This window comes from Anser anser (assembly GCF_964211835.1).
Source record: "Anser anser genome assembly, chromosome: 10".
NCBI classification, from domain to species: domain Eukaryota; kingdom Metazoa; phylum Chordata; class Aves; order Anseriformes; family Anatidae; genus Anser; species Anser anser.
The window spans coordinates 6,038,009-6,326,366 of NC_139730.1; the positions used below are offsets into that span (position 1 = coordinate 6,038,009).

A 288,358-nucleotide genomic window follows, 5' to 3' on the forward strand; every position below is an offset into this window, starting at 1 on the left:
TTTTTAATGCTAACTCTGACTATTCCTCTTCTCTGCATAACTGTCTGATTGCTGTATAAATCTCACTGAAGTCTGACTACCTCTTCCAGCAAAATTAACTTTTCTGACACTTGAATATATGCTTTAGAATTTCTTGCTCTGCTTCTTTTTTTGTTGTTGCAATCACAACTCAAATATCAGTTGTACAACAAAAGGTTGTTTCAAAACTGAAGAAAACACTGAAGAAGCTTCATGTTCAAAAGACAACATCTGGAGATGGGGTTTGAGCACAACCTTTTCCAGGTGCTATGTTTGCAAACCAAAGGGGACATATTCTTGTCTGAGAGGGCTTCCCATCTTAGGGAATACAGCCTTTAGTAAGTACCTGGAAAAAAATGCTAGAAAAATATGTAGTCTGATCTTTTGTGTGTTTTTCCCTATACTGGGCTCAGTTTCTAGGTAGAAGAAAATTTGGAGGATTGTCCAGGTCACATTAATTTAACTTGTTTTTGCTCAATGGCTGTAACCTCAGCTGTTTGCAATCTGCTGTTGCACATTCCTCCTTGCACAGGTCTAAGAAATTAGGACATGAGCTCAGCATCTTGAATAAGCTTCCAGTTTTACCTGCAATCCCTCCAAAGCATGTCACCTCAGCCCCCCACCCCATTTTTGATTGCTTCATTAGTGCAATCCCTTCTCTCCTCAGAGAAGGGCTGTTTTAATGAGCTTATTTTTGGACTCCAAAGGTGCTGCAAGGAAAGGCAGGGATGACAGTTCTCTTTGATGCAAACCTGATAATGTGAAGGCACTTGCTGGCATATTGTACCTACACTAGAGAAGGGAATGCAAGTGAGGTGATATTTGATCTTCCACAGCTAGCTCTTTATGATGCTCTTTTTTATACGGTTTGTATGTTTAACACCAGGCAGTGCTACACCAAGGCCTGCTCCTAAACTGAGTATGGCAGCATTTTAAACTCCCCTATGTTACCTTTCAACCCCTGAAAAATGCACAGGGCCACACCTTGCAGGGCCTGAAGAGAAGAAACGAGGAAAAACAAAACAAAAATCCCAGCGACTATGAGAACAGGCAGAAAACTTCAGCTCCATTATCACTCCCCTTCATCTGCTCAAAACCCCTCACTGCAGGGGTTGTCATGGTGATGCAGGTTTGACCTCTCACTTTTTACTCTTCCAGGAGCTAAAAAGGTAAAAATGAGCCATTCTGTCTCGAATGAAAATCAACCTCCCTCTGTCAAAAGACGCTGAATTGCTTTTTTCCCCTTTGTCAAACCCGAATGTTTCCATAGGCGACGTGGAAATAAATAAATAACCGGCGCCAGGCACCAAGGAGCATCAGTGGGTTCAGCAGGATGCGGCCGTGGTGGTAGGAGGCTCAGGATGGGGCTTGGCAGGAGCGGTCCATGCCCAAGTTTCCCAGAAGTCATGAGGAGCTGCATCCTGTGTTCCCCCTTCGTCCCCAGCTGTCTCTGCGGTCAGGTCCTCGCTCCGCCAGTTGAGCGTGGGGTTTGTGTTTGCGGCAGCTCCAGGGCAGAAAAATCAAACTATTGATTGAACTGTGTAGCAGCCTCATAAGGCATTATTAGCAGCCTGCTGTAAGTGAGACCAGAAAGGGTAAAATCATTTATTTTTATTAATATTCTTGAGAGTCAGGATTCAGCAAAAACTGCTGTTTGGCCAGGTTGGCAGCAAAGTGATGGCACTGTCTCCTTCTCTCTGGATGAAGCTGGTAATGCACATAGAGTGGTTTGTGTCTGGATGAGGGGGTGGCCTAATTTACTGGGATAGAGCCCCTGTCTGGACTATGAGCCAAAGTAATCTCCTTCTGTCGATTACTTTTGAATCTAAGTCCTCTGCTTTGATAACCAAATCCTTCCCTGCTTGCTCGCTCCCCTCCTCCAGTCTCTCCTCCCACCACTTTCACACAGTGCCAGGGTAGCGTGACATGTGAAACCAGCAGGACTTCAAATCAAATATTCATGTTAATGATCAGCTGGCCTTGAATGAAACATTTGCAGAAGCTCTGATGCAGATGCCTCAACGCTTCATATGGCTCCATCAAACCTCTTCCTGCCAGAGAGGCTCCCCCAGTTCTAGCCTAAGAGAAAGTTACTGAATTTATTTGACAGAAGAGAAAAAAACTAAAGCATATATAAAAATACACACACATATATATATTGTGTGTGTGTGTGTATTTATATATCCTTTACATATATAAAGCGCCAGCCTTAAAATCCTGCTAAACTGCTATTGAAGTCTGAAGTCATCTAAAGTTCAAGTGTTTCCCATGTCTTTGGTATCAAAGTTCCTGAGGACCAGTGCTGCTGAAACTTGTACTGCTGTACAAGGGCTTCATGGCACCAAAACACAGGAGCCCAGCTCATCTCCAAGCACAGTTATCCTCAGACCAAGGCTCATCTCTCTAGAGACGCTTCATTCACACCCTTGCTTCTAGTTCTCTCTCCTTCCAAATGAGCTTTTAGTGAAACAAGTGAAACAGGCACGGCCTAGTAGTCCTTCCCCCAACACTGCATACACACACACCAACTCCCTGGTACAGTCTGGTGCCTGGAACATCTCCCCCAGAGGCTTTAGGTGTGAACCCCTGGGATGTGAGGGCACTGCTGCCTCCCATATGCAAGAGAGCCAAGGCTGTGCTGAATGCCAAACTGCTCCGAGGCCCAAAATGGACAGTCACTTTTGCTCCTTCACCACTCAGCGATGATCATAGAGGCACTGAATATTCCTACTCATCCACCATCTCAATTAGCAACTTCCAGTTTTTTGAGAGCTGAGGAATACGTGCAACCCCCACCATGACCTACCTTTCTCCTTCACAGCCTTCCTCGTGTGTGCAGGCCTTCCTCTCCTCCTCATGCAGACCAGCAGCCTGGGAGATCCTCGTGGTAGATCCTGTGCTGCTCCCTCTTGCTCGTTTCTGCAAATAACTGCACGTTTTCCCACAGAAACCCAAACCTCCTCCAACTCCAGCAGTTGACCATTGCTCCAAAAGTCACCGCGACCTCTTAATTCATTCAGCGGAGTCACGTCATGCAGGGACACAGTAGATTGCTTCTTGCTCTCAGCTAGTAGGCCGCTGATGCCCTGAGTTATGAAGACAGACGGTATTAGTGCCAGTACTTCAAGAATATCTTGTGGTAGGGCATTCGACAGGTTAATTATACCTGTTAAGCTTTTTCCTTTACAGCATTAGAGCCCAGTGAGTCTGGTTTGCCTCTATAAAAGACGGTTGTCATGTTACGTGCAATCCATTTCTCTAGCACAGACAGGCATTTTCTAAGATTAAGCTTTACAGGGGAAAAAAAAAAATTATCTCAGACATACCCCTTTGTCTTAATTTCAGCCATACCAGAAGCAAATCCAGCTCTATTTAGACTTACTTTGGGGATCGGGGGTGATAGGGATTGAAGCATATAGTGCCCTAATCCCATTGTTTTCGTATCGTAATGCTCTGGAAATAAGATAGCTGAGGGATGATAGGTAGGTGCTAACTTCTGTATATTTATGATCCTAGGTACAGCCCTGAAATGCAAATTAAAAAGAACTCCCCCCAACAATCACTTTCTCTCTCTCTCTCTCTTATCCTGCATTTTCTGCAGCCTGAAAGATGTAAGTCATTAGATAAATGACTGCCAGTGGAATGCTATAGCTGTAACGTAAACTATGAAGACTAAATCCATACGAAAAAAATAATACATCCCCCAGAGAAAAGTTCTGCTTTTCACATTTAAATGTACTAGTTATCAGCTATTCCTGTTCACAGGGCATTAAAATACATGCTGTTTCCTAAGTCCTGATGCAGCTCTAACTGGACTCAAGCTTGGAGCTAAAATAGCACATATTTTACAAAGTGGTGTAATGTAAAACAGTCGTCTAAACATCTCTCTCCTTACTAGGTCTCTCTAGGGCTTTCTCCACAGAATCCTGCTTCTTCTTTACAGCGTCATCATTTATGTCTTTGTTTATTAGTGGAATGAACTTGTCAGTAATTGTATTCCCACCAGCCAGCCCCCGTCCCAGCTCCCTACACACTCATCTCGCCGGCTGGGGTCGGCAACAATGGGGAGTGCTCCTGCCAAAGCCGTTTCAACATCAGCCCTTCAGCGTGCTGTGGAGCAAGGAGGTCGCTCCCGGAGCCTCGCCAGCGGCCTCCCAAGCCCAGAGGTCCCTGCCAGGGCTGGGCAGAGCCACGGCAGTCGTGTCCAGCCGCTCTGCTTCCCAGAAGTGGCACTGCTGAGGGTGAAGGGCACTTGGCAAGGAGGTCACTGTGCAGGCTGAGTGCCCTGCTCTCACACACACACACACGGACCTGACCCAGCTGGAGGGCTGCAGGAGGTGCCCGGTGGGACTCCCAGGACAGACGGATGCCATGTGGCTTTGCAGATCAAACTCCTGCAGGTTTGCTAGGCTGTGCAGCTGCTGGAAGCGGCTTTAAGACCCCAAACTCCGAGACATCACGGTGGTTTTCAAGTGCCATGGCTCACCTTCTGATCTCACCGCTCTAACTCACCGGTTTAACTCATACATCCCCTAGAAACACCCCGCAGTCAGTCTGTCCTTCGAAGCAAACACCACTTATTTCCTCCTGCTATTTTTTGCTTTTAACTCACAGCTTCAGATTTCAAGGCTGCAAGGATGCTTGAGTCTTACTTTGAGTTCTGCCAGAGATTTCCTTTGTGATTTTTAAGTAAACCCCCTTAGGATCTGGCCAGCTGGGGAAATTAGCAACTAATAAACTCTTGCATGAAGTTGCAGGGGATGAGCTGCTCGGCACAGTGCCCTGTGACTCTGCCCCTCTTCTCCGAGGGGATTCACCGTGCGAACGGCTCGCTGCGGGTTATGAAGTTGCTGCATGTCAGCTGATCCATGGTAGCTGTCTGTCCATGGCAAATGTGAGATAATTTAAAGGAATTTAATCCTTTTTCTTTGCCAGTCCACATGATGAGTTCGTGCAGGGTGGGTAGTACACAGTAAATTCACACCGTAATTTACTGTGTACTAATTTCCCCAAGCTTTTAATTTCACAGTGTCTCAGTTTCCTCATCTGTAAAAGAGAGATAATAAATACTTTCCTTTCTGGCAGGAGTGCTTGAGATCCTTCAGCAGTAAACATAAAAGCAACCATTTTAAAATAGTTACTTACAGAAACTTAATTTTCAGTGTAAGCACTTATTTGTGCCTGATCTTCTACTACAGTAGCATGAGACTAACGATGGGAAGCAAATAAAATCTGAGAAGTAAATAACCCTGATAATGTGAAAAATAACTAGAATGCTGACCATAATAATATTTATGTGCAACTGCGATTGCAAACATTTTTAAAGCTTTCTGTTTCTAAACACCTGTGATTCCCTTTAAAGTGAATGCATCTAAAATGGTGTATTTTCAATAAGGACACACTAGACTGTTTTCTTTTAAAAAGAACACCACATGTAAAGAAGGCCTAAACTTTGTATTTCTTAGGAGGCCCTTTTTTTTTTTTCCTTTTTTTTTTTTTTTAAAGGAGTGATGCATGATCAGACCCAGAAAACAGTGTGGTTTTTATTTCAGATTTTTCTAGACTGCAATAGCCCAAGGGTCCATGCTATAAACTGGAGGAGTTTGAGGAGACCAGTTTTTAAGAGCAACATGGTAAGGTTTCTGTTTCTGATTGGAATGTTTGTTTTAAACTTTTCGTTTAGGGGAACATTTCAAAACTGGTCACAGTTTCAGCAATGGCTAAATTTACCTTGCAATCCCAGTTCCTGAGATTTGTCTTATTCTTTCTGGTACAGCTGAAACATCAAGAAAGGATCATTTGGCTTTAAAAAATGTTCCTCATGCTGAAATTATGAGTACAGAATTAAAACTTAAAGACTGTTGAGGTCAGGAAGCAAAAGGAAAACCAGGAACTTTATTCATTAATATCCATATACTGGAAATTCTGATTAACATATAAAATAGAGACCCTTGAAACTTGTGTATATGGATATGTCTTTTTTTCTTCAACTGCTGAAGAAAACTTTTAGATCTGCTCCTGCTCTACTAACAAAGCGGTTTAAAAAGCAGTTTAAATTGAAAAGCTTTCCATTTCCTCCTCTTTAATTCTTCAGGTATTCCTAAGTGATATTTCACGCAGGCAAAGAACAGTTAATTTCAATCATCGCTTGCCTCCTTGAGAGTTTTACACCGTGGTGCAATTTCGCTTCGTTCTTTATCGTGGAACTCAACTGCCCTCCACTGGATGAGAAAGGCAAAAGCAGGCTTCCTTTCCACTGGAAAAAAAAAATCACGGCCAAAAAAAAAAAAAAAAGTACAGTCTTGGGGTGTACTTTGTTCATTTTGTTTGTTCTCCTGCGTCTCCCCAGCACAAAGAGTCCCCGGGGTTAGCACGACTGGAGTTAACAATTCTGAGAAAATACAGTTGCCAAGAAAATAATTTTCACTGTGTCCTGGCCAAGTGGCCGTAATGATGACTGTCATTTAACCACAACATTTAAATCCAATATTTCTTCCTAGCGCTATGAAGGGAAAGAGGGAGAGAGAAGGAAACTGTTTTGGGGGGAATGGGTAGTGGTCTCAGTTTAATCCACTTTATTGCAATTTGTCGTCCTGAGAGCATGGGCTCTTAGACTAAAAAGCACACAGGAGTCTCCTTTGACATGCTTATGTAAAGGCTAATGTTCTGAAAAACTCATTGAAGTTTAAATAAATAAAGTAAAATCTCTAAGTGTTGACTGCAATAGCCCTAGCAGCAGCAGCAAACAGGATGGCTCCAGCCAAAGATCTTGTCCATCTGCCCGACATTTTGATGCCTCAGCTGACTTGAATTAGGAGAAAATAACTTGGAAGGTTTTTCACTCCATCCAGCCCCAAGTTAAAGGAGTCCTCTGAAGCAGTGGATCACATCACATAAGCTCATGCAGGGAGCTCCTGGTTATGCTCTTGGTGGCTTTATTAGAAACACAGCGGTGGATCTGGGCAGTACGAAAGCCATCCGGGGAGAGTTACAACACCTGACCTCTTTTTGCAAGGAGCAGAAATATTTGGGTGCAAGAGGGGAAAATATAAATAATAAAAAAAGCAGCTGAGAGTGCTTCACCATTCCTCGTACCTAACGTCACCGTGCCCTCTACCCCCAAACACACACACCTCCCATGCACCACATGTTGGAGTGAACTTTTGCTCCTCAGAAAATGGGACGACACATTTTCCCGTGCAGGCAGATGAAGTTTCCCTCCAATTCCTGCAGCTTGGAGCTGAAGACTGCTGTGTTCAATAAGGTTTAAGATCTCTGGTGCCTTGAGATTTAGCTTTTTGCTGCTGGTGGGGCCCTTGATGGCTGAGCTACACAGCACTAGTCTGATTGCTGCTCCTCATCGCACTCAGGGAAAGCAGAGCTGGAAAGTTGGGTAGAAATCTCTTTTACTGCCTTCCCTGCTGAAGGAGACTGATTTGTGCTTTCCTAGCTTTCTGCAAACGCCGCAGTCCTTGTGTAGACAAAATCCTACCAAAGTAGAGGTTTAGTTTGCCTGGTGAAGGACTGCAGGATTTGACCTTTGGAAGAGTGTGCTAAGTCCTTGCAGTTTTGATTTTGAGTTTCAGCTTTGGCCTGGAATAACAATGACTGTGAGGGAAGCAATAGGTTATGAGCTGGGTGAAATGATACCTGCTTCTTGCCAGAAAAGCTAACTGGATTTAAGCAACTTCTGTCTTCGTTTTCCTTTAAAGAAATAAATAAAGATATTCAAACTTCCCATATGAACTGCAATAATGAAAATATTGTGCGCATTAATTTGTACGGGGGTCAGTGAGTCTCCCCAGCTCAACGGTTTTCAGAGTGCATAGTAAGCCCATAAAACATTTATTTTTCATAATTTATGAAGCATTACATATTGTGAGTCCACAATGCCAGCTGACGTAATATGCAATAAATTTGAAATAACAAAACATTTCTCATGTATTTTCCTCCTGATGTGACAATGTGGGACATAAATTTAAAAGAAAGTTGCCTTAGAAGACAAAGGCAAGGCAAAAGAAAAGAATGCTCTTAAATCAATAAATATTCCTATTCCACCAATCACTTACTGAGCCGTTCCCCTGCTCGTGGCTGCGGCACTCGTCTTTTTGAAGCCCCTTGCCACCACTGCTTCAAAGCTGGAGCAAGAGGCTGCCAGGGAGAGTGGCAGTCCTCCTCCGAGCCGAGCACTGTGAGCTGCAGGGCTGGCAGCAGCATCGTAGCACGAGCATGTCCAGGCCCTCCTCTGCCGACCAGGAGCCGTCTCCCTGCGTGTTCTGGGCACAGTTGGAGCAGTCCTGCGCTGGGAAAAGCTCCTACCAAGGGCTGGCAGGCATGGGGGGGGGGGGGGGGGGGGAGGGGAACAATAGTGCGTAAAGGTAATTGCCCTCCGAAGCAATTATCATCCCCTTATTCCCAGGGAGAGGAGCAGTAAGGGTCTTTGCACTTTTGAAGATAACTTTCTGGTGGTCCTTTGGTATGCATGTAAATATGTAATTGTAGGATTATAATACAGAGCACTGAGTAAAACTCACCTACAGGACTATGAAAGCCAGCTGATAAATTTTCATGTTACAGAAGATGTGTTGCAGGCTGAAGGCTGAGACACACAGATGTCTGTAAAATTGTTAAGCGACGCCCACCAAACAGCGAGGACCTGGTGCTCAGCACTGTTTGCTTTTGTTTGGTCTTGTTTTCTTCTTTGCAGTACACCAAAACAAGGTCTGCTCGAACAAAAAGCAAGGAAGGGAAAAATTGTGGAAGTTATTTGACCACAGAACAGGAGAGAAGGGCAGAGAGTAAAGCAGTTCAGGGTCTTTGTCTGAGCTCACTACTCTGACTGTCCTTATAAATAAACACAAAAATATTTATCGATAACATAAAGCGTGTTTTGCAATGAAAAAATAACCTTTTAAGAATAAATAAATAAATAAAATTAGTGTCAGTATTTAAAGGGTTTTATCAAACTTTACACCAGAAGACCAAATGGGAAGGAAAAAAAAATAAATCTATGTGAACAAATCTCATCAGAAGTGACATGAAGTTCAGCATCTCGGAGGCTGGTTCTCCTTGGGCAGACACAGCACGTCCACCACAGCCGTGCGTGCAGGGACATCTACTGGCAGAACAGCCAGAGTGGGCCCTTTCCCTTGCTGAGTACAAAAACTCCAGCTTTGCATGAAAAATCAACGGTTTCAGTGGCAGCAGCAGGTTTTGCCTAATCCAGTAGGAGGAAGACATGCAGGAAAGCGAGCAAATGAGACTGGCTTGTCCCAAGGGTAAAATTAAACTTCAGATCCCAGGGTGAGGTGTCCTTAGCTGAGCAACCCTGGCTGCAAAACTGTTCCAGGCACACAACGACCATTAGAACTATTGCCTGTGGAGGTGATAGAGAAGGATGCTAGGCACTTTCTGAACCTCCACTTTTCTAACACTCCCTCTACCCTCACTCCTGCTGATTTGGCCCCGTGCACAGAGGGAGCAAGTATAAGGTATGAACCCAGCACACCATCAAGTTCTCCTGCAGTAGCACGGGGCACAGCAATGAGATCTCTCTGTTCTTCCTTCCGTCTTCTCCAGCAGCAGATACCTCGGGCAAGCAGCCGAAACATTGTCAGAAGCAAAAGGCTCCTTGCCTCCTCTCTGCCCTTTAATAAAACCACAGGAGACAAGACATATTTAATCCCTACTGGAAAGATATGTACAGTGAACTGATTAGATAGAGCAGGAACCAGGCTGACCCTTACATTTGAAACACTGTCTACCCTTCTCAAGACTGGATGAGGATCACAAGCCAGGCAGGCGGAGAGCGAGAGGCTACTTAGAAGTGTTTGTTTTTCTCATCTCCAAATCAAGATGAATTTCTCAACTCCTTGTAAGAGTCCTGGTTCTCTAACTCATAAATGGAAAGAAGTGAGCTTCTTCCCCCTCCTTGTCTTCTCTCTCCACATACTGTTTTCTGCCTTCAGGGTATCTGTTCTATACTTCCAAAAAATCCATCTGGTTATTTTACTGTAACACACTTACCAGAACTGTAAAATCATAGGAAAAAAAAACATTTGAAAAGGACCTCCGGGGGTTTCTAGGCCAACCTCCGCTTGAAGCAGCTTTAACATCAACACTAGATCAGGTCGGTGATGGCTTTGTGTAGATGATCCCTGAAAGTCACCAGGGAGCGAAATCCCACCACTTCCCTGAAAGACATGTCCTAGTTCTGTACAGCACTCTGGGTGAAGAAGTTTAGTTCTAGCTTTAAACACCAGCCAGTAATCTTGAGGAGAAACAAACAGTCATTAGTAGTTAAACACAGTACAGCAGTAGACTTGGAGGAATAGTCTGGCAGACCCTTTATATCTTCCTATACTCCTGCCTAACACTACGTGTTGGACACTAAGGCTCAGCCAGGATGGGCATAGCGCCACAGACTAATTTTCAGTGTATTTTAATGAATAGATCGTCAAAGGCTCCCTCTGTGAGCAGATGTTTTGGTACTTGACTTTCTACTTGAAGCTATACAAAAATAAATCAGTACCTTCTTAAAGTCAACTCTGATTTTATATGACATATATGAGATGAATCCCCTACTAACCTGTCTGTTTCATCAACTAGAGATGTTACTTAAGTTAAAAACAGCTGGCACAGCTGGGGTACAACAAGTTAGACCTGCTTCAGAAGAAGCCTTCTGCCCTGTGACTAGCAGAACTTTGTTTGAATAATGTAGTTTCCCTTTCTGGGAAAATAGAAATAGAACTAAGCAGCAATGCTCAAAGTCCAGTTTGTACCTAGATTTTGTACCTAGATTTCAAATTGCCCACTGGATTACTTATACTTGAGCTTCAATTCAAACTGTGTTTACCTCCAGCACTCTCCCAGAGAAAGGCCAGAACTGGATTTAATCTGGGCTTCTATCTATCACATCTTTATCAAAGAACATGGGAGTAAAAAGGCCAAGATGTCATGAGAGATCGGGCAGGAGAGCTGGGAAACAAAGAAACATGGAGAAGTTTTGATGGATACACTGACAACGAGATATAGTCCTACGATTAGACTCCTATAAATACCTTAGACATGTGATATCTCCAAGTCCCATCTCAGTGCCATCTACCCCGAACATACTCACCCTCCCTCTGATTGCAGAGGGGTTTCAGCAAATGTGTTATTACAGGCTCTTCCCAAAGGCAGTTGTTGAAATCCAGGCAAGTGATTCTTTAGAAGTAAACCTCTCCAAAGTCTTTCACCCAGCTGACATTATGATGATCAGAAAATAATACATATGTGTATATTCCGTACAGTTCTACACTTCATTTAAAATGTTTCACCTGCTTTTCTTTTCTCCTTTTCTTTTTTTTCCCAGTCATTACACAAAGTCTGAAAGATAAAAGAGGGAATTCATTTTGTTACTTTAAATACTTATCTCAAGCTCTCAGTTTGACTTCGTCAAATGCACGCAGTATGCTAAAAAAATGCACAAGGGAAAAAATCCCAAGAATATAGCTAAAAGATTGTAAGGAAAAAAAAAAGTCAGAAAACAACAGCAGATCATAGAAGTAGTAGTGTCTGAAAAATGAGAAACAACAAAAAAAGCACAGAGCTATAGCATGGTAGAAGAAAAAATAAATATACCACATAATTTATTGCAGGGAGAGTTCTGAAGAAAATGTCTTGTGAAATAAATATAATGCTCATGAGGACAAGAGATCTCATTCATATCCAATCTGTCTTGTGTAAAGAACTAGGCAATAATGTTCAAGTAAGTGAGTCACTGCGAGATCTCCCAGTTCGGCTGAAGATTGCTCAATAGAAATAATAACAAGCCACAGAAAAAAGACAGTGTAAGTACAGGTGGGAAAGAGATACAAACTCAGAGCAATAAGTACATACAAAATATCGAGAGATTGCAGTACAATGTAAAGGCATGATGTGTGTTCTCTGTCTTACAGACTACTTTTCCTTCTGTGCCTCTGTGACAGTGAAGATCTGCTGGAGAGCCCGGGCTCACAGCCTCCCTCTGTTCGTGCTCAGGATGGCACAGACATAGGCAAAGAGGGCTAGAGGGTGACTTATTTATGGATCTGGGGTCAGGACTTTCTCTGTGAAAGGTCTTTGACTCTCTAATCCATTCCTCACAGCTAGCCACCGAGGCTCAAGTCCCAACAAACACCAGGAGCCACCACCAACCTGTTGGAGGAGCAGGGGAACCCATGCCAAGCTCTCTGCAAGGAATGGTGGCTCAGGGCTTAAGGGTTTAGATACGTGAATGATACAGATTTACCACACAGTAGCTACACCTCATATTTAGTGTGTGCTCACTTAGTCCTCCAGAGCCAGGCTGGGGTGTTGAAGCAATGTCCAAACAGGGCCAGGAGCACCCATCACCATGCAAAGGGCTGCAGCCACATCAGCAGAGCTCTCCATCCAGACCAGTGCACCCTTGGGAGATGCTGTCCTAGGGGGTGCAGGAGCAGCATGGCACAGCCCCCGAGCTGAGACAGCCCAAGCACGGCATGCTGGCAGATGGGCCTGGGGGTCACTGGTCAGCAACAGCGCTGCCCTGCCCTGCGGGCACGGTAATGCCACCCACTTGCAAAGCGGCACAAGCTGCCTGCCAGCGGGGCCGCGTTCAGCCTGCCTACACACAGGGGCTCTTGCACAGTGCCTACAGAAGGTGTCTGGGCACCTTGTGCAGTCAGAGGAGAAAAACACATCTTCAGCAAGTGATTCATCGCTCTCTAAAATCTGAGCCTTGTGGGAGCATTTCGACATACCCAAGTTCATTTCCTCCCAAAATGCAGCAAAACAAGCTTTTATTTATTTTTTTCATTAACTGCTTCTCACTAGTCCCTCAAAAATATTTGAAGGGAAGAAAGAAAAAAGAGGAGGAATTGCATATCTTTGATGCAAAGCTGCCCTGGCTATGGGCTTTAAGCTTTGGCAGGGGTGAGGTGGGAAAGGAGAGAAGATTAATGGGATGGCAGTAGGATCCACTGATGATTGCATCTGAACAGAGATTTTTCCAGCCCAGGATTACAGGTCTAGAGCAGGAATCTCCTTGAGACTGCTGGTTTTTGTTGCTGCAAATGTTTGTACAGCCAGGCTAGGATGCAGTAGGAAGACTGTTTTGTCTGTTCTTGCTTCCTCCTCTTCCTCCGTTGCTGTAACTGAGGCAGCACGGAGACAGCAGCAGAAGTAATGCAAAAACCAGCTGTGGGGAGAGGGCAGGGAGTACGCAGGGGATGGGACTGGGTGGACGGGGACAGGGCATCATCCTGCAGCTGTGTGACACCTGCAAAGAAATCATCCTCACCCTTGGCAAAGTTATGAAGAACGTTTCCCAGCTCAGGCTGCCGGCTGGCCCAGCACACTCAGGAACTCCTGGTAGCAGGCTGAATTATCAACTTATAGATTAAGGTTTTATAACCAAGAGTGTTGCAAGAAAAGGAAAAAAAAAAAAAAAGTTATCAACTCAAATTTGAAAAACATCCTCTTGTCTGCACGGTTGTCCTTTTTCAATCTAAATTTGGACTTTTGACTACTTTGATTTTTTAGGGTATAAGGGTGGGAGGGTATTTTTGTAGAAGGTAACGTATATCTGAAGTGATACAGATTGGTGCTAGAGCCAAGATGATGTTATGATGTCAGAACTGTGAGGGGAAAGACTGAGAAACAGAAAACAACAACAACACCTAGGTGACCTGAGCAAGGTTAGAGCATGAGTCAGCCACGGAGGCAGGGAACCCACTTCTGCTCTCCAAGTCACAACGCCTGTGCCTTGGATTTCACTAGCTGCAAAAAAAACACCACCAACAAGGATCCTTGGAGAAAAAAAAAAAAAAATGGAAAGGAAAAAAAAAGGCATTCCCTTTTCATGAACAACATTTGTTGTTCAAAAAAGTAGCAGTTCAAACTGCTACTATGGAAAATTTTGCCATGGACTGTATGTGCAAAGAGCACAGTGGATGATAAATAACAGGCAATGGAAACATTGCCTGTAGGTGTGACCGTGTCTGTTTTAATTGAAGGGATGCTCTTCAGTGGGGCTCCCATGGCCAGCTGAAGGAGTCAGCTTGGGGCTGTGCCTGCTCAGTAGCACAGGCTGCCGTGGCCAGTGTGAATACAGCAAGTAAATGTGGTGATGGCAATTAAACAGACACACCGATGGTCCTGAAGCACTTGCTAGCAAGGAAATGTGTTTGCAGCTCCGCATCAGCATGCACGAAACTACCTAAGCTTCAGACTTTTCAAATACAATTAATGTGTCTTTCATTTCATAACTCTGTAAGATCTCCTAGTCTGTTCTTCAGCCATTGCAAATGTTCACCTGGCAGGGGATAAATTACTCTGCTCTGTACACGAATTTTGCCTGGTCTTATTCTTTTACACTTCCAATGCTAGGGGACATATCTTCAATTGGTGTGAATTGGAATATCTCAGCTGAAGTCAATGGAACTACGAAAGCTTACACAATATTCAAGAAATTATTTCAAGACATTAAACTTAACAGTCTGACTCTTGAAATCATGGAATTAAATGAGAGAGAATCAAACAAGACCTCACAAATGTTTAAAAGAGATGTTTCTGACTCCTATTTATAACAAAAATCCCAACACCACCTTGCACAAGTGATCTGAATGTGGACTGAAGATTCCAAAAGCATGGGGAGAGGGGGAGCAGCAATTTTTAGCATCTTGATTTTTTCAGACTGGCTTCCTGCTGTTTGAACGCTCTGTGATGACAATACAAACAGTAGCTCATTTCTCAATCAAATTCCACCCACATCAGTGTGTCACATTTGTGCATGATGAGCAGGAAAGGGGTGGTGATGGGGCGTTATATACCCAGGGGCATGCATACACACATGACACAGGTACGGCAAGCCCCTTTTCAAACCTTATTGCCTTCATTCTTGTCCTCGATACAGGGCTGGATCAGCAGGGAAGGAGGCCACCAAGTCCTCCGTGACAATACCATACATAAAAAACTTTCTCCACATCCTCCAAATCTTTTAAAAAAATCAGAGGCAAAGATTTATACACTTATGTATTTGATAATACTTGACGATATGGCTCTGAAATAAATCCAGCAACGGTGATATTTTCATTCTCGGCAGAAGGGGAAGTGAACCAGAGTGCCCTGATGTCCCCCCAGCCACCCGGGGCAACCACTGGAGCTGAGCTTCGAGACCCAGCTCCCCTCATTCAGCCACTGTACTGGGATTTTTCAGGGCATAATTGCCACATCGGTAACGATGAGACAATTTTACATGACTGAGAGACTGCTCTAGGTGCCCAGCTTGCAGGTTACATCTCACCTGCAGGAACTTAAAAACTATATGGACATTTGATTTCACGATTCATTTAAAGTGATCCAAAACGCTGCTTTGAAGCTCCCCTTCCCCCTTTGCACCTGATGGCTGCACAGTGAGCAGAATTATCCTCAGCACGTCACAATCCAGTGGACAGAGATGGTTTGTAAAAGCTGATAAGCCTTGTTAGGGTTGGCAACTTTACATGAACTTCAGTGATAAATACTGCATTTGTGAAATGCCAAATACTGCTGGAATGTTGGCGTGAGCACGACAGAGATTACTGCTAATGTGGGAGCGCGTAGGTACACTGTGCAGTAAATTACAGCCGATATGCATCCACTTGCTGTGAAAAATGTTGGATTTTTGAGCCAGCAGTATTTCCTATGGCACAGTAAACAGGGATCTAATAGAGCTAACAACTTGGATTTAAATTAACGAAGTAAGAATGATGTGACGAGGCTCCTGCATGACTACTGCGGGAAGCGATTGTCAATATTTGTTCATGGCTCTCGCTCATGCTTTACCTGCTCTGGTGAGGGTGTGTGTTTATGGACTCATCCAACCAACGGCTAATGACTAGAGAGCCTCCTTTTCCCTCACTTTTAACAAAGAGATGACAACTCCAGTTACTAGCAAACTTTTGAATTTTGTCTTTTTTTTCCCCTTAATTGATTAAAAGCAATTTCAGAATGAGATGTCCTGCATGCAGATGAAAGCAAAGCTTGATGTTCTGAAGTGCTAAACTTCTCTGTTTTGACCTGCATGATTAAGATCAAGGAGAATTTTGTCTGTAGTAATTAACATGAGACATAACTGTGAATGAGAACTTGCTGTTTTCAGTGACAATGTTGTCTTCTGCTTCAGGGCGAGACGCCCAGGGCCAGGATCCTGGGGATCCCCCCCCTTTGCTTCAGTCTGGCTTTTAACAGGCTGGGAGCTCTCTGTCTCTCACCTGGTGGAGAAGAGAACAGAGGTCACTCTCACACAGGAGCACAGCACTTCTGAACACAACTTGCTCCATCTTGTGAGATATTGGGCTAAGGGAAAATATTGATTGCCCAGAAAAAGAATAATACTGGTAGCTAGATTAAAGGTATTTCATGAGCACTGCCTTTCATGCTGACAGCTCTGCTGTAATCATTCCCAGCGTACCACTCTGCCTCTGTCGGTATTCATCTGTTGCCAATTGCCTTGTAGTTACTTGGTGAGTGTTAGTCGGGGACTCTTCTTTTGTTCCCTGGTTTTACAGCCCTCAAACACAAGGGATCCTGTGACTGGGATCTTGAATGCTTTGAGACACATAATAAATAATTGTTAGCTTTCCAATACCTGAACTATGCTTTGCAGTATCCTGAAGCTTGCATAGCAAGAAGATTACCGATATTAGATAATTTGCTGTTGAGTGGCTTTCATGCAACAGACCCTGGAGATTTTTCTTATTTTGCCTTTTTTTTTTTTTTTTTTTGCATTTTATGGTTTTTGTTTTGTTTTTATTATTATTATTTTGTTGTTGTTGTTTAATTACAGAATGGAAATCTACTGGATTTAATCACCAAACTGACCAAGCCATAAAAATAGACTGAACTGGTCTAAGGCTGCTTTATCAGTGTGTAGAAGGACTTGCACTACTGTCTATGCTACATCCATTCTGTGCAAAGAATTTGCATCTTCGGACATATCATTTTGTCTTTGCTCACCAGATTGACATTTTCTACACAAACTACTCTGCATGAATGCAGCAATCCCCACTTTGTTCATATTCCCTTTCTTCTGGCTCGTGCCTGGTGCAAAGTGAGCAGCTCCTGAGATCCTGCCCCTAGCTAACATTAACACCAGCATCTGCAGAGCTGTGTAGGATGAGAGAAGTATCCTCCTTGCCCTTCCCCGTTTAAAACTTTATCATCACCAGTACCAAAATAACAATGCAATCAAAAAACACTGAAAGATGCTCTTGCTGGTAGCTGACGTGACCTCCAAGCTCAAAAAAAACCCACAGCACCCCTTTCTCCTGCTACTTCCCTACAGCCTCACCCATAGTGCCCATCAAACAATTACTCACAAACCCCATCTGTCAACACTGGGGTCTGCAGTTCATGGAATCTGCCTGGCCACAGTGTTGGATTACTGAGGCTCTCTGTAAACAGAGGTACTTTGAATGACTCATCTCTTACAAATTGCACAGGGAAAATGAAGGCTACAGGAGTGAGTGACATAATTGTAAGACAACAATTACAAAGGCCCTTCTTTCACTTACCCTGACACTTTCCAATGAAGCTAGAGTTTCACACACAGTGCCAGGGCTGATCAAAGCTCCTTGTATATTTTTTTTTCTTGCTTATTTGCTAGGTATCCTTGATGATAAGCAAATTTGCATCAGGGTGGCTTAATGCCTCACAGTCCTGTATGCTGTGAAGTCCAAACATTCCTCCTTCAGCAGAAGTTGCTGACATTGATACTTAATGTGAAGCCTGAATAAATACAAACTACGTTTTGCTGTCGTTGTTCTGTTTTAACATATTCTCAATTTAATGCCCTCCATGCATTTCCTTATCCCACCCTCACCCCTCCACCCCCCCAAAAAAAAAAAAATAGTACCTCGAGGCTCACCAGTATGAAGATATTGGGGAAAATCTTGCCTCTGCCTTGCAGTCTATCTGGTTATGTCCTCTCGAGGTAGCACTTCTGTATTTCAGTCCTATCCCTGGGAAGCAAAGGTCACAGTTAGACTAAGTGTCCAGATGTCAAAATAAAGGTAAAAGGTACCCCATTTGTTTAATAGCAGTTGGAGTCCAGACACACATTTGGGATCCAGTGATGGTTCTGGTGGGTCATACATTCCATCTACTTGTTGTGTTTCCTATCTGAACACTTTGGAGTCTAGCTAGATGCCACTGTGCTGGAGGATGAGAGCTGTGTGTAACAAATAAGGAAAAAATAGAGAACATGGTAAAAAGAAATTGTGTTGGCTTCATGCGTAATGCCCTAACAACTTCTTTTGCTCACACGGAAAAGATATGAGACTTTTGTAAAGTAGAAGTCAGCACCACCAAGGGCTTAATTATGTAATGAAACATTCTCAAAGCCCTCACATTAGCTCACTGATGCTTAGTGGAAAAGGCATTACCTAGCAACAGTCACTAACAAATCACAGGAAAAATAATAGAGATTATATGCTACATCATTCTACAGAGTCCAAACTGGTAGCAAGGTGTGCTTGCCCTTTCACTTCATGTGCAAAAAATCTATTGTTTACAGGTGTGAGGGGGAACAGATGCACTTCAGAGAAAGACAGGCCAGCTAATCTTTCATTAAAAAGTGATATATAAAAGATGCCCAAAGATAGTGAGGCTTGTTAATCTGGCCAGAGACAGCAGACTGCAGCACAGGTATGATATGAGAAAAATGACCTCTTCTTTTTTCCTCAGAGAAGTTGTTCCTCGTGTGTCATCCGTTCTCAGGTGCTTAATTAGAAGGACGAGCTGCTGTTTTAAGCGCTGGCCATGAGTCCTGCTTTGAGCTGCCCAACACCAGTGCCCTGTGTGTGGCTCGGGCAAGTTCCATCAGAAAGTCTGGCAATACCTTGAGCACCAGGCTTTGCTGCATGGTGCCTCTGCATTCATTTCCCCCTTACTTCTGTGCACTACAGTGGAAGAAACCCTTAGAAACTGCAGTGCAAAGGACCACACCAGCATTTAAGACAGTTATTAAAACCAACCCCATATTGAAATGCATCTAGCAAAGAGAGAGATGGGTTTTATTCCGAATTATGCTTTGTTAACAAGTTGTTAGCTAAGTTCTCACTCCAGAATATTTAGAGCCAGCGAAATAATATGTGTCAAATCATTGATCTGACAAGTTTCACAACTTTTTTTTTTCCACTTTAAATTTCAAATATCTATTCAAAAAATAGCATGTTTGGTTTTTCGCTCAGCTTTAATTACCGGCGACAGCAGGGGAGGGAGAAAGAACAAAGCTGAACGCACAGATCCCAGAGGGAGTTTGCCATTTCTGACCACTAGGGGAAAAAAATTTGCACACAACATCTCCCAACTTGGAAAGTGAGCCCACTTAGCACAAAGGCCCCAGGAAGAGGCAATGCAGCCTTTATGCTCTGCTAGCATCCCTTGAGCTTACTTTGTTGACTCCAGCTGTAGCTGGCTTCTATGGCAGAGAACCTTGTACAACGGGATTATTAGAGGCAGAAGTTCTGCAAGGGTGCGCTGTTGGATCTGTTGGATGTGGTATGGCTGGTACTGAGGAGAAACAGAAACGCTGCAGCACAGAGCTACACTCTTTATTCAGAAAACAGTTCAGAGATAGGTGGCATAAAGGCACAGGACTGTGATTTTGGGGGTGAGACTTGCATATTTGCATATACGCATATAGACACACATGCCACACATCTATAAAGATCTGCAGTATTAAAAAGTAAAGTTTTTCTGGTTGCCCTGTGCAATACTCAAACAGTCAGCAGTAGCTCAGAGCTGGCATGTGAGAAGCGATTCCCCATCTCTTCTCACCTCAATTCTCAGTCCCAGACTGATGATGCTGTTAAAAGCCACATCCATGAGACTGCAACTGAGCCTATACTCTGGGCATCCTCCCCTATTACAGAGAGAGGAGTAGGATTTCTGTGTGGAGCTGGGAAATAAGGGTGTATTTCCTAACTTAGATACCTTAATCAAGCATGCTTAATTCAGTTAAAAACCCCACAGTAGGCACAGCCCTTTAACAAGTCTGGTTACGGTAAGTTTAGATAAGGCATAACTTGCTGTTAGCAAAGACCTGTGCTCTCTGACAATCCTTCCTGCTTTTGGAGGTCTCTGACCGAACAGGGCTGCTGTGACGATGGTGCTGCTCAGTGCACATGGAAGCAGCACAACTGGATTCCAGCTCCCTAGTAATTATCAGGTATACACGAAAGAGCCAATCAAGCACCCAAAAGGACAGGCTGCCCTCTGCTCCCCCCGGGTGCAGCTGGCTCCTTATTTCAAGTGCAATCTTAAATTACAAGGAAAAGGATTTGCTGCAGAAGCAATGTTGTTTGGTATCAAAAAAGATTCCTCCTTCCTTCTGCCCCCTCCCCCTGCCTGCTTTTCATGTTTTATACAAAACTTGCTGCTCTGAACACTCCTGGATTTTCTTCCCTTTTAATAATAAAGAAGTGAATCTGATGTCTCCCACTGATGGCTTCCTAACCTTCAAAAGCATGTGTTTATCATGAGTTTCAGCTATCCAAAATAGTTTTGACCTGAGGTTACAATGCAGGCTCAGACCTCTTCGAAGTGGGTTAAATGGATGATAAGCAAACATTTCATTACAACCCCTCAGTTGTTGTAAGGATGTGCAAATCCCCGAGAAAGATTTTCAGCATATCCTCCGGAGCCATGCGGTGCTTTGGACTTGGGAGGTTCACTCAATCAGCGCCCTGCTGTCACTTTGCCAGTGATGGAGAGGTGGACGGCCCCATCCTGCTGCCTCACCAGTGGCTCAGAGCTGCCTGCATGCAGCAGCCTGAAGTTTCAAGCCTCCTGCTAGCTCCACCCCAAAATTAGTTTGGACAGCACTATGCTGAGTCCATCGATTTATTGCTGGGCTTTGTCTCAGGTGCAAGTGGTCCAGCACAGACTATCACTTCTGCAAGGTGAATAGGCACTGCTGTGAAAGCGACACTCATTTTACATGTGGCTTATAATAAAATAACAGAGATGACGGTCCTAGTGGCTAAATGCATCCCCATTCCAAATCAACACAAACACAAAGCACCATGTACGTTCCCCTCTCTCTCAGCTCAGTGTCTCCTTCATGATTTTATCCAAACAACTTCAAAGACCACCGCTCACATGAATCCCGAGCTGTCTGGCCAAGAATCATGCCCCTTTTTTCCCCTTTCCCACTTCTCTTCTACATTCACCCCAAACAAGAACCTGAGTTAATTAATGAATTAATCAATAACAGAGAAAAGTGAACCCTGAGAACATGCAGTGCACATCTGAGATGGGCACCTCTGGTGACTGGTTACAGCAGCACAAGGGATGGATGAGGGCAGACCTCTGCGTGCTTGCTCCATGCCCTTACCAAGCCATGCCCCTATATCTGCTCAAGTAGGGAGGAAAGAGCTGATCCAATACAACATTAATACAGATGCACAGGTTCAGCTGTGACTGCGTGTGGCCAGCTCAAGGGTCAGGCAGACACTGGGCCAGGTTGTTTCTTCCCTGGGTTGTGTTAAACTTGTTGCCTGAAAATGTTTAAATCTACTCTGGAATAGAGCAACATGATTTTCTTTCTTTCCCCAAGGCAGTTGATATTCTAAGGACCCCTACCTTTAGCTGCCAGGTTCTTTGTTCAGCCCACTGACAGCCACTTTAAGACAAGACTCGGGTAAGTACATGAAGAATATTGCACTACTGCCAGCGAAGGTTCCCATGTCCCTAATTCCACCCTAACTGCACCAAGGCTATCAGCAGCTCTGCTCTGCGACAGCATGAATGACACGCTGATACAGCTGTGTCATCTTGCTCAGTTTTATCTGTCCTCACCAATTACCAGCCTCCATACTACTACTTCTTCAGCCCAAATTATCCCTGGTGTAGGGCTGTCCATAGCAGTGCCAGGCACAGACTTTTATTTCTGTTGGTACCATTGGGATGAGCATGGATTTACCTATTCGTGCAAAGAAAAATGTGCAGGGATACGTCTAATTATGCCTTGCTAAGTACGAAATGTCCTTCTATTTAGCAGATGCTTGGGCCCTACTTTGACCTAACACTGACTGTTTCAAGTAAACTGCCAGCAGCCCCGTCAAACTGTTGTGGGTAATTTGGAGTATGAAATGTGTTAAATTATTCAAAAAGCTGAATAAGCATAAACAGGCAGTACAACAGGAGAGATATGCATATCCAGCGATGCTGGTGTGACATTTAATACATCATATTAGCACTCCTGTTAGTACAAAGAGCTGGATGCCTAGCACAGCAGCCTGCAAATTCACAGGCAGAACACAATGTAACTGCATTTTGCCCCCTATAGCCTTCCTCCAACTGTTTCCCTTTGCAAAGCTAGATATGGCTCGCCTATAACCAAAGGTGAAAGTAGGGAAGCAAAATTTGATTCCTCCCTCAAACAGAAGGTGCAGCAGGTCAGGCTCACCCACCTTTGCTTCACACTGGCATCAATCACTGCGCTGATAGCAACTGTCTGATTTAGGGCAGGGGTGTAAATCAAATCAGGATCAGGCTAAAAACTGTCTGATAGTGGGAAGCAGACCCCTAGACAGACAAACTCTGCTCGGTAATAGAGCTAACGTGGCACAGAACACATGCAGGCTCATAACACATGTCTAGCTCAGAAATACATACAAATCCCCATGTCCTAGTAAAAGCTGACACTAATTCAAGACAAAACCCTACATTTTATCTACTGTGGAAACAGTCCATTATTTCTTATCCTTCAAAACAAAAAGCATTTTCAGGTTATGGAGTATTTCTGAGATCTCGAGGGATTACACTGCAGGGGATGAATGAGATGCTTCTGTAGTCAGGGTTTCGTGATGGTGAGCACCAAGGGGAAGTGATACTCTCTACTTTGAAAGCTTTTTCCCATTCTCAGGGAGAGGAAAAAAAAAATGGAAAAAAAAAATACCAGCACTGTGAAGTTTGGGCCTGGAAACCCAATCTTCATTGCTTGGTTTGTCAATGAAAATAGAAATAAAACCTTAAAAAAAAAAATCCATAGAGCCAGCTCATAACAAATAAATGGAATGATCTCTCCTGAGAGCAAATGGAAGCCCTAGTGATGGAGTTAAAGCAGCCCGGACAAAGCACTCATGGATGTGAAAATACTGTCAGCAATATGCCTGGATCAGCAAGAGATGGACTAGCTGACCTAAAAGGCCTTTCCATGCCTTTTTACTTTCCCCCTCCATTTTTTTTTTCCCCCCTCCTTTCTCTCCACAGTTTTAAGGGGGCTGGGGGTATGATTACTTTGTGCATGGGGGAAGTCTGGGTGTAAATGGTTCTGAAGCTAGTTCCCTGGCTGCTAGCCACCTTATCATAGTCACCATTTTCTTTCTTTTTTTTCCATCTGTTTTGGTTTAGCTAAAAAAGTGATCATCTTCTAACAATTTTATAAGGCTGGAAGGGACATCAGTACATTTTGCCCACTCCTTTGAAACAAATATGTTGCAGTATGTTTCTTGGCTCTTCTTTTGCTTGGTTCTGAACTCCAGATAGTGATAGCCTTCGATTGCTGAGTCTACCTCCATGACAAATGTTTACTAGCTTTGTTATCACACGTGCTTTGTGAGAGTATGGGGACTGAAAACTACATAGCTCAGTTTTCAAAGAGTGAATTGGAACTTGTCAGATAGACACTTGTAAAAAAAAAAAATTGCAATCAGCCAAATTTTGTTCTTTCTGGAGAGAGCTATAGAAAAAAAATAAACACTATCTTGTCAAAAACATAACCTCTGCCTATAAACACAATGGAGATAGGCAAATATTTTGAGGGGAAATGTAGGTTCAAATTTTAATCTTTAAACAAATTTTATTTTGCAAATATTTTCAGACATATTTTCCCAGGGAAATAGCCAGCTTGTATCAATTATTTAGGAGTGTTTGTAGGAAGCCAGCTTAAATTCATAACAAGAGTATCAGTTCAAGAAATGTGAATCTAAACATCAAGTCCAGTTAGTCAGGGAACAAAAACAAACCATATGACCTCTCAATCCAAATTAAACCCGATAAACAGCATCCAGAACCACCTACAGAAATTATGTAATAATTATTTGAAATTATGAGTTAATACAAACAATTGTTTGCCTTCTCATAAATATTTCAAAACCATAAACAGACAATAAACCCTTGATTCTCCATTTCCCCTGCTGCTTACAGTAGTCTTTCTGATTTAAGAAGGGTCACTTCTCTGAGCCAGCTTGAGCAGCTAAGGTCATACCCAAACTGGTAATGGAAAACCATTTTGTGAGCCCAGTCTAGAGATGGTGAAAGACAAATCCTTCCCCAAATAAACGTAGCATAGAAATCTAGTGAACAGCATTAACTATTTCCCACTGTGGAGTAGCACATAAGGTGCTCTTCTACTTATTGATATAGATGCAGTCCTGCTATAGGCAAAGAAGCCAAAGGAAAGCAGCGAAGGCAGTGAGACCACTGAGGACAAGCTGACATCACTTGGGAGCCAAAGTAAACTCAAGGATTCATCCACTTCCCAGCACCTCAGCAATAAAAATAAATCCCATTAACTTCCATCGCAATTGAATTCTCGCTCAGCTCTGCCACAGTAGCCCATTCCTATTAGAGAAAGGGCACATCAAGAGTGTTCTCTTGATCTCTGCTCCAGACATTACATGGCACCAGATGACATGCTCAGGCAGCAAGAGACCCAACAGGTTTGTGAGATCCAGGATTTCACTTCATAAAATTGGAGAATCTAGCTGGTTCCGCACCGCAGCTGAGTCCCTATTCCTTGCTGACTTTATATGCAGCAAATCTATTGTACAAAATATGGTGGATTTGTTAAAGAAAATGCAGATTAGTTCCTTTTAAACATTTTCAACTACCAGCTAAATCAGGTCAACTCATGAAAGTTAAAACTGACAAACTTGCCAAATTTCTTTAATAGAGAAAAAGAACTTTAATAATCACTGCTATGATTTAATGTGGAAGAATTGGCAGGATAGGGGGAGATTGTTTCAAAGTGCCTTCATCCCTTCAAGGAATGTGACTGCTCCATTTTATTTTTTAACTGATGATCATTCTCACAAGCCCAGCTATTGTGTAAGTCACCTGGAACTGGTTTCAAATGTTTAACACTATATTGCAGAAGCCTTATTACATCTGGCCTCTCTGTAGCTCTTAGTTCTTCCTAATGAGTTCTACTTCAGAACATTGTTTTATTTGAAGGGGGATGTATTTCTTATACAATTTCTTAAATTTTCCTGCAAAGAAAAAACACTATCCAATGTTAAGCCCCCATTATTTCTTGATTTGCCACAGAAATAAAACTATTTGAGTCATTCTTAACCACAGTACATGAAATTATGGCAAAGAAAAAGTACCACAGCTAAAAAACTGATTAACTCTCTCTTTTCTTCCTGCTTTACTGACATGGCAGATTTTTCAGTTAGTTTATCTGCATCAGAAAAGTTTTGCTCATGGTTTTCTTTAATTTATCAATAGCTGATCTCGGTAATGCTTGTATACACACTTCGTCTTGACTACAGGATCCCAAGAAGAGCCAGAGCTTGACAAAAAATACGGAAAGCTTTCACAACAGCCTTTATTAAACAACTTTCAGAGAGGTCTCGTTTTGAACTTTTCCTGTATTTAATGAAGACAAATCCAAAGTTGAATTGTCCTAAAGCACTTTCAGTTTTGCTTTCGACTTCTCACTCTCCTTTCTTGTTTCCCATCAGTGAGTGAATACAATAGCAGTAGGAAGCCAAAATACTCAATCATTGTGCCCTTTCAACGGTGTGTAATGATGTTGAAGGCTCCGTGCACTATTAGGCAATGCAGAGTAAATAAACCTCTCCATTAATATAATAATCTAGATTTTACGGGTCATTTCTGGGAAAATAGCACGCACGTCCCTGCAAGTTTTCCATAGGACCACACAGAATTATCATCATTTGGCAGAACCTTCTCTTTTGAGTCCTAGAACTGTCATTGTGAAACAAATCCCACTTTTCTTGTTGGCTGAGGTAGTACGGATCCACACTGAAAGCTCTCCAGGGACTCTGAAAGGTTTTTGTGCACGTAACAGCACATCTATCTAATCTGCAGTGGACTGCTCACTTAAGAACACTAACTGATAGAGATAAGCACAGGTTTCCAGTTTCTTACCTGGAGGGCAGTGGTTAGGTGGTTTATAGGCAAGATGACCTGACGCTACTGCCAACTTCATCCTCTTACTCTGGGTGCTCACATAAATGTCTGAAGTTGTACACATCGTATTAGCAGCCAGTTGAAATACTGGCCATGCTATCCATTCGCTTCCTTCACAGGAACGTGGTGGAAAGCAACGGGAATGTATTCAGTGCTTTCAGCATCTGAGTTCACTGGAATCATGCAGAAAAAGACAAGAGTGCAGCTCAACTAAAGTATTTCCTAATCATTTTAAAGATATTTCCTATAGTCTATTTAGACTATTTAAGAGTTTGCATCAAAGTAAATAAGCTACCATACCTGATGTGTGAACCCTCCAGATTCTTTACCCTACCTTTGCCCACCAGTCCTGTCGGGCACGGTGCAGCTGTCTCAGGTCACTTACGTACCCAATGGGAAGTTGCTGGATGTGGATATAGAAAAAAAGACACTACCAGTATAATCAGGGTAAACTGGGACCCCTGAAATCACCAGCTGAGCTGAGCATATTCTGAAGGAACCCGCGTCGCCACCAAGCACAGGGCACAGTGCTTTGATTTTCAGTTTCATTGTTCTCGGTAAGAACCTGGCCTGGGCCACACCAGGTTCAGATGGCATTTGGGCAGCATCGCTCTACAAATGGGTGAACAGGGGGTGACATAGTCTCACACCTGGGTACAAGGGAAAGATGCCACCTGTGAATTTTGTGTTGATTCCAGAAATTTTGATCAATCCCTGCTCCATTAATAAATGCAACTTTATCTACAATAAAACAAACTGCAAAATCAGCTTAGTACACTGAGCCTGTGCTCTGCTGATCAAAATAAATAGACAAAGCACTTGTGGTTAGTTTGAAAAAGTAACATCAGGAGGGTGAACATGGTACATGCCTGACATTTTTGCCATTCCTTCTCTACCACATGAAGACTACCCATACTTGTAAAAGAAGGTATTACAAACTATATATCCAAGTTTTCCATGATGCCAGCAATTGTTTTAAGCCTGTTTCTTGTGCCTTTTATCTCTCTTACAAATCTTGAAGGGAATAGGATTCATCAGTACACAAATGGCCTTTATTTCTGGCTGTTAAAAACCTGATGATGAGCAACATTTCCAAGGAAGAAAAAGAAGTCAATTTCCGAAGCATGTGCAGAGTTAATGTCTACAGTAATTGCGACTAAGTACGGTAGAGCAGAGATGTACTGCCAGCTGGAGCCAGGGATTAAAAAGGAAACATCTGTGCTGAGATTATAGGAACAGAGGAAGCTGTGGGAAGGAAGGAAGCGAGAATGCCCATGTAGGTCCACCTACCTCATTTGAACTTCTCCTTTTCCCCATGATTTTTTGTTTTCCTCTAGCAAAATTCTACATATTTACCATCCTGTGTGCAAAGAAAAGCCTGTCCTATTTCTCTGCTAATTGACCTTTGCCTTAGACTAACCTCATGACCACACATTAGCAAGATGAATCCTGAGCATTGGAATTTAGGTACACACTCACAACGGAGCAGGCTTTTAGGTAATTTGCTGAGCAAGAATGCCTTCAAGTGTAATGACTTGAGGTGAAACTTTTGGCTTCAACCAACTTACACTGAGTCTAACTTTAGGCATACAAGAAATTCCCTTATTCTCAGTGGTACTATATGCAAACTTAAATTTACACATGTTGAATTATTTAGTTAGTCTAGGAGCGAAATAAACAAGATTGCAGGCCAATAACAATATACCGCCCATTTTATCAGAACCTGAAAACATTTTAGATATTGAATACAGGATATATTCTACATTCAGCAAAATGTGCTGAAGATATCTCACCTTCAGATCTATTTTGTTTATTTGTTTTTGTTTCATTTTTCCAAGAATCAGAATCTTGTCCTTTCTTTATGAACCTTCTTACCAAAGTTCCTACTAAAATAATGGTACAAAGCCACAGGAGACGTATTCTAATAAAATAATAAGAACGTTAGTCATTTGGAGATGTACGAAGGAAGATGTGAAACTTCTAAAACAACTTTACAAAACACGGCTAGCAAAAACGTATACACACACACATTTAGCTATTTAGATTAAATTCTAATGAAACACTGTGTGTTGCTTTTATCCCTGCCAGTCTCCCCAAACTAAAGTTTCAGAAGTGCATGTTAGATTTGCAGAAATTGAATGTTGTACAAGACAGGTCAAAAAGAAATTAAAGATCTCTTTGCATTTGTGTTATTTATATATTTTTTTTCCTTTTTCCCCTCTCCTCCCTACTCCACTTGCCTTTGCACTCCTGTTCCTCAGGAGCTCTGGTGAGGTGAAAAGGCAGGGATGAATGCATTGAACCTGGGGAGAAGGAGGGAGGAGAGGAGGAAAAAAAAGCAAGAAGGAATTACTCCTTTCAAAAATAAATAAATCAATAAAAAAAAGCACAGAAGTATTACTTTAAAAAAAAAAAATCCCAGAGCCGACACACACACTCCATTTCTACTAATCGGATTGTGATGTGTTTGCCTTTAATATGTGCAGCCAGCCCCTATGCCCGGCCTTGTGCACATGTCATGTCCTTTTAACATCAGCAGCCACTGGCCTGATTCTCAGACCCTGATAACATGTTCCCAAGTAGTATCGTGTAACGGGGGAGGAGGGGGAGAAGCTGGGGAGAGGAGCCAAGGCTGGCACAAGCGATCAGTGGCTTTATTGAAATGCTACAGACAACTCTCTTCTAATCGCCAAACCTTTCACTTAATTTCAATTCTTTGTTTTTTTGTTGATATGTCAAACAGAGGCTACGCTGGCCATAAAACAAAAGGATGGATTCGAAGTAGGGCTTTTCCTTAATCCTCTCTGCTCCTTGCTCATCCTGCTTTCAGCAGATTTCCAATATCATTAGTTTCTCTGGGTGTGTGCAATTTTCTGCTCCTTTTTGGAAAGGGAAGAGTTGAGAGGCTCAGGAACCTCAAAAACTTAAATGGGTTTAGAACAGAGAATTTTGGAAAGCTGTGATGGAATAGAACAAATCCTAAAAAAGGGCAGCGAGGCCACGAAGCCTGGACTCAGCAGAGGGGACATCTGCTTGCTCCATCCAGTCCCAGGCCAAGTTCCCATTTAACACTAGACTTTTGAACTAAGTCTTTCCACTTATTTAAGTCATTTTTAAAATAACTATATTTTTTTAGAATAAGTATTTTATTAGTAGTGGCGAGCTCGTTGAAGTGGATGAAGCCCAAAATGTGTTCTACAGACCATGCTCTTGTAGCATTCATCTGATTTTTACAGACAAGAAGATACCCAAATCCAGAGTCTCTATCTCTGAATTGTGAAACAATCCTGATCATCCTCCAAGAAGTTCCACAAGGTTTGAACTCCTTGGATACGTGGTATGAAGTAACATGCCACCAAAAGAAATGAAACCTAAAAAAAGGGTACAGTGGTCTTTAAAATTTCTTCTCCTTCTCAAAAAATCCCAACATCACCCTTGAATTACATTTGAATAATGTCCACCTTATTTTTAAACATGTAGATGCCTCTACACAGGTTAAATATCAAACTAAAACATATGTTGACTTCCTGAATGGTGTATGAGCAGAAATCAAACAAGACCTGGACACCACAGAACAGACTGCACACTTATTCTGGAGCCACATCCAGCTGATAATTTTGTCTCTTTCTTTTATATTTTTTTTCCCCATTTGATTTGTAGAAAGTGAGCAGTGAAGTTTGTTTGGGATACATCAGCCTGCAAATTACACTGGACTTTGAGGTCTCACTGGTTGAATCTCTAGGGCTTATCTGAACTAAGTGCACATTGGGTTTGCTCAATGGAACTTTCTAAACGCAGTTTCTTACAGTGTTCCTGGTGTGACCATATCGGTGTGAATAAGAGAAACCTTCTGGTTCAGTGGAGATACAAGTTTGACTGCAAAGTTATTCTGTCAAAATCCACAATGTTTCTGCTTAAAAATGAATGAAAGGACTTGCTGGACTTTGACAAGTCAGAACCAATAAACTCACCGATGGTGGCTTTTCTTGAAATCGGTGCTCCTGAATGATGCTCAGAGATCAGTTCTTGAATGTCCTGAAAAACAGTGAATAAAACCACAGTTCCATCCAGAAGAGACCAAAGGGGAGATCAGATTCATGAATCCAAGCTAGAGAAGAGAGCTTATGAGCTTCCTCATTTCAGTGATAACAAGCACCAGACTCTGCATATTCCTTCCTCTTATAGAAACCTTCATGGCACTTTTCTCTAATTCACAGGAGGAGGCGCTTATAGAGGTCAGCCTACATCGTTTGTTTTGGGTCCCCAAGGACCCCAGATGACCAATTAGGTGTCAGGCAGGCACCTACCTTTACCATTTCTCATTGTGCTCCTGGTTAAAGACAATGCTGCAGAAGCAGCAGCTTTAAAGGTGTGAGAGGAGACACCCGATGGCTGGTCCTGTATTTGTGGGGCTGGTGTTGTAGCCTGCATAGCTTTTGTCATTTCATACACCTGAGCCAACAGTTTTTAAACTGCTCTGACCATCTCTGCAGGCAAAACAAGGTAATCCAAAGCATAGAACTAACTAGATAAGAGACACCACAGAGAAGAGAAGTGCACCAGCATGAACTATTTCACAGACAACCCACAAAGGTAAACTTATAAATATCCTTGGGAGTGGGGAAATCGACTAGCACATGGGAGCTGAGCACTCAACTCGCTTTCCTCATGGAAAATACTAATAGCAATAAAAATATCAAACCACTGCGAACTACTGAAGAAGAAAAAAAAAAAACACTAAAATCCTTAAAAGAGTAAGGACTTAGACTGATGCAACTTGAACCATCAATTAGGTCCACCCTTGACCCATGTGTGATTGGCAGATGTGCACATCCTGAACTCCTAGACCTCTTTTGCAGCCTACTTGTGTGGTGCTCACTGATACCCACAGGTTCTGCTGCTGTGGATTCGCATGGCATTGCCGCCAGCCAAGGATGCTCCCCAAACCTGTGAGCTGAGCCTCCACAGCACCACATACCAGGCAGCAGCACAGCTACCAGCATGCTCCTGTCAGTAAAAGCCCTGTAATTCCCTTGGCAAGGGAATAGTTTCCCTTTTATCTCTTATTAAAGGGGATCAGGTGTTTGCCCATGAGAAATGCACTCTGAGCTACAAGATTTTTTTTTTTTTCTGCTGAAATATGCCCATAAACTAGATATGTGTCTGTTTAAATAAGCATAAAATTATGAGTATCCTGCAGCAAAATGAGACAGCAGCATTCAGGGTAGTGCAGATGAAAAAGCCCATTCTTCTCTCCTTCCCTGACTTTGCTGGCGAACTTTGGGCCTATTGAGACTTTTCAAGGACACACAAGAAGGGGCTATACAGCTGCCAAAGACTTTTTAGAATAATCTTTTAGATGCATTTAGTCAGAAAGCAGCTGTGTAAGTGATGTGATTTGTATTTACATGCACATATAACGCCCCCAGTACCCTGGCAGCTACTGTGTGAAGGCAGAGCATCTCTCCCCAGGTCTGAGAGTACGCCCTGCACTTTTCCAGACAACAGAAAGGACTTTGCTATTCTCTGAGTCGAGGCTGAAGAGCATCATTATTGCACTGGCTGCAGGATCCTCCTGTTCTCCAGCCTCCTCATTTCAAAGCCTTTCATTTCCCGAGACAGCTGCAAGGTGTCCCTTCAAGGATTTTGCTTTTTTGATTTATGCTTTTATACGCTCGAATCTCAATTGAGATATCCCAGCCTCATTCCATTTCTGACCTTACACCATCAAACCGAAGTGACCCTCCATCTCTCAGGCCTGGGCTGGCTCCCAGCCCAGGTTAGAGAAGAGCAGGGGCAGAGCTGCAAAGCAACCCATCAGCCGGGTCCCGAGGAGATGCTTCGCATAAAGCCACCACAGAGCACAACAGCTTGCTGCTGGCCACGCGAGCTCTCCATCCTCCAAACTTCTGACATTTTGACACAACTCTTGTTTTGCCAAGGCTTGCTTTGCATTCTTTTTGTTCTGAGAAAATCCTGTCCAGACCAAGCCAAGCGCCCCAACAGATGGCATGGAAGCGGATGACATGGGATTGAGATCTGCAAACAATACTGAAAATTGCCTTTTAAGATAATAATTATTATTATTTCAGCTACAAGCAAGCTTTTTGGCAATGAATTGGAGTTCCTGAGGGCCAGGCACCTGCTTCTGGTCATTGTTCTGCCTCTACCACACCTGTAAGCACGTGAGCATGCAGTGAGGATATCCAGGTATTTGATCCCCTCCAAATGCAGCCAAGAACACCCAGACAGCGGCGAGACAACGCCCAGAGTTTGCCACTTTTGTGCTGATGATTCTGCAAGTGAAACACACCCCAGCGGGATAAATAAATAAATAAATAAATAAATTCTCATTACGGCATTACTTCCTTTCTTTTCTTTGTTAGAGAAAAAAAAAAAAGAAAAAAAAACTTTACTGGAATAGCTTCACTGTCATAAACTGATTGAAAAAAAAAAAATGTAAACTTCCTAACAAAAATCCTTTCACTGTCAGAGAGCCCCTGCTCTGCTCTACATAAGATGCTTCCATCAAACAGACACCTTTAAAAAAATCAGCTGAAAGGAAAAGCAACTCTCATTCAGGAGAAACTGAGGCAATTTGAGACCGTATATGCTGCATTAGCTTCCAGCTTTGACGCCAGTTAAGTACACCTCTAAACAGTCCTTAGTACTTGCTTAAATAATAAAGGAGAGAAGGGAAAGAAAAAAAAAAATTTGAGGCTGGAGGTCTATAAAATCTTTATTCCTGTCCTATTCAAGAGCCACCCTTAGCTGCTGCTGCTGAGAGCAAAATTGGGAGCAAATAATACTACCATCCTCCTTCTTCAGTAATGCCTTTAAAACATATAAGTGCCAGTTGAATTAGCCTATTTATAAGACTTCTTTTTTCCCCCGACTGTAAACTCCTAATGACTCTCCGTTACACAATGCAATTCAATATGACTCAAGCTTCCAGGGGTCTTGATCCCCTCTAGATAGTGTACCACAAAAGTGATTTATAAACTACAGTCTGAGAAAGTCAGAGACTGAAGTGATTTGAGAAAATAGTTCAAGCTTGTAAGTGAATACAAGTGCTATGAATTCCAATGACAGAATACACCCCCCACCCCCAAATCTTTTCCTATATTCTCATTTCATACAGCAGAGGGAAAGGTGGTGATAAAGGAAAGGGGTGGGGGGCAGAATAAGAAAGCCCAAAGGAAATAAGAAAAATAAGAGCTGTATGGCAAGAGCTAAGTCATACACCAAAGTAAGCCTTTTGGGGTATGAAAAAGTGTAACAAGAGCCTTTGCATGGCAGATCATATCTGTGAAGCTGAGCAGTTTTGAATGGGGCACTCTGTGGCTGAAGAAGTGCTAGAGAGGAGGCGGTAGGGAAGGAGGTAATAAAAGCAGAGACCACTGATAAGCTGAACTCAGATATCAGGTGTATCACTAGAGAAAAAACACAAATTTGTCAGTCCTTCCCCAACAAAAAGTGAACAGTAAATCTATATATGTGTGTGTGTATATATATATATATATATATATATTTTTTGAGAAGGACCCTATGTCTCAAAATGTTATTTTGGATGGAAATAATCCCAAATCACACAGTTTCTTCTTGCAAGACAGATTTTCCCATCCAAATTTCAGCATGGGTTTGTTATTTTGGAACCTGTTCCCTTCCCCCTCTCCCCTTGTCGCCTCTCCCTGTCTTTCACACTGAGGCGCTTGGTCTAAAGACAGCCAGGGAGCTAAATATATATTAATTAGAACTCTTGAGGCTGCCATCAATGAGATACAATTATCCCAAACTGTTGCTATTACAGGCTCTGATAGCTTCATTTAAATTCCTGAATAAAACATGAAATATCTTTAATGAGAAATGAATATAGTTGTCAAGAGGGAGTAGTTGTGATATTGTTACTAGTTGAGATATAGAAGATGAAGACATAATATGAATACCTTCGATTTTATACAAAAATGACGGCTGTTAGGAAAAGACAGATCCCCCTTCAGAGATTTCATTTAGGCTGCATATCAAGAAAACATATAAAACAGCAACATCTCTCTTGCATGGAAACTCTGCTGTCCCAAAGGCAGCTGGCACTCCCGACTCTGTGTGAAGTGTAGCTGGTACAAGGTGTAGTGGCAGCAAAACGAAACGCTCTACCAATGAGGAGAGATTAAACAAAGCATGCCATGCTCAGCAAAACACTCCTGTTGTTACTCAGTGGCTGAGCAGGGTGCTCAGCATGGAAAATTCTCTCCCACACTCTCTCATGCACTCCCTTCTTTGTCTTTTTTCTTTTTTTTTTTTTCATTTTTATTATTTTTAAGACAAATGCCAATGAGGGAGCAGAGACGTGGTTCTCTCTCCTTTTCAAGGCAACTGAAAGACACAAGGCCAGGCCAGTGAAGAGCAGTTCTTTAAATCACGCTGTCAGGGAGATGGGAGCTGCAGCACCTTCTAATTCCTCTGCAGTTGCTTGATGGACTGCACCACTCACACTAAAAATTCACCCTTGAGCTGCAGCAGAGGTCTCCTCACCTGCTGTTTGACTGAATTTACAATGACTCCCCCCTTTCCATGCAGTTCATTTATTTGTCCCTCCTTTGCTTAAAGTGAGCTCTTGGATTTTCCATCCAGAAGTGTTTCCAAAATAGCTCACAGACAAGGGGCAGCTGCGAGTCCCTGATGGAGCCCCAGGTCCCTGCTCCCATCAGACAGGGCACGCTGAAGCTCTCAGCTCTGGCACCGCCGCTGGAAAGCAGCTCTTTCCAGGGTGGAGCACAGCAGCTATTTAACAGCATGTACCATCACTTGTACTTCAGTTTAGGTTGCAAAGTGGAGATGATTATCATACTAATTGAAAGGGCATGGGAAATATTAAGGAGGCAGAACATAATTATCCAAACTGGAAATTGCCAGGTCATTCCCATTCTTGGAGGATCCTCTAGTGACCACAGAGTATGGTCAGGACCTCAATTTAAAGTCTCAGTACTAGTTTGCATCAAGCATTTTTACATTAAATCAATTAATATGTATGTCCCGAATATTAGTTTTGAGATACTTGGAGTGTAGCAGCTCAGTTTCTTCTACAAGCATTGGTTTGCATTTATTCTCTAGACACAGAGATAGAAAATTATCTCAGGGATACAATTCAATTTCTCTTAATCAACACCTCTTTGCTTCATCGAGTAAAGCATGTTTAATCCATTTAGAGTTAGTTGTCAAGGAATACACACTCTAATTAATATTTTCCTGAAGATGTTTGTACATGACAGCATAATAAATTAAACAAAGAAATAACAAGAGTGAAGAGTTTAAGTGCCCCTGCCAGACTGGACCAGAAGAGATACCTCTGTGGATTCAGTTTCTGTTCCACCTGACCATCCAGCAGCATGTCAGCTTCAAGACAGAACTTGCGAGAGGAAAAGGAAATACATACACCTAAATTGTCTCCTATTCTTGGCAGCTCATGGTGCTAAGGACACTACAGTCAGGGCAATGAATTGCCAGGTCTCAAAAGTTGCCCTTCAGAGAAGAAATGAATCAAAACCTACTGGCCAGTGTCTAAGATGAGAAAAGAGTTGCCTAATGCACCTTAAAGCTTATTCTGTCAAAGGGCCTTTGCTCGCAAGCTGAAATACATGTATTCTCCCCCAAGGAGTTGAAAACAGTTACAATTCAACTCTCCAAAACCAGCCACAAAAGACCTTGGAAGAAGCAGAGATGTGCAGTCACTGGGCCAAGAGAACAATGCAACCTCAGCCACAGCAGAACCAGGAGTACAGAACAAATACACTTCAAGCAATACCTGAACATCAGCCTAAATATTTATGCCACAGTCACATGCCTCAGATTTATATGAATAATAACGCTTCCTGGGATCAAAAGCCATCTTTAAGGTGAAATATTGCTGCTCAAAAGCAAAGAGGTTTTATTAACAAGCAAGTCCTTTTCTTTTAAAGCAATTTTGGGATTCCCTTGAGCTACTCAAAATTGCTGAAGCAAACACTTGCCCCTCACTGCATAAGTCATCTTTGAGGAACCGAATTAAAGACCTCGGAGCCCGACACTGGAAACATCAAGTGCAATTTACTGCCTTTGAATCAGTGTAACCAGCGCTATATCCAATTATACTAATTTTATTTATGTAGTTTATTCCCCACATCCCCCCCAAATTAATTTTATGTTCCTAAAAAGAATACTGGATTAATAGCCCTAGTAACCAAATCCATCCATCAACAAAAAATATACCACACAAACAGTGACTCCGCAGATTTTTCTCTCTACCACTTGTTTTAATGCAGGACTCAAAGATAGCATGTCAGGAGAGTGACGAGATTCCCCAGAGCCCTGTACAATATTTTTACCCTTTTCAGAGACGGCGTCTTTGGTGTCAGCTGGCTATGACCAGCAGCGGCAGGGATGCTCTGATGGGAGGAGGCATTTTTCCATGGACAGTTGACAGCAGTGACTTTTTGACTGGCCCCTTCCAGCTGCTCAAATCTGAAACTACATTTAAAGGGCAGAAAAAGGAAGAAAAAAAATACAGTATTACCCAAAAGATGGATGTTTACTTCAAAATCATGAGTTTTCAGCTTTCACTAGGCTTGACCCAAACTCTTCCTTTTTCCCCTTGTGTCAGCTCCTTTTCCAAGGAGGATGCCACACAGCACTTCTGTGGTCAGATCCTGCTGGGTTTGGGGTATATTCTTGCTGTACCCTGGCAAGGCAGGAAAGTTTTGGGGAGATAGCTGCAACCACTTGCCTAAAAACAGCCCCAGCTTCTTTCACTCCCCGTGCAACTTTTCCCAAATTCATCCCTAACTCCTAGCATGCTGGAACAAGACAGATTGGGCAGGGTAACCAACTTGTGCTCAGATAAAACTCTCGCATTTTCCTCATCTCAACAAGATGTTGCTTTTATTCTCTTTTCCACTGCTTTCTTTCTTGCTTTCATTTTTTTTTTTTTTTTTTTTTTTTTTTAAAGAAGGCCCCTCTGACTGAACATACCTGTTTGTTCTTATGTCCTGGGAAACCAAACAAAGCACTTTGAATTACTTATTGTTATGGCTTGGGGACAATATTGCATCTCTAGGTTTATAAAGCAGCCACTACATTTACACCACTAAATACAAATGATTTTAATAATCAGTGTCGTATTTGCTTCTTTCAGCAGGGTGCCTTGTCATTACTTTAACAATAATAATACCTGCTTTTCATTTGCTAAATGTTATTATGATTATTATTCAGAAGCTTTACTATAATTAACTAACTGAGCCTCACAACACCCCTGTGAATCAGGCAAAGAATTACAACTCCCCTATTTTTCACCTGGAAACACAGTGATGGGAAAGCTAAGTATCGTAACACGTAGGGGGCTTGGATTAAACCCAGTGCTTCAAGCTTCAAAATCCTATGCAGAAACCGCACCTTGAGCTGTCTGCCTCCAGCTCAGCACCTAGTGCTGCTGTCAGTTCAAACTCATTGAGATGACATTTTGGAAATTCAAAAATAATAATAATAATACAAAAAAAAGAGAGATAAATAAGAAGAGAATGAAGAAAAGAGACACGGCAATACTTAATGCCAAGACGCCTTGCTCTCTGCAGTTTAACAACCTCTTTTGGCAGCTCCAACTCCCGACTGGTGTCGGTGCCTGAATCCTGAGCACTCACGTTCAGCGCCTGCATCGTGCACATCTGTATCTATACAGGCGACAGCTTCTGTCTATAATAGCCACCTGTGAGACCAGGGGAGAGGCATTAAAAATTAAAGAACTGCAGAGTAGATTGGAAGCCAATCTTGGGTTTATAGACAGGGAAGTGTTTGACAGGTGGTCTCTGTGAAAGAAGTGGCCTTAGAGACACATTTCTCTTGATTTTATTTTTTAATTAACTTTTATTCTCAATATTATCATGTACTTTTTCCCCCCTTTACTTTACTCCTTGCTTCCAGCCTGGAACTCTGTTTAGCACACCGCTCTCACCACAGTGCTGTTATAAGTACATTTGGTATTATAGTCCAGAAGGTAGACTTTGTAGAGCCTTCCTTCCATCTCTACCCTGATGCCAACCATCAACCCAACAAGTTTTTCCACAGAGGTGGGTTATCCTGTACCCCAGTGACACGTCCAGCAAAGCCCACATTCATGGGGGCTGCTCAGTGGTGAGCAGCAGCCCAGGCCCTGGGTCAAGCATTGCCTGCTAAGCTCTTCCACATGTGCCATTCGGGCCCCTTCTGTTTGGGTTTCACGTACCGGTTTTACACCCCTCGCCTCACATAAAAACAGATGGCCTTGGAGGGACGAGGAGGGCCATCTCCATCACTGTCTAAAACCTAAGCTTCACCTCCTGCCATAAAAACGCTTCCTCACCTTCCCTCCTGCTCACCCCTCGCATTCCCACTTTCAAGTTAATCGGAATAACACATCTGCAGCCAAACAACAGAAACCCCTGCATCCCCTCCAGGCCCCCCTGCCCACTTCCCGCCCCCCGGCTCTGCTTCATTGACTCCTCCAAACCCACCGCGCTTGGACGGAGCACTTAACCTTCTGCAGAATATCTTTATGCTCCATTTTCCTTTCCATTAGGAAGGAGATGAAAGCAAGAAGGGGATGCTTTTGTACAGCTGCTGCCAGCAGATGTGCTCTCCCAAGATTATATGTGTTTTAAGCGTAGACTTGTACACTTCTGTGTGTGAGGGGTTTTGGTGCAGGAGGGACATATGGATGAAGCTTAAGTGATGCTGTGTTTAAGCCTGATGCAATGGTTTATATCCAAATTGGAGCAATTCGTTCTTGAGCTATCCTCTAGCTTCCAAATGAAGACAGTGCTAACCAAACCTGCTGCACCTGTAGTATTCTGAGTGCCATTTTCCAATTTCTTTATAGGCATAACAGGTAAAATTCAGCCTGAGACTACCAGGTCTTTTTCACCTGAGGAAAAGATCCATGATTGACTTAAGCTTTTTCATGGTACTCACTGCTTTTCTCACAGTTTGAAATTTATTTCTTTATTTTCCTAAGAAAAATCCCTTTGTAGTAACAGTGGGAAAAATATATGTACATTTATTTAAATCCACTTTCTAAATGCATAATAATAAATGCATAAATAATAATAAGAGCAAAAACAAAAACTAGAAGTATCTATGTGAAGAGTAGAAGTTCTTGCCCAGGTGACTGATGAGTACCAGGAATTTGTCTGTCTGTGTATATTCCTTCAAGACCACACTGTGTCCCACTGACAGTCATTGCCAAAGCAAATCATGGGAATCTCCAAGTGCACAAAAAATGACTCTAATAAAAGCTTTCTGCATTGTGTCCTCCCAGGAAGCTTTTCACCCACCAGAGATACAGACACATCTGGGGTAGGCAGCAGCTAAGCATAATAGAGAGGGAAATGAAGACTTTTCTGCAGCTGAGCAGCCGGATGTATTTTAGGTAGAAAGATCCTGTTTGGAAGCCATTCAGTCCCGTGACTACTCTTGCTTATATGCTGTGCTTTAAAGTGTGCCTGGTCATGACCTCTGTTTTCCATCTCAGGTCAGAGGAAGGTAAGTGGTGCTGGGATGGGACAGGACAGGCAGGGAGGATGCTGTCGGGGTGGCCAAGGGGTGAGTGCGGGACCTGAGTGCCCCGAGTTCAGCACCTGGCTCTGTGCTGACTTCTTGCATGACTCAAGGCGAGTCACTTAATCTCATTTTCCCATCTGTGAGCTCGCAGCGTCACTGCGAGCACAAATACTGAAGGGGCAAGGGAGGTGCTCAGCCATGACAGTGCACGGCGAGGAGGAACACACCAGGGCTATAGCAGCTGGAGACACCATCAGCTGATAGGATAAAGAGAAACAAGAGCTCCAGTCCCAAAAACTGAACCCCAATCAGCTCAGGATGATGTTAATGGAGCTGTAGCATATCAAGGCAATCACTCGTCCTTCCTTAGTGCCATCAGGACCACATCAAAGCTGCCTGCATCTTTCTTCCTCTCCCTTCCCTTACTGCACCAGGGGCTCAGAGACACTGGCTCTGGCTCACCAGTCTCATTATATTAGCTTGATAAACCACCCATTTACCTATAATTCAACAGACTGTAAAAACCCTCGCGGCTACTGCATAATAACGAAAATAAATAATAATACGCCTTAACAAGCATCAGTCGAAATAGCCAGGATCTGATGGACCTGGCGATAAACAGCAGATTTGCTTTCCCGGGAACGTAGACAAACTAATCAGATTTAGTTGGCAGCTACAAAAACACGACCGATAGGAGGCTCAGCCCCGACTCGCGCAATCCCCCAGCCCTGCTCATGCAGGGAGGGGGGCACAAAGAGAAAGGGCATCCAAACGAGATTGTGTGTACGCGTCCCTGTGCTGGATGCGATGCCCTGGCAGGCTGACAGCGGGCTGGCAGCTTTCCATCCCTTGGAAGGGGGCTCCTGGTCTGCACAGCCCAGACAGCAGTTTAACCCGGGGGTCAGAGGGCAGTCAGGCGTTATCTACCGGCTGGGCGCATTTCCTCTGCATCTGTGGCTCTGATATTCCCGAAAAGACATTGACAGGAGGGCGAGAGCTAATGGGAGCTCCTCCAGTATTTAGAAATGTAAAGGCCCGCATTCATTTTTAATGATGTTGGGAACTCGCTTTAAAAAAAAATAAAATAACAACAACAGAAACAAAAGAGGTCAATGGCAATTTACATAGTGTGAGAGAAAGAAAAAGACTTTTAGCCTTCCCTACCTGATTTTTGGGGACTTGAAGCTGCTGGACAAGGAGAGGATTGCTGTGTGCTTTAACTACAATGCAGTCTTCAGTATAACATTCTGACAACGGGTTGGCTTGTACAGTCATGCCTTGGATATACCATATTACATTTTTATTGTACAGGACTAAAATAATTCCTACCTTCAGGTAAAAGCCATCATTAACTCTTTCCCTATTGCTCAGCACAGATGGTGCTTGACAGACCCTTACCAGCTTGCATGAGGCATAGGGCTGGCTTTTGAGCTAAGTGCTTATTTGGTGCATCCCTGAGATGCTTTAAAGCCACTTCTGGTTTCCAGCTGTCTTGGAGGTGCCAGTGCTGACCAAACTGGAGCAGCTCTAAATCCGATTGCACTGACATTGACTGCAAAACCAACGGGGGCTGCTGCAACACCCCATGGTCAAGCAGGCAGATGGGGGCCCTGATTACCTCCCATCTGCCAGAAACCAGGGAGGAGAGAGCAGAAATGCCACAATGGGGCTCATTTGCTACAAGCAACTCTCTGCTGGTGGGTGAAGCCCTCAGGTGATCATCCTCCTCACCTGCATAGCTGCTCTGCATCAGTAAGGGCTACCGAGCTGCTATCACTGCTGCAGAGGGCCAAGGTCTGCCATAAGACAGAAGTACAGCCAGGTGCAATTACCCTTGTAGGGTTGAACTCCTTTTATCGATTATGCTACAGCATTAATTCTGGGGTAATGCAGCCATGGATGGAGCCAGGATGACTGTCTCCAGCATAAGGCACTCCAACGTTTTTAGGTACTCTGAAATTTTTTTTTGTTTGTTTTTCTACATTTTGTTTAAAATAATGAAATCTGAGCATTCAGAATCCAAACACTCACCAATTAGGCACTATTAACAGGCCAAAGAGGTTTTCACATGTGCTAAGCTAATACAGACCTCACTAAAAATAGTAACTAGAGGACACCTCCTAAAGACTTTTTGCCAGTTCTTATGAGTCACCTTCGTATTTACTGATTCCTTCCCACCCATATCACAAAACCATCCCTACGATTAACATCTTCACTAGCATCCTCTGTGGAAGGGTAGCCAATACCAACATAACCTCTGCATTTTAAAGGTGACAGAGATTGATGAAGTCATTTTCCCATGCCCCATGTCATTTCCCTCCCCAGCTACAAGGCTGGTCCTTAGGAGAATATCCTTGTGGGTATTTGTCTAGACTACCCTCTAATTGACTCGAACGACAGGACTTCCGACGTTTCTCCAGGGAGATCATCCCACAGCCTGACAGACCTTGCTGCCAGGAAACATTTCCTGACGTTCCCCCTACACTGTCCTTGCCCACTGTCATCCCAAAGCTACACTCAGATAATATCTTCTACCAAGAGAGATGTATATCCCAGGCTTACCACCGATGACTTTACACAGAGACAACGCTTTCACCAGTCCTGTTAACTTCCATCTGACAAGTGGTCAATTTTTCTTCTTTCAAAACCCTAGATGAATGTAATTATTTTCATTTACTCCCCTGCCTGCACTTTAACTCTATTAGTTTACGGAGCTTACTCGTAAGCTTACAGCTTATGGAAAACCATTAAAACCAATGAGTCATGTATTTTTTAATTTATTAAAGGGACAAAAAATACTTATGTTTTATCTTTAATACAATCAAAATTCAGCATCTAGAAAAATGGCTTTGCCAAATTTTTTTTTCAAAAAAAATCATTTTAGAATCATTTACTGTCAGGGTAATCTCATAGTGAACAACAAGTTAATAAGGTAGCAATAGATATATTAATAATGAGTAAATCAATTGTTATGGGCTGTTCAATAGTGTATTATTAGTCAGGTTTATTCATCTACGCCCCTAGAATTGATGTGCTTTTAATAATCTATAACATGTTATTCATGACTTGAGTATTCTACTCTATTAATAATTTACTAATGCTTTATAAACTATTTATAATTGTGTTCTTCATATAAAAAATATGATCTTTGATCTAAAAGTGAATGATAACTTGGGACAGTCCCTACTGGACTAAACTGATGATGCAGAGGAAACCACAATGGAGCTACTGAAGCACCATCTGTGCAATCCACAGTCCCCAGCATTTGCTTCGACTGATTTTGCGGCTCTTCAGAAACCTGATAGGCAACATGAATCGATTTTTAATTTTGCACAACTCAGTAGCAAAAGGTTCTTAGAGGACAACCAACGCTCCCATTCAGTGTTTGAAAATCCTTTTTTCATCTCTATGTTTGAGAACACATTAGGAACACAGGCTAAGAGGGAATCACCTAGCATATTGTTATAGAATTATTATGACAGAATTGTGACTTCTCTTCATCTTACCAGTCCCATCCAGGCACAGAGACATCCCTGCTTTGAGTACAAGTCACGATGAAAATGACCGGAGAGATGCCAAGAAAAGGAGTAATATTTCATTAACAGTGTAGGGTCCTCTGGCTTCATCGAACTGAAATTGCCACAGCTGTACTCTTCCCAAGATCCACCAAACCCTGGAAAAGGGAAAGTTATAGTTCTGAAAAATTTAATCCATTAAGTGCCACAGAGGAAAAAAAGAATCTAGCATTTATTTATATTTTTTTTTTTTTTTACCTGAAGAGTGGCTGAAATACATTAGTAGAGGAGTTTTTACTAAAAACAAAAATAACGATATCGGTGTTGAAAGGTAAAAACCTGTAGGAGTATTTCATCTAGTTCTGGTACCTGTATTTAAGAACAAAGTTACTGTTACAAGTATAAAGAAGGGTACCAATACATTACAGGAATGCAATGGCTCACTTATGAAGACATTAAGGGAGTTTGTCTTGTTTCACCAGCTAAAGATTAAAAGAGGTTACTATGACTCTTCTTAAATGTATTCAGGGTTCAGGAGGGTGGGGCCAGGGTAAGAGTGAAGAAAGAAATTTTTTACGTTAAGAGACATTCTGGGTTCAGTTTTGGCCTTTCACTGAAGTATTGCTATCGGCCATTGCTAGGAACAGGATGTAGAAAGATGCACTGACATATTTACAGATCCACACATCCCAAGTTTAGATGGAGGCTGGAACTGAAGGATGAACTCTTGGGAGCCGAATAAAGTTTGTTGAATATACCTAGATAACATAAACATGCTTTATTTCTTTAGATAACTCAATAGTACAATATATGAGTGATGGGGCAAAATAGAAAATGGAAAGAAAATTCTTCTGGGTATTTGTACTACCTAGATTTGATTTTGAACTCAATCCCCATATGCTTGCGAGATGGTCTGTCTTAGTTTGTGTCTGAATGACCTTTGAAGGCTTGAATATCCTGGACCTTTCTGAATCAAGTTTGGGGCTACAATTCTCCCTCTCTGGAGGAAAAATAACTTCAGAAAAAGCTGGAACAGAAGAAGGATTTGTTATGGCTTATAGATTGGGTGATTTATCCAGTTCGGAAACTGTGTGATAAAAACCACTACCTCCTCTTCCCCCAGAATAAAGCTGAATGGTGTAGAAAATTAGCCAACTTTTTTTCAATAAAGTTTTTTTCTTAATTACTATTATTGCCAGCTCAGCCCCATCATTCAACTACGCTTAGGAGATTAACTTTATTTTTCCTTGCAAAGTACTTTCTAACAATACTTATTAAATTTGCTGGAGGAGTGGCCCAAGTAACTGGAGTGTTCTCCTGTTCTGTCCTCCCACGCACAACTCAATCTTCCTCCACGCTTGCTCAGGAACAGCATCCTCCTCTTTCATGCATCTGTGCTATAAGCAGAAAGAGGATTTGACTTAAAGGGACACCGACAACTGGTTTTAAATCTCTAGTTAATTTGTTGTGAAAGTCATTTTTTAACATAATTTGGGGGTTTCTTTCAAGTGATGAGAGAGCAAGGAATCTGTTAAATGAAGGAGAATTAATTATTCCCAGCCATTACTGAAAATACAAACACAACCAGGTTGTGATAGAGCAAATGAAATTGATTTTAAACAAAAGTGAACCTGACCGCTCGCGTTTCATCGTCCCCTTTGTGGCGCTGACGGCAACCCTTCTCCGAGGCAGGCTGCCTTCTCCAGGCTTCACTTCTTGTTCGACAGAATTAAGTATTAATCTGGCCACTCTTAGAGAGCTGCAAGATAACCCTATTTGCTCAGACCGTCTCAACTGATTAAGTCTTGTTTCCCAACTGATTGGGAAGATGTATGAGGGTGACAAGCATTTGTCTTACGGAGATCTTCGTGTCTGAAGTCAGTAAATTCTCAGTTCTCTCTTACCCACCCGTTTCTCCCTGTAAGTCGACACAAACTCAAACACCAAATCTGCAATTTAGGAGCTGAAGAGGAGGTTCCAGTCTTCCTCTTCCAAAAATCCTTTCTGGTTCCTTTTTCTTAATCTGTTTCTTGACATCATTCCTTTCCTGCTAAAAGGTGTTAGGATGCAAGCTCTGATGTGTATTGTTTTGTTTTGTTTTTTAATGAAATACATACTGTTAGATAAGTTTGCATTAAAAAAATAAAATAAAATAAACAACAACAAAGCAGTAAAGACAGGGTAGGGGGTTACTAAATGCTGATGAGAACTGAGATATATTAACCAGCTATAAACGTGCTGTTCTACTCTCTGGCTTTGAAATCCCAGCTAAAAGGCTTCAAACCCTTTCTCTCATGGCCTATAATGTACACAGAGCAGAGCAGAGGAACGCAATTAACTCTTCCCTGTCTCTACAGCTGTATTAAAAAGGATTTCCCGAGATGGATTTAGAGTTACATTATTAACAGCAAAAAAAGATGATGAACAGAAACTTCTCCTGGTGTGTTTCCAGCTCCAGAGTGTCTTCAGATCACACCAAGACAACATCCTTGCTCTTGGAGATCAGCTGAGGACCATGGCCAATGCTGCAAGGTGATGAGCTGGGAAGCAGAGGGGCACAAACCAGCAGTGGAGTAGGACGCACAGGGTACAAACCCCTGGCTTGATGGCTATAGCAGCACATTAACCATCTCTCCCCAGCTTCCTCCTGCCTAAAAACATTTGGGAGAAAAGACAGAGTGGTCAAGAAAGATTATCCACAGCCACTGAAATAGCAGTGGAGCAATTTAGAAGAACTCTGGGGATGGTCTAATTAGGCCATCGCACATTAGCTCATGGCACACTGCTGGCATAACACCAAATTTGATGGCCATTGCATCAAAACATCTTAAAGCCATCTTGGAGCCTATCCTCCGGGCAGCATCAAGACCAGGCTTACCCCACAGACAGAAAGGGCAGCAAGGCTGCCCACGTACGACACTACTCACAAGCAGAAACAATCAGCTTTGATGGACTATTTCACAAAAAGGTTTCCATCAGGCGCCAGCAGCTTTTTAAATATTAACCAGCGAGATCTGCTGGCTGACACTCTGGGATTACTGTCTCTGACACTGGTGATCCCAGCGTGTCAGCATAATTTAGCAGCCAAATCCTGGCTCCCAGCGAGTGGCTTGCAGATGTGGATTTTAATTAAAAATATTTAATTTTCAGCTCCAAGTTCCATTTGTTCTACCTGGCAGTACAGTCGCTGGTGCTCATCATGCAAACCACCGCAATGCTGCTCCAAGGAAACCTCAAACAGTTTCCTCTGCCTGTGGCAGCTCCACCAAACGGCCCCACGGAGCCCCGTTCTGCGTTCAGCCACAACAACTGAAACAGAGTTAAAAGTAAATCATCTGTGACTCAGAACCTACCTGATACCAGAGCAATTCACTCGGAGATTGGCAAAATGGAAAGTGCACCTTTCTAGCTCCGCCAAGATGCATCCCTTGAGAGTCTGTTTATCGTTTTTCACCCACAGGAGACTGACGACTCTAGGCGTTGCTCAAGTCTGGGGGAAAAAAAAAGCCAAGTTTAAATTGGCACCTCAGGGTTGTAAGCATGCACTGTTTGAAAGCTAGCTCCCGAGCCCAGCTGGTACTGCACTCCTTTTGCTTGGGATGAGAAGTTGTACTCCCAGAGCTCCTGCAGTCTCACGGGCTGGGATTTCACGTGGTCCAGTGGGACCTTACACAGCTCTTTCAGTGTGTTGTTTTCCTTCCTAAAAAGAGAAGGCAGCTCTTTAATGAAAACTTGCCATTTCACTTCTTACTCACTACCGTTTAAATTACCCTTTTTCAGTATTTATATCATGAGTAGCTTTATATAAGAATTTTTCACTAATAGGTTTCTACATTTGCAGACATCTACTTAGTGAATCCCTAATTAAGCATAGTTGGAAATGCGTTTAGTGCAGGTCCTGCTCATAAACAAGGTTCTGCCTTTGTTTTCTGATTGCACGCTGCAAGCAGCATACAGAGCTTTTGTCCATGTACAGACACTTCTTTTGAATATGGCAGAGAATGTGAGTATTTTGGAAGTTGTGTATTTAGGTTGATAAATATCTGAAGATATTTTGATATCATCATTTAGGGCCAACATTTTTAGGGAGTAAGTGGGAAGAACATTTTCCTTATGTAAGAGAAGGGAACAGACATGAAGAAAAGAAGCCAGGAACAAACAGAATTCACTATACTAATAACCAGACCATTCAATATTCAGATGTTGATAATTATTATGAATAGCTTCACATTTTAATTATGGAAAATACTTCAAAATGTCACTTTTTTTTTTTTTAAATCCCATTTTATTTCCATAAAGGACATTCATAACTCTTCACTGCTTTTGAGAAGAGAAGTAGTCCTAGATCCTCTACCAAACTTCTGTTAAAGGGCATGCACAATTCAGTGCCAGTGAGAACCTATCCACATAGAAAGACTTTGTAAACTATTTGGGGGAAGGACAGTACATGGTTGTATAGTACCTGATGCAATGGAGGCACGACATATGACCCTTATCACAAATGGAAAAATAAACATCAACAAGACAGATTGAAGAACACATCAGAAACAGTAAAAATAACATTAAAAATAATCATTGCTAACATTTAGCCTGGAGTCCTTTTTGCTTTGTTGTTTTATATTGACAATCCCACCTAGAAATGGGTCTCAGACTTTTTGACTTGTCGACAACCCATTTTGCTCTGCAGACCCCAGTGTATCCACTGTCACCCATGGGAGGGCCCCAGGCCCTCTGCTACACCGCGTCTTTGGGGACGGATCAAATGGCTCCCAGACGAGAACAGAACCAGACATTTTCCAACCAAATACATCTCAGGTCACTGAGCAATGCTCTGGTGGCTCTGCCTCTCCTGCAAATGCCCAATCTGAGGCATTTCAATAAGTAGCTTTGCCTGAGGAACCTTCCTCCTCCAGGGTTTCCGTGCTGCTGGCAGGAGGAGATGCATGCCCCTGCCTCAGACAGCACCACACGTGGTCCAGCGAACTGACTGAAGTCACCAACATGGGCTGGATGTGTTGGTGATGTCCCTAACTTCAAATTGGGGTGCTGGAGATATGCACATAGGTTGTACTCCACCAGTACTGCTAGTGAGGAAGGTAGTGATGGCAGAGGCCTAGCTGGCTGCTAGGGAAAGGAGGGTTAGAAACCCCTCTAATTGCCATGGCTCCATGTGCACTGTTGATGAGTGCTACCCACTGTTGCAGAACAGGAGCACAAGAGGACTCTGAACGAAGGAGTTTCAAGCTGGACTTTAGGATTAATTGAGTCAGCAGCTGCCTGTTGCTGCTCTGAAGTCCCAGTGATCAGAGCCCCCGTGACAAATGCTGTAAAACCTAAACAAATCCTAGTCCTTGACCATAGCATCTAACAGCCTTGGGACATTGGATTATTAATTCAGATGAGGATTTATTTCAAGTCACTGCTTTACAAGGCAGTCGGGTACTGCCACAGGTGACTGCCACAGCAAGGACATTTGGGGAATGTCTCAAGATCACCTGGTGCGTGCTGGCATAGGGTCCAGAGCACAGCTGCTTCATCACGCCCTGCCTTGCTCTCACATTGAAGGATAGGGAAATCTCACATAGTTGTTCACACTCTGTGAAAATAAGCTGTATTAGCTGTACAGGGGGACAAATCTCTTCTGCAACTAGATCAACATGAACACATGTTGAGGGGCTCGTAGATCTCCTCAGGAAAGAACAGCTAGGTTTTACAGGGCTCTAAACCCTCACCTCCAGCCATCTCACCCGACATACTGGACAGTAGAAATTATGCCATGCTCATGGTCTACACTACAGGATCCCAAACGGAAGCTCTAAGAACCACTGATGAGTTTTCTTTAATTATGTCCTGGAGAATCCACTAACAGCGGCTGATGGAATTGGCTAGAGCATTGCATTTCCCCTTCATAGCCCCACCACAGCTATTGATTTCTGCATCTCTTCTTCCTCTCTGCCCATGACATGAGTAGCAGACAACCTACCCTGCAAGCCCAGAGAAAGGTCAGCTCGAAATCCTTGTCCAAAGCCAGGCAGTTTCTTCTTCCCAGTCAGAAATGGCACAACTTTAATATGGTAATGATGTTCCACATTAACTTGTTCTCCAAACAAGGACCAGTTTGTTGTCAGACAGAAGTGGAAAAGGGTCAACCTTTTCTGCCCCTTCTACTTAAAACAATTCCTCCTTTCAGGGGGGAACGGCTTGAAAGCTCCAGTTATCTAAGTCTGTTTTCCACAAAGAGTGACACCTCCAAAACCAGACTCCTCCTCTCCCTTTTTTTAGGCTATGAACAAGTCCTTGGTGTTTAGGCCAGGCCACTTCTCCAATGCAGCTTCTGTCATTAGGAGAGAAAAAAAAGAAAAGGGGAAAAAAGAAGAAGAAGGAAAAAAAAAACACTGCTTTTTGGGAAAGTTCCACAAATATTTTATGCCCCCTTTCTTTTTTTCTTGCTTTCCCCCCCTCTTCTTACATTTGCACAAGCAAAACAACAAGAGGGTCCTCTGATGAATGTGGCGGATCGCCATGGTTACGGTTCAGAGATGCAGCAAAAAGCAATTATGGTGGGACATAGTGGAGGGAAAAAAAAAAAGAGAAATGCACCTCTTTGTCAGAATTTCTGAACAGCTGTAATAACACTTCTGCACCCCAACCAGCGCAAAGTAACTGAAATATTGTGGCATGTTAAATGCCAACGCATTAAATACTGGGATTTCAATGTCACATTATTTAAAAAGACAGGAAGCATTAATTTCCAGCTGCACTTTCAGCTTGTTAAGTCATCTAGGGGGAATAGGGAAAAAGGAGCAAGTCCATGGCACAGGGGCTCACATTTTGAGGTGTGAAATAAAACACTGTTCAGCGAGGCAGTGGAATGCACTTGTAACAGATTTAATCTGACAGCTGCTGCGGTTTCCTATTTAAGGTTTTGTGTGATTTATTTTTCCCCTTGGTGTTGGAGCTCCTGAAAGAGATGGCGATGCTCTCCTGACCTTTCCCAGTCTGAGGATCTCAAAGCACTTTACCCCCGTGCGTTCATTCTCACAGCCTCCGATGGGTGAGGTAGGTGGGTTGTCACTGTTCTCACGCAGTAGGTGAGACTTGCTCAGGTCTGATCTTCCTAACCCAAGGGTCACAGACGGGATGTCTTTGACCTTGGTTTAGGCCTCTGCAAGGACTGAGAGAAGCAGGAAATTCTCATTTTACAAGTTGTTATTCTAAGATCATATTTAAAATAAAAGCTGCATGTTGCAGTCTGGGATTGTGAAGTGCGTGTGTGCCCATAACACATTTATTCCTCTGTGGCTAGCAAAAAAAAAAAAAAAAAAAAAGAAAAGATTTGGTTCTACTCTTTCTTATTTGTATTTACTCTTGAGGATTTCTACAGATCTATTTTTAGTGACAAGAGCAGCATAAAGCATTTCCCTTCCTTCCCATACCTGTTGCATATTGCAGCCCCCAGCTGTGTTCTTGTCTTCCAGGCTATGAATCAAAGCAGGAATGAGACCTTGCTGAATTTTAACCCAGGGAAAGAGGTGGGAGGTGAGAAATGATTGAAATGGATCTCTGATCCTGTTCACCAAGCAGTTCTGCAAAACGTAGTGCCAAAGGCAGCAGAAACCCTGAAAGGTACAACTGGAGATGTCCATGGCACACCTCAATTGCAACAAAAAAGAAAGATGGGCAGAGCAACGCAAAGATGAGGAGACAAAACAGCCCAAATGGGATAAAGATTACCCACTTCAGAGATTCTTTACCTCTTTTCTGAGTCCTCCCTTCCAGTTATGTTCCCCGTCTCTTCACAGAGGAGACCATTCAAGATCACGCGCCCCAGCTCCAACCTGCCTCCATCTGGTCACGAGAGTAAGCTCATCCATCCATCTGTTCATCACTGACTCACTTGGTAGACCAAGGGAAGGACTAGGTTCCCCAGTCGCAGCAGTGGGCCACCGTTTCTCTCTTCTTTTATCTTCTATATCTTCTATTATGCCCAGCAAAAACAAAGCTCCAGAGTCCTTCCTCAAGCAAAAGAAATCTGAGAAAACCTGTATATGAAAAGATGATGCTAATTTTGAAGGAAAAATAAATTATTGCCAAGTTCTTGTGGTTATATATAACAAGACTTTTTTTTTTTTTTTTTTTTTTAGCACTGGTTTCTAAAAGCAAGAAACAGTACAAACATCTCAGCAAGAGAACAGTGGAGAAATCATGAAAAACAGAAAGAAGGGACTGCTGCAAGTTCAGCAGTGAGAAGAAGCCTAAAAAAAAGCCTCGGAGAGCTTTAAATTTTTTTGCTTTCTTAAAGCAATCCATGATTTAGACAAGCCTGTTGTGACTTCTGAGTACAGGAGACACACCATTTTAGATGAGGTACCTGAGAAAGACAGAATAGTGGGGTTTCAGAACAAATTGTCATAGTAACAAAGCTCTGTGTACTAGAACTGTGATCTAACATTGCAGGTTGTACCTTTATTGACAGAAACAGCAGAAGTCTCAAGATCTAAACCAATCCCCTCTGAAATGAAGTCTTGTCTAAATCCAACAGATGGATGCGCAGGGAAGTTGTGGTGTTACAGAGTAGTCCTCTACCAGCACACCTTCAAGATTTGTACTCTATCAGCATTGGAAAAGTAAATTAGAAAATAAACAATAAAATTTACCTGCACATTTACATTGTTATAGAAAAGATGAAAAGTCAGCCCCTCAGTTTCCCCCTATGCAGCACGATGATGTTGGGTTAAAACACTTGGAAAAGTTTTCCTTTATAGCTACATATCAAAAATTGAAAGATCAGCAAAATGACATTTCCTAATGTTTTCTAATGCCATTAAATTCTTTCCTGAAGCAACAGATTCTGATAAACTCCTAGAGGAAATATCAGTACCCCACATCCCAGGGAGGTGGTACTATTTCCTTTAACCTTTCCCTTAATATTTTATACCTTTGGAGATTCGGTTTCCACACCATTTCTCCCCTTTCTTCTGAGTAGTTCCCAAACAAAGGTACCCAGCCTGATGATCAGTGGGGCAGGCTGGATGACTTTCTCTCCCAGAAAGAGGCTTCACTGAAAACATAGTACCTTGTCAGCAAACACCGGAGCCCAAGTCAGCTTCCAAGGTATCAAGCAGAAAGGGTGGCACAGTGGGTAGAAGAAACTCTGCTCCTCGGTGAGGCTCCAGCTGAGTGAAAGCAGAGGTTATTTGCAAAACAGGATAAATTATCAGAGAAAATGCTGAAGGTATAAGCTGTTTTAAAAGCTTTAAAATCCAGCCCTTCTCCTGATAGAGATGAGATACCAAAGACTCAAGACACCACAAGTGAGTAACTTAAAAAGCCATTGTTTTGAACATGGTTGTGCTTCAGCACAGCTCCTGAACCAGCCATGTTGGGCTCCAAGGTGAAAGTACAATTAAAAGCTGAATCAACTCCTAGCTGCAGCAGGGTCCCAGCCCTGCAAGGTGCTGAACGACCCCAAATCCCATGTAAATCAACAGGATCTGGAAGCGCTCAGAGCCATTTCTGATCAAATGCATGGCGTCCAAGTGTGTAACTCCCTAGAGAAGGGTCTGGAGATAGAAAGCAGATCAGAACAACCAAAAGTGCCACGAGCCTCTGCAGCCGCGGATACCATTGTCAAGGCATCCTTTGTGTGACAGGCACGCGGCATTTATATGAGGGAGAGATAAAAGAAGGAATTTAAAACAAAGGTTTCATTGCAGATTGCTGGTTTCTCACTGCTTTATTATTTGCTCTTTGCACATGTCAGATAAGTAGACTTACGAATAGCCTTAATTAGAAATGCAGATTACACAGGGCCAGAACACACTGGACACTGTTTCTCTCCAGCAGTCCTGCTGGGAATACACATGGCTGATTTGCTAAGAAACAAACTGAAAGTCAAAGTTAGCTTCATTTTTAGGCTATACAGAGCATGCAGTTGCTGTGTCCAGTTCATAAATCCAGCAGCTGTGAATAATTCCTCATTCTTAAAGAACTCCATGGAAGAAAAGAACTACTGCATTTCCAGCAGAAAGGCCTGCTAAGAGAGACATGCAGCCTCTGGTAGTTGTTTTATCTGCTGGAATAAGAAAGGCTCAGATACAATCAGTGATGAATTGCAACCAGAACATCAGTGTGCCTTCTCAGAGTGGACAACAGGCTTGAAAACATGAATGCCTTAACAAAGAGGCTGTAGAAATGGCGTATCTAAAAGCAAAGGTTGCTTGGAATGACTGGCTGTGGATGCTGACTTGGGGGTATTTCTCTATTTGTTAAATATTTATTAATTGTTGTACTCAAAGAAACATTTCCTTAAAGGCAAAAACAAATAGCAAGCAGCCAGTTTCAAATAAGCCATTAAACATTTCAAACTGAATGGAATCGTATATGTGCATCCAAAAAGACTGCAAAGGTAGTTGTGAAAATCAAGCCCTTTCTCAGAGGCTGATGGTTATACAGGAATCCTCCTCTCTGCTGGTAATATTTTAGGGGTCCATAAGCGGAAAGTAAAGATCAGCAATCTGCTCAGAAGTAGGACTTACAGCACTGGACTGAATGTCCACAACTCGATTCCCCAGGCACCGGCTACTTGGATAAACTCAGGACACCAGTTCTCATCTAGTTTGCACTTGGGTCTATATAATTTTGCAGTCACAAACCAGAGAACAACTCTTAAATTGTTAGGTATAGAGGACTAAATTTCAGACCTAAACCTAGCCAATCCCACTTTGTAAGCACTTCATTTTATGCAACATCTGTAAGCAGAACTGGCAAGTACAGAGAAGATAAGAAGGGCTTTAGCAAATTATTTTAGAAAAAGCAAAAGTACAAACTTTTCAAAGTAGAAAGGAGTGCTGCTCGGGAGAGCTCAGTGGGCCATAACTATCTTTATGCTCCAAAATATACCTCTTTCCATAAGGTTTTGAAGGAGATTTCTGGCTTTGAAACTTTCCTCATTTATTTACTCACTACATTTTTGTCCAGGAAATTCTGTCGAGAGGATGCATATGCTAGAAAGGGGCATGAAAAGGAAATGGAGCAGGACAAGAGAATGCAACGAGCACTAAATGCACAGACATGTTATTGAAATTCTGACCTTTCTGACAGCTCCTGGCTTCCCGTCGGCATTGTGTCAGGACCATGACTATCGCGTTTCAGGCTGCGCATTGCCTGCAGCAGACTATAGCAATTTCTTTACAATCACTGGATTTTTTTTTTTCCCATTGCATCATGATGACACCTTGGCAGTGATTTTTCAGGGAATTGCAGGCAGAGGATGAGAACTTAAATGGGGTGAACTGGGATCAGCTCAGTTCGGGTTAAATGGTACCAGGCTTATTTGCAACAGCTATGGTTAAGTCCAAAATCCACTAACTATTGAACTGTTCCTCTCTGCTAATGCAAAAATTAAAGAGTTAAACTTTGCTTCCCTTTAAGTCAATGATAAAACTCTCTTTGGCAGCAGTGGGAGTAAAATGCCATTAAACATTTCTAATAGGGCTTCTAAGAAAAGGTTTGGGTGGGAAGGATAATTGTTAAGTTTTTTTTTTGTGATAACTTCATTTCACTTATTATCAGAACTATTGCCTTGTTACAAAATATTTTCCCAAGTCTTATAATGAAACATAGCTGGAAATTTAAATAAAATGTACAAAATGTGATTAGAAGTTTAAACTGTTTGCCACTTTCTATTTTGGAAATGGAAAAAATCTTGGAGTTTCAGAGCAACGTTTACATTTCTATTTGTGGCACAGTACTTACTATCAGGTTATGAACTGATTTACTTCTCAGACATAACTGACTGGACATCTGCAAAGCTAACAGTAAAATAAAAAATAAAAAATAATAAATAATAATATAAAAAAATAAATAGAAGCATTGCTGACAAAACATTAAGCTATGTACCTGATATAAAGTTGGGTACTATAATTATAAAAACAGAAAAAATAGTCTGGTGGCATGTACTGGTATGTCACTGCTGTGTAACTAGGGGCTCTTTAAAAGAAACCACTTACTGAGTAGCAAGATAAGAGATTTCTTCATGATGTTTGTTCTCCATTAAATTTCACAAATTGTTAGACCCAGGTAGGAGTTTTAAATAATGTTTTATGGATATTTAAATTCAATTGTGTTGCTTCACTGGAGGCTTATTTGATATTTTTTTTTTGGTAGGTCTAATGTTACAGAGAATTAATTTTATGTGAAGTGAGGAAACTTATTGGAACAGACAATAAGTGAGCATAAGTGCACACGTAAGTGAACCTCAGCATCAGAAGCATGACTTCAAAAACATGCTCACCCAGCTCAAGAAACTGAAAATTTCCATAGGTATGAGTCCACTGGAGATGATGTGATGTGCAGGTGGGACCGGCTATGACCTTCTGCAGAAGGTCGACATCTCGGAGCCCAGTGCCACAACCTTCGTGCAGGCTGCTAGAGGTCTCTGTGTGGCATCATGCAGCATTTTCAAATGTTCAACACATTTTCCAAGCTTTATGAACTGAAAATGTAAAAGAGAAACTAAACTATATATCATTAGAACTAATTTCTATGGACCACGCAAGCAAATCTTCAGCATTCTGTCTCTCTTGACAGTAACACAACCTCTCCCCAAGCTGATGCTCAGTGATTCTAATGTCCTTCCATCTGTGAGCATCCAGTCCCCTCTCCTTTCATGGACCTGTTCATATCTCTGGGGTTTATCTCCGCTGCCATCCTCTGTTCCCAATGTGGCCTTGCAGATGAGCACCTAACTACCATGTGTGTTACTACTAATACCTAACTCCTGGGTGTTCACTAGTTCTTTAAAAGTCACATCATTTTAGACATCTTACTGTCTCTAACACTTTATTTTCTTCTATTCTGTGATTTTGGTGTTTCAATAGTTCAGGAGAAAACTCGCAGTAAATCTGAGGTTATAACTTAATGATCTCAGTAAATGTTTCTTTTGAGCAAAACAAACAAACATATTTTTCCCCAGGTCTCATCTGCAAAGCAGGAAAGAGTGAGTTTATAGTAATGAAGCATTTCTATTTTAGTGGTGTTTTTGACACTTTTCCAAAACTTCAACCCCTAATAAAAGGCACATGGCTATGGACTGCCAAAGGTATTAAAATTTTACTTCTAAAAGCTGGCATTAAACTTCAAAGCTGCTCAATCAGGCAAGCTTTCTCTATTTTTCAGTTTAATCTTTTAACTCTAGAATTAAGGAGCCAAACTTGCATAGATTTGGTCCCTAAATGTTAGGACCCCAACAGGTGCCCAGTTCTCTTTCCAGAAAGGTGGCCTCACTTGGGCGTTTGTTGAAGCATACATCCAAACTCGTAATTCAAATATCCATGGACTAGTGCTTTGCTGTAAACAATAGAGGCAAATGAACCTAAAAGGTTCATGTTCGTTTCCATTCCCCACCATCACTACCACCGCCCCCCCCCAGCCCCCCCCCCCCCAAAAAAAAAAAAGGCTCTGGTGTGGATAAGAAAATATCTTTCTAAGCCTTTTACACAAGGCCAGGTATGAATGTAATGAATGTACCATAGACTTTGGAGTACTAGGTGACAACCTAGGAGTGACAACCTGCCTTGGTAGGAAGTTTGAATATCTCCCACTTGCAAAATTAGGGCAGAAGAATGGTCTGGCAGCAGACTCTGCCTTCCCAAAGTTTTCTGTCCCCAGCTGTGCACCTTCACAGAGGTTTTCACCTGCTTGGAAAGGAGAGGTAAAGCAAGGACCTCGATGCTGTGGGGTCCAGCAAACTGGCGACCGTTTCAATGCAACCAACTGCAGTTTGGTGGCAGTGTGTGTAGGGTGGAACCATTGCAGCCCTCCCAAACCAGGTCACCTCTGCTCTCGAGTCCGAACCCTTTGATCCCCCGGCTCCGAAGGACACAAGCTCATTTCTCAGCAGTATCGCTCGAGACAAAGTTTTGTCCCATGAGCTCAGTCGCAGGATTTCCAGACGCAGACTCCCACCAGGGGTTCAGCTGCTGTTTGCGCTGGTGTTTTACCGTACGGAGGGTGGAAAACTCACTAGTGGAGAGTTTGTTTTGGACCCACAATACAGGGCCGGTGGCGCTCAGCGCCCACCAGAAGATTGTTGTTCCAACAATGGGAAACGGAAGGGGGAAAGAGACGGACTTAGAGCACGCAGCGAAGCCAAAACACACATTGCAGGCATTTCTGCTACAGAGGGATACACAGGGTAAGCCAAGTCAACACTCTGCAAGTCTAAAAACTCACACTTGGGCAAGCGGCAGCCTTCAACAGCCCCCAACAGAGCAAACGCATGCTGCCCTGGCAAGGCAGCCGGGGGAGGGAAAGCTTGAGGGTTTTAACAAGTTGCTCCAAATAATCCTGAATATTATCTCATTCTCCAGTGTGCTCTATTCCTACAGCCTGTTCCTAGAGGATTAAAGCAAAACAGGTGTTTTGTTGTTTTGCCTTTTTTTTTTTCCTTCTTAGTCTTCTAGGCAAAAGGCATGAGCTGAGGTGGGCAAACAGAAACCCCTTCCCAAACACTGACGACAGGTCTGTACGTGTGCTTTAGCACACACATACCCTGGATTTTGTACCATGTCTCCTTCTTTGCCTTTGTGATCACTCCTCTTTCTCCACTGCCTTTGTCCCCTACACTCTCCCCAAGCCCGATGCGATATCCCAGCTTCAGCCAAGTCTGAGCTAAAGCATTCGAGCACACCATTTTGGATGCAAACCTGAGCTGGGGAATTTTGCACATCCTCCATGCATTCAGCTTGTACAAACAGCAGTAGATATTTCTGTCCCTTCTACACAAGCGCACACAAGCTCCTGCTGCTCCCATCCCTACAGGCATTCCCCAAAAGCTATCTAAAGATTATTGTAAATGCAACACCACATTATGCCTTCTAAAAAAATAAAAATAAAATAAAATAGTCAAACCCTGGCGTATCTCCAGAGAGGAAAGCGTCAGATCTCAGCTGGTAAATAAGATGTTACTGTGAAGCTTGTAAAGCCAACGTTATTTCTCCTTTGTAAAGGCTCTACCTGCATAACATGAAAGGGGCTCAGTGACAGACACATTAAAACACCATTAAACTGTGAAATAGAACACAGTGTGAAAATAGATTTAACCTTCACAGCATATTGATCTCTACCCCGCGCCGTGCCTAAGTTCTTGGACAACTGTTTTATAATAGGTTTTACTTATTTTCCTGTTGCTATTCTGACTTCCTCAGAGGAGGGTGTTATTTCTAAAAGCTCCTGACAGCTAAGGGAAAAGTGGGCTTGTTTCTTAGTCATCGCTCAGCGCTCGAGCGGCGCTGCTGCCAGCTGCTCCATAAACAGAAATCAGTTTTGTGCGAGTGAAGGATGGGTCTGGGCAGCAGTGATTGTGGTGGGATGGGAGGAGGAGGAAGGGGAAGCGGAAAGGGAAGAGGAGACAGGCTGTTTGCAAGGACTCTGCTGAACAAAACCACGCAGGATGCAGGCAACCAGGCTGAACCCGAAATGCCTTTTGAAAGGGACAGCGCCAAGATTTATTTAAGCGTGCGGGGACGCGGATGGTGTTTGGGCAGATAGGTAAAATAATTGCATGCACATCTGCATATTCAGACAGGAAATCCTTCTGGTGAGGTGACTGCAAAGGAACACACTGCTGCCAGCCAGCTCCAATACTTTCACTGCGAGACCATGACTCCTCGCATCCGTGACTTACGCCACAGGACCTCTGAACCCCCGTCACCTCTTCCCTGACCGCTCATCCATCTTCCAAAGCCTTATGCTAAGAGTTCAAACCCTTCCAAACAGCCAGGTATTTTTCTTTTTTACATCAGTTCAACAACAACAACAACCAAAAAAAAAAAAAGTTCCACCCACCTCCACACTGGGATTTCCTTTCTGACCACCCCCAAAATAAACCCGGCCAGAACACAGGACAGATAAGGTCCAGCCATGTCCTGTAGCCATGAAAGAAGATTTTGCAAAACCCGTGGATGAACGACATAAATTTTGGGGGATGGGTGGGGTTCTTTTTACAGAAACCTCCCTGATGTCTTCCCCACCACAGTCTTCTGGCAGCTCCTGGGCTGGTTGGAGGCCTCAAGACACATGTGAAGGGGAGGCTGAGCCCATCCTTCGGATATCCCCTTACACTCTGCACGGAAACCAAACCTCTACCCTGCCTGCTGGGCCCTGTGTGGAGCAGGACAAGAGGTGCAGTGCTCCCCTCTAAGCTGACCTGAACGCACAATGTGCACACAGAGCTGAGAGCTGCCTACTGCGACGATTGCTGCTCCCCCCTCGTTCAGCAGGGGCCACAACCCACCTACACGCGTTGTTTCCAAGGAGTGCCATGCTGCATGTAGGAAACCCCATCCAGGGCATCACCGCCTTCTCTGCATTAGCTGCACTTCACAAAATCATACTTTTTTTTTAGGTTGGAAAAGACCCTTAAGATCATCAAGTCCAACCATCACTTGGTTTATCAGCAATAAGCTTGGCCACTATTTATCCCTTCCATAGGGATAGGCAGGCTGATCTAAAGCCTTTGAGCTCAGCAGGCATTTGGTATGAGTGCACTTCAAGTACAGTCCCTGAAGAACCACACGTTGGTACAGCAACTGCATGATGCTCAACTGTTGATTTCTTTTTCATGTAAAGAAGTGGCTGTACTTCCCTACAGGAAACCTTACACTGTTTCTGTTCCCTAGAAGGAATTTAACTTTTTCCCTGAGCCTTAGAGAGAGCAAACACTCCCTCCCCAGCAGAGCTGAAGAATGTTTCCATTTTTAATGATGCTGGATGAGAAGGACATGGCATGGGCAAAGATGACAACCTCCACCTTTCCTATATATACAGCCTTTTTCCTATATTTCCTATATTCATGGGCAGCACCACTCTGCTTTTAGAAACTTGTCTCACTATACAACATCCTACACAGATGGTCCACAGTCTCCATTCACACACCCAGTCAATACTACATAATTTCAAACCTGTACTTCTAGTTCAGCCTACTACCAAACAGACACTTTAATTGATTTTACTTTGGTTAGCCCCTTTTTAAGAACCCTATAAAATAATCCATTATGACCCATCAGGACTTTTACCTGCTCTTGCCTCTACAGAAAATGATGGGACTCAAAGGGCTTCCTTGGGATCAGTACACACCACTCTCAGCAGAAAGCCACATGGAGCTTGCTGCTAATCCTGGACTGCCCTGTGGGCAGGAGAGGTCAGCAGGCATGGACAAGCAGCAGAAGGTCCTCATGATGGATCAATGCCCCATGGAAAATGATAAAAACAGTCTGGCACGTAAGCAGGAGAAAATTTAACGACAAGGCTAAGGAAAGCAGACAGATGAGGATAGGAAAGTGTAAACCAAAATAATCCGGTGTGTGTTGCTGTTACTTAGATGATGTTGCACGCAGTTTAGGCAGCAAAACTAGATCTTCTAATATTTGCTTTGCAGGCAAACCATGCGCAAGGAGCAGGTATTTTAAGTTGTAAAGGGTAGACAGCACACATTAAATTCCAAAAGACATCAATCTTCCAAGGTAAAGCTGGTTTCAGATTTGGGGCTCTCTCCATTTCCCAGACACTAAGGATATAAGAATAACACAGATTTACAGAACTTCCCAATTCTAATCCAATTTTAAAGAAAATTACATCAGTGCCGTCCTTAAGTCAGTTCCAGCACCCTGGAAATCCAGAGACTCAAATCTGATCTTTCACCACAATTTTCACTGGGGTACAACTACCCCTTGACACACACACACAGAAAAAAAAAAAAAAAAAAAAAAAAAAGAGGAATCAGAATTGATTTTTCTTCCAAAAGCAGCTCCCAAATGTCTCAGCACGGTTATTTATCTACCTACCCCAAATACATTTCTGTACATTTGTACAATCTTCTAAGAGATATTAAAAGAGCCATTTCTACCCTAGAAAACAAGCTCCAGAACCATCTGAAAATGGGAGATCTCTGAGCTAGTCCTTTTTCTGCCACACATGTTCTGTGACCTTGTGCAAATACTTCCTCAGTAAACATCCCAAGTCACTCCGCTTACCCCCTTGTCTTGTCTGATCAAAATGCCAAATCTTCAGGAGAGGGTCTGAAGGTTGCAGGTTGCATTTGGTTAAATCCCACCACTTAATTAACCCATTTAATTGTAATCTCAGGTGCAAAGCCTGAGATGCAAATATCACATTCAGAAATGTTTTTTGAAGCAATAGTCACCCATGACTATGGAAAGATGATGATAATAGTGAGTGCTTACAGCAAATGGTATTGCCCAAATTGATATCATATCACATATTCAAAAGGTCTGAACAGAAGCATCTGGGCATCATGGTGGAGTTAAAAACAAGCACATCGAAAATGGATAAACAATTAAAAATGTATTGAAAGAAGAAAGAAAAAGAGAAATCATTCCTAATTAATTCCAGTGCCCTGTACAACCCCAGACTATTTGTAATCCTACAGGGAACATCTTTATTGATCTGGGGGACGCTGCAGCAGACTTCTGATGCTTATCTCAGCATAAAAATAGGCTCTTGTGATGAGCAGTGATTTAATTACATGACAATCACCGCTAACAATGCATGGCGAATACCAAAAATATGCAGAGCAAGAGTGGCAGTGATAAATGCATGGGAATGGCATTGACTTTCAGTAAAGTCGTCTATTGCCAGAGATGGAGGGAGGCTTTTTTTCCCCCTCCTCTTCTTCTAAGGTAGCGGCTGCTGTGCTCTGCAGAGCCCACCACAGGCAGACAGCAGGCGGAGGGAGAAATCAGCCAGCCATGATTAAACCAAAATTTAGCACACAAGTCCATGAAACTAAGTCCTTTTTTTTTTTTTTTCTTTTTTCCTCCTTTGTAGGAACATATGTTCCTTCCACTGCTCAACTCCACCTGGAAATGAAGACAAGATATTTTACTCTACTTTGGGAGGTGGCTGTACTGAGCAAGTCAGCATTACGTGGTTTTGCTGTGCACAGACTTAGGCCTCAGAAGCAGTTGCCCTACAAGACAGGGAACAAAGGTCAGATCCCATCTTCCACATACAAATGCTAGAATAGAGGCAGCAGGAAGGGTTTGCTCAAAAAATAAAACTAATGCATTTTGCTTTGCTTCCTTTCAGGTGATCTCCTTAAAGAAGTATCCACAGCAGAAATAAAGGGGTAGCATCACTAAGACAAAAGCCTTTTTATTCACTTGCCCCTGCTGAGAATGCAACTGTAGTACTTGCCAGTTAACTTTGAAGTCACTGTAGCAATACTGGGGAGCAGACTTTGCACTGAAGGCGTTTCGATCCAGCACTATTTTATCTTCATAACCCTTTTGGACTGAAGGGGAATCTAGGCCAACAGTGCATTTTAAAGTATAAGTCCCATATCTTTAGGTTTTTTCATCTCCAGTTCCTACATGACAGTTAAACATTATTTAAAATTCTTCTCCTTGATAGAAGCAACTTAACACAAATGCAGAGATGAAGAGCAGAACATTTCTTCATTCATCTGCTAGAAATCTGATCACAACAAGCTGGTGCAGATGAGAAATCCCTAAGATGTCGCCAGTGCACACATTACCCATTCATTCCCATCCATCTACCCAGTATTTCATTGAAGCCCAGTGCTTATCCTTCCTTCATGGACCGAAGGCCACTCTTTAAACCTGCCAGCTGAGCAGAAAGCTTCATAGAGTCATTCCAGCAGTCAGTGATCACTGGTGTGAGGGACAACTTGTTCACCATCTAATCTGAACACGTTCCACCCTGGAAGACCCAGAATCAAATGCATGTACTTAATCTAGGAGCCTGTCCTACCTCCTTCTACAAAGTTGTTCTCAAGAGTTTAGAGGGCTGGTTGTGCTAGGAAATCCGCTCAAATTAAGTTTAAACCAGCATATCTTCCAGCTTTTACTTTTTTCCTCTATAAGAGGCATATTGTCTTGTTCAGCCAAGAGGGAAATTGCAGGTGTTCAATTCAACAGGCAGGAACTGATTGGCAACGTTCCTCCACGTAAAATTTAACAAGAATCACCAGCCCTCAGGTTAGAGCCACGCTGAGAACTTGAACTCATGCCCGCCCAGGTGCTGCTGCTGTTGCAGACACCGAGACCTGAACACCACCTCCTGCTTCCCCGTGCTCAATTTCATGATTCATGTCAGAAGAGCACATTATTTATTCAAACAAAATAACCTTCTAAATTCTTCTGAAATGCTGCGCTGCTTTAAGTCAAAGAAATATAGAGAAAAGTAGATTAAAAATTGTATAAACTTGAGAGGCTAGGTTTTTTTTCACTCCATTATTACTTCTAAATGCTTGTGAATATTCACACTAAGCAAAACATCTTATATTTGCATATACTTTTGGACTATGTAATTGATGTTGCTGCTGAGGGTCTTCCCCACTGATAATTGCCTGGCAGACATTTTGTCCAGAAATGCTGGAATTTCACCTGGCTTAACTTACACCAATTTGAGAATGATTAAAACACTCCGTCTGCAGTACAGCAGATTAACAATCATTTGCAGTATCTCAGCTTTCCTTCTGAGGTGCTAACTTTAAGGATGCTAAACAGAAGATATTATCATGTCCGTGTGATTTGAAGGGGTAGATGCACCAGGGCACTGACACATCTAGCTTTACAGATAAAACACAAGTACAGTATTAAGCCAGAAGAGGATTCACTTCCAACACATGCCATAGTCTCTAAAGTCAAAGCTAACATTTCCCAAACAGCCTATAAGCTTAGTTTAAAGGACGGAGAATCTAAAGGTTAAGGTTTGATTAGTGTGTATTTTGTCACTTTTTTCTTAACACGTCAGAACAGCCAAATTCCTTCCTGTTGTGAACCTACTGGTCTGATGGGAAAATAACTCCAGTTCTACTTGTGGCAATGCCTGCAGGATCAGGTGTAGAGTACAAGAAATTAAATGGCAATTCTCTATTTTCTAGGGGGACAACCAGTTCTGGGAGCTGTTAGTACTCTTACCAAGGCAGTCAGTTAGCAGCAGTCTAATGTCTAGGGGACAAACACTTTCCCATCTAAACAGAAGTAGGTGGTTGTTCTGCGGGGCAGTGCTCCCAGGTGGGAGCCCCAGAGCAGCAGGGCAGAGCCTGAGCTCTCCATCGCTTTGAGGGTAATTTGGGAAAGGATGGAGTGGGGAGCAGAGAGAGCAACTACTAGGGCTGGGGTTTAAAACTAGAGCTTTGGAAGCAGAAAAGGTGCTGGTGACATTTCCACCTACTTTGCTTTATTCAGTTGTTGCTTGCTTTCCATGTTGTGCGTTTCAGTGGCTGGGTTTTCCTGATAGTGATCCATAAAGGAGCTGGGTCCTCACTCCTATTCATGATTAGTCAAGAAACCAGCCTTCAGCAGCAGCTTATGTTTGGGCAAACATGAGTACATATTGCATCTTCACATATATGTCAAATCCAGTTATTTACACACTATACAGCTAGTAGACACATTTAGTCACATTCTGTCAATGAATTTCTGTGATTCCATAATCTACAGTCAGCCAAGAGACCCACAAATTTTCTAAATACCTTCCTGTCTTAGAGACATTAGAATGCAAATGTACATATTGTTGTACTGAAATGATTACCTCAAATTAAAAAAAAATGTTAACTTCCATGCTATACAATGAATAGATTAATAATGTAAAAAATAGCAATTCCCATGGGCAAATGGACACGCATGTATCAGTAGATATTCTTGCTTTAAGAATCAAATGAAAAGTCTGAATAAAGAGATTGATTACTGGAGTGTGCAGCAACTCTACATAACTCTCCTTTCCCTTAGGCAGGGGCTAGGAAATCCTGCCAAAGAGTTTAAAGCAGGTGGACTACCCCTTTACCTCATCTCCTACAGCAGCACAGCCTCCATTTCAAGTAACCTCCAGCGTTAGCTCTAACACTGCGCTGTCAAGTGATGTACTTGCTTACCTAGTCAAATACTTATTATAGCACAGTAAGCATTTTGTAAGGAATGGGAAACATATATCCTAATCCAGATAAATTAAAAGCATCAGCTTAACCTCAAATGTTTATTGCATTTCAAACAGCATTTCTCAAAACAAAGAGCTCATTACAACATATATAAGTACTGGACCATCCAAAACCCTTCATTTGGTGTGTCTCCAGCATAACAATCTCATACAAATTATTCTGAAACACACATATCTACATTAAAAAAAAAAAAAAAAGACTTCACCCTGTCTGCTGAACAGAAATCAGTTCAATGTGGAAAAATCTATAGAAAAAAAATATAACACTATTAAAATATCATTCTTAACTTCTGAATAAATAAACAATGTTTCCGCAGTTGAATGTTTTCACTCAAATCAATGATCAGATCTCACATGCCTGCTTAAATATGTCTGACTTTGGTACTTACAAAATAACAAAGACTACAGGATGATAAACTGGATGATAGTCTAAAGCGAGACAATGAGGCATTGTTTATACAGAAGACTGAGAAACTGGTTTAACCAAAGGGGTCCATGGACATCTATTGTATGTACAAGAAGGAGATTTACTGGAGATTTTATAATTTCTACAAGGCTCTTTCCAACTGACTTCATTAACTTGAAGTAAATCAAATCATGCAGAGATCTGGCTCAGCCAGAGAGACATGCCGGGAAAGAAATAAAATGAAGAAGAACAGACACAAGATAAGCTTTTGAATCTTTGGCATTTTTCATAAACATTTTCAAGGTTTTAAAATCTGTGTATTCACCCATTTTTCCCCACACACTCACCTATAAATACATTATACATGTACTCTTCTTTATATACAACTATGTACATGCATGGATACACAAGCACACGTGCACACAAAGAGGCGTTTTTGTAGCATTTTAAACTGGGATAATCTTTTCCCTATCTTTTCACATGCAGCTGCACACAGCTTTACATGAGCAAAACACGTTCTTTATCGAAGGGAGGCACCGATCTCTTCTCCTTGGTAGCCAAAGATAGGACGAGTGGGAATGGTACAAATCTGCACCAGGGGAGGTTCAGACTGGATATTAGGAAAATTTTCTTTACCATGAGGTTAGTCAAATGCTGGAACAGACTTCCTAGAGAGGTGTTTGATGTCCCATGCCTGTCAGTACTCAAGAAGCATTTGGATAATGCCCTCAGTAACATGTTTTAATTTTTGGTAGGCCCTGAAGTGGTCAGGCAGTTAGACTTGACGATCTTTGTAGGCCACTTCCAATTGAACTATTCTATTCTAAATCAAGCCTATGAAAATATGCCTCTCCTAATTCAAAGACACAGGGGGACTTGTTACTTTGAAAAATAAACTTTTTGAAAACTCATTAAATCTGGTTAATAATCCAGTGGAAGATACTCTGGTGTTAGTTCTTCTCCCCCAGATTCATGCAACAGACCCACAAGATTCCATTATTGAACAGTGTGACTCCATTTGGATCACCAATCCATAAACAAGGCTTTACGTGTTTTACCTTTAATTAGGTAAAGACTTCCAAAGTCTTATGTTGTTAAAAAGTAACCTGTCTCCCAGGATTCCCTATTTCTTTGTACTATGAACCACGCCAGGGGATGCTGGTGGAAACTCCTGCCTGGGAATGGTAAGAACCAAGCTCCAGCTGTCGTGCTACCAATGACTCATGGAGGCAAGTCAATCCCACCATGTCCTACAGCACCTGAAAGAACAAGGGCTACATTCTCAATAAAACTGAGCAGGTTTACACATCATTCTGCAACAGTGTCCTCAGTCAAACGATACGAATAATGCTGATTATATCATTTCTATAAAGCAAAAACACGACAGCTAAAATATCAGTAAGAAAGAAATCACATTCTCCTCAGAAGAGAAAACTGTCCTTTTTCCTGTCTCTTCAATTGTTCATTCCCTGTAGAGTTTCACTTTCTGATCCTTTCCTTGTGAATTACCAGGAAGGACTCCAACAAGAAGCAGTGGTGGAACAAAGCCTGCCCACTATTGCACAACCACGTCTTCGGACACCATGCACTTTTTCTGCACAAGAACTTGTTTCTTTAAGGCTATAAAAGTGTTTTTCTCTTGTAGCTGTAGTGTTGACCCCTCTGGATTTAGACAGAAAAACAAGAGCTATGCTGAAAATATCCGATAAGATGGAATTATAAAAGGCAAGTCAACAGAGTCTTTTCAGGTCAGTGAGTTAGGCTTTTCTGAGGTCTTTTAATCCTTTCATGGCAGAAGGTTCTCATGCATCCATTGCCAGCAATGGATCTCTGATGAATCCAGTGTCCAAAGAGTTAAGCTTCGGGTTGACTTTTCTTCTTGGAGGAAAAAAAAAAAAAAAAAAAAGGAAAAATAAAAGGAAAAACCCACAAGTGCTGGATGAAATATTGAGATACTACTGGAGCTCCTCATTCTTTCTGCTAATTATGATAAAAAACTTTTTAAAATGTACACTGCTTGAACAGAAGATGGGTATCAAAGACTTGTTAATTCAGAGCTTAAACCTTTCTAGGCACAGTGAATTAACTCAGAAAAGAATAGCTTTCATATCTTAATGTAAATCTGTTGGATATGTTAAAAACTGGTTCAGAGCATCTCCTCACATCAGCTCAGCTGATCTGCTACACTAAGCAGAATTATTTCTTCCTACATAAAACAGGGAGTGCTACCACATCCAGCCTTGCCTCTGCAATCAAAGACAAAAAAAAAAAAGGGAACGCAGTGGCAATATTCCCTCCCACACTCTTCTCCACCCTATGAACTAATTCATATGTTCCATCCTGCGCTTTTGGGGCTACATTTCAGTGCCTAAAAGGCAGCCCATAAAGACAACTCAAGATAGGTGTTTATCAAAAGCCACGTCTTCCATGAAAAAAAGTCTGTGCAGTGATTACAGTGTTGTTCCTAACCAAGAGGAGGAGAAGGGGGGAAGCATGTGAGCACATGTGGGAGGTACGGAGGGAGATGCTGCATTCCAAAATCTCACTGCATCCTATAGCGCACTCCGTTTCTTCCTAATGGGACTGGAGTTGCTGTATGGTTTCAATTCAGCATGCTGCACCTGTAAAAACAAATAGACATGACGTTTGCAGTTAGGTAACTTTAGCTCACTACAGTGTGTGTTAATGGCTCCCCAAGGACAAACCAAGGGAAACTAAGGAAGGTTCAAAAGTAATGAATCATTTTCTAAACACAGGAACATGGGGGATTAATTGCAGGAAGGATTTGAGAAGTCATGCATCATTTCTTGAAACGAAAATATTAAAAGCAGATTTTTCTAATGAGATACATGGGGTTCTACCTGATTTCAGCAACATAGGATCGATCTTTGGGTTTGTTTTGGTTTGGGAGTTGTTTTTCTTCTTCTTCTGAAATTAACCTATAAGTTTAATAAACTTCTCTCAGGAGCTACAACTCAAGTGGATCCCAATATGCAGTAAAATGACAATCATCAAAATGTACACAGGCCTTGGGATGCTGGAATATTTAATCATTTAAAAAAAGGAAAATATTTTCTCAAATGGAACCTGGACAAAGCTCCCTCCACCTTTCAAAACAATTTCATTTACAATGTAATAGTTAAAACATGTGTGACAAACTGATGAGGATCAGGTAATCCCAACAGCAAATTGTCTGTTGTGCTACAGAAAAGTATTCCTATTGAAACCATGGGAACCTTTTGCTGAACGTGCCATCTTTTCCACTCCTCCTCTGTCTTTTGTCCAGCACATGCAGGTTGTAAATGGCTAACATACAGAGGTATTTTCCAACTCATTGCAGTACCGCAGTGAAATGATGATGCATCAACAGCACGCAAGAGGAAGCAGACAGAAGGGATTTGGAGCTGCCATGGATGACTTTTCGCTGGAGGAGTGCGTGGCTGTCACACAGGCTCACTATTTTTAGCACTAGTGGAAAACTCCTCTGAGAAGGTCTGTCCCATCGTAAGAACTTTTATCAGTCCTCCCTCATAGCAAGTGGTTATCATTTTCTTCAGAGAGCTCAAAGGTTTCGAAAATGATAGAAACCACTCAAGGAAATGTTATAAATGTAAATGTTAAATAAAGCATAAATAGAAAAGCAGCTTATCTTTAAACATAAACATTAAAAGGGCATATGCAAACCATCACTGCAAATCCAGTGCACTCTACAAGAGCAATGACAAAAAAATAAAAATACACTCAAGCTTAATGTCTCTGTGATTATTCCTGTTTAGCTTTTTTCCTCCCACCAGTCTACGGAGAGATTTCTCTCAAGTTATTAGAGCTGCCATCAACCAATCTGGTGGCCTCTTGAGATAAATGTCACCACAAGCCTTTCCAACCCTGTTTCTACCAGATGCCTCGACACTGCATGGAGGCAATTATTTTTCAGTCTCCAGCAGAGTAAAATCACTACAGGCGAGATTGTGATCCCCTTATTCACAGTAAGCAGCACCTCACTGTGAAAGTACCACGATTCACAGACGAAGGTACAATGTCAGTGGGATCCAGGGCATCAGGATCATGGCCTGAGGACACAGATTCCAGTTGATTAAAACAAAAGAAAGAATCCTTTATATCGTGTGCCTCATTACCCAGCAAGACTATTTTCCTTCCTCCAAGAGAAATAAACAGATCTTGACATTCTAAAGGACTTATTGTTCAAATAATTTCCAGGAAGATAGGCAAGATTACTGAAGACAGTGGTGTTGTTTCAAAGAAATATGAAAAGAGACGAGACTTGACTGAAAATGAGGGAGGACAGATTCTGGCTAAATTAAAAGTTATAATTCCGTAATGGTAGAAGATTGATCTCATCAACCGCAGAGTATTTTATACACATCTCAAAGCTTTCTCTAATGAAAAAGATGAGCTGAGCACCGTCCAAGGACAGCCTGGAGTTCAAGGTGGGTGGGGAGGAAGAATTTTGAGGGATGGCTGATGTGAAAAAGCATAGCAAGCACAAAATCAAGGAAATAATGCTCCCCACACTCCATTTTGAGAAAAGGGAGAATTCAGCAAAGCCTTTTGTATGGTTATCTCTATCAAAGAGACTATTTTTCTCTTCCCTCCGTACAAATATCGGAGCAGAAAGGTGACGGAAACCATAGTTCAGTAACCATGCTGGGTGATTTTCCAGATCATTTTTAAGTAGGTCTTTTCAGGATAATTTTTCTGCAATCATGCTTCTGACAAAGGATTTTGGCTCCCCTCTCTTTTAACATCCCCCTTGCCCCCCACCCTTTGTGGATTTTCCCAATTCCTTATCTCACTTATTCAAAAGTGCAATGCCATTGTATTCCCCAAGCAGAGCACTCAGCCGCTCTCAGTGCCGCTTGCTGCCTCTGTTGGTGCTGGCCATTCATTACGTACCTTTTGAACATCAGATGGTACCCTGGAGAGGAAATCTAGTAGCTCATTATTATCGATGGCATAGGGATTTCTAAGCTTCTTAGTAAATTTATTTATGCCTAGAAAAAGAAAAAAAGCAAACAAAATAATGCAACTCCTTTCTATTCCTTCCCTTCTAAACTGTTCAGGCAAGGTGAAAAAGGAAAGAAAAAATTCACAAGTAAAAATTAGTGTGAAAACAGTGCCTCAGACTTCAAGCCATGCACATGTTGCCTGTCATGTGGAATCATTCACAAATGCCTCCTGGAGGAAGTAAGGGGCATTATTTAAAAAGACATTTCTCTATTTTGGGGGTGATCCATTGTCAATATTGGAGGAAAAAAAAAAAAAAAAAGACTGCAGCATACATTTATTCCAGAGGATAACGTGGGGAGAGTACACCAATTTGCTACTGAGACTACTGTTAAATCTGCTATCCTACATGAGCAAAGACATTCCCCACTGCTGATGCCCAGGGAGCTGGAAGGCTCTGAAAAGAATTGGACAGGATAAAAGTTTTTTTTCCTTCTACTTCTGAAAATAAAATTTTCCTTTGCCACCATGTCTCAGAGCTTATCCTCTCTTTTTAGTACCAAATTTGACAAGCTGACCATATTCTGATGCTGTGGCAAACTGTGAAAACTTATCACGAGATTTATTTTGTTTTAATCTTAACTTGAATAATTTGGCTTATTAACTGCAGCAACAGCATTCCCAGTGTTCTCCATGGGCTTGGATATACTTCAGCTGTCAGAGGAGGTCCCCAGTCTGTAAAGAGGATCCACAGGAGCGTAATGTTCATTTTATTGTGGAGCTCATGAGGTTTTCCCTCTCCTCTCTATGAGGAAAGGGAGGGTTAAGCTGCCTCCAGCCAGCATCACCTCCATTGTATGGACCAGGATGAAAAAATGAGAAACCTGAGCACCTTTCCCAGCACTCCCCCTGCACCAGCACACACTTTTAACACCCTGCTGCCACCGCTTCCCCACTGAGAGACTGAAGTTAGTAATGTGGCTACCTAACGGTGCAGTAGAAGAACAAAGGATCATGAAGCAGAAGAAAACACCTAGCCCACTTTAAAGAAAGAACATACAAAAAAAAAATCATATATCTGTTGCCTCTGAGAATCACAATAGAGCACTCAATCCTACCACACCCCCGTCCAAAATCCCATACTAGTTTCCTTGAAAGTAGTTTCAAATGTGATGGCTGCTCCAGCCTTCTCCTCTCTCTGAAATGTACCTGCTTCACATCTGAGATTCAGCTTTTAAGCCATATGCTTGTAGCAAAATGCCAACACAATTTTCTGTGTACCTGATTTTTAAAAAACAGAAAATACCATAAGGTCTTTTGAGGCCTTGCCACAAGGTAGTTGTTTAACACACATCATGTTTGAAGGCCCTGTCAGTCTAGATGATGTTGAATGGATGTAGAGTTCTCATGTACTCACCATGTCCTCCATACCAGAACAATAATATTTTGTTACTGAACTTTTTTACTCCCAGCAATTTCTCTCCTTTCCTTTTGCTCTTTTTGTTCAATTTAATCCTTTATTTAATCCCCTGCTCTCCCCCCCTCCAGTGGCTTTTCACACTGGCACCTTCTCATTCCCTTTTTCTGCATCCAGGAGAGCCAAGACAGCAGCATATGGCTGAGTCCAGGAAGGTGATGGGAGCTCCCTACAGCCCAGCACTGTGCCAGGGCAGAGCTCCTTGGTTCAGTCAGGATTACTTGCACCATTTCTGCTGTTTGACCTCAAGACTGAGATAAAACATATCACCATAAATAAGACAGAAGGCCATTTGGAGATAAGGAAGGATTTCAGCAGCTGAAATACCATCTTATTTTGTGAAAGACCACCTTACCCTTCTTCAGAACACTGCTAGGCAATTTTTCATATTTAAAAGCTCCTCTTTTACTTCATCCCAGAAAGTGACGCATTTTCATACAATTCCTTTCTGTCCCCTGCTCCAGATTGATGTTCAGTGCCTCCTGCTGGACCATGGGCACACTGCTCCTCCTGACTGAAGGGGAATTAAGAACCAAAAGGCTCCATGGTCAAGCCTCCACGGTGAAGCTCTTTAAATACACCTTGCCCACTCCCTACCATTTCCTGTCTGTGGGTTCCAGCACCAGGAAGCTAATTACTTCCCTGCATAATAATAATAGTTATACTGGAGATAGCTTATCTACACAAACGTGCCTCTTGCGGTGCTGCTGGAAACTTATAAAGAACCCTAAGAAAAGCTTAAAGCTTGCTTGATTTCATTCTGTAGATATATACTGTATTTATCACATGCATGAGAGACAGTGGAGTACTTACCCCAGATTAAAATAATGTACCTCAGCGGTATAAAGTACAAAATAACCGTTGCTGCTGCAAGGACCAGGCAGGCCAGAACAGAGAGGAAAGGCACCGTCCAGTTGAATGTGCTGTAAAGAATAACAATAATCTTTCTCAGTGTTTCTGCTCTGTACTCTGTTACCCAACAATAATTTAATGACAGCACTGCAGTGCTCAGTGTATTCAAATACACTGTAAATTGCAGACCCTTTGGAAGGCGGATAAGCCGAGTCCTGCATCTGGATGCTGTAATAGATTAAAAGCGATATCTGAGAGGCAGGTATCATGATAAGGAGAGAGGATAGTCTCTGGAGGGCTCAGTGAAGTTGTTAGCCATGTAGCGAGTTGTTTTCATTTCTTCTCATACATGTTGCACTTGCTACACATCTCTGCTCACCGGTCAGCTCTCCATTATTCATGAGCAGATTATCTGATTTGGAGACGAGGCCATGCCGCAGGTGCGAGCCATCTGAGCTGGCTCTGCTGGGCACAGAGATGACATGAGATGTGTGTCGATGCACGACTTGACTGTGGCAGGTAGTCAGAATCAACCCCACTAATAAGTTGAATGGATTAATTACGGTAAACCTTAAAAAAGCAGAGACATTTCTCTATTGGGGAATAATGTTCTACATAAATATCTCTTAATAGTTATGTAATTGCTTCAATATCCTCACATTTTCATCAGTTCTTTACTACACTGTACAAAGGAGGCTGTCTTAGGTTGGTGGTAGTATGTTAGCATCAGTCCAAGCCTTTGCACACCACCATTTCTCCCAACGGGAGCACTTTCCAGAGGCTCAGCCACCACGGTCATTCAGAAAACAAGATTTCTTTTTCACCCAGACCATTCGTATATAAGCCCACAACATACTCGGGGTGAGCAGCCATTGCTAATGCCTCTTAGAAGTTACTTTGTCAACTTGTTCCCTCACAATATGCATCTCCATGGTACCACCAAACATTGAGATACCTGGACTACATGAATGCCAATTAGTTTGTAGGTGGATTTACAGATCTGGGCATCTGTTTCACGCAATCTGCCTGCTAACTTCACATCATGATGACGGGGAGTAGGAAGAAGATAGAACGAATGTGGACCACTCGTCAGGCTATAAAATAATATGAACTTTCCTTGACAGATAAAATTAATAGGACGGGAAAAGAATTACTTTTAAGCTTCAATAGATGTATTAAATATTAAGTAAAGATAGGTGGGAGAGGATCCATCATTATCAATCAACGTAGCTTAAGTAAAAAAAAAAATAGCAAAACAGCTCAATTCAGTTAAACTATTAAAACTCCCTGTGATTGCATAACTAGAGTGACAGACAGAAACTGTAGCACAATTCAGTCTGTCACTTACAGAAAACTTTGGTGGCAATTTTTTAATGGTACATTACTGTTGAGTTACAATGGAATTCTTCTGAAATTACATCGGGCCTCCACATTAATACCCAATGTGTTCTCTAAGACCATTGTTACCAAAATGAATACAAGAATTAATAGTGCTTAAACACTCTGAGTCTTCCTGCCATGCAGCTGGGCAGAACAGTGCCCTGTTCATAGTCTGGAATACATCTCTGGGCCACTTCCACCCCAGCTGGGGTGCACGGAGTGGAACCACAGCACATGGATTTGCTGTATTTTTAGTCTGAACCCAGCTCCTCATTAAAGTGTCGTTCAATCACAAACCATCACTTTGTGTTCAAAACAGAAAACAATGTGGGTCAATTAAGTGCCAATAAAGATTGGGTTATAAAAGTTTGTGTGTGTTTGCATGCAGAGGGTTTTTTTGGTGTTTTTTTTTTTTTTTCTTCTTTTTTGGCTCTTCACCCTCTTTCCCCTGCAGGGTCAGGAATACCCTATGTGCCTCCCATGGTGACAAGACCCAGAAAACTGCCTTCGGGCTTCCTCATGGCATCAGCAGGAAGTAGGGAGTAGATAAAATGGTAGAAAAGAACATCAATGTACTAGAAAAGGAAATAAGTGACTAGTAACCCCTGTAACCAGGGCAGGGATGGCGTGGGAAAGGCAATGCCAACCATCAATCCCTACCTACTTTCTTTGGGGGAAATGCAAAGAAAAGCCTGATACTTTTGAGTGCACATCTTCAAGAAATATTCTCCTATCATGACTCTGTACCTTATCACAGACAGACAAGATCAAACATCTGGGCAAACGGGTGAAGGTGAGAGCTACACCAGCACAGCACATGGTTTCTTCTCTTTTTTATGTTTTGGAAATGTTTTTGGAGTAAAAGACTCCCTGAGAAGAAGAAACAACAACAGTACTGGCCAGGCTCTCCTACTCTACCTTAGTCGCATTTGGATCAAGAAATTCACCCCACCTTAACTTTCCTTGCTGTTCTTCATGCAAATCATAGTTAAACAAGAAAAATCCATCACTTACTTTTTAATCCTCTCTCCAAATGATGCAATTTCTTCTAGGATGCTTTGAACAGCTATGATGACCTTTTGGACCATGTGGATTCTTTCAATTAATCCTTTTTTCTCTGATTCCTTTAAAAAAAAAATATATATATATATTCATTATTTGCTAACATGATCACAGATGTGAGGAAAGTAAGAGATTTCCAATATCACTGATGTGTCCATGAATCCAATCGTGTCACTGAAGGAAGGAGAGAAAACATACCCTGAGCTTGTTACATATAATGAACATGGAGGCATACAGTTCCTTATATTTTCCTCCTTTTCCTCAGTACAGCGGCTGAGGTTTCTTCATCTTCTAATACAAATCAAATGCAAGATTTCAAACCAGGCTTTCAAAGAAGAACCCAGTTGCACGTCAAACAGGAAGAGGTGCTGAGCACCCCTGTGTCCAGCCGACCTCTAGGGGGAGTGCTGGGTGCTTAGTGCTCCTCAAGAAAAAGGATATTCTTATGCAGAACTTTTGAATATCATTTTTTCTGAGCTTTGTAGACTCCCAACAGCCATGCTGTTTTCTGTATATAAATTAACAGCAAGATACTGAATGCAACATTTTTATTTTTATTTTAACATTCTGTATACACAGACATTCTTTTACTGGAAAAAGAAAAGAATCAAAGGAAAAAATGACATTTTCCTTTTACAGCAGCCATCTCACAACTTCATTTCTTACTGCTTATTTTAGGCAACAACATTACAGGACATTACTACACATGTGCAGAAATAAAAAGGAAGCACAGAATGAATTAAAAATCAAAATGACTTAAATCAGCCTTGGAAATCAGTATACAATTATCAGCATTCAGCATTTCTTTGCCAGCAATCTAACACACATACAGGCATGCAAATTGGTGTGGTTGCAGATATTCTAGCAAGAAATCAGCAAAACATTCACTTATTACAAAATGCAGAGCCCTGGACACTGATTTTACATCACTTTTAGACTCTCCAAAACCAGCTCAATTTAGAAGAAAAAATAAAAAGAAAAGAAAATTTAAGTTGTGTTTTAACCCCTCAGTGTCCAGAGAGGGAAGATGCTGATACAATGCAAGTCGCACCCATTTTTCCTCCATGGTCCCCACTGGCTAGGGCAGAGCAAGGGGTGGGTGAGAGTAAGAAGGACCAGAGACATTCAGATCAACACTGGCTGAAATTCTGCCTCTGCGTTGAGAGCCCACAATATTTTGCTGTGCAGTAGAGAGGATCACAGGCTAGTTACAGCTGCAATAGGCCACAGAGGTGAAGTCTCATTGCTACAGACTTTTTTACATTAGCATGCTGTGAGAGGGTCTGCGTGCATCTGAGACAGGGCACGGCACTATATCTGTGTGTGCTAAAATAACATATGAACCATCCTTGGATGCTAAGAGCCAGACATGACAGCATGGCCCCTGTAACCCTTAAAAGCAAAGGTTTGAATTACTTACTGCACATTTCTCTTCACAGTAATTTTTGAGCTTAAAAAGCCAGCCAAAACCACCATGGAGTTATCAAGCTCCAGACATTTGAATATTTGCCTTTAGGTTGTAAGTGAGTGCACAATGAATAGAAGCAAGATTTTTAAATAATCACACATTTGGGTGTGAAAATGAGTATTTTTACATTAATAAAACAACCAACAAAAATGAAACCCTTCGGGTGTGAAATAACCCCAGAACAAAATAAATAAATAAATAGTTAGTTTACGTGAAAATAGCACCAAAAAGTCATTTTCACACAACTCCAGTTATAACCTTGTTAGGCTTAAATGTAAATGACACATTAGGATTATTTTTAACTATTCCTTCACTAGAATGGTGCAACAGTCGCTTAGTCATAGTTGGCTTTTATGCACCAAACTTGCAAGTAGAAGTTTAGAGCAGTTCATGGAGAAGCAGCCAGTGGGAATTTCATTCTATCCAAATTCAGACAGAGGGGTAAAGGAACCGTTTCAGACAGTGATATTCCAGGGCAAGCCTACTCTTGCTGCCCGGAGCTGCAAGGAAGATCATCTGACAACTCTATCTGCATCACGCTGACTTCATTTACACATCTTCGACTGAGCTTGGAAACATAGTGATAATACACTTTAATCAATACAACATAACTTCTGCTGCAGCCACCAAGCAGGCTAAAAAAATAAAACAGGAGCCACCAATTCATGGGATACAACAACAATTGTAGGCATATCTTTACCTAGCACGCACACTAAAATCATCCCTAGTTTGTTTTTTTTTTTTTTTCTCCGAATTTTAATACAAAATATGCCTAACCAAGGAAAAGGCAGTCTAGGACTAGACAGCCTTGTAACTGAACTCAGTTATTGGACAATAAAATGGGCTACCACTGCCCATGCTCTATGTATAGCACATCTGTGCATAACGATTTCAAAATTAGTCAATGTCTTTTCTTTGTAATTATTGTTTTGTTCTGGAAACCTGCAGTCTAAACACACCCACAGGATGATTAGGTCACCAGTAAAGCAGCAGAGAAGCAGAGAAATGAAGTATGATAAATGGGATTTTCCAAATTATATAGGTTTTTGAAAGCTGCATATGCTTTCTGAAGTCAGGACCTCACAAAACATTGTCAGAAGCAGTAAGAGTGTTCATAGTCCACCAAAAAGACAGTCATTGCTCCATTTATTAGCAAATGGGCAACTGCCATGCAGAAGTCTGTTTTTGAGCATTTCCATATTTGTGGAAGATGTAAAAAATAATCGTAAATTCATCTTCCACTAAAAACACTTTTCCTATCTGTGGAAGGTCCCCCTCAACCCAGATAATTTTTCTCCATCCTCCTGAGAAATCATTCTTTCCTGATTTCTTTTGGACTCAACATATTATGCTGCTTGAAAACAGGATTTGGATACCTATGGTTCAAAACCACAGCTCAGTATATTTTCCTTGAATTAAAAATAAAATATCCTGCCTGTTTCTGGCATTTTTTTCTACAGCCAGTCATGAAACTTCCTTCCCTTCAAGGCCTTTTTCTTCTTTATTTCTTAGCTGATTACAGCACTGTGGGTGGACCAAAACTAGCCTGGAGCCTCTGGGAAAGAATTAACTCCATCAAAATGAACTTACAACTGAGAATTAATTATATAATCAGTGTGCTACTTCAAATCTTCCTTGCATATCCTGATTTAAGAAACCTTCATTTCTACATTAATTGCCTGAACAAAAACACAAAAGGGGTCTTACAAAAGATTAAGCTTGTCAGGGAAAGAAGGAAAAAAAAAAAGCAAAAAAGCAGCAAATTCAGAAATTAAGTCTTTTGTGTCCAGTTAAGGCACATCAGCTTGAACTTTTACATGAAGACTTGAAATCTCTCTGCCCTACTGAAAACTGCTTCTAGATTTTTCTTTCTGAAATACTTAACTGTTAACAAACAGAACATGTAAATGCACACAGAGTTACTACAGTTCTGTGATCTTTTTTCCCTTTCCGACAATGCTGTGCTGCTCCCAGATGTTTGGGGACGGTTGCAAAAGAAACTCTCATGAGTGCAAAATTAATGCACATCCAGTGATGGAGACTTTGAAAGTGTGCAATACGTGGCCAGGAGGGGACACCTCCAGCAATTCATGACTGGTGAGCTACAGACCATGAGACCTACAGAGGAAGAGACTGTATTTTATTAAATTACCAATCATTTGCTCTGCCCTGCAACAGAGACCAAATAATGCTAGTTATTGAATCTGCTCTGGGGTGAAGTATTCAGTACTGAATTGAAAACATGGATGGTGGAGTTCTACTACTTCTTGTGATCATTTGTTTCCTTGATTAATAGCTGTCATCTATACAAAAGCTAAAAGCTGTTCCCTATTTTTTTTTAATTCATCCTTCAGATTTTTTTTTGTTGTTGTTGTTCTGGATACATCCAGAAAAATAAGTAACAAATGCAAGAGAAAAAAAATTAAAATTGTCCTAAGTGTATTTTTGATGTATACTGCAAATATCGTATGTACACAACTAATATTTTAGGTTTGAAGTTACTTACAACTTCTAAATACTTCACTTTAATTTCATATAAAACACTCACAAAAAGAAATCTTGCATGCAATTTTCAAACAAGTGGTATTCATCAGCAAATTTTTGGCATGCCAAGGGAAACTCAATATATAAAGCTGAAAAACACTGGGGGCAAGGACAAGGAATAAGGGGAGGAGAAAGAACAAACAAGGATACAGGGATTAATGTGAAAGGAGGAAGAAGGACACAGGCAAACAAATCAGGATTGAAAATTTAGAATATTTTCAGGATAGGAAGAATTAGTCTGCCTAGCTTGGGCTGGCCTAGCTTTCAGGATTAGCTTTTTTACAGTAGCTATTCCACTATGTCACCACTGTTACAAGCACATTAGGGCAATTTTTGCCAGGATTTATCCCTTGTACTGGATATGAACTCCCCAGTGTGTTACCAATGAACAAGACTGACAGAAAGGGGAAAAGAAGAAAAAAATTCAGGCGTGCGTGCTTTTTTGCTCCACTATTCCTCTGGGTTTTGAAAGCCATGCTGTAGTTATTTAGAGAAAAGGAGACTTAACCAAAGTTGGATTTCACTTGCAACTTGCTCTGTGCTTGACTGCGGAACTCCAAACTTGCCGCTGTCTGGCAAAACCCATGCCAAACAACATCTTAAGGCCAAAATACTTGTAGATGAAGAACTTCTGAAACCAGAAAGATTTTATTGGCTATAAACAGCAGACCACTGTCCTCTATTGTCTGCAGGGAACCGTTCACTAACAGCTTCAGTCTAGCAGCAGAATGAAGCTCTTGTGGGAGGTGGCAGCCATGGAGTGACAGACAGTCTCTTGGTAGCTAAAATGAATTCCAGGCAGAGCTTTGAAAACAGACACCACAGCAACCTTGAACTGGATCCTGCCTTCGGTGGGAGCCAAGGGTGGCTGAAACAATCCCAGCAATCTGCCTTGCTGAGTCACTGTCTTGCCCTGTGTTGTGATGTCTGCTGCGAGTCAAGGAGGGCTTCTCGGCTCCTACAGGGGAACGGGCACACAGAGGGGATGGCTGCCAAACTCTGAGCGATTGCCTCGTGCAGTCCCAAAACTGTGCATCACAGGATCGTTTTGTTTATTAACACCATACTGCAAATGTGCCTGCCTGGCTGTGGAAATTTAGTGAATCTGAGTGTACTTGAAATAATTACCAAATAGAGGAAATGCAACACATACAGGTCAATTTATGCTCTCAGTTAAAAAGGTGTGAAATCTGGAATAATTCCACCAGAGCTAATAGATTTACTTCAGACTGATATGAAGGAGAGCACCATCAGCCTTAAAAGGACATATTTCAAACACAGGGCACATCATCCTACAGCTAAGTCTGGGGGGCCACTGGCGAAACGGCCAAAGACAACCACGTCACGCCTTATTAATGAATGCTCATGGAAAACATAGCACCACACTTCCTTTGCTTACGTTAAACAAATTTCATCTATGTGCAGAGGACCAGAGAGCCTCCTAAGCCAAACCAGAGTTTAAGATTCTGTGGAGAAGCTTAAATCATGACTCTGTTGCTTTCCCACCGGACAGACGTGAAATACAGAGGGTTTAAGATGCATTTTCTGTACTTGTACACATTTGCATAGAGATATAAACCCAGAGTCTGGCGATATTGCTACAAGTCTTAAAGCAATATCAACAGTCACAACAGAATAAAACACCATTTATGTGCACAATGACTAAAAAGAAAATGCTCATCATTCATCTTTTATCTAAAAAAAATGGAAAGGGGAAAGGAAACAACTTTAAGCAAAAAAAAAAAAAAGCGCTTTCTCCTGGAAATACACATGAGACATAAGAACAATTGCACAGTGGTTAGACTTAAACTACTGGATCATCATCTATAATCTAGGCAATGATCTTTAGCAATTTGGGGTACAAGAGGAAGATAGACCTATTCATACATCTGCCAATTCAAAAGAAATTTTAAAAACATTTTAAATACTTGGAATTTTTAAGGGACAAGAACTCCCTAAAGCTTATGAGCTCAGCCTGGAAGCCTGATTGATGCTATATAATATTCCTCCAGAGATTTAGAGAAGTTAAGAGTGTTAGTTTACCTACCTGCAGGGCAAACAGAAGAATTTTAGACTGCATAGGGCTGCTAAGGTTTATATTTGAGGAGAGCCATGCAACAGTCCCTAGGATATATGGAAATCCTCTGCCAAGTCTCTGCTTTAAATTTCTCTATCTTCTCACTCCTATACCTATGGATGGTTTGACTGCTGGTGGGCCATGATGATGAGAAGGATTGTGCCAAGGTATAGGATGCCTATGGATCACAGTGTTCCCAAACAATGCCACACTGTAAAAGAGAAATAACAGACCATCTCTCTCCCAGTTTCTGGTACAAAGGAAGCTTTGCAAAGATGAAAGCATAACCAGAGCAACCCCTGCACTCTGACTTAACCAGAAGTTGATTAGGTTAATAGGAAGCTTGGAGAAAACTTACAGAAGCCATAATTGTGTCTTAAGTGACATCTGGGAACTTTTATTACTTTAGCCGAGATGGTTGCAAGACAGGACAATTGTGTGTGCTTAGAAGCGCATCCTCCAGCTTTGCAATGAGTATACCTCATGCAAGCAACAGAATCTGTCCCGTAGTATTTATTATAGCTGATGGAGAAGCCTAACTTATTCATGGTCTGTACAATGACTTGTTAGGAAGCAGTAAGAGAAGAATCAGAGAGTCCACTGAACAGAAATCAGCAACTTAAGGGAGTCCACACCTACACAAAAACACACCTTGTTTTGTTTTTTAATGACGCAATCTTGGCCACAATTTTGTGGAGAAGGTGGGTCAGCCTTGTTAGTCTGAACATAACCTTTGTATTATGGAGTATTTTCAAGCCTTTACCATCATTTCTCTTCAGTAATCTCAATGGGAGATGTTGAAACATTATATTGCAATTGTGGTATTGAAGAGAAAAGGAAAAAAACTAATGAAATTATTTATACTTTCAGGGAAGAAAACAATGAGATGATATTGTCTTGTATGACCTTTCCTAAGTATGGGGATATAGCATCTTACACAATAGACTCTTGGTTCATGTTTCAATTACTGACCTTTACTGTGGAGAAAATTAATGCAATTTTCATCGTAATCCACCCGTACAAATAAGATCCATACGGAAGGTTTCCACATGCTGAATCTAACACAAATGGAAAATGTCAGCTGTTTGCTACTGGATGAATTTGACTTTAATTTGTTCAGCTGCAGTCTTTTTGAACTATACTGATAAAAGTTGGTACATTTTTGGTACCTATTTTTGACAGAGAACTTCGTACATTAAAAATACTGAGTTTTGCTTCTTTGGGGACCCCACCCCCCAAAAAAAATAGCCATGAGGTACTAAAAATTTCTTGTAAGTTGCCAGCTGACTTGGCTTGAAGTCACAGTGTCATCTAACCCTTCCCTATTACATCCCATTAGCCAGGCACGGCTCTGTTGGCTCATCACTGGATGGAGACCCTCCAAAACAAAACAGGAAGTGCTGTTGATTTATTTTTGTCCGATTTTCTTTTAACTCGGTTACCAAATCTGGAAATAGTAGTAACTGTTCCACCACACTATCACCCCCTATTTTAGAGGAAATGCAAACTTTTATCCAGACAACTTAAGATCACAAGAAGACTCCAAAACTCTTTCCAGTTGGGTACTATGCCACACTCATTCAACAAGGTGACCATCTGCTCTTGAAGCTTTACAGTTGTTGTCAAAAAAAAGAAAAAAAAAAGTAAAATAAATAGAAATGGTCAACAATCAGATGACTCACAATCTACGCTGCAAGCAACTTGTCTATACCTTTCTACTGGCGGGCAAAAGATATTTCAGTGATGTAATTTTAAAACAATCCTTATTCAGACAGTCTGACAGACCCCAGAGCTGACAGGACACAGCCTGAACTCTACATTCAAGATGGCACAAATCCGAGAAGGCATTCATCTATCCAGCAGCTTATGCCAAAGGGACACATCTCTCTTATCTTTTACAGTCCTCCATGATGTTATTCGGAAAGGGCAGAGAGGGAAAGAACGGGGGAGTAGGCAATTAAGCCCTGTCATTTAAGACAGATAGTTTAGGTGGAGGGAGTTAATCTGCTCTTGGGTTTTGAACTAAGCATCTGTGTATTTATAATTTGTAAACAGTTCGTCTCTTAGAGGGTGTGTTACAATTCCCAGAAGCATGGTCTGTTATGTCTAACTTGCAGCAGAACCCAGAAAGGCTATGTGTGCGACTATTTTCGTACAACACGATGATAGGAAACAGAAACAGTGACCTCGTATACTACAACCCAACTAACAGATTTCAACTTTAGGAGTTCTTGTATTAGGGAGGAAAAAAAAAAAATACACAGACTTCTTTTTAAAGTATAGTTGTCTGTTTAAATGTTGACATTGCAATGAGATAATGTCATAAAATTACATTTTTCTTACACTCCCTAGAGAGCATTGGCCACCCTCAGACTTGGAAAAGTCACTTAGAATAACCTAATGTACTTAAAGATGCAAGTCAGAGTGCACACATGGTCTAACAGTGGTGCAAAGGGAATGTACCCAAGACAGCATGAAGACATTAAGGCAATGCTACAAAGCGTATGACGTGGGACATGCATAATGGTTGGCAATTCTCTACTAATTCTATGTCTGAATCTCATAGACACATAACACTAGTATACAACGAATACAAGTTATGAATTATCATTGCTGTCATATTGGGATAGAAAGCATTATCTTGATCAGAAAGCCTGATGGAGGTGTCCACTGTGAGTTGCTTTAATTATTTCTTCCAGCTCTCCATTTCTAAGGGCCTTTACTGCATGAAATAGAGATAGGGGCAATGTTGATTACAGCAAAACGGTTGAGCCAAATCATCGACAGCTCAACATTGACTCTCAGGATTTTTCCCAGACTACCACACTTAGTCAAAATAAACTAAAAAAAGAAAATGACAGTGGAGTTGTTTAGCAGGGGGCAAAAATGCAAAGTGATTAGATCCATACTTAAGTGACCCAGATGAATTTATAGAGAACCAAAGTCACAGGAGTTATATCCAGGGTAAATCTGACCTAGAATATTTTGGTTTGCAGCAATTAGCCTGTTGCACATCACAGGCAGAGAACTGTATATGTATTTAATACGTTTTTACATCTTTTTCCACCTCAGCACTTGAAAGTAAAAATACTGGAAAACTAAAAAAGAATAATGTAAATAGGATTAGTTCCAGAGAATAACGTTACACATTTAAGCATCACACAAAAAATACAGGCTCAACATATACAGGCATCTAACACTGGGTACCCACAAAATAGAAATTATCAAGTTTTAGAGGGACAATATTCCTTTGAAAATAATTCAACTTTCGTTTAGCAACTTCTGCTTAATTCCAGATATTGGTCCATTTAGTTGACCAATTTTACAGTGCAAAGAATGAAACATAAATAAGAGCATTTAAATGATTATTGTGCATTGCAAGAAACCTGTAATTCAACTGGATTGTCTAAACTTCAGTTTATAACTTTGATGGGTTTCTGGTTGTTCATCAAAATATAACAACCGCAGAAGAGCAGGTTAAATTTAAATAACTATTTCCATCAATTAGTGTGCTGAGCTTCAAGAGTCTTTGACTAAGAGTTAAGGTACACTTGCTAACTGTGGTATTGATTTCCTTCTCAATGATCAACAATTTCACTATAACACTCTTAAAACACAGAATATTCAAGAAGCACTTATTAACTTAGTATGCAATTTGAAAGTTTCACATTGCCTTGTGAACATTTTCTTCCTAACAGCTAATGTTCCTTTGCATGCTGTTGCTCGTTAAATAATTCCTCACCTTTTAGCTCTGAAGTATTTATAGATTATCAGATCCTCCTTCACTTACTTATGTTTTTTCAAGCTGTATACATTAAATTCTCTTAATCTTTCTTCATATGTCATGCCCTCTAATCCTTTTATCATTTGTCACTGTGGTTTGATAAACTTGAAAAAAATCCAATGAATTTTTCATAGTGAGAAGAATGAGTAAGTATGCTCTAATAAAATGAGGAACAGGCCTCGCCAATTCCCATTCTTTCTACATTTCAGCCAACAAACTAAAACCATTTTTTCCCAGGCTCTAAAAGAAATATTGAGAAAGCTCAAAGCTGTCCTCCAGAAATTACAGCAATTCTGGCCTACAAGAATGGAAATACTAAATAATTTGCAGTAAGCCATCAGTGCAGACTGCCTATCCAACACTTGCAATGGAAGCGATGAGGGATTTTATGTACTTACCTTGTCCACCCATAACCATATGGACATATACGTGAACATGTGTTTTATGATTTCAAGCACACAGCAGCAACTGCTCAGATTCAAATGAAGTTCACAGGTCTCATACAGGTAATGCCATTATTGAATGTTATACAAACCAACCAACCTTCTCAATCTTTCAAGTTTGCTCATCAGCAATAAGGTAACAATTGTTTTCCCATTTAATACAGATAATGAATGGAGGTCTCATGGGGATAGGCCGGTGGGTTTGTGCTTTCCTTCCACTTTCCTTCTGATTCTAGCTAACTTATCATCATGAAATATGCTTACCTTATCATCTTCGTCGTCATCTTCATCCAAGCCCATAAGATCCTGCAAAAACAGATGCCCATATTAGAAAACATAACACTTAATTCTCAGTGGCAGGCAATGTTCAAAAAGCTTATGATACTCCCACAACGTTTCATTACACAGTTTTCTCCCACTTCTATTACAAGTCATTAACAAACCCACCACTTTCACCTTTCAGAAATAATGTTTTGTATTCAAGGACTTTTTTTGTGATGGCTTGAACAAAGCATGCAATGCCCTATACAAATTTTAAGTCTACATAAAGCATTAGTGGTTGTGTCCAGTAGTTTGAAGGCAACAGGCTTTCAAATTCATTGCCAACTTTAACTATCTGTAAACAGCTTTGTTCTTAGTCTGACAAATGAACCAGTCGGCATGTCAAGGCTGAGAACTCTATACTCAACTTGTTCCATCCTCCCTGATACAATGACTGCTCCCTCTCTTTAGGGCCATTACTGAAGCATTAGATGGTAGAAAATACATTAGTACAAACATAATCAATCTCATGAATCACATTCAGATTTCTATGCAGCATTATTTTCTCCCTTTAATTTCTGTGCTGACAGGTAGGGGAGAAAACAAAAGACTTGTCTATGGCTTGAAATTAGGAGCACTTGGCTTTCAATTCAGGTATTTTATAAGCTGAGCCTCCAGGTTTTTCTCAGTTATTTAATAGGTGTATTTGAATCAGCGTATTACAAGTTTAAATACAGATAACTATAAAAGAATGTGAAGAATCAGAATAAAGGATGTTTGGGATTCGGTTTTTATCCTTTTCCAGAAAAATAGTTTCATCTAGTACACACAAGGTACCGAGAGCTCAGATATCCAGACTTACTCTTTGGCTCTCTCCAATACCCAGAGTAGTTGAATTAACAGTGATCATGGTTTACATTTCTATAGAAGCTCCCATCTGTAATTCATAAAGCATTTTACCAATATGCACGACTTTAGCCTCCTGGCAATTGGATCATGCCTACAAGGTTAATACTGTTATCCCCATTTTATAGCACAGAAATCAGAGAGAGAATATAACGTCCTCTTTTCCAAAAACTCTTGTTCTCTTTCTTCTATATACATAAAATGTGCACGCTGGCACACACAAAACAAAAGTAGTGCCAAGACCTGAAGAAACAAAAAATAAATAAATGAATGTGCAAAAAACATTGGTATTTTGAAGAAAACCTTTTGTCATCTGCAAGACAGATGTGACTAGAAGTAGCACCTGATTGTCTGTTTTTGACCTACAGATGGTTAGAATCACAGGCACACATAAAAAAGAAATCAGGTAATATTAAAGGCACTTTGACTACTTGTTCCATATGATCCCAATCCTACAAAGCACTTAGGCAGATGTGTAATTTTGCTTATGCAAAATACACCCCTGAATTCCACAGTATCTCATTGCTTGCAGGATATGTGTGACAGAAAAAGGGCAAACCTTCTGCTGGACCTTTCTTCAGTACTGCTACGATTAACTTGCATTTTCAGACAAAAGCTGTTTGAAGCATCTATCCCAATGATGTGCTGCTCAGTCTTGCTGACTTATGTGAGACTCTCCTCACTTGAATATGCAACAAATTCACCATAGGAGAAATGGTAGGTGTTGAGAGGTAGTGTTCGTGTATTTTTTCCTGGGTAACCTAGCATTATTTTATATTGCCTTTTGTATAAAATAAAATAAAATAAAATAAAAGTTTGGCTGGGATTCTCCCACATAGGAAGTTCTCATTTTCTTGATGAAATAAAGTAGTCACTGGAGACATACAATATCTTTCTATGTTATTCTGGACTTAGATGCAATTGGAGAAAAACAGTTCTCTTACCATTTATCTTCAAATCAAGTCTATATCCTGGTCCCTATAGCATAACTTGCCCTGTGTTCCAACAATCTTTCCATATGGAGATAGATCAAAACTGAACTAGAAGCAACTTTTGTTGCTAATACAATAGCAATTGACCTTTTTTAATCCTAGGATAGTATTTGTCTATATAAAATCTGTGCAATCGATTTGTGTAAAGGTAGGCTTCAGGGTACAAATGTCAATCATCTTTTCATCAGAAATTAGAAGATTTAGGTCAGCTTATATTTCATTATTGTACTTGTTACACATTCTAAAATGGAACATTATGGAAATCCATGAATTTATCTTCTTCTTAAACTGTAATTACTATTGTTATGCAAGTAAAGACAGTGGGCAACAACAGTTTAATATCTCAACAGCTGCAATTTGCAACATGTAAATATTTGTGTATTTTAATCTTTATTTTTTTTCTCCTAAATCAAGTTAAAGAACTGAAGGTTAACTTTAAAAAAAAAAAGAAAGAAAACACATTTATCATTTAAAATTGGGGGACAGGTAGGAGGAGTAAGGTTTTCTTCTTGAAGTCTCAGATAATCCAACAAGGTTTAAAAAACAACAAACTTCACTTTCAGCTTGTATTGACTTTCCTCTTCTGTGAATCATGAATCATCAGTGTGATGCACTGAGAGTGTAAGAGCAGTGGGGGCATGGATTTTGGGGTCTTGTCATGTAAGTCTTTCTTAATTCAACTTAGTTACAAAATCACTGCAAATCTTTTTAAGTGAAATCCCCCTCCTACACACTCTTCTCTTCTTCCCCCTAGTACACTGAATGGTTTATTGCTTGAATTGAATCAGAAAAATTGAGAGGGTGGAGGTTTCTTTTCAGTAACTTTGAAATAAAAATGTTTAGCTACACAACTAGCTTGATACCATTAAAATGCATGACAACTTGCTCAAGGGCAAATTCAAGCTGGGTCTGCCAGAAACGTTACTGCGATTTTACTTGCCTGGGCATCTTGGGTGTTGTTGACCTTCCCTGCTCTGACGAGGGAGAAGTTGTATGCAAAGAGCACCAGCAGAGCCAGGGGCACCATGTACAGTTCCACGCTCCACACGGTGACCACAAATACCTGGGAGAAATAAAGCAACAGAAGGGAGCATAGAAGTATTTAAGTAGAAAGACATACAAAGAAGGCCTTTCAGTCATTATCCTGATGTGCATTCATCCTTGAATCTCTCTTAACCTCATTCATATTCTTATTTTGGCAAAGAAAATCTGCTTGCAAAATGTACTCTCTTTCTATTCTGTTTGAATCCATTAGGCTCCTATTTGTTAGCTTCTCCCTCCCTGTTTTTGGTGAAGGCCATAACATAAGTTTGGTCCAAAGGCATTATTCACTCCTTCCTGGGACTTCCTAAAGCCTGAACGCTCTTTGTCATTAATGCTAGAGCATAATAGACCCACTTAAACCTGCTGCACTTCATCAAACCCTAATTGCCAGCCCGTCTTTCACAGGCTAGAGGAGTTTCTTCCTCTTGTGTAACAGGAGCCTTCCATCTCTCCAGTTGCTCAATGAGGGATGCTTAGCAAATTCATTTTCACCATTAACCCGCCTGTGTTCTTGGCATAGCAACACAGAGAAAACACCATCACCTTCCAGGAAGCAAGGCTCTAGGTTGCATGTGATGCATTATTTTGGGAAGGGATCCAGCTATCCTATTCTCCATTCCCATACACGCCATTTTCCAGCAAAGCATATTCTGATTTCACTGGTTTCTTGGGGTCTCTTTACCTAGAAAGTGTACGAGTTTGTACCTTCAGAGTGGTATCTGACAAAATCCACTAATAGCAAAAGCAGAAACAAAATTTTGAAGTTCTGTTCTGCAATTTGGATCAGCAAAACATGTAACCAATATGATGGGGAATTGAAAAAGCACTTAGTATTTTTCAAAAGTATGATACCAAGCCAAACTGCAATCCTATCTTACAAGTACCAATGATACCTGAATGGACTCCAAACTTGGAGTGGTTGGAAAAACAAAGTTAATAAACTAAATCCAGAACTGCCACAAAATGCATGTTGTGATCCCATTTCCTTTTCTACTCTTATATAGTGTTTTCAGAACTACCTAATGCCTGTAGTAACTTTAAACTATTTTAAACAATCTCCTTTAAAAACTAGACACAAATACACTTATCATATTTTTCTTTCCCCAAAGGAATATCTGAAATGATCAGAAACAAAAAATCACATTTTTAGAATAATACAGGTAAGTGAAAATGAGTCAGATCCTTCAGTTAATGCGTCTCAAACTGCAATGAGAGGAAAACTCTGTGTGATTAGAAAGTTAAATCTCTATCTCCATTAATCCTTGGTCTGTCAGACACTAGATATGAAGGCAAGTCTGGCTTTTTTAGAATGGGATATTTATGGCAACATATATTGTGTTATGGACTCAAAAGTCTAGCCACAGTGTACCAAAGAGCTACTTCCCATGGCATTCAATGGGGTGAGAATTTATGCACCTACGAAACAGCAGCTGTTGTAACTTTTAAACAGAAAGGCTTGCCTGACATCAGACAATTGGCCAGTTAATATCTACCAGGGCCAAACATAAACCAAAAAACAATGACTGTATATGTAGCCCTGCCCAAATACCAGTAGCATTTTCTAGAGCAAACCTGATTTTATGTTAGCTGTTGCTATGCAAGGAATTAGACTGTCATCCTGTTCAAGGCATTTGTAGGCCAGTAAAACAATCTTTGAGATATATGTGTTCATAAAATGGGCTGACATCCAGAAAACATATCCCCATACTATTGATTTGCAGCTTAGGAACTTAGAAGAGGATTAGGTTTTGATTTCTTTTTGATCATGCTTTTCGACATACTAAAAAATTAGAAGTGATAATGATTCCAACAGTCAAATTTCGTACATAATCAAGGCAACCAAAACACAAGAATGCTGGCAAGAAGGCATGATACTTGATCTCTCTTACAGGAGGCTTCAAAAATTGTGGTAGCTCAAGATAAATAAAAAGTTCCATAAATAAGAAGTTTTAACCCAAACAAATTCCTCTGAAGCTACTCCAGCTCTCTTGAATGAATGAATCTTTGCTTGCTTTGTAAGATAAAGTGAAGGTGATACCAGTTCCCATCCCACCTCAGATGTCATTCTAAAGAACGAGGATATGTTATTGTAAATATCTATACATATAACAATCTAGCATATATATATATATATATAAATAGCTAAAAATAGATGCACACACAGATACACACCTGATCCTTATGCAAACTCCTTTACAGAAATTCACGTTGCTAGGTATGAATTCAAAAAATTGATTTCAGACTGTTGGAGAAGGTTGCATATACATCATCTCCCTGGGTTATATGTGAACTGTCTCATCTTAACACAGCAAAAAGACTCCACTGGCAGTCAGCTATACAAAGTCCTACAGGAGTCAATGAAGCTCTTGAAGAACCTCTCTTCATTCATTCAGTTGCAGGACTTGAACCAATTTTAGTGCATCTGTCATCATCCTATATGAACATCGCTCTGCTCAGTTGCAAGTATAATACAACCTTGCAATCACAGGTCATTTAGGCACGATACAAAATCAAGACCTTGGTGATTTTAGATCCAACAGTATATTTTGTGTATTATTAAGTTTCAGACCTTAAATAAAACTTAAAATTTAATTACAAAAATCCCAGTGTAGTCTCAACTGATGGCTGAGGCATACTGTCGCTTCCTTTCTAATGCTGACTGGTTGATCAGCTGCTGAGTTATAACTCAGACAGCGACACTTTGATAGAGCTCCCACATCTACTTAAGAAGAGTTGCTTTACTGCTACCATCGCAGCGGAGGAGCTTTCATTACTGTGACACAACACAGATACAAGACAAATTGATTTAGCTATTCAGAAATTATTTAGCCTCCGAGGTATGGGAAATGATTGCTGTGAACATACAGTACATCATAAAAGTTCAGAGGGTGTTTATAAACCGAATAGAAATATTTCTGCATTCTAACAGCCTTTTCACTAGCTCTGCAGCATCAGCCATCAAAGCAGTTCCCATATAAGCCCATGACCTATTTTTTTCAGCTCTCATGCAACACCCAGGCACCAACTACAACACCAAAAGGCCCGTGGTATAGACACCCACTCCCCAAATTACAAATGGCTTTCTGTCGTGCATGTTTTTATTTTCTCCCCAGTGGTACCTTATGTTTGGGAGAAGATCCCGCACTATCCTCCTCAATTTATTTTCTAATGACATCTTTCGTCAAAACTCGAGAATGGTTCCACTGTTAACATATACATATACAATAGCTATTGCAAGCTTCAGTATACTCCCAATTTCTTGTAGTTGCTAGTCTGTCTTTTACCTAATACAGAGGCTGGTAAAGGAAACCATTAACAGGTTCAGATCACTTGCTCAAGATCACAGTAGCCAGGGACAGAATCCAAGAGCCCCCCGATTTCAAATGATCTGGTTTTAACGAACCATACTTCATTTTTTCATGTTTCATTTCATCGTTAGACCAAATTCTGTCAGACATAATCCATTACATCATTGACACCTTTTCTGCTGGGCTTCATACTGTGCATGAGAAAAGTTAAAAGGACAGTAACCAATTTCTAAAATAAAAGTCAAACAAGCAAAAACTAGCTTTCTGCATTACATCTTTTAATGCAATTTGAGAGTATAAAAGCCTGGTATAGAACTGAGCAATTTAATTCACGGCATTACAAAACAATTATCAAAATAGAAGCAGAAATGGGATAGACATATCTGGAGGAAGAAAAAGAGCTATTGAAACTAATATTTAGACTAGCGTTCTACCTAGAAGAGAACAGCAACAACACAGCCTTGGAGAAAGGACCACTCGATTTCGGCTGATTAATGTGTTGCTATTTCAAAGGGCCTAATAACTACAAGTTAAAGCTCTGGAGGTTTGGAAGCCGTTTCATCTGAAAATCATTGAAGAGGGGTCCAACTGTTCCTGTCAAGAAGCATGGAGTTTGAACAACCATAAGAGTGGCCCTTTTGACAGCAGTACAAAAGATGAGAGAAGGCAGTCTCAACTGAAAGTAAAAACAAACCCTTAGAAACACGTTTCAAATCTGTTTTTTCTGCCCCTCTGGTTCTAATTTAGGATCTGACTATTAAGAACAGATTTTAGACGGGTGTCCACTAAAGTATGCCCATAAAACATTTGTCACCAGCAAACCCACAGTCATGGGACAGAACAGTTTTAAGAGGTTTAGAAGCCTAGCATTAGACGGGACTTTCTGGGCAATTTTTCTGCACAGTAATTTTCCTTTTTGAATTAGGATTTTCCAAAAAAAAAAAAAAGAAAAAAAAAGGCTTTCGTTGGCCTGGTAAGTCTTTCTTGAGAAGTAAAAGATGCTATGTGCTATGTTGTATAACAGAATAATTCTTGGAAAACAACAGAGATGTGGAGGAGAGGGATACATTCCATCAGATGGAAAAAATAAAAGTGAAAGGAGATTAAATGCACGCATGGAACCTATGGTAAAAGGTTATTTTCTCAGCCAATGTAGGCTCCAATGCTAATGAAATGCCTCATCAGTGGAGCTGTGAAAAATATTATTTGAAACTTCAGGTTTCAAAACCACACACAATTTGACTTAAGTCTAAATGACTAACAGCTTTGTCAAAAGTTTCCTTGCAATTCATAAACATGGTCTATGCAACTCATGAAGTCAGGAGAAAAAACAAGCTAATACCACTCCAAGTTACCTGTTTTGAACTAAACCAAAACACTGATTTTGATTCGAGGCACAAAGACATGCTTCCCTTTATTTACAGGGGAGAGGAACTGCATGTTTCAAACTTATCTCGGGGTTATGTAGTCTCAAGTTGCCATGTACACACAAATCGACTGTTTAGAAAGAAGATAAATTTCTGTAGCTAAGTATTCAGGGACAAACTAGCATTTTTTTTTATTCTTTTTGAAGCCTTCTGTCCTTCTGCCCCAAACAAAATACAGGATATTAGCCAATAGTGTAAGACACTGGCTCTCCAAAAGGGCATTCAAATCCCTTGGAGGCAATAAGCTTGTCAACAACAAATTATTTTTGACAGATATTTATTCCTGTCCTTAGAAAGGGAGAGTAAAAGAGGCAAAGGAATAATGGACACACCCACTTAAAGCTGGAAACTCATGCGTGTGTATGTACCTGCATACACAGAGGCATCTCCTTCAGATAACAGGCAATATAGATGCACTAACATGGTGCTGAGATCAGGCTAACAGAAACCAGAGTATATCATGTGGACCCATGTGAACACAGTAACAGTCTTTGCAATCCTGGGATGGCTTGTGCTTTTGATGAGGAAGATATATAAAAAAAAAAAAAAAAGCCTGCAACAGAAGCTGCAATTAGTTTAAAATAGCTCCACTACAAGGCAGAGCAAATGAAAGTTGAGACAGTTTTAAAGAATGCATTTTCCAGTAATGTTCCCCTTCCAAATAATTTCTTCTTATAGTAGACCTTCTTCCAAAGAGATGCACTCCAGCATTCCTCCTTCCCATATCCATGGGATGCTCCATCACTGTGCCATGCTCAGCTGAGAGCCACCTCACCTCCAGGCACCAAGCTGGAGCTCAAGGAGGGGTCAGCGATGAGCAAAGTCGCTCCCTCATTGTGATGCAGTAACAAAGACTGTGGCAGGAAGAGAAATTATACTTAAACAGACCAGTGCTGTCAGAAGAAACCTATTTACTTTGGATTCAATCTGCTTTGTGTGTCCAGCAAGCGAACACAGAACATCTCAAGAGCGGTATGGTGCGTGCGTTGTATTGAGTGGGGATGACCAAAATTAAAAATGACCTGAGGGAATGGAAGGTCTTAAATATTTATGCCATGCTATGAATTATCCCTGCATTGTTCCACACATCTCATCTGTGTACAACTTGCTAATTTCATGGATATAACACAGGCAAAAAGTTTAGCTCTTCTACATAAGTGCTCTGTTACAAGGGCAAACACTATTGGAATCTAAAAACAAAGAGGAAAAAAAAAATCCACCTAAATACTCCAAATCCAAAACAGAACACCAAATTGTGCCTCGGTATAGCTCTATCTGGGCATTAGATATACGTCACAGTACAGAACTGAGGATTAGGAATAAGGGGTTTGCTTACACAGCACAATTTGCTACCATGCGGATCTCACTCTATTTTGTATATATCACCTTAGGTAACAAAAACCGCATGGCCACGTTTGCCCATCTCAGTAGTCTGTGTAAATCAAGCCAAGCAAGACAGCTACAAAGCCATGTCCTGCTGCCACAGCCACACATCCCAGCTCTACTTGTCCCAGCCGCAGCATTCTGAGAAAGTGGCAGTGGATGAGGTTATCAGGGGAGAGAAACAGGAGGTGTCTGATCTGTGCTTGACAATTTATGTTACATGTGGTGATGCAAGAAGGAAAATGAGCAAAGACTTCGAAGTAAGGAGGCAGGATTGGAACTACACTCACCAGGGTCACAATTTTAATGGCAGTTTGAACATTAAAAAAATAATAATACTCCTTACTCATAATAAAATAAGACATGAAAACCAACAAACCAGCAAAAAAAATCCCTTAAGAACAGACAAGAAATCTCATACTGTTTAAGTCAGTATGTGTTAGGGCCTTTTTTATCACTGTCTGGTTTAGACTCTTCAGGGGGATCTCATTTTCTTTGCTGCTGCAAGGAAGTAGAAACTCATTTGTGTTTTAAATGAAAGCTGTGATTCATGTGCAATCACAGGACTCTAAGAAATGGAGCTGTAAGAAAAGCATGTTATTCTGCAAAAAGTCGCAATGAAATCAGAAGAGTTGACAATATTACGATCTGTTCTCCACCACCCTCTTGGGACGCTGCTTTTGGCAACTCAATCAGGGAAGGCTGTGATGCTACATTTAAGGCTACCTGACTGCAAACACTTACAGAACGTCCACACTTGGATACTGAATTATATTACAGAACAAGAACTAAACAAGAAACAACCCCCCCCCCCCCCCCCCAAAAAAAAAAAAGTGTCTTTTCCTTTATTTTGATTATTTTGGTTACATTAATGAGATTAGCCAGCCCAGGAAATTAAAAACAAGATCCTTAGAGACTTTTCTTTAATGAGGGGTCAGGGAAGAGCTGCCTGGTTCAAGTTTATTTCAATGAACGCATCACACCTCTTAAGTTTATATGTAAATGAAAATTTATATAGTGCATTGCAGATATTTCAAGACTATCTGTCAAATGTCACCACAAACAATTTTCAACACAAAAAGTTTTATCTGGAACAGGGTCTCAACTTTTTCCTTTAGAACATACACATTTAAACCCCAAAGCAGAGCAGCCCACCACAAGTCTAATAGGATGCCTCCATACAGTTTTCTTGTGGCTGTACTTGCTCTTTATCCCTAACATCAAAAGAGGTTAATCCAAACAAAAAGAACACCACCACCGGTTGTTTTGGGGTTCTAAATTTGTATATGCACAACAGTTTTACAATAAGAGACTTCACATCTTTTCAAACTGCAGACACTGAAGAAATAGCTGTTTGCTAGCATGCTGACTGGTCTAATTTTTCCCTCATGTTTTTATCTAATGTATTTTACATTTCCTGAGCCAAGTAAAATACAGTTAAAGACCCTCAATCAATACAGCTTAAAAATTAAGGGAAAAAAATTGCAACAGTTTTCTATCTTTCGGGGTAATCTGCTGGGAGTGGGTCACGGGAATAAATCTGCATGTTATTTCTAAAGGGGTAACTATGACAGACAAAGGCAGTGGAGGAAGATCTTACAACAAAGGGGAGGAAGGCATGCCAAACAAAAATATGTTGTTTTATATTGTAGCTAAATTAAATGGTCATTTTTATCTCTAATGTTTTGGTTGTGTTTATCAGTAGGGTCATAGTTTCAGAATTGCTCTCATACAGAAAAAGTTATGATCTATTTTCAGGGAAGACAGGCATTATGCAAGTTAAAAGCCTGATTCTATAGTAAATAATTCTTCCAGTGTCAGAAAAAATATCTGTGCTATTTAAAAGGAGAAAAAAATGTAGGTTAATTTTATTTATTCTGGATAAGGTGAACACCTTAAAAGGGTCATGAAAAAAAATTATCATTAGCTAAGCTGATAAATGTCCACTTAGTTTGGAGACATATTTGTTAACATTGTGAGAAACACTAGCAGTAAGGGTCAGATGATGACGTAACTGTACAGTAAATGGAAAGAGTATGTGGTGGAAGTGTTCTTTAACTTTCGACGATCAACATTGGGTTACAACTGGTAGCGAATGAGATGTTTAAGCAATATGTTTAAATGACTTTAATGACTTCCCTCCTTCATGTTCATAGATATGAATGAGTAAAGCAAAAAGGACTCTTAATAAAGCAAGCATATTTAATTAGACTTAATTCCAAATACGGTGGCAGGAGAATCACACAACTTTTGTTCCCTGGCAATCACCAGATATGGCACGGAAAAGAAATTAGGTTGCAGTAAACCCACATATAGAGGTACTTGTACACAGAAATGTTTTGTAACTGTCTGGCATGCATTTCTCCAAAATCTCCAGCCTTAGCAATGCTTCCAGACTGAAACAGAGCAGAAGGAGCAAAGCATTGGTTTGGGTTTCTTTGTTGTGTTTTTTACTTGTTTGTTTTTGTTTGGTTTTGGGGGGTGTTAAGTAGTTACCAAAAATACTCAAAAAAATTAAAAATCCCACTAAGCCCATAGTAGAAAAACAGAAATCTAAAAACATCTATAAAGCAATGCAGCAAGATGGCATCCTTTCAGGCAAAGGATTTCAGACAATTCTCTTGTGTGCATACAGGGTTCCCCACCACAGCCTCCGTCAGCCGCCCTGTGCCAGAGCCCAGAAGTACCCTTTATCTACCCGAGACCAATTCTCCACAGTCAAGAGTACAGCAAAAATCATAATCGAATCTCAGTCCTCCCCACATCTCACAAGCACACAATGAATGCTCAGAACAGTCAGAGTGATTCAATGCACTTAAATAATTTTAGCAGGTTCATAATCCGCAGAGAGACAAAATTGCTGCATTACAGAACAAATGCATGAATATGACTGGGATACTCACTGTAACTATATCCTAAATATGTTGCTACCATACATTAGCAACAACAGCAAAGATCCAAAAAAAAAAAATCCTAAGTATTCACAACATCACCGTGTAATAGAGATTTTCCACTAACGGACCTATGGCATCTTGATTTCCAAAACACAGAACAATAAAAGAAAAAAAAAAAGTTGCAAGACTCTTGCAATTTCAGGCAGCTGTTCAGGTAAAACTAAAGCCAGAAGATTGTTTATTTTAATAAAGCTATTATATGTGCAGCTCCAAATTAGGAATGGCAGGAGACCAGGGGATGCCTAAACCATCACCACCTGTTTGCCCTGAAAATCAATTAAAGTCACACTATCACAGCAATCCCTTCTTAGCTAATAAAAGTTATACAGCTTCAACGTGCGACTTTAGGTGCTTTGTGGGAATGTGCCTGAAATCTAAAGCCTTAGTCTTGTGTTACTTTGATAGTAAACACAGCTATGAACTAACCACTGTAAAACTTGCCTTTTTGGGGTTAGAGAAGGTGTTAAGAGAAAAGAGATTCTGAACTGTTGTTTTGATGCAGTGGATTGAACTAATATTCAGTAAATTCTAACAATCCAGCCAAGAACATTATATAGAGTTTTAAATAAGAGAAAACTGAAGTCCTTTATGACACATGCCTGTTCAACATATTCTGTGCTGCAGAACAGATACAACTTTACAAGTTGAAAGCAAGGGCAGTAGAGACATCCCAAGTGTTTTAGTAATTAAACGAATATGCATAATGAACCATATGCCCAAAGGGCCTGTTCTTCATGTGGGCCAGATTTTTGTTTGAATTTTTAATTTTTATATACAGATGAAACATTTCATGTAATATAGCAACAGTGCAAAGGAACATGCTATGCAGGAAAGGAAGGAGGAACTACCCATGTGAGAACGATCAGAATACATTTGATGAATTCTGCTCCTCAATTTCCGATTCAGAGCCAAGAGGGCTTTATTCAAAAAAAAAAAATCATTTTCTCCTTTTAACAGCTGTATTAGTCATCTGCTCAGAATCTAGAAAAGATGCATTAAATATATATATTTATATAGGTCATATTTATACATTTTTGTGTGTGAAATGGATTATATATATCAACATATTTAGATGCTACAAGACTAGTAAACCACTGACACTGTCAAATTCTAAAGCCTCCGATCCACCTAAAAAAAAAAAAAGAAAAGAAAAAAACACCCTACTGGGTGGTTTTCTGTTTGGCAGGTCCTGCAGTGTTCTGTGAGCTGTGGTAAAACGGGACACGCTCACATCTGTCTGTGAAGCAGGAATGGCCATTTTTTAAAAGATGGGTCAAATTCCCCACTTGTTACAACAGTGTTACCCTACTGTGAACATCAGGATACCATGGCCCTGCTGCAGAAATATTAAATGCTCCAAGTTCTCTCAGTGTTGAACCATGTTTCTCCTTCTCTAGTAACACTCACCCTTTTCCATCCCTCACTTTTAAAGTGCTTCTCTAAGCAAGAGAACACAAACCACTGCAATAGATCAGCCCTTAAACCAGCAACAAAACTACCTGGTGCTTCCAGCTAATTTTTAAATAACTAGATTGCAGAATAAGAACAACTATAAGCTGCCTCTTTTAAGTAGCTTTGATCCATCGGACAAATCTCTATTTTGCTTTGTAAAACCAGTACTGGGGTCTTGTCAGTGTGGACATGCTGGTTAAGCAGCAGAAAAGCTTTTCTGTAGGAGCTTTACTGCCTTACTTGTTATTTATTTATTTTATATGTGACTTGGGCTCTACAGACCAAGGGAAATCAAAGCCCTTCTTAGATTTTGTTTGGGAAAGGAAAAGTTTTGGATAAATAGCAATGAGTGGCTCACAGTAGCTCAGATTATAGCACTGCACATCATATAAACAAGCAGCATTAGAGTGGCTGTTCCATGTACTGACTTGGTACCATAGAGATAGAGTGGGGAAGCATCAGCCATGCTATAAGAAACACAGTCTGATCCGCTTTGGAATTAAAAGAGTGGCTTTTCGACAAACTCAGCAAGTTAAACTTTTTGTGGGACTTAGGGAGTTCCCATCACCAAATGAAAAAGAATAGCCTGTAAAATCAATCCCGACCCTAATGTTAAAAGTATTCAAAAGCTGAAATAACAAAGTTGTAAATAATTGCATTCGTTGTTCTCAGTCCTAATTCAGGGTTTATGCTTTTGACACTGCCTGGTTTATGTGATCTAGTGGTCTCCGTGGAAGGACAGATAAACTTCAACGGCTGTCAGAAGACAAAAATTGACATGGAGCATCACCTTTCCCGACTGTTTAAATCCTTTAAGGAAGTGTTGGAGCAATTAGAGAGGGAGTCTAATCTTTGCAGAGTGCATTAACACTCTCCGACCTCCCAGACAATAGATCAGACCTCAGACACATAATGCTTCCCTAAGGCTTTTTAACCAGAGCATTTGATCTCATAGTCACTCCGTATGTGCTACTATAGGTATCAGTGTATAAGACAGTGTGCGTTGGGCACTAAAGGGCAACTATCTGTACCAGTATTCACACAGATTTTAAAATAGCAGGAAAGCCATTGCAGTGCATGCTGTTACAGAGCTACTACTTCCCAGGGAAAGAAAAGAAAAGGAAAAAATAAAATAAAACCCAGAGTAGCTCTGCAAAATGTCTTCATTTTTAATAATCTCATATTTCCTTTCTGTCAACACTGTTTACTTCCCAGTTTTGGAATATAAATCTATTTTTAAAAGGCATAGATTAGTTTGTTATTCATAGAAACAGTTATCTGATAATAATTTCAAAATACTTTATTTCTTAACCCCTATGGAGGGACTTGAGGGAAAGGGAATTAGGAAGACAGGTCTAGTTTATTAAGGAAATTGAAATACATCATTGCAAATAATTTTCCCAAATGTGCACTAGAAAGTATCTGGGGGAGTTTTCTTAACTGCTAGAACAAGTCACTATCTAATTCCTGATGGGCATGTTCTCTGAAAAAAGAATGCTAATATTACTGTATCAATTATATATTTCTCATTTAATATTCTAAACATTTTAAGAAAAGTTGCTCAGTGTATTTTTTTTTAATTGAATTAGACTTCCTTGCCATTATGTTCTGACAGAGGCCATGTCTGAACACTCACATGGACAATTCATAATGAGATTTTAAGACCAGCTAGCTGGATTCCCACCCACTGCTAAATAACAAGCACTGCAGTCTCACTAAGCACTTTTTCCCCCCCCATGCGATATATTTGGGGTACAATACTAGCTAACAACACTTTATATTAATCTACTAATACTTTGCATTAGCTGCAGGATTTTGTTTTACTTTTCTAGAACTACAAAAAGTGGCTTTTGTGAAGTACTTGCATTGCAAATATTTGTTGCTGCTCTTTAAATGTGTATCTCAAATTTGCCAAACCAAGTGCATCAAAAATGACAAAAAGGTCACATATACCTAGTATATTTAAAAACAAACAAGCCTTCAAAGTCAAAGTGTAATGCAGTTATTTCTAATCTGAACAAACAATAGACTGCATCTAATGAAAGTTGACAATTGGCTCTGATACAAAGCTGTGCAGCTCCTCTATTCCATTAAAAGATGAAAGCTGAAGGAAAGTACAGAAGACAGCAACTTCTCTCAAAATGCAAGTAGAAAGTTCTGAATCTCAACTAGCAGAGCACATGAAGGCTGCTTTGTTATTTTTATGTATGTATTTTTTGTGGACACTTCTGCTCACATATCACACTCATCTCTCATTAAACGTGCTAGCTTTCCGTGGGTAAAGTTAAGGCTCAAATAAATCAACATATTAGACAAGTACAAAACACTACATGTCTTACATTTTTATTAACACTTCTCAAAATTAGAGCACTGTCTTTTAAACAAAAAAGCACCTGAAACCAAGCTAAGCTTGAATAAAATGTAGATTGACAATTAAAACTAATATATTTAATTTTAATGAAGCGGTGGGGAAAGAGATCAAGTCTCAGGGATGCTACTGGTGCCATTGTAATCCTTTACTGTGGCAGTAGTCAAATTTATTAACAATCAATAAAACAGACTTTTTAAATCAGATTTCTGGGATTTTACAGTTAGACCAGTGCTCCAGCTTTATATTCCCCAGTGAATGCTAAAAAACAGAATTATTCTGTTGTGGGGTACTTTTATTACTACTGCTATCCTTAAACAACCTTATGTCCAACACCCGAGAACTTCCCAGATGCTTAAGACTAACCTCTGAGTCAAATCAATTATTAGTTGCTAGTGCAGGAAAGTAAAACAGGCTTCTTAAAAAAAAAAAAAGTCTTTGCTCTGTAGTTTCTATACTAATCCTCTTTTATTTCAGATCTTATTTCAGATCTTGCAAAGGATCCAACTCTTTCTCATTTAAAAAAAAAAAAGTAGTAGAATACTTTAAGAGAAACCCCTCAAGGTGCATCTGTCTCCATCATAAAAGCCAAAATGTTGCGTTACCTTCAAATATGAAATTTCTTCCAGTTGTCAACATTTCTGCAACTAGTGTTAGATTAGCGCTGAGAGAACTGGTGAATTAAATTAAAAATAAAATAGTTCAAGCAAGAAAAAGAAAACCTGCCAGAAAAATCTGACAAAAGCATGAATGTCAGAGCTGGCTCATTCATGAGAGGCCATCGCCACCTACAGGATTTTTCTTCCTCTTCTGAAAACCTGCTAGTCATATTCAAGCAGGATTTGTTCCACAGAGGATAGAAATTTTTAACTAATGTTAAATAACAGAGGTTTGCTGAAGTAAATGGACTTGCAGTGACTCAAACCACCTACAGACATGTCTCGACTTATTCCCTCGCTTTAAAAGAATAAGAATTGCCTATTTCCAGGAAATGCGCTGTTTTAAGTTAACGTTATAAATAAAGCATTTGTCTTTTTTAAAGAAAAAGATGAAGAAAAACCACAAAGTATTGATAGGGTTGCTCCACTGATAACAGAGGGGGGTAATAGTCAATGCCTAAAATCTTTCTGTAAAACTGAGTGTTTTAAAGCACTTTATAAGAGATGCCAGCTCAAAGTAATGTGAATGAAACAAAACCAAGCAGATCTGGACCGAAGGAGAATCAGTACACTTGGGTTCTTGGAGGGGGCGGCACATTAAGACAGCAAAAGAATTTTAACTTCTAATGAAAATTTTATTTCCTAATAGATACCACAGACTTCCTACTTTTTTTTTCCCTACCATTTTCTGACAAGAAACAAGAACAGTAATTGCTTGGGCTGAGCTGGATACCTTTTCCCCGTGCGGTTTTCATACTGCACATCCATGCCAAACTTTGGGAATTTTACACAAAACCTTCTGAAATTCTGTTATCTCCAGTAGCAGTGAGCAAGTAGTTTCTCTGTCTCGCTCCTGTTTAATATGAATCTTGCCCATATGTAGTCCTCATTAAACTTGAAATACTAATTTCACTTTCATTTAAATAATTTCTAACCTGTTAATAAAGTGAGCTTTCAGGAAAGGCAACAGGCAAATTGGCAAAATAAGTGACTGGATCCTGATATGCAGTATCATGTCTTTAGGACCAGATAAACTGGCAAATGGTAACAAATTCCTGTAGTTTGTCCTATTAATTAATTGATAGGAATTACAAATTACTGCTTTCTCACAAATTTGGAAATGTTAGACATTTAATTTGAAGTTCCTCTAAAGAAGCTAAAACAGCAAAAAAACTACAAAAGAGAAAAGCCAACTTTTAGGTGTTATGCATTTGAGTCTTTGGCAGATCTTTTGCAGCAAATTCCTAACATTGGGTTGGAGATTTGTAACACAGCAATAAGAATCAGGACCAAAAAAACCCTTCGGCACATGAAAGTTTTGCAAATCTATTGAGAGTAACAGAACCCATGACACCTTTTTGGATAGCAAATCTGATCTTTATAAAATAGCATTTTCATTTTTGTTTTTTTGTTGTGTTTTTTTTTTTAAGACAAAAAAAAAAACAGAGCAAAAGGCTATTCTCTACCTAGACTCCTAAGTAGGAGAACACAATGTATCTGCTAACGTGAGGTTTAAAACGAGTTCAGCAATGCTGAATATACAAATAAAACTAATAACAAGTGAGAGTACAATTTTACCCTGCCAGACAAAGCAAAATAAAAGATATACAAAAATACATGCTAAACGTACAAAACAATATAAGAGCAACAAAAATCTAACAAAACTTCAGAACTTTAAAAGACACAAGACGTTATATATTAAAAAAGAAAGGGCTTCATAAATCAAACAGCTAAAGTACAATACAATATAGCAAACTCCAGCCAGACCACAAAGAGGGTTCTCTCTTCATAAACATCAGATCAGGCTGCTAAAATTATTACCAAAGCTCTCTTGTAACTGTCACCTGTGGTGGGTATAATTACAGGCTACTGCTGCAAGCACGCCCACGTCATATGGCAATAAAAGGACCTACAGCTTGCCAAGACCAGGCAGACAATGGAGAACATACACCACCTGACGAGAGCCCAAAAAGATCAGCCAGGGAGACTAATAAAAATGACAGCTTAGAAACAAATGACAAAGCTTCAGCCACAAAAAAGGCAATATCAAATTAGCTGGAAACGCAAGCGCCGAGCAGAGTTCTCCAACAGGTCACAACTCGAGCAGAAAGCCAGTCAGAATTGTTTTCAGATGCATTTAGTTCAGGTTTTAGCTATAAAGGGCCATTTTTCTTTTTTTCTTTTTTTATTAAGCAAAAATGTTTGCTCATTTGGGGTTGGATTTGTGAGCTGTCATTAGCCAAACAGATTAAAACTATATGTGTATATACACAAACACTTTTATATACATACACTATATATGTATATATTTCTAATTCAGGTCTAGAGACAGATAGCTAGATAGATATTTGTATGTTAATACAGGCACCTTCTAGGTGCTACTTAAGGATATATCTGTACACTATAACAAAGCTGAATTTCTTACTCGTTACCTTAATTCTTTACTGGATGCCTGCATACACATTCCTGCTGACCAACTGTACAAACGCACCTCTTCTGGCAGAACTGGGCTTTTACCTGAACGCTCCAGGACACACACAACTGACGTATTATAAGGCTTTATTCATCAAGTAAAAACAATGCAAAGCAATTACAGAAAGAGTGAGAGGCAGTGGTTTGGGGGTCTTGTTACCAGGGCTGAGGGAATTGCTCCTATGTGATGCATTCACAGCACAGAAAGCACTGCTATCGAAGATCCTCAACCCCAAAAGCAAGGGATTTGCTTTACAGGGTGCCTTGTTAAGCAGGCCCAGAGGAAAAAACTATTATTCCTCAGATGCAAAACGTCTGTTGTTGTTTTTGTTTTGTTCTGGAACGTTTCACTGGTAAAAAGCAAATCCTTGAACTTCTGAGCTAGAAACATAAGACCACCTAGCCTTTTTAGAGTGAAAAAAGGATCTGGGTATCAGTCGCTGCTATGCTCCATCTCACCCTGGCTCCAAAGCTTCAAACTTTGTTTTTTCAGCCTTGTTTATAGTGTTGTCAAGCTTCTAAGTGGTTATTTCCCTATTAACTTTGTCCTTGTTTGTTCTTGCATTTTTTAAAGAGCTGGAAATAACATGTGTTTACTTTGCTGTGTGTCTCTCAGCATCATCAATATTACTGTTGCTATTCCAGGAATTTTAACTGCTGCAGCAAAGCAAAGCCCGGGATCTCAAGCTTAAATCATATTCCCCTCAACCACAAAAGAATAATACTGGAAATGTAAAATTGCTGGGAGAAGGGCAAAACCATCTCCTTTAATTGCCCAGAGAAGCCTGTTTCTCATCCGAGCAGTTACTTGCATGTGTCAGGTAACGTGCTCAGAACAGCTTTGCATGCACAATGTTGAATTTTCACAGGCAGTGGCATGAGCAACGTGGAGGAAGCAGGATGTAAACGTTTCCTCTGTCATTAGAAAAATGCTTTTACAGGGATATAATAGCTTGAAATAAAAACATACCTCTGATCCAGCCTTTTCACGGGAGTTCAAGACAATAATTTTAAAGATGTGACTTTGCCAGGGATTTACAGAGGCAAAGAGCAGAGGAAATGTTAGGGACTCTGAAGAATTAGTTACTAGGCCAAATTCTCAAAACACTGCCTCTGACTGCTCTTCCAGCACTGGCTCTAGTCTAGATTTTATTTTTTTATTTTTTTTTGCATCAGTGTTATTTCTCAGGTTTCCTATTTAAAAAGGGCCTGCATTCATCTCTTTTCCGATTGCTTCTTTAAAACTGCAGCAAAGCACAAGCTGCAAATGGGCTGAGAAAAGCCCACAGCAAAAGCTCTACAGTAAAGCGGAAGTGAGTACCATATCTTTTGCATTACTACTTTTCTTTTACTTTTTTTTTTTTTTAAGCTTTTTCTTTTTCCAAGTTCCCTATTCAGTGTTTGAAGAATACTCATTCTTCTCTCTTTAGGAGTGCATCTATTCATTTTATTTAGCTTTTTAATGTGGAGAAATTTTAATCTACCATTACTTTAATTCTGTTCCCAACTAGTTTGGGAACAATGATATATATATCATCTTCAGCTATGAGGATAAAAAAAGGAGAAATAAAGACTATACCCTTCTCATCAGTTACGCATGTAGTAATGGTGGGGCGGTTTGTGCTTTGTATCAGAGAACTGCTTGTTCAAAATTCACAGGGCAAATAAGAAGAAATACAGAAGCTCATGTGAGAGAGCATCTTCCTCCCTCTCCCTGTAGGGAAAATGTTACCATCTGCTGGTAATTCAGAAGTAAAGTCTCACTGAAAGTTATCTTCTGTCCCTCTGCTTGATTGGCCAGAGGTCCAAGGGATGATTGGCGACTCGCTCTCTATGCCAAATTGTTTGGATTTCATTGTTCTCTTTTCTCCATTGATTTCACATGTTCCCTGTAAAACTTTTGCCCCAAACACTTCCTTTTATTGATCTAAAACTCCCTTCCACCAAAAAAAAAAAAAAAGAATAAGTAAATAAAATACCGCTGTGTTGCAAAACAGCACGAGTTAAACTGGGTGTTTTACCAGTATTTTGTTGTCATGGCCAGTGTTGAATTACGTTCAGTACAAACAGGGCTGGAACATTTTGCTTTGCTTGGAAAAGTCTAGGCAAAACATGAAGAAGATGCTTGTTCACATGCAGAATGAAAGATTTACTCCATGTTAACTCCAGAAGGCTTAGATTTTGAGTTAAACATCTTTCCTGAGGGGGGAAAAAACATTTCCCTCTTACTGATGTGTAATTAGTGATTTTAGAGGACATTGTCAACAAGCTAATGGCCTTTTGTCTTTAAATCATCAGTATAAATATAGCCCAGCTCAACAGGGATTAAAAATTATTCATGTCTAGTAAGATAGTTGGTGTCTCCTCTATGAGATGAGTTCAGCTGGGCTCAGATCCAGCTCTCATATCACAAGCTTAAGTGGCTGCACATTAAATCCTGTAATAAGCAGAGACGCCCAGAAGTTCATGGGCTGCACAGTTCATTGTCTCAACTCTCTCTCCCTGCTATCCTAGATTAGGACCAAGGCAAACTGGCAAAGGGCAGCCTCACCCAGCTCACCCCATGACTCCTCACGGCTTCCAGTTCCCACACTTCAAGAGCCCAGCACCAAAAAAGTGAGCATCCTCCAGCTCTTTCAGAATTTACAAAAAGCTTTGGAGCTCTGAACCGGAGAAGGGTGCCAAAATCCCACCTCTGCAGCAAGGAGCTCAAAAGCTTAAGTTTGGGTTTGCTGCTGCATCCACAGCTCCCAGCAGCTCTGCTGAGAGCATCCAGAAGCCCCAGGGCTTCCCTGCTCTTGCATCAGCTGGCTTTTTGGGAAGCCCAAACTGCTCCAAAATAATCCCACGCCTACCATTTTCCTTGCTGCCCACCATTCAATAACTACAGGCAGTTTGACCAGAAACTCCACATTTTGACTACATTATGTTGCATCATCATGTTTTCCTCCTGGTACTAATCCATCTTAAAAGAATTATCGGCCCCCCTGCAATGTCACTGCAAAATAAAATAAATACTGCCCTTGCTGCATTCGCTGTCTGGCTGCCAGCTAGGGCAGAGCCTGAAAAACTGCTTCCACCTGTACCCACCCTGGCAGCAGCCTTGCTTTGCAGAGGCCTGAACCTGATGCAGGGGGACACGCTGCCAGTAAAAATGAAGGATGCTGGCATGGGTTTGTGTGCAGGGACCCTGAAGCACACCAGCGGCGAGCGCTGCCAGTCACACTGGAGGTGCACTGGTGGCTGGTTTCCCATTGTTTGCCTGATCCTGTCAATGTCTCGTGGCTATCATGCAAACTTTATTAAAAAAAACACGATAGTAAAAATTCCAGTCGATATATCCTTTTAATTTGCACCAGATTATAGATTTTTTTTAATGCAATTACTGTAATTTCATTAAATGACTTAATTACCATTAATGCAGAGGAAAACTGTCAATAGAAGGTATAATTATGTTGTATAAAATCACAAGCACAATGTGCAATGATGCATAATTCCTCATGAAAATCATTCTGTGACTAAAATTAACTTTTAAAATATTTTTAAAATACATATTGTGCAGTAGGAACGATTCAGTTCTTATTATGGACTTAAATTCCACAACCGACTTGGTGAGACTGGGAGCAGAGCAGGTAGGGAGAGTGTGCATATGGAAGGAGGGAGCAGGAATTCAGCTTAAAAACACACTGGAAAGGTATTACAAGTTTTCATATGCACGAGAGTGAAAAACAAACAGCTTATTATCACACAGATACACAAGACAACGTGTAAGCAGACGTTCCCTTAGGCACATTTCACCACGCAGCTTTCTGGACACCATTAACATAACATGGAAGCAATGTCTCAGTGAAGAAAGGTGTGACAAATGGAAGGAGTGATGAGGATGAGGCTAAAACCACAATATTTGCTCTGGAAACGGGGAGCAAGTTGTCCAGGGTAGGATATGGAGATTTTCAGGCGCACAAGAACATCCATAAAGAGATATCTTATGGTATGCTTTTGGGCATGTTCAAAAAAAAGCCCTTTTTGAGGGGTATGCTCATAGACTAGAAGGAAGAGAGTACACGGACAAAGACTTAAGATCTCTCCCAGTATAAGAGCACTATAAGCAACAATTTCCACACATGCTAATATTCTCGGGTACACACAATGTCTATCAGTGTATCATTTGTGTTTGGCTTTTTTTTTTTTTTGTACCAGAGCAAAAATTAAGTCTACAAGATAAATAATCCAGAAAGCCTACACGTGACTTTCCTCTGACCCACCACGTTTATCCTAGCACTTGTGCAAAACAACTCAGACTAATCACTTTGTGCACAGGGCAAGCCTCACTGAAAGTGAATGTTAGTTTTTCTCCTCACATAATTCAACCCTATTTCCAAAACCTCTAAACCTGAAAATGCTGATGAAAAGTATGATTTCATTTCTGTACTGAAAATAAAACAAAATAAAAACCCTATTCAAGTTCTTCGACTGCCTACTCTCACAAATACAAACTAAAAAAGCAGCGTAGCTTGGGATGAGGCATCTTATAAGGAAAACATGGTGACAGCATTTTTCTCATTCACTTGTGTCCTGTCTGCACTGTCCTGTTTCCTCTCTGTCCTTTTTCTCTTGCGCACCCAGAAGTAGCAGCAAATGTCCTTGTCACACTTGCAAGCTGTCAGCACTAATGGGGAGGGAGGTGCACTGTAATAAAGACTAAAACAGGAAGGTGTAAGAGTCTGCATCCTTGCCTATTGCAATGCTCTGATGATCTCTTAAAAATATTTTCTTCCATCTGGTGGTGTTTTCAGTTTGATAGCTTAAGAAAATAAGGTTCACATGCGTGAGGGGCTTTGTGCATTTTCCCTGCCTCTGGTTTTGAATGTCAGATACAAGCAGGATGTTAGCAAGGACAAATATTGTCCAGGCTAAGCTTTTAAGCTTTAACTGAAGGCATATAGATGTTATTTTCTGGGGAATGATGATTTTAAAACAATCCTATTTTAATACACCTTTTATTTGTGGATTACAAGTTCAGGGCAGGGCAGTACAGATGCTGCACCTATCACGCTGTGTACATATTTTCACAATTATGAACGCACATACTGGAAATAGTGAGAGATAGAGAATTAGCACTTCATTATAAATGCCTGAGTGGAATTATTTCCATGTGGAAAAAATCAAATACACTTCACTTTTGGTTTGTAGAAGAAATCTGCTCTTATTATTCTTAGTCATGTATTTTTATTCCTGTCCCACTACTGACTTTCCGTAGGAAACCAGGAGCATTATGTTACCCAGTAAAGATGTTAACATCTGTAATTTGTAACCTTCCATCTTTTTGTTCATCTTTGTTTTCACCTGGAATTAATTCCTTTTTCTGCAGACTCACTTGCCCACCTTTTTTTTTTTTTAATGCCTCTCTACCACTTACAAACTTTTCCGAAGTTTAGAAAACTGAACTTCAGAGCTATAACTTCACAAGTATTTTGTTTCCTAATTGAGCAAATCTCTTAAGCACGTGCTTAGATTCCTGCTTAATGGTGATGGCAGGATGTTGGCGCTGGGATTTTACATCCCTGCCTCTTTCCAGCACAGTGTGCACAACCGTACAATTCCCTTGTGCACAACCATACAGCTCCCTTGAACAGCCATACCTGCTTTAGTGAGGTACCAGCGACTCCACTCTCCTACATGCCGTACAAAGAGAAGGATTTGAGAGCTGCCAATATTGCAAACAAATATGCATGCACAGCAGCTCCATGTGTTTGAAGAAAACCATCATCTTAAGGCCTAGAGGGCACGGTGAAGTTGATTTAGGTTTTCTTCCTCTTAGCACTTTCAGTATAACTGTGTGCATCCTACAGTATATCAGTTAGCATCTCTGTTCTTCAGTGGAGAAAACACTTTACGGTACTAGTCAGCAGCTCTTGAACCATTAATGCTAGATATGATCTAAATAAGCTTTGAACAAAAGCAGAAAAAATACAGAGAACAGACCCTCTCGTCCTACCTACTCTTACGTGCACACCATCCCTCTAATCTGCAGGGTGAAAGACAGCTGCTCCATCTTTGCTCTGATTTTCTTTCAATCACTTTACTTATCTGTAGCAAATACACTGTGAAGTGTTTTCCTCAAAAGAGCCTTTAAGTGACTTATAATTCACAGACAGTAAAAGGAGGAGCAATCTTGAAGATGTGGCTGTTATTTTGCTTAATCAACACTAAAAATAAAAAAAAAGAAACTTTCTTTTTGCATGCTGGACCATCACAAAATGATTTTGCAACCTTTAATGGCATGCCAAACATTTCAAGCATGAAGAAAATGTCACACCGCAGAATAAAAACCAGGCAAAACCTTTTTGTGCTTGAGTGGATTATGAGAAAACTGCAAATGGTGTGTTTACTACCAAGAGGAAAAAGGAGAAGACTGAAAAGTGGGACAGGCAGGTGAAGAACTTGTTTTTTTGTTCACAGAGGGGAGATCGCACTGACCAGGCTTTCCCTTTTTTTCTTTTTCTTTTCTTTAAAAGCAATGTATTGTGACGGTCAGGGGAATAAATTTGTAACTGGTGACATCAGGAGAGCTTCTTCTGTGCCACGGGGACATGTAGCATACTCTGTGGTGGCAGCATGCAAAGCAGACACTGATAACCTGTAGCTAAGTGCCTCCCCATTGCAAGGGAAGATGGATAGGAAAACAACCATCAGCTCAGTGCATCACGCAAATCAAAGATATCTCCCTGCAGCTGGTATCCACCCTCTTGGCCACCACCACCCTCCTTTCCTAACATCCAATTTCCAAGCTCTAAAAAGGTCCAGAACAGCCACATGGTCAGACCTTCACAGGGTGGTGTCACCAAGCACACTGACCCAGGTGTCCTGAGCACATGTCAGCAAGAGCCTCTGAACCAAGCAAAAAAGCAGACTATTTCTGAAGGTCTAATTTCCATGTCCAGCAGGCCAAACACTGGCCTGGCTGCCGTTGAAATCTGTACACCCTGCAGCCATGTAGCTACAAAACACCAATAACAGTAAACGATAAATGGCTTTACGCTGGTGGAGAGGAAGGCACGGCAACACTCGATATCTTATATCACTTAGCCTCATGCAATAAAAGAAGAAATCCACTTACCACAAATGCTATCATGCTCTTTACTGTGGACTCCCAGAGAAAGCAGCTCTGAAGGAATTGTATTGTATTCCATATTGCCATAGTGATTTTTTTCACACGATCAACATTTCTCGATAAGATCTGATAAATATTGAGTGGGAGGAGGGAAGGAGAAGAGGTGTTTAATCAAACACTAATATCCTACAATTGCTTCAGAAACAGGGATAATTTAAGCTACAAATGCATGCCAGGGCACATATTACAAATAAAGCTTCTATTTCAGAGACACTCTTCAGCTCCTGTCTGCTTTCTGATTACACCCATACCTTCCAGATTTTCCTTATCCCTCAGGAGAAAAAAAAAAAGAAAAAAAAAAGCACTTGATGCCAAAACTAAATAGAACAGTAACAGAAACCTATCTTTGCTCCCTTTCAATTTTCATAATATAGCAGTGTCTGAGGAGAAGGGCTCAAAAGAATTTAATCCAAACACAGAACCTCTTCTCTATATGTTTTGGATTAGTCCATAGAAATAAATGAGAATTTTAGCCTTATTATCGATCACCTTTATTTTAAAAAGGATAATAGCCATCATTCTAGAATCTTATGGATATTTTAACTGGCTAATTTAGACCTAATTTATCCTTCCCAAAGAAAGGAATAGAGCTTATGTTTTGCTTTAGGTGCTGTGAACTGTGCAACATCCACAACTATCATTTTCCCTATTCTGAAGCACAAAGCAAAACTACTGATGCAAACTAGATCAGAAAGCAATTCTGCGTTAACACAAACAAGCCTTTAAACATATACAGAAATACACAGAATTTACATGTGTTCAGTGTTTTATGCATAAATAGGTTTTGTTCTTGCAACCATGCTACAGCAACTCAAATCTTTCCAAAAACAAACACAAGAGCTTAGCCCAGAGACAATCTTTACCTTCTTAGAAAATTTGCAGTTCTCTTCAGTGAAACGCTTTTCTCGGGGCTTGAATGTTCTAATACTTGCTTTTACCTGAAAAAAAAAAAAAGTCACGCTTAAATTCATTATTTCAGGATCTTTCTCTTTTCATCCTGCGCATGATTTATGAGGAGCTGCCAGGTATATAGAGTGACACCCTCTGCAACCCTGGCACATATCTATTGGCCTGAAGAGCAGTGACAACACAAACAGTACCCTCAAAGTTGTGATGCCCCTTGATATAGGGGCCCACTCCATCATGCACGTGCAATCCTCAACCCACGGGAGTCTGCAAGAGTTCAACTGGGCAAGGTTGAACTCACTTAAGGGGCATTCAGAAGTGCAGTGATAGAAACCAAGGGGACATCTTACAGAGGAATTGAAATTAATATTTAAAATCCTAGACATTCTCTGTAGGTGTAAGAACCTTGAACTTCTCTGCCTGACACTTGGCAGCAGCCCTGCTCCCCAGGTCATTTTTGTTGACCAGCATCACGGTACCACAGGGCCAGCAAAAGCAGAGCTGCAGTACAGCCCACAATGGCCTTAATAAATAGGATTCAATTCAGTAATGGCTGGAGGGCAAAAGCAATTGAGACTGACTCAGCCACCTAAAAAACTAAGTGCAGCATGTATATGCCTCATTAATTTTCCTGTCAACACCCTGGGAAGAGAACATCGTGGGTCAGCTTTTTGGGGAGGAAGTAGGTGTTAAAAGTAACGTATAATAATCTAAACATTAAGCCCTTTTTTGGCTGCTGCAAATGAAGCCCTGGTGCACAGTAATTGACACCTCCTTCCTAAGACTCCTGTGGTCACTCTAAGTCCTAAAGTGCCTCTGAATTGTCCCATCCACCTAGATGGGCTATCAGGTTATGATGTGCCAATACCTCCTCACCCATGGTATGAAACAGCCCTCCGTGACCCCGATGCAGTTAGGACGGAACTTTTCCTGCTTGGCTACTGGTTTTAAAGGATCAATTACCAGGTTCACACATTCCCCCATTCCTTACACAAATGATAAGCAAAGAGAAAATATTTTAACTCACAGGATTAAATAGGACATCCAGCTCCAAGTAAATTACTCCTTTTGAAGCACGTTCCAAGTCTTTATTCTTCAGCGTGTAACAACTTTGTTTACCGTTTCTGATCTATAGTTTGGGGGAAGAAAAAGCATCAATATTTTCCCAGCTGTAATTCACAATTTTAAAAGACACTACTAAAAAAGAGAAAAACACTCCAGCACAAAAATCCTCCCCAAACCCTGATAATATACTCAGAGCCTGAAATACAAAATGACCATTGGATTAGAGACCTATAAAATTGCAGATTAAATCTCTTATGGTCCAACTTTAATTTACAGACCTTGTACTTTATAGTAGAGCAGCGCACGCAATAACCAGTTTGAAAATTCTGCCCTGGAAGCCAGTGAGTTGATGGGAAGTAATCAGCCTCCGTTATTACAGGTTGAAAATGGATTTTTTCTTCCAAAGTTCAGAAAGCGCCACGACAACAACTTGCCTACCTACTGCATGCTCCAGTACATGAACCCGCTTCTTAATGCTTAGTTTATTGCAAGGTTGTCAAATTATTACCCAGGAAACAAACATAATCCAAAGAAATTAATCAGCTTAAGTGGAGTGAATGTTTATGTAACAAATGTTCAAAATTAACAAATTTATGTAAAAGACTTCTCCCCCACCCCACTCCCAAATTTCAATACAATTTCTATGCTCTAATCTGCCGGTTGGCCCTATCATATTAAATGTCTATAAAAACAACAACAACACCAAAAAAAATCGCTAACCATTTTGTAAACTATTTGGCTCAAATCAAAAGCATTCTCTCTTCAAAAAGTGATGGCAGAAATGTATTTATTATACACAGTAGGATATGTATTGATTAAACATTTGGCTTTTTAGGAAGCAGACCAGTTAATTCTAAACAGCAGTAACATAAAAAACTGCAGCTTACCAAAAAGCTACATTCAGGGACTGTAATGATCAAAGATTAAAGATAACGGAGGAAATTTGGGGGCATGAAATTGCAACCATATTTAAAATGGCTATTGCTGCTCTGGCATTTAGAAGAGGTACTCATATAAACCATGGCAGAAATGAGTAAGGAAAAAGAAAAGCTATAATGGGAACCAAGTGATTTCACATGACAAGGGAAAGGTCACTTTCCTTCCCAATCTTGCTCCACCCTTTCTGTACCAATTAGCTAGTCAAAGCATAGATGGCTTTCCTGGCTAACGGTCGAAAGGGAAGAGGGCTCTCATAAAGACCAAGTTTGCATCCTCAGCGGTGTCCAAACAGGAACTCCAGCTTTTACTGTGTTCTCATCCAAAGCTTTTTTGCTTAACGGGATGCTGGGAGTTATCCAGCCATTTGTAGGGTCTATTTAATAATAGCAATAATAACAGGCATTGTACTAAACTGATCGTGAACCTCCTCTGCTTTCACTGCAAGAGAACACAAAGGGTTAGAGGCAAAGGATGCTGCCAAGAAAGTAGCAGGCAAAAAATTATTCGGATAACCTGTAGTCTCAAAGCAGCAAATCGGCAGAAGTGCCTAGCCCCATTTTTAGGATAGACAGACATCAGAAGGTTCTCAAGCCAACTACCACATAAAATAGTCCACCTATCGGAAAGGATTCTACCTGTTCAACAGTTTCCCCATTTCTACACCCAGAAAGGGGGAAAATAGTTTTAAAAGAAAAAAAAAATTGTTTGTAAATTGAAGACTTTGATCAATTTTCCAAACTGAAAATTGGATTTGCTGATGTTGGAGATAGTGAGCCAAACAGACTTGGCTTGAGGTCATTATCCCTTTCATCCAAGGGGATGCCACCAGCATTGTACCCAGCAGTGTTTCTGCAGAGATGCAAGTGTCCAGGCACATATCATAATATCATAATTCTGGATTCTCCATACTTATGAATTTGGTGAATGAATTACAGTGTATTTTGATTACAAACATTTCTTACAAGTTTTCATCCTTGCGATGAAATTCTTTTATACCTTAGGAGTAAGAACACATGGAAATCTGAATATATTTATATCTTTCAAGAGTATAGCCAACCAGGAAAGACATCTCACATGATGCTAAATTCACAGAAAAAAGGAAAAGCCATGCTGTCACTACTGAGAAGGTCTAGCAAAACAGCATTCTGCACTCAAAAAAATGCTTCTGACTTTGGATATTTTTCATTTGCACAACTGGAGCTGAATCAAACATTTTGGGTGTGTCTATAGGTGTGTTCATACAGTAACTTTCAAATCAGCAACAAAATTTCCATCTCCATCATTCTTTGAAAATGGGCGCTTGCTTGGAAAACTTTTAAATGGTGTCGTTATTGTTGCTGCTATTTTGAAATTGGAAAGGGCAGAAAATATTGCAGTGCAGATCCATTTTTGCAGTCAGCTCCATTTGGCATCCTTATTTCTAAATGTTTGACTTGTCTAGTAAAAGATGTGCAATTATAACTCAGTCTAAGACTAAACATTCATACAGATCTCCTAGCTTTTGACCTTCAGGATTAAAAAAAAAAGGCACAAGAGAAAACATTTCTTTGTTTCTTTCTCATGGCATTTCTCCACTGCATTTTCATTTGGACAAAAAGAAAAAACCTTGAAAAAAGTCAAACAAAAGTCTCTCTCAGAGTTTTGGCAATGTGCTAATCCAGTGTGGTTCAGCAAAAGGTGTAGAGTAATACTAACATCCATGACTGCATGGAGATTAGATCGGTGGCATGTCTCAACTGTGCCCAGGAAAAAATATCCAAAATAGCTTTTAATATACTACATTTTCATTGTATTCTGTTCATAGTCCAGAGTTCAGATTCTGTTCAACATTTCCCTCTATCTCAAGAGGCAGACAGTCATATTAATTTCATTTTGGATCCATTTCTTTCTCCTCTCTGGGTACTTTTCCCCTGTCTCTGCTATTTGCAAAGACTGCTTAAATGTTCTCTCCAGCTGTGGAAAAGGTGAGCAAATGTTGCAGCTTGGGCTAGGGTCCTAGAACGAACCTAAATTCAGAAAGATCAAATTTCTTCTATCACCCAGACATCTTTCACTGCGTAACTGATCTCATTCAAACTTCACTCAACGAATAGTCCTGATAGCTGTGTCTAAAATACGTTACCTTTACCGTGAATATTTACCTATACTTATCTAAAAAGATAAACTATGGAATGCAAAAGAATATTGAAATTAAAAGTGAAAATACCTACAGGTTAGATCCTTGAAGAAACATTATCAATATAATTCCTTTATTAATGATTATATATATATATATTATATATAACCTCATGGAATACTGATGACTGCATTCTTTGAAAGCTTATTAATAGCACACAACATACCGGGGCTCAATCAACCACCAAGACTGCCCATAACCACTTGATTAACATGAGGACACCAGCACTCACCCCACATGCTTCATTGTGCAAGGTTGCTATCAGAAAAAAAAAAGTCACCATTTTTATCCCATGAGAATTTCTGATATTTGGGGCACTTCCATGTTCTGAAGCAACTCAGAAAGACAAAATATCAATCTTTTAACAGAGCAATTCACACTTTCTTCTGTATCATAGTTCCTTCCCCATACAGGACCATGCAAAGGATATCATCAGCTGGAAGAAAAACTAAATTCTTTGTGTACTTCAGACAGAGGCAACCTCTGGCAGTGCTTCAACTTGCCTTGCCTTCTTCCAGCTGGAAGGAAATGTTCAGGTGCATGAGACTGCAGCACAGTCAAGGCCCAAAGTGCACCGGGTTCCTTTCAAGTGAATGAATATATTTGCTAAACTCTTCCCACAGATGTCCCCAGTAAAACAAATGTGACTAAACACAGTATTGATGTAGCCAGCCAATGCTAAATCTATTAAGCAACAACCTTCTGACCGCTTGGGAATTTTAATGAAATAGCGAAAGCTGAGATTGATATGACACAAAACACTGAGAAGACAGGACCCTTACGCAGCAAAGGGTGTTTTTTCATTGCTCTTGTCTCAAAGAAATATGGTTTAGTGGCTTTTTTTTTTACATTGATTTTAAGAAAACTTCACTCTGTATCCAGCTTTGATGCAGATTCAGTGTCATATATTGATGACCTGACAGAACAATGCTGGGTTAAACCTCTGTACATCAACACCCGTGACGTGCGGAAAGGGTAATGGCTACTCTCCAAGGGTAATTCATCTGAAGCATTTGGGACCCCTGATATTCCTGCTTGAGCTCATTGCTGATGCACAATGTCATACCATTCGCCCTGAATAACATAAAGCTGTCTTGTAATAGACACACACCTACTCTTATCAAAGGACATATTTCCCCAGGAAAAGATGAAAGCAAAGCACATATTTGATCCACCTGGACATGAAGAAAGAGTTTTTTGTTTCTCCTCAGGCTTGTAATGTATGTTGATTAGATTTTTATACGAAATACCCATTCATTCATCCCAAACTCTGCCCCAAACATTTCACTTTTAATAACCTTCTGTGGGATCCAAAGTAAAATGGAAATGTGGAATCTTGGCATAGGGTTGATGTCCAAAGACTAAATGTGCATGGAGCTGATTATTTGAAAGCAGACAGCCATGGGCTTTCAGGCAGCGTGAAGAGATGCTGAAAGCCCCAGGAGCACAAGCCACTGAGTCCAAGATCTCAAGTGGTACTCAAAAAAGACATTCCCCTGTCAATACAATTTTCAATGAGAAGTGCATGGTCAAAGCAGAATATTTCGTTCCAGAAATACAGTGTCCTTTTCTCTGGAAGAGATTTTTTTATTTTTTTTTTACCAGCATTCTAAAATTTCTGATTCATGAGAGGGGTAAAAATCAGAACAGACAACCCCCTCCATAGCTACCTGTGTGACAGAAGTGCAGCACTTTCACTGTTCTCTCAAACTCTAAAGCTTTCTCCTGCAAAAGGCCGTACACTTATGGTCAAGTGCTAAGTAATCACAATTGGCAGGTGCCTGTTCTCTGAGTCCAGGCCACGTTTTAGATAATTTAGCTTGCAAAAGTCATGCTAGTTGTTTTCACTGTATCGCTGGCTGCCGACCTTGCTTGGCACTTGAAAACATTTCAGAGACCTCTTCCTGTTTGCTGAAAAAAAGGTGAAGCTGAAGTCTAATCTGAGCTGATAATTCAGCAGATAGAAACATTCCAGTCTGCAACACAACTCTTCACTCAAAGGTCTTTATGTAGAAAGATATTTGATATACCCTGCTTTCAAAATTATTGAAGCACATAAGCTTCCATGCCTCCACTAACTTGCAGCCTTCTAGGAGATAGGAGTCTCCTGAAGTAAAACAAAAAAGATGGAGCCTTAAAAAGGGAAACACGGTTGCTTTCAGTAAAATCTAGAGCACAAATGAACACAGAGATGGAAAGGACTTCTTTGATAATTAGTTCAAGACCCCTAAAACCTACAAGATCTCTAAACCTACCAAACTCCTTTCTTGAAGCAATGAAGTTTTTGCCTTTCTTCCCCATTTCCCAGTATCATCTTGAATTTCTAACACAGAGGGCTGATCTGTTCAGTGGTGTATGTAATCTTCCCTCTCATCACCCAGTTTCTGAGAAAGCAACCTCTCTTCCCAAAACTTAGGCAAGCCTGACTCTACAGGTCACCTTTGGCAAGACAGTGCTCCATTTTGTTGAATATCCTGGTAGCGGTAATTTGTGTCTTTTCCAGTGTAAACACCACTTCTGTAAATGTGGCTATCTGGCGCTGTGAACAGGATTTGAGATGAGGTCTCTTATACATGCTTTAGAGGAGTAGAGTAGTTTGACAAAGAAAGGCAGAAGAAAAAAAATGCAACAGGTTGATTAACATGGAAAAGTAAGATGCAAGCCCTGCATTTGTATTTCATCTTCCTGAAATAACAAAAGGCAAAACACTACTTCGCTCTCTCTCTGTCCCCCACCTACCTGCAAATAGAGAAGATTCCAAATTCAATGTAATGCTATCAAAATCAATGCGTCTGCAGCACATATTAATAGAGCTGTATGAGAAGCAAAGCAAATCATGCACTCATCCAATATTGCTTCATCATGCCTATTAAAAGAATGTTAAATTTTATTCATCACCTGACACTTTAAAGCTTTTCTCATGTTGCCTAGTCTTTTTACATTTCTTACTTGTTGCATGCCATAAACCTAGATCACAATCAAGGGTGAATGGAAAGCATGAACCTAATGTCACCATCCAAGATTTTTTGTGCATTAATATTATCTGTGTCTTAATGTTAATGTAATGATGAAGGTGTGCGCATGTTTGCAAAATGCCAGTGCAAGACTTCTGGACACATTTAAACCAAAGTTCTCCATCAAATTAAACTCTTCATATCCTTCCAACATATATTCTATTGAAGGTTATTTATCATTACGAAAATGTAGTCATCCATGAACAATTCCTGAAGTAAACTTACTTCATGTGCTGACAGCTCACAACTCAAACTGGTGCATTTTTAACTATATCAGGAGGGTGGCGGAAAATGCACTTCTACTTTCAAAAGACAATTTAGTGCAAGCCAAATATTTCACCTGACTACCTAGGAGGAATTAAACCTGTATGATTTGTGAGACTTCTTTAAGTTTTTAACTATTGTTCTCTTTCAGTATATTTATCTAAATGGTTCAAAAGGATACATTCAAATTTATAGTGAAAATCACAACATACGTTGAAATACCCATTTCAAGAAAAAGAGCTTAGAAAATTGCAATTCTCTGTCTGAGCAGAGTAAGTTAATAGGTGCAAAATGTTTTTAATCAAAAGCAGAGATGAATATATTTACACTATATTTGACTGAAATAGGAGGCAGAGAAGTTTGGATGGGAAGGAAGAAAATCAGTTGGCAAGGGAAAGCATAAACAATTTTTTTTTTTTTTTTGTCTCAAACTTTGGACAAAAAACCTATGCTGAATAGAGTTTGGACGTTACCACACACATGCACTCCCCTTCTCTGCCTTGTTACATGCTTCCTAAGGGATACTTGACAAATGCCTATAAAATCAACAGAAAATCCAAATCTAACATCTTCTCACTGTGAGCCCACACAGCCTGCTGCCGATCATGCAGACCATTTGGCAAGCACTGGATCTGCAGGAGAGCAGCTGCTCCAGCCACTCTCTTCCAGTAACATCAGAGATATGAGGACTTTGGGAAAAATTAACAAAGTGATCAAAAATGGAATAAAAGATGTTAACAGTTTTCCTCCCTGTAAACATCAAATCATCCTTCATGCCAAACTGACTTTAATATTGTTCTAAAACTGGAGATATTGACAACTCAAGCCACTAAAATAGATAAACAGTCTAAAATATCCCCAGCCTCAAAAAAAGAAAAAAAAAACTTGCAGTGCAAGGCATGGATAGGAGTACTGCAGAGCACATGGCAGCTTGAACGTAGGTATGTTCATATCAATGCATACATATGACCTTGCTGAACGGGCTTCTCCCCTGTTGGAGACTCAGGCTGTTCTATGAAGTCCCAAAACAGAGGTTTTATTATTATTTTTTTTTATTTTATTTATTTATTTTTTAATCTGCAGTGACTCCAGTCAGGCCAGCACCCAGGTCTCTGGGTGTACTGGTGGGGTGAGAAGCTCTGCCTGGCACTGCTTCCTGAGTGCGGCACTGTGGCAACAAAAGCTCAGTATTTATCCCACAGTCTCTCCTGCAGTTTACACATATCTTATCCCCAAAATCCCAGGGTGCCCACATTCTGGACTCCAGAACAGCTCAGAAAAAGCACATGGTGGATGAAAATAAACACACTTTCCTGAAGGGATTCAGAAGCCACACCGCTTTTAACTTGCATGCACAAGATATATACATATTTAAACAAAATAATAACAAAACTGGAGCACATTAGCTTATTTCTTTACCACTATAAAGCATTCTTTAAGCTGGGATCATATTCTCTAAAACGGTTCAAGAGCTTTCTGGGCAGTTCGTTATTTATTTGGAAACATCAAACACTTGTAGTTCAAATTCCCCTATCTGATCTTGATTGGTCTTACCTAAGTTGTGCCCATTTATTTCTCAGCTGACCCTGAGGGGCTTATATGGTCCACTTCGATTTAATGGGACTTCGCTTTCCCTCTAGAAACCTCCCATTTCTCCAGACTCTGCAAGGATGGACCCCCACTAACCTGTTACCACAATACAGCCTTTGCTGCAGCCGCCCACCTTTAAGACTCAAAAACTCTTGTCTTAAATATGAGATGTATACCAGCCTTTCTGCAGAGGTGAATATGCTTTCACAGGGATGCTTCTAAACAATACTGCAATTTTGTGCTCTATAATTTCAATCAGGATTCACCGGCTGCCTATTCAAGAGAGCTATTACCCACAGCATCACACTGTGCATTACCAAAAGGTTCACACTACTACACGCATCATTCATATCATGTTATACATTGCAAGCGTGAATGTTCGTACAGGGCTCGACACAGTACTCGCTGCATAAAACCTGTCACACCGCCTCCTCCCCATTGCGAACCGTCTACAAAACGCTGATTCCTCAAAACTCAAGGGAAACCCCATGCTTGAGGTTAAACATGTGCTTACACAACAACTGGAGTGATATGAACACAAGGGTCCCGTGAGGCCTTTCACCCCACCTAATTGATTTAACACAAGCCAGAGTCTAGAAAGTTATTCCCAAACTTTACTGCAAAATTTACTAGAATCTTCTGTGATACTGCAAATACACAGACTTGTTTACATCCTCTTGATCTGGTTTACTTACTCTATTATTACCAGCCTTGTTCCAAATTAAATCAGTCTTACCGAACACAAAGCTGCTTTTCCCCATTTCTCTATTAATGTCTTTTAATGACCCTTTCATGTTCCCTTCTCTTTAGTTTGGCCTTTTTTGGCCATTTCTGAAAAAGCTTTAACTCTCCTTAATCTCCAGAGCAACCACTTTCCCCTGAGCTTGCTTTGTTTCCAGTTTTGATTTTATACTCCCATGGTAGCGTTCACTCTTCACATATTTGTTTACAGAACAAAAGCCACCAGTCTTTAAAAGCACTGTGGAGTAGAAAACACCCCTTTTAGGTAATTTTATTCAGCTGTGCCAATAACAACAGCTATCTCTAGTCAGTCCTACTGTGATGTGCAATTACTTTCTTGGAGCAAAAAGAAGCAAGACAGAACAAAGACATGCATAAAACGTTACCTTCGGAAGATGATGTGGAAACATACAGAACAACTCAATTATGTTTTCAAACCTATACAGCATATAGCACTGATGAAGTACAGACACTTCAGCAATTTTCTTTCCAATCAACCAAATTTCTACTAAAATGGGTTGGCAATGATTGTTACGTTAAGGAGGACTATAAACACTGCCAACTAAGGCACATATAGATCACAAAAACTGTTTATCCCCAAATCTGTGTTGCTTTGTACAGAGGGGAAAAGAAATGCAACTTGCTCCCAATGTTTGAGTGATATACGTGACAAAGGTAACTTACAGACAGCAAAGGGATGGCAACTTTTCCAAGAAAATCAGGGGGTTTATCTCCATCTTCATCAAATACTGTCACTTCCAGAACATCATGAATATCTTTAATAGGGCTGTAATGAAAAGCACAGACGAAAAATGATATTCGATATACATGCACAGTCTTCTCCACAAAGATCTGAGAACACTGTTTTACTAATTAAGTTTGTATTACCTTGGAGTATAAAACCAGCATTTAATTAAATTCCAAAAAATTGAATCAAATGATGGGTATTCCCCAAGCTTTGCCCTCGTGTTGTAGTCACATAACTAGGTGAAGAAAATAACAACTACCAGTGACATTTTCTGTGCATTGATATAGATTTTAAGAGTGTAGAACTCCGCTCTCAAACAGAAAAATCTGATCACCGGGATGTCCAGGGCTGAATTCAAAACTAGGCTTCAGGACAGTAAGTATACAAGAAAAATAATCCATGAAACAAACCTTACATAATTTCATTTGACTTGAGCTATTATTTTCCTTTTAACATACTAGCAAAACCAATTACTTAAGAAAATCTAACAACCCTAATTAAAGGCCAAATGTACAATATTTGTGTTCCATTCAGTGCAAACGCTTGACCAATGTTGCAGCAGGCACTCAATCCTGAGCATTTATCAGATTGTTAATAAATCAGAGTCTCATTTGAGAAAAGTTATATGCGTGCCTGAAAAATCCTGGGTAACCAGAGATGACTTATGAGATGCATTCATTATCTCTTTTCCTTTTCCCATGTGCTAGAATTAAAGAAAAAGGCACGTGGTATATAGTGTGTCTGTTATTTAACTGAATGCAGCCATTCTGCCCAGAAGGCTGTTTCAGAGCAGTTTTCTCCTGGGCCCTCTGCTTGCAACACCATGTTGTGGCTCCTCGTGAAGCAGTCAGGACCTAAAAGTCACCTGGGTGTCCTTCCAGCTAGCAGCCACAGGATGGTCTTCAATGTGACCCACTGGTGGCAGCCAAACTACCATGATACACACTGATTACAAGACACTGTCATTAAATTACATCAAAACCCCTCACTTCAGCAACTGCCCATATTCCTCTACATGCCATTACAATTTTCCACACAATACAGCTACCGGTGATATAAAATACTGTTTGAAATGTGTCATACGGGTAAGTGTGTTGCAGAAAATCTGAATACGGTGGGAAGGGCTCTCTGGTGTTACTGAATTCTCCAGCTGAAATGGATTCAGAACAATCCACTCTGCTCCTAAAGAAATCTAAATCATCAACAGCTTTTAAGGTGTTTGATCTCAATTAAATCAAAAAAAAGCCAAAAATCTGAAGAGAGTTGTGAGCGCCTGCCTGGCTCTGTGGATTTGGTGCTTAGAGTAGCTATGAAACGGCAGTAAGAAAGTTAGTGATAGTCCACAGCTGACATTTCTGGGACCCTCAGGAAATACAGAAACAAATCGTTTCTTAAAAAATTATTTTGGATTCTTAATAGGTTTATTTTGTTGGCTGAACATCCAAAAAGACTCATCTGTTGGCACAATCTCAGAATAAACAATGATGAGTGGAAGCTTCTTGAGAACAGACAGAGAAAGAAAAAGACTCCAAGAGACACGCATTCAGTTGCATGCATGAATTAAACAGAAATCCAGCAAAGTACTTCAATCAAAGAGATCAGATACTTTTTATTGCGTTCACATTCAGCTTAGTGTTTTGGAATGTTGCTTTTGCAAGAAATCTGTGATTCTCAAACTGTTCTTCCAATGGACAGGTGTAAGTGTCATAAATGCTCAATTGCTAAACCTCACATTTGCCTTCTTTTCCACAGACTACTATAATCTTGGGGACGTTTATCCCACTTGGTTATTCACAAAAATCTTTGTCAGCATAAAGGAAGATAAAAAATTTCACTGCCAATAACTAACTATCACTTTTTGTTACTAATGAAGTCACCCTAAAAATGCACCCTTTAATTATCTTTAAAATCTAAGCTTCTTATTTGGGTTAAGCAATCTTTGACTAGTTTAAATTCATAAGATGTAACAGGAACAACGTGAGCTCTAATTTTCTGCTTGCTTACAAATTAAATGAGGTATTCTACCATGGTTCAATGAAACGTTTTATTTTAAATTACGGAAAACGTAGGCATGAGTATCTGGTCTCCACTTTCTATAATATTATCTCTTAGATCCAGATATGACTCCATTATGTCTAGTCATGATTCTTCCTATAAATATCACAGTAATTCTTCTTTTAATGACTTCTATTAATAAACTCCGTGCAAGAACTAGTAAAAGGCAAATGCTTTAATTGAGTTATATTTGATATTTCTCCAACATCCTCTTCTGACTATGAAAAAATGACATATCTTAACTTGACCTTTGTATTTTTCCAAAGTCAGTAGCTTTTATAGATAAGCTGCTAACTGTTTGGCATTTCAGCGTGTTTTCAAAAGCAATCCACTTACAATGTGAAAACTTTGTTCCACTCTGGGTTGAGGTTCTTGTAAACAGTGTGCGTTTGAAGACTGTCATTTCCCAGCTCCAGTACACAGAAAGGATCACTTTTACCTAAGAAAAGATCACAGTGAAATTAAAAAAAAAAAGTGGACCAGTTATTGTAGTTAGCATGCATACTTTTTCTTTGCAGTACAGCTGTGGAAGTGACTGACCAAATAAAAATAAGACCCATTACGACAACTGGCAATTGTCTCCCACTGTTGGAATGACTTGCTAAACAGTATCACCAATGCATCTTCAGCCCTGGAAACAGTAACACTTACCTTATAATTCATTTAGGTGACTTCATTTGAATACTTGAAATATGAAGCTTACAGTGAATAATCTCTAAATCTTTATAACAAGAAAAATCTGCTCCAGTTGACAACTACTCAGACAACATTATGAAAGCAGCACTGTCATCCTCACCCAGGTAAGTGCCAGGGCTTCAGTTACAGTTGTTTTATCCTCTAAGTAGAGTTTGCGGTCTTCTCCAGTTGAACAGAGGATTAAGTACCCACACCGTGAGAAGAGAAGCACGGCATTGTGTCTGTATCAGCAGTATTTCTTCAGACAGTTCAACGTGAGCAAGTCCTTGAAGCTACGCATACCCTACGTAGCGTCACAGCTTAAATAAAACCCACCATCTACTGAAGAACCAACTGGAGAATTCAGGTGTGAACCAGGTAAAGTACTTAAAACAAACAAAACACAAAACCAAAACAAACTTCCTCTCAAAAGGAGGATGCTAGCATGGAACCTGTTATGATGAAGACATGTTTGCTAATGTATTTTTTTGATAATTCTCATTACGTGAATTTGTAGCTTTCACAACTTAACACAGCTCAGCAGTTTCCAGCATGAACAGAGTTCCTTTTATCAGCGTGTCTGGCTGAATATCTGATTTAATCTCAACTTCAGTGTTCTTGCATAACTCAGACACAGACATTCCAGCTCCAGCCTAACTTTCACGTATGCAACTATGTCAGTAACGCAGGGATTTAGACAGCAGACAAAAAACAGTATTTAAGCAAAAGCTTTCTTTTTCTTCATCTTTATTTTTTGTATTATTAATGCAGACATTTTAAGGTTCTTACCATAATAAGAATTTTATAGAATAAAATGGAAACTTTTCAGTATGTAAACAGTGGGTATTAACTAGTCAATATTGGTAAAATTTAAAAAAACATGTATATTACTAGAATCTATTTGTCTTCTTTTCAGCTTACATGCCCATTCCCCAATAAGCAGCCCTTCAGAGAAACTGTTTGAAATGCAAACTGGTATATGCCAGAAACAATCCCACTGTATAATTTTGTATTCTGAATGCTATTTTTTGGTCAGTGAGCAAATGCAGTGTTTGAGAAGAACTCTCATGCGTACATAGAAAACATCCAACAAAGCAGAAAAAGTCATTTTCATGTCAACAAAACTATTATCTAGGAATATAAAAGTATGGAAGACTCAGCCTGGGCTAGCCGTGGCTGAAGAGCTTCTACATATCTGATATATCTGCATGGAATATCACCTAAAATTTACATCAAATGTTAAAGTATGGATTTTCAGAATCACTGTTCAGAATCAAAGCAGAAACTACGATGTTTTCTGATAGCTACTATAATAGTAGGATAAGAACTTACAATTAAAATCTGTAGTGACAATATGTATCAACTGACAACAGAAATCCAAATCACACCAAAATCCAGTATTTATTTTGGGAGTAAGTAACAAGCTGTAAGGTGGAATAACACTTCTCGTGAGATGACTGGTCTGCAGTTTACATACCCTAGACTTGTGACTGCTGTGGGACAGGACAAGGAAGGAACTCCACCTGCTCAAATGGCTCCCCTATTAACCCTTGGAAATCTTCACACCTCTTATCATCTCCACAATTATTCCTTTATCAGATTTTTAGCTGGACTTTGAATTTACTTTTATCAATAACAATAAATCTGAGCAGTCTCCCTGGCAATGCAGGAAATATGGCACTGCTCTAGGAGGGCTCTATTATGGAAACCCATAATTGCTGCACTAATCATTTATGAATGGCTCAGAACAGATAATTAATCTTTATGTCTCTCATTTCACGATCAGAAATTATGCTATTTTTACCTAAAATGGCTGCATCCTTTTGCAATTTGGTGGTCTATTACAGCATAATACTAGGATATTTTCAGCACTGCCATTGAAAAACAATTTGTCATTTGCTTCATGAATCAGGCTCAAAGCCTGGGCTATTTTGAATATAATGACAGACTGAGTAACCTTTTACTTAAGCTGAATTTCATTCTCTGCTATGCACAAGGAATGTGTGTCACATACTCTGTATGAAAAGTCTTTGAATTGCAGAATCAAGAACCTGTGTATGTCTTCCAATGTTCATTATCCACCCACATGCTCCTGTTTAAGTAATGAGGGAAAGGGGGCCAAATCCATCGACTGCATCAACTGCAACTGCATTAGCATCAGTCAAGTTTTCCAAATTCCCAGGCTCTGTTCTTTCCCTCAACACTGTCTGGATTGAAAATGCACCTATTTCTAGATATCCCTCGCCTTGTCATTTGACAAAAGTTCTGCTTTGCTGTGATACAACATCTGCACAAGCCACCTTTACTTATTGGCAGGGTTTTTTTGTTTTCAAATCAAGTTCTTCAGTTTTTAAAAATACTAGTATCTGCAGTAACCTTTTCTTCCTATACAGGGCTAAGCAGTGAATTGAAACTGAAATAGTATCATGGTTAGTGTTGGATAATATCCTTTGGTCCTTATTCTAGGAGCAATGTTCTCTTATGTTACACTGTCTGCGTGAATACCAGAGCATTTTCTCTGTAGCATCTTCCCTGCCTTTTTCAACAAGTTATCTTAAAAAGAAAAAAAAAAAAGAAAAAAAAAGACTATGTCAGCAAATACACAACACACAATGTTGTGTCTGTGAATTATATGCTGCTGCAAAATACAGAGGGGAATTAAAAGGTCTCCAGAATCCTGGAGAAGATGATAAAAATAATAATATCCAGGCAGTTGCTACAGAGAAATAACAATTCTCTATCTCTTCCCTAGAGAAACAATAGAAAATTGTATTTTTAAATGGTGTTAGTGTCCATCGCTGTCAGGACTAGGCACAATCTGAGGTAAAGCACAGTGGAAGAACTATCCTTTTCATGGAGTAAAAGCTGTGAAGATCATTCCAAACTGAAGCCTCAAACAATCTCTAAGAGAAACCATTGCACTCTTCCCCATTAATACGGATCTTTCTTTATCCACCCCCCGCCCCCACCAGGTGACAGCTTGCAGTGCCACCCAAACCCACACACTCAGCATTGTGTCAGACGCCCCCAAAATTCTTCCCCTTATTCACAAACTCACAAGACACCCAACGAAACATGAGGATGGTCCTGTGCAGGCACCATCACTTTACATAGTCACTTAGTTTACATATTGTCATTTGAAAATACAGAAGTGACCAATGCAACATGGGCATTTCCCAGAGCACAGTTGTCACAGATAAAATCAGACAAGAAGTTCACGCTCACACAGGCAGCTTTTCTAGAGCTGGACTTGACAACCTGTATCAAGCTTTCCTTTTCCTGTTGCAAGGGCTAGATGTGTTTTTGTTTCATTTGACACCATATTATTTCTACTGCAGCATACACAAGCTGGTGACATGCTGTGCCCACCAGCCACCAAGTCTCCTTGAACAAACAGTAGAAAACAGATGGCAGTATTCGATATACACCTCCTTAGGTGTAAATACAGGCAGCCTGAAACTTGCTGCGCTTCTGCAAGGAGGCTTACAGGAAGTAAATCAAATCTCACAGCATCTACAGAGGAACATTTACTTCTGTTCCAACTATCTCATTGTGTATTTCAGAAAGCAGGCACACAGATGAGCCACTGTGTAATACAAATTTGATCCGGACATCCTAAGTTACTGACAGGGAAAACTGACATGTTGATCAGATCCAAAAGGGAACCAGAACTCCAACCAATGGACCTTTCCCGCATATTTGGTGAGTCATAGTCAAAACTATTTGGTATCCCAGTTTCTTGGGGTGGGTTTCACACTGCAGAGAAGCGATCAGAAGATTTACTTTCCTACGTTCAAATTACAGTACTGCACAAAGTGTAAATAACACTCAGAACACATCATTGCATAGTATGCTGAAAAATAGAAATGGAATACCTGCAAAATCTGCTGCCAACAGGTCAACTGCCTTTAACACTTTAACTTGTAAGAAGCCAACATCCTTTATGTCCCGAAAGGAGTTCTTTATACACTGTTAAGAAGAAAGCATTTAGTTTAGGATGTGTATTTTTAATTCAGTGAGAAACAAATTGATGAACTACTGAGAAACTTGCATTTTTATATTTATTGATATTTCTGCAGCATTTCTCACTGCAGAGTAACCCTGTGTTTTTATGACAACTTAAGATAGCATCTCCTAAGGAGATTCTCAGTTCACTTAAATTACACATTAATTTTATAATGGAGATTGGAATGAGCCCTGCTTGTTTATGGAAGTATTATCTGTCCATTAAAACAAAAACAAAAAAAAAAGGACATAGGTAGATCTGCAGAACTAGTAGAAGTTGGGAAGGTAGCACACTCCATCAGGAGTTCTCAAAAGTATTATCAACTTGTTTAAATTCATCATGCTTCAATCTCACTGCCCATTTTGTAGAGAGACAGGTTTCTTCCTTCTTGCTTAACATTATAGGTTTAAAGTATGGAAGCCATCATATGCCGGTCCTCCAAAAGTTGGAAGTCCAGAACGTATCCTCCCAAAAGAGAAAAGAAAGCTAACTGCTCTTCTCTCCATGATATTCATAGTCTCTCATTCCCCATGATAATCTCTTATGCAATGCAAGTTTTTACAATTCAAGTTTTCAAAGGAAAGCTTTAGCTTAAAACTCAACAAATACAAGCAGCCAAATTGCTCAAGTCTATCTGCCCTGCCAACCTCCTTGTCATTCTAAACATAATAACTACTCCATGTTATAGATTTCTCTGGTAGGAGACATGTTATTATGACTGGACAATTTTTCCCCCCCTCTCATTTTTTGGCTGCAGTTTTGACTACTTTCAAGTATAAAGGAAAAATAAAGGGCGGGGGGGGGGGGGGGGGTCGGAATGCAAACTCACGTAGCGCTGTGAAATCTGTTTCCTTTCACTGGGGTCTCCCAAAGGGCAGACACAGAGATCAGAGATGGACACTCCCGTACATGGAGCAACAGCAATCAGCATTAGCAGGGACCCCGGATGTTTTTCCAGAGGCAGCTCTAAGCAATTGGTCTGCTTTATTGGCAGGGCAGTAATATCAACTTTGCACCTAGAACAACATTCCCAAGGGGTTAATGAGTAAGAGAAGCTGGGGAAAAAATAAATTAAATATACAAAAAAAACATTTAATATTGATTTCAGTAGCAAGCAGGCATCAAAATCTTTGTGGTGCTAAGCCACATTTTAAATATTTATGTGTGTGTATATAAAATTTGAATTGCTTGTTCAAGATCAAGAGAATACAAAAAAAGAACTCAAAATTAGACATAGGAAACAAATTAGCCAGTTTCCATTGTATTTACTGTCAGTTTTGCTTTCTGGTTCACCTAGTGGTAAAGCTGAGGTAAAAGGTTTGGGCTGCAAGTTGTACAGTAGGAAAAATTAACTCTGGCCTGCCTCACTTCCCCTCTAAAATACCCTAGTGCTTTGTGATGGATTCAAAATGCAATTTTATTTCACCTGGGGGAAAAGAAAAGGGGCAAACACAAAATTTAAAACATTAGCCTAAAATAGATTAGTTTCTTTAAAGTCACATACTCCATTTTATGCTACATTATACTGTATGCCCCAATCTCTTTTACAAGCCTTACTAGAGCTACGTATTCAGTGTACTGTTATATTTCCCAAAGGGAAGGATGGTCTTAAAAGTCCCCCCACCCCTAGCAAATAGTATGCATCATTAGCCTGATACTAAAAAAAAAAAGAAAAAGAAAAAGAAAGAAAGGCAAAAAAGAGAAACATTTATGAAGAGACAATAATAAAAGATAAGGATGGGCTAAAGGAGAGATCAGCATTCAACCAGTTATATGTGAAGAGAGCGGTTAAATGCCACAAAGTCTAATCACTTTGCTCGGCTAAATGCCTTCTATTTAGAAGTCCAGTAAATGGAGTGGAACTTTTTTGAACCTCTGTGGGGCTTGGCTTTTAAGAACAAGCTGAACAAAAGTTACAGATGAAAAGAAAAAAAAAAAGAAGGAAGGAGAAGCTTTGTTGCCACAGTGCAAACGGAGTCACATTTCTCAAAGGGACGGCAAGCGGATGATGGAGAGAGAGAGTTTTCGCTCCGCTTAATGCCTGCCGACAAGTTTTTATTTAAACTAAACTTGTTAAGGTGTTGTCTTAATAGGCTAAAATTCCACAGGGTTCCCCCAGGTGGGTTTCTTCTGGGTAAATGGTGCATGTAGTGTTCCTGATTGATCCCATTCCAGTAGTAGAGCTGGAGCAGTTTATACCCATCTGCTATAAATTGCATGCTTTCCGCTTCTTAACAGCCTATTTTCTGTGAATGCTAAGGGGGGTGAAAAAAAAAAAATCCCAAAACATTTCAGCCTTAAAACCCAACAAGCTATGTTATGAAGCAAAAGTCATTGCTCTGATGAGTTTGTAAGTCATCCAGGAGCTCTGCGTATTAAAACCCAGCTCTTTGTGTAAGCTGCTTCTGACCAGAATCAACAGGGATGGCTTTGCCTTAAATATGCTCTTTTCTCTTCACTGTGCTGAGCATACAACAGGTTGCAAGTTTACCCTTATTAACTGCTTTCAAGTGCTTTGAAAGAGAAACAAACCAGGAAGAGTACCAACACTGCTCAGCACGTAGGCTGCCTCTCAACGCGGCTTCCAAGTATGAGAGGTTGCATTTAAAGCTCATTGCTATGCCTAGACACTTCAGAAAGATATGACAAGAAAAGAAACATCAGAAAGGAAAACAACAAACAAAAAAGGCAAGCATTTGAGAAAGACCTTATCACTTTCACAACGCAGGTCAACATCACCTTGGCTGCATTAACACAGTTGCTCCTCCGACTGCAGCAGTTTTACTGATACTTGAGGTATCAGTGCAAAAGGGGGAATGTATCATTATCTCATTTTTTTATTTTTATTTTTACAGATGAAGACATTGAATCAAGGAAAGGGGAAAACTCAGGGTCACCCAGCTGGTCTGTGGTTCTGCTGGCAACACTGGCCACACATCTCCCACATCGGCATTTCATACGCCACCCACTCAACAAAGCGTAGAACTGGGAAAAGCTGCATTTGCTTTTTATGCTAAGAACTTTCCATGGGGGAAAGAGAGAGAAAAGACAGCTCTTTTAGACAACAGTGCATCTCTCACTAGAAGATATCCTCAGAAATTTCCCGTATCTCAAAGGCAAAGTTAAATATGATTCTAGTTTGTTTTGGCAAATTGGAATTGTTTCACTTATTCAAAGAATTTCATTAGCCAAAGGTCAAAGAAAAGATTGAGTATAAGGGTGTGGGGGTAGGAGGGATGCACATGTGGAGGGGAAAGCAGCAGGAGATGGAGTATAAGCATTTCTTCCTCAAATCATGTCTGATTTCCGTGCGAACTAACTTCCTTAAAACATCTGTGTTCACTCAAGGTGATGGTATGTCTCTGTATTTTCTTTTGAGGAACTGAAAAGAAAATCCACATTTGCACTTGCAAATGGCAAAAGGCTTAAGGAAAAAGAATCTGTTTCATGTAGGTTAAACAAGGTAATTGATCAGACTGTAAAGGATGCATCTTGGTGAAACAATTAGACATTCAATTTACTATATAAATTCAGCACTTTACACACAAGCACTTCTACACTACTAAACAGAGTCTAATGATTTCAAAACTATTTCCCCCCATCCTCCTGAAAGAGAAACTCTTCCTTTCCTACCTACTCAGTTTTATATCTGATAGACCATGTTTCAGATATTTATTTTTTCCCCACAGGAAAATGGAAAGAAATTATGGTGATGGGCACAGCATAAAACTGATGGAGACAATCCCTTATTTTTTGCTCAGAAGGAGCCTGATCTAAATGCAAGTGGCAAAACTATCAGATTATTTGCACCTGAGGTGATGGAAATGATCTGAGTTAAATTCTCAACATAGCAATCCCATCTCAGGACAGGACAGCTCTGCTTGTTGACAACTTTCGCTGAATTACATATTAAATTCAATAATCTTTCTCACAGAGCCATATGCATGATCTACAGGGGATACAGGTCTGTAAGCTAAGAGCACATTGTGAAAACAAATGTACCACCTTTCTTACCACGATTAATTAAATGCTTTCCTTCCTTTTCTTGATCAATATAGAGGTCTAAGCCTCTATACTGACCTCTAGTCCTGTAGAGGATTACACCACTGCTTTAGTTTTCATTTATGATTGTTCTTTTGACTTTTTGACTTACAGCCTTCATCTTTACTGAGAAACCCATTCTCCCCTCACCCACCCCTTTTTGGGATTGATTTTGAAGAGATGCAAATTTTACTTGAGAACAGTATGTACTAAATTTGGAGTTAGCTGTTTAACTTTATCAGGAAAGGAAATGTTAAAATTTCACTAAAAGGTGCTGGGCTTAGCCACTTACCAGTAGTCATGGAGTTACATTTTATTACCCAATCCACAGTTCATCAAATTATGATAAGCACGTGTCTTTATATATATATATATATATATATATATAAAATATATAAGTATGTATCATAACACCTACACAAAACATTGCCTTTTTTTTCCCTCCAGAATTCTTGGAGCCCTTTGCAAAAGAGGTCAGAATCACTATCACAGTAGACAGTAACATGTGTCCAAGATTAATATTTGGAAAGGGATTTCAAATGCCACAGGTGTCAGAGAGACAATATGGTCCTATTCTGACTGATTCTAGACATAAATTTGGTGAAATTTAAATGAAAGGTATGGGCCCAGCCACCAAAGATTTTACTGCTTAATCCCAACTGCATGGCCTTTAGAACAGATTTTTCCTGGTTGCAAAGACACCATTTACCAGAGGCATTCCTCAAAGATACCAGACACACTCCCACCTCATAGCTCATCGTCTTAAGGCTTGTGATTTTTGTAAAAGCTCTTTCTTGATGTAAATTTGTGGAGAAAAGAACCACATTCTGTAGTATAATTTTTTTGAAAACATATTTCTTAATGCGGAAACACTCGCTAACAACTTGGCATAAACAATTTAACAAAGCCTCGACAAATTCTGCACACATTAACACCTTTGTTTATTAATATACATTAACATCATCTCCTGTTTATAGCATGCCTCTTACCCCAAAGGACACAAAAAACATTTAGCAAATGTTACTAGCAGTTCTGTGCAGACTAAATAGAGGGATTATTTCATCCAGCACCAAAATACAACCACCCCTCAGTGTCAGACTGGCAGCTGAACCACTCAGTGCTGCAGTATATTAAGTGAGGAAGAGAAATTGGATCCCGTTGGAAATATAAGGACAATGTAGGTAGGCTGAATGTAATAATTTAGATTGCATTGCGCACTGACAATGAGGGTTCATTTCATGATTGAGGAAGGTGACATGAAATCGCACCGAATGCTTTCTCACTAATTCAGAAGCAGACGAATGCCCCAGGTGTTAGTGTTTAGTACCAAAGGTCCAATACATTTCTTATTCTATATATTCCATAGGCTTCAGGTCCTATTTCAAGAACAATATTTTACCTTAAAAACAAATTATGCCTGAGAAAAAAAAAAGACATGTTCCAAAGGGTTTAAAGCATCCATTCTACACAAAAACCCAGGTCTAATGGAACTAACAGAAGTCTTTATTGCACTGAAGTTCAGTGACGTGGATCATCAGAAATGACTCTGCCTTGTGCATCTCTTCAACTTGATTTTAATATTAAAATATATATATTTTTTTCATTATTTTATTTTTATTTAAAAAAGGTCTAACCAACACAGTCCTGCCTACACAACCCTGGGAGAACATAACGAATTTTACTCTATCCATAAGTTAACCACAGAATTATTAGTTAACACGCAGCAAATTTTGCCTTTTCCTTAAAAATATGCGAATATTATTTTGGGGCATACTGCTATATGTAATGACTGAATATAACCCACGGACATTTTACTAAATCTTTTCTGCCACCCTGAACACCACCTGCCTGAAACCAGTAGGAAGAGTGGAAGAAAAAAAAATAAGGAAATTCCTCCATTGTCAGGGAGACAGAACTGAGGCAAGCCACAAATGTTGCTATGTTTCTTAACTCCAAACAGAAAATATCAGAAGTAATACAAGTAACTGTGAGAATGGAAGGAACAGATTCATCTCCAGCCACTTCTACATGTGATGAACAACAGCGTTCAGCCAGAAAGCATTTCCTGCTCTGCAAAACCACAAACATTTGTAGAGCCAAAGGGCATTGTTCTTTTCAGTGAATAGTTTCAAACTATTTGAATACTTAAAGCAAGAGAATGTTCTTATTAGCTGCTGCTATTTAGTCAGCAAGTTGTGAAATACTCACCAGGTGAGAATGCAAACAACTGCAGACAGCATCGGTGCCCCTAAGAATTTAGAGGTTGGGGCAGCGATCCTGCAAGTGCATAAAGCACAAACAAACCCAAGCAGGGCTCTGGTAAATTAAATGGTCCTCAGTGCTGTTGTATGTACCCAGCAGTGCAGACAGTTTGGGGAGATGGGTCTAGATGCCTAACATTGCAAGCCAAAAGAAGGGAGGACAGCAACAGCAGGAAAGATAGAGTTACCTCTAGGAAACCAAGACTGTATTTCTACTGTACAAAATAGGATGAAGTCAGAGTGGACAAGAAGAATCAGGATTTAACAGTAGGAACCGTATTCTATTCCCATTAAGAAATTAAAATAAAAGGTACAACTACAAGCTGCTGATGTGACATAACATATAGAATTTGAAATTATAATGTAATAATTCAGTGGGACAAAACCAGGTATAAATTATGAGAGAGAGATCACCTGTGAGGTCACCCCTGAGAACGATGCTTTAAAACAGCAGGAGCTTGTGCAACAGTGCGAGGCACCAGCCCCACACAGAGGTCACGCTTTTGTGGCAAGGGGAAGAGATTACCCAAACAAAGCAGACCTAAGTAATAGGACCCATATGCAAACAAGGCTACACCAGCAATCAGAGAAAAGGCACACCAGCTCGACTCAACAGGAGCAGAAAGGTCCCGAAGCTGTCACCAACCTGAAGCAGCCCTGCAGAGAGCAACAGTGGCTGGAGCAATATCACCATGCACGTGCAGATGAACACTGCCTCCTTGCTGCCACCAGCTCTCCCAAAAACAGCTGCCACTGAGCTCCCACGGTGTTTTGGATTTTACAGTCTGCACGTGCAAAGTCAGCTTGGGTGTCTATGCATTCGGGTCATGGCTAATCAGTTAGCCAGTAGTAGGTTTTAATAAACATACCTTTACAGACGAATACGCACATGACCAGAATAAGGAGAGAAAAATACAATACGATGCTGGTAATGAAAATAAATCGATCAATTTAAAATAATAAAAATCACATTACCTTTTACATTTAACCTTCCCTCAGAAAAGAAAAAAAAAAAAACAAAAAACTTACGTTCCCAAAAGCTCCTCATGCTTTTTGTTATCCTTTCTCCAGACCTCAATGTCCAACATATCCTTCCTGTCAGAGAAGTAGTGAAAATCAAACTGTTCCCTCCACTGAGGATTTGCACTCTTACACAGTGTCTAGAAAACATGCAGTTATAATATTTACTTTTCTTAAATGGTACTTTTTTCCACAGTAAAGCACATATCAATTCTTCTACAACAACAAGGCCAGATGTTAGGGCATCAAATACTAAGAAGGTCATTCAAACCGAAGCTCCGTAGCCCACCGCACAGAGCCTCGTCTTTCCTACAAGCTCTTTTCCCTCTTCCAATAATGATAAATATTCAAATGCGATCTCAGTGAATGGCTGGAGAAATGCTGACATGCAAGACGGATCCACCAGCTCCACTTTCAGTGGGCCACAGCCATCATTCAATATCATTCGTGTTGGAAGAAATCAAGAATAAACCTTTTGAAGACGATCACCTTAAAGCAGGTTTGAACGAATTCAGAAATTCAAACAAATATTTTTCCTCTTTGGTGTTACGATACAGGCAAAGTAGCATCAGCCTTGAAAAATATTAACATCCAGGTAATTTGATATCTGTAAATTGTCCTGCTGAGTTCAGTGAGACCTTCCACATGTTCAGGTTACTCTGAGAACACAAGTATTCACCAGACTGGGACTTAAATCACTTGCACCACACTCACCACGATCAGCATGGCCACTGAGAGAACAGGCAACAGGATTAGCTGGACCATGACAGATTCACCCCACCTGGTCTGCTTTTCTTGACTATGAGATTGTACTTCATAAGTTAAATAAACTCCAGGAAAGAACGTGAAGTACTACCAATCTGAAATCTTACTACAGTGTTAAAGCTGCAGTCCCCAACTTTTTCTGGACCCCAGACAGAAATGCTAAGCAACTAGTTCACTGCAGGCAACATTGTCCTGGACTCCCCCTCTGAAACTTTTTAATTTTCTGTGACTGCAAACATTGCAGAGTCTTGCAAATTCATGATACAGACTATGGACCATAAGGAGAAACATAAAAAGGGATCTTTACTGGAATAACATATTTATTCTAAAATAACTAACCCATTTGTTATTTTTGAAAGCTGCTTTTCTGAATAAAAAACATTATATCATGACCTTGGTTTGAGGTCTTTTCTGGAGGACAGAGTGCAGGTTTCAGATGAGTCTACATCTGAACGTTATGTTCTGTGAACTCTCTGCACATTTTGTACAGGAGGGGTTTTGTTTGTTTCCTTCTCCTCCCTCCACACTTTCAGTTCATGACACGCAGGGCTTTTGCCTTCTCAACAGAAAACTTTTTTTGTTGTTGTTAACTATAGCTTCCCCCCTTACTAGACTTCAGAGACGAAATGTAGAGCTTTGGGAACACCGCTCAATGGGCTTTTTTTTTTTTTTTGTTCCCCTGTTAAAGTTAACATTTTTCACGAAAAATGCTTTAAAGAATGCACCAGAAGCCACTTCAGGTCTGCTTTTCCAGCATACCTAACATTGCAAACCTGACTTCTGTATTGGCAGAGAACAAAAAATATGTGTGATGCACGTTGCCTTCTTTCATTTCATATCAACATCAAACATCCATCAATATGAGTATGTTTAAAGCACAAAAACAGATACACACAATTCCCAACTTCCTATTTCTATATTGCCATGTATAACATTAGTAAAATGTTAGTGTCCCTGGTATGGCCTCCTGGTTTTGATCTCACAAAAAAGATTTAAGAATAGTTCCAAACTTAAGGAAATTCTTAGTACTTACCTTACTCTTGTATCTTTGATCTCCCAGTTTCAGGAGAATAAAAACCTCTGCCAAGCCCCCACCAGGGATGTTCTTCCCTTCCAAGAGCGTGATGGTGACCAGCCCATTCCACAACTGGTTCTTGCGCAAAGAGTCAGAGAGTCGCATACTCCGCATGAAACTCGACTGAAAAACACGTCAGGGACACAAAACATTTACACACAAACCCACGTTTTTACGCACACACTGACAGTGATACGAAATCATAATGAGAGAGTTATCACCATTCCCTAGTAGTAGAACTGAGGGCACAAAAACGCTACCCGTTTTTTTTTTTTTTTGCCCGTTCCATGCTACACTTGGCCCCGTGAAGGGGCTGCATTCAGCATCAGAGCAACATCAGCACATTGGTTTAAACCAGCAGAGAAGTCAACCTCACCTGACCTGGCTGACCTTTGGTGAGAGCAGAGCTCGTGCATTTAGAGCACACTCTTACCTTGGCTCAGGGCAAGACACAGGAGAATGCTAGGGAGGAGAGGTGGAAGAGGGGAGAAACAAAAGTAAACTCAAACGTCTCCAGCTACATCCACAAAACTTGGTCTGTCCTTTCCTGTGAGGTAGCCCACAGACGTACAAAAGTCCATGACCAGGTGAAAGACTGAAGTCACGTCTTCCACCACTCAACTGCCTGTCCTCTGCATTAGCTCTTTGCCTGCAGATCTCTGGAGCTGCCGCTTCCAGAAACTGAGCTCACGAATCAAAAGTCCTGATGCCTGCTGAAAAAACTGACACGACTTGGATCTTTATCAGGAGTTATGGTTAACTGGTAGCCACATTTGTTACCTTCACGATTTCCTCCAACATAGCATGGCTGTGCTAACAGTTTGCTAACTGGCAATATTTTATTGGACAGAGGATGATTAAATAGGCCTTTATTTGGGGGGAGTGAGAGCTGGAAACATTAAAACCCAAGGCTATACTTTTCTTCCCGCAGTAAAAACCCTGCCGTATTTTATTCTTGTGAAGCAACTTTTAACTCGCCACACTTCAGAGCTTCAATCATGTCATATACAGGTGGGAGCAAGACGGAGGAGAAGATTTCACAAGTCACTTTAAAACAGGACGTGTTAGCTTTAAAAGCAAGTAAGAAATGTTGTTGCTAAATAAAATGATTGCAAAAGCACCTGATGTCTGAAGATTACTTTTTATGGATCAATTACCCAGCAACAAAATTCTTAAATCATGGGTGGTGAACTCACAAATTTTTTACTCGCTTTTTACTGGTTAAAATACCCAACTCTTTGAATCCCACAAGCATATTAATATACTTCTATTTAAACACCCCGTTTGGCTTTCCTGGCACACTGGAGAAAAATTCCTACCTTTAAAAAGAAAATGAGATTTTGATTCATAAATCCAGCTGCAATGTAATTTTTTTTTTTTTTTTAAAGTTCATCTTTTAGGCCAAAAAGCTAAAGCATGACTGTTCCCATGGACATACTTCAAAGTCCCGGCAGATATATTCCTCCCTAAACACTGCAACTATTTCAAAATCCTTTTTATAAAAAAGGGAGTAATGTCCACATGGGATCAAAGGGCATTCTGCAGTCTGGCAATCGCCTTAGAAAAATGGCAGTGCTTCCATGAAATATGCCCTAAAATAATTTTGCAGCTTGGTATGTCCTAATTTCGAATTGGATGTTTATCTTGGAAAGGCTTCTATCTAACTTGTCCATAAAACAGCTCCACTTAGCTCTATGAGCCCTGCGAAAATGGAATCCAAAGCTGGCTATTAAAGGGGCCTGGAGATTGCTTCCATATGGCATAACAGCATGGGAGTGGAGGGCTAAGGCCTACAGCAGGCGTTGCTTGGCTTGAGCTCCCGATCTATCCATGGACACTCGTTGCATTACACCGTAACATCTGGATTATTGCTTGTAATGTCCCTGGGAAATATCCACTTCCCATCAAAGCCTTTATCTATCTCAGTTGTACTTTGAACATTTTAGCATTTAACATAGTCATGTTTGATGTGATGTACTTGCTGCTTTAGGACCAAGGATTTTCCCTCCCCCCCGCCCTTCCTCAGAGGAGGAAGAGGTATTTGATGTTAGTTCACAAAAAAACAGACAAAGTTTATAATCTGCGTTACAATTTCTTTTAAAAACAAAACATCTAGTTCTCCTCAAAGCTTCCAGGCTGAACACAAAAGAGTTCTTATCACTCAGTTTTCAAATCAAGTTTGGATTCTTTTCATTTTATACCCAGTCCAGTATTTTAAGGAGTCACTCGGTGGTGGTGGGGTCTTCCTATACAAATTTTGTCCGATACATAACCCTACCCTATTAGCCAAAAACTTGACAGTTCAAAGGCGTGTTGAGAGGTGCCCAAACCATTCCCGGGAAACATCAGCACCTGCAGCTCGGTATTACTAGAGCACATTGCAATGCATCAACTCTGACCTCCCAAAACAGGTGGCCCTGAGCAAACAGCCCTGTGCGCACACACACACACACACCCCTCTTCTGGATGGCTGCACATCTGCAAAAGTACTCTGTGCTGGGGTGCTGAGCCCATCTCAGAAGAGGAGCATGTTGGCCTCCAGCTATGTTAACAGGACCTGGCTACTCTCTGGACAAGATCTGGCATCGCTTCAGAGCATCACACTGGGTAAAGGAGCCAAATGTTTTCAACTGGTTTAGGGCATGGTGCTGATCTATACCACCTCAGCACAGGCTCAATGATGCAGCCTGCTTCCAACCTTCCCCGGCCCAGCTCTCCCACCTCCACAACCCTCTCTGTAAATGGAGCAGCATGAAGCCCCAGGAAAGCTGTTTCACTTGAGTCCCTGCAAGACAGCCCATCACATTAGGAATGCTTGGATTTCCTGGATGTGCCCAGGTCGTGTGTGCTCGGCAGGTCTGACACATCTCCTGCGCCTCCTATTGTCTACGTGCACACCGAGGACCTGTTCTGTGTGTGCTCTGCCACCACCTCCCCAGCATTCCCACATATTTTGCAGGCTATTCCTCTGACAACCCTGATGGAAATCCCAGCCAAACAGGCACTGTCTCACTTTCCACTCAGTTTCTGGAAGGAAATATGTCTGGGGAAACCCAGGTGTGTGGTAGGCCCATGGACCTGGACCCTCAATGAGTCAACTTTAGTGTTGCCTGGGGAAGGCTGTACTACAGAAAATGCCTCCCTGGTGAAGAAATTAATACCGCGTTATTTATTTCAGAAGTCTCAACTCCTCTCTGATATCCCGCACCTACTTATTTCAAACAGATTTACACAGAGTTAATTGATTAAACTTCACAGCCTCCCTCTGAGTTTGCAAAACTATTAGAGAGCAGAGAACACAGTAGTGCAGTCATTAGTCTGACAAAGTCAGTCCGTGGCAAAACAAGCACTAAAAAATTCCTCCAGCCATCACTACACTAATCTGCCTTTACACCAGAAAAGTCAAAACCCTTCTCTAAGCCAGAGAGAAAAGGAAGATGTTACGGCTTAATCAGCAATAATTTTAATTTATTTTTTTTTAATCTATTCAGCTCTTCCCTTCCCCTGTTACCACCCAAGCTACAGACAGCTCTGTGCTTGGGTACTTCAGCTCCTCCCGTCTCTGAACCCTAGCTCTTTCCAGCTGTGCTCCCAAACTAGATGCCAGGTCCCTCAGGCCTCTCTTGCTGTATTTTCCTGCAAACCCTCTGCAGTCAGCCAGCTCACACTCTGGCTGCATCCCATATAAAGGTGCCTTGCAGAGGTACAGAAAAGTTGGCTGAAGCTCGGATCAGGCTATAGGGCTGGAAATTAGGAAACACATGCTTCATGATGGAAGCTGGCACATGTCCTGAGCGCGAGACATTGGACAAGTTTACTTATCCCCCACCACCATCCATCACTTCTGAAATTAAGCTTCTGGCCCTGACACCAGAAATTGAGGGGTTGTTTCCAGACAGAGCTCTGACTTCAGGGCTCTGCGTGCACTGAAAAATTTTCACACATGCATCTGGTGTGGGTGTTACTTTGCAAATAACCAGCAATACCATAAAGGTCATCCTTATGAGCAGTTCAATGCTGTAAAATGGATAACAACTCGAACAAAAAGCATCCCTCACACAAGCCAGACAGAAAGAAAGTAGTGAGCACAAGAATATCCAGAAAGCTTTATTATGAAAAACAACTAGATGCTTTGAAAGTTTAAGAGCTCACGTTTACTGCAGATTTAGGGATAGCAAAACATCAGGAAAGTAGTGAATAATCATTTCTGAAGCAAAAGAATAGCACTGTCATGAAGCAGGACCCTGTCACAAGAGGAACAGAAGGGTTTTTTTCTCCATAATACTTAGAAAGGACATTTCCCTGGAAAATAGCACACATCTCTGAACAGCAAAAAAAAAACAAACAAAAAAAAACAGTGCTGACAATATCATTTTCAGAAACTAGTTTCTGGTTTCAGAAATGAGTATAAAAGCTTCTCACACGATTTTTCAGTTTTCCACTACTTTCTGGTTTTGGTTTAAAGAAGAAAGCTTGACAAGAACGAGCAGGTGGGCCATATTCCGCCTTCACAGAGACAAATACAAGAGATGAGCAAGAACGTTTGAGCTTTGGAGGGGAAAGAACCGGCTCATTGACCCAGCTTCACAAAATCCTTTAGGAGCTCAAGTCTCCCTGATAGCACCATTTGGATATAATCTCCCTCTGTAGGCACCCTGTGAATCCCCTCTGGTGCATCAGCACTGCTTTCCAATCTGTCTCTTTTCCTGATGCACATATACATGCCCCAAGTTCAAACTTGTTTTTGAAGCAATAAAGAGATGCAGAAAAATTGTACATTTAAATGACACAGTGAGGTGGCCAAGTGTGAAGTGAGCCCATCTCTCACATCTTTCATTTAAAAGGATGAGACAGGACATCAGAAAGCCTGCTGCAATCCCTGTGAAGAGGTCAAACATAGAAACTGGGCCGCGTAATTTGCCATTTGAGAAAACAACAACACGCAAATATGAAGACTCTTTGGACCTCTCCTCATTAGGCAGGGAAACCATTTCGCAGAGGCAGTCTCCCCCTGGGAAAGAGGAGAGGGCAGCGAGAAAGGCAAGTGAACCAACACGAGATTACCGCCACGATGCGTGACCCCGTGGCAACCGAGTCCCTACGCTCTGCGAAATGCTCTGAGCACACCGCTGCCCACGGGGTATTGTGGGAGAAAGCCAAATACAATGAGGCAGGCAAAAATGAAACACAACAGCCCACGCAGAAAAAGGAGAGCGAGGGATTTTCCCCTGTGAGGAGACACCGAGGAGCACTTGGGTCCGGTCAGCCTTTCAGCCAATTTATTCAATCAGCTTAGGCTATCAAGGTGGCAATTGTGTCGCTTTTGTTTCAGGACTGAACTGCTGCAGGTCAATCCACCCCAAGCAAGCCTGCTTATTTGCTTCGTAGATGTTCAACACTTAAAGGTTACTCAGCTGTACAAATGCTGGAAATAGCACGAGGGGCACTCAGGGCGAGATTCAAGCCACCCAGGACAAACAAGGCTACTGAGCATCAGGACGTTGGGTTCCAGCAGATATAGTTACCAGCTCCTTCTGAGCCCCAGATAGCTCCAGAAAAAAAATAAAATATTTTAAAAAAATCAGAAAAGAGAGGAGAGCTTGCCAATACACAGATATCAGCTCACATATTGATACTACTTAACAGTATCCCCCTCCCTTTTCTCATGGAGAGCAGCATTGCAAAGAAGAAAGCTGCACTCTTGGAGACAGCTCCTGCAGAGGACAATGCTGTTCTCAGCTCCCATGAAAAATGAGGGCTCTGGATGTGCTGCCCATGTCTTGGGATACTGCCCAAATGTGAGATGATTCCCTTCTAGCAGCAGTGAAAGATATATACTGTGTAATCAACAGATAGCTAAATCATCCAGTTCAACAGCTCAAACCAAAATGATTTAAAAGACAATATTTGGCGACTGAAATTCTTCCTGCATAATATTTGTAACGACTGAGACAGACATAGCTAGACTGGATATCTTGTACTGCTGCTGTTCTCATTGTCTGAAACAAAGCTTTTCCTTCAAAAAGCAAAGGAGCTTGGAGAAAACACATGAAAAGTACATGGTATCCACCACAGCCCATCTGAGCCCCTTCGCCAATCTGACATATGGTTGCATTGGGCATTAATACCAGCAGAGGTACTAACCATTTGGGGTGAATTTCAGAATCCAGAAAGAATCCTGTGACTAATGTGACAGGACTCATTTAGTATACTGATATTCCAAATCTGCCAACTGCACTGATATAACATAACATGGTCAAATTAGAGTATAACCAGATTTCTTTTATATAGGTAAGAAAAAAAAAAACTGTGAAAAACAAGTTCATTTTGTCCATCCTTAGAATAAGTTATTTCCCCTGTATTTTTTAGAAAAATAAAAGCTAAATATTATGATATAGGTCAGCTACAGTTCAATGGAAAAAAAATCAGGAAAACCATTCCTAATACAAGACTTTTATTTACTTCAACCCAAAGAGATGAAATTTAGATCTGTCTCAGTTTAGCTGCTCAAACGGAAAGTATATGGCCTTTTTTTTCCTGCTACAACCAACCACTGTCAGCTCAGGAGCCAAAAAGGATATGAGTTTGTGCATCCATTACAGAGCTCTTCCCATTTCCCCTGCCTCCCTTATTCCTATATCTTTATCTCGTCCAGCAACATTGTTTTCTACCCCATCATACTCTCTGGCCATTCTTCCATAACCTCTTGTGCCTTCCCTAGACACCTATATTCCCCATGCACACAATTTTTCTCTCTAGCCTTTATGTTCTGCCACAAACTGCTAGTACTGCTTCCACAGACCAGAGTTTCCTAACTAAAGATGGTTATTGATGTACAGTACTAGTGTTTTAGTGCAGTAGCAGAATCAATAAACTAGGAAATACTGCTTTGTCAGATTTTTCCGGCGCATGCCGGGAAATACTTTTACTGCCTTTGGATGGTCACAGAGCTTTTCTTTAGAGATCACACTGGAGCATGAACTGTGTCTTCCCTGGGAAGAACTGAAGCTCTCCTACCCTCTAGTGACTGTAACAGAATAGAGCACAGGGTTGCAGCTCTGTTTGTCTTTTTGTCCCCTCCTCTTTTAAACAATACTTTCATTTCTCCTAATTCTCCTAACCATGCCTTAGCATCTCAATTTTATTTAGAGATGCGAAGGCACAAACCAGAGTCTTGAGAACAGAGATACCTGCCAATATGGCTTATAGCTAAAGGTCTAAAAAATGTATATATAAAAAATTATTTAAAATGCAATGAGATACAGTGTACAGCTGGAAAAAAAAAAGATGAATGACAGCAACCAAGACAGAAGTTTGGCTATTCTGGACAAAAAGGACCAGAGTTTAAAAACCTGGCTCCCTTTTCTGGGACCCAAAGCCAACCAGCGTCAAGAGACAGCTGTGTGTGCTTGCGTGAGAAAGAGGGGGATCAAGCTACACTGATTGAGTGAGGGCATAGTAATTTCCAGAGCTTTAGTTAAAAACTAAAGCACTGAGCTCTTCAATTATTCCATCACTTTCTGTCATACTGCATTCAGGGATGTCTGGCGGCTCTTTGCAAGCGCAGCGGTAAGGGTCTGTGTTATCTCCCTGGAACCAGGGCTCGCCAAGCAGCCAGCCAGCTCCAAGGGCTGTTCTTTGCACTTCTTCTATTTACAAAAATATACTTGCTGGCACAATACCTGAGAGGGTTGGCTCCTCTACTTACCACACCACAGTTATGATGAATAAAACAAGAGGAGGTTAATTATTCAATTTATTTAGGCACAAACCAATAGTTATATAGGGAAAATATCAAGATGCATATGTGTTCTCACAAGAGCCAAATTTTGCTTTTCAGAAAGTTAGACTGTAAGGCTCTCAAGCTGTGTACTGGGCCTTGCAGTTTCTATATCATTGTTATTTACTCAATAGCAAATTAAAGCTTTACAGAACAAATAAAAAGCCACACTCTGTTTCCCGAACAAGTTACAATCTAATGCAAAAATGCAACAATGCAGGAATATAAAAGTAATGGCAATCTGCAGGGCTGCTACAGAAGACCAAGGAAAGCAAGTTCTGTAGATATGTAGCAACACACAAATCCTTGAAATCATGTTACATTGCTTATAATGAAAACTGCCTACTCGTTCTCCATCCCAAGAACAAAAGGAATTTCAAAACCCACAGGAACAACTAGAAAAAATGCTGTCTCACAAATTTCTCCAGTGGCAAGAGACAGCCTAAACAATTCAACTGGGAACCAGAAGACCCATTTTCAACACCAATATCTATCTATCCATAAGCAATTCACAGTTTTTGTTGTTGAATTTATACCAATGTTTTCTTAGTACAGACTGTCCTTCTCCAACTCTTTACTGAATGAGGTCTTACTCTCGATCACTGATGGATGCTACCATAGGACATACAATAAGAAAACAGTGGCAATTTCTCACCACATAGAAAAAATCAAAAATCCAAAAGGTAATCACAACCCCTGCACTTGGGTTGAATCTACACTTCCAAGATTTTATATTTTTACAGCTTGTTTCAGAGAAGGGCACAAAGATTTGTGAGTGGACTTTTTTGAACAGAAAAAATTATGAATTACCTTGGATGAAGATCGTTTCTTCCGATTTGACCATCTCTGTTCAGGAGTCCCCACCATTGCAACAAAGAGAACCCACAGAGGGAAAACAGAGGAGGAATAAAATGGGGAAAGCTGTTTAGCAAAATAATTCAAACATCAGCTTATAAAATGAGTTAGAAAAGCTTAGTAGGGGGGTTGGATCTACTACTGCATTCATTTACCTCCCTCCCTCATGGCACATAATCAACAAACCTAAAGCACCTGCATTGCACCAAAAATAAGAGGGAAAAAAAAACAAAACACAAGAATAATAATCAGAGGGACCCAGAACCATTAGGAAGAAACATGGATTATACTTCTGGTGCCATCTGGTTCTACAGTAAGCTAGTTTAAAAAAATCATCTTGCTGTTAAGTGCTAATGTGGACAGAGACATTTCACTGTTCTGATTCCACTGGAAATGGCTGAGCAATTTGCATTTAAAATACAAGGGCTTAAAACATCATCTTTGAAAAAAATTACAGTGTGCACCAACTCTTCTATCAACTGCACTCTGAATGTTAAGTAAGCACCCAAGAGTACCAAAAGCTACTACTTTAAACCAATGTATTTTCTGTCTCACTGGTTAAGTCCATTTTAGCCCATGCCTTCCTAAAAATCCCAGAAGAATTCCTGAGGTTCTTTTGGCTAACATAAAGATACCATCTTTGCTTCACCCCTTCCTGCAATCTGATAGCATTTGCCAACAGCATTGTCCTGTAAAAGTTAGCTGGTGAATTCATACCCAAGATTGAAGCCATCTCATAACGTAGTTATATAACTATAACAACAGTGTTTTGATGTCACTAAGCTTTTTAATATTCACAGACTAAGGTAGAAGTAACTTTACAATTATCTTTAAATTAATGTAGTGGGTCATTTTACAGTTTTCAAAAAAAGACAATTTGAAAAATAAATACTGAACAGCAGACATCCCATGTTAACTTTACCACCTTTAAACATTTACATTTCTAGAAATAAACCTATTCAGACAAATTCCATACCTATAATTCAATAATGTGCTGTAAACAGCAACTTTCACACTAGACTATACAGAAGACTGCAGAAAGATTTTCTCTTTACATATTTACGTCACATATTTAAAATCGGTCTGGCTTGAGAAACAGATCTAAGAAAATGCCTACTCTTGACTTTTCCCCACCCTTTGCAAAGCTGCTGCATGGACAGTAGCAGGATGGGTTGACCAGGCTTGCTCCACACTGTGTAAAACACTAGAAGGAATCTTAGAAGATTATAACAAAAACAAATCAAAACAAAACAAATAAATAAAAACAACACATGCACAACTTAATTTAAAAACTATCAGCTTTGTGTTGTTCACAGTCTCTGCCCAGTATTTTTTGCGGGGGTTTTTGGGTGTTTCTAGCATCACCAAAAGTTGCACCATATTTCTGCGTCAGGAGTGAAGTTCAACTGAAGTCAGTAGCAACATTTTCGTTTTTACAAGAAATCTCTTCCTCAGCCAGTGTGCTTCTCTGCAGGACTGTTAGAGTTTAAATCTTAACATTAAATCCCTGTTTTTAGATTTCACAAAAATGTATTTTTCATTGGCATGATAAGAAAAAAAATAAGAATCACATTCAAATTACTGGGTTCTTTCTAGGTGATAAAATCTAAGTTTCTGGGTGAAAATCAGAAAACAGTATGCCCTGAAATGGCAATTAAAGCAAGTACAGTTCACACATTCACTTTAGCAACTTGCCCGTTGCAGTGGAAGATAACATGTACATGATACACGGAAAGCATTGCCACAGTACACTTTGCAACTACAAGACAAAAGCATTCAGCTACAGATGTCTAAGCACCTTTTACCCAGTTAAATGTGTTGTTTTTTTTTTTAAAAAAAAGCTATGATCTATCTCGATTTCAGTATAGAGTCTCTGAAGATGAAAATAAAGGTGGCATTTCCCAGTAAATCAGATTATGCCAGCTCTTTTTTTTTTCACCTCAACACATTTCAGCTATAAATTTGATTTCCTAAGCCACTTACATTATTTCTCTTGAAGTCTCCTTGCTTTACTGCTAGACTCAAGTTTAATACAATCACTCCCATGTCATCTTCTAAACTGTTGGGATCTTCCAATTTTAAAACCTGTTCAGTAGTTCTGCAAGCAAAAAAAAAAAAAAAGCATTTGTTGACTTCAGTTAACTCGAGTTCATTACTAAAGGTCACACTGAGCTGTGCAAATTTCAGCCTCTTGCCTGAAATTCCCAACACTGAGTTTAAATATTAAAGGGGGAAGTCTGGAGGGTTTCCCCCTTGGTTCTGATAAAATACACAACCTTTTAAATAACACAGCCTATCATGTTATTATGTTATTATCTGCATTTCTCCAGATGTGGATACATGCTGAATTAAGTTACTGCTGCCTCTACTTCACAGGGAAGAAGAATGACAGAGAAACTCATCCAAGTGAATTTTCTAGCATTAATGGCTGGGATTTGACTCACAAGATCTGTATTCTGCCTTACTGCCACGTGCATTTCATCTCCCTCCGTGACTCAGTTCCCTCGCTGAAAAGAGTAAGGCTGGTATTTACCTGGTGGCACTATCTCACAGACAAATTCATTAATGTTTCTGGAAACTCAGATACAACAGCCATGGGAGCTATAATATATCCACACAGGGAGAACTCATTTTCAAAAAAAAAAAGTCACACAGTGAGTGAGTATAAAAGAGAGAAATAAAACTTGAATTCCTGGCTTCCAGCTCCACATTCAGACCAAGCAGCAGTAGACAAAAGGCGTAGGGCTTGCCTCCACACTAAATCAGGGCCAGATGCCGCTGCAGCAGGGATGGATGGAGGGAGGGGGTGTTGGAAATGGGGGAGCTCACAGGCAGCAAGGCAACCGTTCCCTTGTTGAATTATCTGCAGAAAAAACACACCCCACTATACGTGGAGCTAATAGGGGGTCTCAACTTTTCTTCCCCCTTTCTTCTGCCATAAATCCACCTCCACAAATTATTCTAGTGCAGCTTTCCATAAACAATATCATATATACGAACTCTTGTCCTTATTCTGAGATACAAAAAGAAAAGTGTGCCTTCTTCTGAGCTGGGCTCCATCCAGGTTGGGTTGGAATCCGTACATAATGCCGGATAAAAGCTCGCCTATGTGGGATTTATCTGAAGCTATTTCTCATTTTTTAAATGTGCTCCCCACCCTTCAATCAGAATATGTTTTCATGAATAGATGAATTCCAATATATAGCAAAAGCATTTCATTACTTTCTCATGCTTCTCAATTAAGCTGTAATAACATTTAACTAAATAAACATATTACCTATTGAGTTCAAGTTCAGTGAGTGCTACAAATGCCGAACCCATGAAGTCAGAAGAGGTTAAGTCTCGATCATACACCTGGTGGCAAAATAAAATATTTATAATTTTCACATCATAAGCCAGTTTTATCCTGGATGATAAAAGAACAGATATTTTAAGGCCTTTATGATCAAAGCTTAAATATAATTCAGGGATAATTTTCCATCTCCCTGCTTTAATTTGTATTTTTAACTAAATATTTAAACAGTGTTTTGAAAGCGTCTTCTTAATATTATGTAAACAGAGACGTGTGCTGCTACAGATTGTGCCTGTTCCTTTATGCTCTCTGCAACAGAATGATGAAATGCTGCACAAAATCAGGTACTTCTTGCTACAGATGTTTTAGCAATTAGTGCTCACAACTGGTAGCTTGCAGTTCTGGTAACTGTAACGTTACTCATAATGAGAAAAGGCTTTGCTACTTGTCACGGCTGCATCCCAGGTAATAATTCTGTTCAACCCTGCCAAATTACACTCCTAAAACGTGCTTATGAAACCACTATTGATTTCACTAAGCTCGCACAAGCACTGTAAGTTAGAGCAGAATTTAGCTCTATAGTCTTAAACATATCCAGGCAAGGAATTTTATTTCAACTTGGGTTTTCATAGAATGAAAGCAAAACATGCAAGTAAAATCTGGAAAAGACATATGTGCATTTTAATTTGAAATTGCTCAAACTCTTAAACTGGATCATGTTTTATGTTATTCTACTAGAGTGAATAAAAAATCATAATGGTTTTAAAGTAGAAAACAATTGCTTAAGAGAGTACTTACCTAACTTTCAAAAATTTTAAACCCAAACTTACCTTGATCCAGAGTTTTTGATCGAGGGTCTGTACGGGCAGCACTACAGTTTCATCCCAAACTGGGTTTAGGTTCTTGTAGACTACCTTACTTTTGTATAGAGTTTTCCCATTCAATTTAAATTTCACATATGGGTCACTTGTACCTGTGATAATTTATAAGAAATAGATTAACACTGCCCCCATGTAAACCCACAATCTTAAAATATAATTTAATAAAACCATAAACAACAATAAGTTGCAATGAGTTTTTAATATACATGCGTATGCATAATTACCTATATAAAAACTTCTAATACAGGAAACCAATTGAACATAACCAAAAAGCTGTTTGAGAGTGGGCAACAAAATCTTCACAGTTTGCTCTATCTATGCTGTGTTACTCTTAAAGAATGTTAATTATTCTTTAGTAACTTAGTTAACATTTTAATTTGGGTACAAAGCAAACAAGGATGAAGAAATATTTACAGGGCAACTAGCAAAAGAGTGAAAGAGAAAATGTGATCCTGTGACTACAAACATATGAATAGACCAACACTAAAAAGCATTGTAACTTTGGATAGGAGCTCCAAGGAAATCAGTAACAATAGCTAAAATGTTCATCAGGATTTTATCACTGGTGTCGTTTGCCAATTTGCTTAAATCTGAATTGGAAGTTTCACTGAAAAAATACTGGCATTGTTCACCAGCTTAGGATAAAACCATACACAGAACAGACTCCATAAAGAAAACAAATAACATTCAGGTAACATTTTAAAATCCAAACAGCACATTTTGCCATGGCAATAGCATCCCATATTTTTATGGAACAGATGTCCATAGATAGACCATGGGGCTCATGCCACTCCGCAGCAATAGACAGACTTGCAGCTGTCAAAGGAAAACAGAAGAGGGGATCAACTTTTTTTTTTATTATTATTATTAAACCAATGGCATCTGCACTAACACCAATCACTGCATAAGATACCAAAAAAAAAAGGGGGTAATTATGTACACAAAGCTTTTAACTAGATGGTTGATTTAGTAAGGCGTACAGACTTCACAGAAATCTCAGACTGCCAGTAAGTGAAAGAGTAAAATTGAGGTTTAGCAGCACATACAATTAACTGATCCCAGGTGCTGCTTATCTGTCATGTTCAATATTACCTGTACTGTACCTTATATTCAGAATTCCACTTCCCTGTTAGCAGTTAAATTTCATTAGAAGAATCACAGCTAACCTGACAGACATATCCAGACCAGGCACTGCACGTTTCCAACACGGCCATCACTGCAAGCACCACATTTCAAGGTGCTTATGGCAGGAGAAAACTCCTCCACTAGACTTCACAACTTCAGAAATAAACTGATTGCGTCCCCCTGCAGGTACCCATGGAGCTACTGGTGACAAATGGGCAGCAGTTCAGGATGACCCAGTGCAAGACTAATAGTCAGTCTTGTCAGTAATTTGGTGAAACAGCGAGAACACAAAAATTCCGCATTCAAACATTCAAAGCTCTGATCAGTGCTATGTAAAGAAAAACTTGAGAAAAAAATAGCTGTGTGTTAGCATCTATTTGGAATTGAATAGTACTGTGAAGAATTGTGTGCCTGGGACATACGGAGTTATTTTTAAGAATTTCAGAAAGTTTTATTCTACTTTATTTTCAGAAATGTTTCATTCACAGAAGGAAAATATTGATTGGATTTCAACTACTAACTACTAACTACTTTTTTAAATAGTTATTGCCAAAATCAACCCCTTTATTAATGTGAAAAATGCTGCAAACTTTAAAGAAATTTCTTTCCAGTGTTCTCTTAAAGACAAAAACAATAAATCCAAGGAAGTCAGAGATCAGTTTCTTAATGGTTTTAATGGATTAGGACTAGACCTTTCACTAGAATACTTATCAAAACTATGTTTACACTTTTGCATGAAACACACCACTTGAAAACAGCACATTTTACACAATGAATGGGAACAGAAAGGTAAGACATAACCCCACAGTAGGGGCAGTAGCCCTCTGAGAATGCAGAAGTTTAGAAATGACAGCATCGAGCTCTTTGATGTTCTCCCAGCTCCAAAGATCCCAGATCCTTTCTCCTTTAAAAAGGAAATAGGTCTGACCGTTCTTTACAGGACAAGCAGGAGCAAGCTGAATGTTCAAAAATAACAAAAGCAATAATAATGTCCAGAATCTATTCTGTGCATGCAACGGTAACCAGCCCAAATACGGAAAGCACGTGAAGGAACTAAAAAATGAAGAGCGTAATGGAGGCAGGCAGTCTATGGCCGTTAACTCATTTGGTTTTGGAACAGAAAACCCATAAGCAAGGACAAATCCTGAAAAGAGAGAGAGAGAAAGAGGAGATGGAGGAGGCAAATAACCAGCAAGTTAAGTATCTGCAAGTACAAAACTCAGAGCCCATTCTCTGAGGATGGGAAGCAAGAAGACCATATCTAAGTAAGCATCCCAATCGCATTATTGCTCTGAAAGCTATCCAGGTTGTTAATAAAGGGAAAATAAGAAGAGGGGGAAAGGCTCCCTAGCACTGTTTGTGTGAATCAGGCTTTAGCAATTTTCCTTTTTTTATAAATAAATATATATATATAAAAGCAAAAGAATATATATATCTATATAACAGTGGGGAAAAAGCTATAATAAAAAGAGGCCTTTAATTAAATAAGATTGCCACTGTGGGATCAGGCCTTCATGCTTGTCAGCTTACTCTCAAAATAAACATCTCAAAGCCAGGCCTCAGCGGTGTCACTTACTCGGGCAAGGCACGCCGGGTAATCCCTCGCGATCTTGACAGCTACATAATGTTCAAACTCCTTCACGGGTGAACGGCGGCACTCGCGCGAAAGAAAATATTAATGCCGGGAATTAATAGAAAAAGGGATGATGGTTTACAAAAGCCAAACAAGGAAGAAGTGTCAAGTTAGTACCACGTTAATTGTTAGGGAAAATAATTGCGAGCGGGCGCGGGTTGCGGTGGTGCTCAGCTGTCGGGCTGTCAGAGGGGTAACATCTCAACTAGGCAGGCAGGGGAACGGGGCCGGCGGCACGGGAGCGCAGCTCCGACATCCTACAAATGATGGGCTGACACCTCGGCGCTGGCAGACAGATGGACTTTAACCTCTGAGGCTGCAGCCGGGAGCAAACCAGGGCTCAGCGGCGTTTGCTCAGGTGGACCCGGGCGGCGAGGAGAGAAAAAGCGAGCTGGGCGATGGGGCTGGCTGGAGAGGGGGCACAGCGCTGAAGCCCCTTTTCAGGCTTTCAAGGTTTCCCCCATATTGCATTGACAAAGCTCCTGTACCTCCCTGGGTAACTGCACTCATTTCTGTTTCTCTAAGATGCCCCAGATCGCTTTCAGGTGATCAGAATAGGTTAGAAGGAGACAGGGAATGAGAAATAAGGCAGGCAGACCAGCCCCACCTGGCAGGATGAACAGCACAGACTGCCAATTATTGTTAACTGTATTTGAGTTCAAGGCTTGAAGCTATTAAATGGTTTAAATGCTATTTATTAGGGACAATCTACAGTACAACCAAAAAAGAATAGATTTCCAAACGTGACTAACGATTTTAGATATTAATTGGTCTGAAAAAGGATGTTTCATTTTCTTTTAGACACAACAGGTGCTTGAGAATTTTCTGAAGCCAGACCATTAGAAAAAAACTTTTCAGCAGCAACTTCCTAGCAAAAGCAACCAAGTCAACAACTTGTAAGCACTCGCACCGAGGGGTGCTCTGCAATGCAGGTTCTGAACCTGCCCATCTCTGCCACCTCAGCTGCAGTCACACGTCAGTGGGGTAACACGAGACCAATCCTGCTCGGAAGCAGTTGACAATTTAGACCCAGACAAACATTCTTCTGGTGCATAAAGCAAGGTGAGATGTTTTGAGGTGGATTTAAACATTATGCAATGACAAGAAGGTTGTTAAACAGCTAACTATATGTGTGTGTGTGTTAGATGACCTGCTTTATAATCTAAAATCCAGTAAGAGTGAAAAAAAAAAAAAAAGGATGATTTCTAAAAAATCCTTTCATCAGCTGAATCAGTTGAAGTGCATGTTTCTCCAATGAGAAAACTGTGATACTCCCCTGAATTAATTTCCATAATATCTATTTTGCCTCTTTTTTCTTCCACTAACACTTACAAGCCACGAGTGCAGGCAGACCAAGTCTCAGCTAAAATCTGAGCAAGCTTCAGTGACCAAAAGTTGCTGGGACACAGCATCAGGACAGGGTCTAGTAGCCCAAGAAACTGTTAATGGTGTTTTTAAATGGATATTGCTGCCCTCTAGCAGCAACCAAGAGATGTACCGCATCAGCCGTGTTTAATAACACTACACACTTGCTTCATAATTAGAAAAAAACACCAGACCCGATATGATTTCAAACCACACTCCATTTTATAGGAGTAAACTTACTGGAAATACAGCATATGAAACAAGTCTTGTTACATAAATAAAAAAAAAATTACCACCTAGTCGCCTTAAAATCCTGAAAGCTCAAAGCAAGAGCAGTATGAAACATAACCTAGACCATCTTAAGTTTCAGTTAAAATCCTGTATTTGAATCTGAAGAAGGAAATGAAGGATTTATTTTATATGCACATAAAGAATGTATTTCTTAAAATCTTCCTAGAAATAGAATTACTGGAGTTATTTACAATAAGGAGTAAAAGACATTTTATAATGGAACACACACTTTTCTTTTTAAGTGGAAAACCACTATCCTTGCAAAGATCAAGGCTTAAAGAGGAAACCAGAAAAAAAGTAATCTGATGGCAGGAAATCCAGGTAATTTTGGAAAGTTTTGTGCACAGCAAGATTATAAGACCAGATGGAAATGAAACATTTCTTGGAAACAAGCATCACCAATAGGCTCCTAGGGAAAATAAACCAAAAAAACTTGACCAAAGACATATGAAGAACACACGCAAACCCTCAGCTGAGTGGAAAAAAATAAGGAAAAGTGCCAGACATTCCATAAATCGTGACTGAAATTAAACCAACAAAACAAACGAGATCCTAACAAAATGCCATTTGGGACACAATGACAGCAAGAATAGACAGCTTATGACAAAGGTTAGATCAAACATAGAGCATAGGAGGGTGCAAGGACACAGCAGAAGCCACTTTTACATTACTAGTGAGCACCAAGGACCTTTAGCATAAGTAGTTGCATCTTCTTGTATTTGTACTCTATGGCTTTATAAAAGCTCCATGTAGGAGCCCCAGAAAGACCCAGCATGAGCTGCCAAGGAAGGCAGCCACCCCTGAGAGTCAGCTTTCATGACAGAGAGCTTGAACCATTTAAGAAATCTGTTATCTAAATTAGATACCTACAAAATGAAAGGCCTAGTCTGTGGGCCCTACGTATTCTTTACCAGTGCGACCATCCTTATATTTCTTAATCTAACATTCATGTCACCAAAGGTGACAGGCACATTTTGGATTTATTGCTTTTGCTCTAACTTAATCCATGAGGGTCCATGAGGGTCCCCCATCTTTGCACTTTCCCACAGCCGGTTGAGGAGGGAGGCTTGCAGGGATCACAGTGCAGGGGCAAAGTTTCAGGCACCCGCTGCATTCGAAGAAACTGAATTAGGAGCACAGCAACAACTGCAGCACGAGCTGTTGTACACAGAGCTATGCAGAATCCAGAAAACATCAAAATAAGCACCCAAAACCACCCAAATTCTTCGCGTCTGTAAATTAGTCATGATTAGCCTTTGAAAAAGAAGTGCGAAAAGTTGCCTAATACATCTGAATAATTAATAAATCTGAAGAGCTAATGATCTAATTGCAGATACCCTGAAAACAGAGAAAGTCTAAATTAATCAGCATGTTTGCAGGGAGCGATTCAGCCTAATTGCTCTGAGCATTTGCTTTCCAAACAATGGATTTATTCTGTGTAAGCTGACAAACTCCCAGCCTAGCACAAACCCATCCTCGCTTCCAGCACTCTGCTACCACTGCAGACCCAGGCAGGAGACAGTCCAGAGATACAGTGGGTGCAGGTCTGCTGCAGGTTAGTGCTTAGAGTAGAAAGTATTTGCTGTTCTGTCCCCTTTCTTTCCATTTAATTTATCCTAGGGAGACTGAGTTTTTGCACAGCTCCCAGTGGTTTTAGAAGCTGCCCATTTGGTAGAGCAGCCCAGCCTCTGCTAGCCTGGGGAGCCCTACAAAACCTGCTGACCATCAGTGGCTGGTGTTAGAAGTGAGAGCAGCTCCTGACATGCTCTGACTGGGGGTGACGGGATGCACCCAGCCAGGAGACAGCCCCTTCTGAGTTCCTGCAACTCACCACACTCCTTGCACACGTGTTTCCCATGTTCTGCTGCCTGGATCATGAGAGAAATAAAAAGAGAGCAAAACTCAAGTGCAGCAGCAACAAGGGAAACCTGATAGGAAGAAATAGAAAAGGACAGAGACGGGGTACAAAGAACTTTTAAAAAAAAATTCTAGGAAATGCAAGAGTGTATTAAAAAAAAAAAAGAAATATCAGGTTGGAGCAATACAGCTGAGGAAAAAAAAAAAGAACCACAGACACTCACAAGCTGACATCACATCCAAGAAATCTATTTCTCATAACCACAGTGGCTAACAGAGTAAAAGATGCACTCAATACTTCAAAAGAACAGGATTTAGAAACACGAGGGGCTTCTCACCCTTAAAGGCCCTCAGAACAGTTTGCTTTCTTATAGCGGTATAGCTGGGTTTGCCAGCTGAAGGAAGGTAACACCTCCATGCAACTGTGGCATCACACTCCTGCTCACTATCACACTGTCACTGTTCTGCAAAGGTGATTCATACAGGCAGCAGCAGGCACAGTCAGAGCATCTCATGGCCATAAGGGACCGGGACATTTCAGGTCTCATTAGACTGACTCATACAAACAGACACCACTCTGCCCAAGGAAAGTGAACCAGCAAGTAGAAGTGTGTGCCATCTTCTCCCAGTTCAAAGCACAGAGCTGGAAGCTGTGAGCTTCATTAAAAAGGCTCAAAGACGCCAGAAAACCACGAAGAGTATAAGAAAACGGCAACACCTAGAACTGGTGACTATGTTTCACATTTCCTTGAAGCCAAATAAGATACACAATTTCTCTCTCTCCTGCAGAACTGCCAGTGTTCCACAGATGCACGGTTTACTAAAAAACATTTCTGCTTTCTTACTATCTACAGTATTAAAACTGCATAGGTCATAAGCTCCTCAACGACCATGACATTTCCGTGTTACCTAATAACAGTAATACTATACAAAGTACACAGAAAGCTAAATGTTGGCAGTGGGTTTGTACACACAGACAGAACCACAACCTTCAGTGTTTTGTTCATCAGTTATAAACACGGGAGGACCCGTGCACTACCTAACACATTAGGCACCCAGTGTACATGCAGGTGATGTGACTGCCACTTGCCAAGTGTCTGCTTTGGCAGTTTTAAGGTAGGACTGAACTGGACTGTATCCCAAGAAGCATCAGAAAGAAGCAAATAAACCAGGCTCCAAGCAAGCTAATGACCCATGTGTAACACCTCCACCAACCTGCACCCCCAAGAGGGGGCACTGCAATATTGACCTGGAGAGGGATTTTTTTTTAAAGCCTCTCCCATTTCACTAGAACAGAGGTGCTGTTCTACAGCACTCCGCTTCCTTGGCTTGGGTACAGAGAGATAGCCAAAAAATCATATAAAAGACAAAAGGTGAAGAAAAAACGTAGCAAAGATTAGAGGTTAACAGATAATATTATAAAGGCAAATAAAGAGTAAGAATAATCTGGTAAAGCAAAGGAGAAATTTAAGCCATACTAAAGGGAACATATCCCAGAAAGAGCAGCACATAGTGAGTGGATGTTCAGAATACCTAGAAGATTTGGTAAAAGTAAAGTCACCTGCTAGTCTTACAGTTTGGGTTTATCGGAACTACTCACCTTTACACAGCTTAAATGTAATTAATGCCTGTTTAATAACTGTTAAGTGTATGAGTAAATTTAGGGATAACCATGTGAATTTGCTGAGTAGAACGAAGACTTTCCAGCAACTATACTGGTGGCAGAAATATTTCCCCTCTGTTAAACACCATAGATTTATAGGTATATACACGCACACATGTATATAAACACACAGATGCGCAATGCAACTAAGGCTGGAAATTGCCACCAGAGGGCAGCAAGGACCCGCTGTGCGGGGCTTTCTTCCCTTTGCGCTCTCCTGCATTCCTCCACAGCCCTCCTCAACCAGAGAGATTGAAAGAGGTGGCAGTAAATTAAAATTAAGGGGAGAAGTGCACGCTTGAGAAGTGGATAGGGCACCACAGAAGTAGTATTTTATTTGAGCAAATACAGAGCTACCCCATAATGTAAACTGATGGGTCTGGTGACTCTTTTGGGACGTCTTGTTTCAGAGCAATTGCTGTTAATAATTACTAAATATTAAAATTTAGGAAATTTAGAAAAGTTATGTTAAACCTGATTTAAGCCAGCAATGCTGGCATACACTCCACTCAGGCTCTGTGGTTTCAGTGTGACCTTTTTGTTATTTAGGGTATAGAGACCGAAGATTTAAAGTTAGCATCTGTCGCTGACCAGGCAAGCAGTTGCCACCAGGTATGACCACTGTATGTGGATAAAAGCAGCACAGTGCTACTGTACTCCTACATACAAACGTTGAGACTCTGCTGCCACTGCTACCTACCTGAGCATTTTTGCAGTTGCTCGCACAAGGCTGACCAGTGGCTGTTTAAACCTCCAATACACACAATAAAACACAGGACCAGCAACTCAGCATTTGCCTCCTGCAGAGTTCCAGAGCACCTCATTACACAAAAATAAAATAAAAATAAAAAATGGGGAAGAGGGTTTGAAGCCTGCTCCCAGCTGTGTCAGACAGCATTGCCTGGTTAGCTCTGGGGGTTTCCCGCTCCGAAAACATGAATGAGCATGACTTGGCCTCCGGCCCTAGCCACAGCCAGACTTGTAGGATACACTGGCTGCAGGCAATATGTTCCGGTATTCAAATTATTTGGAGTAGGCTGGTGCACTCCAGAGCAGTGGCCATATGTGGTGTCACAGGGGGTGAGAGGAGGGAAGTCGCATTTGCCTGACCCACAAGTTTTCTCTGAGGTTCTCGTATAGGCTTTGCTCACCTCTCCAACTTCCCCTTCTAAAAGCATGATGCAAAAACCACAGTGGCTGGAGTTCAGGCTTAAGTGTCTCACAAAAATCTCATGTAACCAGCAGGACAAAGACCTATAAGGATGTGCATCAGGGCACCACCACTGCTTTTCTGAAGGCACCACCACTGCAACACAACTGTGCCTGAGGAATAATCATTAAGGCACTATTTTTCCCACTTCACCCCTAAATCCATGAAAGAGTGGGAATTTTATTGAATGATTTACCACCTCACTTACTCAGTCTTCTAAATGAACAGTCATTTTCCACAGAAAGTGACAGACCCATCAAATTGATTTTTTTTTTCCCCTTATGCTGTTTCACTTTGTTGCACAATGCTTCATTAAGACAAGCATTTGCTTTCTTATGCAAGAAAGCACAGCCTAGAGCAAACTATGTGTTCTGTCCTCTATAGAAATACTGCTCTGCTGGAATCACTCATTTATAACATCTCTTCCATAGAAGCAGCTAGATATGTCCTGGCTTGTGCAGCTTGCTAGGATATCTGATGAACTGCTATGCTGTCAGGAAGTACATGCTTCTGTTTAAAGAGTGATGATCTTAATCTAAGTATTCATTCACTACTTCCAAAAGCTAGGAAGAAAAAGCAGCATATGCTTGGCCAAGAGTTACTGTTTGGTGAAGACATGAAAAACCAACATGGAAAAAGTTAACTGAGATAATAAAAGATGGAAATCCCCAAAACAAGCACCGCATGTGAAGACTTATAAATCCATACAGGTCCCTCCAGATGGAAACCTTGAATGCAAGGCTAATTCAAGCTGATTTTCTTTAAAGCCGTACAAAAAAAAAAATAACTATAGTTTATTCTCTTTCTCTTTTTTTTATACACTATTTGTATTTTTTTCTTTTGAATTCTGTCCTCTTGAGTTCTATTAAGTTGTTGAGATTAATGAAAGGGGCCTTGACTTACACCCTCTACTCCCACAGTTTCCCTTTTATTAAAATTTTTACCGATAACCTAAAAGCTTTCCTAGAGCAGCTATTTTATTTATCACATTTCAAATTATTTTTTTTTTTTTAGCTAAATTAGAATCTCTGAAGATTAATGACTGCAGTTCTTGAACAGATACAGATGCTAAATACAATAAGGGAGGGGTTTTGCAGCTGTGCAATCAGGAAGGAGCAGCAAACACAGGGCAGCTCCCTCCCCTGTGTATCTAAGGTGGATAAACCCAGGTGTTGAGTGCTCTGACCTGGACACAAGTCAATGACTTATTGCATCAGAGATAAGAAAAGATGCTGATGGCACAAAGTGCTGCCAAACTCCCGTCAGTGAAAGCAGAGTCTTGCAACCCAAAGGGAAGCAGCTGAAAGGTGTGGCTCACCACAGCGATCTCTGATAACCAGGTTCCGGCCTTCCTTCAGGTGGATGGTCAGGAGGTAAGCAAAGGGGCTAGGCAAGTCGTTCAAACAATCGCTTCCTTCTTCTACAGCCTAAGGAGAACAAAGAAATCAGTCACCACTACATGTCTCCCCAAGCAGACACGTGAACAGAGCAGGTGTTTTCTCAGTGCTGCAGAGGTGAAGTTCACAGGCCTTTTTTCTTTGGGCATTCTTTTACAGTGCACTTGTCAGAAAAAGGAAAAGAAGATGTCTGAGACTGCTTCCTTACATAAATAACTACTTATCATTGTCAGATATACTCACAAAGCCAAGGGTAACAAAAGGAGGGCTACAACTGAAAATTAGTTATAACAGTAAACATCGTAAATGCACGGACAGGCTTTCTAAATCCTAGCATTTCTTTTTTTCTAGCTGCTTATTCCTTGCACATTCACATTTATCTGCTGAATTCATGAGGAAATACAAATTTCATAAAGTTACTGAGTGGAATATTTCTTTATACAGGTTTAGAAGACATGAAAGCTCCAGTGGGCAAAGCTGATTATAACATTTTGCCACAGCAAACTCTAGCATTCTTATTCAGAGTTGCTGCCAGGGTTACATCCCACATCATCACCATCCAGCTGGCATATTTGGTGAGGGCAAAGGTAGTGAAGTTTGCCCAGAATGAGCAAATACACTTTACATGAGGACCACATGTCAAGAACTGCCAATGTTTTTTTGCACTGTTGTAAAACTGGATTGCTGTCATCTGTTTGTTAAACCCTACATTCATGTTAAGGTAGTTGCAGTCTATATTGTAATTCAATTTATTCCTGAGATACTGAGTATTTATGCTGATGCTTTCATCAGTTATCACTGCCAACAGAAATTATAGAATACTTTATAAAAAATAAAAATGCCAATGTATTTAAAATATTCCAAACTGCCTTGCCTGACCACAAAAAAGTCCCAAAAATACCATGCTAGAAAAATCTATAGGAAGCTTCACCTGCATTTTTTTTAACCTGTAAGGAGCAAAGCAGCAAAGAACCTAAACCTAAAATTGTGTGCTTCCCCTAAACAGTCTGACCGAGTTTCAAAATACTTTAAAGTAATAGGACGTACCATCTGATCATCAAAAAATTGAGACGATATGGAAGAGTCTAAATCTATTCCTCCACAAGAGTCCTATCAAAAAAAAAAATAGAGTTAGACAATAACTCTAAGGTAACGTAGTAATAGGTAATAGTAATAATATAGTAATAGGTAACAGTAGCATAGTAATACACTGTGCTTTCAGTGCTGAAGGTCCTTTCCACAAACTCTCCTGATGCCCAACAGTTATTCCATCTGGTGACTTATCAGTTGCAATGTTGACCCTTACTCCTGGGCAGATTACATTTGTTGAATCTCCAAGTTCCCTTGCTAAAATTAAATTAAAATAAAAAAATCCAGAAGTGGCGGCAGCAGCAGCAACAACCTGAGGTTGGAGAGTGGCTGGCACTCTCACATCACTACAATTTCTCCTTCGTTGCCTGAAAGTTAAAGTCCAAGAGAAGTTTTTTTTTTTTGCAAAACCTCGTTTTGTGTTTTAATTCAGATCCCTTAAACTTTCACTGGGGAGAGAAGATTTCATGCTAATATTTTAGAATAAGTTATGCTCCAGTAACTCATACAAACATACACACAATGTGTGTAATTCCATGGGGCACATTTGCAAAGTTCAGGGGAAAAAAAATCAGAACCAAATGGTCAAAGGAAAAAAGGAGGGGAAAAAGGATGCTGGACATGTACTTCCCCACATTCTGTAGAAACTGGAAAGCCCGAACAGTTGTCATCAAGTCTCTAGCACATCAGAGGAAGTCAAACATTTCTTCCTAAAGACTAACTCATTCAAAAACTTGAGGCTATAGTGACACAGTGTCTAGACTGGACACACAGAAGGGATTCATTCAATGGCCAGGACACTGCTGACGCTATTTTGACTGCCAGGACGGTCTATGATGATCACTTACACTGAAGAGGACCTACGTGCATGTGCACCTCTTCGGTCTAATGCAGGGCAATCACAGCCCATTCAAATACCAAGATTTATTCTAAGAATAACCACCTCACGCTACAAAAATGCACACAAGGTGGAATTTGATCCCCATGTGAAAATGTTATGTCGTGCAGTGTGGCAACATCCAAATCTCTCGGATGAGAGCTGCATTGTGTTGAGCACCATACAAACAAACAAAAAAAAAAGAACCAGCTCCTGCATCACAGATCATAAATCTTAGAGGTATTGATATGCTGAAATAAATATAAATAAGCTTCTGTGTAATTATTCTTCTCCTTTCTCCATATACATATATTACATATCAGGAAATACAGTAATACAGCACTGCAAGTAAAATTTTACTTGCATGACAGACAAAATTTAACATTATGGTTCCCACAGTAATCATAACTTGGCCACCTTGCAAAAACACATTAAAAGTAGAAATATTATTATCATAAAGAGCAGCAGAAGAGTTTCCTTGCACAACAGAGCTGAGTTATAGCTGCTAGGGGAACCCTAACTTTGAATTTCCTGACTAGCATGCATAAAATCTCACTTGTGTGTATTAAACCTAGCATTTCTACAGTAGTCTCTGGCTTCACAGGAATGTCCTTCCGGCACCATCATTGGCATTGATAATAGTTTCTCTTGTTTTGTATGGCAAAAACACGGAATCAAATAAATGTATTGAAAAGCACAATTAGAATAATAAAAAGTACTCAACTACCCTAGTATCATTTACAATAAAAAAATCTATCCTCAAAGGTATGCTTTCATATTTGTTGTTTGTTCTTTCTTTACTTATATTATATGGATAGCATTTGAATAAAAATAGCTTGTTTTTTCATTTTATCTCCATATAAAGTGAAGTGCTATTATTCTAGGTAGCTGATTGCAATGAGATCACTGAATATAGATAAAAGTCCAGCCAAAAATACTGTCCTGAAATCTTGATTTTATCTAACTACAGTAATATTTCTGAACTTAATATAAGCAAACAGGACCACATTCATCAACAGGGTCATAGCTGCAAATATATCTGTGTACAAATAAATAAAACGTCAGCATATACATGAATATATACAAATGAATCAAACTTTCCTCCTGGCAGGGTTTACAACCTCTACCTTCTCTTCTTATCTGTTCAAGGCCAAGAATGATTCAAAATACAAGTGCACTGAGTGCATCATCAAGCAGACGGGCCTTTGGGTTGCTACTGACTCACAGCTAGTTGTTAGATGAAGAAATGGTGTTAGTGCACTTCAGTAATGACGCGTGACCACGGACAAAAAGCAACAGCAATAAGTGACATCAACGGTGTCCTTTGCAACCTGAACAAATCAGGCAGGGGTTTCAACACAACTTCAGTTACTCCTTCACTCTTCCAATTTGCCTACCTTGACTACAACAGAGAACAAATAAAGTAAATCTCTTAGCAAATAGAAATGCAACATGAGTAGTGAGAACTTTTACTGAAGATGGAATGCTCCCAGAACCAACAGCTCTGTGTTGAGCATTCAGAGGAGCGTAAAAACCACAACCCCACACTGAGCTTAGGTATGAGGCTCAGAAAGTGTCTCATGGTATTGGGTGACCAAAGAAAACCAGGAAATGAGTAGGTGGCATGTGACAAGCAATTCAGGGGGAAAAAAGCCCAACCTACATCTTTTCTTTTTTTAGGTTATTTTGTTCCAGGGATCTGCCTTCCTTCTGATTTACCTCACTAATCAGTGAATGATGCTCACAGAAGAATGATGCAAGTAACTGTCGTGCTGTGCTCTCTGCAGCAACCCCACCTAGTATTAGAAGACCAATAACCTGCACAACAAGATGTCCCCACCAGAGTGGCTCAGAATAAAGATTTCATGGCTGTTCAACGAAGTATAAGAACCAAGCTTTGAAAAAAATTGAGTTTAATATTCCTTATCTATTTCTACTTTCATTTGCTTCAATCTGCTGCATGTTCTTTAGAAAAATCTTTCTGTATTTAAAAGTTATTGGAGGCAGATTACAGGAATGAAGGTAAAATATTCACACTGAGATAGGGTTTGGCATGAAAGTAAACATTAAATGATTTAGATGCACAAACACACTTTGGGAATGATATAAATGCTACAGAGAATAAGACAGACAGATTGCTATGCATCTGGAGGGAACTTGAAGTTAATCTATTCCATCACTACACAGTTACCACTGTCTGCTGAAATACTTAGCTTGCCCAGAGTCAAACAGGATTTGGGATTAATTTTGGTGCTGCTGCAAATACAGTTGCTAAATTTTAGGTTAGAATTTGTTGGTCTACAACAGCAGAAAAGAACTGGTGATAACATTAAAACAACCTGGAAGCAAGCTCCTAAAATGATGACTATCCAACCTACTTTATGCTGATTAACCTGAGTTGATATAAATTTTAAGCTAACGTGTTTAAAATTTAGCAACAGAAGTGATGTTCACTAGCTAACACTGTGATCTGTTGCATCACAGGGAAGATAACACTGCTTTGATAAGAACGCACAGAGATGCAGAACAAGTTTTCTATCATAAAAGACCATTTTCCTTATAGTAGCACTGATCATAATTTTGTTAAAAATGTTAATTCACCTGTGAAAGCCACTTCCAAAGGAGAGCGTTAAACCTAAATGTCTGTTTTTCATTTTTACATCTTGGATGACTAAGAAAATCAGCTGCCATACGTGCAACACTTAATTTATGGGAAAACAACCTCAAAACTTAGCTCAAAATCTAACTTCCCTAGCGAAAACTCAACTCAGAAGGAAATACATTTCCACAAACAAAACAAATTTTGCCTAAAATGTTTCAGACAGCCACAACCTTCACCTGTTTGTATTATAAAGCTATCGTGTGACTCCATAGATTTGCCACTTTGCTCTGGCCAGGCAGGATTTACTGTTTCATGTCAAATTCAAAGCACATTGGACTTGGATCCTCCTGTTCCTGGGACATTATGTCCAGCCACAGAAGCAGTGACCACAAAAGTGGTAAGAAAGGAAAGACGGGGAACAAGATGGGGAATTCAGATGAAGTATTTTGGCTTTACACCTCCCCTGATTAATCACAAACCAAACACAAAGGACAGCCCTGAGCATGTTGTACACACCCACTGCACTCCACCACATGCTCATTTTGACTAATTCCAGGTGTTGGCAGAGTTCACTTCACCCTTCATCTTCCACCTCTTGCCTTCAGCTGGACCTTGAGTGGGCAGTAAGTTGGTTTTGCTACAGGAATCCTGGTAAGTTCTATTAATTAAAAAGAATTCTACAAGTGCATCAGACAGCAGTATGTTTCAGAGCTCAGAAAGCTGCAGCTACTTTTGTCCTAAGCAAGCAATTCCAACAACTCTGAACAATCTGAAGTATCATAAACTTGCCAAAATAAACAAAAAATTCAAAGCGTGGTTAATTTTGCAGCTCCAGATTGACAGAAATGGTATCTGAATTTGGCCCCAAAAACATATATATCACATTGGGTTTATGCTTTTTTTTTTTTTTCCCCTTATACCTCGCATACGGTCCCCTTCTCCACCCCTTCATAACTCAGTCAGGCCCGAGACAGCTGCTCGGCGTGGCCATCACCCAAGCCCCTCACCTCCATCATCTCGTCCGCCAGGTCATTGCTCAGTCGGGCTCTCTGCAGCAGCTCAAGGAGGTCATCACTGGACGGCCGCTTGCCCTCAGATGTGGGGCCTCCTGCCACACGCGCATCCAAGCAGGCCATGTCCCCCTCCATGCGCGCAGTCGACTGCCGCAGCCATGGCCAGTCCCCTCCCACCGGCCTCACCGACGCGCTTCTGCTTTTCAGAGATGCCACAGGCCTGGGGAGGTTGCTGGGGGAGTCTCCTGACAGCACCTGAGTGCTCGAATATGTCGTTTCTTCTTCTGTGATAGTCTCCACCTCCAGCATGTCAGGCACCGACACGCTGAGGCGCCGGTCCAGCGAGCGGGCCTTGCTCACCACCATCTTGCTGGATCTCTTCTTCGTCTTCCTCACGCTTAAGTTTTGCAGGAACGGCCTTGTTCTCTGCTTCAGGGATCCCCAGACGGATGGCTTATCCAAGTCCATTGCTGCACACGGGACCTCAGCAATGCCTCTGGTACAAAACAGCATCAGCGATTCTGGGGGTGACTAAAAGGAACGTAGGAAGAAACCAAGTCAGTCAGGAAAACTAACAGCCGCTGAAGGTTATGATTCACGTTGCCTCATCTTAAAACTTTCAGTCATTTTTCTAAACAGTAAAAGCAAAGCATTAGTAAGTGCTTCCCAATACAATCTGGTAGGTAGGTTTGATTGTTTACAAGGAAAACAGCCAGAACAAGTATTTAATCCTACACTAAAATGCAATGTCTGTCCACTGCTTTCTGACTGCTATGAGGAGACTTTATATCACTTCTGCCAAGTCCTGATTTGAAAAAAAAAAAATGATTTATCTCATTTGAAACTGCTTCTGTACAAAACTTACTGATGGAATTTAAATCATAATAATGCTAGCACACAAAAAAATGCTGGCAAAGCTGTCACTGTGATGAAAATGAACGTACATTTTCTTTGCTCTTTCTTAGACTGTGAGGATTTTTCCATGACTTACCAGAGGACAAGCACAACATGAAAATCAGCACCACAAACTAAGTGAAGGAGGCAGAAGAGGACACCTATAACATTAGAAAGCCCAACTAAGACACCCCAAAATACACCATTATGTTACCCACTATCAGCAGAAGTCACCTCTGAAGAATTAATTTTCCCTCACGAAGAAGGCAGTTCAGAGAAAATGAGGATAAAAATGACGGAAGGAATCACACATTTTGAAAACCTGCTGGTGGAGTCTTGTCTTCAAATTGATTCGATTCATGCTGAACACTTATACAATAGCGAAGGGCAAGAAGAAAAGATCCAAAATCACCTACTGAATCTGCATTGTAAGGCAATGGTTGAAGGGACACCTCTGTGCACTGGAATATCCTCACAGACTGGGTCTTTTGGGGTTAGCATCTGAGCAACCATCCTTATTCTGTAAAGCAAAGACAGTCAAACCATCATCCACACTCATTAAGAAAAAAAATGATGAAACCTGCAGATTTACTCTTACAGCCCGCAAAGACACACAGAGGTTATAGCACATACCTATATCATTAGCAATGGATACCTGTTAACTTCTATACTTCTGCTTCCAAAACTCAGAGTGCATTTAAATACACACTGTTGACCAAATTGGTTAGCTGACCAAAAATAACTTATCCCATTATTACCCTATCTTGATGGAAAATACCAGAGCAGACAATAGAAATACAACTGATGCATAAACCCAGATAGAGAAATCACTGTCTGCTCTCCAAGACATCTACTCTTACATTTCATTAATTTGAATGAGGTTGCACAGGCAGTTACTTAATAACTTATTTAAATAATTTTATGACTATCCCCACCATATTTGCAGTGTTCAGGCATCTACAAAAGTCTTTAACTGTATTAATGCGTAACAAAAGCTACACAATCCCTCCTACCCTCATTTATATTGCTATATAAATGCTTGCTATCATAATAGTTACATTCAATACAAAAAATAATGAGCTATTGTAGCACTACATGCATTCAACAAAGCAATATCAAATTTTGCCCACATAGGAATGTGTGCTAGTATAAATACATCAGCTAAACACAGTATTTTCACCCCTAGTTCCCATAGACAGACCTAATACCAAAGTGCACGTGGACAAACTACAATTATTTTTTCTTCACAACGTCACCAAAAAGCAAAAACAAATGTCTGAATCCAATTTACCAGGGATAAAAGAAATAAATGCAAACCTGAACACCTTTGACCAGATATTCAGGGATGCCCATGGTGAAGCAGCACCTGATGCCTGGTGCAAGCTCACAGGAGACACAGGAGACATGGCTCAGCTTGCTCACCTAGGCTGATAGCTTTCACCTAGGCTCTTCCTTCTTTAAATAAACACTTGACAAGGTAGCTGCAGGCCTTCTTGGTAGCATTGTACCTCAAGAGAAATTACTAGGGTAAACACAGTTGCACAAAACGTTACGAAATACCACTCTTGGCACTCATTGAAACAACCCGTCCCCTGTCAGTGGTCTCCACTCTGCCTGCCCAGAAGCCTTCCGAAGCGAAGCTATCGTGAATAAAGGCAGGAACCAACTCACGACATTCGCCTCCCAAGGCTCTTACTGCTTCCCATTCCCTTCCTGTTATTCTCCACCCCTCTCGTTTTGATGGCCCACTGCTGTCGTTTTTACTTTGTTTGCTTTGAGATTTTGTTTCCTAGCAGCAGGCTAGTTCCTGTAGGTTTTGTAGTTATATTCCTCTAGTTTTTTTCTAGTATAAATGCCCATTCAGCAAGGATGGTCTGAGGACCATGAGGTGTTTCTGAGCCCCACTTGCATTCAACCCAGCATGAGCAGACCTCCTCAAGCCAGACAGTGGAAGGAAAAAAAAAAAAAAAAACGGAAAAGTTTCTGGATTTTGGTCAGGACAGCAGGGATGGCTCCAGCAGCTCCCACGCTGGGGTAACAGTGGCGATATTTGCTGTGTGAAGGAGCACAAGGCTGCTTGAACTGAGGCCAGAGGAGAAGCTGTTCAGCCCAGCCCTGGATTGCCGAGGGGTTTGGCCATACTCCACCTCCAAACCTATACACCCACACGCCTGCTGCAACTGTAACTTTCATTTTATAAATACTGTAATGACAAGCAAATTAATCCAAACGACTGTTGTAATACACAAAAATACATACATAACTGCAAGTGTTCTGATTTTATACTAAAAGGGTAAATACAGTCTGAAGGGCAAATGCACTCTGACATCTGCCAGCCAGCCTGGCACTTTTTTCACTTCCCCAGTTCGCAAAGAAAAAACACACAAAACCACCCCCATGAGCAGAAATTTATGCCCCAGAGACATCAGTGGAAGATGAGGGATGGGGACCACCACCCCGGCGTGGTGCTGGAGCCAGGGGTGTCAGGCTTTTTGGGGTACACCCACCCCAAATGCACACATTCACATGTTCAGCTGTCTCCCTGAATGAGCACACAAGCTCTTGTGAACATTAAACCACACCGCTAATAAAGCCAGTCTGTTCTTTCAACCTCCATGAGTTTTCCTCCGCTTTCCTTTTCCATACTGAGCAGCACCAACCAAAGCACATGATTTTAAAGAGAGAGAAATTCCCCGTTGCTTGTAAAAAGCCTGTTCTCTGCGTCAACATGTTGCTCACGTACTCCTTATACACCACAGGCCAGCAGCTTTTCCTTTTCCTTCCACTGCCTAAGAAGTTTGGTGCCAAGCCTATCACCCGACATTCCCCAAGCAGCCACGGCGAAAGGCTTGCTTTGCCAAATTGCTGGTCTGAGCGTGGCCTCTTTATTCCTTCCTTGCATCAATGGCACATTGTACTATAGAGCTGCAAACAATATTCCGAGAGAAACATTTCCTGTTATCAATTTTAACGTGGTTGTTTTTAATTGAATGGCTCCTTGTTATGTAATAAGATATAAATTAAAAAAAAAAGTCCATCTTCTTCAGCTTACTCTGTAATATGCTGCTAAAGCTCAGAGCAATCCCTATAGCTTAATCTCTTCCTTCAGAGAGACACTTTCGGATTGCACCTGTCATTTTTATTACACCCTGTTCTTTTGCTGTGTCTCCTCCTCTTTTGGGGGCAGTAGGAGCAAGAAAGAAAAGATTCATGACAGCGAAACTGGTCACAGCTCACCATCTGACTGATGTTACTAATTTCTCGCATTTTATTCTCCCTTAAGTATCTTCTAACTACGGCCTTCAGGATTACTTTTTTTTTTTTTTTTGTAATGTTTTGGTCTCTCTCACTGTAACACACTCTACGTGCTCCCTTAAGCGGTTATAATATCCAGTTATATGCTTTTTTAGGTGTTCTAACAGGTGGCTGTGAGAGATTTCAGAAGTCATTGAAAGCCTAGAGAAATCATTCTGCAATTTCACTTCACATACTGTCTTGTCAGGAAGCCAGAAGGGACACAAGTGAGAAATACTACATGACAAAAAATACTATAAAAGTGAACAATATCCCAAATAAGCAGGGAAACAAAACCAAATTGATTTAAATATTGGAAATTACAGAATACGTTTGTCTTTCTTCACTTTAAGTAATCATTCTCTGCACACCCAAAGTACTTAATGCTCACTGAAGCACCCCTGAAATGCTCCCTGCTAAAGCCTTTCAGAGGCATCCTCACAGCCAGCAAAAACATAAAAACACAACTGAGCACACCGCTGCCGCTATTACAACCTTCATAAATCTGGTAATCACTGTGCTCAATTTACTTCTCCAGTTAAAGTGCGAACGTTGGGTCAGTCAGCGTGCCAACAATGTTGATAATCTGTAATTCAGTCAGTATGCTCTCAGCTCCAACCAAATGCTGGCCAACAGTTCTACCCAGTGTAGCTGGAAAGGGTAACGTGTATTAGAGCCTGTTAGGAAGACGTTCTTCAGTTGCATGCATCTTAACGTAGGTTCCCGCTGGACAACAACCAACACAACTCCCTCACTATAAAACCTCCATTGATTCTGGCTGTTCTGGTGTAAAATGCTCACCCTAATCTCTGCCTGCACAGCAGGCACTGGCATAAAACCTACATTACACAACTTTCAAGCAAAGCTAATTACACTTTTCCTACAAATCCCAGCCATCAGCACTAGGAGCCACAAATTACACCATTCCTCCCTGGGAGAAAAAAAAAAAAAAGGAAAATATAAGGAAAAAAGCTCTCTGCTGGCTAAACAACTGTATGTACAGGCTGGTTACTTTGGTAGCATTGTATGAAGTGTCCCAGGTTTTTCTCAGCACTGTGTATGGAACCTCAATCCAGTATGAAGCTTTACAACTGAGAGCATAATTACTTCAGAAAAATAAACCTATGCTTCTTTCTCTGCAGTGGCTTATTTCAGTCATTTATCTAGAAATGCAATATTTAATCATAAGCATCATCAACCACGGAGATAAGAAAATATCTGTACATCTCCACAAAGCTCCGCTTTGCTCAGAGCTACCAGTTTCTCCTGGAACCCTCCAAATGCAGCACGAGTTATGCTCATATATGATACTTAAAACATTAAAAAGAAAACTGCATACTTCACCATGGGCAGGATGTCCCTTAGGTTATCAACACCTTCAACCACTTCTTCCGCAGGTAAAACAAGTCCGAAACGAAAGGCTGACCTGTGGCTGCTCCTCTGGCTGTGATCACACAAGCTACCAAGGGCCACTGAATTACAGAGCTACATCACAACACAGAACAAGTGAGACACACTTTTCTTCCTGCATCTCTGTCCGACAGCACAGGGTAAATACCTGAGCTAAAATTTGCCAAGGCACCAGAAAAAGTCTAATCTCAGTCTGACTCTGCACAGGCTAATTACCCCGGGGAAATCAGTGTTAGAATTATTTTTAGTACTAACAAGCATCAAAGGGAGCACGCTGCTGAAGTGTAGCTAACGTCTTCATTGCACAGGCGGCTTGCTGCAAAAGCAGGGTCATGCCTTGGCCAGCTTCCAAATCTCACCACTGCAGCTGGGTTTAAGCTTCCCTTGCAGGGCTTCAAATAACGTGAGTCCATTGAGGCACATTCTGCTTTTCTATTGCTATGGATTCCTTTGCAAAGCATACTGCAAGGGTAAATTTTAAAAATAAAAATGTGACTTGACGCTGTCAAACAAGTTAGTGCAATCGTTTCATAAAAGACAATTTTGCATGCTTCAATGCTTGAATAGAAATAAGAAGCCCAAAAGAAACCAAACTTATTTTCTTGATGTAGGCTGAAAGAAATCTACAGTCTTTGCTGTAGAAAGATATAAATAATATTAAAGGTAAATATGAATCTTACAAAAAGCTTGTTTATTCCATGCAGATAACAGAAGCATCTTGAATAAGGCTCTTCTTAGCTATGTTTTTTGTTCTGCCTAAATCCTCCACAGGTCCCTGGGTTTTCCAGCTGTGGGCGTTTGGATTCCATGCTCGCCTTTTCATTTTTTAATTGGTTCAAACACGATGAGCTTCATCTTTCGCAAAAACAAGAAATGAGCACATATCTTCCTCCACTTTTCACACAAGAGAGGAACACAGGGATGCTCCAACTCCTCAGAGACTCTTTTGCACAATCTGGAGAGCTTTCTTCTCAACATTTATCAGCAGACAGTAACTACCAGAAGTAACAGAACAACCAGCTGCTACGAGCATATCAAAATAGCATCTGATAGTGAAAGTTACTGAAAAAAAACCTGCACCTGACTCCAGCTTGTAAAAGTATTGCTTTCGGTTTGTTTCTGTGTATTCTAAAACAGAAGAAAAAATGAGTATGCATGGAGGAAATGAAGGAGGAAGTGTTTGGGTGCACTTTTCTAAAAATATTTCGCAAGTCCCTTCCACTCCTTCAGCTTCCTTCAAAATATTGTCGCTTGTAATTGTATCCGTGCAAGCCAGAGGCCCCTCTCGATCTAATTCATAGGTCTGTACCGAGCTGGTACAATTGGATATGTTCTTTACAGTGCCATCACCTGCCAAGCACCAGACCTTCCCAGGGACACCTGCACATGAAGATCTGTCTCCTGCAGCCCCGTATCACAGTAGGGGATATGCACATCAACAGACACATCACAGACTCTGAGAAAGATCCTGGAGCAACAGATGCTGCCCTAGGAAAGCGCTGTGTCACATGCAGAGACCAAGCCAGCAGGCAGGTTGTTTCTCTCCCATTGGATATATTTTCTAACTTGCCTCATTGCTCCCAACCATACCGGGTGATCCCTGGAAAGGTGGTGCCTGGAGCAGGGCACCTCAAAGAGCAGGGGAAGAGGCAAAGCTGACGAGCAGAAAGGTGAAGGCAGAAGTCAATAGTTATTGACTAAAAGTGAGATAAGTGGCCTTATAAAATAAACAGAAAAATAGTGGGTTTATCAGGGCTTACGTGAGGAACGATTCAAGACGAGGAGCGAGGCAGGGAACCATGTGGTGAAGCATCCAGTGCCTGTCTGGAAGAGCTCCAGCAGGAATCCAGCCCCGCAGCCTCCTCCCAGCTCACTCTCTCCTTCGAGCCTTCGTTCACCTCTCTCATAACAAAAGGTATGTTTTTATAACAAGAGGTGCACAGAAATAGCTCGTGCCTCTTCATAACTTTCAGGGAAAACAAACCTAGGAAGGAAACTGGAGACTCATTTCCACTGGAGGCCAAGTGAGCCAGTGCCTTTTACTAGCACTGAAGTCACATTAAAAAAGAAAAGAAAAAAAAAGTTTGTGTTTATACGCAAATTACTTGTGCATGCTCCTGCATTGCTCCCTAAATAAATACCATAATTGTCAAATTACTCATCAAAACTCAGTGGCCATAGAGGAAAAAAAGCTCTGCATGATTCTTTAAGGACTATTTACCAGAGAGGCGTAAACTGAACACCTTCGATCAGAAGGAATGGCCTGATGCTAACTGGGATTGAGCCGGACAAAAGCCAGCAGTAAGGCAGCTGTTACAGTATGCCGCCTTTCTTCTGTACAGCAACGTGTCCCTCTTCCCAGCAGCGACACGGCACGTGCCAGGGCCGGAGCTCACGGTGAATGCCAGGTACACAAGAGAGGTCACATTACTCTGGATCTGTGCTGACCTTTATGATTAAGTGTCCTTTCACATTTAACATCACCGCATGGCTTGGGTATATCTGTACATAAAAATCACCCCACGTTTTTACAGTTTCTTAATTCATAAAGGCAGGAGGCCAAAGGCAACTCAAGAAAATAGAGGTTTACGTGTCAGTGTTGCTGAATGAGGAAATCTCATTGGTAAAAGTCCTCAATTTCTGTGAAAACCTCCAGCCTCCTTACAGCAAATTATTGCATTTAGGTTTCTAGAGCTGTGCGACTGGAAAAGCCACTCAGAAACAAAATTCCTAGGAAGCCTTTGGTGAAACCAAATGTTTGAGCATTTCAGTGCCATCTCTTGTGCTGTCACGCAACCCGAAGCGCATCTTGTGACTAGCTGACAGCACAGAGATGTGTGATGGACGACACCATGACCACAATTGAAACAGAGAGCCTGAGAGAAGCACAAATTGGAAGGAAGACCAAATGAAGAATGAAACAAATCTTTAGCATTCAACAAAGCAGTCGTCAGATCCTCCACTCAGAGGGCACTTATTCATAGCCACAATAGGTAAGTTTCTGACCTCCAGATTATAAATTTCATAAGCAAGTATTTACGGGAAGGGAGACAAAAAAAAAAAAAACCCTCTCATGGACATGTTTTTCTAGGGTGGGATTACTGGAAGACACAATGTTTCCCAAATACCCAAGAAATCAACTCTGACTGTGCAGAACACGTTTATGCCCATGTTACAGTCATCGTAATTTAAGCATATAGCCAATACACAAATATTTTAGTAGGCTTCACAGTTTGGCTCAGCTACTCCAAAATTCAATTACAAAAGATTCTGAGATGAGAAATTAAGGAAAATAGTAAAGCAGGTGTAGAAAGTTGTTAGGGAACAGCTACTGAAAATAAAAATCTTTGAAAGCCTTGTTTTTGCATTTACTGGCTACATGGCAGTAAGGATCAGTAATGTCAGGTAGAAAAATGGCTATTTTAGGAGAAATTTTTAGTAATCAGTAGTAAGTTTTGCTTTTAAAATGACAGTAATTTAGAGGAGACTAAGACATGTTATATTGCTAACTTCATGAAGATAAGCAGCAAAATATATACTCTGGTTACAAACAATGTAGAAAAGAGATGCATATAAACTAATCACTAATGCCAAGAAAACTTCTCTTGCTTACGCCAGCCTGGCTTCTCAGTAAGAAGCAAGGCTGTTGTACGATGGAAAAGCGAGCACGTGCGTCAGTACACCTTTAGCCTGGACTAAAGGATCTCCATGCTACTTATTCATAGAAGTCGCTCTGGAGAATGGATTTTATCCCAGACAGACAATAACTCAGTACCTTAAACATGAAGGAGCCAAAGCATGCAACTAAAAATACAAAGTCACATTGTTCCCCTAAAGACATGACAGTAAAATGTTCAGTACCCAAATGTCAGCATAAACCCAATGACCCCTTTAATTTTTTATTTTTTTTTTAATTTTACCAACTAAATATATGCCAGCATAGGTCTCTCTAAACGCAAGTCATTTCTCACAGAAGTGAAACAGCTTTGAGGTTTATCTTTCCATACACCATTTGAGTTTACAGCCTCCTGGCACAAGAAACGCAACTTGTCTCTGGGTTCTGTTACAGCCTGATTTTCCCATTAAGAAGATCAGATAAAGTCGGTAAAATTAAGTCATATTTGTTAGCAAATTACATACTGACACTTCCCAAGTCTTCACACTGGGTTTTCACTTTCCTAAAGCTGAAGCCCCTAAATACTAACATCATTCAAGAAAACCACACTCTGTAATTCCAGTAACTATTAGAAGTTTGAATAAAAAGATTAAAATTAAAATAGAAGAGCTTGCTGCCTTCCCATGTGAGGATGAAGCAACACATTCAGGACTTTAGCTGCAGAAGTTCAGAAAGCCTCGACACTACAGTATAGCCATTTAAAATTTTAATTTTTCAGCTCTTCTAATGTATTTGGCTCATATGACAAACCCTCTCTGGAGTTTTGATTTTGCACATCTTTTCCGTCACTGCAGTTCCAGGCAGCTTTTCTGCAGCAATTAGGCTCACTGACGTTATGTCAGCATTCTGATCACTCTATATGATGTCACGGGCAATTTTCTTCAGCGCTTTCTGGTTTTAATACAGAATTTTGCAAAGTATTTAGTCCTCTCTGAGGACCCAGTAAGGACTTCTCTGATTTTACACTGCATATCCTGTTGGTGACTGCCAGAGAACCAGCTGCTAGGGCCATCCCAAAGTTAAGGCTAAGGTAGGTATCACACAGCAGTGCCCGATATCCCAATGCCTGCCTCACTTCAGCATCCTCAGCACAACGCAGTCCTCATTCACACCACCCTTAAATACCTTTTGGGAAAGAGGGACAAAGGAAACACCCTGTGCTTTGAGGAATGCTGATATTGGCCAGTGATTCATGGCAGAACTGGAGAGCATCTTCAAAAGCATTATTCATTCTCGCTGTACACCATCAAGGGAAGGGGTGATTACCTCGTCTGTTGGCATGAGACACCTAAACATCAACATAAAAATATTTAAAATACTGTTATTCAAGAGATGGTCTATTCAGAGCCAGAGTTTGCAGGATTTTATTCCATTTTGATTAAACAAGACTGACTGAAGAACACAAATCCTGGATCCAAACAGAGAGCACCTGGCAGCCACATGCTGTATCCAGGTGGTGGGCCCACGAAGATGTTCCAAATCAAATTACTCTTTACCATGAAAAACCACAAACACATTACACAGCCCTTAAAAACATCTCAGCCTCGATTCATCTGCGGTAAGTTTGTCACGGGCAGGAAGGTGATGTTTAAATTTTGCTAAACTTTAAATGTCTTCCCTTCAGCCTACCTGCAGCACCTTTCTCATGCTGCCCAACTGCTTGTTTGTACACTGTTACCACTGTGGGGCTTTCTTAATTCTCCCTTCATGTACACATGGCTCCAAGCAGGATGTTTCAGTGCAAATCAAACTGACCAGTCCACTTGTCATCACCATGTCCCCTTCAGATATTCTCAAACTAAATTTTAAGTGCATGAAGTATGATAACTTTGCCTATAATTAACAAACAAAACACAGAGTTGATGAATCGTTGTTTAGTTCTGGTGAATCCTAACTAAAAGGTATTTTAATTCAGCTATTATAATCATACGATTTCCTGTATTTGCTCATGGATTAAAACAAAATAGAGCTCATAAACAAAACTTTTGCAACAGCTGTCAAAAAAAAAAAATTCCAAGATGTAGTAACACTTTTAATGGATTTAAGAGCTATCCAGATTCCCTTTATATGCATCTAGCAGATATGGGCAAGAGTCACTAATTTGACATTTGACAAGCGTCCTGAAATGGGAACTGCCCGCAGTTAGCTAAATAGATTAGGAGCTTTCTGGTTCAAATTTTGCACCTAAGTAGATGAATGCTCAATCTTCCTCAGATTTCATTAGATTATTTTCAAAGGCTAGATAGATTTTTTGCTAGATGTTACTACAATGCATCATTTGGTAGGTGTTAGAAACCAGAATCTTTCCTGAACTAGAAGAAAGGCTCCAACTCAAAACTCATATGTTCGCCTAGCTCGTAATGAGCTTTACATCTTAAATGATAGCTTTACAAAGTTAAGCATAATGCTGCCACTTATACACAAACAATAATCACACTCCAACCATGGAGATACTATCACAATTTCTTGATTGAATTATCAAATTTGAGCGTGGAGATTGTTCTAACAGAAGTACAATCAATTCAAAGCAGCAAGACTTCTAAGAAATCCACTAGAATATATAACAGAACAAATATTTGTATTTTTTAAAAAGACAAAAAAAACCTCTACAGTTAATTGTTTCCAAGTACAATAAACCTGGAACAAAGCCTGCTATTGAATGAACATTAATGATTTGCCATTTGCTTCTGCAGATGTTTCCCATGAGGGAAGACGCCAGAAAACATTCCAGTTGAAACCCAGGAAACCCCAGTTATGTTGCTTCATTCATTTGGATATTTTAATTTGAAATTGTCAAAAACATCAGGTTCAATAGGATTTTACATTAAGGGGAATGTGTATGCAATAAAATTTCAAAGGCCAGAGCATGATAAACCCTTCCCACTTAAAAACAAATGATCCAGGTTTATAAAAAAATTTCACAGCCACGATATGAGCTCAGAGCATCTGCTTCTGTCCTCGTTGACAGCTCCAAATCATCACCACCTCCACATCAATGACATTAGAGACAAATGCCTGCTTAAATAAGTTAGCATGGCCATCACATTTTCATTCATCTCTATTAAAGAGATTATCAAACAACCTAGATTATATATCATACCCCAGACAAAATTTACTTCTAGATTAGCTCTAATCTGTTAGAGAGCAAAGAGGAATAAAAGCGTTTACTAGTAAATACTGGAGGGAGCACAGAGATGCTGCTGCGTCTTAATTTATGGTGTTATATGGAGCTGGAACTCTTATTTCCGAATTAGATCTCGTCTCTGATTTTAATACAGCAAAGCTATACAATTCCAAGAATTTCCAAAAATAATGAATCCTTACTAACCTAAAATTTCCACTGAAGCAGAATTTACAAATGGAGTTCGTAGGAATGGGCAACAGGAAGAATAGTCAAGGGTACAAGTACTTCCCAGAAAGGAAGGATATAAATAAGATATTCCTTTTCTTTTTTTTTTTTTTTTTTCCCCTGGCCCAGAAGGCAAACAAAGCAACGACAAAAGATTTCTAAACCTATTTTACTGGTATTTACTGGTTACAATTTTACTGGTATTTTAGCAACTTGTTCTTGTGGGAAAGTGAAAACAAACTAACAAAGGGGCATCTGTGTAAGTACAAAGGAAACAAGCACTCACCACAGGAGGCAGAAAAGTCACCCTCCGTGTCAATTAACTCCAATTCTCACCCTACTCTAACCAAGAAGAAAGCCTTCAAGCTAACTAGTTTTAGTTAAGGACCATCAGAAAGTATTACCAAGAGGCAACCCTGTAATACAAAAGGTGGTCGCACCATGCATCCCACCTACCCATGTGAGGTTCTCTCTGGCGACGGGGAGGATGGAAACGTGCATGACCAAGCTGGAAACGTTCCAGCAACGAATTCCATGTGCAGCCTTGAAGACTCCCAGCTCAAGGGTCTGTTTTCCTTAGGCAGACAGCAGCTGAAGTCAATGGGAAAGCACAGGCACAACTTGTCACTATCAGCCCTGGCTTAGGGGAGGTGGCATAAGATTCAGAAAGAAAGGCAAAAAAGCCTACAGGTCAACATACTGAATATGTGAAGATTTAAAAAAAAAAAAAAAGTCTCTTTCAAGGAAAAAGAAAATCAGTATGCATTTAAGGGAAACATATCAAAAACAAAATCACAACATTCTTCTGATTTTCACACACTAACCCAATTATTTCTTGAGTGATAAAACAATGAAGACTTGCAGCTGCCGTATAGCCTTGCAAAACATCAGATCAATTCACGTTCTCAACAGAATGTTATGAGTAGCCAATTGATCAAAATGTAAAGAAACAGCATTAAGCACGCTACTGTAGTTTTTCCCTAAGCTTGAAAATTGAAGTTATATCCAACATTCACTTGCCTGGAAATGTTCTGGACAAAGTAGTGGTGACCTGAGAATAACCTATCCAAATTTTTATCCCATATAGCATGCAAGTGGACTTCATCGCTCCAAATATCGATTTAAACCAATAAGCTGCCTCTAATTCTGAGCAAAAGCAGATGCTCAGTGAAAAGAATATAAGATCAGCAAATTATATAGTGATTCTGCCTGCAAAATAATCTCCTGATTTCCAGGAATCTGTGGTTTAGGGGCTGCTTCAGCCAGAAATCATACCTGCATCTTTGCGATTAACAGTTCTAGCATACTTTTTTTCTCTATGGATTTGCTTTAAAACTTTTAAAATTCATTTAGAAGTTAAGCAATGGGAATGCCCTACGGTGATAGGTTCCATATACAAATTATGCTTGTACAAACCAGAATCTCCTTTTATTGAAAAGTAACTCAAAAGAAATCACTGAATTTTGCTCATTAGTCTCACTTAAGATCTTGGGTTATGTGAAATTATATGCAGTTGCTCTCTATTTACCCCATACCACTCAGATTTTGTCCACTTCTACCATATCCTCCCTAAACATTCCTCTTAATTGAAAAGCACAGATCATCACGGTGGCTAGTTAATGATATACCATCAGGACAGCTTAACTAGCAAGCACAGCAGGCATACAAAGTATGATTTTTTTTTTTTGAGGTAATTGATTTGTCTGAATTTATAATGTAGTTTAAGACAATCAAAGCCCAAAAACATTCTAGGAATGTTTCCAGAAAAGTTAATTACTTAACATCTTTTCCACAACCTTTCATTAGGTGTAGTCAAATAAGTAATTTTTAAATTGAAAAAACATGTTGAAGTGTTTTAAACTTGCCTCTGATTGGTTGTGTGAGATTTTGTTGTAAGGACTGCAGTTTTGATAAACAGTAACAAAACTGGTAATTCCCAAATACTTTTTAAAATTAGACTAGGAACTTACTTTACATCAATGCAGGGTGGCTACATGATGAGTCAATGCAAATAAAAGTACACACGTGCAGGTATTTGCCCCAGCACTGAGAGGTGAGCTGTAATGCACATGGTGACAGCTGGGTTTGCTTTGGCAGGTGGTGTCCTCAGCACTTTTGGGGCAGGACAGTCAGACTTGAGCCTCCATAGGGCCTTACCACTTGCATGCTACACAAGACCCAGGGAAGACGGAGCACATCTAACAAAGCATCCATTAACAAAGTCTCTTTATTATTGCTGCCTAAATTAGACCAAAACTGCCCACACAGCAATCACTCCACTCTGTGGCAATGCTGGTAAACCTGTAGTTACACCCAACCTAATTTCCTCAAGTGAGAAGTTGCCAAGCATTTAATAAGGCGATCAATCATTCAACCAAACACAGGAGACTCAGCCCAGTTTCTCTTAGCATTTTGCACGTGATCCTGCATTCTTCATTCAGGACCATCATTTACATGGAATACCAAAACAAAATCTAGATTGAGACACAAATTGTCCAAAACCACAAATATCCTCTCCGCTCCTAACATTTGATTTTTATAGCATCAACAGGTATGCTCAGGTGCAGCTGTTACACTGGTACTCAATTTGAGACCAGTGTTCAAGGCATTTGTGCTTCTGACAGCCTCGTAATCCTGCAAAGAACAATTTCATTTTGAAAAACAGTCCCCCGGGACCCAGGGAACATTTAACTGCTTAACTCGGGTAGGAATAGATTTGGGAAAAGCGTTCCTGTCACTTAAAAGCGGGCTTCTATCGCAAGTATGCTGTCTAACAAATACAACTGGAAGCAAGATGGGAATGTGGGAAGGATGCCAACATAAATCCTCTGAATCTGAGGAAATCAGGAGCAATTTTCCACTCAAGGATGGAACCGGTGCAGAGGAAATGCAGGGCATGTTTGGCGTGCTTCAGCCTCCTCTCCTAAGGTGAAGCCGCCTTCTCCCCCATGACAGCAGGCCCCACCCCAGCAGCACAGAGCTGAGACCCCACATTTCCAAAAACACCCCAGCAAACAAAATTCAAAGCCCTCCCCCCGCTAAAATTAGTTAAGAGTACAGGGGCAAATAACCAAAACTGATAAAACCTGAGGTTCTCTAGTCACAACAGCAGCTTGAGTTGCTACATACATCCTGTGTTACATTTCACCACAGCTAGCGAAGGCCTCAAAACAACCCTCAGCTATCAAAAAGAAATTATCTTTAGAGATGAGAAGATGAGCAAATCGCTTTTATTTAGACTAAACCAGCCAAAGCAGAGAGATATTATCGCCTGTAAATCTTCAGGGGGGAACCCAGAGGTCCCAGGACAAGGCTCATTCCCCAGAAGCGCTCAGGCCCAAACGCATCTTCACCACAGGCCCCAACCCCTGGAGAGCTTCAGCATCCAAAATGCAGCCCCCTCAGGAGCACTTCTGGCCTGAGCAGGTATTTTGAATGATTATCTGTTCGACTAAAAGGAATTTCATCAGCACAGTTAGCTGGAAACCAGCTGCTTACATTACTAAATGCAAAAGCCCTTGTGAAAAAAAAGCTTGCAGCGAAGTTGATCTAGTTGTGAAAGCAATTACCTCACACAACACAAGCACCACTTCTAGGCCTCTGTGACCACGTTGTGCTCCAGCCAAAGGGGACAATTGCAGGAAAACACATTATTTAGGTGTCCATGTGCTATCAGGTACCCACCTCCACTGGCTGTGACAGTACACGGGTGCCCCTGTAGATGTCTTGTGTCATAATGAATGCCTTAAATGCACACAAACAGTTTGATAGCTTCTCTAATATAAGCAAAGTTAAGCATACTTTTGACACCACTATTCCTATTAATGATGAAGTGTGTCAAAAAAAAACTTAAGAAACAAAATGAAAATTTCCTCTCCGCACCATGTTCTTTAAATTTTTCTTCCTACGGTTATTGCAAAGTGGAACTACACGTGCCAATTCCACCCTCAGACTCCATCATATGAAAGCTTATTTGCCTGATAAGCTATTTTATGATTGGTATTGAACAACAGCAAGAAATGAAACAAATAGGATTATTAATCAGACGCTCTCATTCATCCTGACAGCTAAAGCTACCCACTCAATAGCATCATTCTGAGAGTGAGCCAAAATCACCGCAACATGCTTCACAAATTTTACAACTTAATCACCAAAAATTAATGCAAAAATATCCAGGTGAGATTTTCTATTTTCTTAAAGTCACATAGCAGTAATTCAGCTTCCAGCACACTTTGAGTAACTCTCATATCATTAAGTGTACCAACCAGCTCCTTACCAGTTGCCACAGGTGTGCAAACATCACTGAAAAATTATTTTTTTTCTCATTACAAGCACATGAACAGGTTGCTGAAGTTTTAAAAACAAACAAACAAATGAAACGGCTTACTTCCTAAATCTCCCTTAAAAGTGCTTTTAAAACAACTTTGCTATGTCGACATACTTTTGTGAATATTTTTTTCCTTTTTGTTTTAGATTGTCATGTTTGTTTGTTTGTCTTATTAAGTAGTTTATATCTTTAACTAAAGTCAATAACCAACTCCGTTCCAATAAACAAATATACACAGGCATGAATCAGCTCAGTGAAAAGGGACTGGGAAAGAAGAATTTTGATTTCTTCAATATAACTTTCTCACATAGGAAAAAAAAACATTCACACGAGTCTGAACGTTTAGGTCCGAGTATCATGCACAGCAGCGCTGAAAGCCACGCATTGCAAAGCAAAAGCAGCGAGCAGAGTTAATCCCGAGCCTCCCAGTACAAACTTACTTCTCTTGGATACCCAGGGCAATAAGAACAACGCCCGAAAAACAACGTGGCCGCCACAATAAAATAAATAAATAGCAAAACCGCATAAACCCCCGACTTCCACGAGCAGTTTATTTTTTCTTTCAAAGAGAAGTCGCTCCGTATTTAAACCAAGGCGAAGAGAGGTGCTAAGAACCAAAGCGGCCGGGCACAAGCAGCATCTGCAGCCGTCCCCCTAAAGCCAAGGCAGGGGCTCGGGGGGGGACAGCGGGGAAGCCGGGTTACCTGCCGCCGGGTTACCTGCCAGCCGGGCACGGCCATCTCTCGCCGCTCCGTCCCCCCGCGGCGGCACGTGTCGTTGTCCCCGTCCCCGTCGCCGTCGCCTCCCCGCCGCGCTGCCCCCGCCCCGGTGCCGGTCCCCCCGCCCCGCCGGGCGGTGCCACCGCCGCCTCCGCCGCGGCCCCGGGGAGGCCCTGCCCGGAACGCGCTGGGTTTACCGCAAGCGCCCCCTTCGCAGCATCCCCGTGCCAGCCCGGAGCTCCTTCCCCCGAGCATCCTCCTCCACCCGCAGACCTCTTCCCGACAGCCCCCCCCTCCCGCAGCATCCCCCCTCCAGCACGTTGCCCCCCGAGCATCCTTCTCGCCCCCAGCGTAGATCCCCCCCCCCCCCCAGACCTCCACCCCTCCCATCCCCAGGCTGTGGAGCATCGTTTCCAGATGCCACCAGTCGCCCACCCTGTTTCCCCCACAGCATCTCCTGATTGCAAGGGTTTTGTCCCAAAGGCCGAGAAACAGAGGAGAAGGGGGTGGGTGAGTGCAGGGGGCTGGTAACAGCCACCCTGGGTAAGGGTGGAGCTGGAAAGGAAATTGCGTGTATGACTACAGGCAAGGGAAAAGAAAACCAACAGCAGCACTGCCACGTAACACATTTTCTTGGCTTCATCTTCAGGTGCCTAAGAAGGGAGCCAAGCAGCACAGCTGTGTGCTTTAGGCAAGGCAATCAAGGCAGGGCTAGGTACAGTGACCTGTTCACCTGGCATGCCCACAGCTGAGGCAAGGGCCCCCATGGATTTCCCCATGAGTATGGCACAGCATGGGAAGGCAAATGCTACCTTGCCACCTCTGCAGCGTCAGCTTGTTTGTGGAGCTCACCCTCCACCACAACCCCTTCTGAAAGACTGCATGCAAGTCAAGCGTCACCACTCGTCTGTTGCGCTTAACCTCATTGACTGGGGTATCACTAAGTGACGTGCAAAGCAATAAGGAAAAAAAGGAAGCTTTGTAATGGAATTTACTTCCCCTATCGTCTGCTCAACAGGAATTACACATTATCTGAGAGCATAGCTGACATACTGACATATCGTTGAGTGAAAACTGGTGATGCAATCATGTTATACCATTGTGAAATAGAAATAGTCATACACATGGGGTTTGGCGTAGTGCAAAGAATATCCCACTAACCACTGAAGGAAAACACAGGGAAGACATTGCGAATACCATTACCCTGATCCCTACAACCAAATCTAGGAGGGGGGGTGGGGGGCAGAATTCACATTCACCAGTCCCCCATCAATCTACAAGGTGAGGAGCAGGGAGCTAGACAACAGTGGGACAGTTGCTCACTGTGCAAGATATTTATAGGACTAGGGCAAAAGTCAGTATTGATAAAGCTTCATTTTTGCCTCGACAGTCTGTGTTTGAGTGGCCAAATCCTTATGTTCCAGCACTACCTCAATGAGAATATCAGTTACTACCATCGTCTTTATCAAAAGTATGCAGCTACTCCTAGAGTGTACATGGTTTTCCAAAGCTTTGCTGAATGCTGAGTAGGCCAGTTTTACTGACTGTGCAATTAAAAATAAATTAAGGTGAAGCTGGCTGAGAACAAAAAAAAAAAACACACCTAAACTGAAAACAGAAGAATTGTCATTAATATTTGTTATCCTTTCATCTAAACCAAAAAAGCATCAGATTCAGATAATTGAGTGAGTTTTGGAACAAGAAAAATGTAGTCTTTTTAAAATACTTTTGTTATTTCTATAATCCCACAAAATGCTTATCATAAAAGTAATTCCATGGATGTTTTGTCAAAGACTACAGCTGAGACCAGCAGAACTGTAAATGTGCCCAAGGGCAATCTAATAGAAAAGACTGCTGATGTTTTGACTAGCCAAGAAAAAAATAGTTTTCCAAAGTAAAATGCAAGCATTCCTTAGATGAAACAGGAGGAAAACATACAAAAATTAAGCTCTTGTGTCCATCAAAATGAGAAAAGATCACCATGGATTAGTGACAAAAAAATCAACTGTTACAGGACCATCCAGATACAGACTCTTATAAAAAGATTAGATGATAAATTCTTCTTGTACATCAAATAACTGATGACCGCTACATCTACCTTGGAACACACATCTACGGGGGCAGTTCACAGTGTGTAATCCCATCAAGACCATCACTACTTATGTTTGTTTTGTTGTTGTTGTTTTCTTCCCTGACGGTGCATATGCAACACTTAGCAAAAACAGTATATGTTCACTGCGTGCCTTGTTGGAAGAATAGAATGATGGAAGTGGAGTAAAAAGATTATTAATCACGTGATGACAAAAAAAATCATCCCACAGAAGTATTAGTTTGGCTTGTTTACTGAAGACATCTCACTGAAAAACATTGAGCATGAAGCCTTATCTGCTTTCTAGTTCCTGTAAATGCTAACGGACGTGGTGACTCATTACTACTCTTTGGCCACTATAGACACTTTCCATCTTTGAACTCTTCATATTTCTCTCCTCTATTTTATATAGTCATAGTAATTAAATTACCTAGAACACCCAGTTATTACAAATAGGCAAGAAACCTGTACCCTGAGAACTTATCCTGTCTCTTTTACTTGTAACAATATGTCTATTTATTAGTATTCATTTTTAACAAAAGCTAGTGCTTATTTTATTTTAAAAAAAGTAGCTTTAACAACTCCTGTAGCATAGTTTCACAGGACACATCTCACCATTTTTAAGGTATCCACATGGAGTTGAAGTGCAAGTGGAAAGGAATTGACAGAAGAAATCATCCCAGATTTGTAAGCCACTGCAAGGACTGCAGTGGGATGTTATCTGGTGCTGGTCATCGCAGCACACTGAATGCCAAGGCTCTTTGCAGGGCACTGGAAATATCAAGGCTTTGGCTGTTTTGCTGCTGACCCAGAAAGGAAAGGGAGGGTGACACTGGGCACATCCCCTGGGAAATAGGTTTCCGTTGTTGGTGGGCTGGGTGGAAGGGAGGATGGGACTTGATACTTTGGAATTGTCACCAAAGCCTAGTGAAGCAGGTGAAGTATCAAGATAAAACATAAGGGGAGCCAACCTGAGGATCTCTTATGAATGTATCCAATGGCCTTTGAAGACATCAAGAGCTAAGATATCAGTTATAACATTAACTCAGTTTGGTTTGGACTCTGAGAAACACTAGTTAAATCCCACTGTAAAAAATCCCACATTACAGATGAACGCACAGCTAAAAATAAAGCCAACAATCATTTCAATTGGAAAAAAAATGAAAGCCTGTATATCTAAGCAAGATTTTTCATTACCTTTTCAGGCAGCAATATAGAATACTTGCAAGGAGCCACTGTACACCTTCCCCTTCATGCACGCAAATGATTTTCTTCTAGATGTTATTAAGGATGGCATTAACAATTCCTTTGGGGGAAGAAAAAAGAAAATATATAATTGGAACCTACAGTTGGCATTATCAAATCCTACTTGTCTTTTGTAAGAATGTCTCATTTTCTCATAAAGAAAAGCTCTCTTCCCAGAAAAGATTGCAACTTTTCTCCTTTGCCCTGTCTTTTTCCTTGTAATCTGACTGCTAGAAAAAAAATGACTTACTCAGTCTTTATCAAAACTTGGCCACGGTGGATATACATGAGGCTGCTTAAGATAACAGTTTTCGCTGCATTCCTAATCACAAGTTCAGAGTTACAACAAGTGAAACATTAATATCCAGGCCAGTTCTCTGTGTGGGCCGCTTCCAGCAGCACATCTTCCAGGGTTATGAGGTAGGAAATGGAGGCTTGAGTGTACCGAGGCACAAGGAGATCTAGTCAAAAGAAAAAAAAAGTCCTCCATTTGCATTAGAACACCCTTTCCCTGACCTCACAGGTAGCACATATAGTAACACAAGTATTTGGAGTTCAAACAAAAAGCATTTGGTCAGTTACTCTTGTCTCCTATCCCACCCACAGGTAGGCGTTCACTATCACAACCCCTGGGAACACCACCAGAAGCCTCAAAGATCTCCTTGGCCTTATTCTAAGCACCCAGCTATTCAGCATTGACTTCACTGACTTGTTTACAGAGGTTTAACAATTACTTTGACATTTGTTAGCCTAGGGCAAAAACCCTCAGGTACACAACTGATAAAGGCTTTTTTTTTTTTTTAAAAAAAAGGGGGGGCAAAATTTGTGCAAGAGTAAATGCTGGGTTTTATTTCAAAGTTGAACAACTGGGTCCAAGAAGTCCTGATGACCCCAACACAGAACTGCAGATCTCTAACATGCAGCTTACTTTCTGTGCAGCTGAGCACCTGGCTTACAGGCAGAATTTGGAGCAAGACCAAGGGTGTGCTTGCTCTCCATGTCCGTGAGCATTAAGCCATTCCCAGAATGCAAACCAAGCAGGCTGCAAGGTTTAAGTCACTCTGTGTAACTACAGAAGCGTACCCAAGACTTCAGGACATTTAAACATGTCAGTAGCCTGGGGTTCAGATGTGAATAATGACAATCACTTATGACTTGACTACTCATTTTCACAACTCTGGCAAATTACCATAAAAACCACACTTCTTCCACTCATCCTTGTGATTCTCAGACAAAGAACACTTTATGGCTAGATTCTCTTCTCATTGTCTGAAATGTGACTGACCATTTTTGTCTGAACAGCGGAAATGCCACACGGTGAAACCTGAGCTTAAACTTCAAAGAAACGAAACCATCACAACCTCAAGTTTCCTCTCTTTTTCAGTCATGTGCCCATATTTGTGTGCAACTCAACTGTGTCAAGCCATTCAGTGCTGACTACATTTTGATCAGCTGTCTCTGGTGAGAAAGAACGGAGACAGTTGTTTCAACTCAGAATTTATTAATAGCTTTTAAAAATTATTTAAGCATGCTGCGTTTTGTGACAGATCTTATAATTTAGTATCTGTGTAGTCATTTTCCTGACAGATCATTAGGCAGCAATGCAGAGGACTTTCTTGTGCAAACAAAGAACTCCAAGAACATTTGAAAATTCATCTTTAGATTCATCTCAAAAGTAGTGCAGAGCTGTGCAGTGAATCCATGTGCTCCTGAGGGCAGCTGACCATTGCTAGAAAACATGCTCAAGGACAGAATAAGGAATTGCATCCACAAGTCTCCAAGCAATTTAACATCAGTTCATCCTCATACATCTTGGAAGTAGTCATAAGCATGACTAACAAGCTACGTTTTTGTTCTGTGGTTGGTTTAAGGTTATATAGGAATATATAAATCCACACAGGAAATCAGTGACCATCAGGAATAAAATATAGCATCTTAATTCTTCCAGTAACACCAAAACATTTGGTAGGAAATGAAAAGTTAAGTAATTTATTTTGGTTTGGCTATTCTGATGGTACTTCTTGCACTAGGAAAATTGGGTTCCTGAAGTTTCCAACTTCCAGTTCTGTGCTCTTACTGGAGCTGCAGTGAGTCATTTGAAATCAGTGAGATTGGTGACCTCACCGCTTCCCTGCCCTTTTTTGTTATTCAGTAGGTGCCTCAGACAGTGAGATCTTGCCATGGTAAGATGAAGGTAAGATGAAGGACATCCCAGCTCTTGTTGAGCTCTGACTGAAACAGGAGTCCCCAACCAGAAGTATGAATCTCCCACATTCATCCGGCTTTTGCTTTGACCCTTACTAAGCAAGCTAAGTTGATCATATTTTCTTGTTCCTTTGGTCAGCTTCAAACACTAAAACAAAAGGTAACTGCAGTTTAAATCTTACTACTGACACACCACAAATTGTACTGTGACAGAGAACACCAAGGGCTCTGGTCAGTGACGTATTGAGGTTGTTTTACCTCATAGCAATCTCTTGCCTAAATAAACTCTAAATTACCAAATTGACTTCTGCTATAACCTTTGGCACTGAGAAACATCACCAGCACAGTGGTTTGAACACATCTACTGAAGCCAGTCAATCTTTGCTCTTTGTAACTGTGGTTTTCTTCATATTTGTCCCTTTGGTCTTCATCTTCACACACAAAAAGAACACAATCACAAAAGGCACAGGTAGGAGACTTGAACAATGTAAATAAGTTAAAGAGGGCTGGAAAAAATGAAGAACAACCATTCAATATTTTGTAATATTTCTCCTGAAGAGCCTCTCCCCCTCCCTTCATCTGCAGAGTTTTATAAATCAGTATTAAAAGCAGATTATTGGTGTACACAATCCCTCCACTTCAACCGATCCTCATGGGAAGAACATGCAAACAAACTAGAAGGGTAATAGTGTGTTATAGACAAGTCCTGGATCTAGAGAACAGGGAAATGAATTTAAATCTGTATTCTATTGCAGACCACCAAGTGAAGTATTTTTCCTTTAGGCCTACTTTCAGAGAAGTGCTTATTCAGTACAGGATTCTCCTAACTTGCACTGCCTCTGTGGGAACAGACATGCTCAGAAGTTGAGTTGGGATAGATGAAGCAGGAAAGTTACACACAGTAGAAGTTTTAACATGTGAGTCTTCAATTGTGTTTAATGTTTTAGAGCTAGGAAGCAAGATCTTCATTCCTCAAAACTGACTTGGATATCTCCTATTACAGCATTTATCACTGTTTCATTACAGTACCACAAAATCTTGTTAAGCTTAAATCCCAAATCTAAGACTAAAAGCACAATATATTCCATCCCTGTTAATTAAACAATCTTCTGGATATGTCTTATCAGACTCACTAGAATTGTTGACTGAGGGATATTAGTCTTATATATGCTTCTAGATGTTGAGCGAGCTACACAGTATTAATGGTCCTGGATGAGAACAAGTGTTTCCATGTAGACATAGCCACAAGTCTACTTAGAGTACTACTGAGTGAAGCTGTCCAGTGTTTTCACATGAGCATACACAAAAGTTTACTTTTGAAAGGATCAGACTATAGACTCTTCAGTCTTTTCAATTTTTTTTTTAATATCTAAAAATACAGAAATTACTAAAGGTGAGCTGAGCACTGCTATAGCTAAGCTTTACAAGGTTTAATGATGACAAGCTAAAGGTGACCAGTTTGCAAAGCCAGACCAACTGCCATATTCACCTTTAGAGCTATTAGTACATAGATCCTTAAAGGTCTTTATGGTAGCATTAAAGGTTATCATGCTTCCTACACCAAGGACAGCTGTACTTTCCAAAGAGAAAGCCAGCTTCATCTGCTCACCACCAGCCCATGCCAAACATTATCACTCCCAGAGATGGAGAGCAAGAGATCACTAAAAGAGGTATGAAAAAACTCATCAAGCAAAGAACATTTTCCATCATTTACTACAATAGGATCAGAAATGTTAAAAACAAACAATGCCCACCCCGGGAATTAGTTGGATACATGTCAAATGTGATCAAAGGTTGTTAACATCAGCTCAGCTTCTTGCCCTACTCCCAGTCATTGTTCTTCAACAGTCATGATAAATTATTATTCAACACATACTTTACTTTGCAGAGGGGTATAACCATCTTCAAAGCAGATCAGTCATCCAAGCAATCTTCAGAACAGTGTAGCAGGAGGGCAGGAAATTGAGTCAGAATGAAAAAATAAGAATAACTTGCTATTTTTGCAACTATGGATTTGTTGGTATTGGATCATTCCACTGATCCACCAATTTCCCTTCCCTGCCTCCGGCAGAGACCAGTATTTGCCTAAGCCGAGGAAAGTGAAACCCCAGAGAAAGCATATGGTCAATTGCACAATACTGGAAGTTCAGGGAAACCATCCTCAGCAGCTTCAGGAATGGTTAAGTTTGCATCTACAAGCACAATACCCAGGAGCAATTATTCTAGCCGTGTTTTTCCTACTTCGTCATTCTACGCACTTCAGAATATAAACAGTAACGCTGAATTACTGTAACCAGTGAATGAATGCCTGTTTCCAGCAAACCTAGTGGGCTCTCATTCTCTTTGAGTATTGTAACGCATATTTGACTATTTCACAACCTAGGAAAACCTGCCAGTGATGCAGAGCAGGGAGTTTTCTCTGGAAAGATGAAGATCTGAGCTTATGGCAGAGTGTTGGTAGAAGAGGCACAGGGTGGAGCATGAAGTGCTAGGGTAAGGCCTCAGCTGCTATGATTTAAAACAGCCCCTGAGGCTTCTCTAATTTACTTTGGAGCCTTTCCTAGAACAAGGTTGAACATTTTGCAGACAGGACATGCAACAAAAGCCTCTTGCACAGGCAAAAGTAAATGAAACAATCCCTGAAAACAAGATGCTAAACCCACCCCTAGAAAAGCCCAGGTGTTTTGAGAGTTTAAACCCTCATGTAAGCAAAGCCAGGTGAGAACCCCACCTCTGTGGACACAGCTATGGTCCCCTTCCTCCGGGTTTGAGGGAATCCAACTTAAGTGTAGATAATAAGAAAAAATACAGATCAGCCTCTAATATAACAAAATAAAACAGTGAATTTGAGGTGTAGAAGTGAGAGGTAGCACTTAGTTTTGAGAACACTCATTAAAATTCATCTTCCAGATGTCTGAATTGTTTATGGAGGATCACCACAGCCACTCAGCCCTTATAAACCAGAAGTGCCAGACTAAAGATTTATGGTACTGCAGCCTTAAAAAAATGCCTAATCCTTGTGTCAACATTTTGAGGCTGATATAAAATAAGCCTACATTAAAGTATTTCATGCTGACTCCCCCCCGCACCCCCAATAAACACAGCAGGTTACTGTTAAGACCTTTAATGTAAACAATTTACCTAAGGACTAGGTGGGTAAGAGGGGAGAAAGCACTAAAAGTTGAGCGATGTTTCCAGGTAACAGCCGGAGATGACAGCCAGGTGCTTTATACATCCTGCTTCAGCACTTCTGATAAGAGATACACAAGCATCAATTAAGTTCACAATGAAATGCTACTCTCCTTCACATAGGAATACAAGTCAAATGTTATAGTACAAAAATCACCAAAGGAGATTATATCTGTTAATTTACCATCCGGGATGTCTCGAGCATAGAAAAATACAGCAAAAGAAAACAGAAAAAGGGAAACAGCCTGTTGAGTGTGGGTGTTTTAAAGGGCTTTCTAATGCTTAGCACAATACATACATTTCTATGGCATTTCTGTAAATCACATGACAAGATGTTCCAAGGTTATGTATCATTTAAGCATTTGGTTCACTATCTTTATGAATCTTAAGTTGATGGAAATGATTTAGTATCCAAGAATGAATAGACAGCCAAATCTGAAGGAGATTCGGTTCTTCAAAAACAAGATTTTTCTGACTGTAGAAAAACACTTAACTCCTCTGAACATTTGTAGGTACCTAAGCATTTTCCAATTTTGATAAGAGAAATTTTTTAGTCATGCCTTCACAAAAGCTGTGCTGCTGGTTCAGCAAGTGTAAGCTCTCAACCCACTCCACAACCATAAGAGGGGCCAAACTACAGAAGTTTCACCACAGAACTACAAGTGTACAGCAGTACCATTTGCTTTACCAAGTGAATTAACTCTGCAATACAGACCATCATGCAGCAAACTGAGTAAAAATAACACCCTTAGAGACTAAATCCTGGAGACAGCTGAAGGTGATTCCTTTGCCTGTCCTATTCAGTGGAAACCAGGTCTCCAGTTCTCCCACAGTTCTGGGGAAAAAAGTGTTCACCCGTGTTAACTTTTAGAACTTTTTCAGCGCAGCCAACATTTTCATGTTGCAAACTGATCTAGTGGCTTGTGAAGGAAGTTGTGACATGACCCCTCTTACAACAGGAGGATGAGACCAAAGCTTACTGTTTACCCCCGGCGTACAATTTTTAAGCTGTTTGTTAGGTGATGGGGGGAGGACAGAGGAGATAAATAGGAGGGCAAATTGTCCAGTAGTAGTAAGATGTTAGGTGTTGACAACATGTAGGCAAGTCATGCCCCATGTACTTATTAGGATCACACTACTGTCAAAGAATTTCTGGGAGCCAGCTGCTGTCATATCTCCAGTTGTGCTTTGCAAGAACAGGACAATTCTGTGGGAACCAGAAAGGGAGAAACTAACCCAGACCTTTTGCTGGTATAAGAAATTAAGTATCTAGAGAAAACAAAAAGGTTCATTACAGCTTACACTTTTTCATCAAGAGAGAAGCTACATTAGTGCATATATGAATATATGTCCTAGAAAGGGTCAAACAGTGCCAGTCAAACACATGAACACCAATCAAGTACTATTCTCAATATCCTTGAACTTCAAACAGAGTAATTCATCAGGCACCAGCTGGTAAGTGCTTTTATTTGTTTTCCTATGCATATCCCTTTCCAAGAGATGATACACCCCATTCTGCTGAAGGCCAAGTGTGAAATTATAATTACAATAGTATCTAAATGAAGCAAACTGGGAATCCTTCCAGAGTCATCCTGAAAACACGCGAGTAACCTGGAAAGTTAGGTAGGGACCTGTGGGGAAAATGTGTCTATGTATAGGGAAAAGGAGACAGTTTTCTGAATAAGTTGTTCTCTCCCTGCACAAATTAAAATTTAAATGAAATTTTGGGAAGTAGGTAGATCATCATGTCCTATTCTTGCTGTTACAGGCAACCATACCACAACTGATGTTTCCAAAGATGTCTACAACTTGAACTATTCCAGAAGCCACAAAGTATTTTTCTACTACTTCAGGACCAATCCGGATCTATTTCATATGAGACCACAAGCTACAGAATATTGTGTCTCAGAAAAATAGCAGATAAGAGTATAAATATTCTCTCCTCTTCTAGATCCCTCTAATAAGGAGGTATTGGCTCTGTGGAAAAGACAAATATTCCCTAGAAGCAGACCTGTACAGCACACAAGAATAAAGAAAAGACTATATATTCTTTCCAATATTAGCACCAGACCTTATAATCCCCCAAAGTACTGGCACAGTTTTCTATACCTTGCCTGGCTCACTTTATGCCATTTCTCTGCATTCACTAGCTATACGCAGAAGAAAATCCAAGACAAATGTATTGAGAGGAAACAGACAACTATAAACTTCTAGCAAAAACCTCTGCATATTCCCATCTCCCCCTTCCCAACTATTGAGCTAAGTAAACTACCAGGTAAATCACTTCTTAGAACAACCCTATAGTTTTTTTTTTCCCCCTTTCTTCCAATCAGGGTGATATCCGAGGAAAAAAAAGACACTCCAAACAGCAGAGCCAACATCAGCAGGGGATTCAACATCTCAACACTTACCTGCTCCACCTGGAACAGGGGAGAGGACAGCTCCTACCATCCAACGCCCTGGTCCAGGGCCATGGTCACAGGGACACAGGACAGACAACTCTGCTGCTCGCTGGCTTGGGACGACACAAGGTGAGTTTCTGCAATACATAGCAGTTCCTTCTCATGTTAATGCAGCTCAATTTAGTTAATTTAAAAAGATGTGTTATTTTAAAAAGATGCCTTCAGGTTACCCTCCCACCCCTTCTAATCCTGCGCTGAAGCAGTCCATGTGCATCTCACACCACCACTGCACACACCCTGTCTTTAGCAGTAATGTTGCTAAACAATTGCTTTCTAGGGAAGAGAAAATTTCCAGAGTATTTGCTTCTCTCAGCATTCATACAAAACAGTCTGGTCTTTGAGTTCTGCTCTGTATTCAGGTGTGGAAACCCTGCCAGTGAGGCTGTCCTGCTTTGCCTGGTTTTGCATCACTTGGGAAAACCTGAACTGGCTGCATAAATTTGAGTAGCTATTTTGACTGATGCAAGCTGAGAATCGGATTTGTCTGAACCCAACTCATCTGTAACTATGAAATAGAAACTAAGCTTTGACAGCCTTTTAAACGCTGGTACCAGCAGAAGGTGACTTGGCCTCCTCCCTCACCCCTTCAGCTGTCCCCTGCCTCTCCCCAGGCTCACCCAGCTCAGCCCACCTGGGGATCACCCTGCCAAGGTGCCATCTCCAAAGAGATGACCACTTCCAGCAGCGAGATGTGACGGATAATCTGGGGAGCAGCAACATTTTCCAGCAGCTTAGCTATATGCAGAGGACCCCACTGATTATACCTTAAGTCCCACAGGGTCATTATAGTCTCTCTGAATCACACCTTCTCACTGCAATTATTGGTCTCATCCCAGCTCCTAAAGACAAGGTAGCAGCATCTAGGTCAGTTGGGGAATCTTACACAGCAAGGTGCTTCCCACCTAAAATGAGTCTCCTTTCTGAAGATTATACATTAATACTTTTTTTTATTTGTCTGAAAAAAAGGTACAAGTATAAAATATTTCCCCACTTTGGTTCATAGAGCATGGGAAAGAAGAACACAAGTGTGGACCACTACTTCATTTGCCTTTTCGAATATTTCACACAGCTGTATTTTACATAGATTTCTTTTAAGTCTTAGTGTGAAGGAGTGGGAATGCTGAGAAAGTCTGATACAGCTTAAGTATTGCTAATGCTTTCAAACTCATGTGTGGCCTATCCAAATAGTGACTTTTTCCTCTTCCCCTCAACACCCTCCCCACCTTGCTTTGTACTTTTCTCAAGTACAAATTTGGGTGGACGTCAAATTTAGTACTACAATTTTTTTACAAAGTGAAGTCTAGAACTACATTTACTTTAATTAGGAAAAAACAATCAAAATGTTAAATCTCGTGAAGGAAACACTCATGCCTTTTGAAGTCTGGAACATCACCAAATAGGAAAAGCCACAAACAAGCAATGAAGTCTAATCTCAAAGTGAAGCTGATCACATTGATTTTCACAAACATTGAGAAGGAATATGCTGTTTCTTATTCAAGTCTATCACTTCTAACAGCTGATGTAGTAACATACATGGAGAATTTTGTTTACAGCACAGGTAGTTAAGTAGATAGCATCTTCAGGAATCTGCCAAATTTCATTACACAAATCCAAAATTATCTTTAAGACAACTAATTGAAACTGGGAAAGTTATTTTTATACCACCAGAAACATTACAAACATCCTGTTCAGACTACAATATTTATTTCCTCTGATAGCTCTAAGTGAGTCAGGGACTTCAAGGATAAACCTTAAAAGCTGGGAAAACAGTTTCAGAAATAGTATGTGCACACAGTTTTACCATGCTTTCAGTAAGACAGATCACCCTTTGAGTCATTCTTTTCCTCCATATTATTCTTTATTCAGTCTGATGCTCCCATATGATTTAGTAAAGTCATAAAAAATCATAAAGTATTTCTCCTCAATGCTAGCAATATAAGACAGACTTAATGGCAGTGTCTCCTTCTCCTCCTTCTGAAATGAATATTTTCCCCTCTTCCTTTCCTTCTCACTGACAGGAAAACACCACATCTTCATCTTATTATAGCATAGCTTTTTCTGATTGTAGGAGACCATGGATTATTTTGTATGTATGAGTGACAGGTGACATCTCAAATATTTTCACTATTAATTGGTTTGCCATTTTAGTGATCACAGCATCTGAACTCTGCAGAAAGGTTTCTGCTGTTATTGAAACGAAAGCTCAGATTCTTCTCTTGCCTCAAACAGGAATTGATTTATACCTAATTAAGATCAGAAAAGTTCATTAGTCTATGCTAATTAATGCTACCTAGTTGCTTTTGCTGTCTTTACCACTAACCTTCATGCCTTAGGTGTTATGCCTTCATAGCCTTCAGAAAAACAACACCACTCTTACGTGATGAAGCTAAACAGAAACAGATCTGGAGCATCATCTGGCACGAGGACCTAAAACCACTGGCACAGGCTGTTTTCCAGGTGCCTCTGCATTTTTGGCAGGTGTGTGGTTTGCCATTCAAGCTGAAACAGCCATTTCTGTGGGAACTGTATATTTGCATATGTTCCAAGTGCAGCAGTATTCGGGATGGGGAACAGGAAAAAAAAAACTAAATCAAGTCACAAGCAGTTTAAGTGGGACTAGTGGCTAAACCCATGGGAGGCTCTGCAAAGCACGTGAAGCACAAGTCTACAGCTCTGAGTACCAGCTCACCCCCATCCAAGACTACAGCTAACAAACAAATCCCAGGGCTGCATGCCAGCCAGGAAATTTGCTTCTGGTTATGCAAACAGCCAAAGGTTCAGAGAACATGTGCAAGCAGGAATGAGACCTAACAACAGGATCTGGGCACATTCAGGGAAAAAGCCATACAGAGCAGACTGAACAGGACCCCAGGAAAGGGAGGTGCATTGCCAGTTCACCTGAACCACTGATACTGCAAACCTGCCTTTGTGCTGAGCAGGGGGCTGGGAGTCTGGCCTCCTAAGGGAGGAGGGAAATAGGAGGTATAATGGAAGTTAAACATACGCATAAGGTGAAGAAAATCATTGAGACTCATGAGAATGTTTTAGATAAGATCCAGAGTATTTGCACCATGCGCTGTACACGTTTGTACAAGAACAGCAAGAGGCTGTCAGAGGATTCATCAGGTTTGCTTAGAAATAGGATTGTAAGGTTTCTCTTTCTCCAGAGGCACCGCATCATGAGCAAGCAGGTGGATAGAAGTGCAAAGAAAGATGTCTGAAAATGCAAATTGAATGAAGAGAAAGGTGCCATCACCTCTGCTGCAGCAAGAGTTGTTAAAGCTCAGGTCACCTGTCTGATGTCTAAAAAATGAGCAAGTGCTGGATGGGGAGGGAAGGGTGAGCATGGGGAACCTGCCACTGCTCATTACCCTGAAAGGAAAATAACATCACCAGAAAGTCCGACTTACCTTCAGCATAAAAGTTCAGTGTCCACTGATGGCCAGCTTGCCCATTTCCTCCTGCTAGCTGTCTCTGGGGAATCTTGGGATCAACAGACAAGCATGCACACAAGTCAGGTGAGTACATCTGCACCCAGCAGCCTCAAAATGAGTTCAAACCATGTGTAATATTCATTAAAACACCTAAGGCTACAGGATCATCTTCAGAGTCAGTCTAACCCTCCAAGAGCTACCTGCAGTGAAATAAATTTCATGCTAGAACATGTCATTTGTAAGTTATATTGGAAATTCAGAAGGACTAAGCCAAGCCTTTGCCAATGTTCAGGTGTTGTTCAGCATAGGACACAAGCATTAATCTTGATTTCCATACCACCTTGCAAAGAAATCTCTGTCCTTCTAGACAAGGAGAGGAGTGAAGATTTATGGATCAGGAGGTAAAAAATTATTTGGGGCTGTGCTAATTTTCTTTTATTATAAATGATTAGTGAGAAATAGAAAAGTTTTAAACTGGCAAGAAGCTCTACATTCCATCTAACTGCTATCTCCAAGATAAATACATCTCAGCCATAATACATAATTTCTGACGAACTCGGAAAGACAAGAGAACAAAAGAACTAAATGGGCCTGTGATGATATTCAAGAGGCACAACCAGAAGATGCAGTCTGTACTACAAGGTTACAGCACAGCTGTATGACTATAGCTCCAGATACCCTTTCTTACAGGACAGGCAAAACAGTGGGTTTGAATCTGTCTTGCTCCACATGAGTTGTTTAAATAATTTTTACTAGATTATTTCCTATTTAAACTAGTGCATTACTCCATCTATGGGTAATGGAGATAATTAAGGAAGATATTCAGATTCTATCTGCTTTAATCTACTTACAAGGAAGGCAGAAGAAGTTGCTTCAGAGTTCACACACCCCACAATGCTTTGCCCTGCTTTCCTGTATGACCACATTCCTTCGTGCAAACGCTCTGCCCATGCTGCTCCTCTCTGCTCCCAGAGCCTCTTGTCTCACTTGACTACTGCTTTGTGAACAGCTCCTCCTGTAACTACTATGCCCTAAACTATGGCTGCATGTAACACAGACCTGCTGAGCTGGACCCACTTAACCAATTTTTATTATTTTTGGTTGCCTTTCAGCCTTGTTTTCTTTTACTTTTTATGGCTCAGGCCACAAGGACCAAACAGGTCTTGGCACCAGGGATGACATGGTGCCAGAGGGCTGAGATTGTTCTCCGCTCCCCACCTGGGGTATTTCCCATGCAGTTTTAGGGAAGCGCTTGAAAACACCAAGTGATTTAGTAATGTAAAGTTCTTCAAAAAAAAAAAGTCAGCTCCTTGATTGTCTCCTGATAAATCTTTCTCCATGAAAAGGAAGCCCTCACCTCCATGCTTTGGTTCCTCATCTATGTGGAAAATATCCTCTTTTTGTTTAGGCTTCGAGAGCTAGTTACAGGATGGCTTCCTTCTTGTAAAGTACACAGCCAGACAGAACCTTGAAGCCTTAAGTGAGAAAATGACCGACTAGATTATAGGAAAGTATATATGCTCAAACCAGAGGAGCACTCATCCCCATAGAGATGCTAAATTCATGCATAATCAGCTCCTTGAAAACCTAATACAACTCCACCAAAACTTATTAAAAATACCTAGGAAAGGTTTGTAAATGCCTTATTCAAGAGCAGCCCAGCTGCTCTGATTCTGCCAGGAACAGGGTACAAGAAGATAAACCCATCAAGCTTTCCCTGCAAAAGATTCATCTAGGTCAAGAATTAAACTTGAGCAGCGTGGGCTCAAGTTCTCCCCTCATGTCCTGTGCTCCCGTGGACTTTTTTTTTTTGCTTTTAAACTTCAGTGCATCTTTCCTTACCCTATCAGCACGAACTTAATCCTCCTCCCAGCCCAAGTACTAAGGATGGGGTAACCTATTTGGGATTTGCTGCCACTGTGTGGCCGTTGAGAGCAAAGAGATTCAAGTAAAATGCCATAATCTGTTAAAGCTCGGCAGCTAAGATCACAGCCAGCCTCGGGCCCTGAATTTTCCTGTAAAAAAAAAAAAAGATTTATGTAGCTCATTCACAGGCTAAATGAGAAAATACCCAAAAAGAGTTTTCTTAGATGAGAAATGAGTGCCTGAGTGTGAGTTTCCTGGTGAGAATAAAGCAAAGTGACATTCAGAGAAGCTCTCAGCACCCCTAAGGAGCATCATCTCCTGCAGCTCTCACTTCAACAGGTGGAATTGGTGTTTGAGGGACTTGAAATGAGCACACCAAGAAAATCAGGTCTGCCCACTGCAGGACAGTTGGTAAATAAGGGTTCTCACAATCTTCTTGTAGAACTTCCTATTATGTAGCCGTGCGTACAGGATTTTTGCAGATGAAAGACAAACTCTCTCCCACCACCAAGTACAGCCAGCCCTTGGGTAAACCACATGAAAATTCTGAACCCCCAAACCAAATTAGCTGGCTGCAAAGCAATACAGGAACACGAAGAGAAACCGTCATATCTATTTCCAATGAATATTAGCATCACTGCATGGAAGCATAAAAACTTCCAGATGTGTCTTTGGTGTTGAGGCTTGTTCCACGGGAACTTGAAGACTCAGTGTAACCAAACCTCAATGAAGCATTTGAAGAGCACTCACCAGTTCAGGGTAACTGACTACCATCAGCCCAAAGCACCTCAAAGCCATCCACTTCCCAGTACTGTCATTTTGCCTTACAGGTAAATCTTGCCATTATAATCAGGCTGTTCCAGATAAACTTGGTTTTGCCTGAAACCCAGCAGCGAGTTTTAGAAAGAAAGAAGAATGAAAAGCTTGATCTGCAGAGACTGCCTAAGTGTTAAAGCAGCAATACTGTGCACAAACTTCCACCCAGCCACAACATTAAACCTTCAGAACTACTCTGCCCAAAATATTACAGAAACCAAAATGCTTCATTATTATTTTCAGGGTCAAATACTGGCTCAAATTCAAAACACAAGCAGTATGTCAATTATTGCTGTGTTTTTACACTGTATAATTGGAAAAAAATATTTTAGGTTACTTTCTATAAAGTAAACACCTGCAGTTCTGCTATGAACTTGCTCACATCCTTTCATCCTACAGGATGGCAGAACACCTCTGATTCCTGTTTCCAACAAAAGCATTCATACTACTTTAAACAAGGAGACATCCCCCTTGAATAATGGGATAGCAATATTTTGTGTACAGACATCTGTTTCATGTCAGTAAAGTATACATCCTGGTCTAGGGTCTATGATCATTACTCTTTGCTGATAAACATTCTATATTCATGTTTATTAAAGGGGGTGCAATTGAAAACAAGCACAATTACCTATTTCCTCTATCACAAAATCAAGTGTTGGAATTCAGAAAAGTTAGTTTATGTATGCACAAGATAGAAAATGCCTCTCAGATTCAGATTATAGGCTAATGAGGGGAAAAAATGTGGTGTCCCTTCACACAGAGGCTTCTAGGGGTATGCTTCTGCTTTGGAATTACCTGCACCAGTGGTCTGAAGATAGAGTATTTCTTTACAATATTGCCCCCAGTTATGAGCAGGAAGCCTCAGGATGATCCATCCAGCAGGATTACTACACTCGTTTGTTAAGATTAAATGACCTCATGGATCCGCACAGACATCCTCTTTCCCTTTCAAGTCCATGTGAAGAGGGAGGCATAAGAACTGAAACATTAAGCCTGAATGTAGCTGGAAAACAGACTAGGAGGCTTGATTACATTTCCCATCAAGTTACCCTGTTTTATTGCATTGCAGTCCTTGAAAATTTGATTAGCGATTTCTCCTCTTCATTCATCCTCCTGACATCTGGATTTCAAACCTCTGATCCATATCTGCAAATATGCTAATACAAATTCCAGCTAGGTCTTGCCACTACCCACTCCTGACCTACTAAAATTTAAGTATCAAACTCTAAACTTTATTTGTACTTTATTATTGCAAACTTCCTGAAGGCAGCACTAAAGGAAGGCCTGGGCAAACCTAGATTCAGGTCAAAGTGAGGTGCATGAATTGCAAGAAGTGTTGTCACAGCAGAGAGTATGAAGTCTTTATGCGGTGTTTTTTCAAAGTGAAAGAAAACCTCTTGAAAATGGAAGATTTAAAAAATGAATTTCATTACTTTTTCTACTCAGCTTTTTCTTTGACAGGGGTCCTGCCCACTAAACTCATGCAGTGCACATGAGCACAGCCAGGTCTTCAGCACACGTCAAGTGGAGCTTACAAGCAGCTGAACTTTGCCTGCTTGGACTCACAGGAAGCTCCAGAGAACAGCTCTCATGCAGTACCCATCATCCCAGAACAAATATTGTGCTGTGTAGGCTCTACCTGCATATCAAGAGTAATAATACCCGTAAAAGTCAAGGATTGCAATCAACTGATGGTGCTTTTATAATCAGCTTTACTTAACATGAGGCACTTCTGCAGGACTACAAGACAAGAACGGGACAAGTTTCTTCACGTCCTCTACCCTCCAAATACTGATTTTTTTTCAGCTCATTTCAGGGATTTATACAAAAACTTTCATTGCTCCCAAAGCTTTCCAGCAGTATCATTACAAATTTGTCCTCGTGCAGCATTACTGATAGCACTATTGCACCAGAGAAACCCACTCCCTCAAAATCAGATGGATTTGGGGTTTTAGCCTGGTAGGCCACAGAAGAGATCCAGCTGCAGCTCCCCTTGGATCTGGGTCTGCTCCTATGGAGCATGGAGCATTGCAGCATGCAAAGAGGGAGGTGTGGAAAGCCTTCAGGCACCCAGCTAAAGACCAGCCCCAGCAGGGATCACAACCAGAGTGGTTTTACAGGTGCTTGGCTGCAGGGAACATTTGATTTGCAAAGCTCAAAAAAGCAGCAAGAGGCGACGGTTTGGGGTTATACCACCTGCAAAGACGTGGGGAGCTGCAGTGTCTGCTTACGAGAGAGGGAAGCTGAAGGGCCCTGCGGCTCAGTGCACAAGTAAGGTGCATGCCAGCAGATGGCATCGGAAAACCATAAATCCATCGGTCCTGCTGCCTCCAGCTCTGCAGCAATCCTTCACTCCTCTAGATAAGATCACATTAGATGCAATACACCAGTAAGTGCAATCATTGTGTTAGCTCCATTTATTTACATCCTACTTCCCTGCTGTGGGAAGGATGCTAATAGCTACTTATAGAAAGGAAAAATAATGAAGTGAGGATTTGATGGGCTGCCTGTTGATACATAGAAAAAGTGTTATGGCAAGAGCAAATACAATTCTCCTCAGCCAGCTCAGCACTCTGATCCCTCTCTCTCAGCTGCACGACACTCGTGTGAATTTTGGCCTCCACATACCTGCATATATGTGAGAAGGTAGAGAGGCTTGTAAATATTGTGGTTGAATTTTAATCCCTCTTTTTTTTGCACTGTATTTATGCAGTCCCTTGTGAAATTCCTCTCCAGTTTATCATATCATAGAGCACCTGAATTTCAGCTCACATTTCCACAACCTTTTCAGAAAAACAACACCAGTTACTGACAGAAGAAGGGAGGGAATCAGTTTGCTAACTACAAGGAGTATTTTGTTTCTAGCTGTTGTCCCACAGCAAGAGGCCAGCATAGTCTAGCCAGCAACGTCCCTATAAAAACTGTTCCCAGGAACTGCTTACAAGGCTAAGGTATTGGAAAATGCTGCCTTGGTGATGGCAAAGGGCAACACTGGTGAACAAAGCAGAGCACTTGCAACTGCAGGGCCAAACCTTAGCCAAGTCATATTTTAAACATCGCTAAATTTCTCAGAATTTTACTCATTCCAGGTACTGTTCTGCATTCTTCACCTCCAAATCTAATAAAGTCTTTTCTTTACATTACTATTCCCTTCTATAGATTAATAAGAGAGCTTCCAGTTTTTAAGGACAGCAATATTTACATTTGCTGCTGCATATCTCCTTCCAGAGCCATGTCTTGGGGCTTTTAGGAGTATGCCTGAGCAAACATGACTCTTTATATAGACTTCAAGCAGAGGTAACTCGAGTAAACACTGACTTAAAACCTTGAAAGCTAATATTTAGCAAGCTCTTGTGTTCACAACTTTGGAAAGGTTTGCCTCTGGAAATAAAGCAAGAATATCTTCCCCTCAAAAAAAAAAAGCCAGTGGCAAATCCACACCCAGTGCTAACACTGGAATTCCTGACTTTGTACGTTATCCTGTGCTGGAAACAGGCATACCCAAATGCTGGTTTTATAGAGCCAGGTTTTACAGATGCAGACCCCCAGGACAAGACTTTCAAGGGTAGTCTTTGTACCTGCCTGAGTTGTATGGGCAAGTTGCCCCATGGCTTGTAAAAAAGCTGAGTCTCAGCACAGCAAATACAAGAGGGCTAGAGGCAGCCAGGGACTGATGGAAGGAAACTGAGCACTAGAAGTGGCAGAGTAGCTGTAAACGTATTGTGGGCTATATAGGATGCTCCAGTCCTAAAACCCCTTTTTCTCCAGTGTCAGCACAGGTCCCCCACAGCTTTAGCAGATGCTCTGTGAAAGGCTGCATTTGTACAAGTAACTCTGAGCTTTTTGCAGACAAAATCCTATGGATTTCATCTCTTCATATGATAGCCCAAATACTGCAGCAAATCTTTCAATTCTGTACAGGAGTGATAAGGAGGCAGAAATAACAGGGAATAGGTCCCATCACCTAAGCAATTCCTAAACAGTATCTTCCTTTTCCAGCCACCTACTTATCAGTAGCTCAAAGTAATTCAAGGAGCAGTAGCATCATCCCACTTCTCAAACATGAAAGCTAAGGCACAGGGAAAGGGCTGGGCTGTGCCCAGCAGGCTGGCTGACCGCCTGGACTAAAGCTGATCTTGCCAGATTATGGTAAGGGTTCATTTGCTCAGCCCTAATTTATCTTTCAGAAGGAGCAGAGCCCAGTTATCTCTTCTGCCTCTGCTCCCAAGCTCCTCCACAGACCAGAAGTGGAACAGAACGACTGTTTTCCCAGAAGGATACTGGAAAGAACGCAGTAAACTCTCCTGAGGCATCTGGCTCAATCTACAAACCTACGGGGTCATATTTTGCAGAGCAGCTGCACTCAGCTCTGTTGAGGTCTCGGGAATTAATTTCTCACATGCTGGAGTGCACATTCATCTAAGTTTCCTCTGAACTTCAGGGGACTTTGGATTCAGCTCCAGATTTCCCGGTGTCCAGTTAGGAACTGCTTTCAGATTGCAGGTGGTCTTGATCCGCAGCGAATGTCACCCCCACAGGGACACCGGCTGTGGGCTGCCATAGCCAAGAGCACGGAGCACACTCTTGAGGCCTGTACTGGGGCAACAAACTATTGCAATGTCACATTCCCAGCAGGCTCTCCAGGGAACTTCGCAGATGTTTTAGAAACTATTTTGCAGAAATAGCTTCATTAGGAGAACTCAGCGGGAATTCGGTGCTCTCATCTCCTCACAAACTCTTCCTGCCACTTTATAGCAGCAATAATTATTAATTTCATTAATTGATTGCATGACAGGAAGAGATGAAGAGCTGATCATATCAAGGCATTGCTGAAAAGCTTATGAAGATAACTTTACATAGCACTCCCTTTCATTTTCATATGCTAGTAGGTCTGAGGAATGAGAAGTGCTCTCCGACATTATAAGGAGACCCACACCATTTCCATTCAGCCACTGGAGACAGTGGTAGCCAAACCTTGCTCTCGAGCAAAGCTTTTAATCTTTCTGACACGCAACAAGGGAGCTCCAGCAGCAATGAGAAAAATCTCCATGCATGCAGGTATTTGGATAAGCACAAAAGGCTCCTGGCACCTCTCCAACCCAAATTGCTCGCCTTTGATGTTGGATTCCATCTACCTTGTGTAACGGCCCACTGGTTTGGTTGTCAGCAGGAACTGGACCTGAGGCACATACCTGTGGAGGTAGATGACTAATCCAATTAAGTGGAAGCAACCGAAAGTTGAGATGCTTCTTGTGTTCTGGACTTGAGGAAAAGAAGTCATGAACTAAGGGAATTCTACTTACTGAAAAAAAAAAAAGTTATTCTGAGATTCTAGCTTGGGAAACTTGCCACAGATGATCATGGAAGTGATTTTACTAGTGTAATTAATTTTGCATCAGCTTATCTCCACGTGCTTTCTTGGTAGCTGGTATTATTGCTTTGATTTTACAGAAAAATCAAAGGCAGATGGACTATCTTCTCCAAATATCTCCTTTTTTCCAGGCCAGTAGCAGTCTGGAGCAAAACATGGCTCTAGTAATATCTGTGTGTTTAGATCATATGAGGTCCAACCTTCTGATCCACTTTGAAGCTTGTGTTCAGACAAGCTCTTCAGAAGCTGCTAAATAAACCCAAAAGATAGTTTCTGGATTACTTCACTTACCCACACCTGTTTTGACAATTGCTTTTTGCAATTGGTATCCCTTTTTCCCCAGCTCCTTTTCTATAAGTATTGCAAACCCACCCAACACCATGCCTGTTTCAGGGTGAACTTGATTTTTTTTAGGTGGCCCCAATGCTTCGCTAAGAGAAAGCGGCCTAGCTGCTATATATAAACCTGAGCTCTGACAAAAATCCTCGGAAGCTCGTTTGCTCTTTACCCTCCTTGAAGGATTGGTGTTCAGAGCATCACAAACCTCTTTGGATGCCCTTCTCAAAAGGCAAGACACTTTGCCAGTGATCACCAGAGCTGGACAGACTGACAAGAGCAGAGACTTTGGCATAGCTACGAGGTTCCCTTCATGAACACAGGACATGAACAGCAAAGAAAACTGCACTGTGCAGATATCATGGTACCAAGGGACAGGCAACAGCCCATGCACTTGCCGCATGAGTTCAACAGCTGTTCAGAGCAATGGTTGTCCAGCTTTTAAGAAACAATACTGAAATGAACTTTATCATATGTATTTTCATATTTGAACATAGGATTTTATTGATATGCTTTCATTTTTGCCTGCCCAGCCCCTCTGGCAATTCTAGATCTGATTTCCCTCCTCCTGGCACTGTGAAGGACTAGAAACTCTCTGAACACCAGAGCAAGATGCATTTCCTAGGAGTCCAGACCAAGTCCTGTTGCAAATTGCAGTGATGTTTGCCCTCAGCTTCACATGCTAATGCAAAATGCTAGTAGCACCAGGAAACATCAAAACCATCTTTTAATTGCCACATCCTGAAGACTTTATAGGCCCACAGGAAGTCAACGTCCTAATACACCATACAGCCTTCTTGTCCCCTTGGAGGCAATACAATTTCTATAAGCAGTTATTTCACCTCAAATGTCACCACTCACCTCAGCTACCTCCCTGTCACAGCCTTCCTCAAATAGTCCCATATCAGCTTTCACTGTCATCGCTGCTCAACAAGGGGAATTTTTACCTGTCAAGGAGGGCACCCTTTAGGTTACCTACCTCTTTAGGACCTGACAATTCCCACACTCAATAGGACAGCTAGCACAGCTACTGTGTATTTGCAGGCTTGGGCAGAAGACCTATCAAGCCCCAAGTGGAACATTATCAGAGAAAAAACTTTGTAGCAACTTCATATCAGATAAAGAAACGGCAATGTGTAGCCTGCACAGGAAGCTGCTTTCAATAGACTTTTAATAAGTAACCCAGGTTCTCATGAATCACTCTGCATTTTTATGCCCACACACTCCTGACTCTGCCAGTGGAATCCATAGCCATCACTGTAAATATTAACCTTTACCAATCAGCTCCAATGGATGTGAAGATAAACAGCAACCACAACCATCTGCTAAGAAATACAGGTAAACTGAGAGCTAAGCTGCCAGCTGCACCTGCAAATCAAGCTTTTACTTTTCCCCCCATGGCCTACATTTTGAGATACCTCCCAGAAACTTTGGGAGGATTATGTCAGAATGTTTCTGCAAAAAAAAAATTAAACTGATTAATCAATCAGCCCTGGCCATAATCCTGCTATTTCTGTTCAGAGCTCATGCACATGTAAAATGTGCCTTGGGGACAGCTCTTCTAAGCTCACACTTTAGACCCTGGGACAAAATATTTCCAAGAGCTGCACCAAGATTTTCACACCACCAACCCTTCCCTCAGTACCCATAACAGCAAAAAAGATGGGCAAAGGGACAAGAATAGGAAATGATTCCTGTGACCTTGTCCTGTACTTGCACTTCCAAGTAAAGCCACACAACATCTGAGAGCAGTTACAAATATAAACCTCAGCTTGAGATTTTCTATACTTTTGTCTTGCTTTGATTTGGATAGAGTTTCTGGTGTCCAAAATCATCCCCCAAGTGAAGGGTACATAGGGTATTCAGCACATACTTCCAGTACATAGGGTATTCATCACACTTCTGCATGAGTGTTCAGGTGCAGCCTCATACTGCAGTCACCCTTTCACAGAGCACTAGGCATCTTGGGCACCTCACTGACTTTTCAGAATATGTTCAAAATTCACTAAAAATTATATCAGATAAACCCAAACCAAAAGCCAGTCATTCTCAGGGAGCTGAGGTTGCTGGAGAACAGTTTCCAAAGTGTGAAAAGTGAGGTGGGAGGTATGGTTACCAGGTTATCTGCTCAACCAAAATAACTATTTTGTGCAATTTATTTTGGAGATATGCTCATTGAGGAATTTGTTTAAAAAGACAAGGAATAATCTCTCTCCTTTGTTTTTAAATGAATCAAATGCACGGTAACCCCAAGCTCTTTCTGTGGCTAAAACCAGTAAGCACAGGTAGCCAAGGTGTGCTGGCAGGCAGGTCATACATTGCTCACTTCATGGCAAACAAGCAACCCAACTCTTCAGCTTTCAAAGTGTAAGTAATGACAACCTGAAAAAAATCTAATAATCTTTCCATAAATTGTCACATATTTATAGGCAGAGAAACAAGGAAAGTTTGTATAGAGCCAGGCAAATGCAGTTCCCACTCCACACCCAGATTTCTACTTTGCCTCCCACCAATCTGCTTTTATTTCACTTTTATCATCACCACGTGTTTATACCAGAAATGGTCAGGTGGGAAACAAAGGCCAAAGACAGTAATAAATATTAACAATAGGAACAGACCACAAAACTATCAGAACTGGATCAGTCTCCAGTCTCTAGCTACCCTTTGATACTTTACCACGATGTACTGCATTCAGATTCAGAAACGTACTCATTCACTGCTGTGTTCATAAAACCTATACCTGGGCCTGAACACCGATTTTTCCACAAGTTGGCCAACATCAGAAACTCACCAAAGCCTACCTGAAAATAGCTGGTCCTTTGTGGGTATTCATTTTCAGTATCCCACGTTTGGGCTCAGGTTCCACGTTTCAGAGTTGCAATCATAGTTCCTTCCTTTGCCAAAGTTAAAATACACTCTAATCACCTTTCTTTTTTTTCACAGTAAATGCCCATATGTGACAAAGTGAGGAGCAGAGGAGCCAAAGTTTCACAACTGAGAGAACTGCAATCAGATTCAGGACACGGGAAACAACTTCAGAAAATACCTACTGCTTTTACCTTCTTATTAACACCCCTGTTGGGAATGCTGTACAAAACTAACCAAAGGACAAAGAGGAACACCAGATGGGAAGACATTTCAGCAAATGGAGAGATTAAATCAGTATGAGATATTCACACAACAAGGATAAAAATATAATACCCATCTTTCGCAATAAATTAATCTTTTACCCAAATTTCTTACATAAAAACTGGTCTGAATATAGCCTGATCATTTTTTATTTTTTTGCTGGTACACATTTGTAGATTCTTGCCTCAAACATTGGCATGGATGTTGCTAAAGGATGCTCAGTCTCATGCATCAGATGAAGGAGCAGCAGCTGGAAGGGAGTTTCCTGGGACCAGCTAAAAGGCAGCCCTACCACCAGGGTTTATTGCTGAACCCTGGCCAGCATCACCAGCTAATGACAACTGCTAGTCTCAGGACTTCAGAGCCTAACCATGAACCAAGAAATGTAATACAAACAGGAAAAGCCGGACCAGAGATCCCCTCTTTGAGGGGAGCCGATATGGTGCCTTTGTTTGTTCCCCCATACAGCCTGAAGAGGGAAAGCCATCACAAATCCAAGTGGTAGGAAAAATCAGCTCTGGCTTTGCCTTTCCCACAAACAGCTCTGCCAACGGACCGGAGCCTGGCCCTGTTCTCAGCAGCCAGGAGTCTGCAGCCAACAAATCCCCTCCACACTGGCACTTCGGCAGCCCCACCACGACCAGCCTGAAGGCTGCAACAAGCTGTCCTGATTAAACTGCTCCCACCCCTGGAGAGCTCTTTCAGCAGGCAGGGAAACGGGCTCCAACCCCACTGGCAGAAAAGCTGACATCTTTGCCATGAATAAGCAGCCTTTTTTGTTTTTTTTTTTTTTTTTATCAGCAGGTGCCAGCCTTGCCCCCACTTCGACAAAATTCAGCTTTTTGCTCTTATTTTGTCAGCACAACTCACTGCCAGTAGCACTTTTTCATCCCATTTTATGGCTCACATGTGCAGCGTTGTCTTGTTCAAATTATGAAAGCATAAATACCACCTGCCACTGGTTTGTGGCTTTTTAATCTGCCTTCTGTGTGTTCAGGTAATTTATGCTGCTGTTTTCCAGGCATTAATTCTGCAATTCCTGCCTGTTTCACCCAAAGCTTCAGCTCTTGAAGTCTTGTGGCTAGAAGAAACTTGATTTAAAAGAAGAGTAGCATAAGTGACCCTGTGCCAAAACCAAGAATAATTGGAGAGAAGCAAGAGGCAAAAGGAGGAGACAGGGAGAACAAACAGTGTCACTAGGATATATAACGCAGTCAAGACAAAAGCAGAAGTAAAAATCCCAGAGACAAGACTTTAACATAAGCTTCAATCCCTAGAAGTTTTCAAACACAAAAGTGTGCATATGCCTCTTAAGTACATAAGACTCAGCAATGCCACTCACACCAGCACAAATCATATACTAAGGTTGGAATAACATCACATTAGTAGAGGCCATAAAATCAAGCCCTACTGAAAAATAGCACTTAATTAGTTACTACTCCACTTTCTCCTCTGCCTGGGTCTCCTACGGCATTTATCTGGGATCAGGGATATGTTCTGATCTCCAGAAGTGCTTATTGGATGTGGTGTAGCACCAATAAGTGCATTTTCTTCAAGTACACATTAATAGTGGCAGCCTTGCCAGAAGTGCAGTCAGCTAGAAAGCTTCGGGCCCAAGCCTTCACCTTCAGAAGCATCCCCACCCATGCTGTTCTCCCACCCCCTGTATGCACTCCACTAAGCATGCCTGCAGGATATTCAGATAACTTTACAGGACCCCATCCTACAGCTGAACACATTCCCAAAAAGGAACAAAGACACATTTACCCAAGCCAAAGAAATATTTGAAAATTCAGATGATTAAATGCAGCCTGCTGTTCGTTTTTACCTCTGTGGTCTCCAGTAAGTACCATAAATCCTGGTTTCACTCCGAGACAAATTGTCACATTATAGCCCTGCTATACAGGCATACACACATTCCTTGCTATAAAGAGAAGGCGAGAAATCCATGCCAGATTAGGACATATGGAATCTCTGTTTATGGATAAATCATTTTTAAAACCTCTCTCTCTCCATGAGTCATATGTGAATCACTGAAAGTGTCCTGTCAACAATAGTTTATTTACATACAGAACCAATTAGCATTATGATGGCAGACTGTAGAAGCAGGATTTTAGCTAGTAGACATCATAAAACCAGCGATGCCATTTTAGGAAGGTTGGGGAGCAGAGGTTTGCAGATCTCCAGCCCAGAAGTATATAAATTGGCCACTCCCCAAGGGTGTCAGGCTTAAACTCAGTTTTTAATGTGTCTTCCATTACCAATAAGATTACTTCAAAATTAAAATCCAGAATCCTAATTTGTGTTAGTTTGATGTTTGTTTGCAATATACATTTCTGAGTAGAGCCTGGTCAGCTTTTTGCTTACAGTCCACTTTTTCGGTTTGATACGTCAGCGCTGTGACGCTACCTTTAGCTTTGCAGTACTACACATCTATCTCTGATTTTAAAAAGTTTTAAATGCCCCAAAACATTTACATTCCTTGTTTGAAGATTATTTTAAGTCAGCAACCAAATTTGAGACTAAATTAAATTTACACAGCCTCTTTAAATTACTCAGCCTAGTACATACAACTGCTCTGGGACTTGCATAGACCTTTCATCATTAATAAGCGGAACAAGATAATTACATGCTCCAGTAGCTCATAGGGGTCTAGAAGTTATCACCGCATAACCTGCTTTATAATGGAAGAAGAAATCATCTCTGCTAGAGCTGGGAGTATAACCCAAAGACATTTCCATAAATATATAAACACTGTGAAATTAATTTATGTGATGTGAAGGCATTTCATTTCAGAGCCGCTAATGTGTTTGCTCATTAATTTGTCAGGAATGTTCACTTTGATTTGCTCCATTTACCTTAGGAGGGTGCTCAACAGCAAAACAGTCAAAACTGCAAAAATCAGACCTCATAAATTAAGGGTGTCTTAGATAAGCATTGCTAACGTAGCTCTAAATGGTCCTTGCACGGGTGTCTTCCCATCCAGACTAGCCAAACGCAGAAAGACCAAGGACCAGAAACGGTTTAAATGCTGTAGGGGATCCCCACGCAAACCCTTGACCGATGGACATGCCGCCTCCTCCTCCTTCGCAGCACAGCCTTTGCTGCACAGAGGGAAGATCCTGCTCTTGCATGCTTTATTTTTGGGGCAGAATCACTCCCCAGGCAGACACCCTGCTCCTGCCCACACCGCTTACTGCCCATCTCCCGGGACTGAGCCTCTTCAAAACGTCTCCGAGTCTTTGCAGTTTTACTTGATGAACGCTTTCGGGCAGGTTCCGGCTCTCCTTGAAATGATTTCCAACGATTTCAGACGGTAACGGGCAAGTTTTCCCAGCAGGGCTTCCCAAACCTCCCGTTTCCCTCCGAGGTCCCCCTTTAGAGGGCACTGTGCCCCCAGCATCGCCGCCCGCGCCGTGCCCCCGGGGGCAGGAGAGAGCCCTTTGCCGGGAAGGGGGAAGGCACCTTGTGCTCGCTGCTCTCTGCTCGGCAGCCCTGCAAGGGATAAAAGCCTGATGTCTCAAGCTTCCCACACCCTTTTGAGAAGGACGGAGCCAGTCACAAGACATCTTTCACCTCCACAGATGTAAGGCAGTGACAGTAGCCCCAACACAAGGCTTTGCTTTCTGCAACCCTATAGCCACCTGCTGCAAGTGAAAGCTTGCGCAGCCTCGGGTGTCTAGAAATGGTCAGAAGGGGTTTTAGATAAGCACAGAGCTTGCTGTATATGGTTTGGGTTATGGTGTTTTGTTGTTTGCTTTTTCTTTGTAAGGCTTTTGGTCCCACTCCCTCCCCACCACATTCTCATTCAAAAGCAAATCTGAACATTTACCAGAAAACAGGTGCACCCTTTCCTTACCCCCCATGTCAAAAGGCAGCACAGGCTGAAGGAAGAGACTGAAGGATTTCACACTGCACTGGCTCATTACAGACCACTTTTACATTAACAACAGATAACTATGGGATAGGAAAGCCTCTTTCCTCCACCTCTGCCACAGCATCCTCCACTTACATTGATGAGCAGGGCTACAAGAGGTCTCATCAGGGTGGCTGGCTGCTAGCAGCACGCCTTGCACTTGGTAACAGGCAGGATTTACTTCTCTCAATCAAACCCAAGTGTCCTTAAAATTTAGCATGTTCCTAATATTTCCCTTTGTCTAGAGTTTTCCAGCTTCTGACCAGTTTTAACAGTCAACAGCAGCTGAGCAATAAAAGGATTTGGAGCTGGAGAAGTTACATCGCTCGGAAGCCAAAGACTGAAGGTTTACCCTTGCTAAGAACTGAATTTGACAGAAGTGCGGGGGCAGAGCCAGCACCAGGAACCTTTCCATGGGCATTACAAGAACACATTGCTTTTCTTCCCCCTCCATGAAAGGGGATCAACATGCAAATCCCACATGTCCTGGGCTGCAGGCAAGAGGAACAGATGCTGGCAGAAGCAAACACTGGCACCCCTTGCTCACCAGCTCTGAGATCTAGAGAGCGATCCTGCCACCAGGGACAGGTGGGAGGAGAACAGAAACAAACACCAGGAACCTCAAGAAAGTGTTTGTGTTTCCTACATGAAGCTTGGCAGAGCCTGCCAGGTCAGATAAGCATTTCCACACAAGCAGTCAGATGATGCTGAGGTCCCTCCTCTGCCAGCTCTGCAGACCCGTGTAGGATGGCAGCTTCCCCAAATACCCGTGCCAAGAAGAGATGCCAGCAGCCCCACAGCACTGCCCCAGACCCAGATTTGTCCCACAAGTACATGGCATGGGCACCGGGCTTCCAGCAAGCACCAACACTGCTTGCCTCTCACCCCTCCCTAAAGGGATATTTGAAACTCCAGATTCCACTTATTCACATCCTTAGAGATTTTTGCTCCTTTCCTCTTGGCATTTTGATCTCTATACACTTGAATAAGTAGCGTTTTGATTTTGTTATGATGGGGGGAGCAGGGATATTCTTCTGTCACTACAACACATGCACTTAATACACAAGAGGCTCTCAGTGAGTCAGGTTTCACTGCCAACACTGGGTTTTCTGTGTGAACCATTCATTTTGCTGAGTTGGCATTTGTACATTCCCCCTCCCCCTTTCACCATTTGAAATCCGAGGCAAATATAAGCTTGAAGTCGTAACTTTTTTCTCTTTTTTTTTTTTTGCCCAGAAGGCTAAGCTCGCTGGTGTTTACATGTGGCCACCCAAATTCCAGACCAAGCTGCTGAAACCTTGTTTTGCCATTCACAAAGCATGTAAGGCCTGCCTGGTGCTGGTTCCCACATTCCTGATCTGGGCAAGCCAGATTGCAGCTCCTCACTCCCAGCCCGCTGCTCTCCCCCATGCATCTAACCTTACAGGGATGAAGCGACACAAAGGAAAGCCCAAACAAGTGCAAACTAATTTTTCCACAAATTTAAGCGCAGTATAGCCTCCCCTTCCTGCCTTCTCTCACCATCGTCCAGCTGTGCCCATAAACCAGAGCCTGACAAACCAACGCGGGAGTGGAAAGCAGCTATTAAATCCACTCCCTGGAGCTTTAACACTTGCAGCAATTTGTAGTGGAATTATTCTCCCCGCTTGCTCTGCAGCCTGCCTCCAGCCCTCTGTGCAGGGTACAGGGCTGGGGCCAAACAGCTTCATGTCTGCAAATATCCCCACTGCAACTGGGGCCAAGGAGAGGAACCATGCGTGGCTCAGATGGGCACAGGTCCCTGTGCTGGCATCCCAGCTGGGGAGCAGAGGCCAAGCTCAGCCTCTTCTTGAAGCACATTGTTGTTAGTGTTAGCTAATCTGCAAGATATGCCAACTGTCTGGCAAGCGATTCCAGGCAGCACTGTTTATTTAGGATAGGACTGGGCTGCACAAGTCCAAATTAGACTTTTTTTTTTATATCTACCTCAGCCAGGAATGTTTGAAGGTGTGTTGGGCTTTCAGAGGCAGAGAAACAGCAAAACGTGCCACAGTCCTCGAGCTTTATAAGGGTTTGGGTTGCTTTGTTTTTAATTATTTCCTTGCCTTTTCTTTAGGCTCCTTGGGAAGCCAGAAACCAACATGTATTTATGTACTAAATTCTCTTTATCTCCACAGAACAGATGCACTGATTTGTTTTTCAGTAAAATACTACAAAAACCATTTTGCATCTTTCTCCTGGAGGTGCCCTCAAACACTTTGCTGGTAAGCACTGGAAAAGTAAGATGAGGACCTTCATGTGCTACCCCAGCCCTCCTTCACTGCCACCACTACTCCAGTGGAAAAGCAGACCATGAAGTCTCAGCTCTGATCACAAGATGAACTAACTGGTTCCTCATCAGAGCATCAAGATCTTCTAGAGCCCTGGACCCCTCAAAACCACTGCCCCCACAACTTTCAAAACTTCACATGCAGGTGCTTACACCAAGCATCCCAACAGCATATGGAAGTTCACAAAAAGCCCAGCTAAAGAGCTAGCTGATGCTATTTCTTCCTTCTCCTGGTATTGCCAATGAAAGGGAATAAGACAGGAGCACCTGGAGCATCTGTTGCCCCCCAACCGTGCAAAGAATCCAGCCAAGGAATTCCCAAACATGCAACTAAACACAGACCAGGCCTCAACTCAAGGACAACAAAGCAGCTCCATCACAGCTACAGAGACAAACATGGAGCTTAATCCCCCAAACTACTCACTTTTAGAAGAGCAGCTGCCCTCAGGACTGAGCAGGACAACTGGTGGTGGTGGTCCCAGCCCAGAAGCCCTCCAAGCCTCCCTCAGGGGACTCAACCTCCAGGCTCTCACCTCCAGGCAAACCTAGGCTGACTCTTGCCACAGCCTTTATGACCTAATTAATCTGGCCAATTATGCCTCTCAGCCGCTTGATTGCAGATTGATTGGTGCTCTTTAAGCCTTTCCAGCTCAGCTGCATGGAGGTCATCTTCACATTTCTCTTGCCCACAAGTGGGCAGATTCAGCCATTCTCAGACAGAATCCTGTGTCCATCCCTGCATACCAGTAAAACGCTTTAATCACTTCATGGGTATCTTTTCCATCCTGGCTAATTGAGCTTCAGCCTGTTTGCATTCATGCTATTCCCGGGCATGTGCCAAGGCAGTAGAGACACATCTCCATAGGCTTCCTTCACAGTCCACAAGAAACACCGCAGGTCTACCTCTAACTTAAAGAAGTCTCTTTACAAAAATCTGTGAGGAATTGTTACAAAGAGCTTTGCTCACCACAGCATAGCAGCATTAAGTACAAAACTCCAGATGTTCTCTGAATGGGCTGATGCTGAAGCAACTGAAACAAAACCCCTCATAAACCTGGAACCAACACTCACCAGAGAAAACTGCCCTGAAATTGCCCCCTAAGACCTGCCTGCTGAGACAGGGTAAAGGTTTTGTGCATGACAAACCTGCATTTATTTGGAAATAAGCATCAAATAGCGCCATTTGTCTTTTATTCTCTTGTTGATGCTCAAACCCAGGGGTTATTATCCATCCAGTGGTTTACAGATGAAGTGACCTCTTCATCTGGACAGGATCTCCTTCCCTTGGGGGATATCTTTCGGCAGCTCGTTCAGCTTTTTTACCTATAACTTCAACCCCAGATTTAGTTTTCAAACAACAGTTTGAAGTGTCAGCCATTTTATCTCCATAACTGATTTTGCCTGAAAGTGTCACTACGCAGCTCTGGGATGGTGAGGGCTCCTGTGAAATCCTCCTTGACAAACAATGTCCACAACAGAAGGATTAATTCCATAAATGTGAGCTGTAGGACAGGTAAAGCACAAAGTAAAGAGGCAGTCTGGGTTGTCATCATTTCTGCACTACCTTTTCTAGCCACTACCAGCTATTCAAGGGATGTCCCTGTTGACCCTCCCTCAGAGAATCTCAAAGGGAAAATGGCAGAAAGGAAAAGAAGAAAAGAAAAAAAAAAAAAGAAAAAAAAACACAAAAACATGAAAATGTGATTTTGTTATTTTGCGTATTATCAATGGTATCTGCTATGGATTTGGTCTTTTCATTCCCTTTTTGTAAAATCTAGATGGTTTGGCTCTTGTCCCACATGACTGGGGGAAGAGCAGAGAATGAAGCTTCCTTAAGAGGTAAATTATGTGAAATACTGAGATTTCAAGTAAAAAGATCATACATTTGGAGAAAGAAATGTTGCTGAATAAAAATTCCAGGTTCCTATCAGCAAGAATATTGTCAAAGAACCCAAGTTCATGCTTTTCTCCTCGTTTCCTCTATAGCAAACATGGTTTTATGTATTTTTCTATTTCATTTCCTCCTCCTTCTCTTTCTGTTATCTACTCCAGCTGTTCCTTTTCTCTCTCCCCTCTTGCATCCATTTTTTGCTTATAATTAATTGCCTCTGTAGTAGATTGTTACTAAAAAATTTGAGACCACTTTCAAACCTTTGACCCTAAACAACAAATATCACATATCAGTAGAACAATTAATATATTCTTAATCCTAAAAATTCTGCTCTCATGTTTAAATCAAGAGGTTAAGACATTGATCAGTTTGCTTTTTAATAATGCATTCACAGCTTTATTTTCCAGTGAAGAGCAATAGATTTCCATGCGCAAGCTGGGAAAAGAAGAAAGGCTGCTCCCTGGAAGGAGCTCTTTTTTGCGGTATTATTTGTTTCCCTTCTATTCATTGCCCTTGCCATTAGCCCGAAAATTCAGCCTTTTATCTGAAAAGTAGCTGTGCTGCTTATGGATTTTTTAAAATGTGCTAATTATTCCCAATCCTCAGCCTCTGAAGTAGCTTTCTGTAGAGCTCTAGATTCATGTAACTCCGAGTGAAGGATGGGTTTCTTCTCAGCCCAGTTTCCCACAAGCATTTCTCCACTGCTGGACCTCCCACGCCCCTACACCTGATTTATCCCAGAGCCAGCAAGAGGGAAATCACGCCTACAGCTTCAGGCGTGGCAGAGAAAGATGTGAGAGGCACTAACAAGCTCAGCTCCTCCAGCTTTCATTCTGACAGAAACAACCCTTGTGTGAAGAAGGAAAGAAAAAAAAAAAAAAAAGCCACAAAACCTGCTGAATCATCCAAAATGTTGCAGATAACAATTCGGACCTTGCTGAAATGAGATACTCATTTCTCTGTGTCATTTTCATTCTTTCCTACAGATTGCCTTAACCTTGGGCACAGACGGAAGAAATTTCTTTCCTTTACTGCAGTTTCTCTTCTGTCAGAAAAGGCGGCATAAAACAGTGAATGCTCTGTGTTAGAGCAATCAGAATAAATGGACAAGACATTTATAGTAGTTCTGGTTTAATATGTGTGGCTGCCTGCTAAGAGCTTTGCTCTACCCAGAAAATACCCTCGCACACTGGCACTTTGATGTTTTCTTTTCTTTTCTTTCCTTTTTTTTTTCCTTTTTTCTTTTTTTTTTTTTTTTTGTCCCAAAGAAAGGGCTAAGATACACAGAGAAATGCTTGAATATACAGCTTCCAACAAAACTCCAGGATAGACACACCTCTGCAGAGTGGCTCTTGTCGAAAAGGGACTGGCATTGCAATAAATATAAAAGCAATGTATATTTTGTTTAAGGAAATATGTTACTTTTTTTTTTCAATAAAAATAACCACAAGCACCAGAATCTGCTGTTTTCTTCCATTTAGAGTCCTCAGCTTTTGCTTTCTTTCTTTTTCTTTCTTTCTTTCTTTTTTTTTTTTTTCTCTTTCTGTTGAGAAAGCAACGCACATGAAATCAAGGAACCCTGGAGGGGAAAAAAAATAATAAAATACGGATTAAGAAAACTTTACAAATTACAGCTGGAATGAGTAATTTTTCTGAAGATTGATTTTGATTTTCACAGGGCTTTTTCAATGAAATATCAAAATATATGGGGAAAGAAAGTTAATAATATTTGGACTATAATGGAATATTGACCTATTTTACCTCTGAGAGAGGAATAAATCTAGGAGGTCGAACAGATAGCTCATCCTGTTACAGTCAGTTCTTTTCCAGCAGAAAATGGGTGCGAACCAGTGGCCACCATTATTATCCTCCTTCTCCTCATTATTCTTATAGTTAGAAACAGTAATTGTAGTTATAGTGCTTGCCAGAGGGAGCTGTGAACTGCATTTTATTTCTCACAAAATATCCTGGAGATGTAAATTAGACAAAAACATGGCTCGTGCCTCTTCTGACTATTTCCATGCTGATTTTAGATATATTTTCATTTACCATTTAGAAAAAAAAAAATCATCAGTGAAAGTGAGAAACGTTTGCCACCCAGAATAATTTTTGAAATGACATCACTTATGTGCATGCCTTTACCACTCGATCTAAAGGATGCTTTAGCTGCTGCAGGACTCTGGACTGGAGGTGTGCAGGCTGAGCTTTGTGCTATAAGATACAAGCATTTAACTAAGATAAACCAATTCTTTTATGAACAAACACGTCTGTTAATAGTTTTCTGTGATATAAGGGTAATGGATGTATTAGCAAACTCCAGATTGAATAAAGGAGAAGAGATAAGCTCCTCTTGATAATAACAGTTTAATTCATCCACTCGGAGAATACGTGAAACAACATGTGACTTAAATACCTGGTACTAAAGACCATTTAGGAAAGTATGTGAGCGAGGGAAAGAAATAAACTATTGGGGTGAAAATGGAAAGAGACTCGGGGCAGGGAGTCACGTCAGGTTGCTGCTTGCAAAGAGCTGCTATCAGAAATCATCCTCCTTAGCCACCATATTTAATTAGGAGCTTATTCGTGGCATGTGCTCATCTGTACCACAGATGGGTGCCTTGCACTACCAGGCGGTCACTGACAGGCACCCAGAAAGGCAGGACTGATGCACAGACAAGGAGGAATGCAGTTGCCTGGCCAGAGGCCCTGAGCCTCGCTGGCACCACTCCGCCGGCAGGGCCGGAAGATGCAGGCAGGAGATACAGCAACAGCTCTAGGGATCTCCCTTCTCCTCGCTTATTTTCAGGAAGGTTGTTTGGTGTTCGGCTGGTTAGGACATGTAGGACACCTAAATGAGACCCATCACCTTCTGGGAGAGGCCAGCACGTGAGTTATCCCGTGCTTTTCATCTACTGCAAACAGAGGCCTTGCCAGCCCGCCAGGAGTCAAACCATGGGCAGCAGGGAAGATTTCAGAACACGAGGAGATGCGGTTACACCTTGCCATTCTGTACTGTCAGGAAATCTCTTTTCCTTCGTCTTTTCTTTTTCTCCTCTCTGATCTTGTTTCCCAGATTTACTTGGCATTAGTTTTTCTTTGCTGAAACTCTGACTTCAAACCTGGGGAAGTTCACACCACATCTTGGCCTGAATGTTTAATCTAGTGTCATCAAACTATAGGTTTTCTTGTACACTGGAGTGTTTGTAATAATTGAATGAACTTAACCTCAGTCAGTTTTGATTTCTTGTCAGAAGACGACTCAGCAGGCCTTCTTGATTCAGGCTTATATTTTTTTCTTCTTCTCCACTTTTTTCAAAGTCCTTTCTGACAAAACCAAGGCCCCTTGGGCAATATTTCTTATTTATTTCACTGTCCGAAGCTAATTTGAACAGATGCACTGAGAATGACAAAAGTTAAACAGCCTGAAAAATAGGTTTCCAGCCCTTGAGGCAAACATTTAAACTTTTTTTTTTTTTTTTTCCCTCAAAACAGCCTGAGAAAACTCTGCTGCTCAGCTAAGGGTTAATTTAGAAACAGCTTCATTCCCTTGTTTTACTCTTTAGCCAGGCTTAAAGTGGAAACTTCACGTCTCCAAGGTACAACAAAACAACTAGGACAAGAAATAATTGCACACTACTGTTGGGTATCACAAGTCAAACAAGACGAAACCATTTGTGAAATGTTTTTGTTTTCCAGGGCTGATGTAGCTTGTAAGCCACTTTATTCTTTCATTACTGTTCTCCTTAAAGCTCACATGCAGTTTAGGCAATTCACATGCAATGAGCTCTGATTCCTCTGCTTTCTTGAAGATCTCACGCTACTTTCTGAAGAGTTCACTCCCAAGTCAAATTCTTCTTCTCCATCCAATTCTTTCCTGATTTTGCTTCTTTGTCTAAGGCCTAGATCTGTTTTGCTTCTGTGGTTGAGTTAAATAGTAGTGCTTCACCCAGAGACAGATGCATTTCAGCAAGAGGTTACGTTGTCTTTATGCAAATCAACAGAAAAAGAAATGAGGAAAGGTAAAATATCTTTCAACACTCAGTACATCATCAAATGTGAGCTAAAACATTAAATTTGGAAAAATAAATTAAAAAAAAAAAAACACCAAACATTTATGAGGGAGTAAAAATGCACATTCCTTCTCAATAAAATAACACTAGGTCATGCTGTCCCCCCACTCTCACATCTTTGTGACACCATAGGCAAATGCCTATGTGATCACCTAAAAGTCTCTGAATTTTCACCATGTTTTATGATGTTTTCAGCTATCCACATATAAGCATATACAGTTTATATAAAGCACATGATTTACAAGACCTACTGAATGTCACACAAATACCACTAACAGCCCTGCATACAGCTAAGAACTACTTTACTACCAGCCAGTGTGTTGGAACATGTTTATACAAACTATGTATCAAAAAAATTCAAAGAATATAAACATACAAAAAATAAAACCTGTTTTCAGGATACTGAGAAAAGTTAGAAAGGTCTCAGATGATGAGATATTTGCCGTGACTAGTTCACCCAGTTCTGCTCCTAACCACCAGCAAATCCGTAGCAAGATTCCAGCAACCGCTCTGGTTGTTTTCTTTTGGTTGTTTTGTTTGGATTTTATTCTAATTAAAGACATCCAGAAAGGTTCAGGGGTTTATTGGTCTTCAGAATATAATTAGAGATCAGATCTAACAGTGTTATTCATTTGTGGAGATAAAGGACTAGCACTATTAAAAAACCACAGTCATTCAGGAAATGCACCAATTAACTCACACATTTGTACTATCCATGTGGTGCATCCACACACATGTACGTGTATACATATGTGAACATGGGAACATTTGAACCTTTGATATTGAAATGAATATTTCTCATTTAGCTTTGTAAAATGCGGTTACAGTGCTTCAGAGCTGAGCCAAAAGCAGAGAAGCAGCGTGTCGCCGCTCCCCGTGCCCACTGTGAGCAGTCCCTGGAGCAGTTCAGTCTCTCTGAAATATTGGCCAATAAAGACCACGACACATGCCTTATTTCAGGTCTCAGTGACTGGTGAGGTACCCGGAGAGCACCACTGCAATTATTCCTGTACCTGGTCCTTTACAGCCACCCAGGCCTTGTTCACATGCCTTGCTAAAAGTGTTTGGAGATACAAAGCACCTGGGTGCAATTTTTTGTTCCCAGAGGCAGACCTTACCCCAGGGACATCGAGCTCCCACTGCTGGCATCATCAGTGATGATGATGTGGAGCAGCTTGGTTTGGCTCCTGCTCCGAACGAGCCTTTGAAGCCTAACCTCTCTTCACTGATAACAGAGCATTCGTTTCCAATCCTCCTCCATTCATGGGGCTCTGTAATGCCCTGATCAACGAGGTGTAGCAATGTAAGTCTACCGAGAATAGACTTGTTTTTATTAGTTACCTTTTACTTTCCTTGTTTGAGTAGCTCCTGGATTCTCAGTCATCAGCAATGTGAAAATCGGTGCCGCGGAAACTCAGGTTAAGCTCCTAAATCTTCCTCTGGAAAAGAGGCACTGTGTCTCACTGCTGAATCAGCAACTGTCAACTCAAAAGGTTGATTAGACCTGACAGGAGATCCTGTATTATTCCCTCAGTAAATGCTAGAGACAAGCCCATACAGCCTTCACACAGTTTTCTCAGTTTCTTGTTTTCTTCAACCCTTACACTGCTCTGCTCTCAGATCATTCTTATTGTGGCTGCACTCCTCTTTCACTGCAAGTGAAGGAAACATATGTTCAGTAGGAAAAAGATCTGTTTTGCGAGTTAGATGTTATCTGTGATGGGATAGCTTCATTCCCCCCTCATGCCTGATATGGTGCTCCTGTAGCTAAATATCTGACAACAGCATCACAGCAGAAGGACTGAGGCCACCAAGCTTCAAGTCATTGCTGCTGCTTCAGGAAAAAGCTGTGCCTAAGCCACATGGCTGGAGCTGGTGGAGTAAATTTTGGGGCCTCAGAACAAGTCCAAAAGCTTAACCTCAATTGAACACAGCACATCTAGTAGTCCTGATGCCTGGGTAAATGCCTTTCAAGCGAAGGCAGCACAGCAAATTTGAACACTTCACTTCTCTGATAGGAAATCGATGCCTACTTTTAGTATTCAGCTTCCAAACTAGATTTTCCCTTTCCGTACTCCAAGTCCCTGTCCTTCAGGCAGCTGCCTTCTGCTTTCCCAGAGGCATTGAAGAAGGGGCTGGAGCGGAGGGGAGGAAGGGAAATGATCATCAATGTTTTGGTCACAGGGAGCAGATGCAGGGTAACGACAGATCTGTGACAGCCCTCACACGCTGGGCTCCTGCCCGCACTATTTACTTGTAGCATATGAAAGAGATGCTGTTTATGGCACTTGCGGGCCAGTCTTGCTATTTAAAACACTTTGCCATACTGTTTTCAAAATCTTCGCTACACTCTTGGTGCCAAGTGAAAAGCAAGCAGGGAATCAAACGTTAAACGTCTGCGAGGCTCATGACAGCAACGTCTGCGCCAAAGAAATCTGGCGTGTCTGAACTCCTCATCCTGAGAAGGATTTTTTTTTTCCCTTTCCCCCCCACTCTCTATCTTTCTTTTCTTCTCAGCTTCCCACCACATCCTGAGGTTTGAGTCACTGTGGGTTGCATTTTTATCAACAATGAAACACAGAGACACCTTTCACAGCTGCTGAGCTGGTTACTTGCTTGGAATTTGGCTTTATAAAGGCCAGTTGTTTGCTTTTAGAGAGTTCACACACATGTATATGCAGCCTCAGACTTGCACACAAAGAATTCTCCGTTTGCTTATGCTGCAGCAAAACAGCACAGCCATAGACCATTGAATATGTCATTGAATATGTCATCAGGGACGAGCCCTGCTCCTGTCACCCAGGAGCGATGAGGCGATGCTGCGTGGGCTAGCAGGTAGCCCAGTGTTTAATTAGTACCCTGTAAAAGAAAAATAAATAAATAAAAATCAACAGATGACGAAGCTTTCCAGGATGCCAGATACACTGCGGAGCGACAACAGCATCAAGATTAATGTTACTGATTTAGGATCGTTACGAGGAGAATTGGTTTTAGAGCTGCATAGTGCTTTGCAGCTTCTCATTTCAACATAGCTCCTCATCCTCCTGTGCTCCTTAATGATGGGGAAACATTATTTCCCAGCCTGCTCCTGTACGTTCTGGTGCCTCTCCAAAGTGGCCTGTTCCGGTGGCATCAGCAAACCTGGTTAACTTCCCCCTTGATATCCCCTCTCCCCTGCCTCCGAGCCCAGCACGCTGTTTTTCATTTTTGCACTGCCTCTGCACTTCCTGATTCCTGCTCATACTGCACATGATGAACTACAGCAAGAAAGGCTCTTCTGATGGTATTTCCTGCCTGTCAAACAGCAGGAAGCATCAGAAACCTTGTGAGAAAACCATTTCACATGACACTACTAGGTTAATAATACGGGCCCAGATGGCCGGGATGGGTTTGGACAGCATTCAGGTTAGTATCTGAGCGTTAGGATGTTTACCTGAACTTTTGATCCTGTTGAGGTTTGGCTATCTCTTTCAGGTTCCACATAAGCTTTTATGCCGTCTACTGTGCTTTTTTCCAGCCAAAGGAGTTTCATGAGGAGAAATTTATTATTTATGCTTCCTGATCAGCTCAAGGTGTGCATGGAGCAATAAGTGGCTCTCGTTGCATAAGGATGCTCTTTAATGGTATGGCTCCTTGCAGTTTGCTCTGACTTGTAGGGTTTTAGCGCACACACATTCTGACAAACTTGGATCTATGTATGTTCGTAAATCCCTTCACTAAACCCTTTGACATGAGCAACCCTTCATTCAAAAATTTTGCAAGCAAACAAAGTGAAAAATTTCTCCGTCATTGTGTTTCAGTCACTGAAAACAGAGAAAGGAAAGCATATTGTGTGATTTAGATCACCCATCACGTAAAATGAATAGGAATTGAATCAAAGAGTGTACACTGTCTGAACTTGTTAACAAATATTGGAAGAAAATGCTTGAAAGAAATTAGGTTCGCTTCCCAAATGATTCACGAGTCAGAAGAGGAGTTATAGTCCTACTTGGAAAGGACGGGGTTCCTCTTGAACTTAGCATCTACCCTTAACAACAAACACATGCTTAAATCCACGTAAGATGAGCGAGACTAAAGAGTGCTGAGCTGGGACACTATCATGGAACATTTTCAGCTGTTTTCAACACTGGAATTTTTCCCCAGCATCCTGCAGACGCTGCCGGAAATCCCCGAGGCAGCCTAGGGCATTTGGGTATTCATTCTGCATGTCAAAATTCCCCTGAAGGCTTTGCAAAATGTGAACCAGCTCTGCTTTGTATGCGTCTGCATGACAATGTTAGCTACTGATTTCTCTCTGAGACGGTAGAGTTCCAAAAAATCAAAGGTTCAATTTTGCTGTAGTGGTAAATGGAAATAAAAGCCAGGCAAACTACCAATTTCCTGCCTGAAATGAAAGTAACTACTGAGATGCAATAAAAAAGTCAAAGATTCAAACTCTGTGATTCAGCAGAGCTTCGCAGAACATACCTGAAAGTGTCTCTTCCCTTTATTTTTCTCATCTATTCACAGGTCAACCAGACTTTCCTTACTGGGATGTGCTGGCAGCAAATCACATTTCATGAGACAGCTATAGTCTGCAACGTCGTGTCTGCTGTTCTTATTAACAATTTTTCCCCTCATCTATGTCTGCTCCATCTGAAACAAACAGTCTACGTCAGACGTTCATTATATTGATGATGTCCCAATGACAACCAATTTATTTTCCTGCCTGCACCTCCACGAATTGTATTAGTAATGATGTCTATCTGCTGTAGAGATGCTTTGTAAAAACTGATGGTCTGCCATGAGGATACTTAATTACATCTTCTTAAAGGAATACAATTAAGTTTGCAGGTAAAAGATTGCTCTGGGGTTAAAAATGTATCTTCAAATTAGTTTTCCTGGTGGGTAGGATGTTTAATTTTCATTTCAGTAACCAAACTGGAGAATTGATCTGAGAGGTCTAGTAAGATGAATGCTCCCAAAGGCAGTGATGACACCCATCTGAGCTGTCATTCAGACTTCAGCCAATATGATATCTGTTGGTAAAACCAGGAAAACAGCATGCACGTATGACAGTGCACCTAGCCATGAGGGACCTCCTGCAGTACAAATACCGTATGCTGATGGGGCCAGGACTGTCAGCCATTTACACAGGGTGGTGATGAAATTGCAGCTCTTGGTTTGCATTTTCACAAAACGTTCACCTTGGATAAGGTTGTGCGTTTGCCACCAAAACTACAAGAACATGGCATTCCCAGTTCGCACAAGCATCCATGGGACAGCTGGCCACCTTCTGACGGGCCTGCAGGGCTTGGGGCACCACTGCCATATGGATCCTCAGCCCAGAAATGGGATGCATGAGGATACGTTGTCCAGGCAGAAACTAACTCATTCCCTCAAGCCACAGAAAGTGTTTGGGTTCTCCTGAAGCCTACACAGGAAGCAGGGATCTTTCATCTGTGGTTTCCACACTGTCCTGACTCTGGTAAAATTTGGATTTTCTGCAGTGGCTTCATTTGACTCCTTCTTGGGATCATTTATCCTTTCAGCTCAGTCTGCTCTGATGTTTTCCACATCACCTCTGACATATTTAGTTTCCACATTAGCTGTAACATATTTATTATTTTTAGCTGAGCAATTCCTTTCTGAAAGCAAATCACTTTTTCATAACATTTTGGAAGTGAACCCAAGAAGATGCCTGAAAGGAATTTCATGAAAATACATGTAGCAATACTTCCCTGCAAAGCAAATCATAACTCATTTAACATGCAGATCTCTTCAAGTGCTGGAAACCACCTGCTCCCCAAAGCACACAATTCTGAAGTCCAAAACAGAAAATAAATAAATAAAAGTGGCTACGTACTCACACACAAATCCTTATCCGAGTCTATTTTAGCACATCAGAAACCAGAAACTGTCGATGTGAAAAAGAACATAAAGAAAAAAAATCCTTTGTGTACTATTACTTTAAAAATAGTCTATCATAGTTATTTCCAGAATATGTCAGCATATAATTTAAAGCAAATGTTTTGGATGAAAACAGAGGTTTTCAAACTACTTGTGGCAAATAATATTTATAATAATATTGATTTTATTTGTGGTCTTTTCTCTCCTGTTTCCTGCTAAACCACTCATTACTGGAACATATTTACTAAACAGTTTGGACAAATGTTTGCCAAGCTGTTGTCTTTTTGCAAATTGTACAGTATGATATTTTTGTTAGTTGATTTTAATAATAACGATTATACTAGTTGGCTCAACCACACAATAAAAATTTGGTTTCTTGACTGGAGAGACTGAAGAACTTCAAACTAAAACCAGCAAATAGTAAAATTGTTTTCACTTCTAGGTGCAACATCTGGTTGAAAACAAAAGCTAGGAGAGTTCACAGGGTTTGCAACTCATAAAAATAATAATTAAAAAAAAATCATTAATCACAATTTAACCAAACTCATTAATCACAATTTGACCAAAACCTTTGCGCTGACTAAAGTTTCCAGCCAATTCACGGGAGCATTTGTGAATCACTTTAAGTACTATACCTGCTCCAGATGACTGAACAACCAAAAAGAGCGACTGTTCTGGAAAAAAAAGCTAGAGGAGATATTTGAGCTGAGCCGTGTTTGGGAGCGCTGGGAATATCCTTTGCCTTGCTGGTTCCTATGGCTGGAGACCCCTCCACTCCCCAGCAGATGCTGCTGAGGCCGCCCTCTCACCAGGTTTCTGACCTAGCTGGTCAACCCAGACCCAACATCCAGATCTTACCTATTGAGGAGAAGCCCCACTCCAGCCCTACGGATTTTCCATGCACGTACTAAAGATTAAATCAAACCTCCAGATACAAAAATCTCCTGTTCTTCGGCAAAGTTTGGATTGGGGTTGAGATCCAAACTCCATGGCTCAGGACTGTTGCCAGTTCTGTCGTGTCTTTCCATCCCTCCTTCTGGACACGATCGATAGCAGCCGTGCCAGTAGAAATGAGAGTTAGAAGCTGTTTTTAGAACTCTGCTCCTTTTGCTTTCATACAAATTAGCAAGAATATTCGAACTGAAGCCCCATGAAATTTCCATCTCCATTCTGCAGACCCGGGGTTTGGATCGGGTCCAGCCTGAAGGTGCTTAGCACACCGCAGGCCAAGACCTGGTCCTGCTCCCTTTCAGGGCAGTTTAAACTTAGCACTGAAATTAACGGATGAACTCAGGATTTTAATGCAGTGACATGCACAAAGAAAAAAGAAAAAAAAAAAGAAAAAAAAAAGAAAAAAGAAAAAAAAAGAAAAAAAAGAAAAAAAAAAGAACTAGGGAACCTAGGAATTTGCTCCTTTTGCTCAGTTTTGAGTGATTTAGTCTAATTCCTTCCTACATCGTATTGACCCTGGCACTAAACCTCTTGAAATCGATGGATGGACCTACTCTGGTGAGCCTTGCCTTCAGCCTATTCTGACAAAAGCATCAATTCTTCACATTACAAGAGGAATGAAAGCGTGTGGATAGGTATGCCTGTAGAGAAATGTTTAGAATTATACTTGTTCTCTTATTAAATTCAAGCATTAACTGCAGGATTCATTTGCTCCTTATAAGCAAACTGTCTATGAGACTTTCATATGCATGAGCCATAAATATTGCATTTAGTCAGCTCCGTGCCACATTATTAATAGGCATTCTGTTTACACCCATCAGATTTGATAGAAAACATTGCCTGCTCTGTCAGTAATACACAAGAACTAGTTAGCACCCATGAAATAAATGCTGCTTGATGTAAATTGCTTCAGAGCTAGACTTAGAAAATGTTTATTCAAGGCCTCGCAACAATCTGTTTGGATACACCGCAGCTAGGGAACATGTCACCTACAATGCTGCCGAGCGGAGGTTCCAGTTAAATCATTTTAATGGTAATACAAGCCATGCTAGCAAAGAATCTCTTGCAGAGACTGTAAGTCATGCCTCTCTGTGTTTAAGAAAAGGTGACTTGTTATTGTTCTTCTTTAGGATAGGGTGACTGACTGAGGGAATTGGCTGGAAACCCTCAGCAGAACCACACAGGGCCTTTTGGTGACAGTGTTCCTCGGGGTTAAAAGCTGGGTGCAAATGAGCAAAGACACACCCCCTCCACCATGCCTCTACCTGCAGTCAGCACATTACCAGTTCACCTACAAATTGTTTTTTTAAAGGGCTTTTGGTATTAAAGAGAAAAAAATAAATAAAAATAACTATGTGATACTAAATTTTCTGTTTATCAACTTCAGACTCGTAGAATCATCTAGGCTGGAAAAGACCTTCAAGACCATCAAAAGTCCAACCATAGACCTGACCTACTGAGTCCCAACGTCAAATCATGTCCTTTAGTGCCACCTCGTAGGAAACCAAGACTGAAAAATCACTTTCCTGTATACAAACAACCAGTATGTGGCTTTGCCACCCGGGCATCATACAAAGACTGTCAGAGCTGTATGGCAGCCTCTAGGTAAGCTTTCTGTGTTCCCCATACATAGCAGGAACACCTAGAGCTCAGCCTCAGTATTGCCATTACTTTGTTTGACCTGAGGCAGTCTCCCAAGCAGGAGCTAATCCAACAGCCCATCGGAGAGCCTGCACATGCCGAAGAGATCCCGACCCCAGGAACTCGCAGCCGGGTGCTGCTCGGGAGGCGACCAGGTGGCACAAAGCAGTGGCGACAGGAACTCGATGCTGCCATCAGCCCGTGATGAGCGGTGTAATTGGTGTACGACTGGTGTCATGGCACACCGGTTGGCAGTGCAATGGGAAAAAGCACTCATCCCTAATGAGCCTGACTACTCTGCCGGAGAAAGAAATGTTTTTTCTTTGTTTCCCAGCTTGACTCAGCAAGGAGCAGGTGCAGAGCTGGCAGCCAGGAGCAGCAAAGCCTAGGAAGTGGTAAGCTGAGCGAGGAGAAAATTATGGTGACCCAGCATGTAATTGCTCCATGGGTAGTTTTTCCTCCCCAAAAACCCTACGATGCTGTCTGCAGGTGAGCCCTCCCCTCAGGCATTCACAGACAGAACTCATAGGATTGGAGAGGCTCATTGAAAGCACTTGGGTCTCCAAGTTTTATATAATGGCGTTACCTACAATGAGCCTGCTACAGGCTGTGTGGGTATCAGACAAATGGGATTAGATGAAGCCATATCTATCTCCTCACCTGTTTTTGTCCTGATCTCCTGATTTATCTTTTCCCACTGCCTTTAACTCATTGTCTCTTATTAAAGTGATGGATAAGCTTGGCAACCATGCCCTCTTTAAAAATGAGGGGGAAAAAAAGAAGAAAAAAAAGAGTGATGTCCTGCCAGGCAGATTTTTCAAGATGATTCTCCATGCATCTGGAATGCAGCAAACCATGAAACGCCTGTGTCCCCTTAAAGCTCCACTTCAACCAGCCTGAGGGTGCATAAAAGATAGTGCTGAGAAGGACCAACCCAATTGGCCTGTAGGTAATGTACCAATATTGAAGGAAGAACATTTTTAAAAAGCTAGATCACTCTGCTCCTTAAGCGCCCTTGTATTCTCCCTGTAAATCTGGCCACACTCACCATGACTGATCTAAAATATTCCATTTTTAATTAGTTCCAGGCTTGTGAATGTGATTGCTACATCTGCACGACACAGCAGTGCCAAATCAAAGTCTGAAGCTGATGAACGAGTACTGCACAATTTAAAGACCTGTTGAAGGAGAAAATAGGGCTACTCCACTCTTGGAAATCCCTTTTTGTTAAGCTTGGAGCAACCAGGTCCTCACCTTGATCTCACAGCCCCATTAAAAATGAGCAACTGGGGGATATTATTCAATTTTTCCCAGATTCAAAAACACAGCTCTCAGAAACAATCCAAACCCATAAATGCTGTGCTGTCCCAAAGATGCCTCTCTGCAGAGGTACTACCAGTAATTGCACCTGGGGGCTGGGGAGCACCGTGGCTCAGTGAAGTCCTATTCTGAGGTTGTCACTGACTCTGTGTCAGGATCTGAGTTACTTTCTCATGGTGGAAATCCACAGCACAGAGATAGAACAGTTGTCCCATTTAGTCCCAGGTGACACACCAAATTTCCTTCTCTCATCATTCTAGCACAGTAAATCTCTTCCTTCAGTATCTTCTTTTGGTAGTATCTAATTCAATGTTGTCTCCTGTTCTTTGTCAGAGGCACAAACTCTTAATAAGGATGAGACCTAAATGCTCATAGAAGGCACGTTGTCGTGATAGCTGGCTGCAATCTTTTCTCCATCAATACCAGTTCCTTTACCACAGAGCTCTGCTATGCAGCCACTTTAAATGTAAGACACTTCAGGGGAAAGTTAAAGAATCCCTTGAGAAATTATCTTATAAGGAAGACAATAACATGAGAAGGAATGCATCACTAATAATAAAGCACACAGGCACAACTGATAGACAGAGAGACAGATGGACTGAGAGATAGTCACAAGCATTACTCCGTGGAATTTTATGCCAGCTGGAACTAACATTTTTGTGGTTCACAGAAATCATTGCTCTCTCTGCTTAGATGTCATGACCAAAGCCATCATAAGTCTGTGCATATGCTATTCTTCTCTTTTTACTTTTGCAAATGTTCTGTTACCCTCTTTCTCTCTCAACAGCAAGGCTGAAACTCTCTCACAAGGACTAGGAGGTAAAATCTAAACCATCACAAACTGTGGCTCAAATAAATCTGACCATATGCACTTTTCAAATGGCTCATATTTTAAACTACAGGTCTGCGTGTAGCTGTTCTTCCTTTCAAGCCTCAAATAAATAAATAAAACAACAACACAACTCTGTGCGTCTGTGCTCCAACAAGCTCTCTCATGCAAGGCTACTAGCACTGATTACCCCTTGCATAAGAGTTGATAACAAAAATATTTCCTTGCAACAGCTGACAGCACGTGGCCATGGGCTGCTTACAAATAGGCAGCGGGGCAGGGCACGAAAGTGGACGCTGGGTTCCTAAGGGTGAGTTATCTAGAAGCAAAGTGCCATTGCTTTCCCAAAAACAAAGAGTCTCTGGCTAGCTGGAAAGCAAGCCTGCTGTTTCTGCCCTGCCTTGTCAGGATTAGCAGTACCTACCTGGGATCTGCAGTGTTGACCATGGCTGTCAATTAAAACTAAACACATTTCAGCGTGGCTGCCAGCCAAAAACACAGAACCTGCCAAATAGTAAACACAGAAGATCTGCCTAGTTTCAAAACAATTGTGCCACCGCTGCGAGAAGGGTGTGCTTATAATTCCCTGTAAGCCAAGGACTGCCTGTGCCAATTCCTAGCTCACGGATGAGGCCTTCAGAAGGAGCCATCCAGAGCTCTCTGCCTGCTATCAGATCCTTTTTCTCTAATTTTAGGACCTCCAGATTTTTTGCTTTATCTTTTTATCTTGTGGGTTTTTTTTTCCACCTCAGTACCCTTTACCTGAATAAGCCTGGTTCGTAGCAGTGTCTTTGCTCTGTCAGCAAGGAGGGCACTAAAATGCATCAGACAAACAAAGCCAAAGGGATCAGCCAAAGATCACAAGTGGATTTCTAGACTGGGCATCTGGTTTTGACACCTCTCTTGAGGAATAAATCAAGTAATCTTGTGAAATTAATTAATTTATTTTCTATTCCAGTCACGTGGTGGTTCAAACTAACAAAAAGAAGTATTGACTAAAAAAAATAATTGACTAAAAAAATAATTGTTTGCAATTTCTAAACTGGAAACCGGAAATGGATATGTACTGAGAGAAATACATCTGAAATAATAGGTGATTAAAAAGAAGGTGGAAATATATTTTTGTTGTTGTTGTTGTTTGTTTGTTTTTATTTATCCTGAAAGTTTGGGGACATTTTGGCCTTCCAAACAGAACACCGCAAAGCTACTTGTGCTTGTGGCAGCAGAAGGGGGGCTCAAAGGAAAGCCTCTCAGCCCGCTCCAATCCAAAACTTGGCTTTAATCCTTTGGAGCTGCTATGGAAATAGTTTTGACTTCCTGAGCTCTTCAAGCACAATAGGAAATACATAAGAAGGGATCACAGGTGCAGTGAGGAATGGTGACGACTGTACAAACAGCCCATAAGGTATGTAAGCAGGCAAGCACAAATAGTTGCAGCGATGATATTAAGGTGAGAGGAGACTTATTTCCTGGCATCACAAAGGCCAGACCTTGGAGTCCTGGCAAGTTCTATTTTTGGTTTGCATATCATACTTAAAACCTACATCAGAAGAAAATATGTCTTTAATTTTATATTTTAAACAGAAACCAAACATAGATGCCAGAGCACATTCTTCTGTGTTACACTGAACTTCGTAAAGCCTATGACAGCCATGTTTTATTTTCCTAGAGATATCCACTTGCCTTTTCAATTAGGTTTAGATTCAGTCCAGAAATATGATGGTTTTGGGCCTAAACAGCACTCACATGTTCCAGATTTCACCATTATTGCCTTAAATCTGGACTGTGAAGATCTGACAACACAGCAGGACAGGTAGATCAAGGGAAAGAAATACTGAGATCCTCATAACTAAACACACTGCATCAATCCCTGGTTTTCATTCTGAAAGCTCCTAAAGCACGTTACAAATTGGGTTCTTTACCTCCCCAAATCATTTCATTCACCCACGAAGTAAAACCATGTTAGGAGGTGGGAGAGGGAAGAGAGCAAGAAAGAGGCAGATTTTTAACATCAGCCCAACAAAATAATTTTAAATCAGGAAAAAGAAAAATAATAAACCTAATTACTTATTTCTTTAATCATCATATATCAGGACTCTCACCTCCTTACTTTGGCTTTTCTGTGATGCAGGTAATAGTTCCAAGACTCATAACTTAAAATGTTTTCAAAGTGTTTTGGCAGCCCACAGGGAGCAAAGTATTGCATATGACTGGCAGGTCTTCTCCAAGCACTCCAGAAAAGCCCCAAACTGGCTTGCTGCAATAGCTTTTCTTCAGGGGGCAATGCTAATATAAACTGTCAATTTGGGCCTCATCAGGGTATAGCAGAATGTCACAGTCACCCTGATTCCTCTGACTCTCAGAGTGGGAATTGCATCATGAAGGAAGGAATAGCAGCAGAATCAGTAGCGTAAGATATTTTTCTATCTGTAAGTATCCATATAACAACAAATTATTTATGGTGAAGGTGCTTACCATCTTTCCCTCCATTTGAATGTGACGGGCAGTGTGGCAGGGTATGTTTGGAAACAAGCAGAAAAAACAGGTTGGCTGTCTGTGGACTTGCCCACCTTCTCTCAGCAGCAGCCTCAAACGCTGTTTTGTTTTGACACGTGTTTCCAATAAAAACACAAGGTTCGTATTGACAAGAGGAATGCTGGACCAGACCACTGGCATTTCAGAGCAGCCACAAATCCTGCTTTCTTCAAGCCCCCAAGGGTCAATTCCATGTGGCAAGAATCCCCACTCTCTAATTACTCATGTTCTTCCACAACCAGCCTCGTTATCTTGTGAGCTACTGTCAGCTGAGGCAGATTTTTCAATTATTTAAAGAGGCATTGTCAAGTTGACTATGCTCTATTTACATACATAAAATCAATAATATCTTTCCCATTACCTCTACTATGCCTGCTTTAAACACTACTCTGAAGTTTGGATATGGACAGTGGAGGTTTCCCTCTTTACAGTCAATACCTCGGAGAGATGTTCTGGCGACCCGTGTAAAGGCTGGGCTGCCGAGGAGCGTGAATGAAGATGAAGTGTTGCCACTGGGATACATTGCTGGAGTAATCTTAATTTCATGATTTGACTAGAAGGTCAAAGAATTTTTTCCTCAGAGCTGCCATGTAATAACTTCTAGAAAATATTTTGCTCCTGATTCAGAAATTGGCTCTTCCTGTGGCCTAGCAAGGGACAAAAGCCAGTCCAGTTGAGGCCAGCCACATTGGACCACACTTGGCCATCTCTCCCAAGGACCCTGGTTCCTGTCTCCCCATTATAAATGCCAAGCAATTAGGGTGTAAAAGAATCAAAGTCCTAGTCAGTGTTTCTCCCCTACCTTCCCTGAGGGGCTGCGAGGGTCCCCTTGCTGGTCCTCCACATGGAGGAGGTGTGTGCAAGGTCTACATGGGCTGAGGAGACACCGTGGCCCTTTGTATGCTCAGGGCAGGAATAGGGGAGTCCCAGCCCGCTCCATCCGTGCATCTCTTCAGGTTCATGGGAATGCCCCTGCAAACCCTCCATCATGAATGATGAGGCCAAGAGCTGGATTTTCTTCCCCAACTCCATAAACCATTAAGGAAGAGATTAAGAGAAAATGCAGTCTACACTAGATGAATATCTCCAAGAATCCCACAAAATCCTAACACAATAACCAGGAAAAGGACACTGGCTCCTACCCATCTCCTGCAGGGGCAAGAAAGGCATTTGTTTGTAGCTCAACTCTTTTATTTATTGATCTCCAAGAAATGATACATGTGTTAGGAATCATGTCTACATAAAGAAGAAGGAATATAGCCTAAAGGACTGATACCATGGGCCTTTTCCTCCCTCCTTCCAAACAAGTAAAATAAATATTTTGTATTTTGTGGAATTCATTCTTAAAAATAAATTCCACTCAGATTCCCCAAAACTACAAGAAGAAAACAATCATAAAGAACATAGGAAGGAAAAAAAAAAAAGAAAAAAAAAAAAAACACTCCCAAGACACATTGTTGTTACATGTCGTGAATTTCCACATCTTCACATTTCATCTCACACTGGTATGCTGATAGTGGAAGGCCGAACAAATTTTTTGAACCAGCAAGCCAGGCTCTCAGGAGAACAATTCATTTCGTTTGTTATCCTTCTGCTTTGATGTACTCCACAATCTCACATGAAATCAGGCTTCAGTGGGAATGGCCAGGCTCAACGGACAAAAGGCAATGGGCTCCCCTCCTAGGATGCTAATCAAAACCATCCAATGTCAGCAGAGGGAAGGCAAAAGCAAAGAGCCAGCAAATAACTGAATAAATACAATTGCTATCCCTTAAATAACCCTGTCACTGAAACACAGAAATACACAGATAACTCGATCCTCCTTCTGAGCGAACAGTGTGCATATTTAACTTGACAGGTTTTTCAAGACTCATATTCCATAGCTTTCCATATTGTCCTCAGCAGGACACAGCCAACAGTCTGGAAAATAATATCTTCCCTAACTTCACTACTCCCTCCCCCACCTTTTTTTTTTTTTTTGTAATCATCCATATTATTAATAGGAGGCAGCTGGTTCCCATTAATGTTGGGAAAAGTGGTCTATCTCAGGAATTATGGTTTAAATTGGCTTGTAGTCTGGGGGAATTAGCCATCTGCACCTGGCCTAACATGGATATTTTCAGCCATACTAATCATAAACAGGGCTTTGTTCTAGTTGCGTCCACTTAGGTCTCTCACTCTGTCTCTTTTCATTTTCCCCTTAAAGAATGAAAAAAAAAATCAGAAGTAAAAAGGAAGAATCCTATTTACCCTTTCACAGAGTTAATCAAAACCTAACTGCTTTGTTAGTGACCTGCATTTTATTTTGTGTTTGTAACTGAGAACATCATTTAAGTTTGAACTGGGCCCAGCAAAAGTCCTGTAGCTTTTCAGAGGCTGAACAAATTTGGCGCAAAGAAGAGCCAGTTGTTTGGCAAGACAGCTGTGATTTAGCAATATTTTTATGACGTCCACAAGAAGCGTAATACCATGTGGGCAGGAAGGGCTGCACACCAGACCGTAGCTGGAGAGAAGGAGCGTTGCAGTATTTAAAGTAAAAACACCAGAACACTGTGAATTGCTCTCAAGAACGTGCTATAACGCAACGCGAATGTTGGACTCTGTGTGTGTTTTTTTTCTTTTTCCCCTCCCATTTAACATCTCTCTTTAGCAAAACGATTGTATTTATCCAGCGCTTTTGGGCTGAGATAAGAAAAACGCATTTAAAGGTGGGTGAAAATAAATGACATCATCAGGTCAGACGCCTGCTTGCTTTGTCTCCCAGACTTGGCAGTGCAGGTATAAGCTCTATCCCATCGCCATACTCTGCAGGGAATCCATCCACAACTGCAGTTATAGGAGCGAGTGGTTTACACTGCAGAAGAATATACCCAAGTCTTTGACCGTGTTATTTTTCTATTAACAGACAAATCTCTACAGAGATTTGTAAAAGAGTCAACTTCTCTCCCTCTCTCTCTACATCAGTCTTCCTGCCTTAGTAATTATGAATCACCAGTGTTAATATGTTTAGAAAAGATCTAGACAAATTCTGGAAGAATAGGTTCATCAGTGCCTATTAAATACAATGATCTGGACATGATTTTTGGCTTGGAAGTCACAGAACTACTGCGTGCTGTAGCCCAGGAGGCTCTGCCAAGGGACAGCTCACGTCCAGCTCTCCTTCTCTCCCTCTGCTCCCCCCACAAACTTTTGCTGCAGACAGGATATTGCGTTAGCTGTGATACTACGGCTGTTCGTACACACATGCTTACGAGGGGTTGGCGTGCAAGCAAAAATCTGGTTCAATCCTACATTCACAGCTTCATCTGATTTGGTTTGTTGTTTTTGTGTTTGTTTTTGAACAAAGCCAGCTCCTTTGGCCATATTTTGTGGTGCAGCATCACTGCTCCACCTAGACTTACCCCTCGACAAGTGCCAAAGCAGTTTGTGTGCCAAAAGACATCCTCTCCAGTCCCCTCTCTATCCAATGTTAGCCTACAGGCCGTGGCAATACATGTCACAGGCACAAGCATCCAGAGAGCTCCTCACAGCCCTCTCGTGCTCCCTCCTGGCTGAATAGCTGGGTCTAATGAGCTTCTTTGCTTGCTCACGCATTTTGCAGGCTCCAGCTGAAACAAGAAGCAGAAATGCTGACCTCTCGTGCGAGAGCCTGTTGCCATGCTATTTGCAGCTTCTCTGGGATCAGGAAGTGCCAAAATCTGAGAAAGAAGCCTGGATCTTCCAGGCCAATTTAGAGTCTCGAGAGGCCCGTATAGTTTGGATAACCTACAGTCAAGCGTTACAATTTATGGGAGCTTATCCAAACCAAACTCTGACTCAAATCGCTCACCCATCAGGAACCGAAACACCTCTCGGAACAAGGTGTGCTGCCAAGCACGGGGAACCAGCTACGAGGTGGGGCCAGGCAGCATGGAGATGGGGCAGGCTCAGCTGGGGGTGGGCTTCTGGTGGCAGGGCCTGGGGAGCAAAAACGGAGCATAACGGAGGCAGTTTTTAATAAGCAACTCTGAATCCAGTTCAGCTTCCCCCCAGATGATGTAAAATCAGAAGAAACTTGCTCAGGACTGCAAGGCAGAGTGCTGAAGCCACCAAGGGGAAGGATGAAAACAACATCCCCGGTGAAGGTCAGTGCAGGTCCCACAAGGCTGAGGCTGAACGCCTGTGGCGCAGTTTATGCCGAAGGGCTCTGTGTGAGCACCTCGTGTGCCTGAGTGTTGGGTTTACTGACAGGGAGGAGGTGGGGGCAGAAAGTCACCCTTAATCTTGGTGAGATCTTAAGAATTTACCAAGACAGGCACAAATTCCCGGAAATGAGATTTCCCACCTCTTCAGGGAACAGGATTTAGGTATGAAAGCCAGAATAATGAATGTTGCATGAGAAAGGTGTATTAAAAGCAAAAGAATAGAAACGGCACGACTTCAATAACCGAGAGGAAAGGCACCTGTAATCCCCAGACATGTCTGTAATGGAGCTGCGTACAGCCTCCGCGACTCTGACACAGTATCTCAGGGCAAATACAAAATGAAGGCAAGAGCTCCCTGCCTGTAAAATGTGACTTGCTCCTTTGCTGACTCCCCCCTGTTCTTCCTAACTGAGCTCCTTACAGCTAATCTTCGGTCATTAGTGCTGTGCCCAGTACACAGCAAACCTCCTCCCATCTGTACGCTGGCTGGACATTTACACTCCTCGTGACGGTGCGGATCACAAAGCCCAGCATAAAGAGTGAACAAGCCAGAGACAAAGTCTCCCAGCTGAAGAGATCCAGCTGTGGGACAAACGTGCAGCGGAAATGAGGCAAATCCAGTTAGAGCACCTTTGGGAAACGCTGAAAAACCCTTCCCCTTTTCCATCAAAAGCAGGATGACATTCACAGCATCACCAACCCTCCACATCTGAAGGAGAGAGATCTTTTTAGCCATAAAGAAGACAAGAACCAGAGACGACATCCCAACCTTGTTTTTGCCGACTTTTTTTTTTTTTTTTCTGAGAGAAACACAAAGATATTATATCACTGTGATAACCAGAAGGATAAGCCATCAGCAAGATCAGTATAAGAGCAAGGAAAGCTCTGACAGAAAGTATTTCAGGAGGTTGTGGAGCTGCAGAGTTCCTTAAACCTTCACAGGAGATGAAGTGAGACTAGGGAGTGTACAGACAAGGGACTCTTTGCAAAGATTAATTTCTGTATCCTAGCTGTATAAAGAGCCCTTGGGTTTAATGCAGTGCATGAGGCTTCACAGAAAGGCAGAACGGTAACCACTCTAAGAGCAGCACTAACAGACCGGGATCTGGAGTGTATCACAGGTCCTTCTCACGGGCCTTTGGCCGGCTGCTTCTGATCTCGGCGCTGTGCTCCAGGGCTTTTCCAAGCATATCTCCTCTCTGGGCCCAAAAAGAGCTCCAACCTGGCCCTGTAGGCTTGTTTCTCCTTGAGAGTAAAAACCTTAAAGCTCATGTTCATAACTCTCTTCCCCTTCTTATCTTTCCCAATTCGCAGTGTGCACATCTTTCTAGACATCTCAGAAATCATCTCTGCTTTAGCTGTTCTTTTCCCCAAAGCTTTACTGTCTCTCTTGGCAGTGGTTGTGATTGTACAGCTGGGATCAAACTAAAATCCTGTTGCTTTTACTAATCCTGTCTAGCTCCCTACGTACTCCTTCTATGATGCTAGGGGTGCTTTCCTTCTTCCCCTGTGAAATTACCTCTCAGGAACACACTTCCCCATCACCAAACAACGTTCCCAGTTGGTAGGCACTAAAGTCAAAGAGATATCAGGTTTACGGGGACCCACCAAGCCAGGGATCCTGTGTGAGGCTAATTTGACCACGGGACATGGAGTTATTTCTATTCTTCCTTCTTCATCCTTGTTCTCTGTATAGGGAAGCTGAACAGATAACTTTAGTCTTCTTCCTGGTGCCATAGCTAGCTGAAGAAGAGTTTGTGTAAGAATGAAAGCAGAAAAGACGAGTAGGAGTTGAGAAGTCTATGAAATTTGTTAACTGCATACATATAGGGTCAGGAAATGTGTGCAAACCCCAGGAAAGTCATTCCTGAGCTTATAGGAGCAAACCACAAATCCTTAAATGTCAGGCTGGTAAGAGGGAGATAAAATGTGGCAGGGATTGACTGGGGCAAGTGCTCTAAGGAAATAGGAAATAAATGACTGACCTTGAGATTGAGTGTGTATGGTATAGCCCAGATGATGAAGCAGAGATTTTAAATGAGTTTTAGTGGAGATGGAGAAAGGATGAAAGAGAGATGAAAGAAAGGAAATACGCATACAGCCAGGCTAGCAGGGTTTTTACTTTTGTTTCGGCTAGGATTTTTCATTTTGCTCCCTCTGTTGAGGAAAAGCTTGAAACAAGTGGGTAGTAAGTTGATGAATTCATGAAGCCTAACATTTATTCTCTGTTGTGAAAAGAATATCTCAGCTTCAAAGCAAAAGACAGATGGACCACAGCTCAGCAGCAATGTGAGACTGTCCCAGAAGAAATTAACCCACTGAGCTTACACTGGAAAAATCAAGAGCCCAGAGGGCCAATGACTCCTTAAAGATTGTAGAAGGCCTGCTAAAACTTATTTTTCTGCATAGTGATGAACAAATAAAATGGCAAAAGCTCTCATGTGCACATTTAATTAGGGATAGGAACAGAAAGGGTAAGGGGATTAGGAACACAATTTATATTTTTGGGGTGCTACATCTCCTTCCACTTTTGTCTACATTTTGGTCTCAAGGAGTCACTATCACTGGGCAGCTGTTTAATGATTTACCCATTAAAAAAATTATTTGTCCTATTCCTGAATTGCTGTGCACATCCCCATCACAAATAGCCCTTAATGGTAAATATCAAAATCAAATGTCTTTGGACACCTGGTATCTTGGAGACTGAACTTACCCCGTGTTTATAGTCAGTGCTGCAAGAAGTGGCCTTCACGTCACCAGCTCCATCACTCAAGGGCCTCAGAAAATCAGAAGTTTCACATGCCATTTGGTTCCAGTAAAAATGCGATCTTGTAGCAAAATAAACAGAAAAAAAAAAAAAAGCACCTAATAGCACAAAGACCTAATTCAGAGAGTAGATTTCATTATGGGAATAGCATGTTTCTTGCAGCCTTAAAGTATCTCACAGGCTTTGACTACTTCAGAACCTGATTCCATGAAACGAAACACGGCAGGATAATCATATTTACTTGTTTGGTTTTCCACTTTGTTCAGTTATCCCAGCTTAAATCTAAGCCAAATGTCACACTAAAAAAAAAAATAAAAAAAAAAAATGGATATACATGTTTTTTGATTTACTAACAGGAGTAAGAAAATAGGTTACAACAGCCAAGACCAGAGGTCCTCATTTGTAACCATTTATCCTCATGTAGTTAAAGGTCACCCACAAATTACAGACTGCGGGTTCTAGCACCGTTTTATACATATATAAATATATATGCCTGTATTTACAACTGCTACATACTTATTTTCCACAGTGTGGTGCCCAATGTTCCTGCTGCAGCCTGAAAAGGACCTGCCACACAGGAAGGCTGGCTGCTGCTAAATATAACACAGGGGAACTTTTTTTTCCTTGGGTGGAACTGGGACAGGCGGAGGAGAGGTGACATGGCAAAATCAGTTGTGCCTGAGACAGCCAAAGGTAACTGTTGTGGTTTGTGAGCTAAATGGCTGCTTGTGTCCCAGATGAAATAGAGAAATAAACCTAGAAACTAGCCCATTAAGAAATCACTCAGCAAAAGCGGAAAATCTTGCAACCATTCTCGCCTGTCTATAAACAAAGGAGAAATTGGAATAACAAGCACAAGCTCCAAGCGTCATCGGCATGTCTAAATAATGAGGAGATTTTTGGAGAATTATAAGTCTGAGGGGGGTTTTATTTACATTCTGATTTATGATGCTTGGGTTTTTTTGTCTGTTTGTTTGTTTTCCCACTATTTCTCAGTAGCTCCTGCCACATGAAAAGCTGAAAACTTGCATTCTCAGTCAAAGACATGACTCCAACTGCAAATACTGTGAGACTAGCACTAGAACTGTGAAAGTGAGCAATAATAAGCCTGTGCAAAATTCTTACCCAGCAAGTTTATACGGTAGATGAAATTATTAAGGATCAATTTGTAGTCACCTAAAAAAAAAAAGAGATCAGGTTAATCAGGTGGTGTGTTACCATGCAGTGAAAACTTATGCAAGTGAGAGGTACCCTCTAGATTATTTATAACTTGCTGTTTGAAATTACATTTCAAAGCTCTCCATGCTTTGAGTGAGGGCTGGTCTAGATGACCTCTAGAGGTCTCTTTCAACCTGAAGTATTCTGTGATTTTCAGATTTTGGCATATATCTCTCTTCAGTTGGAAAAAAAATAAAATTAAATTAAAAAATAACACATGTTTTTCAAATGGACAAAGGAGTCAATCCAGGTTGAAAAGTGAGAGGTGAGAAAAATGAGTTTTTATGTTTGGAGTTTAAATGGCATCCTGCCTGCAGAATATTTTCTGAAGTTTTGACATTTTCTAAGCAGTTCTTCACTGAAATTGTACAGCTCCTTCAGGTCTGTGCTGCTAGGTGAGGTTTATTACAGGGTTGCTTGCTGTTATAAGGGACTGCACGTACTCTGCTCTATCAGAGCCTGTTACATTAGGTACAGACTGCTGCTGTCTCCCTTCGAAGGGCATGAGGAACTCCTCCAGCTTCGTCTCGGCTGCTGGGTTCATTTCTGGTCAGACCTTTCAAGAAAAGTCACAACAAACTACCCCAGTCTCAAAGGGTAATTTAGGTTTTCTTGCAACCCCAACTTCCCTGCATCCTTTCCTCAGGAAAAATAAATGGAGAAAATACCAAACCTTGCAGTTCTTATGAAAGGAGCAGATTTGTCTCATTTAAAAATCATCCTTCACATCCCAGCTTTAAATGGCTATTTCTCTCTTCTCACTTAGCTTTTTCTTTGCTCTTGCCCTCTGTGGCTGTGCAAGCACAGCAGCCCCAAGAGATCCAAGATGCAAAGGTCAGAGAGCAGCTCAGCAGGTCGACGGGACCACCGATACTCCCATGCTGCTGCAAACCGTGATGCCTGCGGACAGAGCTGGCATCCTAGAGCAGCCTTGGGCAGGCAGCTGGAGTGCTGTGCGGTTCCAGAGGGGAAGGAGGTAAATATATGGCACTCCGCCTCAAAGGTGGCAAATCAAAGCCCGACATGCATGGGGCAAATAGAGAAGAAAGCAAGCCCCACTTCCCCTAGCTTTCTGCTCCCTTAGAGAATCACACAAGTACAAAACCATGAAAACAATAACCCCAGCTGCAGAGGCAATGAAGCAATTTGTTAGGGAGATGACATTTTTAATGAGAAACACTTGCTGGAGGAGAACAAAAGGCCCTGTTTGGTCAGAGAGATGCTCTTGATACTCTTCTGAAGTGCATGAAAAAGTAATTTCATTTAAGCGTCATACACAGAGCAGCTGAATTTCCTGAGGCTCCAGATGTTGTCCTGTGCAGATGCTGAACAAATGGAACTCTGTCCTGATGAAATGAAAAGAAAAAAGCAAGCCTTCCTAAACCAAAACCCATGCACCAAAGTATTTCACATCTTAAAAGAAAAAAAGAGAGAAGAGAGAGAGAGCAAACCATGCAAATTGAGGAGAAAGGAAGTTCTTGAAAGCGACAATGTTTTATTGGACATAGGGCTAACTGTTCTTAATTGCACTATAGATAATTGAAGGAGCTGAGAATCTGGATTTGCAAAATACCAAGTTCTGGCTCTGTCGCCTCTTTTTCTTGGCTTTGTGCTGCTTCTCTTTGACAGTTATCTGGCTGCTATTCCACTGATTTTGTTCCCTAGGAAGGGGCAGATCCTGTGAGCTTTTATTGGGCCAGAAGTTACTGGAACTTTCCTGGGTGAGTGTCAGGTTCAGAATCAACTGAAAAATTATAATCAATATTTCACTGAATGGCTCTCATAGTAAAAGCGCAAACGTGCTTCCTAACTTGAGATTACACTAACTTGCTTCCTGAGTTTTGGGGAGGATAAGGAGTTTAGTACCTCTGTGGTAACAGCTTTTGAAATAAGAGATCGACCAAGATCATCTCTCATGTTAATGAAGACTAATGAAACATATGACCTTGATACTCAAATACTTCATTCCTGAGCCTTGGGATGGGTGACAGAAGTAGATTCAGATGATTACTAGTCTTTGTCCGTCTACAAGGCCTATACAGATTCTGATGTAAATGAGAATAGCCTTAGGCCTGCTGGCTTATGCTCTATTTTTTCCTGCCCTTTTAGGCTCTGAAAAATGGAGACTATTCACTGTTTCTTCTAAAGCCCAAGTTTCCTTCTGATACAACATTATCCTTCTGCTAAGTGGTAGCAGATGAGCGAGTCTCCAGCGCTGCACGAACACGAGAGCATTCCTACCTCTTACATAGGCCCCTTCCTAAGGAGCAAGGCTGTCACAGACAACTCAGTCTTTGACAAAGCAATAATAAAAGCCAGGTTTGTGATGCTGGTCCATCAGCAGGTGGTACTGTGTAGTCAGTTTATAATGAACAAAGTGAGAACAATCTCATTTTGAAGGAGAATTTGGAAGAGGAGGTTAGCATCACATCTGACGTGAGCTCGGTGGGCAAAGCTAACTCCTGACACACCAGAATACACACGGAAGGAGAAGGAAGGAAGTCAATGGGTGTGTTAAGATCTGAATAAGAACAGAGCGAAAACTTTCAAAAAAGAAAACAAGAGCGCATGCAAGATATGAGAAACCAGGGACTGAGCTTTTATTTCTGAGAGAGGTAGACACAAGACAGGGCTCAGAGCAGCTGCTTTCCAGCACAGAGGGAAGAAGATGCTTCCAGCATGGTCACCTCGTCTCACCAGTCACAGAGGAGTGTTTTCAGAGTTTAGACAAGAATGCAGATCAGAGGACTGAGAACAAGCATTCCTTGACTTGTTTCTTTTAAAAGAAATCCGACAGGTCAAATGAGCTAGTTTTGCCCAAGCTCAGTCAAACCTCATTCGTGATGACCTAATATAAGCATCAGCAAGCCAGCTAACAGTCATGGTACTGGTGGCTGGCGGCTCACAGAGGAGCATTGTGCTTTGTAGGAACCTGCTTGAAGCAATTCCATAAAAGTGATTTGACGTTATGATGGAAAAATCAATTTTTACAGAATTATTGGGTGTGATCTAATGGCTGTACTGAATAGCCCAAATTCCAACAATAGGTAATGCTTTTAAGCATGTTACCAGGTTTTGTTTCATGCATACATTGCCAAAATAATCCCTTTGCATACATAGAGAGTAGTCAGTGAAACTTCTAGTAAGTACTTATGAAAGACTTCAGCCAAGCAATGTTCTACTTTCTGTTCTAAAGAGGTTTGCATTAAGGCCTGCCCCTACCAGCACTAATCAGTATACAAGTCATGATGGCTAATGAGGAAGAAAAATCACTTGGATAGAGAGAAACTAAGCATAAATCAGATTTTTTCACATTCATTTCCTCTAAGAACACATTACAGCAGAGTGTGCTCAAGCCACATGGGATACAGGAGGTTTCGTCCCACGTAACTTTTGCTGTAAGGCTTTTGGCAGAGAAAACATTTTGTAAGACCACACTAACAGCCAATACTGTGGCATGAGCCACCACAAAGGAGACAAGCAGGGAGCACTGCTGGAGGACTGAGGACTTCAGGCAGCATATTTTTAAGGATGAGCAACGATAACACCAGTCCAGAGCAGCACGGTTCATGAAGTCCTGCTCCCAGGAGGAAGTAATGCAGAGCTTCACTGCAGCCCCATGTTGTCTCTCTCCTGAGTCATTTCCCTCAGCAATCCAAAGATCATCTGCATGGCAGATGCTACATTGTCTTCAGCCAGCAGAGAAGCCCACAGAGATGGGCTGTGTTGATGCTCACCAATTACTGAGAGCCATTTGATGCCCACACAGTAGCTGTAAGGGGAAGCTGCCTTAGGGCACGGAGAGGTCAGGAGCCCTCTCGTGCATCTCCAAGCAAGGTAGAGCCAAATAAACCCTTGCCATGATGGTGTAGCAGTACCCAGGGTATCATTAGAAACAACCTGTGTTCAAACTCCCAAGTGTCTGTATCCTTTGCAGGGACTTCTTGGCCTGCTCAGTATTTGATTTGATATTTCAGAACAATTAAAAAAAATTCTGATCATAAATATAAAATCATTCCTTACAAGTATCTGGAATATCTAGCTTCCTCATGGATTGCTAAGTGAACACACTTATACCCTTTTAAACACCAGGGGATGATGATTTCCTCATTCAGGAATCATATGTGCATTTTCATGGGTCATTAGAGATGGATAGCTCTAAAGGTAGTCTAAATCTTTAAGCTCCCCTGTCTTTTAGCATGGAGGTGGAAAACCAGGAGAAAGACAAAGAGAAAAGAAATAATGAACATTTGCGAGGCCACTAATAAGCTATTGCAGGTCATTAGTTTTATTTCCAATATGAATGTAAATTACAAACTGTTTTGAGAATCAGTTGAATTAGGCATTTACTTCATAATGAGTGCGACTGCAATTTTAAAAAGCTAGTGCAGAGAATGGTAGAGAGTCTATAAAAAACCCAAGTTACATATTGGATTGTGCGTACACATAATGACTGTATTATTCCTAGGGAATTAACTTCTCCCTACCCACCCCCCCTGCAACTTTCCAGACTCTGAATCATTTTCTAATAGGATCTCAACAGGCAATAGTATTAAAAATGTGTTAGATGTTAGCATCTGGGCCAGGAAAAGCATGACAATCTAATATAGAGAATCTAACCGGGGCATTCATCCAAGCCTGCCATCCGTCTTTCCATTCTCTGCGGTCTCTCTCCCACTTCAGGATACAAAGATTGAGCAAGTCCTTGGAATAATGGCATTTAAATGAGGTGAAGCCTACCTGAAGAGGTTTCTTTGCCAGGCAGGTTGCAGGTCCCAGGGAACTGATACCCAAACTAAATCATCTTTCTCACAGTAATGGTAGTTTGAATTGAGCGTCATTCCAGTACACGGAGGCAGACTAAAACCAGCAATCTCATTCCATTAAAGGGAAAAAAAAAAAAAAAAAGAGAGAGAGAACCCCAAAGCCCCAGATGTCAAGATTTTGATGATTTTCATTCCACAGCAGAACAAAAGTGAAACCTTTCAATGATTATTTTTCAGGAAAAAGAGACAAGATGGAGTAGTGAACTTGCCGGGTGGGTAAGATGAGCAAACTGGAACAGCAACACTGGGAGAATTTGAAACAGGGCCTGACTCCATGTCTCCATATTTGATAGACGATTAAGTGTCAAGATCCTCCTCTAAATTAAACAAATCTCATAGCCTCAATCTAAACAGCAAAACTTAACCTCTTCCAGTTTCTGATAAAATGACTTCTTTAATAGAAACGTTTTCAGCTTTTGTTATTATTATTATTTTTTCCCCTTCAATTCTAATCCTTGGGGCTGTAGGGAAAATAAAAAATCTTGCTTTGACCAGCATGAAATTTACTGTCTAGATTTAACATGTCCATTTACCCTCTTCCTATTTATCACAGTACAAGAGTAGAACATGAAAAATACCTGTGTATTTCCAGTTTGCCTACTTTTCCTGAGATATGAGGGTGGTTAAAAATTAATCAGTCAGGCAGCATAGGGTATCATATTTGGATGCCAGTATGCTCAATTAAAGTCTTACTTCAGTAGTGCAGACTGTCAGGAAAACTGTTAAGAAACTGCAGCTGTCTCTAAAGGTTTAAAAATGCCAAAGGCAATATAAAGAGAGAAGTAAGGAAGAAAAGACATTTTAAAGAAACTATCCTATTCGTTATAGCTTACCAAGGGAATCTTTGTCTGCAGTGAATGAAAGGAAACAAATTACACTACTATAGTACACTTCTAGTGGGTTCAGTATGCAACAGTTAAAAATATTCTTTCTCTGTTTGTGGTCATTTTGAATAAACGAGATGAATTCAGGTTTTGACCCAAACTTAAACTGGAGCTTTAGGCTTACAAATATAATTTTTTCCTACTCAAATACGCAGAGTGGGGTAGGAACAATGGGTAAGGTGGGACTTCTTTGGATACTGTGCCCAGTTCCCTTATACTGCAGGTTCATATCACATCATTTTACCACAGTCTGCCAAAACTTTACCTTAAAAGGAGGCTGTGTGCTTCAGTGAATCCTAGAAAAAGCAGCTCATCTCACTGCTCTCTCATTTCAATCCCTGCAGTGCTGCTCACAGGCAGGTTCTGACTTCACTGGAAGTGGCATTTCATAAGGCAGACTCCAATGGGGCTGGCAGCAAGTTGGCTAACAGCCAGCCTGGACGATAGCTTCATCTGACGCTTGCTGAAGTTCTCCCCAGCATAACATCTTCCCTTTCATTTTCAATCTCTTCTTGCCATAACATGGACCAAATGTTGCTTCACTTTATTTGCATTACAGTGGTCGTCAGAATTTCCATCAAACCAGAAAACATGCAAGACACTTCCTGCTGAGAAAGACCTGTGGTCAAAATAGAGAAAAGAGAAGGAGCGGAAAAGAGAGGCAGAAAATAACGAAAGTACTGAGCAAACAGAAAACATATCTTCTACCTTTCCAGTCCAATCTCAAGTCTACATATTTATCACTATCCCTTCCAGTGAAAGGCCATTGTCCCATTTTTTAATAAAGTCAAAGATGCTGGTTCAGGACTTGCCTGTCTTCACCAAATATTTAGAGAATTTTGTGGTTATCCTACTGTCTAAACCTTTCTTACAATAAGTAGACAAATGTATACTAAAACCGAATGTCTCAAAAACTGCTGCTACTACAGCCCGGTAAAACTACTCTATTAAAAGGGCCAAAATTTTCCAACTCTGGTTTCCTGCTTATCCCTATAGATTTGTGCAGAACTGTTCGTGTCAGCCAAGTGTTCTACAGAAATACTTATTTCTTTGAAAAGCCACTTAAGAAGTCAATATAACATCAAGACTTTGTTTCTTTATCTAATGTGGACATTCCACTCACACTCATCAACTCACCCTACATCCTTTGGGGCCAGGAAATCCCTTGCACTCTTACACCTGTAGGGAAATATTATGGAATGTTTGAATTTGGAAGCCATATTTCTTCCAGGTGCTCAATTATTACTTATAATAAGTAATACTTACTACTTATAATTTGAATGCATCTGTTTGGATGACCCCATGAATACACTGGTACTTCTGGCAACCTTGCAGCCACTTCACTTCAGCACCCTGCTTCTAGGTCAAAGTGACAAAAATGCAATTTGACCTGCAATGAAACCTTGCTGCAGTTCTAATGCTTGCAACAAAGTACAGTTCAAACTATTTCAATCTCTGACCAGGCGATTCTAACAAGGACATCAGGACGAGGAATGCTAGCGTTTAAAATTAATAAAAACGTAAGTAGCTAAGTTATTGTACAATATTGTCAAAAGTCTCTATAGACACCCAGTGGAGAACAAAGTCAGGCTTGTAATAGGGTGAGGGTACCACGAGATCAGCTCTCAGCCCAGCAGAAGATTTAGAAGTTCCCGTACTGCCTGGCCCACACAGAAGCATCCGCTGACAACATTAATATAGAGCTTGCTTCCTGTAAGCTGTGCGACCATCAAAGCCTAGATGGTCTTTGAATTACCCTGCTGAATGAACCTGCCATGATTTGGGAATCTGATACAGAAGTGCAGTTGTAGTCCTACCACCGACTGAATTATAAACATCTCTCCAAAGTCCTTTCCAGGGTATGTGCTTCCAGTCAGGCAGGGAGTGCTCTAAAGACAATATGCATTTAACTGCAGACATTTAGCACCTAGTGAGCGTAAAGACACCTCTCTGTTTCTGGTAGCTCTGCCCACAGAAAGTCATTGCTGTGTTTCATTTAGCACTGATTCAGGAAATGCCTGAGATGGCATGTTTTTTGTTTTTTTTTTCTTATTATTGCTTTAACCAAGAGACAAAACAAGAGGGAACAAAAGTTAAAGCTGCTGTGATTGAACGGTGTTTATTTTAAAGCTAAAGGAAAAAGAAATATTTTCTTCCAAGGTTTGAGTACTTGTAAAGTTCTTATTAAAGTGTATAAAAACACAAGTGAGTGGAAACAGCATCTGCAATGGGTATGTGGGGCTACCCAGATGTTACAGGACTTTCACAGAATTGCTATCTGAATGTGATTATTAAAGCCATGAAGGTACGAGACAGAGCTGTGCTCATTTTTATTACAAGGGAGCCTATGTATAAGCATGTCCATGTATTCTGCTATTGCATATTGCATCCATTATTCACTGCTGGTTTTGACCTATGACTTTGCTTTTGGCCATAAATGTTTACCTCAGACTAATTTGTGAAGAAACTGTTATATAAATTACTTAAATTACTGAGAATCACAGGAAATATCAAACATTTGAGTCTACACTTTGTTTAGAATATTTTCAGGGAAACTAATTTTGGCTTGGAATTCTCATCTGAAATCATTCAGTCTCATAATATTTCATAAGAACATTTACAGAACTGCTTTTAGAAAAAGAAGCCTGAAAAAGAGCAATAGAAATTTCTATTTGGCTTTAATTAAGCATGCTTTGCAGACCCAGAGTTATTAAAATTGTCCACTGCAGATGGACTTGTACTTATATATTGAATCACAGGTTCCCTCAAAGTGAAATATGTCATTGGTAACTTGCTCATAACTACTTATTGCCATACCATGGGGCAAGCCAGTCAGTAAGACAAAATCTATTAAAACCGCTTTCTAAAGTTTCCATGCTGGGAGCAAATACCCTTTTTTACTTTTTAGTATTTATTTTTATTTAATGTTTGTTCTGCATAAATACAAATACTGAGATCTTCTCCCCAGGAGAGTCTCAAGGCAAGGGGTGAGGCTCCTTGCAGAACCTCTTAGAAATGTGGTGCCATTCACACAGCTGTCAGGACGGGCAGGAAAGAGGACTTTGAACACCTCTTGGTATCCTCCTGAACGTAGACTGTCCAGGATTTTGTTTTGGTTTTTTTTGTTTTTTAATATTGACACTTCAGCCTAGAAAACTAGAACAAAATTCTACGTTAGATTTGTAAAGATGATCTCACTGATCTTACTACTAGCTGTCTATTTTGGGAAGAAAATCTTCATCCTCATGGGTTCTGGAATGGTTATTTATGGGGTTTATCTCCCACCTGAGAAATTGTAGCACAAGAAAGCATTGCTCGATCACATAAGTGGTAGATCTGTCTCTTAGACCGCATCTCCAGTTTTTAACTTTCACTGCCAATGTGGAAGACTGAAGATGACAACCATGGGCCTTGTTTGCAGATCCTTCTGCAATTATCTCCTTCACACAGAGAGGTCCTTGCACAGTAAACGCTTATGCAAAGGCACGGATGAGCAACAGAAACAACTACCACACCACTGCTCCTGGAAAATTTATTTTAAATTTTCCCTTAAAAACCTGGGTGACCCGCACAAATGCAACAAATACCTGCCAGCTTGCATAGAGGAGAAAATGAATAAGTGGGTAAGACTGGGATAAGAGCATGGATTAAACAGGCCAAGGCATATAAGGTGTTAAAAGAAAAAATAAAATAAAATGCTGTGATTGAGGACTGCTCTACAGTAAGGGCCCAAAGGCAGGGCCAGAACAAGTCTGGTCAGTTATTTTAGCAGCAGCAATTTCAGCAGATTGTAGTAGCCAAGAAGTCCTTCAGCCAGGAGAAAGGGTTGGGCAGAGCAAGAGGAGCAATTGCAGATTCGTAAGAAAAAAGGGGCTGCAAGAAAATAGCAAATAGCTCTTAATGAAGGATTTGTAAGAAAAAAGTTCTCTCTCCTTCTGTAACTGGCCTGCTAGTGTGATTTTGGATGTTCATTGTTATGCCCAAGTGCATGTGGAGTGCAATCAGAGGTGAAAAGGAGGAGAGAGAAGGAGTGGGAAGCTGAACAAATGTCCTGTGAAAGGAAAGTCTGGAATAAAAATAGCATGAAAGCCCCATTTGGCCAGCATGGAGCCAGATGTGGCAATGCAGCATGTCTAAAAAAAGTACGTGTCTCAGCTGGTGTTTGTGTGTCCATCTCTGTTTATATTGATGCTATATTACCATTAATACTGCATACTAATGTATTCACAGCACGTGCAGAGGGGATCTCTCCAAGATAAAGTGTGTAGCTGAGTAATTACATTAATTGATCACACACCTTTGGCTGCTTCACCACCTCCTCCCTCCTGAATACTTTTTAGCTTTCCAAGCAACCCTTTATGGAAGAAAATCTTAGTGTTTAAGAGGGAGGAAACCAGTAGGGTTCTATAAAAACTGAATAAGGTATTACTGAAAATATCCTGAAACTATGTTGGCTCCGTTCTTCTTTTCCAGTAGTACAAATCAGTAGAGTCACACTTCTGCTCTACTAAAAGACAACAACATAGATCAGACTCAAGATCTATACTGTGAAATTGTCTCCAACGCTAATCAGGCTTAAATTCTCTTGTAAAGCTATTAATTCTAATTAAGATCTCTAGAGATCCTTAGCACTGGTATCTCACTCATTTATTGATCTAAGACTTAAAAGCAGTTCAGATTTTGTCATCACTATTCATGCTAAGGGGTTACTCTGCAACTTCTCTGTTGGTGACTTCCTTGTTTTTCCAACCCAAATGAACCCTTGGTTGATCTGTTCCCTACAATGAGATTAGGTAAAAAAGGTAATAAGCACATATGCCCCTTACAAAAAGATCCCATCCCAAGCAGAGCAGCCCTTAGGCGTGTGACATCTCAGGGCAGACCCCAGTGCCCTCCATCGCCAAAAGCCATCCTACCAGGTTGGAAGAACCTGAGCAAGAAGCTGAGGCTGGTTCCCCTGGTAAGGAGGATTATAACAATCCTCTCGTGCTTCATCACAGCCACTCACACACATCCTTCTGTACCATGACTCTAATTAACAAACCAAACCAACTCTTTCTAAGAATTGAAGGGTTTCGGAACTATAAGCCAACATGCTGAAATCATTTGAAAAACAAAACCAAACCAAACCAGAATAACAATAGATAGCAGTGCTCTGCTTTTACTTTGATGGGGTTGGGGCAATGGGATCCACAAATAATTACCACGTTCCACCAGGACGGATAGATGACGTTTGTGATTTTCAAGAGTCTCTCCTCCCCGACCCCCTGCTAGCTCTTTTGTGTGGTTGCTGATACTCACAGCTACTTCATGGGACAGGACCTCAAAATAGGTTTTGCTGTTGCTGTCACATCTGCACCGCAGAGACTTCCTGGCTATTAACAACAAAAAGGCAGCTTGTTTCTGGTCGGGTGTCCTCTTATCCCATGGCTTCCCTTCCACATCCATCATGTGGATGAAATTTGAAAATTGCCCTCCATCTCCTCCAGACACAGGCATACCTGCAATGAATAAACAGTTATGCCTATTTATTACCTTCATAAATAACTAACTGCTGCTGAAGGCTTCAGGTTGTTCACAGAATGATTCCATGAATAAGTAGCATTGAGTGAATACATCTACGCACACACACAGAGACCCACAATTTTATTTTACTTTTTCAGGGTGGGCAGGGTTTAAAATGCACTCAATTGACCTAGTTCTTGCCCACATGCAAAATTACCTACCGACTCTTAGATCTGCTTTAGGCAGTACATACAGGTACTTCATACATTTGATTTTCTTCTGGATCAACGTAAACTCCCCAGAATCCACAGTTTTGCCTGTCCCATTCCCTCACTGACCAATTCAATACTTTGCACTTAAAATATATATATATATATAAAAGGAAAAAAAAAAAAAGAGAGAACCATCTTAAGGTATCATTATCACCGCATCTTCTTCATGTGGCATCTTTCCTTTATCCCTTTTTGAAAGATTCCTTTTATCTGCTTTTAATGGATATGAATACAAAGACAGAGAGAGTATGATTCAGCAGTCTGTATTCACGCCAGTCTGACTCATGCCAGTTTTAAAAGAAGTTTAACTCCACCATTCGCTATTTGCTTCAAGGTTGCAGGCCTGAAATCCTATGATCAGAACCAGTCCTCGGAGTAGCCTACTCAGCAAAGCAAGCAAACAAAAGCCCTGGGCTGCTGAAATTCATGTTGTTCAATTATTCTTGTTTTATATCAGCATATGGATATCTATCTATCTCCACTGATTTAATTTATGAATGCATATAGCAGCACTAGCACAGAGCTAAGCCTATTTTAATCAAAACCAAATCTAACAGAGAAAGCGATGAGGTATTGAGTGTTGTGTCATGCAGCAGGAAAGGAGAATGAACGGTAAGGATTTTGCATCTGAAATATATTGGTAATATAAAAGTCTTTGCAGCTTGATGGCTCATTCAATTTGTGCATCACTCACCTCACTTTGGAGTTTCAGTATCCTTTGGGTACCACATGAAAATACAAATACAACATGAAAACAGGAGGGTTGTTTCAATAGTTGCAGGACGGAATTGGCTCCAAGCACTACCCATGATAAATCTTTTAAAAAGATAAGCTTTGAACAGCTGAAAATTCTAAATATTAAACAGTGAGTTTCAAAGCTGATCAAACAGAACCGAGAATGTGTTTGATGCTTGAAAAACCTTGCAAAAAAAAAAATCAGTACATCCCCACTTTGGCATCGGTTATTTAAAACATTTCTTCTCATTTCTGACTCTGCTTAGACATTAAGGCAGTGAAATTCCCTTCAGTGATGCGATCCTACAGCTAAACCATGCTACTCACCTGCAGTACCACGTGAATAAGACCTGGGTTCAGAGGTTCTAATAAATCAATTTCATACAGATGAATCCTGTCCCTGATACTTTTGATATGCAGAATTTGTACATAGCAAAGGGGAAATCTGGCAGTGAATTTCTGTTGCTCAAGGTGCGATCTTAATGCACAAAGCAAAGTCCTGAGACTAGAAAAATGCATTTGCTTCTGGGAAATATTCTACGTGCATGAACATGTTAGGAAGACAGCTTCTCCTGGCGCTGGGTTGTGATCTCTATCTGTGGCCCTTTGTTCAGGAGCAGAAAAAGGGGGGAGTTAGGAGGTAGGGATGGGAGATGGCTTGGGTAAGAGGCCCAGGACCCTCTGATATAATTGCAAAGCAAAGAGGACTAAACTCTGCCTATCTCAAGCTTTGGAAAGCCTGGCACAACAAGCCGAACAATCAAAGGCAAGAGTGGGCTCAAGCATTAAGCAAAAAGAAATCTGAGGTACCAGATAACTCGGGGGCTGATGCTTTTGCTTACACAGCAGAGAACTACACGGGGGAGCAGGGGAATAATCTGTGTTTTACAGGAGTTGCGGTTGTTGCTACATTTGCCAAGTTTTCAGAGTGACTGTGTCAGCTTAGTTTGACTTTTATGGAAACCTGAAGCCTTGTCTGGCTTACGGGCAAAGCTGGCTGGCTCTGCTGTCACCCCTTGGCCTGAAGCAAGGCACATCAGCCAGCTCTCATCTCTTGCTGTGGTGACTGGCACCTCTGCGTTGCTTTCCCCTCCTTCTCTTGCTCCCAGGCTGGCCACAGAGAGCCACCCTGAGGCCCTCCTGTCCCCAGCCGAGGCCCCTACCAGCCCAAACCTCTCACCATCTCCTGTGTATATAACCTGCTCCCACTTCTGCAGAAGCATAGGAAATCCACTGAAGCCATTCCCCAAATAATCCCCCAGGAATCACTTCATCATCTAATAATCTCTTATGACCCATTCAAGTGAAGGAGAGCAGATGACAGAGCATTGCTGTTTGTTTGTTTTAAGGTCTAATTGAAACTGGAGAAGAAAACAGTTGAAATGAAGGTTTTCAAGTACCGGTTGATGCCAGGATCCTCCCTGATGATTCCTAAAAGTTGATTTAATCAGGGCTGACAACCTTCTAAGGAGTGATTCAACTCTTTTTAAGTGATGCAAAATAAGCAGGGGCAAAACTTTCACCATTAATTTGAAACTGAACCCAAAGGCTTTATAAGTGTTGACACCTGCTTATGAGAAAATTACACACGGGTGATCGAAATTTCTCTCTGAGAGGCTCTACCTCCACCCGTATGAATTTGGGGATTTTATGTTTGTTAGAAGACACACATACCTGCTCAACAGGCTTCTTGAAGGTCATCCTCAAAACCTTTGTGTATCTCCAGCCTTCAGTGAACTGGGAAGCAGAATTTTGTAAGGGGACCTCTCACAGCTGCTCCAAGACAGCATCCCTCAAAGCGTCCCTAAGGGTCAAAGACACAAACCAAAACTGCTGCCTACAGGGCTTTATATTCACCCAGCAGTGGCTAACTACCTGTAATTGCTGTCAGGCTCCTGGTGCCAATGATGATATCTAAGTGACTACACCTTGCAGCCAGGAGTCGTAGCTGATTTCCTTACCCCGCAGACAATTAACAGCCATTAACTCCGGAGGATCTCAGGAAAATAGGCAAGCTGAAAGGGAGGTTAAGAAAAGTTGCCCTGTGATGTTGGGACTCACCTGTTTCTTATAGGGCATGATGCCCCACCAGTGAGATACAGACCTCAGTTCTTTGAGAGGCAGAAATATATATGAAGGAGCCCCTAGGGTATCATTTCTGCTAGGACAAAAAAACCTGCCACTGCTCCTGCTTGAATGGCAATCGTCCTGAAATCATAGGGTTTTCCTTAAATAAGTGATGATATTAAACCCTCTCAAGAGCTGACTGCACCAAGCCATTGCTCTGACTCTAAACATCCCCTGCAAAAGAACTCTGGTACTAACCAGGAAGGCATCTGTACCCATCCAGCTCCTCCTGGTTTTGTAAAAAAACACGTACCCTGCTGACCCTATGTTCTGCAAAGCCCTACAAGGCACACAAAATATCAGAGCTCTCCCAACACCCAGCCAGCCACAAGCCCAGGATGGAAGCAACCCGATAAACCACACTGAAGCTGCTCTTTCCAAAGGGTTTACAAACACAGATGTCTTGATAAATATGTGCTGTGACTGGCAAAGTTGTTTCATCTGCCTGCAGCATCACCAGATCCAGAATTACTTCCATATTATTTCTCTTACTTGTTAAACCAAGATCTTGAGGGAGGAATAGAAGGGGAGAAGCGGGGGGTGCATAAGAGCCTCTCATGTTAAATCCACCTCATCTGCAAGCATATAAAGCCAGAGAAGTTTGCTGCCTCATGCTGTGAGTCTACGTCTCAGCTTTTGGCAGGGGAACAAAACCCTGGAAGCAGTCTGGAGGCTTTCATATGGTTTGCTGCTTGCTTTGGCTACTGTCGGAGCATCCTAAGCCCCGCGCTGGCTTTACAGAAACATGTTTTGCAAGGCATTTTTCAGAAAACATTAACAATAAAAATATCTACAATGTAGATTCTCCCACCCCCTCCTTAAAAATAAATAAATAAATATATTTAACGAGCTGATTTTCAAATTGTTCAGATAAAAACTGCAACCTTATCCGTAAGAAAATCAGAACAAGCTGCTCAAATAGATCCTGTAGACTATCCTCGGTATACCTCATATTTTATTCATAGCAGCACAGATTCTTTTCTGTGTGATTCTGCTAGGACATAAAATGCATTCGGGCTCTCACTCCTACCTAAGGAGGGCCAGAAACCTTCTCTGAGAGCTCCTGCGGTGGCACGTCGCACACTGCGGTCCCCAGGAGCGTGGTGCAGCACCTGAGCAGGCAGAGAGCTGCAGAGCTCACGAGGCAGCAGCAGATGATGATGATGATGGGGCCATGACCCCCCGCTCACTCCGCTCCTGAGGTTAATTTAGCAGCCTGTATTGATTTCTCTGCTGCCTCGGCTAAGCCGCTTCCGGTGTGTTTTGAAGTTATGCAAGCTGAAAAGTTTTATGTTGCTTTCTGGTGCTGCACAGAATACATTTGCTTCCTGCTTGCTTAAGTGCACGTAGTGCAAATGGAGCTGTGCTCAACGGTCCTCAATACCTGATGCAGCAATGCTTTGCTTCTCTCCTGCAATTCAGGGTTAAGAAATGTCTCCAATTCTCAGTATTACACTCCCGCTGGAAAGAGTGCTAAGGACAGTGAGACCATGCAGAGCCAGCGGAGAGGGAGGACTTCAATCATGAACCCAACCACAACCCCAGCCATGAGCCTGTTGCTTTGCTTAGCTTTCCTGAGGACAGAAGTGAGGATGCAAACCACAAGTACACTCGCTTTGGAGGCTTCCATCATCGCTAAAATCACTTTACACCTGGAATGACAGGAATGAAATTATCCTGATGGTATTTCTCTGGTAGATGGATCAGAAAGAGCTGTTGAAATCTGCCCACGATTCTAAGCCTGGTTATTCTTAATCTTGCTCATTGCTGCAACTCTGCTAGCTGACTCCACTTTCCCTCGGCTCAAACACTCTCCTAGTGCTGTACGAAGATGTAAAGCATGGCATGGAGGGCAGAAGAGCTCAATTTGATTGTTCAGGGTCTTTGCTCATGGTCTGATTGAAATATGGGGTATTATCTACTTCTCCTTACTTCAGAACAGCCTCAAACCACTGGCTCCCAAATGATCCTCTTTTGAGGTTCCCTGATAGTGCGCTTCAGTAAGTATTTTGCAATCAAAATGAATCTTGGTATTTCTGAAAGACGCCAGATTCATGCCAGCACATCTGTTTAGGCTGAAAGACTGACTCATTTGGGCAAGTCATTGTGCCTCTGTTTCCCCTTTCTAATAAAATAAGGATAAAATTAAACCCTCAGTAGGCTGAAGTTCTCATCCCAGTTCCAATTTTTTCTTTTTTTTTTATGTCCTTCAACATGGGAGAAAGAGAATGTTTGATGCTGTGTTTTTTTCCACTGTCATTCTCATCTGTTGTTCATCACAATGCAGACTGTAGAATTTTTTTGATATTGATATATGTCTTATCTTTCGATGTCAAAAAACAAGCAGAGAAATACTTTGGAATGTGATAAATATGGAAAATATAAGGAGGGAGTGGAATGGAAAAGAGAAAAAAGCTAAACAAAGGACATATTATTAAGAAAAGTGCTAAGAGAACTTATTCCAGCCCTGGATAATGATATGTATTAAATAAAAAGACTTCTGCATGTGGAATACAGTAGGAAAAGCTCCAGAACCTTTTATAATATATCAGTTATTTAGGACAAGGCCTGGAAGATATCACTGAATGAAACAGGTAGGAAACTACTTAAGGGACAAATAAATGTCAGAGTTTTAATTTAATTAGGTCATGGGCTGATGATGGCCACTGGAACTTCAGTTTTAACCCTCTCTGGAAGGCAGACAGCAAGGGAGAATGGACCAGGTGAATGGTCTCTAAGGAATCCAGCAGAATGAGTGAGCAATGGCATGTGTAAAAAACATGAAGGCAACAACTGCAGGACTCTTTTTTTCCCCTAAACCTGTGGAAGCTGTGGTATGTTTTACGCATTAACCTCTCCATACTATGAGCAGCACCAGGCCAGACAATACTGAGGTGATAGGTCACCGAAGCAATAAAGCAGTCCTTTATTAATGTCTCTGCTCCTAAAAATGCAACCCCAAATTCCTTCCAGATATTCAACTGGTTGGTGGAAGTTTTATTTGTAGCTTAAACCATAGAGCAAACTGCAGCCCTTATGTCCCCTTAAATCATGCAGCCTCCTTGGAATAACTAAAATTCCCTCTGAGTTGCATTACCCAGAGTTTGTAAATGTCTGGAAGGCATAAACCACTAATGCATGTAATTTTTCTTTTCCCTCCCGCCATTTCTCCAGCTTTCCCACACAGATCGCTGCTTTCTCCCAACCACTTCAAGAATGGGATATATTTCCGTCTCTAAAACTATGCGCTATCTCTCCTGATCCGAGGAGTCAGATTACACTGAGATTTAAAACGTATTTCCTCGCTGAACAAATCAGACATTCATTTTGCCCCTACAAGAAGATATCTGCTTGCAAACCAGGTGTGACTCATAGTGGTCACCTGCAGGTTTTCCTTCAGGGAGAACTCGAAGGCCTCAGACACAAGTTATTGATCACTGCAGCCTGAGCACAGCTGAGAGCTCACACCACCACGATGCACACGCAGCGCAGGGCAGTGAGCTGTGCTGGAGGTAGAGCTGGGTTATCACGTCTCCTCGGATCACATCCTTGGGCGAGTTCTGCAGGCCCCCGACTGCCCAGCACTGAAGGTTTCCTGCTGCAGGAGACGCGTGAACATCCCGAACCTGCTCAGTAGTTGTGTTCTGCTCCGTATCATTTCTGACAGATTCACTTTGCATGACATCTCAGTGCTGGTTCCCAAGGATATGTTCCACAAGCAGCAGGCTTCTCTTACTTTCAGATACTCTGCATATTCACCATATTCAGAAAACACTCATTTCTGTAGCTTCTTTACAAAGCAAGGCACTCCAAAACCCCAAAGCCGAGGTGATCTGGGCCACTTCACCTTTAATTTTCTGTCTTTCCAGCTCACTAATATTGTGTGCTCTGTATTAAAAAATTACTTAGTTCTGGGTACTTGGATGAATTTTTTTTAATAAGCTCCACCTGAAGCTCTCTCAAAACCATTTTTACAGTCATATTGCTGAGGGGCTTAGCATGAGCTCAGGCAGAGCATCTTATCCTTGCTTAATGCAAACACCCATACGCCTCAGAGGTGTGTGCATCCAGAACCTCCTCTGTTGGTCATCACAGCCGTGCTTCCATGAAAGAGATTTTCACCACCAAAATAATGCCACCCTTATCTTTGAATAGCACAGCTATTAATTCTGGTATGAAATACCTGCTGGAAGGAGCAAAGGCAGGAAAAGGCACTCTGCTTCATTACATATTCATAGTGATGGCAATAACAAACGAACAGTTTTCTTATACATCTGTATAACACTCCAGCTGTCTCAGATACTAATTTTTGCAGTCTAAAACACCACGTATTCTCTTTTCCAGGTTTAATCTCCAGAAAGCACTGTAACAAGAAATGGACTTGATTTCCCATAGTGTTTACCACTGCAAGGCAGATGGCTAAAAGGCTGACAGCCTCTTCAAAAGTTAAAAACAAAATAATCATCTAGCTCACATGGGTTGAATTCAGGTAAGGATACAAAAAGCAATGTGCTCTTCAAAACTTTTTGACTATCTATAACTTCTTCCATCTACAAAACTGATTCAGAAACAAAGGGGTTGTTCAGACTGATGCTAGGTGGGACAGACATAAACCATTTTTGTCACTGTCTTCAGAATAAAACAAAGGTGATATTGAAGGTGGATCAGGGAGGAAAGCAAACGTTACCCAAGATTTCTGTTGTTGAATAGTTTGATATAAATGTGTCTCTGTGGATCTTGCAGGAGGTTGTTTCCAGTGTGTTTCTTTGTTCCTGAATCTTTTTACCCATCTTCCTAGGGCCAGTGACCTGTAACCACACACTACAGCTTTTTCTCCTGAACCCTTACAAATGCCTCTGTAGTATTTCGATGTTGCTCACCCTAAAGGCAGGCGCCACGTACAGCAGCACAGCTCCTGCCCGGAATTTCACATGCCTCTGCTGCCCGATAACGAGTGCCCATGTGCCAGCAAGTTTCTGTGCCTGTTTGTTTTCTTACCTGGGACTCATTGCAGCGGATAAACACTGAAGTGGCACAACTTGTTCTGCATGAAGCGATGAATAGGCCTGGACTGGTGTTTGCTAAAAAAAACCCTGCTCCACTCATTTCCTGCTTCCTCCTTCTGTTACAAGGGTTCCTCTCTCCTTAGGCTCTATCTCTCACTCTTCACTATTTTACCAACTCTTGAAAACAACTTAGAATATTTCTCAATGCACCGTACTTCTCTGAACGGCTGATCATCACAACTAATCACTTAATTATGGGGAGCTGGAGCTTCCAAATGAGCTTTTCCAGGTACCCAGCCATCAGCCCCTGCCAGGTTTCCCAGCTGCGCTCAGCTCAGTGGAGCAAATCCAACTGGGTTTGGCAACTCAGCTGCTCCCACCACCTACACACACACACCTACCGGTACGTTATTCGCTGAGCAACTCTTTCTTTTCCCCTCGTCCCACCCGCCACGGTTGCTTGGCCAGGAGGGGAATTTGTAGTTCAGCAGTTCAAAGGAAAGCTCATCCATCCTGCGCTGCAAACCGCGGCTGGGGCACGGCTGCCCTGCCCTGACTTGTCTGGGACGATCGAGGTGCTGCGGCGCTGAGCTCCCGTCTGAAAAGGCACGGGGAAGTCCTCCTGCTGTCCCACCAAGCAGCAACAAGCTTTGCAGAATAAGCCAGCCTTTCTGCTGCCATCTGAAGGAGCTTCTTGCTGTCAGCCAGCTGGGAGTCGGCGCTTGGAAAAATCAAGCGACACAATAGTATCGTGCAAGCTCCGTGGTGCAGATAGCTAAATAAAGCTCCTGTGAATGAGATATTAAAAAATAAATAAAAGCAAAGCTCTTCAGCATTATAAGCACCTAAAAAATGTAAGGACTTATTTTTCATTTTATTGCTTCTATCACTGCTTTTCTTCTCCTTATGAAATGCTTAGCATTCAGGCAATATTAAAAGCACCTTAACAGTAAGCTTTCAAACGGACACACAATACTCAATGTTTTTTTTTCATCCTTTATCTACACGGAGGAAGAAAACTGAATGAAAACACAAGTTAGCATTTCTGGAGAACCAACAAACCAGCCTCCCAGCCACCTTTCTGCAGGAACCAGCTATGGAAATGAGCTCCCTGAGGTCCTGCTGACACTGCCTGCTGATCATGGTGCACAGGGATGATGTGACCTGATAAAGCTGCACTTACTGTTTATAACTAACAGGGTACTGAGCATCTCAGGAGGAAAATGGTGTTTTTCAAAAGAAATCTGTCCTTCTTTCTACCCCTTACAAAGCTTGAACCACGTGAGGCAAACTCTCCATTTCAGTTGGTAGGAAGCCAAAATGCTGCTCAAGGAAAAGGGGATACCCTGGTCCCAAAATCCCTTGTACCATTCTCCCCAGGAAGCTCGGATATTATTCTAAGATCGGGGACATCCTGACTGAAAAAAAACAGAACGTCAGAGCCCTGCATTCTGCCACCTCACTCACCCTGGCTTTCAAATTGGAAACAAGGGAAGGAGCTAAATAAGCTTCGTTATGAAGCTGTGATACCTGTTTAGATCCCAGTGCTACACTGAAACATCGATGCTCTCTACCCACTACTTCTTTACAAGCCCGTGGGATAAAAAGAGGCCCAGAGACAGTGACAAATCCGACTGAAGCAAGCTTGGTTTTTTTACAGCCTCATCTTACCTCCTGCCTTATCTGTAATTAATACCTGTCAGATACTTTGAGCTTTCCTTTTCTCTTATCTGAACTGAAACACCTGTGGTGCAGCCCCTGGATGCAAGGGGTTGAAATGGTTTCCTAGAAGGATTGAGGCTGGCGAATGGGAGGAATCTAAACCTGCTTATCATTTGGCTTTGGCTGTATTAAACGTTTGTAGTCCAGAACTTCTTGCAAACTTTAAGATTAATGTAGTTTATTTTGGTCAACAGGCTAAATCTATGCACTTTCGGTTCGGCTCAAGCTGTGATTTTCCGAAGCAAGAGACCAAGTTTCTTCTCAACGGCTTGCTTCAGCAATGACTTGGGCGATAAGTACAACTGTGTAACACGAGAAACTTCGGGGAGCTGTAAGGAAGGGTTTGTGTACCAGACCAGGCTGAGGCAACAGGGTTTTTAGTCGTGTCAAAATATGACCTGTTTGGCTGGTTTGAGTCCTTTGCATGGCCACAAATTTCCTTCCATGAAGAGTATCAAGGACAAACCGAGATTTTAATTTGTGACAAACAGTTGCACAAAGTAATTTGCTATGGAAAGATCCAAAACAATTCAGCACCAGCCCACTTCTTCAATTTCTTTATTACTACTATCTCTAATTACAGGCATGAAACCCAGGTAATGAGTGGGTTACGTTTTCTGCTAAGAAAATGATGTGCATAATTATAGGCACATGTTCAACTGAGATATTGTGGCATCCAGTGCTTCCACAAAGATGATAATTGTCAACCTTTGCACTGTAATTAAGTCTAAATGGGAATCCTAATCGCTTTCCAAATGAGCAAACAGTAAGCCTATCTTGATTGGCTCTGTTGTGGCAATGAATGAAACGGATTTACTCTATGGGTTAATTAAGTTTTATGAAAGCCCATGCCCCCCTCTCCTCAAAACCCACATTGTCAGCAAATATTTGAGCTAATTAGTCCTGTATTGTTTCAGTGCTGTGTGATAGTATTACCTGCATTATCCCATTAAGAGCCCTGTTTTTCTGCAACCTTGATTTCAAATTTCCCCCTTGAAGCAACTACATTGCCTTTGATTCACCTGTTCCTTGGGTTCATGGCCTTCTGTTCCCTTTGAGGCTTATGATTTCAGCAAGACTCATGAACAAAAGAGGACGCTATGCAGTTTGGTGCTCAGCTTTCCTTACAAATGCTCTTTATGCCTAACCGTGACCTAACAGGCTCAGTGTAAGTGATCTCGTCTCACAGGCTTTCTTTTCACTGCTATTCATGTGGGATACTTTTTCCTACAAAACGCCAGTGCAGCCAGCTCAGAAGGACTCTGCTGAGCATGGACCACACGGAGAGGTCCTGAGGGTTGCTGGATTTTGAGTTTCATCCTGGGTAAACTTTAAAACTGCACAAGCCAACCAGAACCAATGTGACTCGCTTTTACCTTCTGTTCCCACATTCAGTACAACATAATCATCCCATAAAGCTAAAGAGATCATTTGAGCTCTCCGCTTGATTTGCTCTGTTCCTACAAAGACAATTGCACTTAACTATACAGGAGAAGAGTCAGGAAACTCTACCACATCACTTAGCAGTCTGGTCTTCCAAGGAAGACACGTGTGTCCAGGAGACCATAACACAGCTTCAGGTAGTGGCTTCTAGGAGCTAACACAGTGGAAAAAGGGGAAAAATTTGGATATATTCATCACCCAACACCAATCAGCACATATACACCCTTGTCAGTGCAGGTACACCAACTTACTATAGGTGAAGATGCAGTTTGTTTCCCCTCTGCTCTCTCTCCTCTTTCTCACCTCAGTTGTTTGCCTCCCAGAACATATTTGTTCTTCCTTTCATGAAGGACTTGAGCTGCAAAATAAATGCAGAGTAAAATGTTTCCAATGCAGTTGCCCAAACATAATGATTTGTGCAATTTAGTGGAAAAAAATCACAGAGCTGAAAAAATATATGTGTTTCCTGTGGCGAGAGCACCTGAAAGGCAATGAAATTCCATTACCTGAAACAAGCCCATAAACAGCATTACAGAGCAGCCACTTGTCAGTGCTAGATGCTATTTGTGGGAAGCCACTAATTGCAGCTTTCATAAAACGGTTTGACTCCCTTCCAGGCTGATGCACAGTGCATTCCAAGTGGGTGATTTAGAAGCTGCAAAAAGCCAAATGCCCCAGCCACAGGGGAAAGCTGCCACTTTCGGACTCCCCAAGGAAGGCTTCTCAGCTGAGCAAGACGTTGGTCCCTTCTTGTCAACCGCCTTCTGTGCTGTGGATGTCTCCTCCTCCATCACAACCACCACAACAATCAGGGCCCCATGGCAGCAGAAATGGTAGCAGACATCATAAGGGGAAGCCTCTGTCTCTAGCAAATTCCTAAGATTTACTGTCCTAGGAAAATGAGGACAACGAAGATTGTAATCCATTTGTCTAAAGAGAGACAGCAAATGCCACTCCAGATGCACTTCCCAAGGCTTTGTGGTACTAACAGATGTTATGTGGGACCTACAGGAGACCTCCTCCCTCCTGGAAGAGTATCTGGAGATCTGGAGGCCAGGCAGGGCATCAAGAGCATCCCAAATAGTTTGTGAAGTCTACAGTTAGGCAACAGTAACGGCACAAATGATTCTCATGGCCGTGCAATGATCCTGCAGCAGAAGATTTTTCCAGTCTAATGTTTTAGCTAAAGACCTTTCCTCCTATTTACCTTTCTTGCTACATAACATGGTCTCCCTTATAGAAAAAATAAGGAAAATAAAATGTAAGTCAAACTTCTCATCTTCATTCTGAGTCCAAAACACACATGCTTCACTTCTGACCCTAGCATTGCTTTATATTTTGCCCTGTGAGTCTATTCAGATGTCACAATAAGACATGCTTGATTGGCAGGTGGGAAAACTGGCATGCAGCAGTGTGATTCATCAGTCTTTTCAAAGCATACAGAGAAGACAATCTGCTGATGTTTGGATAGTTTGCATGTTCTTATCTCAATGGAACTTGTTCACACAAGCCAGGTTTGATTTTATGTTATCCTAAGCCTTGCCCTATACTTGTCCTAGTAGCTGAAAACAAGTTATTTTAGCCAAAGGCTCCAAAATCCTCACTCTTCTTTTTAAATAAAAATAAACTGATCAGTGAATGTTAAAAAAAAAAAAAAAAAGAAGAGGGAGAGGGAAAAAAAACAGAACAGTATTTTCAGTGGCTCATGAGCTGGAAAATCAACATTTTTTAATGAGGAAAAAAAAAGATTAAGGCCATGCAGCAGCTGAAAAAGCAAGCACTTATTAAAACAAAATATTTAATGTTCGCAACCATTCAATGGTTGGAAAAGCATGTTCTAATGACCATGTTTAATAATGTTTAGAGCCACCCAGGGCCTTGAAAAGCAACTTCTTACCTAACCCTATAGAGCTGCTGATTTCAATAAATAACATTCATGTCGAACCCACGTGTAGAGAATTAGATTCCCTACCAATTCTGGAGAGAAAAGGGTTAAAACACTTTTACTGTGAACTGAGGGAAGTTTGAGACAGGTAAGTGGTGGGAGAAGAGGGAACTTAGTTCCCAGTGGGAACTATCTGGCACCAACGTTGTCCCACTAAGAGCAACTGGAGAACAAACACAGGTTTTCTATTGTCAGGAAAAGAGGCAAGATTGTGCCACTGCCAACATCACCTACATCTTCACAAACTGAAGACTCTGGAGATGGTCACTGGGAAAAAAAAAAAGGCCAGGGGCAGACAAAGATGCATCCCCAAGCATAAAGTATTGTTCAGTTTGAAAATAATGGCTTGTCTTGAGGCAACACCACAGATTTATTCCTAAATTTATCATACTAGCACAGAAGATGATATTTGCTGAAAAATGCTCCTATTTTAGCTGTTTTCTGTCCAGAAATAGGCCATGCATATTGAAAAATGGTATTAATTTTTCTGCATTTAAACCAAAAAGAACAGAGGGTCTAATCCTAGGAGAGCCAAGGTGCTGTGAACCAGCCCTCTGTGCTCTTCAATAGCGTGACCACCTTGAATTTGAAACAGTGCTGCAATTTGTTGGCAATATTTCACACTCCTCTAATTTTCATGTGTAAAATTAGCGCTTGGGGTCACCTCTCCTTGTTGACTGGGGTTCAGGGAGTCGCTCTGAATCCCTCACTGCATCTGGAGCTTTTCCAGAAGCTCAGCACAGTACCTGCAAAGCAATTTGTCTTTGCAAAAATATTTTGCCATTTAAAGCCACTAAGTGGCAGGGAAAAGCAAGTCCTGAAAATATACGTTGTGCTTAGGGCAGGTTCAAAGCTGTATGTGCTTAGGGCTTTAAATGCAGTTCAGTAACCCCTGCTAGGGAAAGCACTTCCCAGGCTGCTGCTAAGAGTACCCTTTTCACCGAGCAGAAACAGGAGAAATCGATGTACGTTAATCAAGGTATCGGATATAAGAGAGATCTATCAACAAATAGAAATAGGACCAGTCTGCCGGCATGGTGCCAGGCATCTGGCCAGGACTTTGTGCAAATAAAGGCACAGTGAGTTACAGCAAAGGCTCCCCGCACAGCGACGAGACAACAATCAACTGCAGGGCTTCAGCTCCTGCCTGCAGAAGTCTGTTGTGCTCATCTGCTCCTTCCTTGGCATTCAGGTTTGCAGTTTTGACCATCTTCTGACCTGGTTGCCCTGTCCTTGCAGCTAGACCAAAATTTGAAGTCATTAAAAAAATTTATCTTCCAATTGCTGACATCACTTACGTGCAACTTCTCCAATTTTTCTGGATACCACAGCATCAATAAACTGGAGTTTCCTCCCCCTTCCTCCCCCTATTTTTTTTTTTAATTTTTTAATTAGAGCTGCAAGTTAGCTGATGTTAAAAGACTGGGCTGGGAGGGCTGCAAATGATGAACATGGGTAAGGTATTGATTGGTGGGGATCAACCCCCCAAAAAAGTATTCTCAGGGGAGATAGTGTGTGTTTGTGTGTGGAAACAACACCAGCTCGAAGGATTAGAGGTAGCAGTTCAACAGGACATGTCTGTTGCTGCTCCCAGCAGCATTCGAGCATTCTGTAAGAAACTAGAGGTCGCTTCTCATGGGACTTTTTCCCATTTTCTGCAAACATCCTGACAAAATCCTACAGCTTAGTGTCCCCAGCAGCTCCCACCACCTGCTCCTTCTAGCCTCCAGCCCTGGGTTTGTCCAAGCTCTCACAGATACTGTGCAGATGAGAGCAGCCTACAAGAATCCTGGGGAGGAAGCACATGTCTTTCTGTATATCTAAATGAAAAATGCCCCGGATCCAGTTTCCTCTTCTTAAGACCGTACCAAGCACGCAGAAATGCATGTGCTCTTTTCTCCTGAGGAGCTGCAGGGAACCACCTTAAAGCCCTGTGACAGGTTTGACAACAGCTGCAGCAAGATTAATGTTTTAACTGCATTAGTATCATTATTGGTACTAAGTAGTTTTTCATATATTTGCTCTTCCACAGTGGTACTACAGGATATTTACCCACTGGGAATGCTATACTTTAAACAGTAAAAGGATGTGATTCTTTTCACTCCTATACCATTTTTTTTTTCACTCATGATTCCCAATTTATTTATTGGGGTTGCTTGTGATTTAAAATAATGCAAACAAAGCAAAACAGAAACTAAACCCCAGACCCGAGGAGTAAGAATGTTAAATTTCAGCAATGGGGAGGGCAGATAACAAGGAATACACAGCTCCAAAAGACAATCCAGCATGCTCTGAACTTCTCCTGCTCCAAGAAGTTTTAGGGGATGAGAGCTGATGAATAAACACTATAAAACAAGTTGAGAAATGTAGATCTGATGTCAGGAGAAGGTAAATACTATAAAGCGAAGCTTGTATAGCTAAGAGAAATGGAAAGAATTAGAGATGGAGAGACGTGGATGTGAAACCTGCACTTGCCTGAAGTTCCAGCAATAGTTAAAAAGGGAGAAGGAGAAATGAATTCTGGTCCTAGTGGGAGATGGCTGGAAAAAAGTAGGATTCACCTTGTCCTGAGGAACAAGCAAATAACCAAAATGAAGTCAGTAATTAATCCGTTTGCTTCTTTAGCATGGGCTCAAATGCAATTTTTAGCACTTGTAGGCATTGTTTCATTGAATCTTTGTTTAATAATTTCTCTAAGAGAAAGAAATAAAAGCTCTGTCTGGAAAACTATGTTGAAATGTTCTTATATTTGGTTAGCTTTCGCCAGCTGAGCTAAGATGCCGAGATAGAGCTTTTCCTGACGAAGCTTCGCTACAAAAAGAACAGAGGGACAGAAACTTGTCAGGAGATGCTCATGACAATGGCTTTGTCCTCAAACTGTCTCAAAGATATTTAGCTCCCAGGGGCATTCACCATCTAAACTTTTGGGGGGAGAGAAAGGGAAATAGGAGAAGGGAATCTTCCAGGAATTTGGCCACAGCTGCTGCTCCAAATTTACTGCCTCACATCTGAAAAAGCCCATGTAAGGCAAGGCAGAACAATTGCTCCTTAAAAAATATTCACCAGGAGCAGCTTGCGGGGCAGCTGTTGGATTGGACACATTTACAACCACATCTCCACAGTCCAAAAGCAATAAGATTGCAGCTTCTGCATCATCAGCCCAGTGTCTAACGTGATGAATGTAAATTGTCTGAAGGAGTTTTGCTGTAGATGCATTTTCTATCGTTCTCATTCAAATTGGGTTAGCAGTGCAGAGGTCAACAAGCCAGAATGTTATGGTGCTAGCTTCTGGTTGCATCCCATTTGGGGCATATTCGTGTTTGTGTCCTGAAAAACAACAACATGCCCCATTTGAAGCATATTCAGGTTTGTGTCCTGATAGTTGACAACTATCCAGCAAAATAAATTGGGCTTTTTAGTATAGGTTTGCTGTCAGCTGAAGATATCAAAGTAGCTCTAGTGAGAATTATTGATTTCAGAAAACTGTTGCTCCTTAAAAAAATGAAGAGACTTTAAGTTATTGAAAAGTTAAGCTCAAACAGAAACTTTAAAGCCTGGGTTTGGAAGGTGAAGTGGGAAATATCACTTAAACATCAGGTGAAAGGCTTGCAAATGAATGAAAATGGTGCTTTGCTTTGCTGATAAATGCCAAACCATTGTAGTGAAGGGACCAGGCCTTGTGTTGGACAAGGGAGGCCTCCAGATCTGCAAGTATCATTACAGAGCAGCAGAGGTTCACAAGAACATGAGGAGCTAAATCTTCCTTTCTGTTGACAGGACTATTTTTTTCTCCTGCTCTGGGAAATAACCTGGTTTGGGCTCCTTGGAACAGCTGTTTTCTACCATCCTTGTCATCTGTTTTTCAAATTACCTAGATATTAAGTGATTATTTCTGATGATTTCAGCCTGAGAACATCTGGAATCCTTGAAAACTCCCATCACTTCACATTTCCTTTCCACCTTCTTTATATCCTGTCTTCCTCTTGTTGGTCTCAAAATAATTTTTTCCCCCAAAATTCTGATGTTGCTGGACTTTTGTTGCTCTCCTTCTCCTCAGATCTCCTTCACAGTGGTCAAACTCCAGGACCTTGCTTCACAAGGCTATTTTCACTACTGCTGAAGCTGAGGTGTATTCTGAAGGTGAATCGGTGTTTAAGAAAGATGTAGGCCATAGGCCTGAAGAGCTCAGTGATGGAACATTAACCGATAAATGTACAACCTGAAAGATAACATCAAACAGCAGGATGGGGAGCATGAGTGTGGCTATAAGAGCTGGAGAGAACGACTGCTTACATTAAAGAAATGAAACGTGATGTCCCGGTTCACAGTACAATGCACTTTACTGATCTAGGACAACGTGGAATCTCAAGGCTTTAAATGCAGCAAACGTATTTTGCTGGTTTTGTAATAAGATAGTGCATATTATTTAAATTACCACTTGCTGCCTGTATTATGCTATATGCATCCTAATTTCAGGTATCCCTCACTATAATTGCACTTGGTTTATCTCTCTCCAAATCACCAAATACGCCTCTGCTCCTCTTGCACCAATCTGAACTGATTCATCGGGGGTTAGCGCTGTGTTCTCATCTGCAGCATGGCAATAAAACAGCACTTGTGATTTCTCATTTGGTTTTCCTATACAGATTCCTCAATGGAGTTCAGCAGGGACTCAAAATGAGTTTTATTTGTCTGCCTTCAGGTCATCTGCGGTGATTGCTTACTCTGTAAAGGTTACAACTGTCAGCACCACGCTGCTTTGATGTACGAAGACTGTCACTGAGAACAGCACAAGTGGGCAGCACATAGATGTCCTCAGCCTCTCCTGCTGTCACATCACATCCTCATGATATCACTAAGGTTTAGAGGGACCTTATCTTGCAAGTCTTTCTCCCTGTGAACAAACAGTGATGGATTTTGTGGCCTGGACTGTCACCTACAACGTGAAGGAGCAGAAGGATGTGTGGTCTCCACCTGATCATGTCACACAACAGCCTCAGTGTTACAGGGCTGGGTCCAACACACGTGTGCAGATGATGAGTTGTGGGTCTGCTGAGAAATGTGCTGTTTTTTAATTCATCTGAGCATGAGTAAGAGAGGAAGATGTGGGAGAAGTGCAGGGTCCTCACCATGCTGTGCCCAAGGAAGCTGACCCTACCTGGAGTCATCAGTAGCAGACAATAGAGACATAAAGCTGCAATGGTTTGGGGGGTCTGAGGTGAGATCTCTATGTAGCAGATGTACTAACTTGCTTGAAGTGAAATTTAGCACCTGTAGCACGTTGTTGCACCATAGTTTGCCAAACTCCTTAATGAAAATATCCCTGGTTAGCAGTCTGAGGATGACCTTTTACCTGGGATCACTGTGGCTTATTGGCTCATAATCAACTAAAATGAAATAGTAGCAGAGTTCAGCAAGAAACATAGACTGGAGAAGGACTTTTAGAGGTATTCGTCTACCCGATTGATCTAGATTGCACTAGATTGCTGAGCTTGGGAAATAAATCTAGGACTGAAGTTGTGCTGCTTTTAAAAGCTACCTGACACCAATGCTGCTGAATTGGCACCACTGAGGTCATTGAATGATGGGTTGAATTTTTGTCCCACCTGGATTTTGAACACTCAGCAGCTCCCAGGCACCACCGCCCTTCCTCACAAGTACATCCATCATGACTGGCACTGACTGATTAGCCAAGGAGTGACTGGACATGAACTAATGAGCAGCACTCGGCTAAGGCAGGCGCATGCTAAAAGGGCAGCATAATGGGAGCTTTCATACCACAGGATGCATCTGTGCAGGAGACTTTGTCCGGACACAGCTTTGCAAACTCACAAACCTCTAATATCTTCGATATGCAGAGCATTGTACAGAAACTAAAGGAGCGCAGGCAATATCCTTGCCCTGCTGTGTGGTCTTCCCCATGGCCTGGGAAGCCAAAACTACTGCAGCAGCCAAACTAGTGCAGAGGTGTCCAACCCCCTCACACCTATGAAGGGGAGGAACAAGGGCATACAGTGAATGGTAGGAAAGTATCTAGGCATAATCTTTTCCCAAAGACAGTTTAAGATTAAGAGACAACAAGTACATGGAGACAGCCTCCAGGCTCACAGGGGGAAACGAGGCCTACAGGACACCCACCAGCCTCTCGAGACCAAGACCAGACCTCCAGCATGCTTGTGTGTGTCTGGAAGAGCACGTCCTTCCCACAGCCTAAGGCAGCTGATACCTGACAAGCCTGGCACTGTTTCCCCGCAGCTACACCCCAGGACCGAGGTCCCAGTTACTGTTCCCAGACTTATTCCAGCCTTGCCTCTCTCCTCCTTCTCTGTTGTCTTCTCTCCTCTCTTCCAGGTCTTTGGACCTTCATCCAGTCTTCTGCTACTGCTTCTTGTTTAGACCTTCACGTCTGAAAAAGCCTTAGTTTCTTCTGTTCCCGGCTTCAATATCTTGTTCCCATCTCAAGTCTATATCCCAAGCTGGTTGTATTAGCATATCATCTGTTTCCCTTATACGAAGTTCCCAAATCCAGAACTTTCCACCAGCATTAACTTGCATACTCCTTAGCAGCTTCTGCACCGTTCTCCATATGCCTACATTCATGGATCAACAATCTCCACATGCTATGGTGGAAGTCTCCCTGTTCAAAAGTCTCTCTAAACTAGAGTCATCCAGAAACCTCAGAAGTGGCCAGCTTTATCTGTGAAAGGCAAAATTTGCCGTCGTCACAAGATGCTCTCCAGAATATTTTAACACCCTGGAGTCTGCAGCAACTGTTTCCTATTTGCAGCATCTTCTTTTCCCTATGACACGTGTGACCAAAACCCTGATGTAAATACTGTGGAATTGCATATCTTCGTGCGTACACACTGTCACATTCTCTTTTGAAGATAACTGACAGCATACTGGATGCAAAGAACAGCTGGAAGTGGGGAAGCAAGAGGGAGATCAGATGAAACTGTGAGTAAATACCAAAGGGATTGGGTAGTGTGGGTATTAGCTGAGAGATTCCTAGAAAACAACACTAAAATTAGAGCCACTATGCTTTAAAAATTATTCACTTGCCCATCTAGACTCAATTATCATTTGGCAAATAATTGCTTGGGCAAATGAGGATATAGTGAAGGCAGGTTTGACAGTTATTTTCTTCCTGGAAAGGTGCATTTCACACCTATCAAATACTTAATTAATTCTCTCCTGCCCTTAGGAATCCACCACAGGGTTTCTCTTCCCAGAGTTTCAGCCTAGGAGAGGCAGTCCCACAGAGCGGGTTGCAGCCCAGATCTTCCACAGTGCAACATCTGGCAGCAGAATGGTAATTGATGTTGTATAAAAAAAATAGGTCATCTGTATGCTATTTTCCACCCTCCTCAGGAGGGAACCTTTTAATTGGCTGATAATATCCCCCCCTTTAGTCTGTCCTCTGAGAGATTATATAAATCAGGCATCTAAAAGGTCAAGGGATTCCCAAAGGAGGCTCTATAAAGAACAGAAAGTTTATGCCGCAGCCATCTTACCGCCTCCCCCCAAGACATGCAGAGGAAACAGAGTCCCAAATCCACCCCTCGCTAGGCTGTGAAGTCCCCATTGAGAAAACCTCCCGCTAATGAGCAGTTGCTCCTGTCTCACCAGGAAAACCCCACTGAGCAGCACCAGCCAGCCACCAGTTTCAGCTGTGGGTTTGCAGAGGGGGAGAGCATGGTGACCTCTCCTGTTCCTGCAGCGAGAGCCGATGGCATCTGTGCACAGTGGGTTTGGAGGGAGACTGTTTGGACACCCTATATGCTGCTGGAGAAACTGTGGGGTGCCAACCAGTCACTCGAAGGCACATGGACTTTAGCTGATAGCCACGCAATAGGAAGGATAAGGTGGATGGAGGAAAGAAAGGGGAGAAGGGAAAAGAGCATTTGTAACCGTGATGCTGCACCCCCTGCCATGGGACTCTAGCCTCGGAGCAGAAAGCAAGCCGATATCCAGCCCCAGGGACCAGATTATGTCACTAACTCAAATTAGCATGAGGATGAGCTACAGATTAAAATTTACCAAGATACACAAACCCGAGGCCTGGAAAAAATCGCTTTGCAACCATCTGCATCATCCCGTGTGAGACCATAGTGGGTTAATGACAGAACCCAGAAGTCAGATCAATTCACAGTCTTCAGCTTCAAAAGGGAAATCAAACAAGAAAGAAAGAAAGAAAAAGAGCATCTATTTGCCTTCATTTCCTGCATTGATGAAGTTGCCTCCAATACTTGCAATTACTCTCTTCTTGAGAAAGGAATTAATTAGCATCATAATATAGCTTCAAAGTTCCAAGAAGAATAAAGGGATCTGGCACAATGCGGGATTCCTGGCATGGAAATCAGGCCCTCATCTAAACAGCAGGGGTGATTGTACAGGCATATTAGCGTGAAACAGGGGGATGCACTTCTATTTGCTGCTGGAAGAATTCTGATGAATAAATCCAAAACCCTATCATGTCTAGAGGCACGAGGAAGGCAGCTAATATTCAAGGAGGATCGGTAAGTGCTGCGTGTTAGGGGCTAGGTCCAGTTCCACGGAAAGCAATGGGAATGTTGTCACCGGGTTTGGAGGGAACACAGATCAGCCACGAGGCCTGTGCTTCAGCTGGGAATATCCCACATTCTCCTGAGCACTAATTCAGTAGCCTCCATCCAAGAAGGGCATCACTGCAAAAGCCAACATATATTGAAAGCATCTCGCTTCTGAGCAATGGAACAAAGTCCAGCATGTTTCAAGTTAGGCAGAGATTGTTCATTTGTATCCTCAGACAATTCTAGCTACCAGCACTACCACTAAAACAGTGGTCTTTATGCCACATTTACCAAGACAACTTGATAACGTATCTACACTCTGTAGACACACAATAAAATTGAAAAAGGCACCTCCATATCAGACAACATAGGCGGGAGAAATGAAAGATGGTGTAACAACAGATGAAGGCACTCCATCACCGATCTGCTTCTTGCAAAATCTGGAAGAGTAATAAAGCGACCGGCAGCAGAAGTCACAATGTGCCACACATCTAAATGCCACCATAGCAGTAGGAGCGTGTTGTAAATCACGGCAAAAGATGACTCGGAGGTGGTATCTGAAGGACAAATGGCCATTGCTTCATCGGCCACTGACACACAGGCAAGCTATGGCGGGCTGTGTCACCCAGAAAATGATGAGCCGGATAATGCCAAACCTGAAATATAAAGCCTCACAGTCCTGCTTGATGCGAATGGAAAAGCGTAAAATAAAGGAGGTGTTGGTAACAAAGAATGGTTTTATGCATTCTCTAAAAACAATGACTGGCATCTGTCAGTGCCTCTCACGCTCTTCCTTGAAAGCTGCTACTGACATTAAACAAGAGTGTCGATGATTCTTGTCTCGTACTCGATAGCAAGGAGGATGAAAACAAAAGAGGTGACTTGAAATGCAATTACGTTTTGCATTTGAGGGTGAGTGGGCAAGTGCAAGCAGTTCCTGAGCTTCAGACGGAGATGGCTGAACTTGTTATCTTCAATCTGTTTACAGAGGAGTAATTGAAAGTAACGATGTCTATCAGGCCAAGCGTAACAGTTTGTTCATGCTTTCCTGCCCTTTCAACACAGATGAAAGGATGGCAGGAGTGATAAAGGACTGGGAACCACAAGGTGTGAAACCTATCTGATCAGTACCAGGGCACGTGGTGGTGGCCACCACAGTGATGCTATTTTTACAGCTTGCAAACTATTTTGGTTTGTGTAACCATTACAAAACTGTTCCTGGCCACGGGAGCACGTGCTCAACCACTGTGGGATTTGGGCTGGATTTTGGGTAGGTCACTGCAGCCATATCTTAAAAACAGCTGTGGGAGCACAGCTCCCCAACCCACCTGCCCTGCTTACGTCATCTGCTCCATTTTGTAGTTTCATACATTGCTTTCTTAGTGCTGTAGCAGAAAATATTAGGCACTTTCAAGCAAAAATTGGTAGTGAATGAAACAAGCACATTCTTCCCCTTTTTCAGAGCAGGACCCACTGGGCAGACTTCCTATGGTATGCTGCAGACTTCCAGAGTGAGCCCTGTGATGATCAGTCCTGCAAAAATATGTGTTGAGACAGCAACTGTAATAGACACTTGTAAAAATATAGCTTGAAAAAGAATATTTCTGGGATATGATTTTTTTTCCAGGGTCAGAAACTTTCCTCAGAAGATCCCTTGCAACAACTATAGATATACAGCGTAAAGTGTAAGAAGTACAGTGGAAGAAAGTGAGCTGCAGGTAAGCCCAGTACTGCAGGAAGGAAAAATATTCCTATTCCTATGGTGTTTCCTTCTGCCCCATGTGTATAAATTGTTCAGACCAAAACTTATCACTGAGAAGTAATGGGTAAAAAAAAAAAAAAAACTTAGTATTCTCCTAGTTTAGCAGTTCTCTGAAAGTCAAGGGCAACATTTTGGGTGATGAAATTAGCTTGAAAGTCACGGCAAGGCTGTGTGTTAAGTCAGAGCTGTTGTGTGTACGTGGGAACAGTACGGCGCTTGCAGGGCAGCCCCAGCAGCAGCCAAGTAGAAAAATGAAATCATGCCTTCTAACCTAATGCAAAGTGCCAGCCGTGTAATAGGGAAGCAGGTGAACATTAAGAAAGAGCTGGCAAGGAGAGGGTAAAATTATTGCTCTAGGTGCAGGCTGTTGAATATCACAGCAGGCATTTGCTCGGTGCTATGATTACTTGGGAACATCACTCAACGGCAAATCTAGAAAGTAGCATAGAATATTGGAAGAAATAAGGGAAATTAGGCAATTCTATACACCCACCATATTTAGAAGATCAAAGTCAGGCATGGGAAACTGCAGCCCAGATTGCCACTCGCTACACTATTTAATCCATTGCTAAAAGAGTATTTCAAAGGTTATTTATTACTTGGAAGAAACAAACAACTGGCACAAGAGGAGAAGGGTTCACAGTGGTCCTTGTCCTAAAGAAATAAAACCAAGAGTTTATAAGAAAAAATAGAGGTATATGAAATTGGGACTGAGCTCCAAAGATTCCCTGCTCTTTGGGATGATCTTATTATCAGATTTGATTCTGGGCTGTGCTGGGCAGGAAAAGGATTTACAGTGAAAAATGCAACAGAGCAGAAAACACCACCCTATTTCTCAGCCTTGTAAGTAAAATTTGCTAGAGTTTGCTTAACAATTCAGACATTCCCTACGTGCACGTATGTAAAACAAACCCCACCAGCCATGCTCCCCCTAAATCCCATTTATTCATTTTCATGCTCTTTTGTCCTTGGCACTCCAGCTGGCACCAGCACAGCCGGGGGATGCAGTGGAGAGAATTCCCTGTGCCTCAGCAGCTCTGGAGCAAGGGCAACAAGAAATCTCAGTAGGAAGCCTGCACAGCAGAGATTTTTTTTCAGCCCTTTTAGAAGGCACAGTGTGACCAAAGAATGAAGATAAATCTCCGAATGTCCTTTGGAGTGAGTTCTTGCAGCCAGAGGTTGTTGTATACAACAAAGCTGAAGATTTCCCATCACAAATAAAAACTTGCACACATACCCTTTCTCTCCTCTCCTTTCCATGACCAAGAAGCAGCTCCAGCTATTGGGTTGCATTCCCTGCTCAGTTACTGGCACGGATGATTGTGCTGCACTGGATTGCCCGCGGTTTGGAGAAGAAATGGTAATGAATTGAACCCCTGGAGTTTTAACTGATTTAAAATAAAACATTTAAAAAATGCATGGATGAATGTGACTCCTTGTGCCCTAATAAACAAACAATATAAAATGCTGCCAAATCCACTACAGGCTTGAATCTGGGGCTGAGATTTGTGGGCAGTGAGAACCCAAATCCAAGCCCGTTCCTGGCTCCCTCCCAAGCGAGTCCGAGGAGTTTCACACCCTGCATTTTGCTGCTGCTTATACAGGACCCAAAGCTAAGAAACATCCTCACAGTAACTTTGGTTTCCCTCTTGCTCTGATGGCCAGGGAATGGCAGAACAGAGCACAGAGAGCTGTTTGTCTTTTGCGACCTGTCCTCAGCTCCACAGATCAATCTATGAAATTAAATTCAAGGCGTGAATGGCCCCGCTGCCCAACCTCTCCAGGATCAATTTAGCCCACACTGTCTGTGCCCCTCACAATATTTATGCCAAAGAGCATTTTAAAAAAGAATAAGAAAAGAAAAAAAGAAAAAAGCTGTTTCTTCAGTACGCTCTGACATTCATCAAGGAAGAACTGAAGGCAAGGAGGGGAGGGGGAAGGCAGGAGGAGAGCAGTCGGTTCCCAGAACGAAAAGCACAGACATGCGTGTCAAACGGTTTTGTCTGGAGCAGTGGGACCAGGTGGTGGGAGGACGCTGCAGTTAGGAAAATCCTCAGCTTTCCTGCCTAGCAGAAGTGCCTGCATAATTGCAATTTCATTGTGCCATGCTGGTCCCCCTGAAAGCTTTGCCAAGGCAAACCCCTCCTTCGGAGGTTAAATTACTTAGCACGGCAGGAACAAAGAGCAGAAAATCCGGTTCAAAGGTACCTCCTGGAGGATATTTTGATGTAGAGGAGTCAATCAGTAGGGAAATCGGCATAAAGAAAGCCTTTGCCCAAATTTGTGTTGCGGTTTAGATGCTAATCTCGCACAGGAGGGATTACGCGGATAATCTGAGCAGGCAGGTCCCCAGTGGTTGTGGGGCTCTGCCCTGCTGGAGCCACTGGAAGCTGCACACAAACTTGGGGTGAGGATTTGTGTTCATTCCCAAAATAATGACAGGCTATCGACTTTTGCGGGACTTGCTCTAAACTCACATCTCTGAACCAACATTCACCAGGATGCCCAACAAAGAGCTACTCTCTCATTGCTCACTTACCCACCCACCACTCATCCACTATTTTTTTACCAGGGAGAAGAAACGTCAAAAGCAGCTTTTCTTTCCCCAGCCCAGGCGCTGAGCAGATTCACTCATTAGCTTGGTGGCACTGTTATCTGTCTTTTCTCTCTTGCCCTCCATTTGCTGTCTGGGATATTACAATTCACTCTGCTCTTTCAGCCACTTCCCCTTTGTTCACCTCGCTTTTGTATTTCCCTTTCTGCAAATACTCCAGCAAATGAGCTCACTGGCAGGAACAAAGGCATTTAAGGCTAATGGTGCTACCCCTGCAGGAAAATGTTTTTCAAATTTATCATTGTGTAGAGAGCTAGTAAATATTTCACAGCCTAATTTTATTTTATTTTATTTGCTGATACAAGTCATCCAAAACATTTCAGAAGTTTAAGAAGATTACTGTGAAATTGTCTCGGTAGAAAAATGGTTAGTGGCAGGGGCAATAACAATGTTTGTCTTTCACTATTAGAGAATGAAATGCTCTTGGCTTTCAACAGCACTCAATTTTATATTTACTTCAGTTTTATACATCAGGTCTTTTAAAGCCTCAGAAATTAAACAAACATTAGTTTGGTGTAAAATAATCTCCCTTTTTTTTTTTAAATCTGATTTTCCTTTTTCTTAAATAATGCAAAAATTATTTCCAGTTGAAAGGAGTTATTCTTCCTATTCTCATAACAGTTATGTGCCATTAATGGCTTATAACAGCTACGTTTAGCCAATGAGCTAATAGAAATAAACCATGTGATTGGCAAAGACAACTCTAATTAGAAAGACTTCCAACAAATTGACCACAGATGAAGATAAAGGACAGGATAAGTAAAAGTGCTATATAAATTACTTGCCATGAATTATCTGCCAGCTCAAGCAAACTGACAATAATAGACCCAGGCAGCATATTCTGTCACCTTTCATTTCAGGTCCTGATTTTCCAGTGAAATCAGCAGCAAAAATCCTGCTCTGCTCACTCCAGGAAGGTACGAGGAATTTAACTTCTGGAGGGACACACTGTGGCAGAGACAGCTTTTGTTTGTCCATGTCCAATTGCTCTCTCCTTGCCTTGTACCTGCACTCCTGAGTATTTTTTGTGACCCACAGAGCGGCTGGCTTTGAATCCGGAGCACAAAGGACAGCAGCAGGTACATAGTCAGGGCTGCAGGTGGGAGAGGTGAGAGCACCATCTCCAGAGACACTGGCTGGAGAGCAAGGAAAGGGGAACATTTCACCATGGACCTATGTGGCACGCAGCTGGGGTAGTTGCTCCAAAATAATCCACCTGGTAGAAACATCTCTCCCATTTAACCCAGAATGTGTGGCGTGGGTTTTCCTCCTGTCTCCCTATGGACAGCTCCATCCAAGCACAGAGATGTGCAGGTGGGGAGTTTGTGCCTGGGCTGGGAAGGGGCAGTACCCCCTTGGGTCCCCATAGGCACCCCTGAATTTGGCCTCCCATCACCAGCTACTAGTATCTACTAATGGCCTGGGGATTTTGGAAAGTACTTCATCAATTTCCCATAGAGCACATTAAAAAAAATAAATAAAAATAAAATAAAAAATAATCTTAAAACCATCAGAAGCCAATATTCAGGATGACTGGTATTGATGTGTCCATCCACGGAGACAAAGGCCTCGCAGACTGCTCTCAGCTGAAAGCAGGGCTGATGTGCAGGAAAAGAGAGAAAAAGAGCCTTACGGACAGCTTCCAAGTCTTGGGTTTTCATGATGCCAAGAACATTTTCTGCACTGGACAGGGGTGTGTACAGCATGTTAAACAAGGCCTCATAACAGCTATTTGCAGGGATTGTATCAGACGGCATGATAAATCATTTCAAATAAAGGTATGGGATGATATCCAGAGCCTTCAAGCTTCAATCTAATTATGCGTCTGGGAGCAGCACTGAGCTGCTGGAGGAGCAAGAGCTGTGTACAGATCCAGGGTGCTGTGCCCAGCACCTCCATTTAGGGCACATCCAGGCCTGGGGGCAGGATGGAGGTGGGCAGTAGAACTGGTGGTGGTCTCAGTGGAGGGGAAGGACTGGGGTAAGCACGCTACCTACCACTGAATCAGCGTGCAGGGGAACAAAAATCACCTTGTAATAAGGTTACAGCACGAGGAAGCTTGTATTTCTTCTGGTGACACGTCAAGGCCCATGACATCATGCCTTGGTGTCGTGGCCCCGCATCACTTCACTGTGAGGTAATGGGGTCAGCCCCAGAGTAAGGGCCCTCTCAATCACGTGGCGGGTGTCAGGGGCTGTTTCTGATGGGATGACAGCCACCGGGAGAAGGTGCCACTCACAGCCTCCAGGATCAGGCTGTCATGCAGCTGCAGATCTCAGGGAAGGGGGGATAAAAAAAAAAATCAACATCCAGGTGTTTGTAGTTTGTCCTTGCTTGGAGGCAACCAGATGCTTTAGCAGTTCAGAAGGAGAAGAGGAGGGGGGAAGGGGAATAATAAGAAATACCCTCTGGTTTCCACAAGGAGACAGACAGAAACTAGAGAGTCCATTAGATGTTAATAAATTATCCTGCAATATGCCAGGCAGGCGAGGCCAGCTCCTTACTCCGCAGTTGGCAGCTGTAGGTAGAGATGCTGGTTTATGCACATCTGGCACACAAACTGCAATGTTTTGCAATAACGTGCCAGACTACGTGGTGCTCTCCCCGGCTGCACCAAATGTTTCCTGAAGGTCCACCACCAACAGCACTATGATTTAAGACCAGGATGAATATGTGACCTTCAAGGCTAGTTAAAGCACCAAAATAATTTGCCAGAGGAGGCTATGGAACCATCACTGGCAATTTTTAACAGCAGCTTTGACATCTTTCTTGCAACCAGAGAGAGAGAGAAATTAACCTTGCAAAGTCCTTTCCAAGATGGATTTTAATGTTTTGTGGTTCAGGGAAGCAGCATTGAGAGCTCTGGGCCCTGCTCTGTATGTTTGCTGCTACCTGACCAGGAAAAAAAAAAGAAAAAACAGAAGAAAGTAAAACATCAGAATGCCCTTTACCCTTGGTTTATTTCTCTGAACCTTGGTCTATTAAAAGGCTTTCAAGTCTCTATTTTTAGAGATAGCTGTTGCTCATGATCAGAACATCTCTCCAGGCTTCTAAGCCAGAAGACAAAGTGCAAGCCAACTCGTGTTATTTTTTAGCCATCTCAGAACTTTTAAGTCAATCTCCTGAGCTTTGCAGGGTGGATGTATGAGGTTTGAAAGTCTGGCAGAAATTAAATGGTGCCGACTCAGAGCCTGATTGTTCAGGCACAAAATAAGCCCCAGAAGGGTGCTGAGCATCCTCACCCCTGGTCTACCTCACTCAGTTCTGGGGCATGCTTTGTGCCTAGGTGTGCCCAGAGCCTCACAGGACTGTGTTAGCAGTGCACAGGTTACACCATTTACCCAAATGAAGATAATGACATGACAAGCAAAATCAATTTTCATATGGTCTCTAAGCTGAGATTTGTTTCCAGAGGTTAAAGACACAGGGTAATACCCTTCAATGAAGCTAAACAATTTATAGCAGCTGAGGACCTATCCTTCAGAGCTTAACTTCTAAGAGCAGGGAGAAATTAATTTCTGATTCCACTGCATGTTCAGCCAGGCTTAAAGTAAATGGGGATTATTATTCTTTTCAGGTGAAAGCAGATTATAACAATAAATATACAATGTAGGTTTAAAAGAAAGACTCCAGGGAGACAGCTGGATTCAGAAAGAAATTAGTCAGAAAGCAACTTCTGAAAGCATTGAATATTCTTTGCCATTTCCCAATCGATTCTTAACTCAGAAAGCAAGAAAACAGCCGACACATCTAATAGCTGCTGTTGGTAGCACAGTCTGCCCAGCAGCATGATTTGTTAGACTTGCTTGAGTTCCTGGCAGCCACTGCAGATGAATCAGTGGTTTCTTTTTTAACATCTTCTGTGATAATAGCAGCGAGGAAAAGTGCTGCTTTCCTGAAATTCAGCTTTTCAGGATTCTGTCCTCCTTGGTAAAACGAGCATTTAGATTCAAGATCTGAGAAGGCTCTAATGTAGACAGCATGTCCTAAAAATACCTGCACGGCAGATCAATTTTCCACCTTGCCAACAATTTTTTTCTCCATTGCTATTTCCAGCTGATATCAGTGCCACGTTCTCAAGCACTTGGCCAGATGAATAATGCCATTTCATTACTAAGGTCCCTGCAGTTATAAGTCCCTGGTCTCCTTTCTCAAAGCACGTGCAGCACAGCTGCAAAGGCTGACCCCAGGGATGGAGAGGACCTGGATCACACCGGGAAGTGCCCCCCTTCAGCTCCACTGGTCTATTTCCAACCCAAGCCCTGCTTTCTCCCCCACCTCAGATGGGTGGGCCTTCCTATTCAAAAGTGTTATCACTCCGGGAAAATAAGCAAATAAATAAAAGACTTTGCGTGAGACTACTGCTCACCAGCCGTCTTTATATCAACCAGCCTTCCTGGCATAATGCTCTTGTTAATTAAAAGCTGCACCGTTGGGGCCATTAAGGAAAATCACAGGGCAGCACCCGAAATCTTGGCCTGGGCCCACTCCTAGTGGGCACTCCCACCACTCATCTCTTGGGCAGGGGTTTAGATCAATCTGAACAATCAGTCCTCGATGATTCCTCAGTGCCTAATGAAGTTCAGCAAAGAAAAAGATGAATGGATAAAAAAAAATGAAACGAAACCCTTGCCAGTGAACAGGGGAGTTTTTCTCAGTCTCCGCATTAGGAGACAAAAGACTCTCACATGCCTGGCTCAGCTTGATGCTATTGACAGCCGAAGCTTTGCAGCAGATTTCTCTCAGCAGGAATTCCTGTCCCTGAAGTGTGCTTTATCCCCTCTAAACAGCAAACAACAACACAAGTTAGTGGAGGAGCCGCTTCAGCTCTTGAAAATACAAATGGTGACTACAGGCTTTACCTTCAGCCTCCCCATAAACACCAGCCAATTCCTGCACAAACAAGCCATCTGATTAGGAAGAAAAAAAAAAAAAACCAGCAAAACACTAAACACAGCTTTCTTTTCACTCTTTCAGCACTCAGCCAGGCACAGGAATGGATGTTTCCCTTGGGCAGGGTAAGGAGGGTTGAATTAGTGCTTTACAAACAGGTGAAGCACATATCCAAGCCTGTAGCTTCTCAGGTTAAGGGTAAAAAGGTTGTTAATTTAATATTATATATCCCCAGCATTGCTCATGGGTAAGCAGAACTGACTTAGCATGTGCATAAAAGCAGAAGATATCTTGTTTTGCCTTTTGAAATACCTCGGTGTTT

The 288,358-nt window shown here is 41.3% G+C and overlaps 2 protein-coding genes and 1 long non-coding RNA gene across 29 annotated transcripts; 1 reads left to right on the forward strand and 2 right to left on the reverse strand.

The window, feature by feature from the left end:
* Positions 1–13,555: 13,555 nt before the first annotated feature.
* LOC310904656 (uncharacterized protein) lies at positions 13,556–56,154 on the reverse strand. The gene is made up of 11 exons (XM_083849718.1): positions 55,603–56,154; positions 52,384–52,483; positions 51,772–51,917; positions 51,062–51,349; positions 49,291–49,641; positions 46,661–46,797; positions 43,566–45,958; positions 43,299–43,465; positions 30,201–30,264; positions 17,930–18,023; positions 13,556–16,274 (listed from the first exon to the last, which is right to left on the reverse strand). Exons 7-11 carry the CDS (start codon positions 43,585–43,587, stop codon positions 16,271–16,273), a joined length of 351 nt encoding a protein of 116 aa, XP_083705844.1. The 5' UTR covers positions 43,588–45,958; positions 46,661–46,797; positions 49,291–49,641; positions 51,062–51,349; positions 51,772–51,917; positions 52,384–52,483; positions 55,603–56,154; the 3' UTR covers positions 13,556–16,270.
* Positions 56,155–65,316: 9,162 nt separating this feature from the next.
* MCTP2 (multiple C2 and transmembrane domain containing 2) lies at positions 65,317–219,518 on the reverse strand. Of its 25 annotated transcripts, none has more exons than XM_083849893.1 (30): positions 218,880–219,518; positions 200,690–200,762; positions 197,229–197,356; positions 194,770–194,878; positions 189,674–189,884; positions 189,376–189,484; positions 170,737–170,822; positions 169,727–169,834; positions 168,415–168,951; positions 163,887–163,949; positions 162,761–162,869; positions 152,248–152,390; positions 151,403–151,479; positions 150,109–150,223; positions 148,081–148,116; positions 139,449–139,613; positions 137,660–137,790; positions 131,158–131,344; positions 130,198–130,291; positions 125,984–126,086; positions 123,529–123,631; positions 114,083–114,184; positions 113,013–113,087; positions 112,096–112,215; positions 88,849–88,971; positions 86,014–86,055; positions 75,386–75,495; positions 72,953–73,062; positions 70,612–70,709; positions 65,317–68,318 (listed from the first exon to the last, which is right to left on the reverse strand). In XM_083849893.1, the coding sequence occupies exons 9-30, from the start codon at positions 168,931–168,933 to the stop codon at positions 68,250–68,252; spliced, it is 2,694 nt and encodes an 897-aa protein (XP_083706019.1). In that variant the 5' UTR covers positions 168,934–168,951; positions 169,727–169,834; positions 170,737–170,822; positions 189,376–189,484; positions 189,674–189,884; positions 194,770–194,878; positions 197,229–197,356; positions 200,690–200,762; positions 218,880–219,518; the 3' UTR covers positions 65,317–68,249. The 25 variants fall into 25 exon arrangements, with proteins under 25 accessions (XP_083706019.1, XP_083706015.1, XP_083706017.1 ...); XM_083849889.1 differs by having other exon boundaries at positions 169,731–169,834; positions 218,880–219,517; XM_083849891.1 differs by lacking the exon at positions 170,737–170,822.
* On the forward strand, positions 102,451–133,673 carry LOC310904732. 3 transcript variants are annotated; one of them, XR_014588581.1, is made up of 4 exons: positions 102,451–107,591; positions 126,315–126,447; positions 129,886–130,024; positions 133,184–133,673. It is a non-coding gene; the product is annotated as an uncharacterized lncRNA (long non-coding RNA). The 3 variants fall into 3 exon arrangements; XR_014588582.1 differs by having other exon boundaries at positions 102,451–106,288; XR_014588583.1 differs by lacking the exon at positions 102,451–107,591 and adding an exon at positions 123,638–125,289.
* Positions 219,519–288,358: the final 68,840 nt, after the last annotated feature.

Excerpts from the sequence above, each read along its gene's own strand:
- LOC310904656 (XM_083849718.1), bottom strand. The coding sequence starts at position 43,587 with ATGTATTTCAGCCACTCTTCAG. Across the intron at positions 43,466-43,565 it reads GTATTTCAGCCACTCTTCAG|GGTTTGGTGGATCTTGGGAA; the intron begins GTAAAAAAAAAA and ends TCCCTTTTCCAG. Across the intron at positions 18,024-30,200 it reads TTCAAGAAAAGCCACCATCG|GGATAGGACTGAAATACAGA; the intron begins GTGAGTTTATTG and ends TTTGCTTCCCAG.
- MCTP2 (XM_083849870.1), bottom strand. The coding sequence starts at position 186,110 with ATGGCCGTGCCCGGCTGGCAGGTAACCCGGCGGCAG. Across the intron at positions 130,292-131,157 it reads AACAGATTTCACAGCGCTAC|TGTATAAAGAACTCCTTTCG; the intron begins GTGAGTTTGCAT and ends TCTTCTTAACAG. Across the intron at positions 113,088-114,082 it reads TGGATGTCCTATTTAATCCT|GTAAAAGCAAGTATTAGAAC; the intron begins GTGAGTTAAAAT and ends TTTTTTTTTCAG.